Below are 284,939 nucleotides of genomic sequence, written 5' to 3'. Positions count from 1 at the left end.
CAATCATGTGGATTCTAGCTTTATTTTACATAGTACAGTGGTGCCCTGCAAGACGAATGCCTCGCAAGACGGAAAACTTGCTAAACGAAAGAGTTTTCCGTTTTGGAGGTGCTTCGCAAAACGAATTTCCTATGGGCTTGCTTCGCAAGACGACAATGTCTTGCGAGTTCCTGCTGTTTTTTCCCCCCTCCCCCCTTTTTCTAAGCCGCTAAGCCGCTTATCAGCTGATCCGATCAGCAGATAAGCTGCTAAAAGCCACTAATAGCGCTAATCCGCTAATCCTTCAATGGGCTTGCTTCGCAAGACGAAAAAACCGCTAGACGAAGAGAATCACAGAACGGATTCTTTTCGTCTTGCGAGGCACCACTGTACCTTTGTTTCTTCCTGCTGGTTCAATGTTTTGTCTTTTCATTGATGTTTGTTTGTTTGTTTCAGTTGAAATTGATTCCAGTGTGTGTGTGTGCAGGCAGCACTTCTAAGTTCCTGTGAACCATCACCACCATTTTGTTTTGGGAAAATCAAATAGCAGTGATGTCTGCATTGACTTGCATGGGGGAAAGAGAGGCTGAACCTTGGAAGGTTTTGGGTGGGGAAAACCCACTCCTGCCAAGAGGGTTCTTGCCAGAGGGTTGACCAGAAAATTTGCATTTATAGAAAGCCCTTGACCATAGACATCGGTATTAGGGCAGGGCGATGTATCAATATATCGTCCAAAATCAGTTTGAATTCCACATCATGGTAAAGGTTTCATAATATGAACATGGAAATATATTGCAAATTACGATGTGTGCATGTGCTGTGTAAAAAAATGTGATGTGGGAAACACCATAAAGCCATTCACCACTTCTCTTGTGATTCCTGCCTCCCCTGTTGCTCTGTGCAATATAAAATAATAGTTGTAACAATATGTTAAAGGTAAGAAAAATATATCTGTTTTAGACCCCTAAATAGTAGCGGTTGCCAGGACGTTACCCCATTCGCCTCTACATAGTTCCATCCATATTTCAGACATTGTGATATATTGGCATATCACAATGTTTAGCTGATAGAAAACCAGATTACTCAGCCCTAATCAGTTTGTTTTACTGAGTGCTTCCTTTTACATTGTTTGGAGCAGACATGTTTGTAGGGTAGCAATTCACTCTAAACACAACTTCAGCTAATGCTATTCTAGGTTGCATCAACAGAAATATAGTGTCCCAGGGGAAGTAATAGTCCCGCTCTATTCTGCCTTGGTCAGACCACACCTGGAGTAATGTGTCCAGTTCTGGGCCCCACAATTTAAGGATATTGACAGGTTGGAACATGTGCGGAAGAGGGCAACCGAGATGATCAAGGGTCTGGAAACCAAGGCTTACGAAGAATGGTTGAGGAAATTGGGTATGTTTACCCTGGAAAAGAGGAGACTGAGAGGGAGATATGATAGCCATCTTCAAATATCTAAAGGGCTGTCACATAGAGGATGCAGCAAGCTTGTTTTCTCCTGCTCTGGGGACTTGAACCCAAGCTAATGGCTTCAAATTACAAGAAAGGGGAGTCCGACTAGAACTTTCTGACTGTCAGAGCTCTTTGACAGTGATACATGCTCCCATGAGAGGTGGTGGATACTCCTTCCTTGGAGATTTTAAGCAGAGGTTGGATGGCCATCTGTTATGTATGATCTAGTTGAGATTCCTGCGTTGCAGGGGGTTGAAGTAGATGGCCCTCAGAGTCCCCCCAACTTTACAATCTATGATTTTATTTTACTCTTACTTTGTGGTTTTTCATAGGAAGCCACCTATGAATGAAATAAATCAATAAATTCTAATGTTGAAGAACTGCCATGCTTCCTAGTCATGAAAGTGGATTAGAATTCTCACCACCCCTAAGCATACTCTGAAATGGGGGGGGGGGGGGAATATATGAGATTCCAGAGTTGGAAGACTTGCCAGTTCCTAGATTGCCTCCCTTCCCCATATGACTAGCTATGAAAAATATGTTTTTCCTGAATCCTTGTGACTTGATTGTGTGCATTGCTGCCCCACCTCTGTTATGAGTCAAAGCAGTTGTGCATGAATGCCATCTTTGTTACCAGAGTAGATTGTCAGAAATGAATAAGGGGGCGTGTTTCCAATATTCTTCTGTTTTGCAGTCTGTGAGGTTTTCTGTTACCTTGGACACGTGGCAGCTGCTAGTATCATGCTTGTGAATAGAGTCCCTTGTCCTTGGCTGAGTAGCAGCCCTGTAGCTAGTACCCAAGCAGAGTGCGTCTCTGTATTTATCGATCTGAGAGACACAGCTAGCTTAACCTCATTGCAACTCTCCACCCCAGAAGTGTTCATTGCTGGTTGTGAACATTTGGGGAGTCTAGCTAACTAAGCTAAGGCTGAATTCTCAATGCTTTTGCTTATCATTGTTCCTACACGTGCTTTAAAAAAGAATTATTCATATTTAGTATTTCTTGGGCACAAAGGAAAAACAAAAAACCCTGAATCCATTCATGCTATTTTCTTTAAGCGTACAGTGGTACCTCGCAAGACGAATGCCTCGCAAGACAAAAAACTCGCTAGACGAAAGGGTTTTTGGTTTTTTGAGCTGCTTCGCAAGACGATTTTCCCTATGGGCTTGCTTCGCAAGACGAAAACGTCTTGCAAGTTTGTTTCCTTTTTCTTAACACCGTTAATACAGTTGCGACTTGACTTCGAGGAGCAACTCATAGCACGCGGTGTGGTAGCCTTTTTGAGGTTTTTTAAGACTTTGGTGATTTTTGAAGCTTTTCCAAAACTTTCCCGACACCGTGCTTTGCAAGACGAAAAAAATCGCAAGACGACAAAACTCGCGGAACGAATTAATTTTGTCTTGCGAGGCACCACTGTATTAATACTTTGTTCAAACAGAAGGGGGGGAAGGTTGAGTTGAACTTGGAAACTAAAAGGTAATTGACTGGTGGGTGTTCTAAGCACAATTCTATCAGTTTTGTGATCCTGCCTTACGGAGAAGATGAAGTACATTATACACAACAACAGAGTAAGAGTTATATGCAGAATTTAACCCTGTTCTCCCACCCATCAACACCCGTGACACAGCTGATGAGTGGGTGGGCGTAGTTTAGGGGAAATGACCTCTAAGGCCGAAGTGAATCCCCGACAGGTCAAGATTGGCCCACAGGCCAGAGATTCTCCACCTTTAGTTTAGCATGATGTGAATAAGCCTAGGTAAGTCCTGGGTTTGTATGTTTCTCCCCCAGTGTGGCCAGAAGGAAGAGTTTGAAAGCTTCCACTTAACCATAGTTTGTTCTGTTGTCTAAAGCGGGCTTATTTCGAACCAAACATACTTAATGCTAGTGCTAACCACAGTTTATGAGTTCAAGTAATGTAGAAACTGCATCAGAGGAGGACAGGGTTGTGTTGGTCCCCAGACTCGCTTACGCTTTTGCCACAAAACCATGGTTTTATCTTTCCTTGAGAAACCTTTCTGTCTTCTGAATATTGGTATAAAGAATGGACATCATAGAACCATAGCTTTGGAAGGAATCCCAAGGGTCGTCTAGTCCAACCCCCTGCAATAACTTAGTTATGCTCAGTTTCACATAAAGGAGTGTGTTTTCCATCTGTGGCTCTGGGGAGTTTTCATGTTATGGTAGGGGAGGGTGGAGGAGCTGATGTGCACAGCCACTAGCTAACTCTTCATGGTTCACCCTGACAGTGGCAGGTGCTTTTACAGCACACACATTTTTTCCTTCAGCTCCAAGTTACAGAAGAGGCTTTCTTCCTGCTGCTGTCAGCTGTTCAGTTCTTACCCCTGCTGTCTGAGTGTCTTCAACAGCTTACCACTGTGATTCTGCACATTGTCCGTTTTGCATGGGCAAGAGTCGATGTCCAGTCTTGTCATCACTTAATATATATATATATTTTAATACAGAGATGTAATTAAGAAAAAACAAATCTGCTTGGGTGATCTGGGATGGAGGTAGCTGAACCTCAGAAATGCATCCTTTCCAGACCTCTTGGCTAATAAAAGTAACTCTTTTGTTGACACTGATATAATTAATGCACTAGCTTTTTCTTTTGAGCCTGAAGAAGAGAAAGTGAGTTTGGTCTGCAGGTGGAAAATAATTCCCTTTTGCAATGAATGATTTATTCCTCTGCCTATTCTGTTAGTTGAATGAGACACTTCCATACACCACCAGATTTAAGGGGTACTTAACCACCCGCTGTTGACTGTCAATCCCATTATCAATAAAATAAGATTCTTTGCATCCATTGTGAAAGCCAAGTGGATAGGATAGCTGAGGCCAGGAGTCTGTCCTTTGCAAAAGACAAAAAATATCACCTGGTTGTTTGCTTGGACTCATCGCCATCAGTAAATAAACTTTTTTGCAACAGAATTGATCTAGGAATATCACTTGAGGCTAAATCTTGGCTCTTCAAGGATAGTTGTCAAGCATGCTGACGTGGTTGTCCACGTGTTGGAAAAAGTGTGTGTTAATACGCATTGCTCAACTATGCTGTGGAAAACATTCCTTCCCATCAAGCAATCTTAACTGTCATCCAAGAATGAATAAGCTTTCATTGTTACAGCCTTTCGGTTCCAGACACGTTTCAATTTGCGGTTTGTTCCCTGCCTTCTAACTGTTGGAAAGCATCACATTTCTTAACGCTTCCAGTTGCTGAAAAGAGGAATGCTTTGCTCACTTGCGTCGCCTCCCACGCCAACAGTCCTGCTTTCTCCTGTTGGCCCTTATCCTCTTTAGTAGGAGTCACATGTGTAGCATGCCGTCTCCTGGGGAAAAGCATTCTGATTTGTGCTAGGCAGTTGTGTGTTGGCTTTCGGTAAGAAGCAACATGATCCTGGGGACAGTTCTTCTTCACTCAAGCAGTTTTGGCAAAGAGAATGCTGAGCAACTATGTTCCTTTTCTGAGGAGGCTTCTAAACCAACTTTATCTGATTTGAGAGGTATGTTTGGAAAGCAGTAACTGCATGTGACTGTACTTCACCTCCGTAAGAACTGCAGACTTAAGTTGCTCTGGTTCTTGGAATTAACAGTGTGTGGGGTTTGATTTTTAGATTCCCGTCGGAATTGCATTTCCCCCCACTGTGATATGCTGTTGTAAGCAGACAGCTGGTTTTTATCTCTAATCTTTTGTGGGAGTTGGATTTCTTCATTGCCTTACTGTATGCGTACATGCCCTCTTGCTAACATTATCATTAATGCAGGGGAGCGGTTTAGTGCCTCATTTGTGGATAGCATGAACATTCCTGAAAGTAATACCTAAAAATCAGCTATAAGAATGCTGCTCTTACGAATGCATTCAAATGGTAGCTTTAAGCGCTTCTATTCCCTCAAATTCTTGATCATGACGCTGCATAGGATTAGAAATGGCTTTTGGTGAGCAGTGTTGCTTCAGACTCTGAAACAAGCAGCAGCAGGTGGCATGCTGCTGCCCCAGCTTCCTTTTGGGCTTTATACCTTGCTTTCATGTGTTCTTCTATGGCAGAGCTGAACATGACTAGGCTATAAGAGGCTTGCCGGTGCTGGTTTGCTAGTTCTTGATATTGGGAGCTCTGAATGGGGATTGGCTCTGTGCCTCTTTTGCATCAGTGCTGATGCTTCCTTCCTTCATCCATCCATCACATCTCTTCACTATTTCTTGCTTCTACCACCATCAGAGGAATTGAGGTGTTTGCTGAGCAATCTTTCCATTAGGTTAATCTTCAACAAATGTCTTGTTCAACTCGGGAATGAGCTGCCTGCCCTTGGTTGAGTGTGTCTGCCTTCATGTTCTGCTCTTACTTGAGGGCGGTGGTTTTCAACCAGTGTGCCGTGACACCCTGGGGTGCCTTGAATGATGGTCACGGGTGCCATGGGCAACACTGGCCTCTGCCCCTCTTTCCTTCCCTCCCGCCTCTGATGCCCTCTCGCATCTCTCCCTCCCAAGGCTTGCACAGCTGTTTGTTGCAGCAGCCCTGGCTACAAGGTCCCCAGGCGAATGGTGCCTCTGGGGCTGGTCAGAAGGTGCTGGTTGCCAGGAGTTGAGGCAGTCTCTGAGTAAGCAAGCAAGTAGGCGAGGGAGCCCAGCTGACCAGTCTGTCAGCCTTTACTGTTGGGAATGGACAGACAAGTCCCAGGCCTCTGTGGGGCAGTTTGAGGAAGCACCTCTCTTTGAGGTGGGCAGCTCAGAGACCAGGGGTGGCGGCAGCGGCTGCCCAGAGGACTCCCAAGGAGAGGGGAGAGGAGACCGAGGGAACACTCCGCATGGGAGGGTGTTCAAAAAAGGGTGAGAGGCTGCCAGCTCTGCAGGCAAGGGGTGACATAACTGGGCTCCTGAGCCCCATGGGGGTGCCACAGAAAGAATGTAGTTGGTCAAGGAAGCCATGGACTCAAAAAGGTTGAAAACCTCTGCTTTAGAGTGTTTTCACTTACATGGCAGTTGAATGTTTTTGCTGTGGTGCCTGATTTAGCCATACAGTTGTACTTTGGTTTTTGAACAGCTTAGTTCTCGAACGTTTTGGCTCCTGAACGCCACAAACCCGGAAGTGAGTCTTCCGGTTTGTGAATTATTTTTGGAAGCCGAACATGCGACTGGGCTTTTGCAGCTTCCAATTGGCTGCAGGAGCTTCCTACAGCCAATCAGAAGCCACACTTTGGTTTCTGAACATTCTGGAAGTCGAGCGGACTTCTAGAACGGATTCCATTTGACTTCCGAGGTATGATGTACCTGTATATCAAATGGGGCTGCTTGTTTACTTATTTTTATTTTAATTATTTTAGCCCCATCAATGTACATGGGGCTTTAGCATACAGTACAGTATGACAGATCCCTACTTAAAGGATTTGCAATATTTTTATTTTGTTCAAATTGACAAAAGATCAACTGTAGCTATAAAAGGGGGGGATCTGTGTCTAATCTGGTTCAAAGCTGTACTTCCCTTTGAACTTGAAATTTAATTTGATGGTTTAAGAGGTTCAGGCCTTAAAGGAAAGGGGAAGCTGAAGCTTGCTTTGCCCAGCAAGAAATTTGGGGAGCTTGGCATATCAGGAATGAAACAGTTCTGAGGTTGTGTTTATGGTCTCATCAACCAATGCGTTGTCTTAGATTATTGCCTTTTAAAGTATACAATCACGGAGAGTATTTCTCGAAATATAAATAGCCCCCCCCCCCATTTCTTCTTGACCTGTTTGAATTAAATCCCTCTCCATATGCTGTAAATTCTTGTTGCTGGCATCCATTTGTCTCCAAAGACAATGGAGTGCACCTCTGGGGGCAAAGCCAATCTGCGGGAGAATCACAGCACTTGCTGGGGCTACAGAGACTGGTAACTCATAACTGTTGCATACTGTGTTGTTTTTGCTGCATTAGCAGCAGTAAAGTGACCTCTCCGGGGTGCATGCCTGGGCAGTATCTATGGAGGTCCTGGGCTGCGTCGCTGATGTGGTCAAAATAAAAGCAGCTTGGCACCAAAATGGCACCAGCTTGGCTGCATGCTGTAAATGACACTTTTGTTACCGCCTTACCTGGACTTGTGGTCATGTGACCTCAGGAGACGTAATAGGTAAGATTGTGGCTATTTTGCCAATTGCCTGAAGCTCTGCTCAGTTAGCTCTTTGGTGCCTGCTTTGTTATTTGGCAAAGGCAGCTTATCCAGCTGGCAAAGAAAGCAAGTGCCCCAGGCAGGGGATTTTAAGTGCTACTGAGAGCAGCAGAGGGACGCGAGTGGCGCTGTGTGTTAAACCACAGGACTTGCCGATCAGAAGGTCAGCAGTTTGAATCCCCGCGACGGGGTGAGCTCCTGTTGCTCGGTCCCAGTTCCTGCCAACCTGGCAGTTTGAAAGCACTTCAAAGTGCAAGTAGATAAATAGGTACCGCTCCAGCGGAAAGGTAAACGGTGTTTCCGTGCGCTGCTCTGGTTCGCTAGAAGCTGCTTAGTCATGCTGGCCACATGACCCGGAAGCTCTACGCTGGCACCCTCGGCCAATAAAGCAAGATGAGCGCTGCAATCCCAGAGTCGGTCATGACTGGACCTAATGGTCAGGGGTCCCTTTACCTTTAAGGGCAGCAGAACAGGAGAAATGTGATCCATGGGCCCCAACTCTTATCCATTTCCCTGGGGCTTGTGCACGATAATTTCCTACCAAGTCATATTAGTGAGCAGAGGAGGTGTCCTTTACATTCTTTTGCTTCAAGCACCAAAATCTCTTGCATTACTATTGTTGCTGAGTTACACTTAAAAATATTTGTTTCCATTTGCTGCTCAGGACCAAATTCAGTGTGTCGTTGGATTTTAAATATGAATACTAAACAGACATATTCTTTCTTTCTTTTCCCTCAGAGGCTCTGCACCGCCCCTATGGTTGTGACACAGAACCCCAGGCACTGAATGAAGCCATCAGGTGGAGCTCCAAGGAGAACCTCTTAGGAACCACTGAGAGCGACCCCAATCTTTTTGTTGCACTTTATGATTTTGTAGCAAGTGGTGACAACACACTGAGCATCACCAAAGGTAAGCCAAACCATCTTCTGGGGAGGGGATGCATTGCAAAGATGTATGATCTTGTTCTGACTCTGGGGCAGCACTACAGTGGTGCTCCTATGGAGACTGAGATGTTGCTGTTGCTGTCCAATAAGAGAGAAGAGTCTGTAGCACTAGGAACAATATATAAGGTGGCTTCACTACACTTCTTCTGGCACACTTACAAACCACACGCAAACATGCTCCTGTCTCTCACACCTCTGCCTCTCTGTCCAAGGGCATTTCTCCCTGTCTCTCGCAGATCACACATACAGAAACAAGCCTCCCCACCCCCACCCCACAGACCACACATGCATCTGTCTCTCCCTCTCTGCCCAGTACATTCCTGTCAATTACACACACACAAAGCGTACTTGAACAACCCCACACACAATTCAGAGAAGCCCCTCCATGGGCAAAGTAGGTGCCTGCTTCCAGTTCCGTGTGGCCAGCAGACATCAGAGGCGAGTGGGGAAGCTGCCCTGCCTCTCCCATCCACCCTAAACATCCTTGCAAACTAACCAGAGTACAAAAGCACCAGCTCTCCTAGCTCAAGCAACTGCTCCTCACTGCTGTCTGATTTCCAGAGGGAGGGGAGGAAGGAAGCATAACTGGAAAGCAGTGGTGCCAAACAGAACTAAGGGAGTGCCACTGCCACCTGGTTTTCCCAGTCAAGGCTCCTGTGCCTTCGATAGCTGCATGCAGAAATTAAGAATCCCATATCAGGAAAATAGCTAGGGAGAAAAGCTGACACTCCCTATTTTTGTATTTATTTGTATTTGTAATTTTTAACTTCCATGCTTTGTAATGTTCTATTAAATGCTTAGAAGTGGGGTTTTTTTTTGGGGGGGAGATATAAAGAGGTAGGGTTTTTCTGGAAATGTAAAGTGGTATAGAAATGATTTAAAAAAGAAATCACTTGAGGATTGCTGTGCCTGCAGGAACCACAGATGACCTCCGCATGTGCCAGACTGGTGATCCCCAAATTTCTGCCTTGTGGACATACTTCTTCAAATATCTGCTAAAGTTTGTCCTGAATACTGTTCCCACAACCAGTTATATAATGGACAAATATGTATGAGGTCTTCAAACATGTTTAAACCACAAGGACAGATACGTTTCTTAGTTAGGGTAAAAAAAAAAAATGGACAGAAAGGATTAAGCTGCCCAGTCCCCTGAGAAGACAGGAAATTGTTAATAATCTTTTTACTCCTCCCACAGCCGTGCTGGACAGACTCCAGTTTATTTCCTGTCTCTAGCCTGAGCAGGTGGCCTTTCTTGAGTACTTTGTTCCGTCATTCCTCATTTTTTGGCAGGGCAGATGAAATATTATCAATCACACTTGACCCACTTGGAATTTTCTCCTCTTGTGCTTCAGGTGAGAAGCTACGCGTACTGGGCTACAACCAGAACGGTGAATGGAGTGAAGTACGGTCCAAGAATGGTCAAGGGTGGGTTCCAAGTAACTACATCACCCCAGTGAACAGCCTGGAGAAGCATTCCTGGTATCATGGGCCAGTGTCACGCAGTGCAGCTGAGTATCTGCTGAGCAGCCTCATTAATGGCAGCTTCCTAGTTCGGGAAAGTGAGAGCAGCCCGGGGCAACTGTCCATCTCACTCAGGTACGAGGGCCGTGTTTACCACTACAGGATCAATACCACCGCGGATGGCAAGGTAAATCCTCAAGGGAAACCCATTCTTTTAATAAAAAAAGGATCCGCCTTCATTGCTGTTTGAAGTAAAGACACTTGGAAACAGCCTGTTGCCGTTGCTTTAAGCGAAAGATTTGCATAGATGCATTGCACTGTAATGCCAGACCTTACCCAGGAGTGATGTGTTGATGGGCCTCTGCTTGCCCCCTTGCTCCATGTTAGGAACAGCAGACACCATGCAAGGTTCCCGGGAATGTCTGTGTTAAGCCACAGCTCAGCGTTAGGTGTGAACTGAGTCAGTATGTGAATGCTCATGGTTCCTCAGGTCATGCCCTGGAGCACAGAAGGAGCAGGAAACCTTCAGCACATAGGCCTGAATAGGCCCACCACACGTCCCCATTGGGCCTGTGAGGCTGTTTCATCTAGTCCAACTCACCTGCCCTACACCCAACATTATAGATGATGTCGTCAAACATGGCTTGGGTGAAAGGGGCTTTATCAGCAGTGCCTGCATTCATCCATGCGCAGCACTTTCCATACTATAGCACATCCTTTCTGCCTAGACATTTCAAACCATGTGGGCAAAAGCTGGTCACCTGATGCCATTGTGGTGTCAGGTGATGGAGAGGAGGGTGGCACACCTGTCATACTTGTCCCATGGAGGGTGTGTGTGTGGAGATAAGGATCTGGCCACCGGACAGGTCCAGTGCTCCACAAGAGACAGGGGTGGCTCTGTGGTCTAAACCACTGAGCCTCTTGGGCTTGCCGATCGGAGGTTTGGCGGTTCGAATCTGCATGACGGTGGTGAGCTCCTGTTGGTCTGTCCCAGCTTCTGCCAGCCTAGCAGTTTGAAAGCACACCAATGCAAGTAGATAAATAGGTACCGCTGCAGCGGGAAGGTAAACAGCATTTCCATGCGCTCTGGCACTTGTCACAGTGTCTTCTTGCACCAGAAGCAGTTTAGTTCTGCTGGCCACATGATCCAGAATGCTGTCTGTGGACAAACGCCTTACTAGTTCCCCACTCCTGCTCTGGAGGATGCTCAAGCAATGTCTAGATGGGGGTAGCCATTGTTGTGTCTGTGGACAAACGCTGGCTCCCTCGACCTGAAAGTGAGATGAGCGCTGCAACCCCATGGTCGCCTTTGACTGGACATAACCATCCAGGGGTCCTTTACCTTTACCTTTGGACCACATCTCCCATTAGCCCCAGCCAACATTGCCAATGGTCAGGAATGATGGGGTTTTTAACACAGCAATATCTGTGTTAGCCACCCCTGCTTAAAAGGTAACTAAAGAATCACAGTGTAGTTGGCTGTTAAGCTGAATGTTGATCTCCTTGTTAACAAATTTCATATGTGGCCTGTGCTACTATGCTGGGATAAGCACAGTCGAACTTCTTTATATCCCACTCCATTCCAGGAAATAATATAGCCTTGATAATAGTAGAATGACTCTAATTTATTTCTATAATGTTGTCTCAAGAAGCCATAGCGAAGCTCATTGGGTGGTGGCCTTGGGCCTAACCTACATCACAGAGTAGTTGTGAGGATGAAATAGAGGGGAGGAGAACAATGTACCCCACCTTGAGCTCTGTTCTATGAGCTCCTTGGAAGAAAAAGATGGCATATAAATGCAATAAATTTTAAAAAATAGATTTTTTAAAAAAGCACAATTTTATTAATCTAGATTTCCGAGAGAGCCTACAAAAGAGAACCATAAAACAGATCAAAAACATCAGAAACAAAAGCAGTTATTGTAGCAACAGTAAAAATACAAAAAGCTGTAGATATAAAACCAGCTAAAATCCTTGGCAATTTTTTTTTTTAATGTCTAAAACGTGGCTCTTCTGGCAACCCGGTCCGATGGCGGCATATAAATAACAGTAATTCTTATTAAGAAAGTCTAAATAGATCTTAGGAAATGGAAGGATTTTTTTAGTCTTTCACGCGTTAGTTTGCTGCTTGATTTTATCAATTTTTGCATCATTCTTTCACTTGGTGTGGAAGACAGTGAAATCTGAAGCAAGTGAGAACAAAGACATCAGAGGCTATGTGATTCTGAAGTCTTTCCTACCGTATTACTGGAGCAATATATTTGGCAGACTCTTACATTGCATATTTGGACCAGATACTTAAAAGATGCAACTTTTAAAAGTACTTTTCCAGGGTCAAATCCTCAGCGTATTGGTTTTTTTAGTAATCCAGCTAGACACAGTAGCAGACACCATTGCTTACCGAACTGCCTTTGAATCTTGTATCTGAGAGATTTGCAGTGGAGTGATGTGACTATAACAATCTTACATTAAAACGTTGTTTTAAAGGACATTTTTCTGATCATTCTTAAATGAGAAAATATTTCATAAGAGGATTTTTGTGTTTTCTTACCTTCCCATTTTTCTATTTCACGCTTCTGGGGAAACCCGAGTTTTCCTCCCCAGCCCCTTTCTAGACATTCACATCTTCTTCCTTCTTGTCCGGTTCATATCAACTCTTCATTCCCTCTTTAACAGGTGTATGTGACAGCCGAAAGCCGTTTCAATACTCTGGCAGAGCTAGTTCACCATCACTCGACAGTAGCTGATGGCCTGGTGACAACCTTGCACTACCCAGCACCAAAGTGCAATAAGCCCACAGTCTATGGAGTCTCCCCCATCCATGATAAGTGGGAGATGGAACGGACTGATATCACTATGAAGCACAAACTTGGTGGAGGACAGTATGGAGAAGTGTATGTTGGGGTATGGAAGAAATACAATCTCACAGTTGCTGTGAAAACACTCAAGGTATGTTGCTAAGGAGTTGTATTTATATTTTAAACCTCGTTTGATCAGTTTTTATACTTATAAGTCACTTATAAGCCAATTTTGGCATCAAGCAGCTGTTGACATCAGTCTGTCTCAAGAGACAATGGAGTGCCCCTCCAGGGGTGAAATCAAACCATGTTGTTTTTTCTGCATCAGCCGCACCAAAGTGACCTCCCCAAGACTGGGCAGTGTGCCTGGAGGTCCCAGGCTGCCCAGACGACAAGACCCCCCTCTCAGCCTCACTGATGTGGTCCAAAGGAAATCAGAGTGATATGTTTGGCACCAGCTTGGTTGCAGGAGGTGCCAGAAGGAGACATACAAGGCACCATCCAACCGCTTAGAGAGACCACTCCGGATTTGTGTAGGGCTTACTCCTTAGCCCTTTCTTCTCCCAGAGACACCTTGCAAGACAACGGATGTTTAGGCTCAGAGTTTTCCTTCTCCTAGATGGGCTATCTTCCCAGGTTGACGAGCACCATTGGCCCATCACCTCTCTCGACAGCATGTGCAGAAACCACCCTTTTGACTGCTGGACCCACTCTTGATCTCATTCACTCAATCTGGCAGAGCCTGTTAGGTGAAGTCCCTAACCCACTGAGGGTTTGGGACACATGGGCTACCCTCATTTGGTTTAGTGACTAGTCAAAGCTGTTCCTGGGGTGTGTCCCATTGTTGCATGCTGAAAGCTTCTTGGAGCCACAGTTGAGCTGAATGCAGGGTGGAGACCAAAGGTGCATAAACTTCCCTACGTGTTCCCCACCAGAGGTCCTGCCCATCTCCTAACACCCCATACCCTCTGCATCATGCAGTATATTAAATAAATAGAGAGATAGTGTTATTTGAAGGTCTGCCTGCACCCACATGAGATCACCCATGGAGGCCCCAGGACTCACAGTTGGTGGGTACGAGACAGGGCCTTCTCAGTGGTGGTGCTATCATGAAACTCCCTTCCATGGGAAATATACTTGCTTCCTAGTTAAACAAACTGTAAGATATTAGCTGTTTACACCTGCTTTTAGCGGATTAATTTCAGGCTGGTCTAGGCTTTCAGGTATAATTTAATCAGATTAATATTTTTGGTTAGGGTTTGCTTTCTGTTTTACTGCTGGTTTTTAGATTGAATTGTTGTATTTTTGAGTCTGTGTGGTCTTTTTAATTTGTTTTGTGATGTTTTGTACAAATACCTACATTACTAATCCTACCTCAAAGCTTTGTGTGACAAGTTAGCAAACATTTTCAGTAACTTGAATTCCCTTTTAATTGTGGCCTACTGTTCTACAGTTGTGTTCCTTTTTTTTGCAAATGCCATTGAAGTCTATTCCATAATTTCTATTTAAATTAATTGCAGCTGTTTTCACTTTCAGGAAGATACAATGGAAGTGGAGGAATTCTTGAAAGAAGCTTCTGTTATGAAGGAAATCAAGCATCCAAATTTGGTGCAATTATTAGGTAAATGCACTAATATGACCATACAGTAATGTGTTTTGCTTTCTGTTTTAATTCATTCACAGTAATACTGTTGTGCTAAACAAACCTGCCCTTCAAGAACAGTTGGAGTAGGCCTTCCAAATTATGTTTACTTTGGCAAGTTTGAACAAAGCTCTAAGTGTGTAAAACCTACATTTTGTAAGATTGTACCTGTCTTACCCATTGGGTATAACTACCCTGTCTCTGGACTGCTGTACACTGGACATAATATTGCCATTCTGGCTATGCACCTAAAGCAAAAAACACATGGGTCCAAACATTGTAGTTGTATTTTATGTGAGCTAATAGGGGTAGGGGGAGAATGGAGCAACTTGGTGCCCCCCTTTTTTTTTACTTCCTGAGAACATTTAAATGTTTCCAGTGGAAAAATTGGAAACCTGGAAGGGCACTAGAAAAAAATCATGTGCCTTATTTTCTTTTCTGGAATGAGTGAAATGCTTTGTAGTGCAAAGCTCTACACATTTTGAGTGAGTGATATGACATTTTTTTTACGTTAGGCAATTTTCAGAATTACTGTTAGGCTGTTTCAGAGGAAGCAGAATCCACATTGAAAAGGCGCAAGTGAAATAGGATTGGGAGTTTGACAGTCCCTTGCCCCCACTTTATTGTTGTTTGGTTTTGGTTTTTGCAATGCATAGTACAGTGACTGCTCCTACATAATCTGAATTATTCTCACGTTCTGATCCATTAAGTTCTACACTTCCAGTTTTGTATGTTGATATTTCTCACAGTTCTTGTGATTTACATTGCCATAGTAAGACAAAATGCAGAAATGCTGGGAATGCAAAGAACTTCAACGATCAGTACTGCACCCCTTATGAAACAGATGCTTGTGTGGTAGGGCTTGTATGTCACATTCCACTTCTGGGCCAAGGAATTTTGTCTCCATTGAGACACAATGATCCATTCTAGAGTTTTTAAATGGCTTGTATAGCTGTGCAAAGTACTTTATAGTCTTGTTTACCATAGAATAACTGGAGAGAACACGATCGTTCCCACTTTATATAAGGAGAACTGGGGCGAGGTTACAGTGATGTATTCATGGTCTCAGACAACCAGTGATCATCCATCCTAAGACCTTGCAATTGTGTATAGTTCCTTGCAGGGTGAAGTGTCAAACTAAATGGATACCAGGTGGTGGCAATATGGGCAACTGAAGTTCTTTGAACAATGAAAATGGTCAGATCCGTACTTCACCTAGCCCAGTATTGTCTCTTCTGACTTCAGTGAATCTCCAGGGTCTTGGGCAGAGGTTTTCCCCAGTGCTCCATGTAGCGTGAGATGTTGAGGATTGAACTTGGAACATGTGCTCTGTCACTGGCCTATGTCTTTATTGAATCCCTTCCTCTCCAGCTCAGTTTCAGAGTTTTCACTGTTAGGGTGAATGCGATATCTGGTTCTGCATACTAGCTTACTGCACAGGAATGAGTTCACTGTGTCCCACTATGTTCAAATGGTGTTTATCTTCATCTAGGTCCTTAGCTGCTGCGATAAAGTTTAGTTAGTTTTTGAGCTGGAGATCATTTTTATTCCATTAGCAATAGAGAAGTTGCATTTTAATGTGTCTGTGGGATTTAGTGGATCATGCTAGATGTGACCTTGTTGCAACCAGTTGTGGCGACTTCTTTGTGGACGAAAATGGCAGGACATTCCTGCAGTGGAAGGAAGGAAGGAAGGAAGGAAGGAAGGAAGGAAGGAAGGAAGGAAGGACAAAGCCTGTTTGTCTATTTGTTTGTTTTCCGCTTTACTGCAGTCCCAATTCTGAACCAGAGGCACTGCATAGTCACTGCATAGGAACAGCTGTCAGCATAATATCCATTCCCTGAGTGAGGAAGCTTTTAATTCTGGAAAAATCGTCCATGTTTGCCTCCTCTGTCAAGCTTAGTGCCAGTTTAACCATGTTTCTTTTTATTTCCTCGGGTGATTATTTCCTTGTTCTGTTTATCCAAATCCTATTGTGTGGAAATCCTTCCCTATGACACTGTGGAAATAGGAAAATCAGTGCTTACCTTGGAAACTTGAACATAACCACACACACCCCACACACCTTATCTTAATACTACCTGCTGTTCCAGCATTTTGGGGACTCTCTGCTTCAGTCACGTTAGAAGATTGTACCTACAGTAAGAGATAAACCTTACCAGACTCTACCATCCTCCTGCCAGGTGTGTGCACTCTGGAACCCCCGTTTTATATAGTGACAGAATACATGCCGTATGGGAACCTGCTGGATTACTTGCGGGAGTGCAATCGGGAGGAAGTGACTGCTGTTGTCCTGCTCTATATGGCTACCCAGATATCCTCTGCCATGGAATACCTGGAGAAGAAAAACTTCATCCACAGGTTAGCAGAATGTCTTGACTTCCGTAAAAGGAGGGTGGGAGTGTGGGTCTGGGTGACCTTCCATGAGGAACTTGGATAAGATCTGATTATATGCTTTTCAGGAGAACTCTTGCAAGTCCTGCTCATGAGGCAATTGCCTCCTTAACAGAATAGCTTTGTGCCAGCTATTCTCTCTGGACAGAGCTTAATATATTTCAGGTTTTCTAAACAATCCTGAGCTTCTAGCTTTCACGTGAGGGGAAACATAGCAAGTTTCCTCTGAGAAAAGAAGTTTAAAATGTTAAATATCTCGATTAAATATTTGAAGGCTCAGACAAGTTAGGAGAACACTTTGGGCAGCAGCGGTGAATAATTTGTTACCTACACAGCTCAGTGTCTCTCCTGTGATCATACCATCTCCCCCCCCCCAAAAAAAAGAGAATTCTTCACGTCCCATTTTCTCCACTCCTGTATCTTTCGTCACTTAAGTCCTTGCATGGAAATGTAAATCCTGGTATGGCAGGACACTAGAGTAAAATCAAGGAAATTTACTGTAGTACTCATATTTTCTTGTTGTGTTTCAGTTTTGCCTCTCCTATGAATTGCATATGCTTTTGTCCAATAGCTGTATCTCATCTGTTCTTGCTTTGGTGTTTTAAGAGTTCCATGAGTCCCTCAGAGAATAGTGACTACAGTTTGTATTCTGAAAGGGCCTTTGTTTTGGGGTACATTCTTCTATTGCAGTAGACTGTCGTCTGTCATCCAAATTGCTGCCTTGTTTGGCATGTTCAAGAGGCATGAATTTGGAAACTAAGCCTCTTTAGACCAGAATCCAATAGTATTCAAGTACCTTTCTATTTCCCTGTTCTCTGATTTGAATTTCAAAGCTTCACATAAGATGATTGCTCAGCATGATAGCATAGTAAGATTTACTGCGCTCAGCGGAGACTGTCACTGGCTGTTTAGTAGCAACCAGAAGCTGATTTACTGTAGCCCATTTTCATGCTTGCAGTGTACTTAATTAAAAGTGTTCCATGTCAAAGGAGGGAGTGCCATTTATTTTGGCAGAAGCTTTGGCCTTGTTGCAAAGAGTACAACTTGGTTACAGTGCTTCAGGCCTTTGCTCTAAAGAAGTGAAATGTTGTTGTTGTTTAGTCGTTTAGTCGTGTCCGACTCTTCGTGACCCCATGGACCAGAGCACACCAGGCACTCCTGTCTTCCACTGCCTCCCACAGTTTGGTCAAACTCGTGCTGTTAGCTTCGAGAACACTGTCCAACCATCTCGTCCTCTGTCGTCCCCTTCTCCTTGTGCATCTTTCCCAACATCAGGGTCTTTTCCAGGGAGTCTTCTCTTCTCATGAGGTGGCCAAAGTCTTGGAGCCTCAGCTTCACGATCTGTCCTTCCAAAGAAGTGAAATAATGAGGCACAAATACAGACTTTGCACAGCTCACATTCTTTACCACCTGTCCCCAGCTGTGGATTCTGCACTCAAAATAAACTATGCAAATTTATAGCATGCAATTTGCACAGCATCCTTGCCTTCATTTTGATTGCTTGAGAGACCACAGTGAATATGTTAGCGATGCATCCCTGGGTGTTATAAAACATGGAGGCAAACAGAGAACAAGCATGCCAGGCACCAAAGCTGTACCTTTCAAACACTGAAGTGTTGATCAAGCTCCACATGTTAGTAAGCAGACCTCTAGAACCACAAAGGCTAAATATGTTCCTGTGCACCCAGTGGCAACCAGTATTGAGCTGTAAAATCATATTCACTTATCTGTGCCAGAAGGTTTAGGGTGAATCTTGATGGCACCAGAGGTCATCATTCTGCAGTGTCTTTGTTTACACAGGGATCTAGCAGCTCGCAATTGTCTGGTTGGAGAAAACCACGTGGTGAAAGTGGCTGACTTTGGATTAAGCAGACTGATGACTGGAGACACTTACACAGCTCACGCTGGAGCAAAGTTTCCTATCAAATGGACAGCCCCAGAGAGTCTGGCCTACAACACATTCTCAATCAAATCAGATGTTTGGGGTAAGAAGGGAGAACATTGCTCTTATGCATGGAGTTCCTGTGTACATTTAAATGTGGGCTGCTCTGGTATTCTTAGAATGAGCTCTAATCTAATACAGCTAGAAATGTATTTTGCCCGAAACCTCATAGTCAGGTTGTAGAGAACTGTTGACACCACCTAAAGGTAAGACCTTTTCGCTTATGGAGCACAAGCCAGTGGGGTAGCTGGGGCTGTCACAAAGAACATTGTAACATTGAAGTACCTCTTATCTCTTCAAAATCATAAACATAATTTTTCTTATGGATGGGAAACCTTTCTACCACATTTTGATTAAAATCTGTCTGCCGGTGGGTAGTTAAAATTACTTCGTGGCTGTCCCTGCAATATAACCTGAAGTTGAGGCTTAAGAACCTACAGTGGTACCCCTGGATGTGAACGGGATCTGTTCCGGAGCCCTATTTGCGGCCTGAAGTGAATGCAACCCTCGTGTGTGCGGGTCACGATTAGCCGCTTCTGTGCATGCGCGTGACATCATTTTGACCGTCTGCGCATGGGCGAGGGGCGAAACCTGGAAGTAATGTGTTCTGTTACAGTGGTGCCCCGCAAGACGAATGCCTCGCAAGACGGAAAACTCGCTAGACGAAAGAGTTTTCCGTTTTGGAGGTGCTTCGCAAAACAAATTTCCTATGGGCTTGCTTCGCAAGACGACAATGTCTTGCGAGTTCCTGCTGGGTTTTTTTCCTCCCCCCCCCCTTTTTCTAAGCCACTAAGCCGCTTATCAGCTGATCCGATCAGCAGATAAGCCGCTAATAGCGCTAATCCTCTAATCCGTCAATGGGCTTGCTTCGCAAGACGAAAAAACCGCTAGACGAAGAGAATCACAGAACGGATTCTTTTCGTCTTGCGAGGCACCACTGTACTTCCGGGTCGCAGCGGAGCATAACCTGAAAGCGCTCAACCTGAAGCAACTCCAACCCGAGGTATGACTGTACTCTGATTAATTTAGATTGCCACATCAAAGAACAACAGCCCCAAATCCTACGAACTTTGCTCGGCGTGCAGTTTCCCTCTACTTTATAAGTAGTAGTTCTAAAGAAGCTGCTTTCTGCCATAGTTTAGGAAACACTGGGTCATGAACTGTCCTTCCTTGGAGGTATTTAAGCAGAGGTTGGGTGGCCGTCTGTCATGGATGCTTTAGATGAGATTCCAGCATTGCAGGGAGTTGGACTAGATGACCCTTGAGATCCCTTCCAACTCTACAATTCTGTGATTCTATGAAATGAGAGGAATATCAGGTTAAAAATGACTTTGTTTAACTTGCAGCCTTTGGAGTCTTGTTGTGGGAGATTGCCACCTATGGAATGTCACCTTACCCTGGCATTGACCTCTCTCAGGTTTATGATCTACTGGAGAAAGGCTACCGGATGGAACAACCTGAAGGTTGCCCCCCAAAAGTCTACGAACTCATGAGAGCATGTGAGTATTGCGTTCTCGTCTTTACCTTTAGTAACAAAGCATAGATTGGAGACATCGTGAGAACATGCAGGAGGACGGGCCGTCCTGCCGACTTGCCATAACAGACAGGTTGCATATAGAGCTGGGAGTAAGTCTGTTAGCATGCAACCAGTCTCTTGTCCACAGTGCAAGAGAATCGTTACCAGCTGACATCTGATGTAAAAAATCAACAGAAGCAAAAGACGGGTCCATTGACACAAACTTTCGCTTAGGGGTTTGTGCAGACCCCATGTCACTTAATACAACAGCATCAGTGTTGTATGAAATAGAATCTAGGGGATTTCCATTAATTTCTTTGTCTCATGGTGACACAGGGGAAAACTCTTGAAAAAAACAATTCTGACAAAAACCATGGGGTTTGGATCCAAAGTTGCTTGCGTAAAAGGCCATAGAAGCGGAGAGCCCTCCTTCTCTGCAACTTCCTGAGCCCTCCAAAAAGCGTCTCTGGAGAATTGGGAGACCCTTCGCAGTAAGGACTGTAGTAGGGTGGGAGGAATTGCCAAAAAAAACACCAGGCATTCCTCAATATTCTTTTCAACTTTTGTAAAGTTAAACACAAACAACAAATGAAATTTCTTTGTAACCAAGCATGTAGACCTCTGTATATTTTTCAACTTGCAGAACACCAAGACTCTGGTGACTGCTCTAAATTCCGAGGCACCAGTTACTTGCCTTTTAGCTGTACAGTACTGTGTCCAGGGACACGGGTGGTGCTGTGGGTTAAACCACTGAGCCTAGGGCTTGCCGATTGGAAGGTCAGCGGTTCGAATCCCCACGACGGGGTGAGCTCCCATTGCTCTGCCCCAGCTCCTGCCAATCTAGCAGTTCAAAAGCAGTTCAAAAGCAGGCAGTGCAAGTAGATAAATACCTTCCTCCTGCAGGAAGGTAAACGGCATTTCCGTGCGCTGCTCTGGTTCGCCAGAAGCGGCTTAGTCATGCTGGCCACATGACCCGGAAGCTGTACGCCGGCTCCCTCGACCAGTAAAGCAAGATGAGCGCCGCAACCCCAGAGTCGTCCGGGACTGGACCTAATGGTCAGGGGTCCCTTTACCTTACTGTGTCCAGTAGGGTGCAGTATTATGTCTGGTATTACTTACCAAGCAGGAGACAACATTTCAGAAGCAAATGGAAAGGCTGTTTGATGCTGATATGATTAAGACGTTAGGTCAAGCAAGTAATAGGGGGGTTGGAGCCTGTTTTGATCAAATATTCTTCCATTGCCAAGAGATGTTGAATTCAGGGTGGTTCGTCACTTTTTAACAAATGCAATCCAGTTTTCATAATACCAATAATGGATTAGGATTCAGAGGTTTAGGGCTTGCAGAAGTCACCAAACGTAGGATCGTAAAATCCTGTATTATAGAACATTGTTTCATTTGCATGTCTGCTAAACCACAATTTATTGCGACATCGTAAACCTTGGGATATGGCCAGGAGGAGGAGTTCATAAGCTTTTCCTTGCCATGTTGCCAAGACATAGAGCTTTTTTCTGCTTCTCTCATGCTTTAGGCTGGAAATGGAATCCCCTAGACAGGCCTTCATTTGCTGAGACTCATCAAGCCTTTGAAACCATGTTCCATGATTCTAGCATCAATGAAGGTGAGAATCCTTTTTCCTTATCTTTCAACTTTCTACAAATGTTTACTTGTAAAACACATGATGTTTTCCCTCACCTTTCTAGCAGTTGAGAACTTATGGGGCCGTTTCTTCAAATTGACCTCTGGATTTTTACTGGAAAATGGATTCTTAATTTGTGGTTTGGTGCTGTGAGGATGAGCAGCTGTAGGCCTCGGGATCACACCTCTGTGTGCGTGAGGGGAGAAGCTTTAAAACATCTCACATTTGTGAAGAAATCATTTTCCTGTTAACAGCTGAATATGGGAAACACTGGTTTATTTAAACTGCTTAGTTCATAAACCAGAATATTAAGTTACAGTCCTGATGCTGGTTTGATAGAACTATGATTCAAATAAGCCAGTTTCCTGTAATGTGGAGACAGCCCATTTATTCACAGCCAGAAATAGAAAATTTTAAAACTTCACCCTTCATGCATAAAGAAGAGAAAAGCACACACACAGCAACTCATTCTTTTAACACAAAATCACGGCTTATGATTAAATCTGCTGGGCCAAAATAAAAAAAATCTTGGGGTTGGAAGTCGGTGAAAGGAAGAGTTGTGCCACAAATAAGCACTTTTCTGTTTCTTGTGTATCATGACTTTCTGAAAAATTCAATTTCCTGGTGGCTTCAACCTAGCTTTTCTATCTAAACTTCTGGTATTCATGTTTGCAGAGATGTGTTTAAACATGTAGCCAGAAGCTGTGAACAGCTCCACTTTAAGAGCCCAAATGGATGTGACATGTGATAAGATCTTCTATTGTATTTAGTTTTGCTTAAGATGAGTCATAAGCAGGGAGCTAAAATTGAACCTGCTCAGATTGCTATTACACATGGATGGAGGAAAAGAAAGGTACATGATATGTGCAGGGAACTCTGCAGGAAGAAATGCAGTTTCCACTGGTCCTGCACCTCTATTTTGTGCTTCTGCAAACCTCTCCATCCCCCTAGCCCCTAGCCTCCTGTGCACAGTGCACACCCAGGGGAAGGGGGAATCCCCTTGCATTAGTGCTGATCCTTGTGCTAGCACAAAAAATGAGTTGAATGCTGCCATTCATTGAGTAGCTCCTCAGTTTTCCCCTGCAGAGCATGCACTGAGTTCGGGCAAAAGAGTCCCAGCAGGCCTGGGCCACCACTCTGGGTGAGCTGACCATGGTTTTGTAGAAAACCCAGAAGCAACACTGGAAGGAAGCTTGAGGTTACTTGTACTGCTTCTTCCCACACTTCTGAGTCCTGCGCACGTATCTCTGGGGTGATGCAGGTTTTCTTTTATGTGCATCAAGCCAGAGGGAATATTCATATCTCTTCTTACCTTCCCTGCGTTGCATGGGACGACCCAGAGTAGTCCACACTTTTTTCCACTGCTGCTTCCATCCTCTGTTCATTCTCTCCTCTGATTTCTGTGTACCAGGCAAGATAGAAAACTTGAGTAATAGGCACTGTTTGCTTCTTGGTGAAAGCTTACCTCTTGTTTCCTACAACAGTCTATGTTGCTGTTGTGGCATTTTGAGACCCTTAGAACTGACCCCTCTCTATACTTGAATTCAATCTCTTCCTAGAATCTCTCAGTGATCTTTCTTTTTCCCTTGTCCAGTGCCTCTCGTTAGCACCCAGGTCTGCTTTCCTCTTCCTTTGCTGCTCTCTGTTCCAACTATTCCCCTGACGTTTCTTACAGAAGTGGCAGAAGAGCTTGGAAGGACAGCATCTTCTTCATCCATAGTTCCATATTTGCCTCGTTTGCCCATGCTTCCTTCCAAGACCAGGACCTTGAAAAAACAGGCTGAAAACAAAGAGAACATTGAAGGAGTTCAGGACGTTATAGAGCATTCTGCTTCCAGCTCTGCACCAGGTATGCTTGGTAAGCAAAAAGCTTTGAGTGCTGTGACTTCATAAGTGATTTTTCTAATATTCAGACTTGGGCTCCTGTAGGGCAGTGTCTCGAAGAAAGGCCTAGCCGTGGGCTGGAGGCACTTTGCTCTTCTTCTCAGAATCAGTTCTTTCTTCTGCCTTTGTGGTAGAAGGAAACAGATTTGTAGCTTTCTACAGGAGTGGCTGGTTTGAGCCAGCTTCATAGCTGTGTCTCTCCCCCCCCCCGCCCCGCCCCCCCAAATAATCCATACCAAAGTGAGCAAAATGGGTAAACGTTCAGTCGACACTCCATGGCTGCAGTCCCTTAAATTTGTCAGAAAACATACGTGGGATTAGCACGGGCAAAATAGGATGCAGGTCATTGCAAGCTAACTTTGCAGCGTGAACTGCAAGTGTAATGCAGGAAGAAGTTATTCCTTTTCCTACATAACAAAATTGAAAAGGCTGTAACACTCCGTTTTGAAAACTTTCTCCAAATGAGGGCAACTAAGAATAAGTCACTTCGTAGGTATAGCTGTAATTCATTACTAAATGTAAGGGTTTTAGCAGCATAAATGTGTAAAGCTGTCTTCTTTATAGAGCCTACCACAAAAGAGGTGAAATGAATGTTTCTCAGTACACACAGCTAGGAAGTGCTGACCTAAGAAACAGATTCTAAGAAAGAACTATGCGAAAAGGGACTGATTCTGCTCCATAGATGTCTTGGATTGTCTGAGAACAAAGCAAATTTATTACAGTGGTGCCTCGCAAGACGAAAATAATCCGTTCCGCGAGTCTCTTCATCTAGCGGTTTTTTCGTCTTGCGAAGCAACCCTATTAGCAGATTACCGCTATTAGCGGTTTAGCGGCTATTAAAGGCTTAGCGGCTAAAAGGCTATTAGTGGCTTAGCGGCTTAGAAAAAGGGGGGGGGGGAGTGAAAAAAATCGCAAGACTCGCAAGATGTTTTCGTCTTGCGAAGCAAGCCCATAGGGAAATTCGTCTTGCGAAGCGCATCAAAAAACAGAAAACCCTTTCGTCTAGTGGGTTTATCGTCTTGCGAGGCATTCGTCGACTGTATCTTCCTAGTCTCACTGAAGCTCTTAAGTCAGAAGTAGAGAATCTCTAACACTCCATATGCTGTTGAACTCTCATCAGCTTCAACCAGCACCCTAATGGTCAGATTATGGAAGCTGTATTCTGGAAACACCTGGAGAAACATCCTTGCAGTCTCAGATGCAGTTTGATGGGGTGAGGCCGCCCTCCATACAGGAGATGGGCCACTGATACAGCTCCCATACTACTAAGGAGGTATTACAGGTGTCTTACAGACACCTGTAAGCATTTCTCTCCTGAAGGACAAATAGCGTGCAGGGATGGTTTTAATTGGGAAAGTAGCATCCTCCTCTTGCACTGTGATTTGTTTCAGGGGGCTGCAGCTGTTAATATATATGTTTTTTTAATTCTAGGAGAGCCCAATCATGTCTAGTTGCGGCTAGTAAGCAACTATTTGCAATAAGCCCACACATGGGTGATATAGTCCATTGCATAACTTTGTACAGTCAGAATCCCAACCTTCCTAAATACCTGGCAGCATGGTGGAAAGCGTCTGCTCTCTCTCCTTTTCTTTAGGTTTTATCAGAAGCACACAGCAGACCAGCGGATCCCCAGCACTACCTCGCAAGCAGAGAGACAAGTCGCCCAGTGGCCTGTTGGAAGACACCCGGGAGACCACCTTCACCCGAGACAGGAAGGGGGGCTTCTTTAGCTCATTCATGAAGAAGAAAAATGCCCCCACGCCCCCAAAGCGCAGCAGCTCTTTCCGCGAGATGGAGAACCAGCCTCACAAGAAGTATGAGCTGACGGGTAACCTTTCAGCCGTTGGTCCTCTGCAGCACATCGATGGGTTTTCTTTTACCCCCTCGCAGCAGGATGGAAACCTTTGCTCATCTAAGTGCTATGTTGGGGGCTTCACGCAGCGGAACTTCTATGGGGATGACGGCGGTGGCGGCGGCAGCATGAGCAGCGGTGGGGGCACAAGTACCGGCAGCGGGTGGTCAGGCATCACGGGCTTCTTCACGCCACGGCTGATTAAAAAGACCCTGGGTTTAAGAGCCGGGAGGCCCACCGGTGGGGAGGAAGCCTCAAAGCCTTTCCCCCGGTCCAACTCGACATCTTCCATGTCCTCGGGTCTCCCTGAGCAGGAGAGAATGGCCATGACCCTTCCCCGAAATTGCCACAGGTCCAAAGTCCAGCTGGAAAGGACAGTCTCCACCTCCTCTCAGCCCGAGGAGAACACTAGCAAGTCCAGCGACCTGCTCTCTAAAAGGTGCGAAGAGGTTCCCACTCTGACCAGAGACAGACCAAAAGCCAAACTTCTGCCCAGAGGTGCCACGGCTGTTCCCCTCAAGACCCCTTCTGCGGATGCGGCTGTTTCTGAAAAGGACACTCAGGGGCCAACAGCCACAGCGAGCCTGAAGAGCAAAGAGAAAAACAGCGGGACGCGGCAAGGGTCCCTAGAAGGCGAGGAGAAGTCAGGCTGGCCTTCTCCGCCCAAGGCTGCAGCAGTCCTTCCTGTCACCCACAACCACAAAGTGCCCGTTCTCATCTCACCCACTCTGAAGCATACGCCAGCAGACGTGCAGCTGATTGGCACAGACTCTCAGGGGAATCGGTTCAAGCTCTTATCTGAGCACCAGGGCACGGCCTCCAGCGACAGGCCCAGGCGGATAAAACCAAAGTGCGCTCCCCCTCCACCGCCAGTCACGAGGCTCCTAAACCAGCCACCCACTTGCTCAGATGTGACAGAGGAGTTGAATAATGGGGCGTTGGTACAGCCTGGGCAGGAAGCCAGCGAGGGCAGCAAAAAGGTGGCGGCGGCGGTGGCACCTGCCGGTGGAAAAGCCGGAAGGCCTGTAATGCCCCCACCTCAAGTGCCTCTGTCATTGTCTTCCACTTCACCTGCCAAAATGGCCAATGGTACAGCGGGAGCCAAAGTAGCACTGAGAAAGACCAAACAGACAGCTGAGAGAATCTCCGCCGACAAAATCAGCAAAGAGGCTCTGCTGGAGTGCGCAGACCTCCTCTCGAGTGCCATTGCCGAGCCCACCACAAACAGCCACTTGGTGGACACGGGGCACCAGCTGTTGGATTACTGCTCAGGCTACGTGGACTGCATCCCGCAAACACGCAACAAGTTTGCCTTCCGGGAAGCTGTGAGCAAACTGGAACTCAGCCTGCAGGAGCTGCAGGTGTCCTCAGCAGCTGCTAGCGTGCCCGGAGCAAACCCTGTACTTAATAACTTATTGTCTTGTGTTCAAGAAATCAGTGATGTTGTCCAGAGGTAGCTACTGTTTATAATCGCCCAGTTAGGAGGAAAGAAGTCTACACCGAGTGGAGGGAGAAGGGTCAGGATGACTACCTTCTGGTGTTTTCCCCCTACCTTGATACTTTGGAAAGGAAAGACTGATACTTGAGTGAGTTTTATGTGAAGTACCTCAAATCACTGAGCTCTCATGTTTACAGGTTCATCTCAGTACATGGGGCAGATGGGGAGGGGGAAGCCAAGCTTCACTTGGGGGGTGGGGTGGGGGTCAGACGGTTTGCAGCTGAGTGAGGAGGGCAGAATGTCAAGAACTTGCCCTAGCCAGAAAATGCTTCTGCAAAAGGGGAGCTTATTCTCCGATTCCCCTTCCAGAAGGTAGGAGAACCAAGAACAGGGCTTTGGTTTTGGGAAGCACCTGCTGATCTCCACAATGTTGTTCAGATGACCAGAATTATTGGAGAGGGGGTGGGGTGGGATCCTTTTCTGCACTACTGCATGTTTTGACCTTCTGGGGTTTTGAGAGAAAGGTTCAGAGGCTCCATTGGAATGGAAGTGGACTGATCTTCCCAAGAGGGAGAGGATTTATTTGGGGGGAAGGTCTGTGGAGCTGCTGGAAGTGGTGCCTTCGTTCACCTGGCTAACTTCCACAGTGCATTTTGCTGCTGTAGTAAGAGTTGCAAAAAAACCCCTATCCAATATAAGAAACACATCCCCTTTTTTGTCATCCTTCTCACATATTTTACTATACACACATCCAGTCCTTCACAGCTTCTTCCATGATGGTTAAGCTGACTTGCCACTGGATCAATCTCTCACTCCCACTCACTCACTCACTCTCACTTGCACGCACACTCAAACTGGCTGTCATCACCTTGGTAGTGTAGCATGGGTATCTAACCTGGCACTCACTTGAGCAGTTTGGGCTGTAGCACAAATTTGCCAGCACGTGTCCAAAAGCTGTAATGTCTGTTTTTAAATGTGGATACAACATTGGCCCCCTCTCCTTTGATAAACTTTGAGGGGCCACCCTGGATTAAAGACACTGCAGAATGCTGCTGTTGCTCTCTACATTCCTTTTTATATATATAAAAAAATGCTTACCCTAATCCAGCTACTTTTTTGAGGGAACCAGAAACCTGAGGTCATAATGTCTCCTGTTAGAATTACAAATGGGCTCCTTTGGCAGTACCTAATCAGAGTAATTACTTTACCATCCATATTTTAAAATAGGACCTTTGCCCTATTCAGAATTATGAGATACTGTTTGGTGTTCCTATTAATGCCCTGAATGTGTAGCGTAATGGGGCGAAGGGAGCCAAGAGGGTAAAATTGAGTTTAGTGTCTGGGAGGAGGGGAAGAAGGGGCCCCAAAGTAAGAATGGTCCTCATCACACTCGTTGAGTGTGAAAGATCTTAGCAAATTTGGGGTTCAGTTGAGATGAGGGTGAGGGTGGTGGAGGAGTTTGCATGCCGTTGTCCTTCCTGTAGATAGCATCACAAGCTTGCGATTGCCTTTTTGCGGCTATCCCTTTTTTTGAGCAGGAAGCATTGGACATCCATATGGATTGGACACTACTGGTATGGTTGGGTTGGAGGAATGCCCATGCCATCATGCAGACAGTCGATGCCACGTAATGTAAAGCAGGCCTTGGTTTCTGTCTGCAGCTGTTCTTTCCTGTCCTAGAAAATTCCCAGATTGTCTTGATATGCAGGTGTTATCCACCTGCTGGACTTAGCCGTTGTAGTATGGTTAAGGTCTGCCGTATGCTGCTATTTCTGTGACATCTCTCTTATAAACACAAGAACATGAAACCTGTTACCTGATATAACACATAGAAATGCTTCTCTCACACAGCTATAGTTCTGTCGTTGCTGAACTGAGGCTCTGAGAGAAGTTGAATTACCCTGGCAAGGTGTATAGGCATGGAAAGAATTCTGGCTCTCAAAAATCCAGCAAATGAGTGCAGCACTTCCTTGTGCCCCCAGAAAGTATTTGGCAAAGGAGGGAAGGCATGTAGTTCTTGCTGGGGACTTGTGTGCCCCTTCTGCCCCACAAGAAAATTCAGCACAGGATATTCCCATCATTTGTTAGCAGCATTGGTCTTAAATAAAATAAAATAAAATTCAGGGTCTGGTTTGTTTTGCACCTTAATCTTTTTAAAATGCGGCAGTTTTCCTTTTACAAGCTTGAGAGTTGGAATTGTATTGCTATGCTGTTTGTTTTATATTGAACCTCCAGTGATGGTGGAAGGGTGCAAACTTGCCGCTCGTTGTGGCTTTTTCTCCAAAACTCTGATTTTGACTCCTTCTCCATTGGCCTCACTAACTCAGCAACCACCACCAACACAGCATAAAAAGCAACTTCTCCCATGGTTTAGTCTAGAACTAGATTGGCAATGAACTCTGACAAATGGCCCTTGCTGCTCCGATGAGTGCATGGCAATGGAAAGGTGAAGGGAACCAGTTTGCTTCCTAGTCTGGACTGAATAAATCAAAAGTGAGGTGAAGAGCCTGGCCAGACATTACATTCATCAAATGTAAAGTTGCCGTGAATAAACCAGTTTCTGATTTGCTGAGAATATTGAAGGATTCTGCAGATGCAGGCAGAGAAAGACCTCGGCAAGCACACAGGAAAGCAGAAGACTCTAGGCAGGCTTCTCCTCCTTGATTCTCTGCTGATCTCTCTCTGTAACGGCATCCCTCCCCTCCCCACCCTGCAGTTGGGAAGGTGAAGCTAGCACTAAGCAGAGATGAGTGACCAAAGGAGAAAGGAGACCAGTGGAGGGAGCCTTGTATACCACCTGGTCCAACCCTGCTCAATGCAGGAAGCCCAGGGCCAGAGCATGCCAATGGAATGACTGTCTAGCCTCTGCTTAGAAACCTCCAGGGCCTGAGAGTCTACCATCCCCCTAGGTAACTGGTCCCACTGTCAGCCTTCCCTATTAAAGGAGCATCTTCTGACATTCAACCTAAGTCTCCCCTTCTGTAACTAAGCCTTGCCCTCTTGGGCTACAGACAGCAAGTCTTTGTCCTCTTCTGTGTGACAGCCCTTTAGGCAGGGCTCTTTTTCCCCCCCAGCTGGAGCTCACCGGCTCCTCTCAAGTGGGCACCATTGCCATTCTTAAGAGAACAAAGGAGAAGTTCATGGTGAACTCTGGCACCTCTTTTTCTAGAAAAATAGCATAGCCTTTAGGTATTTGCGGAGTGATGCAATATTCCACCATAGCCTTCTCTTTGTCAGGCTAAACACACCCTGTTTCCTGAACCTTTCCTCGTAGGACATCTTTAACATACCCCAGCCATCTTCACTGCCATCCTCTGAACCCATTCCAGTTTGTCTCTATTTTGCCAAAACTAGCCGGCGACTCATTGCCCGGGGGCCTACTGTTGATGCCTTCTCTGGTCGCCTTTTTGTAGCATTCCTCAGAGGTCCAGTGGCCTTTTTCCCCTTTGGCATAGGCACAGCTGTCAGTACCCATCACCTGTTCCAAGCTCCTTTCCATTCATTGCTGCTGTCCATGGTGACTACTCGGCCACAGGTATCACCTGCTTCCATCCTGCCATAATGACCCCACACTGCTGCATCAGAACCAGGGACATGGGGAAGCCAGAATGTTGAGCAGAGTGGTGAAACCTTTTCATTCTAAGCCACTGGACTGTGCAAACCTATGTATCCATCCCTAGTGGTACAGCATTTTGTAGAAGAGAGCCCCGAAGGGACCCTAGCAAGGACGCCTCCAACCTAGACATCCTCAGCTCTCAAAATCAGTCAATCACCATTGAATTTCTTGGAGAAAACACTACCTAACCTGTCTGTCTTGAGGAGTTTCAGGATTCTTAGCAGCCAAGGCTTGGCTTAAATGTGACAATTTTTTAGTTGATGCATAGCCTGGTTTTCAGATACCTCTGTGTGTTGGAAGTAGAGGCAACCTAGCAAAATTTTATTCCGTGTGTTGTTTAACCTTTGCATAGACAATTTTGGAAAGGGGGTGGACCCAAAATGTTCTGCTCCAAACAAAACCACAGTCCGTATGTGTTAAGTTGGAAAACAGAAAGGAGGAGCACTGTTGCAACTCCCCCCACTTCTTGTTGGCAGGCCGAACTCTTGAGTAGAGAATGCAGCCATCATCTCAGCATCTTGGTCCTGTGTAAATATATGTTAAAGGCACACTGTTGTTATGTTCCCTATCTCAGGTACCTTCTGAAGTGGGGGAACTTGGAAAGAAATACATTTTGGATTGCACTACTAACCCCACAAGCAGCAATACAGCAACCGGGAATCTCTGAGGCTTTAGCATAAGGTTAGAAATGGCCATCTTTAAGCTTTCTTGATAGGTTATCTGGCTGTTTCTCCCAGCCAGATTGATGCACGTTGATCATGTTGAGGATGATTCGAGTTGCAGCACAAAACATCTGGAGGCTGAGGGAGGCTGTTCTGCAGCAAAGCAAGAGGAGGCCAGAATCCTTTCTAGCAGTGCACCATTTTGAACTTCTCACTCTACCTAGAAGTTGTGCTCTTGGGAAAGCCATAGCTGAAACATAGGGAAATGGACTATGTTTCAACTACAGTACAAGCTTCCAGTATTTATTATGATTTATTGGGCATGCTTTTAGCCTGCCGTTCATCTAAGTAGATCACAGAGTGTGCAGTACACAAACTACATACAATTACGTTCTATGATATTACATAAAATCAGGGTGGTGGTGGTGGTTATAAACCAGTTAAAAAGGCATCAGGTTACCAGTAAGAACAGCAGAGATTCAAAAGTACACTGATCAGCAGATCTCACAAATGAACTTGTAGATGGCTGCAGTTGGATGTCGCCCATAGTTCATGTGCAGACAATAGCACAGGGACTCAAACCAGGTCTTAACTTTATTTGGGGGTTGGCTTGTTTTAAAATCATCCTTGATGCCTGATTTTTCATTCTGATTGTTTTCTTTCCTCCCCTGTCAGTTTTGTTGCTGCTGCAGGACTTGGGGGGACAAGAGTTCTTGGCTCCTGTCCATTTTGAGTGAAAACGCCATACACCCGTCCGATTGCTACTTCGGCTTTCCAGAACTAAACTTGTCCTGAAATGGCCCTGGGGTTAGCTGCTACAGTTATTTTCCTCCCAGCCACAAACTTTTTTGGTGGGTGCAGGTGGGGGCTGGCCAGTGGTGTTGAATCCCTCTAAATAATCCACACCAGAGCAATTCTGTGTAGAAAAAGATTAGGGTTAAACATTAACCTCCATGCATTTTTTTCCCCTCAAGCCTTTTTCAAAAACTAGTTGCGTCTTCTCTCCCCACCTCTTTGAACTTTGCTTGGGTTGGTTCTTGGTTATCTTCCAGTTGTGGTTTTAGTAGTTGGGTGCATCATAATTTAATGACTCAAATACTGTGAAGACAGTTGGGAAGGAAAGATGGTGCTTGCAGCATGAATGACCCTGCTAAAAGCACATGAAGAAGTATGAGGCCCGTGTTGGAGAAAGGAAATAGTGACCTGTTCTTTGCTCCTTCTGCCCTCAGGGGAAGAGAAAATCACAGCCTAACATTTCTGGGATCCCTCTTTTGAGAAAACTGCTCCTGGTCACTGTAACACTACAACATGTGGGTGTCTTGTATACATGGACTCAGTGGCGTAGCGTGGGGGGTGCAGGGGGGGCCGGCCGCACCGGGTGCAACATCTGGGGGTTAGGGAAATCCACGGGTTAGGGGGCGCAAATCCACGGGTTAGGGGGCACAAATCCATGGGTTAGGGGGCGCAAATTACTTGCCTTGCCCCGGGTGCTGATAACCCACGCTACGCCACTGCATGGACTGCTTCCTTATTGACTTCAGAGTTTGCAAATGTAGGGCAGTGATGCTAATCGCAGCATTCACAGATTACTGTTTTGTTTTGTTTTTAATTATAACTTCTTACAACGATCCTAGTGGCCAGTTTCCCTTGGAATTGTAAGGAGTGAATCGGTATCCAAATTCAAGTAGTTTCTTGCACAATTTGTATCCAGTTGAAAATAGACTTTGCTGCACTTTTGATGACAGTAATTGAAGAGGGAGGCTGCTGCACCCAATTGGCTTTTAAAAAAAAATTTAATTGTGGCACTGAGCTTTGGTCCATAAATCAAACTCCCTGTACCCACAAAACACAATGCAAGATTGTAACGTGAAAACCAACCAACCCATGGCTGGTGTCTAAGCAGGCATCTTAAACACAGTGCACAGGGGGGCCCAGCCAAGCAGGGAAGATTCTTGAGCCTGTGGACTTGTAGAATAGGGAGGACTATATTCCCCCTTGCCAACTAAGGACTGGAGCTTGCAGGAGTACTTTGCCTGATGTTGCTGGTTTTATAGCAAGATTGTAGATACTGTACATGTTCTCTAAGAAGGTTTCCATGTGCACCGGCATGTTATGACATATGCGCTCTTCCTGTGGACTGTTTCATAAGTGTTGAGTTCAGAGATTTCTAAAACCTCCTGTCTGTAGTAGGTTGTCGAGCACTAAGCTTGCAAAGCATTCCAAACAGGTGATTTCCTGGCAAGCAGGCAGGGTTTGCGCAGTCTCCAAGGTTGGCTGAACAGTGGCATCAGTGGTGGTGAAATCCTTGCTCCCCTTCTCACAATTCTTACTGCGCGTTTGCCAAAAACAAAAAAGGCCTTAATTATATACCCTTAGCCCCTTCACCCGGTGTGAAAAAGCAAGTTGCTGCTGCAGTAATGTGGACCATTTTACACAAATAATAGACTCTAATGGTAATTCTGCTCCAATTCTATACCACTTCGGGATTCATGTGGGGGGTCACAGATTAATAACTTTCTAAACAGACAAAACTAGCATTTTGGAGAAATGGGTTCATGCTGTCCTTTCTGGCGTGCCATTTTCCTTCTCCTTTTATATGGAAGAGTGTGCAGAGCTCCCCTTCCCCGTGATCCCAGTGGTACAGTCCTGGAGATGCTTCTTCCACTTGGTTTTGCAGAGTACAGTGGTACCGCTAGTTACGGACTTAATTCATTCCGGAGGTCCATTCTTAACCTGAAGCTGTTCTTAACTAGAGTTGCTTTCGCTGATGGGGCCTCTTGCTGCCGCTGTGCCGCCGGCACACGATTTCCGTTTTCATCCTGGGGCAAAGTTCTCAACTCGAGGTAACTCTTCCATGTTAGCGGAGCTTGTAACCTGAAGCGTTTGTAACTCGAGGTACCACTGTAGTATAAAGTGGCCCTTAGCAGTAGTCGGACTGACCAAATAGACCCCTTATGGCTCCACCTGGGAGCACAGAAGCCCAGAGCAGCTAGCAGCCGCCTCTTCCTACAAGGCGCAGTGATGGTTTTTCAAAGCTGGGTTTTAGAAATGTCCACGGCGACTCAAGCATCGAGCATTCTCAGAAACGACCACTTTCTGCCACCCATTCACAATTCAGTTCTGTACGCAACGGACTCTGCACAGCTCGTTTTTAAGTAATACTCGTGGGATGGAACGGTGGCCTTTTCCATATTCCAGAAGGAATGCCTAATTTCTCTGCAGTTGCCTAAGGAAAACGGACCCGTGTGTGTGTTGTGCAAGAGTCAGGCTTCCAGGGTGGGAGGGAAGGGTTGCGGGGAAAGATGTTTAAGGATTCTACTCAACGCGAGCACTCTGTTAGTTGGATTAATAGTTGAAGTCACTGAGGAGAGAAATGGATGAAATTGAAAATATGCTGATCACACGCAAACCCACACTACTAGTGTTGTTAATTGTTGTTTTTGTTTTTTTTTATTGTTGTAATATATTTGGGTTTTTTTTCTAATTTAAATTTTCACTATTGCCTGACTGTGAACTGCAAACAGTGTTAACTTGATGTAAATAGGGGCCTTTGGAGGAGGCGCCTCTGCCTGTCGTTCCACAAAGATTTTTGCCAATTTGCATTTTGTTTTGAATAAAAGTTGCAATATTTTATTGGCAAATAAAGGTTGACACATGATTATTATTTTTAAAGTGTGTGGCTTTTAAGAGAATAAAGATGGAGAATGTGATGAAGACCCCTGCCCCAGTCACAGACACGTAAGTTTGGAAGGGGGGCTTTCTTGGCAACAACATTGCTTAAATCTGCTTGTAGAGGTCAGAGTAGATGTCAAATTGAAAAACAGGTTGACATTGTATAACCAAGTTATCCTATATTAAAGACTGAGGAAACCGTGTTGTTGTTGGCTAAGCTGCTCCTAGTGCAGGCATCTCCAACCTTCGGCCCTACAATTCCCATCATCCCTGACCACTGGTCCTGTTAGCTAGGGATCATGGGAGTTGTAGGCCAAAACATCTGGAGGGCCACAGGTTGGGGGTGTCTGTCCTAGTGTCTTGACAGCATCAGGGTGGGCAGTGTGGCACAGCTGCGGAGGAGATGGTAGGGCTCACAACTCTCATCATGGAGATGGATGAGACAAGAAAGCAGGTTGAGGGGATCCCCCCCACCCGATCCTCACTAGCAGCCTGTCCCAATCCCAGCAGAGGCCCCCCACATTCTGCTGGAACCCTCCCTTGGGTGATCTGCAGACACTCCTGTCTGCATTATCCTGACGCAGCCAGCCCATGACACTTACGTTGGTGTGGTAAGAATCGGGAAATTCCTTTAAAATAGTACAGAGATGGTACTTGTCTCCATGGGTCTTGAGAATGGTGTGCAGCTCAGTAAGCCTCCAAAGTCTGAGTGGCTGTGCAGAGAGGTATATTCTTCCACATGTGATAGAGGTGCCTAGCCAAACAGAACTTGAAGACTAAAAGGTAAAGGGAGCCCTGACCATTAGGTCCAGTCGTGGCTGACTCTGGGGTTGTGCCACTCATCTCGCTTTATTGGCCGAGGGAGCCAGCATACAGCTTCCGGGTCCTGTGGCCAGCATGAATAAGCCGCTTCTGGCAAACCAGAGCAGTGCACGGAAACTCCATTTACCTTCCCACCAGAGCAGTACCTATTTATCTACTTGCACTTTGTGGTGCTTTCGAACTGCTAGGTTGGCAGGAGCAGGGACCAAGCAACGGGAGCTCACCCCGTCGTGGGGATTTGAACCGCTAACCTTCTGATTGGCAAGTCCTAGACTCTGTGGTTTAACCCACAGTGCCACCGCGTCCCTAACTTGAAGACTACTACTAACCAAAAAGAAACCAGCACAATGGCAGGTGTGACTGTTGTTCTCTTTTGTTTGTCACAGAAAATCCTCTGCGCAAAGAGTCACTAATGTTTTGAGTAGTGACAGCACATCATAGGTTCTACAAATAATATGCCAAGTCCACAATTGACCATTGGTATTTTCAGATATGGAATCTATATCCATTTTTTAGAAAAAAGACAAAGTAACTAAGGACATAACATTAGAGACACATAAATAGGCTCTTTCATAATATGACATTGCTTTATTTCATATGTTGTAACCCCCCCCCCCAAAAAAAAAACCTAAGCAACCAAATGGGCAACTGGCAAAGGACACATCAAGTTGCAGAATAGAGGTAGGGATTGAATATCCATATGACTGGCCATTGGGCTTATATTCACACTGTATGGTGACCACAAATATTGTTCTCTGTCTATATTTTAGTGTTATCGAGAAAAACAATACTGTACAAGCAAGTTCTTAAAACAGCAGTATGGGGCCCTGATCCAGTTCAGGCCCGTCAAAGGAGTAAGCACTTTTCTTCCCCCACCATATCACTGCTGTTTGCGCTGATTTAAAAATCAAAACAAAAAACAAGTGGGGAAGCACGAGATTTAAAAAAGTGTCACCATATCTAGCCAGTCCTCAAGCTGTCAAAATAAATGTGCGATGTCAATATCTTTTATGGGCCACCTGAGTCTGCAAATTATGTCACCTGCTGTTGATTAGGGCTGCTCTTCCTTAAATACTTTTTGTTTGTTCATCCTCTCCAAAATCCTGTGCTTTATTTTTTTCCAGAGGGGAGCTTTTCTCAAAAAGCAATGCTAGTATTTATCTTATCTATCATGCTGTTCCTTAAGGGAGTTCAAGACAGCATAAAGAGCATCCCGTGTTACCCTTGCAAAGTGCGGTAAGTAAACCTGAGGCCTCCCTGTGAGTTTCCTGACTGGAAATCCCAGTTTCCATGACCCAGGTCTGGCCAAATCATCACACTGGAAGACCTCTGCTCAGCATTGGTACATGGGACATTGGGACACAAACACCTCATCAGTCTCAAACATTTCCGATTTGCCAAGTCACCCTTCTCTGAACAGTATGGAAGATGTGTGCTTATTTTTCATTTGAGGTTTTCAACCATGAAACTGTGCCAAAGGTCCATAAGTCCAGTGGTCACTCTTCTGTGTGTAGTATTGCAAATCCTCTTCACAAGGATGACAACGTTGGAAGGTATCTTTGACCCTATAGACCAGAGTGTGGTCCCTCTGCCTGTTGTGTCATATTCTTCTCTTGCCTTGGTTGCACGTGCTTTTTGATCTTTTGGCAAGCAAACCTAGACAGCAAACATAACCTTACTGTTTTCTGTGTGCAGCAGTCTTCAAGCAAATAGTGCTGCTGTAGTTTACCTGGAGGACATTCTTTCCACAGCTGGGGGAGGCAGGACAGCGGGAGGCAGGCAGAGACAACAATCCACCCGCCTGCCCTTCCAGTCCCCCAAGCTCCAGAAAGGGGCCAAGAATGCCAGCTCAGCATGACTACAACAGAGGGGTGTCTTAGTGCCCAGTGGCTCCTCTCCTTTGCCCATCTCTGGTCCCACATAACAACAGAGAGGTGAGTGATAGAGACGGTATCCAAATGCCATACAATTTGACCTCAGGATCGGTTTGTCCCAACCCCTCATTCCAGAAATCCAGTAAAACATCAAGCTTACTGATAGACAAAAACACTTGTTGGACATGAGAGCCCTAGGTTCTGCTCCTCTTCTGGGAGATCTGAAATATCTTCAGTCGCGTCCTTGGTGCCAAACAGCATGGAGACACTTGCACAATTCTAGACTTCAAATAACTAAACAAATGGGTAAAAAAAAACCTGTTCGAAATTGAAACAATATGGTCAATCATGTTGTTGTTGTTTAGTCGTTTAGTCGTGTCCGACTCTTTGTGACCCCATGGACCAGAGCACGCCAGGCACTCCTGTCTTCCACTGTCTCCCGCAGTTTGGTCAAACTCATGCTGGTAGCTTCGAGAACACTGTCCCACCATCTCGTCCTCTGTCGTCCCCTTCTCCTTCTTGGGCCCTCCATCTTTCCCAACATCAGGGTCTTTTCCAGGGAGTCTTCTCTTCTCATGAGGTGGCCAAAGTATTGGAGCCTCAGCTTCACGATCTGTCCTTCCAGTGAGCACTCAGGGCTGATTTCCTTCAGAATGGATAGGTTTGATCTTCTTGCAGTCCATGGGACTCTCAAGAGTCTCCTCCAGCACCATAATTCAAACTCCATGGACAAAGACAACAGGCATATAAAAGTTATGGTCAATCATAGAGGCAATAAAAGAGGGTGATTGGATGGTATGTGTAGACCTCTCTGAGGCTTGTCTCCACATTGCCGCCAGAATAATTACCTAAGGTTTGTCTACTACAGAACCTTCCCCTCCGGGATGTGTTGTTGGACATGGAAAGGTTCATATCATGACAAGAGCGTGGAGAACACCTGCTCTACAGGTTCCCTGAGGATCTGATGTTTCTGGCTCATTGCAAGGTCTTTTGGTGAGCGCCTACAATCTAGTGCCATGTGCAAGACTTCACTCCAGGTTGCTGCAGCAAGTGCTCCCCTTTCAGAACTAGATCATCCAGAAAGAATGGATACTGCTCTCTATGCCTCCTACGTTGAAGGAGGTGCTACACTGCTAACTGCACCCCCATCATTTTTCAGGAGTAAGTCTTCAGGAGCCACGGAGGCTGGTTCTTATGACAAATGCCAGTCTCATTACCTGAGGAGCACACTGGAGGAGTCAGTGATCCAGGGCCTCTGTTCGGATGTTCTAGGATCAGCACCTGCTGGCGTGGACCTACAAAACTGCTGCCCATGCCTATGTCAACAAGGAGGCCAGGACCTGGTCAAAAAAGCAGAATTGAGAGGCAGAAAAACCATTCATGTGGGCAGAAAAGCATCTAGCGTCTTTGAGAGCAGAGTATTTGGCCAAAGTCAACAATGTGGTAGCAGACTGGCTCTGCCACTCAGTGGTGCCAGAGGTGCAGCGGCAATTGAACCCACAGGTTTTCGGCCAAATTGTGGAGCATTGGGACATGTCAATGCTAGATCTGTTTGCCACATATCAGAGTGTATGTTGTCCCATTGCAAGCTCTGTAGGAGCCACGTGCCAAAGTGACCATGGCTGAAGAACCAGAAATGGGTAAGTCCAAAGCCAAGCGGCAGTTCTTGCGAAAACTATTTTTAGAACGAATTTGAGTTAACAGAAATGACGACCCTGGAATTATTTTTACAGTTCAAATAATTTAATGTTGTTTATAATAATTCATAATTAGAAACTAGTAGTGGTGTGGGTTTTTTCACCTTTTACTTCTGTAGAAGGGATAAACATGGATTTGTTGCTTTTACAATGATAAGTTGTCTGAACATGTTAATTCTGCCCCCTCCCCACGTTTTCCACAAGTGCCTCCTGTAGCAGAATGCCTGACCACCTCTTCATCTGGGGGGCTATCTCAGTGCGCTTTCCAGCTGTTGTATTTTGAGGCTTGTAAAGCTTCTCTGTCATCATTGCTGCCCCCCACCCCTGCTGTGGCTCTCGCACTTTGTCTGTGCTCAGGAAAGCAGTTGGATTTTCCAGCCCTATGAGAGACGGGTTCAAAGGAAGTAAAATGCACATTTCTGTTCTAATAAGCTAGAACCATGATGTGCTGGTAAAGCAAAGAGACCAACTAATGACAAGCTATTTTCCCTGTCAAGAGAGGGAGAAGATCCAGAGTGATGGAAGAGGACTTGGACGATTGTTTTCATCTTGTAGCAACCAGAGCTTGGGCAGGAGTGTGTTTTTCTGTTCATTTCCCAAGTATGTGTGAAGTGCTGACCCAGTGAGCAAGCTTGTATGCCTGGGCTTTCCATAGCTATGTCTCAACTTTAATTGTGGTGAGCCCTCTCTCCGTCTCACTCAACCTTGCAGCATTAAGACAGCCTTCTTAGAGCACTGCAGTGATTCTACAGCTCTGCTTCGCCATGACAGCAAGAGGGACTTTTCCAGTGCAGAAGAAAGGGTGATTCGGGTGGTTCCTGCTGTTTTATTTTTAGCAAGTGCTTCAGATGCAAGTTTTCAAGAATGAGGAAGCTGCACACCACAGCAGACTATGGCACAGAGCAGAACAGTTTGGGGGGGAAAACCTAATAAAAGGTTGGCACCAAATTATTGAGGGTCTTGAGGGCACTAAAATAGCTCAAGAGGAAGTTAGATTCAGTCCACAAGCCATGGGGTAGCCTCTTCTGCTGCCCACCCTAAACCAGAAGAATAGTTTGGATTAATTTACAAGTTTGTATTGTGAGGAAATGAAATTGTACCAGCCTCACCCACCAGGCATGCTTAATCTGCCTCTAGGACTGGTTGATGTCCATGCATGGGTTAATGTTTGCCCAGGGCTTATGTGTGGAGGCTTGAAATGTTAGCTCATTACTAAATTCCTGTATCATTCTGGCCTGTGTTCCTACCTGCTAAGCAAGCACTGCATCTCTTTAAGGTGGGCTAAGCACATCTGGCCAATGTGAGGCTGCTGCACTCTCTAAAGTACGTCCAAAGTGGGCCAGAACAAGCCTCAGAATGCCAAGCTTGACCACTCTGTGCTTTGTATTGTGGCAGAAATGGGTAACGGTGCCAAGTTTAAATTCATAAAGATGCAAAACCAGTGAACGTTGGCTCATGCAAACAGTGTTTGCTTTTTATCTCCCACTGACTAAGCTTTATTGCTCAACTTCCGCGCTGAGCTTTTGGCACTTGTCGCTGCCTCCCACCCCATACCCATCCAACACAAACACAGACTTTGAGTTGAGTACACCCTGATGGTGTCCTGGATTTAAGTCCCTTAGCAGATTAAAAATCAAAAATTGCAAATGTGCATTCTCCATAGTGTACATATATACAGGGAAGCACATTAGCCAAAACGTTGCAGCAGATTACTTGCTGCAGTATCCCCGCATCCTTTAAAAGCCGATTATTAAGTACTGTGAAGGTAAGTACTACCTTTCCAAGTTCAGGGCAAGTCCTCTCATTCATGCAATAACTCGTTCTGGAAGAAGAAGGCATTTCTTGCATTGTAAGCAAATATTCCAGCTCCTTGTTCAGTCCCACCCCTAAAGGGGCAGAGGAGGAAGTCATGTCTCCTTTCAGATAACCACCAAAAGAAATCTCAGTCTTCAAGACAAAAAGGAAGCAGCCGTCAACTCTACTTGCTGCTGTAGTTTCTCTGCCTCAGATCCTGCCTAAATGCCCACCATTTATTCCAAAGCAGCGCATGAAAATGTCCTTTTTAACAGCACCATTGATGTTGATTCCTGCTGCATAGTGTCTACTCATTGGCAATGTCTTCACTTGCTGATGCATGTTCCTCCACAGGCTTCAGAATTATTGCTTTCCCCCAGTCCAGCAGCCCCCACATTGTAGGGGATTTATTGCCCGGTGTCAGTGAAGTAAACACCTCTCGCTCCCTGTGCAAGAGGAAGTTTAGCAGGTTGCATTGCAGCTCTTTGTGCAGCCAAACTCCGACAACATCAGGGAAGGAAGTAGTTTATACGCTGAGAGACTGACTTGCAACCCTGGGCTGAGAAAAGTTTCTCCTCCTTGGGGACAAACACCATCATCCTTGCAACCTCATCCAGTGCCTCTTCGGTGAACTGAAGGCCCCGGGAAAGGAAAGCATCTCTGGCACACAGCTTCACGTGGCGGAACTCCAAGGGCAGGAAGGGTACCAGGAAGTCTATGAGATTCTCTTCCAGAAGGCGGTTGTGGGCATAACCCTCATCTGGAGGAAAAGAAGTGGAAGGGGTGCATAAGACACTTTTCCTCCCTTTCCCCCAAGGTATTGTGTCTCCAGGTTGCCACAGAAGCTGGCTAGGAAAGACTGCTGCTTTCCTAGCTGAGTTGGGCATGGGCTGTTTGTACAGGAACGTCAGCGTACGTGGCCTTTAGTGGAGTAATAAAACAGATAGAATGCTGTCCCTGGGATCTTAACAGTCTAAATTTTGGCAGCAGGAGGAGACAAGGGAAGGGAAAGAGCAGGAGAGACAGTGGGAAGGAAGCATAAAAAGTAAAGGTAAAGGGACCCCTGACCATTAGGTCTAGTCGTGACCAACTGGGGTTGTGGCGCTCATCTCGCTTTACTGGCTGAGGGAGCCGGCGTACAGCTTCTGGGTCATGTGGCCAGCATGACTAAGCCGCTTCTGGCGAACCTGAGCAGCGCACGGAAATGCCGTTTGCCTTCCCGCTAGAGCGGTACCTATTTATCTACTTGCACTTTGACGTGCTTTCGAACTGCTAGGTTGGCAGGAGCAGAGACCGAGCAACTGGAGCTCACCCCATCGCGGGGATTCGAACCGCCGACCTTCTGATTGGCAAGTCCTAGGCTCTGTGGTTTAACCCACAGCGCCACCCGCGGGGAAGGAAGCATGGATGTTAGCAATGCAGTTAACATTTCCAGTGAATTTATAGCTGCTCCAGCAAGCGCTGCTTTATCCAAAGGAGCTCTTGACATTATGTGTCAGTAAAGGTAAAAAAAAAAGGTAAAGGACCCCTGGATGGTTATGTCCAGTCTAGGGTGACTATGGGGTTGCGGCATTCATCTCGCTTTCAGGCCGAGGGAGCAGGGCTGTCTTTAGCATATGCGTTGCTGGGGTGCAAAGATCTACCCAGCGCCCCCAAATTTAGGGCGACCTAGAGGGAAGCCTGCACCGTGGTGGGCTGCAGGTTCCCCAGGCGGGAAAGGAGTGCGCGCATCTGGCGGAGCTGACCCCCCCCCCGGCGCCAGGGGAGGGGTTACAGCGCGGCCCTTCACCGGCCTGAAGGGTCCGTCTGTTGGACGGGCGGGCAAAGCAGCTGCCCCTTCCCAGCAGGCGGGCTCTGCAGGGCAGGGAGGGGAGAGGCTGAGATGGGACTCGTCTCGCTGTCTATTCTGCCTCCTTTCCTCCAGGCGCAACTTCTCCCAAGGTATCTGCTGCGCCAGTGGCTGCTGCTTCGATGCCAAGCCCTACTCAGACTTGGCCTGAGGCACCGCTGCTGCTGCGAGGTATGGCGATGGCCCTCACTGCTGCTGCCGCCCCTTGTCCTCCGCGGGAGCCACAGCTTTCCCCTATGCTCCTTCCTTGTCCTCATCCCTCAGCCGGGGCTCCGGGCAGTGGTGGTGGTGGTGGCGGCGGCTGTTGCTCGGTCTCAGAGGTGGTGTGGCGGCGCTGGAGATGGAGTCGCCAAAGAGAGGGCCCCTGTCACCCCCCAGAATTCTGCGCCCTGGTGCCCTGCACCCCTTGCACCCCCAGGTAAAGGCAAGGGAGCAGGCGTTTGTCCACAGCCAGCTTTCCAGGTCATGTCACCAGCATGACTAAGCCGCTTCTGGCAAAACAGAACACCGTGACATAAGCCAGAACACACAAAAACACCGTTTACCTTCCCGCTGCAGCGGTACCTATTTATCTACTTGCACTGGCGTGCTTTCGAACTGCTAGGTTGGCAGGAGCAGGGACAGAGCAACGGGAGTTCACTCTGTTGTGGGGATTATGTGTCAGTAGACACCGGCTGACCACAGCATGCGTCCTTGACAGGATATGCCATCTCCTTGCGTTTTCAGATGCACACTTAAACCAGGGATGGGGGAGTGCAGCTCCCATCAGCCCCATCTCGACGAATTCTGCAACCTTGGAGCTTCCCCACCCTTGATGTAAGCCATCATCACATGTGAAGCATGTGTTTTTGCAACAAATGCTTTAATACAGGTTCACAATGCAGTGTCTACAGGAAAATGTTGATTCTTTGGTGATGCGTGAAGCAGTCCCTTAGAACACTACGGGGAAAGAGAACTTCGCAAATCTTGCCTACTGTGTCAGGATCAAGGGGCGTCTCACCTGTGGACTCCAGCAGCTCCGTCCGTAGGTACTGTTCTAAGGAATCCATGGTTATTTCCTCTCTGGCTCGACCGGCGCGCCAGAAGTCAAGAGCCACTTCATTAATGATGTTGCTGCCGGTGTTACTGAGAGGGAAGAGAGAGAATTATTTTTGAGTTGGTCCGACAGAATGAGGAGGCCACAGCTAGGGAAAATAACTTTGCCACACAACCTGTTCTGCGTTCAACCATCGTGACAAAGGTCCCAAACCAGGGATCAGCAACTTTGGGAAAGTCCTAGTTAACTTCCATGCATAGATGCAAGAATAGTAGTAGTAGTAGTAATAATAATAATAATAATAATAATAATAATAATAATAATAATAATAATAATAATTTATTATTTGTACCCCGCCCATCTGGCTGGGTTTCCCCAGCCACTCTGGGCGGCTTCCAACAAAGATGAAAAATACACTAAAATGTCACACATTAAAAACTTCCCTGAACAGGGCTGCCTTCAGATGTCTTCTGAATGTCAGGTAGTTGTTTATCGCTTTGACATCTGATGGGAGGGCGTTCCACAGGGCAGGCGCCACTACCGAGAAGGCCCTCTGCCTGGTTCCCTGTAACTTGGCCTCTCGCAGTGAGGGAACCGCCAGAAGGCCCTCGGAGCTGGACCTCAGTGTCCGGGCAGAACGATGGGGGTGGAGACGCTCCTTCAGATATACTGGACCGAGGCCGTTTATGGCTTTAAAGGTCAGCTATATAGAAGGTGCTATAGCAGGTTGCATGGAGGGGCTACATCTCTTAAGAAAATCGCCAGGAGCTGTCTGTGTAATAATTTATGTTGGAAATGGTTGGTCTCCTGGCTTACACTTGGGGTAGGAGGCATGTCCTGCTCCCTGGCTTCAGTAGACCCCTTCCCTACCCTGAAGGTCATGGAAAGTCTAGCATGGAGCACATAGGGTGCAGAGGCGGAGCTAGGTTCCCTTGCGAGCCCTGGCAAGGAGAGCGCATGGGCAAGCAGGCAGGCTCCGAGCCAGAGCGCAGAGGCGCAATTTCCCCCTTCCAGGCCTGTGCCCTTGCTGGTGGCCAACCTGACCAGCCCCTGCGCAGAGGAAAAGAGAACCAGCCTACACAATGGTACAGCTAGCTTGGCCTGTGTTCAGAGCACTTAACGTAGCCTGCAGGTGAGAAAATGAAGGCTGAAGGGAGATTTAAACCAGCAATACCTGGTTTGCACCTTCAGCCATTGCAATACATCCCCTTTTGTATTGGGGATGCAGCCAGGAGGGCAGAGGACATGGCAGTGATATGGTTCCACTGCCCCGGCTGGAGGTTGACTTAGTCCTGGGCAGCTGCATGTCAGCAAATCCCCAGCTGTGTTTGCAGGAGATGCTGAACAGCATGCAACGATGGCCTGGAAACGATGCCTTATGAGGAACGGCTAAGGGAGCTGGGCATGTTTAGCCTGGAGAAGAGGAGGTTAAGGGGTGATATGATAGCCATGTTCAAATATATAAAAGGATGTCACATAGAGGAGGGAGAAAGGTTGTTTTCTGCTGCTCCAGAGAAGCGGATACGGAGCAATGGATCCAAACTACAAGAAAGAAGATTCCACCTAAACATTAGGAAGAACTTCCTGACAGTAAGAGCTGTTCGACAGTGGAATTTGCTGCCAAGGAGTGTGGTGGAGTCTCCTTCTTTGGAGGTCTTTAAGCGGAGGCTTGACAACCATATGTCAGGAGTGCTCTGATGGTGTTTCCGGCTTGGCAGGGGGTTGGACTCGATGGCCCTTGTGGTCTCTTCCAACTCTATGATTCTATGATTAACTCTTGGCCCTACTCCAACCTACCCCCAAAAAGTCAGCAAAAAAACTGGCACAAATCCCAACAGCTTCAAAGCACCAGACATCAAGGGACAACAAGCTATCAAAACAGACATTTCCACATTCTTTTTCGTAGATAAGGATGAGTACCAAGAGCAATTCAGATTTCAGCGAGAGTAGGTAAAGTTCTCAATGCGATTCAAAGGCCTCGTCTTGGATATGGATTCAGAAAAGCAGTTTCTTTTGAGACTGATACAACTCTTCCCCCACCCACCCCAAACAGAAATGCATGTCCTTCCCCTTGCATATTTTGGGATGGAACCCACTGGGTATTTCACAGCAGATATTGCTTATTGCATCAAACTGCTAAGCTGGCCAGCACTGGAGGTTTTCCTGGGGATCTGCAGCATGTCACCTACGGCAGGGAGAGGAACTGCTTGGGACAGATGGATGCATCCCAAGGTTTTCACCTGAAAAAGCTTATAAACTTCTCTTCAAACTCACATATTGGAAACTCACATATGGAAAAAGAGACCCCTCTTTGGTACATCGACTTCAAAAAAAGAGGGGAGGTAATCACCTAAGGAATAAGAAGATGGATCTCCGGTAATCCACTGTATCAATGCTGTCGTAGTGATCCATGTAGGGTTTCAAGCCATCTAGAAGGTCATCGTGAAGCTTCTCTGCCTCATCAAAGATGAACAGTGACTGCTCACACTCTTGAACCGTCTCACTGATCTGTTTTGCGAGCTGAACCTGAGAGGCCAAAGGAGACAGGCATGAGTCTCGCAGCAGGAAATGAATTTCATAGGATTTATTCCCCACCTCTTAGGGCAGGGTGAGGAGGGACTTTGGTTCTCCGGATTTTGCTACACTCCAGTTCCTATCGGCCCCAGTCAATGGTCGGGGAAGGAAGTGGTTGTTGTCCAGCAAAATCTAAAGGACTGCAGGGTCTCCTCCTCCCCTGTTTTAAGGAATAAACCTTGCATGGCCAGTTATTGCAGTACAAGCTATCAAACAATAAAAACTTGAAGCCAATAAACTGAGCTACTAAAAAGAAAGACAGTCATGTCATGAAGCCAGTATAAAATCATAAAAGCTGAGTGGCACAAACTGGTTTTAATTACAAGCCACATCACCGTGGGGGTGGGGTGTAGGCAAATGCAGACAAAAAGTGATTGGGGAGGGGAGGGAGGCTGCATTGTAAGGTTAGAATTCTGCCACAGTTCTATGATGGCACTTTACAAAAGTTAAGAATTGAGGAGCAAAGAGGGACACTCATTCAACACTGAAACATCAAAACAATCGGTACACTGGTTAATTATCTTCTGAGAAAAATTCCCCTCACCTTGTAAATATCCACATACTTGGAATGGGGGAAGTGAAATGGTGAGATGAAGACTTTGACACAGTCGCTTTTCAAGCCATCCTGGTAAAGGTGTTCTGCCATTATCCGGGCCACGAAGTTCTTGCCTGTGCCAGACCAGCCGTGGAAGGAAAGGGCCAAGGCTTTCTCTGGCTGAGGGGTTTCCAGGAAGCCTTGAACAGCTTTCAGGACAACATCTTTTGCTAAGTGTTGTCCATGGAGTCGCCTGCCCAGCTCCAGCTCCAACCCTGGTGGTGAATAAAAGGGCAGGAAATCCTTTGCATATCATTTTGTGGTTGAGAGAAAAGGCACAATGGAAGGAGGGCAGTATTGCTAGAAATTCATCCCTTAAGAGGAGGTCTCTGGGTGCAAGTGTGTGATGATTCCATAGAACTGTAGAGAAGTCACAAACTCCACCTTTCAAAGACCTTCATCTTCCTTTAAACAAGTTACACCATTAATGCTGGGAAACTGGGCAAGGGCAGGTGAGCAGAAAATGGGCTTCCAGTGCTTAGTAATGGTGTTTCTATGAGTTTTGTAATCTCTTGAGTTTACCAGTGATTAGCAGCAGGAGGATAAATGTAAAATTGTTAAAAGAACAGCAGCAGACTAATTCATGCAAAATAAGAGGCGAACTGGCAAATTTGTATAATTCCCCCAGCTTTCTTTGTCACAGAATCATTTGTATTGCTAGACAACTTGAGATATTCAAAGGGGTATCTGTTCAGTCCTAAAAAGATGAAAGACCACAACAGGCTTCATTTGAGAGTCTCCACTTTGTGTTTTTTTAAAACGCAATTGAATTAGGGCCCATTGTCCCAGTGGGACAAAGTTAATAATGACAACTTTGTCCATTTATTTCCTTGGGATTTAATTGCAGCTGATTTCAGCTGAATTGGAGCCTTTGTGTTTTACAAGGGTTATTTGTAGCCACAGAAAGCTCTGAGGAAACTACTCACTTGTTGGCCAAAACCGCAACAGCAAGTTCACTGCCATTCCCAGGCTGTTAGGATGTAGGAGGCAACTGGTAAACCAGGTGTGCTTTCCCAACCTGATTGGCAAACCAGCCAATCAGGGTACAGGAATTAACATGCAACACAATTGGCATTACCAAATCAGCTGGGCTTTGTCCCTGAAGCCCAGTCACAACCATAGGTTCTTCCTGAGTCTGCACAATTGATGTGGGCTGATGTATACAACATCAATATGTGGCACAGAAGGCAAGGAGACAAATGAGTGTGGAAACAACTTGTTTTGTGAGTCAATAAAATATTATTTTGGGGGTGGGAGGAGGGAAAGATTTCATGGGGAGGAGGCAGAAGGGATGAACATGGTTTTAATTCACCCCTCAATGACTTGGCAGTTTTTGGGCATGGGGTGGGGGCTTTTTCTAAGTCCCACCTTGCATTTTGATGGATGAGGAGAAGAGAATGTTTGTGAGTGCTGGCTAGCTGGCCGTTATCATGTTTTATTTTGTTTGGGTGACATGATAAAATGTGCCAGGTACATACAGGCAGAGACTTGAAACTTATTTCATTATCTATGGGTTTTTTTGCGGGGAGGGGAAATAAATAAGGGGCTTAAAGCTAAAGGGACCCCTGACCATTAGGTCCAGTCGCGGACAACTCTGGGGTTGTGGCGTTCATCTCGCTCTATTGGCTGAGGGAGCCGGTGTACAGCTTCCGGGTCATGTGGACAGGAGGACTAAGTCACTTCTGGCAAACCAGAGCAGTGCACGGAAATGCCGTTTACCTTCCCTCCGGAGTGGTACCTATTTATCTACTTGCACTTTGATGTGCTTTCGAACTGCTAGGTTGGCAGGAGCAGGGACCGAGCAACAGGAGCTCACCCCGTTGCAGGGATTCGAACCGCCGACCTTCTGATCGGCAAGCCCAAGCGGCACAGTGGTTTAACCCACAGCGCCACCCGGGTGCCTAATTAAGGGGTTTAGAGGGAGAGAAATAGAATCATAGAATTGTAGAGGTGGAAGGGATACTGATGACCCTCTAGTCCAACCCCTGCAATGCATGAATTTGCAGCTGTTCCATACAGGGATCGAACCTGCAACCCTGGCGTTATCAGCACCACACGCTAACCAACTGAGGTAGGGAGGCTTGGTTGGCAGGGTGAGGAAACAGTTTTCAAAAAAACGGCAGGCCTCCCATTCAATCCCTTCTTATCAGTGAGAGGAGGATTCCCTTTGTATTTGCTCAACAGAGGGAGAGAGAGATGGTGGGGCTTGTAGTGTGTTTGATCCTGAGGTCAAGGGCTTCTGGAGGAAGCACCTCCCAAAATTCGTACTTTTCGCACCATAACACTCAGTTTTTTCCCCCTAAAAGGTAAAGGGAAATGTGTGCGCGCGTTATGGATCGAATGCAGGCAGGAGGAGCCGCTCTTGCTGGCTGTTCGGCAGCCTCTCTTCCTCCGCTTGGCTCGCTGAGCAACAGCTGAGTGTCGGGAGACAGCCTCTCTTCCTCCTGTCTGCCTGCTCTATGGCTTTTTGGCGAGGTGGGAGAAGGGAGGCAGCTCGGAAGCCGGCAAGAGCTGCGCGCAGCGTGTAAAAGCCAAGGTGGGGAAAGGGAGACAGCCTCTCTTTCTCAGTGTCTGCCTGCTCTATGGCTCTCCCTTATACAAATGTAAGCTGCTCTTACTCTGCTTTCTTTACAATGAGCCGGAAGGAGGGGCAAAGAGGGCATCCCCTTCCGTCCCTCCCCCAGCACCTCACCAGTAAATTCAAACAAAGCGGCTTACAAGTCTCCTCCTCCTCTTTTTGCTCTGGTTTGAGGCAAGGCAGCTGCACAAATGTGAGTTCCCCCTCTCTCTCTCTTCCTTCCCTCCCTCCCTCCCTCTTCCAACTTCAAAAAATATTGGGGGGCAGCCAGGTAAGCCCCACCTCACATACCACAATGGGGGGTGGGAGATGACTCCCTCAAATATTTAATGGGGGGTGAAGGCACCTAGGCCCATAGGAGTTGGCTGCTGTGATGAGTTCTTGGGGTTCACAGAAGACTAGAAGAGTACTCGAACCTAAAATTCTCTCTTCATTTGTTAATGACAGTGATGATGGTTCTTAATGCCACTGTTGACTGCTGTTCACTTTACATGGTTGTAATATGATTCTGATATACCGGTTGTTTATTAAATAGTTTAGTACAACATTTGATTCAGAATTTTTCTTTTCTTGTTTTCCTCCTCTAAAAACTACGTGCGTGTTATGGTTAGGTGCGTGTAATAGAGCGAAAAATACGGTATTTAGCTGGGAATTGGCAGGGCAGGTTACTCTGCATGTGCTACTAGTCAGTCCTAGGCAAATGCTCCTTACTCGCTCACCCTCCAGTTTGTCGTGCAATGAGGAGAAACCTCTACTGGAGCAAGGGAATCCCTGATTTTGCACAATGAGAGCAGTGGTCTCTTCTTGCAGGCAGGAAATATGGCAAAGGGGTTCGGGTCTGGAATCTCCCATATATATATATATATATATATATATATATATATATGCTGGTGCTTCCTCACAATAGAGTTCTGTCTTCCTGTGCAACTCTATAACATGTCTGCGCAGAAGTGACCCCCACTGAATTTAGTGGGACCTACTTCCATGTAACTGGGTATGGAATTTTGAATCTTTCCTATTTTATCCCGAAAATGATAGTCATAATTTAAGATTTTTTTATATAATCCACAGGTTTTAGTGAGAGAGGCTGGGTTGTGCTTAATTCTTTCACTGTGAGACTCAAAATAGAGGTGGGTATCCTATGAAACAGCCACCCAGGTGTAGCTGAACTACAACTCCCATCATTCCTGATCACTGACCCCACTGGCTGGGGCTTGGGTTCAGCAACATCTGGAGTACATCTGCATTTCTGAAAAATGTAGTTTTTCTTCACCTGTAAGAGGCTGAACAGGGACACTGCAGCTCAACATTTCCAGGGTGCCTTTTATCTGCTAGGCTTCTTTCTATCTGAGAGTTATTTTGGGGACTTAGAACTTCTTACTCACCAGTGCTCACAGGATTAAACAGAGAAAATTAAGAGTTGCAGTTTATGCTGCTATCCTAAGCCCCACTTCCTTGGCACTTTCTTCTGAGTAGACATGACTTTTGTGGCATAAAAACCCACTCTAGCCAGAACACAATAAATGTGTTCATTATTTTTGTTGGGAGCAAATGTTTTTCTATTTACAATTTTCATAAATGATGATTATTACCATTACTATTGTTGTCATCCTCCTTTTTGGTGTAGCGGTAATAAGGAGTGTAGCCTTAACATAATTTATTCTCAGACAAGGGAAATAAACCAGCGCTTGCTTTGTGGTGTTTCCAGCTATTTTACAGGAAAGACTTAGCTGTGTCTACTAATGGGACTGTCTGCATCTTATTCTGAAATGAGCTCCACTTGTACTGTGGGTCTTACCCTCATTTTTATGTTGACATCGGTGTTAAGTATTAATGCTTCAGTGTCCAGACTGTCCTTGCAAGGCAGGATGGGGAGGAAAATCTGACCTCCTTGACCTTGTGCCTATGCCCTTGCCCCTGCCCGCCCCAACCCCACATGACCTCCTTAGTTGCTGGGCTGCCCCAGCAGCTCTGATGGGCACCAGGTGCCAGTGTCCCGAAGGCAGTTCATGCAGGGCGTATGTGAAATACTCAGGGTGCCAGGGGAAACACAGTCCTCACCTGTGATGTTGTTGGTCACTCTGCAGTCTCCCGTTGCGCAGCACTTGCCAAAGCTGCAGTACCAGCTGGAGACCATCTCCCTCACCATGGGCAAGCTCCACCCTAGGAGAAAGTCAAGCCAGTTTTGGGAAGGAAAGCCGGGAGCTACCCCAGTGCCCACGACTCAAGCAGGTCATGTCTCTCCACCACCCACCCACCCACCCGCCCTGCATTCATCCTCACAACTATTTTGCGAAGTTGGCCGTTAATATTCTTGATGGAAGAAGTATGTCCGAAATGGGCTTGCCTAAAGCAACCTCTGCCGCTGGCGCACTCTCCCCACCAACTTCCATTGATGGTACCAGAAATGGCAAGGGTTTGTAGGGCAGGCACAAGAGACACTTGTCTGATCTTGCATTTTTTTGCAAAAGCTTTCAGCTCCACTCCCTCGGACGTCCTTGCTAGCACTTCTGTTGGATGCCACACTGTGTGCTAATAAAATGCATCTAAAGGTAAAGGTACCCCTGACCGTTAGGTCTAGTCGCGGACAACTCACTTTATCGGCCAAGGGAGCCAGCGTTTGACCGCAGAGAGCTTCCGGGTCATGTGGCCAGCATGACTAAGCCGCTTCTGGCGAACCAGAGCAGAGCACGGAAACGCCGTTTACCTTCCCGCTGGAGCGGTACCTATTTATCTACTTGCACTTTGACGTGCTTTCGAACTGCTAGGTTGGCAGGAGCAGGGACCGAGCAACGGGAGCTCACCCCATCGCGGGGATTCGAACTGCCGACCTTTGATCCGCAAGCCCTAGGCTCTGTGGTTTAGACCACAGCGCCACCCGCGTCCCTACAAAAGGCATCTAGGGCTTTCATTATTAAGAGGCAATAACACATGTGAAGACCTCTGCTAGTCCAGCAAGAGACTCAAGCAGTCTGTAAGTTTTCCATATCTGAGGGTGGCCTCCCCCACCATCCAATTATTTATCATCACAGGCGTCTGAGAAGTATGACAACTAATAACGGCCTGTTCTGGCATGCAGCAGGGGGAGATGGGAATGCCCTGCCAAGGACTTTACCACTTCAAGCTACGGATGAGGGAACATACTTTTAAAAGTGTGCACCTGCTGCCTGAAGTAGTAAGACCCACTCTACACAAGATTTTGCCACTTTACTCTCCAACTTGTGCAGCCTAGCTCAACTGAGAGACTGCAGTGCAGAGCCCAAGGTAAGGGGAGATTTGGATGGTTCAGGATTCTATATAAACTTTCTTAGCCAGATTTATTTCTGTAATCCTTGCATTCAAGGGAACCTACAAACCACTACAAAAATCATAAACCTGTGCAATAAAAGGCATACATTAACAGAAAAAGAAAACTATATACTAAAACTTGCCTTTTCATATGCTCTTTTAAATTTCTGCTAGCCACTTTTTTGGAGGCAGGAGTGATATTATCCAGAGCCAAATTAGGTCATTGTTTGCTTACAGTAATCACTGCTCCCCTTATAAAGTGTGCAGTGCAATGTACAATATATGCAAAACAACATCAGGATGAACATATGAAAATGATTAAAAGTCAGTTTTTAAAAAGCAACAAACCCCTAACTCTGATCAAAATACACAGCTCTGAAACACAATACTCACAGGGAGACTAGCACGCAGTGCAATGCTAGAAGTAAGTCCCACTAGGTAAAAACGGGAATCGCTACAGAGAAGTGAGTATAGGATTGCAGTCTTAATATGTGGCCCAAAACTAAGAATTGAGAGACCGCTCAGACCATCCACTACATGCAGACATATTCTTCCTTGCTCAGTGAGCTAGGACGAATTCTAAGAAGCAGTAGCTGCCTCTTTAATCTGTGCAAAAGCAAGTGTCGGGAAGAAGAGGAAAGGCTGTGACATCTCTTTACCTTGGTGTTCCACGATGACCGTGCCTCCTCTTTCTTCCTCTTCTTCCTCCTCCTCCTCCATCATCACTGTCCCCATTCTCTCATTCTTCTCTGCCACTTCTTCTTCGCAGTCCTCCTGCCACAGCCGGCAGGCCAGGAGCTGCCAATATCTCCTGGACAGCGCCCTCATGGTCCCCAGGTGATTCCTCAGCTGCTCGTAGTGTTCGCTGCCCTGCAAGGCTGAGCTCTGAGCTGCGTCTCTGCGCTCCCAAGGCTTGCTTTGCCTCGCCTGCCCCTGTGCTCCTGTCAGCAAAAAGCAGAGGCAGAAACACAGCAAAGGGCTGTAATGCAAAGCCCTGCACACCATGGCGCTGGGAAGGAGGGTGACAGGAGCACGTTAGCCACAAAGCCGGTTCCCTTTGCCTTGTTCTGGCAGCTGCTGTGACCAAACCTAGCCCTGCAGCTACTTAATTTCCTAATCTGCTTGCCGGGAACAGTGACCTCACTTCCTATCTGCTTCCCATTGGGGTTTCCTTGGGTACAGCCTGTTTACTTGTGACGACACACCGACACTGAGGAAGGACTTGCCTATGCAAACACAGTTGCAACATGCTTTCTAGCTAGACACACAGCAAAGCTTAAGTCAGAGAGGAAATGCTCCTGTAATCCGTTTCCCACAGGGCAACGATAGAGACATGTGACAGGTTTATTGTATTTCTTCGGAGAATCAGCGGGGGAGGATGGATTGAAGCCATCATCGTTGCCCGAGGTATGCACACTCCTTTCTTTTGCCTAGCATGTCTATTCAAAACCCTGAACAAAAATCAATGAGCACAGACAAAGCGAAAGCGAAGAGGACTGAGGTCCATGAAAACTCCTGCCAAAATCAGTTTTAGGCCACCAGATGATTTCTTGTTGGTTCTGCTGCAACAGGCTAGCACAAGGGCAGCCAAGGTGTTTTGTACTGCTATGGGTTAGCAAGGGAACAGGGACCCCCCCAAAAAACCCTAGGTGCAAGGTTTTCTTGGGTGCTGGGGTTTTAATCAGAGCTTTAATTAATTTAATTAATGAAAACCACCATCAGTGCAAGAACTTATTCAGATGTGAATGCTGTAAACCAGGCATAGGCAAACTCGGCCCTCCAGATGTTTTAGGACTACAACTCCCATCATCCCTGACCACTGGTCCCGTTAGCTAGGGATGATGGGAGCTGTAGTCCCAAAACATCTGGAGGGCCGAGTTTGCCTATACCTGCTGTAAACTCTGCAGCCCCTCCACTGAATACGCCAGGTGCTAATATGTATAAAATGAAGCATATTTCCTAAAGCCTCTGTTGTGCCTTGATTTTCCCAAAGGAAACACAACCCTGGGTGAGTACCTGGGACCCTTTGGAATCTTCCTACTGCTTGGCAGAAATTTGGGGTGGTGCACCACCTTTGTAACAGTACCATAACTCCCACCATTTCCCTGACCATGGCGTGCTGGAGGTCACCCTCTGGAAGATTCAATCTTCAGGCTGTGTTTTCTACAGATCAGTTATATTTATTGTGAGGTAATTAAGTGCTGTGTGCAGTATAAGGTTGGAAAGTGTTGTAAACAAAAATCTGCCCTTTTTCCCCTTATGGGGTATCCAAGAGCCCATATAGAGTCCTTACATAGGTTCCCTATTGGTAGGAGAAAATAACAGAGGCCAACCAGAGAATATTGAGAAGCAAAGCAGCTAGTAAGCCTGATCTTTATTGATCTGTTGCAACAGGGTGCTCCCCTCACACGCAGGAAAGGAGAACCCAGAACAATGGTGGACAAGGCCTTATATGGACTTTTGAAATTGCCACCCTGTAGATCAAGACCACCCCCAGAAACATCATACATACTACATACATCACAGAAGGGGTGTAACCTAAGACCACCCCCCAGATACATCATACCTACATCACAGAAAAGGCGGTCTAAAACAGAAATTTGAAATTTGTTTTTCTCCTGTCCTTATTTATCTCCTGTCTGGCAGGTTACTTGATTGGATACCCTGCTTACTAGATTGGATTGCCTGGGGAGCCTTGCCAGTCTTTTGTAATGATAAATACTTAGTTCCTGGGCCATGTCACAAGTTCACACCCTATTCAAACACAGACATACCCTTAAGACAGGATTTGTGAAGGAAAAGACAATGGGGAGGCTTTTCCATTTTCCTTTGACCTTGCAGAGAAAACATTTGGTCAGTTTGGGACAGTTTGGGAATCAAAAATGGTTCCAGGTCGGTCTCCCTGTGCTTAGTTGGTACACTTATCAACATTGAACATATATCTAAGACCTCAGAATTCCTTTCACAAAAGAAGAGGGGGGGTAGCTAATATTCGTCTACTTAGTGTGGGGGGGGGTTGTGTCAGCATCACTTGGGAAGGTTCTCTTTCTATCAGCTTGTTATATTTCCTTGATAGTGAGAGAAGTGGGGGGTGGCCTGGCCTAGGGTGTGGTTGGTTGTCTTTGGTTGGCTCCAGTGAGATTTGTTTGTGTGTATGGGTCAAGTTAGCCATATTGATTCACATGCTGTTGGTGGATTCTTGTTGGGCTGTGTATGTACTAAAGGGGTGATGGTGTCCTCTTCTATCTGTCCCTGTGTCAGCTTCAGTTTATTGGTTGGCTTTTTAGTAAGGCCATTTCCCATATAATTTGATACGAAATAAAATAAATAAAAAATAAAAATAAAATAATTCCTTCCAGTAGCACCTTAGAGACCAACTAAGTTAGACCAACTAAGAACTTCTGAAGAAGTGTGCATGCATACGAAAGCTCATACCAATAACTAACTTAGTTGGTCTCTAAGGTGCTACTGGAAGGAATTTTTGTTTTGTTTTGTTTTGTTTCGACTACGGCAGACCAACATGGCTACCTAACTGTAATTTCATACCAGTGGTCCATGTTTACTCCTGACAGGTCTCTCCAATGTCCAGCTATGATGCTTCTGGCTGCTGAGAGTAGGTGCGTTATGAGCTCTTTATAGTGTGATAGAGGGCCAGTTCTGGGGTGACTTCTAATATCTGTTTAGTTATTTTGCATATTTATTGTATGACTGTTGTCCAGAAGGGTTGGATTTTGGGGCATTCCCACCACATGTGGAGGTGCAGCCTCTCCAGCATTTTGGTGAGGTTCCTGGGCGTATCAGCGCTAGATTCTGTGGTGTTAGGTACCATCTGTGAGTGAATTTCAGAGTAAGTTCTTATCTTTTGGCTGAGATAATGTAAATGGCAGCACTGGAGCGAGTCCTTTGTTTGCAGACATGCAGACATGCCGAAATGCTGATTTTGGCTGGCTTGCTCACTGACTGACAGATTGTTGGCTGCTGCATGTATCTGGAAGGGATATATAACCCACATGGATAGACCGTATGACTGTGATGGATGTTATTCAATTTCAGACTCGGTTTAAGAAGGTATGCTAGCCTGGGGGAAAGGATATAAATTGCAGGAGGCACACACTCTGTTCCTACATTTCTGCTTGCACTGCAAGCTGCTTCATCTGTGGCCGTTAACCCATTTACAAGGAAGAAGTTGGACTCCTGCGGTAGAGAGTCACTTGCCGTCAAGATATACTCCATTTCAGACCACCTTTTCCCTGTAAAACTGAGTAGAAAGAGGAATGAATACTGTCTTAAGATACATGTATTTGTTTTGAAATGGTCAGTAGATTTAGGGAAACAGCCAGAGGAGGGAGCACTGAAGAATAGGGAATAGTGTGAGGACATTTGGTGGGACTGTTTTGTTTCTATTTTAGTGCTCTGTGTTTTGCTTTTAAAATACACCCGAGTAGGACCCACGGAGCCCCGTTTCCCAAGACAGCACCTTTCCTTCTGCCAAGGATGGGGAAGGAGTTTTTGGGGCTGCCTCTCCCCTCATCCCTGGCCAGGGCTGAGCAGAGTGGGGAGTCTGCCCCCCCCCCGCCCCTGGTTCTGCACTCCCGACCTAGACAGGCTGTCTTCAGAGGTGCTCTGGATCCGGCCCTGATCCCCATTCTCCGCTCTCACCTCCGCAGAAGGTTCGTGGCCTCGGGGCTGCCGGAGGGTCAGTCCGCCCGCTGCATGGCGACCCCGCTGTCCTGAGGGAGAAGGGCGCACGTGTGAATGGCCTCCCGGGCAGCTCCCCTTCTCCCTTCCCTCGCCCCCTTCCATGAGGACTAGAAGCCCCGCCGGGACCTCGGCCTCGCCCCCCCCCTCACCCGCCCGCAGCACCTCGGGGGGAGAAGCGGAGGAGAAGCGGCGGCTCCCTTTACCTCTCTCCGCGCGCTTCCCGTCGGCGTCTGTTGCCATGGGAACCGCGCGCCTCGGGCAGGCGTCCCTCGCAGCGCCTGACAGGGCAGAGGCCGCTTCCGCCCAGAACTTGCGCCAGGCGCTCCCTGCTTTCATCCCCGCTATCCGCCCGCTTCTCTCTCACGCGCCCCATTTTAGAAAGGTGGTTTTGTTTTGTTTTAAGGCACCGAGTTAGACGCCTTGACAACGGCGCTGGGAGCCGGGAAGGGTCCTTGCCCTAAGAAGCAACGGAGCATGCGCGCCAGGAAAGGCTGGTCCGCCGCGCTTGCGCCCCAAGAGAGAGAAGGAAGGAAGGGCAGTGACGTGTCCGCCTCCCCTGCCAGGCCAAGGACACGTGCCCAGAGGGAGGGTCCCTTGTATATTCCCTGAGTCCAAGCACAGCTGCCAACTCCTTCCTTTTCTTGCGAGGAATCCTATTCGGAATAAGGGGGTTTCCCTTGAAAAAAGGGGGAAGTGGACAGCTATGGCACGAATAGTAAAACCCAATTTAGAAAGTGCTTTGTGTCCCCTTGCCTGTCAGTAGAGCCCGTGGCTGGGAATGCAGCTGACAGCCGAGGGGCCACTTAAGGAAGGCGGAGTGGCCCCTTCCTGGATCGGAGGGGCTGCAGCCCCACGCCTTACCCTACTCGATGTCACCACCCCACACTCGCCTGCGGTCCCCTAATATTACAAGGGGGTAATACCAACAAAGGTCCGTATAGTTAAAGCTATGGCTTTCCCAGTAGTGATGTATGGAAGTGAGAGCTGGACCATAAAGAAGGCTGATCGCCAAAGAATTGATGCTTTTGAATTCTGGTGCTGGAGGAGACTCTTGAGAGTCCCATGGACTGCAAGAAGATCAAACCTATCCATTCTTAAGGAAATCAACCCTGAGTGCTCACTGGAAGGACAAATCCTGAAGCTGAGGCTCCAATACTTTGGCCACCTCATGAGAAGAGAAGACTCCCTGGAAAAGACCCTGACATTGGGAAAGATGGAGGGCACAAGGAGAAGGGGACGACAGAGGACGAGATGGTGGGACAGTGTTCTCGAAGCTACAAACATGAGTTTGACCAAACTGCAGGAGGCAGTGGAAGACAGGAGTGCCTGGTGTGCTCTGGTCCATGGGGTCACGAAGAGTCGGACACAACTAAATGACTAAACAACAACAACGCCATAACTGCAGCATGCAGTGGAAAATCTTTCCTGAGACCTGCCTACTGAGCAGTTGTGGTTGCTTTTACTAAGATCGAACAGATGCCAGTCTTGATGTCTGTCAGTTGTAATTATGTGAGTCTTGCCCAGGGATATTTTTCTGGAAAAAGAGGTGGCAGAACTGGCCAGGATCGCCTTCTTCGTTCCCTTAGAATTGGCCATGGTGCCCCTTGGAGCATAGCTGCCAACGTTTCCCGTTTTTTAAGGGAAATTCCCTTATTCCGAATAGGATTCCTCGCAAGAAAAGGGAAAAGTTGACAGCTATGCCTTGGAGAGGTACCAGAACTGAGTTCTGGGGAGTTCCAGCAGGAAAAAGGCCCGGTCTTGCCCCTTCCCTGCATTTGACAAGGCAGAGAGCATGACCCGGGTTGCTTGTGGGGCCCTCCAAGCGAGATAGGGATAAAACACGGGGTATTGCTGGGTCCTCCAGGGCTCTGCCCCACCCTGTCCCCCAAACTGCAGCGTAGGGATAGCAACACTGGAGGACACGCCAGGGTTTTGCCCTGATCTCTCCACTGCTACTCACCTCACCCTTGAAACCTGCAAAAATTATCAGCGGGTTATCTTTAACCCTTTTCACCATAGCCCACCCCCAACCTCCCATTTAGGGATAATAGGTGACTGGTTTATAAAGGCCTACTCTTCATGCTAGGTTCTGCTATGAATCCAGATGGACCCTTAGATGGGTTACATATAAAAGCATCTATCACTTCTGCCTGGAAAAGGGGAATCATAGTAGGGCAAACTCAGCCTGTTCAGTGGGCATCATGGGAGCCTACGCCTAAGGGCAAAGGTCCCTTCACTACCCCCAATATTTGAGGTGGCCACCCTCCAACCCCCAGTTGATGGGCATTCAAATTGTGTGCATGCACCATATCATGTGATCAGTTTTGCAGGGTGGGGCTTACCTGCCCCCCCCCCATTTTATTCAAGGCGGAACCCCGGTGGGCATAGAATGCTGAGTGTTTGGGGAGGGGAGCAGAGAAAGAGAAAATCGAAGGGGAAACTAAATAATGGCTGAAGCCCTGCTGGACTGGCACACTGAACAGCATGCTGCAGCATTTTCTTGCAAATCCCATGTCTCAATGCACACCACAGATGCACATACATGATCATGATGATGATGATTTAATTTTGTAGCTGACCCTTCATCCCAAAATCCCAGGGCGGTTCACAGCAGAAAAATACAAAAAGAGAATACAAAATACACCATAAAACAAAAACATAGAATGGAGAATACAGTGGTACCTCTGGTTATGTACTTAAATCGTTCCAGAGGTCCATTCTTAAGCTCATACTGTTCTTAACCTGACACCACTTTAGCTAAGGGGGCCTCCCACTGCTGCCGTGCCGTCGCCACGCAATTTCTGTTCTCATCCTGAAGCAAAAGTTCTTAACCCAAGGTACTATTTCTGGGTCAGCGGAGTCTGTAACCTGAAGTGTCTGTAACCTGAAGCGTATGTAACCCGAGGTACCACTGTACCACATTTTCAACCAGTTCGTTGTCTAGGTGCAGTACATCGAGGCTGGAATGAATGCAGGCAGACAAGTTTCATGGATAGCAAAATATATTTCAATTTCTGTAGTACAGTGTAGATCACATAATCCCTTGCAAGTAACAGAATAGGTCACAACAGACAGTTCAATACATTTTGGAATCGGTTAACAATTCTATATCCCACCATCAACAAACTTCCCTGACCCACAATGTCCTCCATATTACAAAAGATGCAAGTGAGGCTTGGGAAGACCATTCCGGTGTCAGGTACAGTTTGTCCTCTTCTCACCACCATCTGTGCAAGAAAATTTTTCCATTGCTCACTCTGAGAAAGAGGAAAACTACAGCCTTGCAATCCAGCACCTCCCAGGTTAACAGGATGCCTTGTCGCAGAGGTACAAAAGTTACAATCAGTTGTGTAGATCATTCGCAAGAGATTTGCAACCATGTTGTGCCCATTCAGTTTACATTCACAGATTCAGTCCCAAAGCATGAGGTTGATTACAATTAGTATACTGATCTTCCCACACGTCCCACTTAGAAAAAAGTACACGTATTTCCCAAAGACAACAGGATTTATTTGATAAAATTCTCAAATTATATTCTGAAGATGGAGGTTTGGGGGGGGGTTCTCTTTAAACAAGCAGCAGAAAAGGACACAATGTGATGAAAATTCTTTGGGTGGATCCCGGCCATCTTATAATGACAATTACAGTGCCATCATAGACAATTTAAAAACAAAAGCAAAAAGCTTTTTGGAATGGATGAGTCGACCATGTTAACACTGATTTAGCAATACTACAATCTGCACATATAGTTTGTAATGTTCTAGGAACAGAAATCTCTCTCACACCTCTATCTAGAACCTGCAAGTGAGTAGCCTCTAAAAACAGTGTGTTTGTTAAGGGTACTTATCAGACTCCTTCAGAGCTTACACAGGGTGTTGATCCAAATTCAGATGCTCATATTTCCTCATCTTTCTCCAAAAGTGGATACTGTTTCAGTGCATTTTTAAGTTTTGAACTAGATTAAATACTGTACTTGACGTTTGGCATCTTGAAACTACTGTTCATAATGTTCAATCCAGGTGGCACTTCCCCCAAAATCCACAAAAATTATCAATGACACACCCACCTAAGTCAAATAAACCTGGAACACATGGCTTAGCTAAATGGCAATACACTTGGGTCATATCAAAGTACTGATTAAAATTAGCACACTTATCACGTAAACTGTTTTCTGCAGCATAAATCAGAATTAAGTTTCTTTTTATTTTTTGCTGCAGTTAGATGACATGAGAAAAGCCGCCAGCACCTAGAATTTACTAGGGCACCAAATTTAGGACAATACAAAGGACAGCAGCTCAAGAACACAAAAAACTTGCATTTCCCCTATGTGCCTACGCTAGTATATAGCACTCACTCCTTTGCACTCTTAGAACATGTCAGAAATGCACTTTAGGGCGGCTGAGAGAAAAGCTCCAGATTATAGACTACACAGTGAGCAGTCAGCAATATAGGGGTATTGTTTTTCACAATGACACAGTCCCTCCTTTTGTAGCTCTAAGCACACCACCCACCCAAGGCTGTCTCACAAAGTAAACCAGCGTTTTCAGTGGAGCAGCATGATCATTGCAAGCCAACACACTCTCTAGGTTCTTCAACACAAACTGCATTTGCCCTCCAAATCGCTGCAGTAATCCTCAGTGAGGAATGCAATAAACTTAAAACTGGACATGTAGCAAAGGGCAGCATTTCGCTGCTTATAAAAGTTTAATCCACATAGCACTGTGGGGATCCCCCTGATCAAAACTGGGAGCCTATTGTTAAAGCTCCTCAGCGCTATGCCACAATCCCAATCCACATTGGGGCTCGACAGATGCTATTTATTTTCAAAAGAACTAATTGCATAAACAGCATCAGGTCCGCTTGGGTCCTTAGCTAGAGAGCAGGAACCCCCGAAGACACTGGTTCTGGATAAAATGGGAATGATACAGCCCTTAGTAGCAGACAGCACCCACTTTTGGTATAGAAAACAGTCCCACGTGTGCTCCAAGGCTTCTGGACCATGGGCCACTGTGTTCATTGCAGTGCTGCCAACAGGAAAGCAGCAAATAGCCATCCTTGGCAGAGAGAATGCAAGTTACTCACAGTGCAACATGTTTGCAATTTAAGTTGCACCTTAATTGTGGTACTTAATTTAATGCTGCCTGTTTTACTGGATCAGAAGCCAAAGGGCAAAGTGAGTCTGGTAAGGAAAAGACCAACCTTTACTGCTCATATTATTAAGAGGCTAAGTATGCAAAGGAAGATCCTACACCTAAATGGTACACTTCAGCCAGTGAAAATTTATTCAAAAGGGAGGGGGGAGGGAGGAAATAAAGCTTGAAAACAAGGCAAAAAGTTATGACGTACCTTTCGTGACACATAAGAATCAGTAATATTATCCTTCAAAGCAGAAGTTAACAGATTCCATATATCCTAGGCCAATTTACATTTCAACAACTATTTGTTGTAGCAAATTAAAGGTTGTGGATGAATCAAAACTCATATGCTTACATTAAGGCTACTTCCACGGAAAAGGGTGTAAAACATCTTACTGCTTCTCCCACCAGATATCCACAAAGTCACATACAAGTGGCAAGTGAACTTGGCCCTCCAACAGGAATGGTGTCCAGTAACACACATCTCCAGACTCAAGCCCTCCTCGCTTTGGCCGTGGTTTGGGAAAGGTAAGAAACCCCAAGTCTCTCTCCCACTCTCCTTCCCTTTTCCACACCCCAATGCAAATATCCCTCAAAGCATCTGCCTATACTTGGGATTAGGGAGGAAAGGAGGTTGGGTGGAGACAGTAAATAAAAAGCAAAGTCCGCGTTTGTGGGCCACTGGCTCCATCACATATTGTGCTGTAGCAACAAGCAAAAGAATGCATACAAATACTGCGCAAGTGTCCTGTTTCAAAAGGCGATTCGGAAGGACGGTTACGGCCAGACAGGCAAGCCTAACCCCAATCACAATACTGCCAATTTCAGACAGTTAAGAGAGAAAAGTTGTAACACATAAAAGCACTGTTTGCAATAGGCAAAAAACTTCACCGGAAATTCCTTCGCCAACCTTTCAGTAGGTTTCATGACCAGCATGGAAATGGCTCAGGTTGGAGTTGCCGAAGGAAAGAGAACCACCTGCCAAGCCACCTGCAGTCCTAGCTGCCTTGAGTGACAAAATGCCATCATTTGCCATAACTAAAGACAGTTTCCCTTTAAAAAGTCTGCAGTCGTTTTAACACGCTAGCCCAACTTGTTGTCATTGTTTAAAAGACAAGCATCTTCTGGCCTTGACGCGGAGGGATATCCCAAAGGGTGTCAGAACTTAAGATGGCAAGTCCAGGAACGCGGTTTCACATAGTCAAGGAAAGTGGGCTATAAAACACAAGAGGAACAGTAATGTTAGGCAGGAAATGCTGGGCACTTTCACTTCTGTAGAGTTATCCGTTAGCCATGTGAACAAATGCCAGTGATGAAACCAAAGTGTTTTACTTTGCTGTCTCTCAAGCCACCCAACTTGCAACAGCCAATCTAGGCAATTAGAAGTGGGGTGGGGTGGGGAAAGGCTTGCCTTTCCCTGTAAGACCCCCAAATTGGCTTTTCTTTGGGTCAGCTTCACCCAGACGCTTTAACTCTCTGAATGGCAGGTCTTCCAGGTCAAGCAGAACTGCTGTCTGTAATCCTGAAACTACAATCCTACTTGGCTCCAGCTACTATGAGGCCTCGACAGTCCAAGAACCAGACCAGAGGGTTATGCATATCCATGTGGGCTGAATTGGCACTGCATATTAAATAAGGAAAGGTAGTGGGCACTGCATATTAAATGCGGCAAAGATGTAGTGAATTCCCTCTGTTTGAACCCTGCAGATCCAAAGATGCAGAGAACACAGCAAATAGAATGAAGAAACCACTGGGCTCCGCTTAAGGCCTTTCACTCTTTTCCATTACCTTCCTCTCCCTCCCTTCTTTACTGCCCCCTTTCACCCTCTAAGAACCTTTGGCTTTCATCTCTCCAGAAGGGCAGAAACTAGCTCAGAAATTTACAGTATTCATATAAAAAGACATGGAGGAAGTTTCAAAGTTGTTGTTTTTTTGCTGACCCTGCTGCTTGTTATTCTTGTTAGAAAGAAACCTCTACGGTAGCTATTCTGGGCAGAATGCAACCTTCTAAAAATCTGAAAGAGGTTTTTGAATTTCACATTCACATCTTAGGCCTTGACTGAATAGTCCAGAATAGCAGCTCAGCTCTGTTCCTCTTATTTCCAATGACAAGTAGGATACTCACATTTTTCAAAGGGCAGTGCTTATACGCATACCATTCCAGGCTGTAGAGGGTAAGTATGACACCCTGGCCAAGGAAAAGCGTACTCCACATGAACACATTCCAAATGGGGCCCTTCCGACGGTCATTGAGAATGAAGTTGAAAACCACTGACGGAAGAAAATTAAAATGTACTCAAAATGCATGTTAATGATCATCTCATGAGACTTTGAGAAAGTCACAAATTACAGTTTGGAGCATTAGAAGTCCTTACTCCTCAGCTAAGCCAAGCAAGCCCTCTCTCCTACTCTGACCATGATCAGTCTCAGAAAATGGAGATTTAACTGGTGTCAGGAGAGGCTTCCGGGTGCAAATGCTAGGGCAGGCTGGAACACAAATCTCCTGCACCTTAGAACATTAAGTACAGATGGCAGCTAAAAGCCAAATCTCAGTATTTTCAGAAACTGCTGCTGCTGCTGAAAGATATATTTGGTACTTACTTCCAAAACACATGAAGAGGCAGAACAGGACCGGATAGAAGTAACCAAAGCAGACGGCCAAGACGTATTCGTGCACAATAGCAGAAAGAGTGAAGACCGACAGCATAGCGACTGCTTTGAATTTCTTCCCAAATAACTGGTGGTGAGAGAGAGACACAGACAAACAAGGGGAAGGGTAACTCTCTGATAGGTGAATGTATCAGACGATATCCAATTTTCAAAAACAACAGTGAACAGCTTATGATAACCACCCTTAAATTGCCCATTCACATTTATTGCACAGGGAGGGTTGTCTCCAGTGGTGGCCTTGCTCTGTCAAAAGGATTTTTACTTGCACAAAGCAGGGCAGCTCATTTTTGCTGATCCCTCCTACTCAATGGAGCCCCACAAACACTTAACGTGAGAGCTGGAACAGTGTGGGATATGGCATAGAGGGGTGAAAGTGGTGGTAGACTGGTAAAAAAAAAAGTGACTTCCCAAATACTGGATACAAACCAGACTGCGTAAGTACAAGCTTCTCTCTTTCCACCTTCTGTCAGATCTCTGTATGGGTAAAGTGACTAGGTATTTTACCTGTTGTGTAATTCACCTTTACATTAGAACTTTAATAAAATCATTTTGTGGGGGAAATGTAAAGATCTCTGCCATTCCTTCAAAAAATGACTTTCTATTAGAAAGCAAGGGAGTGCATTAAACGATGGTTGCTTACCCAAAGGAAATCTTTGTATGCATAGTAATACAGCCAGTCATGCACAACCACATTCCAGGTTCGGTAATACTTTGCATAAGATGTAGAGTTCCACCAGTCCTGCAAGAGAAGATCAGGGAAGTAAAAAGAGCAGAGACCTTAGAGTCAGTGTTTAAAACTGCAGGATCAAAGTGCCAAGTGCATTCCTGCTACTCAAGTGTTTTAGAGCAATTGGCAATACAATCTCTGTGAACACCTGGTGTACTGTTGCAATGTATAACTGAAATTCCCCAAGAGCTCATTTGCAGGCATTAAATCCTAACCTCCTCCTTCCCAAACAGCCACCCGGAGAATAAGTCACTGGTGTCCCAGTATTTGTAGCTACACTAGGTCTCCAAGGCTCAGATCCAAAATGATCAGAGCTAAATCAAATGTGACATTTTCTCTACATGAACACTAATTCAATGTAGGTGGGGTCAACCTGCAAACCACATTCAGAAAAGAGAAATATAGAGGGTAGCTGAAATTCAGAGGCCTTTTCTATCACTGTCCTCTAAACTGCTCAAACTAATCATTAATGGCCCCAAGCGGAAGCAGCAGCAGGATCAGAACACACATTTGTATGATCCCTTGGAATTATTCATTTATTTAACAACATATACTGCTTGACTAGAAATAGAACCTCTGAGCATTATACATAAGGCATTAAAACTGCCAATAAAAGTTTAAAACATCAGATAAAATCAGCAGATAAGCTAAAACATATTAAGACACATTTCAATTTCTACATGTCTGGATAGGCAAAATGTTTTTAGCAGGTGCCAAAAGAAATATAGCAACGCTTTATTGCGGACGTTTAAAGGCGCCAGTATATGCCAACACTAAAAGAAGGCTGCAGGTGAGTTCTGCTAAATAATTTATAGAATGGACATACTTTTCTTCCATGACACCATACTCAAAACTATTTACATTTGTTTAAAAGTCACAGCAAGGTTAAAATACTATCCAAAAAGCCCAGCAACAGAAATACAACACATAGCAACAAATGCTTGTGAATCAGAAAAGTCAACAGAAGAAAAGGCACAGGCTCCCTTTTTCACCAGAGGTAAAGGAATGTATTAACAGGTTGTCGAGAAGACCACAAGGATGGTATCTGATCGGCCTCTCTAGGGAGGAGAAACCTCATCAATGGCAAAATGACACACACACACGACATTTCTATCAAATGGAGCATTCCACGAACCAAGGTACACTCTAAAACTGAAAGAAAATACTTCTGTGTGTGTTGTGTTGTGTTGAGTGAGAGAGAGATATATATCATGAGCCTTGCACATCAATTACCTTGTAGAACATTCTGTCAGCAAAGCGCAGCATCTCAGCAAAAGCATTCAGCCAGCAGTGAAGGTATGCAAAAAAGACCAAGAACAGCATCAATACACCTAGAGAGCAGCGAGGAAAATATGTATTTTAGGTTAATATCATTCATAATGACATTATTACTATTTATCATAGTTGTTGCTTTTTACACCAAAGTATCTCACAAGCAACTTACATAAGAAAAATAGGACCAAAAACATTAAAATTAAATATAAAAGCAGTAACAAAACATGACCTAAAGTGTCCATGCAACAATCTATATACAGTGGTACCTCGGGTTACAGATGCTTCAGGTTACAGACGCCGCTAACTCAGAAATATTACCTTGGGTTAAGAACTTTGCTTCAGGATGAGAACCGAAATCGCACCACCGTGGCGCGGCAGCAGCGGGAGGCCCCATTAGCTAAAGTGGGGCTTCAGGTTAAGAACAGTTTCAGGTTAAGAACGGACCTCCGAAATGAATTAAGTACGTAACCAGAGGTACCACTGTATTAAAAAGCAACAAATCCTACCCACCCCACTGAAAAGTGTGAGCCTGAGAAAGGGCATGTAAATAACTGATTACCCTCCCATTAGGAACCATTGTCTGTTTTTTGACTGGCATCTAAAACAGACAATGATGGAGCCAGGCACTCTTCCCTGGGGACCGCATTCTACAAGCAGGGAGCCACCACTAAAAGGGTCCCTTTCCATGTTCCACCCTCCACTCCTCCCTAAGATATTTATGCAGTGACCAGGCTGATTCACCAGCAGAAAGGAAGCCCATCTGGTGTTGCGGTCCTGAGCCGCATGAGGATTTATAGGTCAAAACCAGCACTTTGAACTGAGTCCAGAAACTAACAACTGCTTGCATCCCCAACACAAGACTAAAAAGCAGAGTTGGATGAAGCAGGATTGCACCTTCTCCAGTCTACCAGGACTGATGTTACTAAGGAACATACTGCAAAAGGTGTTCAGAGAGAAGAGCAGTAGCTCAGGGGTAATGAGCGCATGCAAAAGGTCAATCTGCAGCATCTCCAGGTAGAGCCAGGAAATGTTCCTTGTCTGGAAACCCTGGAGATCCACTCCTGGTCAGTGTGGACGACCCTGAGCTAGATGGGCCAATGGTCTCATCAGTGTAAGGCAACTTCTCATGTTCTCTCAGAACAGTGAGATTCACACTCAGCTTAAGCTATTGCCCCAGGAACAGGTTTTCAGGAACCCTACAAGTCAGGGAACCACAAAGCTAAGATCATATATCCAACAGGCCATACACTGCCAGTTGTTGCCAATATCACCACTGTATCTGATTATTTATTTGTTGCTTAGAAAAATTCCAGAATTAAAAGGGGCACAGAAGCACTCACCTGGAAGAATAGAGTTGAAAATGCAAAGGACCAGCCCTCGTACATTTAAATTCTCCTTATAGTTCCGAAATGTAGGTATACAAAGTCTCACAAATATATAGTAAGTATAGAAGAGTGACCCAAGGACCTAGACAGGAGTAAAAACAAAAGCCCCTGATTATAAAAGTAGCACAGGAGGAATCTGTAAGAGAGAAAGCTGATCTCAGTTACCAATATGCACAGATCTAAGCTGAGTAAAGATCATACATTTAACGCACATGACATTCCCCAAAGAATCCTTAGATATGCACTTTAAAACGCCCCCAAGCTCTAATTCCCAGCACCCTTAATAAACTGCAGTTCCCAAGATTCTTTGTGGGGGGAGCCATGTGCTTTAAATGTCCGGTGTGTATGCAGCCGTAGGCAACAGCTGACCCAAAGGTTTCAGTGCCAATATGATAGTCTGTGCTTATTTCAGATCAACGGCATTCCACGTGGGCTCCACCATGTGCAGAATTACTATGCCAGCAGTTGGGAGGCCTGGGTAGGTGCGCTGCTGGCATGTGTATATGTGGAGGGGCCCAGGTGGAACACCTGCTTTACTGACAGCAGCTGCCGTGGTAGCGGTTTCATTGTCCTGCAAGGAGCAGGTCCCACGAGTAGAGACTGATTAACAGACTATCTTTTTATCCAAGATTCGTCCTTTGAACTTTTAGGATATGTGACACTGCACGGCTAGCCCAGCCCAGGGAAGGACTACATCTCCATTTGAGAAATACGATTGTGCTTGAACTTAGCTGATCTGCTCCACTCGGCAAAATAAAAAATACAATATACAGATGCTGAACTGTTCATAATTTTATAAGCTTAGGAAAATGTTCACGGTTGATAAGAAGACTAGCACACAGACATTGGTTACAAGTTGGTTTAGGAAGGCTTGTTTAGAACTATTACATCCTGTCTTCAGAGAAACGAAACTGTTTTATTTATCTTATAATGGGTAGGTGTGTTTGTCATTAGTTTAGGGGTAATTATTCATTCAGCGATCCAAATCTAAGGGAATAGGATACAATTCAGAAATTTTCAGAAAGCATTGTCTCTATTTCTTAGTGCCAAAATAAAAATAATTAATACAGGCTTGTGCACTCCAGTAGGCTAGTACATATTTTTATGAACCAGTAACTCTTATCAGCTTTCAAGGCTGTATAATTATCTGCAGAAACACAGGAATCCCAAAAGGAAGAGAAATATCTAACCTGTGCAAACTTGGTAGCTACATAGCTCCATCTTATTGTAGGATTTCTGAAAAGAAAAAGAAATCACAGTCATTACATCTAAATCAAGAAAGGAGCTTGCTTGGCATCAACTGAAACCTAATTTGTGAGAATTTTGAATTACTTTGAATTACTTTCCATGATAAAAGCAATTAATAAGTGCAATAAAAAATAACAGCAAAGCTGATGTAGTCTGCAGTAAACACAATCCAATTTCTATTCCAGAACAGCAAATATTTAAAGTAAGAAAGTCTGTTTGCTGGTTATGATTTTGCTCAAATGGCATGCTTTACTAAATGTGCAGCTGCACTATTATTTTTTTAACAGTTCGTTATTTTGCATGAAGAAGGAGAGGAGTAGTTGAGGGCAACAGGATATACAGACTGCAGAATGTGGAATACCATGAAAAATAGAAAGACAACCCCGTACTGTATAACACAGGAACTTCTACAAAGGAACTCTAGAACCTTATATATAAAAACCCCATCAAAACCCATGAAGTGTAGAATATCTTAAAGCCAAAATGGTCAGACTCAGCACCTGTCTTTGGAACCAGAAGCAAAAAGCTCTGGTGTGCTCAAAAGAGATATGCAGTGAACCAATGCATTTTGGATCCTACTAGGCCTGCTCCGGGAAAATTCAGAGAAACAAATGGTTGTCTTCAACTAACCTTTACTCAGAGAAGACCCACTGAAATTCAGGACCATGAGTTAAGTTAGAGACCCAGCAGTGGGTAGGGCCAGAGGCAAAAGTGGGTAGTGCAATAGATAGAGAGGCTCAGAGGCCAGTGGTGTAGCGTGGGTTGCCTGGGGCCGTGCGGAGAGGTTGGGTGGGACGGAGGGAAACACATTCAACTGCCTAATACTATCCGCATCACCCAGGAGACATAAGAAGAGTCGTTCTATGGTCTGGAGAGGTCACTCTGGTTCGCATGGAGAAGCTGTTTTCAATGGACCCCAGCGACAGAATGTGCAGTTATACTGAGGCTGCCCTGAGTGTTAAACTTTTGCATCCATAACAATTTTGCGCTCAGGGCAACTGTGACTGTGACCCCACCATGCTACGCCACTGCAGAGGACTGCACCTGCCCCCTGGGCCTGAGGTTCCCAACCTGTGTGTTATGCCCTCCATTATGAAGCATGCATCCAGTCCAACCTCACCATCACAATGGCTATAAGAACTGCCAAGTCACAATGGAGCAACTACATTGACATTACCGGGGATAGGCATCTCTGTAAATAAGGGTGGGAGCAAAGAGGAAATACAGGTACTGGGAAACTTTAGGAACTTGGACGGTGTCTGAAAAAGCAGAAGGGAGAGAGTCGTTTAGTACCAGATAATGCCACACAGTAAAAAATAAACCCACAGTGTTCCATCCTATTTTCTATGGGTCTCAAACTGTTCATTAATGCTTGAGTTTAGCAGTAATAAATTTATACAATTTCTCAGTCCAAGGAGATGGTTTGTATGCCATTCTTATTCTACTTTTTTTTTTTTTTTACAATGAGTAAGGCAAGTCTGTGACAAGCCCCTCATCTCTAGCCCACCCCAGGTTTAACGCCCTCCCACCCCAAATAAGCCCCCTATTGTCAGAGCACTTTCCTGTGTTCCACTAAACCCAGGATTCTCTTATATCCTTTGCAAGATGTTATGCTATTCCAATAAGCATTAGAAGACTGACAAGTTGCATGGTATTGGTAATCTTGCAAAACATGGGGAGGCCCATACACACATTCTTCTGAACTAGAATTGTCTCCATGTCACAGAACCCAACCCTCAGAGGGGAGGGTGCCTTCATCCCCACAGCTGTACAATTATTGTAGAAAACAGTCACTTACTTGTCTTCTGTGGTGTAAAGGAAAGTATTCGAGGAGCATTCTCCCTAATGAAAGAGTAGCCTTTCATCAGCAGACGCACCTAAAGGAGTGGAGTAACACATAAAATGTACTTGACATCTTGCAATTAAGCGAGAGTTGGTCCAGAAGGATACCATAGTCAATAGTATAAAAAGCTGCTGAGAGATTGAGTAAGATAACCAAGAGTCACAGTTCCCCTGCACCTCTATTGGTAAAGGTGAAAAGGATCTAGGAGTCTTGGTGGACTACAAGCTTAACATGAGTCAACAGTGTGCGGCAGCAGCAAAAAAAGCTAATGCTATTCTAGGCTGCATCAACGAAAGTATAAGGTCTTGATCAAGGGAAGTAATAGTAGCACTCTTTTCTGCCTTGGTCAGACCACAACAGGAATACTGTTTCCAATTCTGGGCACCACAATTTAGGCAGGATATTGACAAGCTGGAATGTGTGCAGAGGAGGGTAACTAAGGTGATCAAAGGTCTAGAAGCCAAGCTGTATGAGGAACGGTTGAAGGAGCTGGGTTTGTTTAGCCTGGAGGTATGATATGATAGCCATCTTCAAATATCTCAAGGGCTTTCACATGGAAGATGGAGCTAGTTCGTTTTTTTCCTGCCCTGGAGGGCAGGACTTGAACCAATGGGTTCAAGTTACAAGAAAGGAGTTTCGGACTAAACATCAGAAAAAACTTTCTGACAATAAGAGCTACTTGATGGTGGAATGGTCTCCCTTAGGAGGTTGTGCCATCTCTTTCCATGAAGGCTTTAAGGCAGACATCTGTCATGGATGCTTTAGCTAAGATTCCTGCATTTCAGGGGGTTGGGCTAGATGACCCTTGGGGTCCCATCCAACTCTACAATTCTCTGAGCAGGGAGACCAAAGCAGATTCAGTCTCAAACAAGGTCAGCACCCAGAATGCAAGAGGTCGAGAGAATCGGTATCCTCCAAGAATGCTTCCAGTTGTACTGGCATTGCTCTCTCCATCACTGTGCTCAAAAAGAGGGTGTTTGCAGCAAGTTATTAGTGGTTTAAACCATCAGCGTATCTGAAAACAGAAGTACCTACTCGACCTTAAGAATTATGGTGCATTTCTTTTTGCATCTGACCATTTCTAACACCCTCAGGCTCAATCTCTTGGAAAAAATGAAAACTTGTCACCGTTAATATTTCCCCAAGTCAGTCAGAAGCAAAAGTAGAATGTGTACACAAAATTACAGGTTAGCTAAGGACTCAAATCCTGGCATTTAGCAGCATTTTGCTAATTCAAGCTTTGTGAAATGACCTTTAGCTACATCCACAAGAAACTAGCTCTCCACATGAAACTCACCTGCTCAAGTATCACTATGAAAGCAGAGGCTGGTGGTAAATTGTAGGCGACGGCTATGTAAGCTGGTCCCACTCCAAGCCCAAATATCTGGAAGATCGTGAAGAGACCCCCAAATAAAGCGGAGCGGATTGTCTTGTGGGAGGAACTATGGTAGCCCTGGGCCCACAGCAGGAAGAGCCCATAGGGCACAGTCAGGGTGGACAGGAACATGTAAAGCCAAGTGGAAAAAACGACAGAAGATTTGCCAAAAGCGTAGACCAGGAGATCAAACTCCAGCACCAACCTTCAAAAGAGATTCAACAGCACAAAAAAGTTAATTCATATACTTGGGTTAAAATATATATTCCATCAGGTAAAATCAGAAACAGCTAAGGAATTCTATAATGAAAGTTGAGGTAATTTTAATCTGTTTTTGTATTCTAAGTTTTGCATGTTTTAGAGTATGGTTGTGATTTTTTAAATGATTTTCTTGTTTTATCATTTCGTAAACCGCTTTGAGGTTCCTTTTAGAATCAGGCAGTGTATAAATCTTATGAAACAAATACTGAACTTAAGTATACACCCTAAGGTTTTATACTGCACAGAACACAGAGATACAGACAGATACAACCCCTACAGAGATCCAGGACCCCTTGGATAAGCACACGCATGTGGGAAAACTTGTAGTTATTGTGGCATAGCCTGCAGCCCTTCAGTTAGAACTGGGAGGGCTCCACATCTTCCAAGAATTTGGATGCAGAACTTGGATTTTAAGTGCTGCTTGATTTTGACCAATGACTCAGAAACTACAACTAATCCAGAATGCAGCAGCTAGACTGGTGACTGGCTCCTAGTACGTTTCCGAGAACAATTCAAAGTGTTGGTGCTGACCTTTAAAGCCCTAAATGCCCTCAGCCCAGAATATCTGAAGGAGCATCTCTACCCCCCATTGTTCAGCCTGGACATTGAGGTCCACCTCCGAGGGTCTTCTGGTGGTTGCCTCACTGCAGGAAGTGAAGTCACAGGGAACCAGGCAGAGGGCCTTCTCGGAAGTGGCACCCTCCCTGGGGAACACCCTCCCATCCGTGGTCAAGGAGATAAAGAACTATACAACTTTTAGAAGACACCTGAAGGCCACACCGTATCAGGAAGGTTTTAATGTTTGGTGTTTTCCTATGTGCTGTAATCCACTCAGAGTGGCTGGGGAAACTCAGGCAGATGGGTGAGGTATTATCATCATCTGAATGCCTGAAGGGTTTCTTCAAATAAAACACTGGGGCTTATATTGAACGCAACTCTAAATAAGCAGCCCATCACTGCAAGGATTCCCTCTTGTGCAACAGGACTCTCTACACCCCCTCCACCTGCCTGTATCCAAACAAAGCAAAACGTTTTCATTGGTTCAAATATTAAATGTGCAAGGAGATTAAGGGCCACTATCTGAACGATAATCTTGGTCATTTGATTGCCCTTTTTACCCACTGCAGTCTTTTTATTTGCATATATTGCTTGTTTTATGTCGCTATGGCCGTTGGCTAATGCGAATAAAGTTTATCTTATCTATTAAATGTCTCAAGTCCAACACACAGAAAACAAACTCCAGCTGATCCCTTCAATGTTTTCCTACCTTCCTTCATCAATAAAGTCTACTATGAGGGTGCTGAGAATGAACAAGATGAGGAGAGCGATGAACATGTGATATATGGTCCGGATGTGTTCCACTTCAAATAGCTCACTGAGGAAAAAAAGTATATGAAATACATTAGAACATTTCACTTTGACAACAAACTCCCCTCAATCTAGATGCAAGTCCAGGACTTCCAGTGGTTAAATTTAGGAGTTGAGAGTTTTTCCACCTTCAAATGTAATGTGGGAGCACTCTCAGTGTACAATTTCTCTGAATATTTTCTACAAAATCCATCTGTCAGCATACATAGGACCATCACCATTTGGGGGGGGGGGGTTTAACCGTGGGAAGAAGTGCAGCTGTATAGGACAAGGAGATTCTAGAATTGTTTCGAACCAGCAGGCTGAATGCTTTGATTCCCCCAACCCCCATGGGCCATTCTGACAGATGGGGGGGGGGGAGAAACATTCAACTCTGAATCATCTGCCATAACCAGGACATCAGGGCAAGTCTTTTCCTTTGCCCGTACAGTTTGAAATCAAAACTGGGACAAGGCATTGCAGGCACCAATGGTCAACTGTGCCAGCAAACCCAGTTTCCTGTGCCTGCGTGGTTTGAAATCAAACCACGTAAGCAAAGGCACAGGAATTCGTTGGCACTGCCAATCAGCTGATTGGTGGTGCCAGCAAACCTGCTTTCAGTAGGGAACTGCATCTTTACCTATCCCACAGGTCGACCTGGTTTGGGGAAGGTGGCCTTGCAGGTCAAATTAGGATGCCTGAGCAGGCCAGAAGCTCCACAGAGCTGCTCTAGACCTCACTTCACACAGACATTCTGCCATTTTGCACCGACTGAAGCCTTTTGTAATCTCCACTCCATGCTATGTAAATATTAGGATCTCAGAGGTTTACAGTGCTTTTTATTCATTTATTATTCAATTGATAATCCCACCTGGCCTCCAAAGGAGCCCTGGAGAACACAGGACTGTATCATATCCAAGTCTGAACCTACATGGGCCAAGGCACCATTACGTCATGGCTTCTCCTAGGCAGTATATAAAAGAAATGAGAAACCTATATTGTTGGTTGATGGTTCCACATTTCATACACCAAAGTAACTAGGATCATGACAAGCCTTGTGTTGAGGAACACTTTGCAGGAGAGACAGAAAATCTCTCTGTGGCACACAGGCACATATTTGTGGAGTACAACCCACTGGAAAATTCTCCTGCTCAGATGAATGGAAGCTGCACAAGAGCAGTTCTTCCTCAGCCTCTAATGTGGGGCTTGCACAGGAGAACTTCCTAGTGGATTATGCACCACGGGTCACAAGAAGCTGTCTCCCACTGTGTTGCCCTTGTCTCACATCCCAGAGGATAGGGAGTTTGGGTTCAACAGTTCCTCATACAATTATTCTCTATATTTAGCAAAAGGGAATTTGGAAAAGTAAGTAATTCAACAGGAAGTCAAGAAGAACTTAACAATTTCCCAAATGGGAGCTGCATGTTTACAGCTTGCAAAGCGTTTTTTAAAGTCTCCAATACTGTTTTGGTATTTTATGTGGAACACTATGCCTGTGGGAAAATGACACAAGTTAACACTAAACCCACTGCATTTTATACAAAGATTCACAACCTTCACCTAAAGTAGGCGTAGCAAACATGGTGCCCTCCACACTACAACTCCCATCATCCCTGACCACTGGCTATGTTGTCTGGGGCTGATGGGAGATGCAGTCCAGCATCATCTAGACCAGGCTTCCTCAACCTTGGCCCTCCAGATGTTTTGAGACTACAATTCCCATCATCCCTGACCACTGGTCCTGCTAGCTAGGGATCATGGGAGTTGTAGGCCAAAAAACATCTGGAGGGCCGAGGTTGAGGAAGCCTGATCTAGAGGGCACCATATTGGCTGCCCCTAACTTAAAGAATAGAGGCTTGGAGTTTTACTGACATATTGGGGGTGAAGGAAATAAAATTTAAACTGCAAAATACATTCTGGATTAACATGGCGAAGTCTGGTTTTGTAGCAAGAATTGGTTTGTGTATTCCATATTTTATTAACAAGATCTAAATAAAAATACACTAAAAAGAGAAAGAAAGAAAGAAAGAAAGAAAGAAAGAAAGAAAGAAGCCCAAATGAACGGCCGGCAGAAACAACAGTTTTGGATCAGGAACGCCCAAACAATTGCCAGTACAGTCGTACCTTGGTTCTCGAACAGAATGCGTTCTGGGAGTTCGTTCGACTCCTGGAACCAGTTGAAAACCAAGGCACAACTTCTGATTTGCTGCAGGAGCGTCCTGCACCCAATCGGAAGCCATGCCAGACGCTCAGCTTCCAAAAAAGTCTGAAAACTGGAATGCTCACTTCCGGGTTTTGATTGTTTGGGAGCCAATTGGTTCAGGAGCCAAGGCATTTGAGATCCACCGTAAGACTGTATTGGAAATTTTGTTCCCAAATCAACAAAATATATTGGTAGGCATCTTCTGGAACAAAACAACAACCTGATAGGACCAGTGGCGTAGCGTGGGGGTTGCAGGGGGGCCGGCCGCACCGGGCACAACATCTGGGGGTTAGGGGGCGCAAATCCACGGGTTAGGGGGCGCAAATTACTTGCCTTGCCCCGGGTGCTGACAACCCACTCTACGCCACTGGATAGGACCTTCAACTGAGCCAAGTAAAACAACCAATAACGTTCTTATCTACCAGAGTTGCAACAAGGCACATCTTAATGCTCATCTAGACCTTGAGCTTGTGTGCTGCAGGACAGTGTCCCTGAAATGTGATGGATTTCAAGAATGGAGGGGCAACTGGCATTCTGCTCCCAAAGAAAACAGACAAAACTGAAGTGCTTTTCAGCAACAATTCTAGCAGACTGGTTTGCTTAGAGCTGGAGTTCCAAGTATGGATAATTCTAACTAGTATCTGCTCTTCCTCCCAGACTCCTCAAGCAGTAGTACCAAAGTTTAATGTTACATATTTGCATTTGCATATAAAGCTCTTGCTACACCTTGGAAGAGGAACTCAGGGACAGATGGCCTCCAGAAGGTCCTGGGTCCAGCCTCCAGTTTAAAAGGATCAGGTGAACTGCCATGGGAAAGGCCACTGCAATAAGCACTGGAAAGCCACTGCCAGTCAGAGTAGAAAATTATGGGCTAGATGGACAGACCAGCCTGGTTCTGTTAGGGCACCTGTTTGCTAATTGTGAAGCCCTTACTACTAGATAGGCGCAAAACTTTACTGGAGAAGCAGACCGCCCATGAGGAGGCTAGATTGCTTAGCAAGACACTTCTGGTCTGTAGATCAGTTTCTACAGAACAAAACAGCCATATCCATGTCAGAATCTGGGATGTGCAATAGCCAATTGACTGGAACACTTAAAAAGATTAGGAATACCTGCTTTCAGTCTACACAGTATAAAAATGGATGGGATCCACTGGGAGGAAGAAGCAAGATATGGAGATAAGCCACCCACTGGATGAAGGCAATTTTAACTTTAGCAAGGGCACTAGTGAAATTTACAATCTGATTAACATACTCACTCCAAGACAGACTTTCTAGCAACAAAAACTTTTCCATGTTCTGGAGGTGCTCTTGATCCTCTGTGAAAAGAACAAATATTCAGCAGAGTAGTTGTAGTTTTTTTAAAAAAGAAAGAGAAAACAACAAATGGACTCTGCTTCAGATTCAGCCAAGAACCAACATACTTGCTTTTGAAGCCACCGTCTTTCTCTGAGCACGCGGCTGAGAAGGCAGAGGGCGAAGACTCAAGCTGCACGGACTTTGCAATCAAGCCATTCACGAATTCTGTAAAGTGGCTGTCGATTCGCTGCATGAAAGCTGGCTTCATTTGCTGATAAAATTTGGAGGAAGGAAGGAATAGGAAAGAGAACACCTTAAGTATAATTGTTAAGTATTGCCTATAATTTGCCTGCTAAAATGGCATGTTACTCTTTACCTTCAAATGCAAGGCTGACTTCCTAACACCATGCTAACAACAAATCATGAACGTGTCTCATTTCCTGACAACTGACGACATATTCTCGGACCCCAGTCAAAGTCACGGCCAGTGGGGACAATGGTCAGCGCTGATAGGACTTCCTAGTCCAGCAACATCTGGTTCCCTATTCCTGGTTTAAACCACCTATCAGCAGCTCCCCAAGAATGTGGAAGCAAAGTAGCCAACTGCAGAGCTTTTCTAAGAAAATCATAGTTAGCCTAGCTGCCTCCCATCTTGCTTACAAATAAACTCACTCAACATATCTGACAGAAATCTGACCAGAAAACTGACTTGTTCTGCAGGGGCTTTTTGTTTTGTTTTTGTTATACTAGTCAAATACCAACCGTATGCAAAACACATTCTATTAGTCTATTAAATTAAAGGAAAGCTGACAAGTCCAAGAACAGGATATAAGAAGGCACCATGGTCACCCACAAAATGCTCAGTTCTGGTTAACTCCCCACCATACACACAAAGATTCTTTAAAAATGAACAGCTAACCGTTTAATGAAGTTGCTTCAGAGGTGGCGCCCTGGCTAGCAGAACCCAACAAAAAGGGGCAAGGGGCAAGGGCAGCAACAGTAGAGAGGAATACTCTTGTACTTCCAGAGTTATTAAAAAACAGAAGCTGTGATGGCTAACATTAGGCAAGAAGAGCAAACAAGTGTGATAGTGTGGTAGGAAGTTTTTGGGCTGCTTTGCTTAGCGCAGGGTGTTCACAAAGCACAGGGTGTTTTGTTTGTTTGTTTACAAATTAAAGGGCTGATTGAACTGCCATTGCCGCTCCACACAGTCAACGAAGAATGATGCCAAGAGACAGTGAAAAATAAACAAAGAGAAAGAACCAAGAGAAGGGAAAGCAAGCTACAGGGTTTCTGCTGCACAGGGCAAACAGCACCTGAGCAACAAGAGAGTTCTTGCTTTCCATGTAGTCCTGGGAATTTGCCTGGGGAATGAGGTCACCTGCTGTTATCCATTCACATATTGCAGACACAGCCCCAAGAGGAAAGGACTGTGTGTACTTTGCGGCTCCTTTTCCTTGAGGCAGCTGATATGCAGGCAAGACCTGTTGGGCTTCACTGCTGCCCCACCTGAAACTAGGAACATGGATCTTTCTCTCCTCTATCTGCTCACTTCAAGGAAAAAGTTGGTAGGTGGATAAGCCGATTCCCAGGGAAGCTTCTCCACCATCCTCCCACTAATTAATTCCTGAAAAGTTCAAAGACTCAAAAGGGTATACCCAGCAATAGTTCCAGAGCCACATGTGAATCCTCCCTACAGTCCAAAGCAGTAGCATGCCGGAACAGCCTAATCGCACAGCCTTCCAGTCCCAGTTTACCAAAACATGGATATGCAGCTATTGTGGCTCTAGCTGCACTAAATATGAGCAGCAATGCTTTGGCTAGTGATGGATAGCCAGTCTGTGAGACTTTCTTCTTCTTAAAATAAAAGACTTTTATTTTTCACATACAACAGCAAATATCTGAGAACTTATCTGCTTTCTCATGCACTCACAATTCTCTTTTGTCCTGCTTTTTCTTTTAATGCAATTAAACACACATTTCTCTCTCAAGATTTCTAAATGCATTTTGATATGCTTTCTTAGCGAAGAGCTGGAATATTTGAGAAAGGTGGAAGTGGGTGAATGGTTTAAGTTTCAATCTGGCCAGGAGGTGCAGATCAGGTTGTTATTGTTGGCATCCATCTGTCTCAAGAGACAATGGAGTATGCCTCCAGGGATCAAACCAAATCAGGTTATTCATACTGGAATTCACAAAGAATGAATACCTTAAGCATCCCACTTGGTAACAGACTAGAGGAGGAAAGCATCCTAGCTGCCTCCTGTGCCCTACAACAGCAGCTGAAGGTTTCTACGGCATCAGAGAAAAGCATGAACATTTGAAGGGTTGGGGATAATAAAAGTACAAAGGACTGTAATGGTTCAAATAAAATAAAATGTCAGAAGCCCTAGTTTTGATATTCTCAGGAAGCATGATTAGATAGTTTAAAAGAGCTCACAGGAAAGTGAGCATTGTTTACGATTTCTGCATTTGAGGAAATCTTTCAGCAGTCCCAGACTTAGTGACTCCCAATTTACAGGATTTGGGATTTCTAACAGTCCCATAATATGCATAGATCCATCACAGATGGGAGGTTTGTGGGTTTTTTTTTTTGCTATCTAGGGATTCCTCCTCGTCAACTCATATTAACTACAATTCAGACAGGTTTACCTCAGCCTCCACCAAAAGTTGCATCTTTCGAGTGACCAAATGGTCAATGTCAACACGACCTAAGAGAAAAAAACAAATTGTTATTGTAATGTAAATGATAAAGACAATAAATACTGGGTATACGTTTTCCACAAGTATGAAAGGCAAAACAGGAAAAGTATGGAAACTGGAAAGTTAAAGTACCGTAAATACTCGAGTATAAGCCGATATTTTCAGCACATTTTTTATGCTGAAAAAGCCCCCCTCGGCTTATACTCGAGTGAGGCGGGTGGCGGCGAAGGGACGAGCAGCCCGAAAGGAGCCCTTTCAGGCTGCTTGTTCAAGTCAATAAGCTTTTCTCAGTTTTTTGTGCTAAAATTAGGTGCCTTGGCTTATACTCGAGTATATACGGTATTTTAAAATCAGTGCTGCAAGTAAGTCCACAAAAGTTACTAGCCCCCAAAACTTTCACTTATTTACCTGCCCAGATGTACCTGTATTAGTTGTCCGCTACTGACCAAAAGGAAATATGTACAACCTATTCCAATTTCCAAGGATTCCCTTCCTGGAGTGCATTAAAACTGTAGTTAATTGCGGCAGATCATTTAAACATATCTACCCAAATACTAAAAAAACCCAGGAGGTGCTAGGGAGAAGGTTTCTAGTTTGGCCACCTGCCAGACATCTGTAGGATTCAACCGTCCATGCACCGCTTGCCCCCTGCACCCTCAAGTGGTACAGCCCAGGCACCAGTTCACCAGCCAAGTGAGAGCAAGACGGCAGAGACGGTGCACACAAGACATCCAACTGTGACAATATGAGTGTACAATGCAGAGAAATAAGTTTTTCTGAAAACAGAAACAAAATTGTTTCTGCAGAATTGCAGTTCGATGGTTCTTCTTGACATTCCTCTCATTAAAAAAAGCATTCAGAAAGGTATGTCTACGCTTTTATCATAAAATGGCCTGGGGTAGGAAAATCTTTAAATTCAAGACCGAAAAATAAAGAGAACATTACATGCACTCAGAACAAAGGAGGAGAGTTATGTAAATACATGGTTTTATTTTCAAATTGACAGACCACAATCAGGGCCATCGCTCAGCCTCCCAAAGATGCTGTTCCCTGGAGACAGGGTCTGAGCTTTCAAACAGGACTGAGCTTACAATTTTGAGTGCTGTGAGGAGAGAAAACAGGAGCAGCTTGAAAACACAATTTGCCAGCTATGCAAATTCATCATAACTCAATTCATCATTTGAGTTCTAAGCTATGGTTAGAATCCAGTGGTTATCGATATGACAACCCTAAGTGCACGAATCAGCAGAGGTCATCCCAGGCACCCACAATATTACACACCCACAACCCACACACTGAAACTTGGCTTGACAGCAGCATTTTTCCCTATCACAAACGATAAAATAGTTTGCAAGATGTGCTTTCTCGTAGGATGTGAACAATTAATCCACTTTACAGATGTGCCAACAGATCCAAACAGATTGGAAAGCCAAAATACATGTATTGGGTTGTAACAAAGTTTTACTCATAGTAGTCCCATTGGACATGGTGAACACTGGAAACAATCCATTATTTAAGAACTGAGGAAGAATTCGTATTTATTATACTTTAGGACTTTTGCTCATTTGCAGACTAAGCCGCTTCTGGCGAACCAGAGCAGCACACGGAAATGCCATTTACCTTCTAGCCAGAGCGGTACCTATTTATCTACTTGCACTCTGACGTGCTTTCGAACTGCTAGGTTGGCAGGAGCAGGGACCGAACAACGGAAGCTCACCTCGTCGCGGGGATTCAAACCACCGACCTTCTGATCAGCAAGTCCTAGGCTTTGTGGTTTAACCCACAGCACCACCCGCGTCCCTGGAGTGCGTGTATGCGTGCACAAATGCCATCTCCGGTGCAGATCTGGGTTGGAGGAGGCCCGTGCGCATGAACACAAGCTATTTCTGGTCTCCTCTGACCCCAAAGTGCGCTGGAAATAGCGTGTGCGACCGCGTACGGGCGCGTGCTCCCCCACCCTCCGCATGATCATCGCTGGAGACACCGGCCCAAGGCAAGGAAAGGCTGTCGATGCCTGATCTACACCAGCAAGCCAGAGAGTACATATAGAATGGGCTTGTGTGCCAGGTCAGCATTAATATGTGCTACATGTCGTGTATATATAATTCAAACTCTGTAATGCAAGACTGCATAGTCAACCTATTGCCAAACTTGGATGGAACCACAGGACAGAAAGTTGAATTGACTAATGTTCTTCCAGATTTGTCAGAAATGAGTCACTAAACCAGTGTGACAAACTGCAGTGTGACAAACCCGTGGTCTATTTTATTATTACATCATCACTAAGAAGAAACTCTTGACCTTTCTATCAGTTTAGTGGGCACATGTTGAATGAAATTCCAGCCCAAACTAGTGAAGGGAACATTCATATTACTAAAGGATAAATAAAGATCCCTTTTATTAATGAATTTCCCTTGAGCTTGGTTTTGAGGTGCTCTTAAGTATGAAAGAAGGTGCAGGGAATGGCTGTGGTTGTGCTTAAACTGCTGGTTTGCTAAATGAAGAACTTGCTATGTGAATTATTTAGCTTGCTATATGAGACAAAATGGTTCAAATTGGAAGCAATATACTTGGATAAACTCAGAATTAAACTGACAAAAAGCAACCAGGGCAGCCCATCAGTATTTCTTGTTAGTTATGAAGTTTAAATCATTATAGCAAGGTTATTATTCCAGGTCACATGACAACTCTTTTCTTTACTTGAGTTAAAAAAGTGGTTAGCCTTTGACGTGAATATACCCATTTAAGTGTTCACACCAGCAACAACTACACCCAGGGTGGGAAAGCAATTGATCACACACCCCATGTTGTTGTTGCAATCTGCTTAACGGCACCCACCTCCCACATCCTTAAATTCCTTCCCACAAGAGACTGGAGCTGTTGTAGCTGATGCTTTGTCAGGCACAATACTCTCCCTGCAGAAACTCAACAAGTCAAACTTTGCCTAGTATGAAAATACATTTCTGGAGGAAGCTTACATTTTGTTTGTTTGACATCTTATTACTTGTGTTTAGCCCCTAACCTATTTTTTCAGGTCTCCACCCCACCCAGAGTGGAACATAAGTTGGCATATGACATAAAGCACATGTAAATTGGTGTCCTCTTTTGTGAATGGGGTGGTGGGTCCAACCCATATACAGTCTACTGAGCCCAGACAGAGAGTACACCTGACAGAGGGACCTGGAAAGTGGGGCACAGCTCAGGCCATTGGAAGAGAACATGTGTTGCATGCAGAAAACCCCAGGTTCAAGTTCTGGCATCTCCAGTTGAAAATGATGGGTGGAATTCAACATAGTGCTAAGTAGGGTATGTCTGTGGGGTATAAGGTTCACTCGTGCAATGAAACTTTTCCCTCTCTCTTCCCCCTGAATGACCCCTAAACCTGTTCTGAGGAGACCCGCCCCCCAACCTTCCAGAGCAGATTAATGCGTTACGTGACAGGGAAAGGCCGGCTGGGCAAGTGGACCTCATTCTGCGCACACAAAGACTTGGTGGAATCCCACCCGATCACAATAAGGTGGTCTGAAGAGCAACCGCCTGTCACGGGTAAGCAGTACTGGGTCAGACGAACTGGTGGTCCAACTCAGTACAGTGGTACCTCGGGTTACATACGCTTCAGGTTACAGACTCCGCTAACCAAGAAATATTACCTCGGGTTAAGTACTTTGCTTCAGGATGAGAACAGAAATTGTGCTCCGGCAGCGCGGTAGCCCCCTTTAGCTAAAGTGGTGCTTCAGGTTAAGAACAGTTTCAGGTTAAGAACGGACCTCCGGAACGAATTAAGTACTTAACCTGAGGTACCACTGTAGAAGACTGTTTCACACCCAGCTTGAATTTGAGTAAACATGTTTAGCAATGAATGCCAGTATTCACACCCAGGGGCAAATGTCTGGTACCTCTTTCAATAAAAAGTACAATGCAGATGAGTGAGCTATGGATTTGTATCTTGGTCAGGTAAAACTAGAGCACTAGTGAGAATATCCTACAGTGGTTTCACAGAGCTGAAGCACAGCTAAAAGAGAAACTATTCAGTTAAGGGGGAAAATACAGTGCTAAGGTCAGATTATTAGCACAAGGCAAACACGCTCAGAGTTGAGTACCAAGTTGAAAAGTTACCTGCAACACACAGCATTATCTGAAGCAACATCACATATCTCTCTTCTTTGCCAAAGTGTTTATAGTATAGCCCAAGCATTAAGGAAACTCTGGCTTTAATGAGTTATATAAAAAGACTTACCTATACTTTCTCTTAATATTTGATTAGCTGTTTGTGGTCATTTTAACAGTGTTTCACTGACGCTCACTTTTAATTGAGGAGTGTATGAAAGCTACTTTGGGAGCCCCCACTGCCTGAAAATCAGACTAAAAATAACATAACGATAAATTGTGACGTATGTAAATAGTAATGACAAGCCACTGAACGGATGGGAAAGGCAGGAGAGAAACAAGAAAGAAAAGTAACTTTCCAAAGAAAAAAACAAATGGGCCTGTGTTTAATATTAACCAGCTATGTCCTCTTCCTCCTCAGCTTCACTTTCCCCCTGCACATTCATTCTTCTGACATATCATTTGTGTCTGCAACACTAAGGAATGACCTGGAGTAACCTCCACCTTGGGAAATTACCACAGCCTTGCAAGTCCCGGACTACAAGACAAAGATCCCACATGCTTTCCTCAAGACAGATTAGTCACAGCTGAAATCCAACACTATTTGAGAGAAGGACAAAGGCATTTTCAAAGCCCTTCCAGGAACACATACCCTTGCATATCATCTTTAGCGGTACACCAGCCCAATCCCCAATCAAACTCCAGGGGCAGAACATTCCATTTCCATGAAGGTTTCTTTCCACCCAAAACCCAAGAAATGACATAAAACGAGATGCGAACCAAGGCAGATTCTTCACATCAGGCTTGGATTTTTTTAACTCATTAGACCTTTTATCCAAACCAAAAAAGGTGCTAAATTAAGAACAGAGCCGCTTAATAATAAGTTAGGCCCACTTAGGAATAAGTGGTCAAATAAATAAATAAATAATCGATCAACCAATCCAGGAAAAAAGCCTCTTTTGGCTCACTCCAGACGTCACGCTAACCCATGGCTAAGGAAATATAAAGAGGGTTTGGCATATTTTTGAGAGTGACAAACCACAATTAGGGTCATCGCTCAGCCTCCCAAAGGTCCTGCTCCCTGGAGACAGGGTCTGAGCTTTCAAACAGGACTGAGCTTACAATGTTGAGTGCTGTGAGGATAGAAAACAGGAGCAGCTTGAAAACACAATTTGCCAGCTATGCAAATTCATCATAACTCAATCCATCATTTGAGTTCTCAGCTATGGTTAGAATCCAGTGGTCATCGATATGACAACCCTAAGTGCACGAGTCAGCAGAGGCCATCCCAGGCACCCACAATCCTACACACCCACAACCCACACACCGAAACTTGGCTTGAAAGCAGCATTTTTTCCTATCACAAATGAGAAATAGTTTACAAGATGTGCTTTGTCGTACAAAACAAAGATAGTTTACAAGATGTGCTTTGTCGTAGGGTGTGTGTAGCAACACAACAATCAACCCACTTTACAGATGTGCCAACAGGTCCAGAAAAACTGGAAAGCCAAAATACATGTATTGGGTTGTAACAAAGTTTTACTCATAGTAGACCCATTGGACATGGTGAACACTGGAAACAATCCATTATTTAAGAACGGAGGAAGAATTCGTATTTACTGTACTTCAGAACTTTTGTTCATTTGCAGATTCAAAATAAATCCACTGATAAATTCTTATATTTATTCACATAAGATTTCTGCAGTTACTAATAAAGAAATCTCATCATTGCATCTACACCAGGGATTGGCAACCTAAGGCCCGCGGGCAGGGAAAGGCTGGTTGGGCAAGTGGACCTCATTCTGCGTACACAAAGACTTGGTGGAATCCCACCCGACCACAATAATGTGGTCTGAAGAGCTACTGCCTGTCTGAGTAAGCAGTACTGGGTGAGATGAACTGCTGGTCCAACTCAGTAGAAGGCAGTTTCACACCCAGCTTGAATTTGAGTAAAACAAGCTTAGCAATGAATGCCAGTATTCACATCTTGAGGCAAATATCTGGTAGCTGTTGAAACAAAAACTACAACATGGATAATTTAAGTATAGATGCGTTTCCTAGTCAGGTCATAAAAGTTCTCTAGAAGAATCCCCTCCGCTGGCTTCACAAATTTGGCACACAGCTAAAAGAAAACTAGTCAGGGAACAAATACAGTGCTAAGGTCAAGTTATTAGCACAAGGCAAACACGTTCAGAACTGGCTGAGTACCACGTTGAACTACACCACCAAAGATACATGCACTGAGTTGTAGTCAACAAAGTTTTACTCAGAGTAAACCCACTGAACATGGTGAACACTGGAAACAATTGGATTCATATTTACTTCAGATCTTTTGTTCACATGCAGATTTAAAATCATTTCACTGCTTATCATTTCATCTGCTAAATCAGGTAAGATCTCTGCAGTTACTGATGAAGAAATCTCACCATTGCTTGATTGTGGGAAAGACCAGTCTGCTTCATGCCTCTTTGACAAGTCTTCTTTCTCTTCTGCAGTCTCATAAGCTGATCGGCGATTCCTTACGGAGATATTTTCTTCACCCACCATGGTGTCAGGCTAACGCACTGCAGAGGACAAAATTTACTTGTATGAAGTACCTCAGCTTTCTATGACCATACGCTTATCGTTCTTTATTGTATGATGTATAATTATAATCATTCTAAGAACCTCAGTGCTCTCTCAATCTTTCTTTTACGAAACAAGTCCCTAGGCATCCTGGCTGCCAGAAAACATTTCTAAATACACCACTTCAGACTGATGAAAGTTGTGAAAGTACAGGATAGGGTTTGTTCAAAACCACAAACTGTTCCCTTCACTCTCTGAACCAGCCTCTCTCAATCTTGGTTGGGTCCCCAGATGTTGCTAGACTACAACTCCCATAATCTCTGACCACTTGTTTTCCTAGCTAAGAAGGATGGGACTTGTAATCTAACAACATATCAGGATGTATGGTTAAAAAGGCTGCTTTAAACTTGTATCTTTCAAAAGACTTGTTCTGGTTGAGTATTAATGAAGGTAAAAGTTGCAGGAAATGTTTTCTGACCCGATCTTTGTTCCTTTAATGCCGTCAAAAGAAATTTTCCATAAAGGTAAGATTTCACCACTTGCAGCCCTTGCGTTTAAGGTGATATGTCAGTTTAGAGGGATAAATCACATACACAGCACTTTTTTGCCACCAGTTCTGATGATCCTTGCTTAATAAGCAAATCATGAACAAGCCCGGTGCCCAAGCTACGATTAAACCATAAAACATCCAAATAACGATAGTTTTCTATCTCATCCAAATCAGAAAACTATAGTTCCCACCTCAGAACACACACACTGGGATATTAAGTCAAAGTTTGACACTAGTTTAATAAGCTGGTTTGTTCCAAAGCTGGCAACCAGAGTTTCCTGGTTCAGATAAAACCAGAAAATGTGATTAACTAAAGGTTTCCAGCTTTGTTAGCTCTTACCACAAAAGGAGGAGAAAAAAAAGTTATTGACATGCATATTTGGTCACTATCTCACCTTCCCTACCATGGGAAAAGTACACCAGTTCCCCTACAGGCAATTTTTACTTGCCACATGCAATCAGGCAAATGGTTTACTGCAAGCCTATTTAAGAGTCGTGTTTTATGCTTATGATAGATGTCAAACTCCATTCAGCAGACTCTCCGCACTTATCTGCAAATATTATTATTCAAAATAGTTTACCAATCATCAATAAATCATTTTAGAAACTTGACGTCAAAACAAGAGCCTATATCTAACCAAGTCACACTGGCCGTACACCCACTGAAATCAAGGGTTACGACTGTTGATTTTAATTCATCTTCTCAGAGTCAGGTTTATCTGCATTTTATTCTTTTTAAAGACTCCCTTAAACAATATTTTAAGAAAAATAAAAGCTGCCAACATGGAACGTTCCTCAGCCCAGTTTCATCAAAACCACTTCTCTTGCATGTCAGGCTATAGCACCAGGTGGCCCCAGTTACTACTAATGTAGCCATACATTAAGAAGATAAAACAATGGTCCACCTGACTCACTACAATACCTCTATTAACTGCCTCTATTAGTTGCCTAAGTTGACATTCACTTTACACAGAAAATCCAAGGGCAATAACTGAGCTTAAAGGAGTTTTTGCATGCCTCACAGCTTTCCGTTGAAACAACAAGATGTTGGCGATACAAAGGTGCCACTAGCCATTTCTACCTGCACTCTTACTTCACACTAGGCTACCAGCAACTAGGGTGGGAAGAGGGATTTATATTTGGAAAACAGCATGTGGGAACCCTCCATCCTCTAGTGGTGGTGCTTTGATCCGAAGCTGAAACCATAGCCCCATTTTAAAATTCAGGAGATAAATTGATGGGTGCATACATACCGTATTTTTCGCCCTATAGAACACACTTTTTCCCCTCCAAAAATGAAGGGGAAATGTGTGTGCGTCCTATGGGGCGAATGCAGGCTTTCGCTGAAGCCTACAGGCTTCAGGAGAGCCCCAGCGTCAGCCCCACAAGGTCGGGGGACAGAGGGAGGCGGAACGCCGCCATCCCGCTGTCTCCCGAAGTGGTTTGGAGGCTGAGGGCGGGGAGACCCCGCCGCCAGCCCCACAAGCTCCGGGGACAGTGGGGAGGCGCAGCGCGTCTTCCCGCTGTCCCCGGACCTGATCTGAAGGCGGGTGGCGGGGGGAAGAGCGCTTCTCCCCGCTGCCTGCCCCGCAAGCTCCAGGGACAGCTGGGAGGTGCAGCGCGTCTTCCTGCTGTCCCCGGACCTGATCTCAAGGCGGGCGGCGGGGAGAAGAGCGCTTTTCCCCGCTGCCTGCCCCTTAAGCTCCGGGGACAGCGGGGAGGCGCAGCGCGTCTCCCCGCTGTCCCCGGACCTGATCTCAAGGCGGGCGGCAGGGAGAAGCGCGCTTCTCCCCACTGCCTGCCCCCGCAAGCTCCGGGGACAGCTGGGAGGCGCAGCGCGTCTCCCCACTGTCCCCGGACCTGATCTGAAGGCGGGCGGCGGGGAGAAGAGCGCTTCTCACCGCTGCCGGCCCCACAAGCACCTGGGGGGGAATAGTTTTTTTCCCTTTATTTCCCCCCAAAAAAACTTGGTGCGTCCTATGGGCCGGTGCGTCCTATGGGGCGAAAAATACGGTAAATAAAACAGGAGGACCCAACCACAGATATCCTGGTGTCGTGTGGGATTTAGCATCACTTCTGGAAATTCACTGTGCTGTCTAGTTCAGGATGGATTCAATTCAAGACCAATTATTATAACAATTATGTAGCCATCAAAACAACATTTTAGAATATTCAAAATACTTCACATACAATTTCTTGCTCCTATTGACCTCCTTTTAAGGTAGGTCAGTATTATTATCCCATGTCTTGTATATGAGAAGTGAAGGGCAAGAGACCAATGATTGTCTAAGGTTCCAATGTAAGCTCATGGCAGGCCGAAGATCTATACCAGGGATTTCCTGACCCATATAGTGCAGTTCCATGGTCACTACAACACCACACCAGCTCAGCATTAGTTGATTTAATTAAAGTTTCTCATTTGTAATTCAGATCTTCCTACACAGAAGGAAGAAAACTTTGAACTCCCCTGCCTTGAATTCAAATTTCATTTAAAGCAGCTTTGTTTTTAAACAAGGAAATTTGACTATAATTTAATTTTTAAGAGCCACAAAAGTCTATTTTTAAGGTATTTTAAAGATTTGAGAGAGCTCCAATTTGATGCAGATGCTAGATTAAACCATTTGGATTTTTCAGTCAATCAGAACCAGAGAAGTTGAAAGAACTCCAGGAAACCTGCATATTAGAGAAACAAGGGAGGGGTAAGTGTAACAGAATGCACTGGTAGTCATAGGGTGCCATGTGATCAAACCACAAAAAGATGTGACAGTGTATAATTTAGGAACAAGAAACTAGATGAATTTCCAAATGACTAAAACAGGTATGAAAAGGACAACTGCTGGCCATCACCTCAGAAACAGAAAGGAGCTTTTAAAGGAGCAGGAGAGGCATGGGTCTCAAAATCTACCGCCTCCGGGGATTTACAATCACAAAGAGGGTTTGAACTCCAGAAAGCAAAATTAATCTAGATCTTAGGACAGCAGTCCTTAAGAAAATGGGCTAAGAACAAGTTATTCTGCAATTTGTAGAATCACTTACCCTATAAATTCCTCTGTGGAAAGGGAATGAGCATTTTGTGGCAGATTTTTGAAGAACCCCTTTCAGAGGTTCAGTTCCCACTCATGAGCTTCTCTAGTTATCCACTGTATGAAAACTCTTTACAGTGGTACCTTGGTTCTCAAACACAATGGTGCTGAAACAACTTTATTTTGCTGTTTTTGTGGCTTTTTTGTTTTGTTTTTGTGACTGTGTGGAACCCAGTTCAGCTACTGATTGATTGTGTGACTGCAGTACATTGTTTACTGCTTTCATTTTATGGATCAAAGGTCTTGTTAAGATAGTAACATTCATGTTAAATGGCTGTTTTAGGGGTTGTTTTTCAAAGTCTGGAACAGATTAATCCATTTTGCATTACTTTCTATGGGAAAACGCGCCTTGGTTTTGGAACACCTTGGTTTTGGAACGAACTTCCGGAATGGATTAAGTTTGAGAACCAAGGTACTACTGTACTTCAGCCAAGATCTATATTATAACTTCTCCAGACATCTCTTTTATCAATGTGTCTCCAGCCCATCAGCTTTGAATTGCATTTGTGACCCAACAGCAAAGCATTCCTTATTACTCTTGCCTTCTCCAGTGTCTCCCATCTCCTATCCTTCGGGGACCCTCCCAGGGTCAGAGATATCCAATGGTTTGGATTACAGGACCTCTAACCCACCCCAGGGTCCTCCTGATCCATTTCCTGAGAAAGAAAGGGAGCACCTTAGGTATCCCCTGCCCCCACTCATGACCCTTAAAGAGTAATAGATTAACAGTGCATAAGCTGTCTTGGAATAGACGCATGAAGTGTTATCCTCAGTTTGGCATTCATAGAGAAAGTGTGGTAAGCTGTGGTCTAAACTGGCAACGAAATGCAAAAAACCACAGATTGCTGGCAACTGAACTAAAGCTTGGATCAAATCAGCACAGACTGTATTTTCTGCATTGCTTTGTCATTTGATGCCACTGCTTATCTTCAGTCTGGGAAATGATAGGAGCAGTTCACACCTGATAAAAAGTGGCCTCTGGTGTCCAGTCCGGCAAGCCTCTCCCACCATAAATATGTTACTTTTTAAGGTGCCACCAACTGGCTGCTGTTTTCCCTCTTTTCATCGTTGCCCAAGTTTTCTCCCTCCCCTCTGTGACATCTTCCCCACTTTGGGTACACAATCATTCATTTTCGAACCGCAATCTCTTGGGAGGAATCAACCTTAAAAAATAACAAACAAAAAACCCCACTAAGCTCTTATTCTATAAAGCTTAAACTACGTAAATAATTCTCCAAGGCGGGTGGAAAAAAGGAAGCCCTTTGCCCCGGTTTCTCCTGCTGCCTTCCATGCCTCACTCCGAGTAAATCCGCATCCTCCATTGGGCTTCCTGTTCCAAAGGACCACATGCGCTCGCTACGGGCCGTGCACGGAAAACGATGGTGCGGGGATCAGAAAACCTCTCGCGGAAACCTCGCGAACTCGCCAGACCCCTGATCCTCGTTTACACACTGCTTTGGCCAATTAATCCCCCTGGATCCAACGTGGCTGACTCGTGAGTAAAGAGGGGGGGGAAGAATGCCCTTCTGGGTTCCCGGTGGCGCGGGTGGGCTCAGCCTTTACGCACGAGAAGGAGAGGAGGAAGGGGCGGCCAACGGGCTCCCTTCGCTCCTTCTCCCCCTCCCCGCACGCCATCGCTCCCTCTCGACGGCGACCGGGGGGGGGGTTCAGGAGGGGTACCTGCGCCCCCTCTCCCGGCCCTTCGCCGCCCCTTGCGCTTCACCCCACTCCCGAGTTCCTCCATCACCGTCCCCGGCGCGCCTACCTGCGTTTCCGCGTCTCTTCTCCAGCCTGCGCCGTCGCCTCCAGCTCCGGCTTTTGCAGCTCCCCCCGCGGCGGGGAAGGGAAGGAGCGGCCGCTATATGGCCGGGTTCCTCCTCCGCCTTCGTCACGGCGGGCCGGCGAAAGGGGAGGCGAAGGGAGCAGGAAACGGCGCTGCGCAGCGGCTGGAGGCTCCGGCTACTGGCCGGCCGGGGGAGCCTTCGCACGTGCTGCTGGGGGGAGGTGGCGCTTCCAAGGGCAGGTCGCCGCGCGGTCTCTTCTGGCAATGCAAAACCAGAAATCCCTGTGTGAGGTTGGGGGAGGAGCAGTGGCGTAGCGTGGGTTGTCAGCACCCGGGGCAAGGCAAGTAATTTGCGCCCCCTAACCCGTGGATTTGCGCCCCCTAACCCCCAGGTGTTGCGCCCGGTGCGGCCGGCCCCCCCCCTGCACCCCCCCCCACGCTACGCCACTGGGGAGAAGAGAGCGGGTGGTGACACACTTTTTTTTGTGCCGCCCCCGTTTGGGTTGGTTCTCTCTGTGTGTTCATTTATTGATTTTCCTTATGCTGTAGTCAACATTTATTTATTTATTTTTAAAATAATGTTTATTAAGGTTTCACAAACCATAAAAGATTCCAAGATTTATGCATAAAAGAAAACTACTAAAATATAAAAATACAAAAACAAAACACATAAAGAATACACAATAAAAAACAGTTAGCAATGGAAAAAAGACAAAGAAAAAGAAAGAAAGAATAGAAACAGGGAAAAAAGCCAAAAGCCAAAACAAAAAATAGATTAATATTATTCAAATCTTATATTTCACTCACTAGTTTCTTGACCTCCTCACACCTCCCATTTTGTATTCCAGTTCAGATATTAAGTTCAGCAAATCCTTACCCTCTAACATTTATCCTCATTCAAGATATTAACCTATTATAAATTTCAATTTTCCACTTATCAGTCCTTATTTACATTTTCTTAAAAGTCTTTTTACCAATACCAATTATTTTCCATCAGACATCATTTTAACATTCCTTAATTTTACAGTACTTCTGTAGTCAACATTTAAAGTCTCTTTTTTCTTTTCCTTCTCCTCCTGCGATGAGGCTCCATTTTAATATTTTAATGTTTCAATATTTTAATTTTGTTTTTAAGTTGTAATCATTCAACTTGTTTTTATTATTGCTTGTAAGCCGCCCTGAGCCCGGCCTTGGCTGGGGAGGGTGGGGTATAAATAAAAATTATTATTATTATTATTAAAGTCTCACACCGAATGTAACCAATCCGTAGAAAAGACTCTTGGACCAGAAAATAGAGACAATGCGCACTTTCCTAACATAATAAATCTCTGGGGCTTTGCTGATGGAGGTGAGCGCTGATAGGGAAAAAACATATTCACCACTGCCTATACCCTGAATTTGTGGGAGGGTAATAATAACAATAATAATAATAAGAGGGACACGGGTGGCGCTGTGGGTTAAACCACAGAGCCTAGGGGTTGCCGATCAGAAGGTCAGTGGTTCAAATCCCTGCGACATCGTGAGCTCCCGTTGCTCGGTCCCTGCTCCTGCCAACCTAGCAGTTCGAAAGCACGTCAAAGTGCAAGTAGATAAATAGGTACTGCTCTGGCGGAAAGGTAAACGGCGTGTCCGTGCGCTGCTCTGTTTCGCCAGAAGCGGCTTAGTCATGCTGGCCACATGACCTGGAAGCTGTACGCCGGCTCCCTCGGCCAATAAAGCGAGATGAGCGCCGCAACCCCAGAGTCGGTCTCGAATGGACCTGATGGTCAGGGGTCCCTTTACCTTTAAAAATAATAATAATAATGGCCACCCTGGATGGCTTCCAGCAAATTTAAACGTCAAACAAAGTAAAACATCAAACATTATGAATCCCTGTGACCAGGTGGAGGCGGAGGAAGTTAAATAACAAATTGTGGGCTAAACTCACTCTCCAGCAGGGGAGAGCCCCAGTAGCAGAGTTTAAACTCACAAAAGTAAAGCAGCAGTGTACCATGGGAATGTGGGCCATGAGACCCTTTTCATATCCTGTTTAGTTGCATCCAGCGCTGCCCCTGTTGCAATGAACAGACAACACACTGCTAAGTAAGTTAAAAATGCTTTACTTACAGATTCAAAGGTTGGATTCATGCATTTATCCAAGCAGCAGCAAAGAGAACACAGGCAGAATACCTTTGGGTAGAAAATACAGAAAGATGATTTCAAACATGCGCTCTAAGCTTGGACATGTCTTCCTTTGTCAGTTACATGGAGAAAGAGAGGAAGAGGAAGAAGCTCCCTTATGAAGAAAAGGGGGTGTGACCCACTTAAGACAAGGGAAAGAACTCCGTGGCATTAGCCCCTTCATATACTAACCAGTTGTCATGCAGTTATGCTTGACTGCAATTTCCCACATAATTCTGCCACTGCAGAAGTACTCTACCACCCAGCTCATTCCACTGTATTCTTTCTATGAAGCTCGTTCTAACAAATCTTGTTAGAAGGAGGGAGGAGAATATGTAGAGAAAGTGAAGACAGTCATATCCCGGGTTAAATGTGCTTCAGGTTGAGTGTTTTCAAGTTACGCTCCGCGGCAACCCGGAAATAACAGAGTGCGTTACTCAAAACGCCGCATGTGCAGATGCATCTTACGTTTTACTCAGGATGCGAACAGGGCTCCGGAACGGATCCCGTTCGCTTCCAGAGGTAACACTGTCCAGAGAGCCTTCTTTCACTTGGGGTCATCCAATGATGGTGAATGTCGGCAGATTCATGACAGACAAAAGGAAGGATTTCTTCACACAGCCATCATTGCATTGCATAACTGCTCCCACAGTAATGGCCAGCAACCTAGGTGGCTTTAAAAAAAGGATTGGGTAAATTCATGGATGATATGGCTATCAACAGCTCCTAGCCACAGTAGCTCTGTTCTCCCTCCACTGTGACAGACAGTATGTCTCTGAATGCTGGAAATCACAGGTGAGGAGGGCACTGGTGCACTCAGGTTCTGCTTGCTGGTTTCCCACCAGTGGCGTAGCGTAGGTTGTCAGCACCCGGGGCAAGGCAAATAATTTGCGCCCCCTAACCCGTGGATTTGCGCCCCCTAACCCTAACCCCCAGATGTTGCGCCCGGTGCGGCCGGCCCCCCCTGCACCCCCCACACTACGCCACTGTTTCCCACAGACACCTAATTGACCACTGTGAGAACAGAGTGGTGGATTAGATGAGATCTTGGTCTAATCCAGAAGACTCTTCTTATGTCTTAGGGCAATGGGGGGTGGGCTGAGGGAGCCATGCCCCGGGAACATTTTTTTGAGGGGGTGCGACCAGGTGCCCCCACGACAGCCTCCCTCACCGGAGCCTGAATCAACCAAACACTGCCAGCCACAGCTCCACTGCACTCAAGCCTGACCCGGGGATGGAGAGAGGAGAGTCATGGCAATGTTGCTGCTCACACTCCTCAGATGTGGTGTGCCAGACTCCACCGCTGCTTAGGGAACAATTTCAGAAAACAATGAGTAGATAAAAGTCTGTTTTTGACAGTGCCAAGAAAGTTATTTACATATCAGTTATCTACTTAGCAGGACATGGGTGGCGCTGTGGGTTAAACCACAGAGCCTAGGACTTGCCGATCAGAAGGTTGGCGGTTCGAATCCCCGTGACGGGGTGAGCTCCCGTTGCTCGGTCCCTGCTCCTGCCCACCTAGCAGTTCAAAAGCACATCAAAGTGCAAGTAGATCAATAGGTACCACTCTGGCGGAAAGGTAAACAGCGTTTCCGTGCACTGCTCTGGTTCGCCAGAAGCGGCTTAGTCATGCTGGCCACATGACCCGGAAGCTGCCTGTGGACTAATGCCGGCTCCCTCGGCCACTAAAGCGAGATGAACGCCGCAACCCCAGAGTCGGTCACAACTGGATCTAATGGTCAAGGGTCCCTTTACCTTTTATCTACTTAGCTTCTCCAAAAGATACTCCAAGTGGAAGCTATTCCCTCGTCAGCATTCCTTATGCTTCATTTCTGTCACCCACTATGGGGAACCACTGCTCATTTCAAACTGAAACAGGCATGCTTTGCTGTTGATGCATGAGGTTGTTATTGTCCCTATACTACATTTTTAGTACGCAAAATTTGTTTCAGAAACCTCAACTTAAATCCTAGTTATTTGTTTCCATATTGCCACCGGGGTGGGAGCAGCCTGTTTCACCACCTGAGGCAAAATGAGGAGGTGCCAGCTGGCTGCTGCCTGCCTTACCTGGGGCATGTGACGGAGCCCGCAAAGTGGCAACAATGGCAGGTGGTTCTGGCAGGATCCCGCAAAGCACATGAGATCTAGTGAGATTTTGGCAAGATCTTGTCAGAAGCCAACACTACTAGTGTTTCTCCACCAGAGGTAGCAGGGTGGGAAGGATGCACATGGCTTCTTCGGCCCTGCATGTTGCTGTCACAAACAAAAACCTACCACGTTGCACAACAGCATGTATGAGAAAGGAAAGATGGGGACACTCTCATACAACTTTTCAGGGTTGCCTTGTTTCCTCTTCCTCAATGTGTACTGTATCTAATAGCAAAATCAAGATTAGCTCCAAAGCTGGAAAGAGCTCCTGCAACTTTATTAAGAAATGTAGAAGGGGGGGGGGGCTTCTGCAAGTGCTGTTTTTCCATTTCAATATGCAACACTTATAGCTCAGTGGTAGAGCCTCTTAGAAAGGGCATTCCAGTAGAAAGTGTACCAGGTTCTCCACCTTCAGGTATCCAGCTGAGCAACATCCAACAACCTCATAGGTAAAGGTAAAGGGACCCCTGACCATTAGGTCCCATTGCGGCCGACTCTGGGGTTGCAGCGCTCATCTCGCTTTATTGGCCAAGGGAGCTGGCCTACAGCTTCCAGGTCATGTGGCCAGCATGACTAAGCCGCTTCTGGCGAACCAGAGTCTTGGACTCCAGGGCGGGCATTTTAAAATGTCTGTATAAGGGTGGGCACACCTTGGTTCTGGGTCCTCCTCCTTTCCTGTGTGTGAGGGGAGCACCCTGTTGCAACAGATCAATAAAGATCAGGCTTACTAGCTGCTTTGCTTCTCAATATTCTCTGGTTGGTCTCTGTTCTTTTCTCTGACCGATGGAGAACCTACAAAGGACTCTATAAGGGCTCTTGGAATAAGGGCATATTTTCGTTTATTACAATCATTGTCCAAACTTTTTGACATTTCCTTTCCTTCTGGCTTCACTGTTTACAATTCACCACAACTAGTGTCTCTTTGTGTATAATTTCTCAGTCCTTAGCCTTCCCCATACAGATCATTCTTCTGTGCGTTTGCTAATCCTTTCCCACAAAAGCTGGTATATGAACATTTTGTTCCTGACTGAATGTTTTCCTGAGCCTTTGGGATAGTCATGGACACGAGCGTAATGTTCATGGCCACAAGTTAGTACAAGATGTTATTTATGCTGCCCTTCAGTGAAAAACTCCAAGGGCAGCTCACAAATTCATACAATACAATGCGCACACGGTTTTGAAACTCAAGAGACACAGAACAAAAGAATAATAAAGTGAGTGGGATCCCTGGGCACAATCAGTTAAAGACAGCTTTAGTGGTATGTTAAAAGGCCTGGCAGCTGCGCAAATGTTACTAGCCCAGAGATGGAAAGAAGACAAAGTCCCTCCCAGAGAGGAATGGCAAACTAAGCTGTTGGATCATGACGAAATGACAAAACTGATCGGAAAGCTCAGGAACCAAGAAGACCAAAACTTCAATAAAGAATGGGGGGGGGGTGTTATAATTTATCTAGGAGACCGCTGTAAGCAAACATTAACAGGATTGCAATAACACTTGTAATGTAGCAAATATTATGGACAAAATGGAGAGACATAAAATATGGATTATGAAATAATATGCAGTTGAAAAGGTTGACAAGAGGACCCATGGAGGGGAAGGCGGGAAGTCCAGAGATTCAGAAAAATCTCTAAATAGGGATGTGTATTTTGTATTGTTATAATTCTATACAGTATTTGTAAAACCAAATAAAAATTATTTCAAAGAAAGAAAAAGACCTGGCAAATAAATAATTTGCCTAGCACCTCTGTCTACGAATTACAGCGGATTCAAACTACGTACAACACTATTATATAGATTTTCAACCACCATAGGTTATCTTTTGGTTCTTGCATGGGCATAGCTGGGGGGTGCAGGGGGCAGCTGCCCCCCAAATCAATCAAAATCAATACAAATCTGAGGGGCCCCCCTAACAAAAGCCTGCCCCTCCCAACAAAAATCCTGGCTATGCCTTTGGGTTCTTGTGTGAGGTAAAAATCAGATGCTTGGAGACTCAAACAGAAGTTGAACAAGCAAGAAAGATTTATTTGACAGAGCACAGTGGCTAAAACAAGGAATATTTTAGGAGATAATGTTCTTTCAGGAAACAGCCTATTAATAATTTTACTAAATTGAATGGATATGACAGGCCTCTCATCAAGCACAGCTTCTTTTAAACTTCAGTTGCTTATGTTCCGTTATTACGTTTCAGGTAGATGCTACAGGCTTCTAGACTAGATGGTAAAAAGCTCAGCTTATTTCCAGTTATTTTATTCCTACTATTATTTATTGAATTTATATACCGCCCTATACCCTCACGTCTCAGGGTGGTTATTACACTTGACTTCAGTTCCCTCAGTTGTTGCATAGGTGTTACAGATTCATATTTTGGTTTCTTAGGCAGCCTTTTGACATTCACACTTCCTGATGTAGCCTTTTTAGCCTCGGGTGAGAAGAGCTTTGCGCCCGGGACGGGGAAATGGGAGTCAACAGACACTCAAGGAATAGTTTCGGAGAAAAAGCTTTATTCTGCCATCCGGGGTGGCAGAAGGAGCAAGATTCACAAAACAAGCACGGCTTCACAGTCATTTGCACAGAGCATATACAGTGGTGCCTCGCAAGACGAAAAGAATCTGTTCTGTGATTCTCTTCGTCTAGCGGTTTTTTCGTCTTGCGAAGCAAGCCCATTGACGGATTAGCGGATTAGCGCTATTAGCGGCTTTTAGCGGCTTATCTGCTGATCAGATCAGCTGATAAGCGGCTTAGCGGCTTAGAAAAAGGGGGGGAGGAAAAACCCCCCGCAGGAACTCGCAAGACATTGTCGTCTTGCGAAGCAAGCCCATAGGAAATTTGTTTTGCGAAGCACTTCCAAAACGGAAAACTCTTTCGTCTAGCGAGTTTTCCCTCTTGCGAGGCATTCGTCTTGCGGGACACCACTGTATTCCCCTTCCAGTTCCCTCCCCTTTCTCCTCCTCTTCAAGAGTCCTGCCCCATGATGTGTTTCCCGAGCATGAACAGAAAGCTCCTGTCTTGGGACTCTTTTGGACTCTTCCCAGGAAAGAGGGATGAGAAGCCTCGCGTTCCATCGTGTCCAAGATATGTTTCTTTTCTCTTGCTCTATTGGCACAGTTCCCGGAAAGAAAAGTGGCAAGTTGAATGTACCTTTTGGCAAGGTCAGCTAGCCTGAGAAGCGACCTTGGTTACAGCAGAGCGAAATGCTTCTGATGCTTAGCTAATGCCTTTTAGCTGCTGAGAAAATGATTTGGAAAAGCTTTGAGAAGCTTTGAGCCTGCTTTTTTTGGGGGGGTGACTTCAGGCCTAGGTGGGGTCACCTGTCCTCACCTCCTTCACTGAGGTACTCCAAAATGTACTGCGGACCCAGGGGATCTCCCCACACCATCCCTTAACTGCTTTGGGAGTCTTCTCTTTCTAGAAGATCTCTCCCCTCCTGACTCGAACTCAGCTCCTCCACTTCACTCCTGTCTGAATACTCTCCCTAGACTATTGGAAGACACAAGATCTACCCACACTGGAAGAATGGCAGATGAAGGTGATAGAGTACATGGAATTGGCAGAAATGACCGGCAGAATCCGAGACCATGGAGAAGAGGCGGTGGATGAAGAATGGAAAAAATTTAAAGACTATCTACAGAAATACTGTAAAATTAATGAATGTTAAAGGGATGTTGGATTGAAAATAAGTGGTGTTAGTTAAAAGATTAATAATAATATGTAAATATGGATGACAATTGTGGAAAATATATATTTATTATAGGTTAAGATGTTGAGTGAGGATGAATGATAGAGGGTAAGGACTTGCTGAACTAAATATCTGAACTGGAATACAAAAAGGGAGGTGTGAGGAGGTCAAGAAACTAGTGAATGAGGTATAAGATATGAAAATACTAATCTTTTTTCTGTTTTCTTTTTTGGTGTTTTTTCTTTTTTCTATTCTGTTAACTGTTTTTTATTGTGTACTTCTATGTGTTTTGTTTTGTATTTTCCCATTTTGTAGCTTTTTTGGTGTTTGTATTTTATGTTTAAATTTTGAAGCTTTTGATTGTTTAATAAATATTATTTTTAAAAAATGAATACTCTCCCTAGACAATCAGTCTAGAGACTCCTTTCTCTAGCTGTAGATATTTTCCTCAGGGCGTATGTGAAACACACTTGTCCTAACTCTACCTCACGGTTTCTCTTAAACCACCTCCCTATCGCTGTCTATATCTATCTGGCATGAGCGCAGCCGTGTGTATGTGTGTGTGTGTGGCAGAGTGGGACAGCTGCCCCCCTTCAAATAAATCAATTAAATCAATACAAACGGAGCTTCTGCCCCCCCCACATACATTCTGGCTTTGCCCATGCTAGCTGGACATTCCCTCAGAAACGGTTCCTTTTATTTTCCCTCCAAAAGTGCTCCTCCCCCTCCCCCTCCCCCAACTGGATGCCTTGGTAGCCAATCAGAAAGAGGCTACAGCCGTCTGGTGGGATTTCAGAGGCATTGCATCACCAGACAATCTTCTCTGGCTCTGCTGTCTGTCACACCAGGCAAACCTCCTGGCAGGGTGGGGGTGGTGAGGAGGATTGTATGAAGTCCGGGGGCCACGACTGAGAAAGCCCTGCTCCAGTAGTCACTACCTGCTGTGAGGGAGGGGGCCTTTCAGGAAGGCCTCTGAAGATGACCGTAAGGTTTGAGCAGGCCCGTGTGGAAAAGACCCTGTTCCTTATAGATTAAAGGTAAAGGGACCCCTGACCATTAGGTCCAGTCGCGGACGACTCTGGGGTTGTGGCGCTCATCTTGCTTTATTGGCCGAGGGAGCCGGCGTACAGCTTCCGGGTCATGTGGCCAGCATGACTAAGCCGCTTCTGGCGAACCAGAGCAGCGCACGGAAACACCGTTTTCCTTCCCGCCGGAGTGGTACCTATTTATCTACTTGCACTTTGACGTGCTTTCGAACTGCTAGGTGGGCCGGAGCATATCGATGTATGTAATTTTTATTTCTTAATTATATTTAGTGGTAGTATGGCTGTATTGTTTTTTGTAACATAAAACCATTCAATAAAAATTATTAAAATAAAAAAAGGTGGGCAGGAGCAGGGACCGAGCAACGGGAGTTCACTCCGTCGTGAGGATTCGAACCACCGACCTTCTGATCGGCAAGTCCTAGGCTCTGTGGTTTAACCCACAGCGCCACCCGCGTCCCATCTATAAGTAATCCTTAAGGATTACTATAGGTAATCCTTATAGATTACTTTGTGTTTTATTATGTTTCAAAAACAGTGTTTCTGGTGGTGTGAGCCGCCCTGAGCAACATTTGGTGGACAGGTGGGCTATGTGGGCAAGAAATAAATAAGATTGATAAAGCTGCCCTTCTATCAGGGTACTAAGATAATTTTTTAAAAAAGAAACATTTAAAAGATAATGAGAGAAACAGAGCTGAAATATTGCCTGGGGGACAACAGGATCCTGGAGACACGAGTTCAGCGAAACCATTCCAGCTTGAAAGCACTTGGAACGAAGTTGGATGAACCCACTCGGAAGTTCTCCATCCAGCAATGTATTTCGAGCAATTTTGTTGGCAGGGCTGGGTCTCATCTAATCCGCAGCAATGTGTGTGGAGAGGCTAAGCCGCCTTCCCGATGTCAGCGGCTCTGCTGCTGCTTATCTGAATAGGGAAGGGGTGAGGTCGAGGCTGTGTAGCTGCACCAGTGGAACTGCCACCAGCAATTCCACACTCCAGGGCATCCTCCAACCTCACTGTCACCCAGCCGTCCAGGTAAACAGCAGAATTGCTTTGGGATGCAACAGGCATGTGTTCAAACAGAAGGCTAACTAGATCCTTGTCTTTGACAAGCTAGTCTGTCTGGCAAGGTGTAGCCATAGCTGTCAATTTACAGATTTGAAAATAAGGGACCAGCAGCCCTGAAAATAAGGGACCAGCAGCCAAAATAAGGGATTTTAGTGAACAAGTTAAAAGGGACCAGATAATTTTGGAGAGCAGCACCGGTTTTTAGTCCTTCGTTTCCAGAGGTTGCTGCTCAAGACACCAGCCGATGAAACACTGCAATTAAATAACTACAAGCAGCAACCACTTTTCACGCAAAACGAAGTCCAAGCTACGAAGATACTGCTGCAGTTCTGTATCTTTTCTCTCGTGCTCCATCTGCAGCTCTCAATTCCATCAGGTGGGGCAGGAGGAAGGGGGGGGGGTAATAGCGCCCGAAGTAAATCCGCAGATCAGACCATCTATGCTAGTCTACCATGACAAATCTATGGGAGAAGCGCTTGCAGTCCTTCCCTTGTAGCCCTTGGAACACCTGCCCACGCCTCTGAGAGCCAGTGTGGTGTAGTGGTTAAGAGCGGTAGTCTTGTAATCTGGTGAACCGGGTTTGATTCCCTGCTCCTCCACATGCAGCTGCTGGGTGACCTTGGGCCAGTCACACTTCTTTGAAGTCTCTCAGCCCCACTCACCTCACAGAGTGTTTGTTGTGGGGGAGGAAGGGAAAGGAGAATGTTAGCCGCTTTGAGACTCCTGTAGGGGAGTGAAAGGCGGGATATCAAATCCAAACTCTTCTTCTTCTTCTTCTTCTTCTTCTTCTTCTTCTTCTTCTTCTTCTTCTTCTTCTTCTTCTTCTTCTTCTTCTTCTTCTTCTTCTTCTCTGCCTCCTCCTCTTCCTCCTCTCTCTGAACTGCTTTCTCTATAGTTGCCCTTGCTCTCCTCTCAAGGCTCCTCATCAATTCATAGACCATGCCAGGCTGTCCATCTCATTCGGGTCCTTCGGTGGCACAGCCGCAGTATGGCCTAGCGGGAGCGGGAGCGGCGGTGACTGGCAGAGGGGAGGCCCCAGGCAGAGACGCTCAGTTCGGCGGCCGCGAGGAGGATGGTGGCGGAAGGGCCCGAGGCTCCCACCAGTCCCGGCGGGGAGGGGTTCCCAGGGGCCGAGGCTGGTGAGAGAAGGCCAGAGGGGGGTGGGCCGGGCAGCCTGAGATTAAGAGTCTCGTGCTTTACTGACTGAGCTGGGCAGTGGTTTTGTTATCTTTCAGAAAGACTTTGGGGCAGATTTATGGAAGGTAGGTCTATGAACAACTTTCAACCACGAGAGGAAATGGAACCTCCATGTTCAGAGGCAATGTACCCCTGAGTGCCGGATGCCTGGGACCTTTATTCTGCTGATACCCTGCTGCTTGTGAACTTATGGAGGAACCTGACTGGCCATCTTTGTGTTGAGCTAATCCACCAGTGCGAGTAGATAAATTAGCAGCTCTGGCAGGAAGGTAAACAGTGTTTCCGTGCGTTGCTCTGGTTTGCCAGAAGCTGCTTAGTCATGTTGGCAACATGACCCGGAAGCTGTCTGCGGACAAACGCCGGCTCCCTCGGCCTATAGGAGCTGGGGGCACTGTTATACAGTGGTTCCGCTCCTTCCTCCTGGGCCGTGTTCAGAAAGTGGTGTTGGGGGATGAGTGTTGGGCCCTCACTTGTGGGGTGCCTCAGGGTTCTGTCCTCTCCCCCATGCTTTTTAATATCTATATGAAGCCGCTGGGAGAGATCATCAGGGAGTTTGGACTGGGTGTCCATCAATATGCAGATGATACCCAGCTCTACCTCTCTTTCAAATCAGAACCAGTGCAGGCAGTGAAGGTCCTGTGTGAGTGCCTGGAGGCGGTTGGAGGATGGATGGCGGCTAATGGATTGAAGTTGAATCCTGACAAGACAGAAGTACTATTTTGGGGGACAGGGGATGGGTTGGTGTGGAGGACTCCCTGGTCCTGAATGGGGTAACTGTGCCCCTGAAGGACCAGGTACACAGCCTGGGAGTTATTTTGGACTCACAGCTGTCCATGAAGGCGCAGATCAGTTCTGTGTCCAGGGCAGCTGTCTACCAGCTCCACCTGGTACGCAGGCTGAGACCCTTCCTACCCACGGACTGTCTTGCCAGAGTGGTGCATGCTCTAGTTACCGTATTTTTCGCTCTATAACACACAGTTTTTTCCTCCTGGAAAGTAAGGGGAAATGTCTGTGCGTGTTATGGAGCGAATGCCTACAGATGGCAGGGGAATCCGCTGCAGTTGTGAGCAGTCCGTGGCTCTCTTTGAAACTGCAAAGCGGGTGTAAGCGGCTCCTGTCAGCCAGCCGAGCCGGGGAGGAGGGAGAGAAGCAGATCGGGGTTGGTTGCTTTAAATCAACCCCGTGCTCTATGTCCCTCTCTCTTCTCTAGTGAGCTGCTAAGTAGCAGCAAAGCTTTTCAGCCAGCCTAGCCCGGAGGAAGGAGAGAAGCAGATCGGGGTTGGTTGCTTTAAAACAACCCCGTGCTGTATGTCCCTGCCTGCAGTTTTTTGCTGTCCGATTTTGGATCAGCCACTGTAGAGGCTGTGTGTGTGTGTGTGTGCTTGAGCTATCGTTCTCCTCCTTCTCCTTCCTGTTCACTCTCACAGCGCCCCAGCGCTCTCCTGCGACTTTAGGAGTGATACTGTGTGTGTGTGTGTGTGAGAGAGAGAGGGGGGGATCGTTCTCCTTCTCTTGCTTCCCACTCCCAGCGCCCCTGCCTCTCCTGCGACTTTAGGATTGATACTGTGTGTGTGTGTGTGAGAGAGAGAGGGGGGGGGATCGTTCTCCTTCTCTTGCTTCCCACTCCCAGCGCCCCTGCCTCTCCTGCGACTTTAGGATTGATACTGTGTGTGTGTGTGTGAGAGAGAGGGGGGGGATCGTTCTCCTTCTCTTGCTTCCCACTCCCAGCGCCCCTGCGCTCTCCTGCGACTTTAGGATTGATACTGTGTGTGAGAGAGAGGGGGGGGGATCATTCTCCTTCTCTTGCTTCCCACTCCCAGCGCCCCTGCGCTCTCCTGCGACTTTAGGATTGATACTGTGTGTGTGTGTGAGAGAGAGGGGGGGGATCGTTCTCCTTCTCTTGCTTCCCACTCCCAGCGCCCCTGCCTCTCCTGCGACTTTAGGATTGATACTGTGTGTGTGTGTGAGAGAGGGGGGGATCGTTCTCCTTCTCTTGCTTCCCACTCCCAGCGCCCCTGCGCTCTCCTGCGACTTTAGGATTGATACTGTGTGTGTGTGAGAGAGAGAGAGGGGGGGGGATCGTTCTCCTTCTCTTGCTTCCCACTCCCAGCGCCCCTGCCTCTCCTGCGACTTTAGGATTGATACTCTGTGTGCCTGTGTGTGTGAGAGGGATTGTTCTCCTCCTCCTGTTTCCTGTTCACTCCCCCAGCGCCCCTGCGACTTTAGGGCGACTTTAGCATGGATCCACATGGATCCTCAGGATTTTTGCATTGGGCTACCCCAAACTCACCGTCAGATCACATGTCTGTGGCCACAGCATGAACCACAAAAATCATACATCCACTGTTTTGTTTAGAATATTTTTTTCTTGTTTTCCTCCTCTAAAAACTACGTGCGTGTTATGGTCTGGTGCGTGTTATAGAGCGAAAAATACGGTATCTCCTGCTTGGACTACTGCAATGCGCTCTACGTGGGGCTACCTTTGAAGGTGACCCGGAAACTACAACTAATCCAGAATGCGGCAGCTAGACTAGTGACTGGGGGCGGCTGCCGAGACCATATAACACCGGTCTTGAAAGACCTACAATGGCTCCCAGTACGTTTCCGAGCACAATTCAAAGTGTTGGTGTTGACCTTTAAAGCCCTAAACAGCCTTGGCCCGGTATACCTGAAGAAGCGTCTCCACCCCCATCGTTCTGCCCGGACGCTAAGGTCCAGCACCGAGTGCCTTCTGACGGTTCCCTCATTGCAAGAATCAAAGCTACAGGGAACCAGGCAGAGGGCCTTCTCGGTAGTGGCACCCACCCTGTGGAACGCCCTCCCATCAGATGTCAAAGAGATAAACAATTACCTGACATTCAGAAGACATCTTAAGGCAGCCCTGTTCAGGGAAGTTTTTAATGTGTGACACCTTAGTGTATTTTTGGTCTTTGTGGAAGCCGCCCATAGTGACTGGGGAAACCCAGCCAGATGGGCGGGGTACAAATAATAAATTATTATGATTATTATGATTATTATTATTACTATTATTATTATTATTATTATTATTATTATTATTATTATTATTATTACTACTACTACTACTACTACTACTATGGGGCAAGATGAGTGCCACAACCCCAGTGTCCTCTGCGACTGGACATAACGGTCAGGGGTACCTTACCCTTTACCTAATCCACCAGGCACTTATGTTTCAGTCAAATACCGCCACCTAATGGCACCTTGCAGAAAACTATATCTATACTTGGGAGATAATGATACATGTGGCCAATGAGCAACCAGTGCAGATGTTTTAACAGGGGTGTCCTAGGCTGTTGGCTACCTAGCTGCTTCATTCTTTGCTCTTCTGCAGGCTTTGTTGCTCTAAATGTAGTGGTAGTAGGTTCAGTTTTTGCTCAAATAGTGGAAAAGAATGCAACAGCAGTGCAAGGAGATTGGGGCAAGAATGCCCTAGGTCAGATGTTTTCATCTATGGCAACAGATGGCAAGCCAATATATCAGGGTTTCTTTTTTTAATAATATTTATTAGAATTTTAGAGACAATAAAAGTTTACAAAATTTAAAAGATAAAAACAAAGAATAGCCATAGTAGAAAAAGAAAGAAAAAGGGTACAAAAATACCAAAAACAAAACACACACAAAATAAAAATCAGTTTAAAAAAGAAGAAAAATCAGTATTTCATATCTCATAGTTCATTTACTTGATTCCTGACTTCCTCACACCTCCCCTTTTGTATTCCCATTTAAAATTCCTTTCAGCAAATCCTTACCCTCTATCATTTATCTTTACTCAGTATCTTAACCTATTATAACGATGTATTTTCAACCATTATCAATCCATATTTACATATTCTTAATAGTCTTTTTGCCAATACCACTTGTTTTCCATTCCAACATCATTTTAACATTCATTAATTTTACAGTATTTCTGCAAGTAGTCACTAAATTTCTTCTAATCCTCTTCCACCGACTCTTCTCCCTGGTCACGGATTCTGCCAGTCATTTCTGCCTAATATATCAGGGTTTCCCCCCCACTAAACCCCCTCTTTGTTTCTGCCGCTCTGTGTGGAGACCAAATGCTTTGGGAAGACAAATTTGTAGTGGTGGTATGAGATCATTTGGCCTGGGGTGGAGCAGTGGCGTAGCGTGGGTTGTCAGCACCCGGGGCAAGGCAAGTAATTTGCGCCCCATAACCCGTGGATTTTAGCACTCGAGTGCGAGCGCGCCCTCGGATTTTTCCGGTAACACTTGACTTTATAGAATCATAGAATCGTAGAGTCGGAAGTGACCCGATGGTCATCTAGTCCAACCCCCTGTGGTGATGATGATGATGATACATTTTATTTATACCCCGCCCTCCCCAGCCAGAGCCGGGCTCAGGGCGGCTAACACCGGTAAAATTACAATAGAAACATAATGGGGGGAGGAACCAATTTAAAATACAGGTTAAAATGCAATTTGAAAAGCAGCCTCATTTTAAAAGTAGCCCACAAATCAAAACTGTAAGGGGAGGGAAGACATAAGGGTCCCACTGAGTCCAAACCAAAGGCCAGGTGGAACAGCTCTGTCTTGCAGGCCCTGAGGAAAGATGCAGGACCACGCAGCTGTCCCGTGCGGGGATCGAACCTGCAACCTTGACATCCCTATTTCCATAGGGTTTGGGTTTCCGAGTGGCTAGGGAAACCAAGCTGGATGGGGAGGGGAAGCCACAAACATGAGTCTGACCAAACTGCGGGAAGCAGTGGAAGACAGGAGTGCCTGGCGTGCTCTGGTCCAGGGGGTCACGAAGAGTCAGACACGACTAAATGACTAAACAACAACAACAACAACAACAACAACAACAACAACAACAATGTATGAAGTTACATTGAAAGACCTACATTGGCTCCCTGTACGTTTCTGAGCACAATTCAAAGTGTTGGTGTTGACCTTTAAAGCCCTAAACGGCCTCGGCCCAGTAGACCTGAAGGAGCGTCTCCACCCCCATCATTCTGCCCGGACACTGAGGTCCAGCGCCGAGGGCCTTCTGGCGGTTCCCTCCCTGCAAGAAGTGAGGTTACAGGGAAGCAGGCAGAGGGCCTTCTCAGTAGTGGCACCTGCCCTGTGGAACGCCCTCCCCCCAGATGTCAAAGAGAAGAACAACTACCAGACTTTTAGAAGACATCCGAAGGCAGCCCTGTTTAGGGAAGCTTTTAATGTTTGACGTATTAATATTTTTTTGGAAGCTGCCCAGAATGGCCGGGGAAGCCCAGCCAGATGGGCAGGGTATAAATAATTTATTTTTATTTTTATTAGACACACCCCAAGCCAAGGAGATAAGTAACTCTACAACTTCAGAAGTCATCTGAAGGGAAGTTTTTTTAAATGTTTAATGTTTTATTATATTTTTATCCAAGGTGACTGGGGCAGCCCAGTCAGATGGGAAGGGTATAAATAATAAAATTATTACTATTATTATTATTATTATGGAATAGGGCGTCTCAATTTTCTTTGATGAAATGTTGCAAGGTATTCCGATTAATGCTTTTTATAGGATATTGGACACGGTGCGAGTTTATGGCTGCCAAGTATTGGCCTGAAAGGAAGCGCAGCCGGCGTCAGGGAACTGCTGGAGGATGGAGCTTGCAAGTGTTAGAATGCAAAACGCGGGCAGGTTCAGGCACGCAAGAAGGTGGGGGAAAGGGGACCCCGGATGGCTCAGTTTAAGAGCACGGCGCTGATAAGGCCAAGGTTGCAGGTTCGATCCCTTGTAGGGGGGCAGCGGCGTATTACTGCATTGCAGCGGGTGGGACTAGATGACCCTCGGCTCCCTTCCAGCTCGACAGATTCTATGAAAGCGCATGGAGCACGGAAGTTGCATTGCAAGTAGTACGGGGGGCGCGCAAGGGTTGCAGAGAGAGAGAGAGAGAGAGAGGGAGGGAGGGGGGAACTGGCCCTCCGCTGGACAACTGACCCGGCCGGGCTCTGTTTCCCAGGGAAGCAAGAAGTTGCACTCCAAAGTTGCAGAAGCGCCCTGCTCCTTCTTCCGCGGAGGGAAACGCTCCTGCGGAGGCGAGAGGCAGCGAGGAGGCGACGAGGTGAGGCTTTTGTGAGGTAGGGAGAGGAAAGACGGGGGAGGGAACCCAAGGAGGATTTGCACGAGTGGGAATGAAGGGGAAACGCGCCTCCCACGCGGAGCACTTTCCCCCGGGAAATGCACGGGGTGGGGTCGTGGCTGATCCGTGCTGCGCGCTCGCGTCGTGCGGCCCAAAGTGCTGCAGGATCGCCAATGCAAGACCCCCTTTTAAAACCTCCCCCTCCCCCAGCTCTGGAAAAAAAGGGGGAAGGGGATGGCGTCGGGGTGCGGAGGCTGCCCGTGCCCGGCCAGGTGTCGGTGGCGGCGTCAGCGCTGCTGCAGCGGCTGCTCCTCCTGCGAGCAGTGAGTGGAGCGCAGCCGCAGCGGCGGCGGAGGGCGCGCGCGCGCTAGGGCACAAGGCTGGCGGTGGCGGCGGGGAGCCCGGCGAAGGAAGGAACTTGTCCCTTCCCTCTGGACTCGCGCCCCCCGCAGATGTTGCGCCCGGTGCGGCTGGCACCCCTGGCACCCCCCACGCTACGCCACTGGGGTGGAGGCAAGCTTTATGAAAGAGCTCCACTGCCCCCTTCTTGAGATATGTAGGGCTGCCATCTACTTGTTCTTTTCTTTCCCTTTTTTTACTGCAATGATTCCTCTTGCTACCAACCTATCATGCAATTGCAGAGCAATGTGGAAAGCTTCTTATGCTTTATTCCTACATGCCATGTTACAGTTAAAGGAATAGGAACCAAAACGGGGGGGGGGGTGTCAACCTGTGGGTCTACCAAAGACTCTGTGCTGGCAAGGTACAAAACAAGCCTGGGAAATTGTGTTTTGGTTTAAAGAGACACAATATGTGCAGGCATACACTGTATATGCAAAATGGCTTGTGCTTGGCCTGTCATGATGGGCACCAATCTGAACTTATTCTGTGGTTTATTTCTGTAGACTGTGGCATCATTAGAGTTGGCATAAGTTTCAGTATTGTTGTGGCTTTAAAATTCAGCTCTCTTCTACTGAGTATTATGCAAGATTTTCCTCATCCTGATGCCACCCATTTTTGGCTGAAGCAGGGTTCACTCTGCAGCTTGTTTCCTATATGTGGGTTGTATACGCGGGACGTGGGTGGCACTGTGAGTTAAACCACAGGGCCTAGGACTTGCCTATCAGAAGGTCAGCGGTTCAAATCCCTGCGACGGGGTGAGCTCCCGTTGCTCAGTCCAAGCTCCTGCCAACCTAGCAGTTCGAAAGCATGTCAAAGTGTAAGTAGATAAATAGACACCGCTCCAGCGGGAAGGTAAATGGTGTTTCCGCACGCTGTTCTGGTTCGCCAGAAGCGTCTTAGTCATGCTGGCCACATGACCCGGAAGCTGTACGCCAGCTCCCTCGGCCAATAAAGCGAGATGAGCGCCGCAACCCCAGAGTCGGTCACGACTGGACCTAACGGTCAGGGGTCCCTTTACCTTTATACTTCCTGAAGGAAGGCGATGTGGAGTTTCATGGTGTTTACAAAGTTGGCATAACTTGATATGTAATGTATTCCCCAATGAACTCTGTTGACCCTGGTGCTAGTCTTTATCTTAAATGTGACCTGGAAGGCATGCATGACATTCCTGGCTTCTTAAGACCTAAAGCACAGGGCTTTTGTGTTACCAGCAAACTTTAATTATCACCTCCTGTAAAAAGAATGGCTTCCATGCAATACACAGAAGGCAGGATTCAGGAGACATACAAGATAACCAGTTATGTCATTTCCCACATATGGTGTGTGTGGAGCCTGTATTTACTATTTACTTCATCCAGTAGATTCCAGGGTGGTTTACAATAAGCATATATCTTAATCGAAAATAGAAATAAAAACAGCTTGCACAAGTCCCCTTGTCCCCATGTTACAGACTAGCAATGGGTCTGCTGTTTTCTACCATTAAAACTGCCCTCTTTGGCTACCCCGTGTGACAAGGTGCTTGCCATATCCTGGTTCCAAAATGGGGTTGCCATATTCTAGTTCCACAAAAAATCTCATGAGGTTGGCTGTCATACTATGAACACTTCCCTTGGCACAAGCTGTATTAAACGCCGTGGGACAGTTTCCCGCGTCAGCTTGCCTTGAATCATTACCGTTATCTCCCAACTGTATAGTTTTCTGCAAGGTGCCTTTAGGTGGCACTGTTCGACTGAAACATAAGCACTGCTGGATTAGCTAACTAGCCCAGGTGTGCTGAACCATAGTCCCTCCAGATGTTGCTGAACAGCCTCCCATCCTCAAAGCTCCCAACCTCCCATCAGCTCCCAACCTCCCACCAAAGCTCCCAACCTCCCATCAGCTCTGGCAAGCATAGCTTGCCCAAGAATGCTGGGAGTTGTCCTTGGGCAACATCTGGAGGACTAATGGTTCCCCCTGCGTGATTTAGTCCACCCTTCTGTTTTCAAAGGGGGCAGCGACGTATCCTGTTCCCATCTCCTCCTCCGGCTTCGCCTCCTCTGTCGCCTACATGCCCCGACGAAGGCAGAGGAGGAGCCAAGCCATATAGCGCTCCCCTCCGCTTGCGGAGCTGCAAAAGACGCAAGGAGGAGAGAGACACGGAGACTCAGGTGGGCGCTCCGGGGACGGTGGTGATGGGACTCGGACTGGGGCGAAGGGCGAGGGGCGGCGAAGGGCCGGAGAGGGGGCGCAGGTACCCCTCCTGAATCTCCTGGGAGAAGGAGCGAAGGAAGCCTGCTGGTCCCCTCTTCCTCCTCTCCTTTCCGTGCGTAAAGGCTGAGCCCACCGGGTTCCAAGCTGGGAAGTGGGAGCCATAGATTTCTAACTTGGATGAAATGGAAAACTTTGGTTATTTGTACGATTTCTGGTTTAATTACAGCTTGGGGAAAGAGCTGTGTAGTTGGGCAAAAGGTTTGTTAAGGATCATCAGAACTGGCAGCAAAAAAGTGCTGTGTATGTGTGATTTATCCCTCTAAACTGAGATGTCACCTTAAACACAAGGGCTGCAAGTGGCGAAATCTTATCGTTATGGAAGATTTTAAAGAAACAAAGATCGGGTCAGAGAACATTTCCTGCAACTTTAACTGTCATTAATAATCAATCAAAACAAATCTTTTGAAAGATACAAGTTTAAGGCAGCTTTTTAACCATACATCCTGAGATGTTGTTATTTCCCCCCCAAAAAAGATATTTATTAAAGTTTTTAAGATATAACAATGAAAAAAGATAAAAAATAAAAAGAAACAAAATACAACATAAAAACAGTTAAAAAACAAATAATTTTCCATAACATATCTTCCATACGCTTATTTCCCCAGACCTCCTCATACCTCCCTTCTTTGTATTCCACTTCAATTTGTTAGTTCAGCAAATCCTTACCATTAAGCTTTTACCCATTTATAAACCTTTTTTTTCGTATCTCCTAAAGCATTACAGCTGGAAACCCCTTAGTTTCTATCCAACATCCTTCTAACATTCATTAATTTTACAATATTTCTGTAAATAGTCTTTAAATTTCTTCCAGTCTTCTTTCACCAACTCTTCTCCCTGGTCCCGGATTCTGCCAGTCATTTCTGCCAATTCCATGTAGTCGATCACCTTCATCTGCCATTCTTCCAGAGTGGGTAAATTTTGTGTCTTCCAATACTTTGCAATGAGTATTCTTGCTGCTGTTGTAGCATACATTAAAAAAGTTCTGTCCTTCTTTGGCACCAATTGGCCGACAATGCCCAGGAGAAAGGCCTCTGGTTTCTTCAGGAAGGTATATTTAAATACCTTTTTCAATTCATTATATATCATTTCCCAGAAAGCTTTAATCTTTGGGCACGTCCACCAAAGGTGAAAGAATGTACCTTCCGTTTCTTTACATTTCCAACATTTGTTATTGGGCGAATGATAGATTTTTGCAAGCTTGACTGGGGTCATGTACCACCTGTATATCATTTTCATAATATTCTCTCTTAAGGCATTACATGCCGTAAACTTCATACCTGTGGTCCATAACTGTTCCCAGTCAGCAAACATAATATTATGTCCAACATCTTGTGCCCATTTAATCATAGCAGAGTTCACCGTTTCATCCTGAGTATTCCATTTCAACAGCAAGTTATACATTCTTGACAGATTCTTAGTTTTGGGTTCTAACAGTTCTGTTTCTAATTTTGACTTTTCCACCTGGAAGCCGATTTTTTTTGTCCAAATTATATACCTCCATTATCTGATAATAATGAAGCCAATCTCTCACTTTGTTTTTTAATTTTTCGAAACTCTGCAATTTCAATTTGTCTCCTTCTTGTTCCAAAATTTCTCAATATGTCGGCCATTTGGCCTCCATATTGAGCCTTTTCTGAGCTTTTGCTTCCATTGGTGACAACCACCTTGGGGTTTTATTTTCCAATATGTCTTTATATCTTAACCAGACATTAAACAATGCTTTCCTGACAATCTGGTTTTCGAATGCTTTATGTGCTTTGACCTTATCATACCATAAATATGCATGCCATCCAAATACATTGTTAAAACCTTCTAAGTCTAAAATGTCTGTGTTTTCAAGAAGTAGCCATTCTTTCAACCAGCAAAAGACTGCTGATTCATAGTAAAGTTTAAGGTCTGGCAGGGCAAATCCACCCCTTTCCTTTGCATCTGTTAATATCTTAAATTTTATTCTGGGCTTCTTGCCCTGCCAGACAAATCTAGAGATATCTCTCTGCCACTTCTTGAAGCAATCCATTTTGTCCACAATTTGCAATGTTTGAAACAGAAACAACATTCTTGGCAATACATTCATCTTTATCACAGCAATACAACCCAGCAGTGAAAGCTTCAAGTTTGACCAGATTTCTAAATCTTTTTTCACTTCGACCCAGCATTTTTCATAGTTGTCTTTAAATAAGTTTCCATTTTTGGCTGTCATGTTAATCCCCAAATATTTCACTTTCTTTACCACAGTCAATCCTGTCTCATTCTGAAACCTATCTCTTTCAATCGGTGTTAAATTTTTCTCTAAAACCTTAGTTTTTAACTTGTTCAATTTAAAACCTGCCACTTGACCAAATCCTTGAATCAGTTCTACAACTCTTTTAGTACTAGATTCTGGCTCCTGTAGCGTCAATACTAAATCATCTGCAAATGCTCTCAGTTTGTACTGTTTGGCTCCGACCTGTATACCTTTAACCAACCGGTCCCTTCTAATCATATTTAGCAGAACCTCCAGGACCGATATAAAAAGCAATGGGGAGATTGGGCACCCCTGTCGTGTCCCTTTTTCTATCTTAAATTCTTCCGTCACCACATTATTTACAACTAATTTAGCTTTTTGTTCAGAATATATTGCACCTATACCATTTTCAAAACCTTGGCCTACCCCCATCCCATGTCCCATCCTGAGATGTTGTTAGACTACAAGTCCCATCATTCCTAGCTAGGAAGACCTGTGGTCAAAGATGATGGGAATTGTAGTTCAACAACATCTGGGGACCCAACCAAGATTGAGAGAGGCTGGTTCAGAGAGTGAAGGGAACAGTTTGTGGTTTTGAACAAACCCTATCCTCTAAAGCTTTCACAACTTTCATCAGTCTGAAATGGTGTATTTAGAAATATTTTCTGGCAGCCAGGAGGCCTAGGGACTTGTTTCGTAAAAGAAAGAAGCACTGTGCTTCTTAGAATGATTATAATTATACATCATATAATAAAGAACGATAAGTGCATGGTCATAAAAAGCTGAAGTACTTCATACAAGTAAATTTTGTCCTCTTCAGTGCGTTAGCCTGACACCATGGTGGGTGAAGAAAATATCTCCGTAAGGAATCGCCGATCAGCTTATGAGACTGCAGAAGAGAAAGAAGACTTGTCAAAGAGGCATGAAGCAGACTGGTCTTTCCCACAATCAAGCAATGGTGAGATTTCTTCATCAGTAACTGCAGAGATCTTACCTGATTTAGCAGATGAAATGATAAGCAGTGAAATGATTTTAAATCTGCATGTGAACAAAAGATCTGAAGTAAATATGAATCCAATTGTTTCCAGTGTTCACCATGTTCAGTGGGTTTACTCTGAGTAAAACTTTGTTGACTACAACTCAGTGCATGTATCTTTGGTGGTGTAGTTCAACGTGGTACTCAGCCAGTTCTGAGTGTGTTTGCTTTGTGCTAATAACTTGACCTTAGCACTGTATTTGTTCCCTGACTAGTTTTCTTTTAGCTGTGTGCCAAATTTGTGAAGCCAGCGGAGGGGATTCTTCTAGAGAACTAGTATGACCTGACTAGGAAACGTATCTATACCTAAATTATCCGTGTTGTAGTTTTTGTTACAACAGCTACCAGATATTTGACTCAAGATGTGAATACTGGCATTCATTGCTAAGCTTGTTTACTCAATTTCAAGCTGGGTGTGAAACTGCCTTCTACTGAGTTGGACTAGCAGTTCATCTGACCCAGTACTGCTTACTCAGACAGGCAGTAGCTCTTCAGACCACATTATTGTGATCGGATGGGATTCCACCAAGTCTTTGTGTACGCAGAATGAGGTCCACTCGCCCAACCAGCCTTTCCCTGCCCGCGGGCCTTAGGTTGCCAATCCCTGGTGTAGATGCAATGATGAGATTTCTTTATTAGTAACTGCAGAAATCTTATGTGAATAAATATAAGAATTTATCAGTGGATTTATTTTGAATCTGCAAATAAACAAAAGTTCTGAAGTACAGTAAATACGAATTCTTCCTCAGTTCTTATATAATGGATTGTTTCCAGTGTTCACCATGTTCAATGGGTCTACTATGAGTAAAACTTTGTTTCATGTATTTTGGTTTTCCAATCTTTCTGGACCTGTTGGCACATCTGTAAAGTGGATTGATTGTTGTATTGCTACACACACCCTACGACAAAGCACATCTTGTACACTATCTTTGTCTTTTACGACAAAGCACATCTTGTAAACTGTTTTCTCATTTGTGATAGGAAAAAATGCTGCTTTCAAGCCAAGTTTCGGTGTGTGGGTTGTGGGTGTGTAAGATTGTCTCCAGGGAACCGGACCTGTCTCCAGGGAACAGGACCTTTGGGAGCCTGAGCGATGGCCCTAATTGTGGTTTGTCAATCTCAAAAATATGCCAAACCATCTTTATATTTCCTTAGCCATGGGTTGGTGTGATGTCTGAAGTGAGCCAAAAGAGGCTTTTTTCCTGGATTGGTTGATCGATTATTTATTTATTTATTTGACCACTTATTCCTAAGTGGGCCTAAGTGATTATTAAGCGGCCCTGTTCTTAATTTAGCACCTTTTTTGGTTTGGATAAAAGGTCTAATGAGTTAAAAAAAATCCAAGCCTGATGTGAAGAATCTGCCTTGGTTCGCATCTCGTTTTATGTCATTTCTTGGGTTTTGGGTGGAAAGAAGCCTTCATGGAAATGGAATGTTCTGTCACTGGAGTTTGATTGGGGATTGGGCTGGTGTACCGCTAAAGATGATACGCAAGGGTATGTGTTCCTGGAAGGGCTTTGAAAAAGCTTTTGTCCTTCTCTCAAATAGTGTTGGATTTCAGCTGTGACTAATCTGTCTTGAGGAAAGCATGTGGGATCTTTGTCTTGTAGTCCGGGACTTGCAAGGCCGTAGTAATTTCCCAAGGTGGAGGTTACTCCAGGTCATTCCTTAGTGTTGCAAACACAAATGAGATGTCAGAAGAATGAATGTGCAGGGGGAAAGTGAAGCTGAGGAGGAAGAGGACATAGCTGGTTAATATTAAACACAGGCTCATTTGTTTTTTTCTTTGGAAAGTTACTTTTCTTTCTCGTTTCTCTCCTGCCTTTCCCATCCGTTCAGTGGCTTGTCATTACTATTTACATACTTCACAATTTATCGTTATGTTATTTTTAGCCTGCTTTTCAGGCAATGGGGGCTCCCAAAGTAGCTTTCATACACTCCTCAATTAAAAGTGAGCGTCAGTGAAACACTGTTAAAATGACCACAAACAGCTAATCAAATATTAAGAGAAAGTATAGGTAAGTCTTTTTATATAACTCATTAAAGCCAGAGTTTCCTTAATGCTTGGGCTATACTATAAACACTTTGGCAAAGAAGAGAGATATGTGATGCTCCTTCAGATAATGTTGTGTGTTGCAGGTAACTTTTCAACTTGGTACTCAGCCAACTCTGAGCATGTTTGCCTTGTGCTAATAATCTGACCTTAGCACTGTATTTCCCCACTTAACTGAATAGTTTCTCTTTTAGCTGTGCTTCAGCTCTGTGAAACCACTGTAGGGTATTCTCACTAGTGTTCTAGTTTTACCTGACCAAGATACAAATCCATAGCTCACTCATCTGCATTGTACTTTTTATTGAAAGAGGTACCAGACATTTGCCCCTGGGTGTGAATACTGGCATTCATTGCTAAACATGTTTACTCAAATTCAAGCTGGGTGTGAAACTGTCTTCTACAGTGGTACCTCAGGTTAAGTACTTAATTCGTTCCGGAGGTCCGTTCTTAACCTGAAACTGTTCTTAACCTGAAGCACCACTTTAGCTAATGGGGCCTCCCGCGGCTGCCGCGCCGCCAGAGCATGATTTCTGTTCTCATCCTGAGGCAAAGTACTTAATCCGAGGTAATATTTCTGGGTTAGCAGAGTCTGTAACCTGAAGCGTATGTAACCCGAGGTACCACTGTACTGAGTTGGACCAGCAGTTCATCTGACCCAGTACTGCTTACTCGTGACAGGCGGTTGCTCTTCAGACCACCTTATTGTGATCGGGTGGGATTCCACCAAGTCTTTGTGTGCGCAGAATTAGGTCCACTTGCCCAGCCGGCCTTTCCCTGTCACGTAACGCATTAATCTGCTCTGGGAGGTTGGGGGGCGGGTCTCCTCAGAACCGGTTTAGGGGTCATTCAGGGGGAAGAGAGAGGGAAAAGTGTCATTGCACGAGTGAACCTTATACCCCACAGACATACCCTACTTAGCACTATGTTGAATTCCACCCATCATTTTCAACTGGAGATGCCAGAACTTGAACCTGGGGTTTTCTGCATGCAACACATGTTCACTTCCAATGGCCTGAGCTGTGCCCCACTTTCCAGGTCCCTCTGTCAGGTGTACTCTCTGTCTGGGCTCAGTAGACTGTATATGGGTTGGACCCACCACCCCATTCACAAAAGAGGACACCAATTTGCATGTGCTTTATGTCATATTTCAACTTATGTTCCACTCTGGGTGGGGTGGAGACCTGAAAAAATAGGTTAGGGGCTAAACACAAGTAATAAGATGTCAAACAAACAAAATGTAAGCTTCCTCCAGAAATGTATTTTCATACTAGGCAAAGTTTGACTTGTTGAGTTTCTGCAGGGAGAGTATCAGCTACAACAGCTCCAGTCTCTTGTGGGAAGGAATTTAAGGATGTGGGAGGTGGGTGCAGTTAAGCAGATTGCAACAACAACAACATGGGGTGTGTGATCAATTGCTTTCCCACCCTGGGTGTAGTTGTTGCTGGTGTGAACACTTAAATGGGTATATTCACGTCAAAGGCTAACCACTTTTTTAACTCAAGTAAAGAAAAGAGTTGTCATGTGACCTGGAATAATAACCTTGCTATAATGATTTAAACTTCATAACTAACAAGAAATACTGATGGGATGCCCTGGTTGCTTTTTGTCAGTTTAATTCTGAGTTGATCCGAGTATATTGTTTCCAATTTGAACCATTTTGTCTCATATAGCAAGCTAAATAATTCACATAGCAAGTTCTTCATTTAGCAAACCAGCAGTTTAAGCACAACCACAGCCATTCCCTGCACCTTCTTTCATACTTAAGAGCACCTCAAAACCAAGCTCAAGGGAAATTCATTAATAAAAGGGATCTTTATTTATCCTTTAGTAATATGAATGTTCCCTTCACTAGTTTGGGCTGGAATTTCATTCAACACGTGCCCACTAAACTGATAGAAAGGTCAAGAGTTTCTTCTTAGTGATGATGTAAGAATAAAATAGACCACGGGTTCTGCAGTTTGTCACACTGGTTTAGTGACTCATTTTTGACAAATCTGGAAGAACATTAGTCAATTCAACTTTCTGTCCTGTGGTTCCATCCAAGTTTGGCAATAGGTTGACTATGCAGTCTTGCATTACAGAGTTTGAATTATATATACACGACATGTAGCACATATTAATGCTGACCTGGCACACAAGCCCATTCTATATGTACTCTCTGGCTTGCTGGTGTAGATCAGGCATCGACAGCCTTTCCTTGCCTCGGGTCGGTGTCTCCAGCGATGAGCATGCGGAGGGTGGGGGAGCACGCGCCCGTACGTGGTCGCACACGCTATCTCCAGCGCACTTTTGGCTCAGAGGAGCACCAAAAATAGCTTGTGTGCACGGGCCTCCTCCAACACAGATCTGCACCGGAGATGGCATTTGTGCACACATACACGCACTCCAGGGACGCGGGTGGTGCTGTGGGTTGAACCACAAAGCCTAGGACTTGCTAATCAGAAGGTCGGCGGTTCGAATCCCCACGACGAGGTGAGCTTCTGTTGTTCGGTCCCTGCTCCTGCCAACCTAGCAGTTCAGAAGCACATCAGAGTGCAAGTAGATAAATAGGTACCGCTCTGGCTAGAAGGTAAACGGCATTTCCGTGTGCTGCTCTGGTTCGCCAGAAGCGGCTTAGTCTGCAAATGAACAAAAGTCCTAAAGTATAATAAATACGAATTCTTCCTCAGTTCTTAAATAATGGATTGTTTCCAGTGTTCACCATGTCCAATGGGACTACTATGAGTAAAACTTTGTTACAACCCAATACATGTATTTTGGCTTTCCAATCTGTTTGGATCTGTTGGCACATCTGTAAAGTGGATTAATTGTTCACACCCTACGACAAAGCACATCTTGCAAACTATTTTATCGTTTGTGATAGGGAAAAATGCTGCTGTCAAGCCAAGTTTCAGTGTGTGGGTTGTGGGTGTGTAATATTGTGGGTGTCTGGGATGACCTCTGCTGATTCGTGCACTTAGGGTTGTCATATCGATAACCACTGGATTCTAACCATAGCTTAGAACTCAAATGATGAATTGAGTTATGATGAATTTGCATAGCTGGCAAATTGTGTTTTCAAGCTGCTCCTGTTTTCTCTCCTCACAGCACTCAACATTGTAAGCTCAGTCCTGTTTGAAAGCTCAGACCCTGTCTCCAGGGACGAGGATCTTTGGGAGGCTGAGCGATGGCCCTGATTGTGGTCTGTCAATTTGAAAATAAAACCATGTATTTACATAACTCTCCTCCTTTGTTCTGAGTGCATGTAATGTTCTCTTTATTTTTCGGTCTTGAATTTAAAGATTTTCCTACCCCGGGCCATTTTATGATAAAAGCGTAGACATACCTTTCTGAATGCTTTTTTTAATGAGAGGAATGTCAAGAACAACCATCTAACTGCAATTCTGCAGAAACAATTTTGTTTCTGTTTTCAGAAAAACTTATTTCTATGCATTGCACACTCATATTGTCACAGTTGAATGTCTTGTGTGCACCGTCTCTGCCGTCTTGCTCTCACTTGGCTGGTGAACTGGTGCCTGGGCTGTACCACTTGAGGGTGCAGGGGGCAAGCGGTGCATGGACGGTTGAATCCTACAGATGTCTGGCAGGTGGCCAAACTAGAAACCTTCTCCCTAGCACCTCCTGGGTTTTTTTAGTATTTGGGTAGATATGTTTAAATGATCTGCCGCAATTAACTACAGTTTTAATGCACTCCAGGAAGGGAATCCTTGGAAATTGGAATAGGTTGTACATATTTCCTTTTGGTCAGTAACAGACAACTAATACAGGTACATCTGGGCAGGTGAGTAAGTGAAAGTTTTGGGGGCTAGTAACTTTTGTGGACTTACTTGCAGCACTGATTTTAAAATACCGTATATACTCGAGTATAAGCCAACCCGAATATAAGCCGAGGCACCTAATTTTAGCACAAAAAACTGAGAAAAGCTTATTGACTTGAACAAGTAGCTTTCATACACTCCTCAGTTAAAAATTAGCATCAGTGAAATATTGTTAAAATGACCACAAACAGCTAATCAAATATCAAGAGAAAGTATAGGTAACTCTTTTTATATACCGTATTTTTCGCTCTATAACACGCACCTGACCATAACACGCATGTAGTTTTTAGGGGAGGAAAATCCGTAGGCATGGTACCCGTAGGCATTCCCTCCATAACACGCACAGACATTTCCCCTTACTTTTTAGGAGGAAAAAAGTGAGTGTTATGGTGCAAAAAATACGGTAACTCATTAAAGCCAGAGTTTCCTTAATGCTTGGGCTACACTATAAATACTTTGGCAAAGAAGAGAGATATGCAATGTTCCTTCAGATAATGCTGTGTGTTGCAGGTAACTTGGTACTCAGCCAACTCTGAGCGTGTTTGCCTTGTGCTAATAATCTGACCTTAGCACTGTATTTTCCCCCTTAACTGAATAGTTTCTCTTTTAGCTGTGCTTCAGCTCTGTGAAACCACTGTAGGGTATTCTCACTACTGTTCTAGTTTTACCTGACCAAGATACAAATCCATAGCTCACTCATCGGCATTGTACTTTTTATTGAAAGAGGTACCAGACATTTGCCCCTGGGTGTGAATACTGGCATTCATTGCTAAACATGTTTACTCAAATTCAAGCTGGGTGTGAAACTGTCTTCTACAGAACTGTCTTCTCCGGCTGCCACGCCGCCGGAGCACGATTTCTGTTCTCATCCTGAAGCAAAGTACTTAACCCGAGGTAATATATCTGTGTTAGTGGAGTCTGTAACCTGAAGTGTATGTAAGCCGAGGTACCACTGTACTGAGTTGGACCAGCAGTTCCTCTCACCCAGTACTTCTTACTCTGACAGGCAGTTGCTCCTCAGACCACCTTATTGTGGTTGGGTGGGATTCCAACAAGTCTTTGTGTGCGCAGAATGAGGTCCACTCGCCCAGCCGGCCTTTCCCTGCCCGCGGGCCTTAGGTTGCCAATCCCTGGTGTAGATGCATTTATGAGATTTCTTTATCAGTAACTGCAGAAATCTTATCTTATTAACTATAAGATTTTATCAGTGGATTTATTTTGAATCTGCAAATGAACAAAAGTCCTAAAGTATAATAAATACGAATTCTTCCTCCGTTCTTAAATAATGGATTGTTTCCAGTGTTCACCATGTCCAATGGGTCTACTATGAGTAAAACTTTGTTACAACCCAATACATGTATTTTGGCTTTCCAATCTTTCTGGACCTGTTGGCACACCTGTAAAGTGGATTAATTGTTGTGTTGTTACACACACCCTACGACAAAGCACATCTTGTAAACTATCGTGCACTTAGGGTTGTCATATCGATGACCACTGGATTCTAACCATAGCTGAGAACTCAAATGATGAATTGAGTTATGATGAATTTGCGTAGCTGGCAAATTGTGTTTTCAAGCTGCTCCTGTTTTCTAACCTCACAGCACTCAACATTGTAAGCTCAGTCCTGTTTGAAAGCTCAGACCCTGTCTCCAGGGAACAGGACCTTTGGGAGGCTGAGCGATGGCCCTAAATGTGGTCTGTCAGTTTGAAAATAAAACACATTTCAAAGGGGTATAGGATGTTGGTTCTCATCCCAGGCTTCCCCAGCTGACTCCTCTGCATCTCCTTACTTCATTCTCTGGACTGCTTTTGCTCCTACAAATTTCTGTGCTGCATGTGAAGCCTGCATGTGAAGTTCTACTTCTGGTGGGCTATGTGTACAGATGTGCACTGTTGCACTATGACAGCCTTCACTTACCTTGTGCCTTCCAGGTGCTTGGATGGGGGGTTGTGGTCCAAACTTGTCATGGCACCAGGTTGGCAAAGGCTGTAGCATCAGAAGGAAATGTTGCCAGCAATGGGATGCTAAAACCACAGGAGGAAGAAACATGTGCCTACTCCACAATTTAACCAGCGCCCTGCATACATCTCATACAGTTCATTCCCATCTTCAATCACAGATATGATTTCTTACATCTTTTATCATCTCCCCAGCATCATGTTCCACCAACTTTGTGTCAGAAACTGGTCAGAGGAGGATGTTGGAGACCGCCTCTCTAGCTTGACCCTTCCAGGGAGGAGGAAGACAGAATAGATTTACAACAGGGGTTTGAAGGAGGTCACAGCTCAGAGGCAGATGAGGGGGAAAGCTGGGAAATCATGGGAGAGACAGAACAACACCCAGCTGACAGGTTGTTATTAGAAAGCATCCCAGACCTTCCATCTCCCAGAACCTGGTGAGCCTTAAAAGTAGGAGAGCAAAGAGCTCAAAGACAGAGGGCACATAGCAGCACCTGTAGGAGAGACGATGAGAATGACAAATGAGGAAATGGGAGAGACGATGGGTGGGGTGGAGATTCACTCAGGACAGTGCCATTATCCAAGAGGCTGGGTGCTATAGCCTCTCTCTGTAAATACTTAATAAAAAGCGGACAGTAAGAAACATTCCCTTGTCTTTATATGTTCCTGGGCAAGCAGCCGGAAGTCGCTGGCAGCAGCTTGACACCTTGTTCAGAAAATTGATATCATTCCTCATAGACTTTTCTCTTAAGTACTCCTTTGTATCATTACTACTTCGTTTACAAATTCCTTGACTTGATGTCCTAAACAAAATAGACTTGAAAGACTCCATGTTAGGTCTTGAAAGGCAGTGTAAAGGGGGGTGGGGAATACCCATCAATGCAAATTCCAAAATAATTGTTTATGGAATCCCATTTTGGGACATATTCAGTTTGTCGTGTATAATGAATCTTCTTATCTCCATGTATCAAACTGTTGTAAAGTTGTAAAGATCATTAGGAGAGGTGCTTCTTGAGGTTCCACAGCCAGGAATGGCGCATTGTGTAGTAACAGTGCCAACTTTCCCCCCTGGCATTTACATGATGTAAATTCTGGAACTGCCCACATTTTAAAAGGTTTTTCATATCTCCTCTCAGTCTCCTCTTCTCCAGGCTAAACATACCCAGCTCCCTCAACCGTTCCTCATAAGGCTTGGTTTCCAGACCCTTAATCATGTTGGTTTCCCTCCTCTGTACGCTTGGATAAACTCAGGATTAAATTGATAAAAAGCAACCAGTGCATTCCATCAGGATTTCTTGTTGGTTATGAAGTTTAAAAAACTTTAGCAATGTTATTAACTCAGGTCACATGGCCACTCTTTTCTTGAGTAAAAAAAAGCCTTTGAGCCTTTGATATGAATATACCCATTTAAGTGTTCACACAAGCAACAAGCACCCCAATCTTCCCTCCGTGGGTGGGGAAGCAATTAATCACCTTCCCCCACCCCCATGTTGCTGTTGCAATCTGTTTAACAGCTCCCTGCCTGGTTTTCCTAAAATTCCTCCCCACAAGAGTCTGGAAGGTTGTCATGCACTTCTGCCTCCTTCTCTGCCTTCTCCTCAGTTGGTAACGCACGAGACTCTTAATCTCAGGGTTGTGGGTTTGAGCCCCACGCTGAGCAAAAGATTCCTGCCTGCATTGTAAGGGGGCTGGACTAGATGACCGTCGTGGTCCCTTCCAACTCTGCAATTCTATGATTCCCCTGTAATTTTAGTACTGTATAGCAACAATAGGCTACATTGCAGGGCGGTAGTAGCCCATGCTTCCTCAGGCACAGTACTCCCTCTGCAACATGGATATTGCTTGTGTGATAAATTTCTTTCCAGCACTTGCCAGTTACAGCTCTGACTTCACTCATTGGCTAAAATCACTAAAATGTAGGAGCAGGCTCAAATCTCACAAAACAATTTCTTTGAATGGTGTCTGTGTGCTTTGCTTTAAAGCTTTCATTCTACAAGGGCTAAAGGGCTTGCAGAGTGGGTTGTGTGTGTGTGTGTGTGTGTGTGTGTGTGTGTGTGCTGATGTCTCTGCATGATACCTTCCAACTGGGCAATTAGCTGTTGGAGATAGGAAGCCCTTGCTGGCAGTGACTGCCCAAAGGTTCTTGCCAAGGTACGTGACTTTTTAGAGCCTTCTGTCACAGAAGGATGACGTGTAGTTGCTCCCATCTTGTTTGTATGGATTAAAATCACTGCAGAGGGCTCCGAGGGTGAGAGGCATAGCTGGCAGGGATGCAGAACCACTTGTCCTCATATTGTTGGACTCCCAACTCCCAGGATGGCTAGTGGTCAGGGAGCTATAGTCCAGCAGCAACTGGAGGTCCACATTCTCTCCATCCCTGATACTGGATCTGCATTGGAGTCTCAGTCATACACTGGAATATGATTGATAAAGTTAAAGTATAGTTAAAGCTATGGTTTTCCCAGTAGTGATGTATGGAAGTGAGAGCTGGATGCTGATCGCCGAAGAATTGATGCTTTTGAATTATGGTGCTGGAGGAGACTCTTGAGAGTCCCATGGACTGCAAGAAGATCAAACCTATCCATTCTGAAGGAAATCAGCCCTGAGTGCTCACTGGAAGGACAAATCCTGAAGCTGAGGCTCCAAGACTTTGGCCACCTCATGAGAAGAGAAGGCTCCGTGGAAAAGACCCTGATGCTGGGAAAGATTAAGGGCACAAGGAGAAGGGGATGACAGAGGACGAGATGGTTGGACAGTGTTCTCGAAGCTACCAGCATGAGTTTGACCAAACTGCGGGAGGCAGTGGAAGACAGGAGTGCCTGGCGTGTTCTGGTCCATGGGGTCACAAAGAGTCGGACACGACTAAATGACTAAACAACAACAAGGGGTAGGATCACTCACTGGATCATCACCTTGTTTTGGTGAGTGGGCTTGCACGTTGCTATGAAACCTTGTGAGTGAAGCTGTCAGGAGTCTTGTACTCCCAGCGAGGTCACCCAAGGTGGTAAGATCAAAGGGGAGGAACTAGACAAAGAATGATTCAAGAAGTCCTCAATGGCAGAGTGGATGGAAGCTAACAAGTGGCATGTTACAACAGCTGTGTAGGTGGATGAAAGCTGCAACAGATAAGAATCTACTGGTTGTTGATATAGTGGGTGAAGAGATACCAAAGGGAGATCAAAAACTGTTTATGTATGCAACAACTGCAGCAAGAATCCTTTTAGCCCCAAAATGGAAAGAACAAGAAATACTAACGAAAGAAGAGTGGCAGGTGAAGATGATGGACTTTGTGGAATTGGCGAAGCTGACCGGAAAAATCTGAAACGTGATCAAGCTTTCCAAAAAGACTGGAGTAAATTTATACAATACTTGAAGGACCATTGTAAACAGCTAACAACACTAGCAGGGTTGTAAGAAAGCTTGTAACACTAATTGTCACTACCCTTTTATATTTATTTAAAAATTGTGATATTCTGAATGAGTGAAAGGAAAAATGGAAAATGTATAAATGCTATGATATACAAATAATTTTTGAAAACTATGAGGCGGGAGGGAGGGAAGTCGACAGGCTCATATGAGCAAAAGAAGTAAAGTGGATAATGAAGATGTGTTTAAATATTATAAAATGGAATATTAATAAAAAATATTATACAAAAAGAATCTACCGGTTGTCATTATACTCATGCCATCGGAATAGAGCCTTACTGTGAAGACTGTGCGTTGGTCAGGGTGCACTGGTCTACACACATAAAACAAATTCAAGCACAGGCGTCTTCCAAAAACCCACCCCAATCCCAAACCCAAATAAGTCCCATGGTGATCGGCAAATGGCAACAGGGGCAGGACCGTGAAATCTGGAAGCCCCTAGTCATGAACACATGGATGGTGGATGTAGATTCACTTGTTCCGACTCAAGGAATGAGGCAGTTGAGCAGCTGAGCAGCTGTATCCATGAGCGAGCAGTCCTATTTAGGATCCACGCTGCTCACCCTGAAAAGGGGGAGGGGCTGGAAAAGGTACCCTAAACATAGTCTGCCTCCCCTTTTCCCTGCCTGGATTACCATGCCCAGTGGGGTCACCACCCAGCAGCTGTAAAATATAATTGAACTTTGGAACATGGATTATACGGACTTTGTTGGATAACACAGATAATGAGCATCCCGAATGCAGGACTGTCATCATTGCAAGAGAGTTGCAACGTTTCAACACTGAAATTGTAGTGGTTCAAGAAACTCAAAGAGGAGAGGAACAACTGAAGGAAGAAAAAGGAGGCTACACATTCTTTTGGAAAGGTCTACCTGAACAAGAACGTCAAATACCTGGAGTAGGCTTTGCTATCAAAAACGATCTTGTGAAGCTTTTGTCAGAAGTACCTACTGGCATTAATGAGCAACTTTCAACACTTCAAATAAAACTCGCCAAAAACTAACTGGCTGCTATTCTAAGCACTCATGCACCAACACTGGATGCTGATGAAGAATTAAAAGAATTTTTTTACTCTCAGCTGGATACCATCTTAACAGAGATGCCTAAGAAAGATAAAATCATCCTTCTGGGTGATTTTAATGCAAGAGTTGGGTTAGATTTTGATCTGTGGCCTGGAACTATTGGGAAAGAAAGAATTGGCAACAGCAACCAGAACGGAATCTTACTTTTAACACTTAAGACCGTATTCATGGAAGACGTCTCTCAAAAGTAGGTGATGATACAAAAAGATATCTAGGTACAGTGGTACCTCTGGTTACGAACTTAATTTGTTCTGGAGGTCCGTTCTTAATTTGAAACCGTTCTTAACCTGAGGTACCACTTTTACTAATTGGGCCTCCTGCTGCTGCTGCACTGCTGCCGTGCGATTTCTGTTCTCATCCTGGGGCAAAGTTGTTAACCTGAGGTACTACTTCCAGGTTAGCAGAGTCTGTAACCCGAAGTGTTTGTAACCTGAGGTACCACTGTATTCCATGCCTACAGCAAGGAGAAATTGCACTTGCATCATTGTTCCAGGTGAGTGTCCCTGATGCAGCCCTCTTGAGCTTGGAGATAAAGAGGGATATGTAGAAATGAGCTTTCATAGGTGTATGGTGCTTGGAGTGTGTATGCACAGTGCAACATAAATAAGCAGCCTCTTTCCCCCTGCCTCTTGGAACTATGCCCATCAGAAACTACTAAAGAGGGAGGCATCATGTGCGCACATTTCTGGCACGTCTTCCCTGTTACAAGTGTGATAACAGTGGCTACCCATCCTGTTTGCACATGTCTGCAGCTTTTGTTGCAACAATTAATTACGGTAATAATTGTTGCAGTAATTAAGACCTACCTTTGGCAACGTATGTGATGTAGCAATAAATGATGTTCAAAGATGTTTGTCACAGTGCCAATGATACAGTACATTTTGTGGAGGACTTGGTGCTAATTGCTGAGGCCAATGGATTCCTGACTGTTGTGAAAGACAACCTTCAATACCCAGAGGTAGAGGAAGATGAGGAAAGAACAGCAAAGAAAACTAAAATTGAGATTTACACTCTTATATAAAACTGCACAAAAAACAAGTGCTAAACTTGGTGCTATATAATAATAATAATAATAATAATAATAATAATAATAATAATAATAATAATAATAATAATTTATTTTTACCCCGCCCATCTGGCTGGGTTTCCCCAGCCACTCTGGGCGGCTTCCAACTGAATATTAAAAACAGCACAGCATTAAAAACTTCCCTAAAGAGGGCTGCCTTCAGTTGTCTTTTAAAAGTAAAATAGTTGTTTATTGCCTTGATAGGTTTATTTTACCTAACACTCTGTATAAAGAAAAGTATAATTCAAATGCTTTTCACCAACTAAAATTTTTAATTTTAGGAGGGGAAAAACATCTTTTCCCTTACAGGGTATGTGGGGGTGGTGAAGCTCCAGCCTGTGGAATAATCTTTTTTTTTTTTTGGAATAATTTTTATTAAGAATTTCAGCATAACAATTTATCAAAGACATATCATTCTAATTTCCCCCCTAATTTCCCTTCCCCCCTCCCACCCCCGCCCGGACTTCCCTCAGCTCCTCTCTGGTTTTTCAGCACATGTTATTCTCTCCATATTATAAAATTGTAAAGATCCTTAACTTATCTGTCTATATGTTACCAATAATAAATTTGTGTTTGTTTATTCAAAACCTGCCAAGGAGTCCAGTTCATTTTGTTGTTTCTTTAAGCACTTTGTAAAAGGTTCCCATTCTTCTTTAAAGTCACAGTTGTCCTTATCATGCAGTTTGTGCGGCAATTCCGCCAGTTCCACATAGTCTATCAATTTCCCTTGCCACAGTTCTTTTGTCAGGATTTCTTCATTCTTCCATCCTTGTGTTATTAAGACTCTTGCCGCCATTGTCGCATACATCAATATGTTCTTCAATTTCCTTGGCAGGTCTTTTCCTACAATCCCTAACAAAAATGCTTCAGGCTTTTTTACAAATGTTAAATGGAACATTTTCTTCAATTCATTGTATATCATTTCCCAAATTTTTTAAATTTCGCTACAATCCCACCACATATGATAAAAAGTCCCTTCTTTTTTCTTACATTTCCAACATATATTTGAGCCAGTTTTGTACATTCTTGCTATCTGTACTGGTGTTATATACCATCTGTACATCATTTTCATATACAGTGGTATCTCGGGTTAAGTACCTAATTCATACTGGAGGACTGTTCTTAACTTGAAACTGTTCTTAACCTGAAGCACCACTTTAGCTAATGGGGCCTCCTGCTGCTGCTGCGCCGCCGGAGCACGCTTTCTGTTCTCATCCTGAAGCAAAGTTCTTAACCTGATGTACTATTTCTGGGTTAGCGGAGTCTGTAACCTGAAGCGTATGTAACCTGAAGCGTATGTAACCCGAGGTACCACTGTAGCTTTCTTTCAGTAAAGAACAGTCTGTAAATTTTAAATCAATTTTCCACAATCTTTCCCAATCTTCAAACATTATGTTATGGCCTATATCTTGTGCCCATTTAATCATGACTGATTTAACCTCCTCATCTCTTGTTTCTCATTCTAGCAGAATACTATATGTGCCTTTCAGCAACTTTACTTTCCCTTCCACAACTTCCTTCTGAAATATAGATGTCGTATAACTGAATCCTTTCTTGTTATCTTCTCTGTATATCTTGTGTAGTTGCCAATAATGTAACCAGCTCTGAAAATGATCTCTTAATTTCCATTTTCCTTCTTGATCCTTTAACAAGTCAACATACGTAAGCCACTTTCCTTTCTTTCCAAGTGGTTTGAGCAGTAAAGCTTTGTGTGGTGAAAGCCACCAAGGAGTCTTCTGTTCTAATACATCTTTATATCACTCCCATACTCTCATTAGTGATTTCTTAATTATGTGATTATAAAAACTTTTATGTACTTTCCCTTTCCCATGCCATAGATATGCGTGCCAACCAAATCTATTGTCATGTCCTTCCAGTTCTAATGCTTCTTGCTTTTCCAACTTCATCCAGTCCCTAATACATACCAAACATGCAGCTTCATAATATAATTTAAAGTCTGAGAGGGCAAAACCGCCTCTATATTTTCAGCCTGTAGAATAAGCTTTGCCTATTAGGAGTCCAATGTGGCTTGCAAGGCCATTTCTGGATTCAGGAAGGGCTTTGCATGAAAACTCCCTGCTTTATTTTAGCAAGGGATTTCAATGCAGACCCCTTCCTGATTTAGGAGATGGTTGGCACTGGAATCTTACTGAAAGGAAGAGCATTCAAACAACTCAGTGCTACCCTTTGAACCTCCAAAATCTGGAAGTTTTCAAATGAAATGAGACAGTTTTCAAACAGCCCAGTATGAACCTGTATGAAACTTTGGTTTGTAAAGCTCATCACTGTGGTTTGTGGTTCTGAAATCACTTTTTGAAAGCAAAGCATCACCTGGTATGATCTCAATGACAGGTGGTAAGCGTTAGATGTAATGAGCAGTAACCAAGCCCATCTTTTCATCTTAAGCGATCTGCATTTAATGAATCTTGTGGTGCCATAACCAGGGATTTAACAACCGGTAAGTACAGTATGCTCCAGGGTAAGTGTTTTTCATTTTTCAAAAGGGCATGCTATCAGAGGACTCAGTTAGACTGATAGAGAAAAAGCAATTTATATGTGTTGTATGTGAAATGTAACATTTTGCCACCAGATGACGACGTGGAGTCCTGTTTTTCTCTACCTGTTTTAAATTTACAATGCTTTAAACTAAAACACTTCTTTGATGTGTCTACATCCAACCAGAGTTTAGTGATCTCGTGTATTTTTATTGTTTACTTGATATTTACTGTTTGATGATTGGGGTCCCACACTTGGAGGAGAAAACAGTTTATTGTGGGGTGCAGGAAGCTCAGACCACACCCAAACATGTGAAAGGAAACAGTTGTAGCTTCACAGAACACAGAAAGATTCAATACCTCCAATTATAGCATTCTAGTATACGTGACCTTTATATCATAAGGCACCCATCATGCCAACTCCTGAGGGATGCACATTGTGATCAACATGCTCTTGCGTGATCAACTTGTAGGCAGCTGCACTTTGATACTCCTTATTTTGTCATACATTGCTTAAGCAAGCATTGCCCAAGTTATCATCCTAGTTTCCAGTGATATAGCCAGCCCAATAGTTCACACAGCAAGTTCTTCACTTATCAAGCTGGTGGTTTAAGCACAACCTCAGGCATTCCTGGCACTTTCCTACACGCTTACTTAGAGCTCAGCAAAACCAAGCTAAAAGGGATTTCATCAATAAAAAGGATTTTTATTTTTCACCGTCTCTGCTGTCTTGCTCTCACTTGGCTGGTGAACTGGTGCCTGGGCTGTACCACTTGAGGGTGCAGGGGGCAAGCGGTGCATGGACGGTTGAATCATATAGATGTCCGGCAGATGGCCAAGCTAGAATCCTTCTCCCTAGCACCTCCTTTTTTTAGTATTTGGGTAAAGGGACCCCTGACCATTAGGTCCAGTCTTGACCGACTCTGGGGTTGCGGCACTCATCTTGCTGTATTGGCCGAGGGAGCCGGCATACAGCTTCTGGGTCCTGTGGCCAGCATGATGAAGCCGCTTCTGGCGAACCAGAGCAGCGCACGGAAACGCCGTTTACCTTCCCGCCAGAGCGGTACCTATTTATCTACTTGCACTTTGACTGCTTTCAAACTGCTAGGTTGGCAGGAAGTATTTGGGTAGATAAGTTTAAATGATCTGCCCCAATTAACTATGGTTTTAATGCACTCTAGGAAGCGAAGCCTTGGAAATTGGAATAGGTTGTTTTTCCTTTTGGTCAGTAGCGGACAACTAATACAGGTACCTCTGGGCAGGGGAATAAGTGAAATTTTGAGGGCTAGTAACATTTGTGGACTTATTTGCAGCACTGATATTAAAATACTTTAAATTTCCAGTTTGCATGCTTTTCCTGTTTGCCTTTCATACTTGCGGACAACTTATATTTATTTATTGTATTTATCATTGAAAATACAGCAACGGTTTGTTTTTCCCCTCTTAGGTCATGTTGACGTTGACCATTCGGTCACTCGAAAGATGCAGCTTTTGGTGGAGGCTGAGGTAAACTTATCTGAATTGTAGTTAATATGAGTTGACAAGGAGGAATACCTAGACAGCAAAAGAAACCTCCCATTTGTAACAGATCTATGCATAGTATGGGCCTGTTAGAAATCCTAAATCCTGTAAATTGGGAGTCACTGAAACTGGGACTGCTGAAAGATTTCCTCAAATGCAAAAATTATAAACAATGCTCACCTTCCTGTGAGCTCTTATAAACTGGAGACTAAAAGAGTATGTTTTGCATACGGTTGGTATTTGACTAGTATAACAAAAACAAAACAAAAAGCTCCTCGCAGAACAAGTCAGTTTTCTGGTCATATTTGTGTCAGATATGTTGAGTGAGTTTATTTGTAAGCAAGATGGGAGGCAGCTAGGCTAACTATGGTTTTCTTAGAAAGGCCCTGCAGTTGGCGACTTTGCTTCCTCATTCTTGGGGAGCTGCTGATAGGTGGCTTGAACCAGGAATGGGGAACCAGATGTTGCTGGACTAGGAAGTCCTATCAGCGCTGACCATTGTCCTCACTGGCCGTGACTTTGACTGGGGTCCGAGAATATGTCGTCAGTTGTCAGGAAATGAGACACGTTCATGATTTGTTGTTAGCATGGTGTTAGGAAGTCAGCTTTGCATTTGAAGGTAAAGAGTAACATGCCATTTTAGCAGGCAAATTCCAGGCAATACTTAACAATTACAGTGGTGCCTCAAGTTAAGTACTTAATTCGTTCCGGAGGTCTGTTCTTAACCTGAAACTGTTCTTAACCTGAGGCACCACTTTAGCTAATGGGGCCTCCTGCTGCTGCTGCGCCGCTGGAGCCCGATTTCTGTTCTTATCCTGAAGCAAAGTTCTTAACCTGAAGCACTATTTCTGGGTTAGCGGAGTGTGTAACCTGAAGCGTATGTAACCTGAAGCGTATGTAACCCAAGGTACCACTGTATACTTAAGGTGTTTTTTTTTTTTATTCCTTCCTTCCTCCAAATTTTATCAGCAAATGAAGCCAGCTTTCATGCAGCGAATCGACGGCCACTTTACAGAATTCGTGAATGGCTTGATTGCAAAGTCCGTGCAGCTTGAGTCTTCGCCCTCTGCCTTCTCAGCCGTGTGCTCAGAGAAAGACGGTGGCTTCAAAAGCAAGTAAGTTGGTTTTTGGCTGAGCCTGAAGCAGAGTTGATATGTTGATTTGTTGCTGAATATTTGTTCTTTTCACAGGGAATTAAGAGCACCTCCAGAACATGGAAAAGTTTTTGTTGCTAGAAAGTCTGTCTTGGAGTGAGTATATTAATTAGATTTTATATTTTACTAGAGCCCTTGCTAAAGTTAAAGTTGCCTTGATCCGGTGGGTGGCTTATCTGCACATCTCACTTCTCCCTCCTAGTAGATCCCATTCATTTTTATACTGTGTAGACTGAAAGTTGGTATTCCTAACCTTTATAAGTGTTCTAGCCAATTGGCTATTGCACACCCCAAATTCTAACTTGGATGTGGCTGGATTCTGGATTCACAGAGGCTGTTCTGTTCTGTAGAAACTGGTCTACAGAATAGAATAGGCATCCCCAATCTCGGCTCTCCAACTGTTTGGGGACTACAACTCCCATCATCGCTAGCTAACAGGAGCAGTGGTCAGGGATGATGGGAATTGTAGTCCCAAAACAGTCCTGTGTTCTCCAGGGCTCCTTTGGAGGCCAGGTGGGATTATCAATTTAATAATAAATGAATAATAAGCACTCTAAGACTGTGAGACCCAAATATTTACATAGCATGGAGTGGGGATTACAAAAGGCTTCAGTTGGTGCAAAATGGCAGAATGTCCGTGTGAAATGAGTTCTAGAGCAGCTCTGTGGAGCTTCTAGCCTGCTCAGGCATCCTAATTTGACCTGCAAGGCCACCTTCCCCAAACCAGGTCGACCTGTGGGACAGGTAAAGATGTAGTTCCCTGCTGAAAGCAGGTTTGCTGGCACCACCAATCAGCTGATTGGCAGTGCCAACGAAGTCCTGTGCCTTTGCTTACGTGGTTTGATTTCAAACCACGCAGACACAGGAAACTGGGTTTGCTGGCACAGTTGACCATTGGTGCCTGCAATGCCTTGTCCCAGTTTTGATTTCAAACTGCATGGGCAAAGGACTTGCCCTGATGTCATTATTGTAGCAATAAGGGTTGCTCAGGCTAGCATGAAAATTAGGAATCAGGGGTCTGGGTTAAGTTGAGGCATGTCCCTCCCTAGCTTAAAAGGCTAGTGCTGTAAATTAGCTTCTTAGTGATGAGGAGATTGTTATTTTAGATCATGCTTCGAAGTATTTGAGGGGTGTTGATTCTACTACAATAGGTAGAAAGCTGTGGTTTGATCTGCAAATTTCTGAACATTGGCCATAAAATAGGCCCTGGTGAGATGTAATTAAGGTTGTTTGATTTAATTGACCTGGGACTGCATCTGTTTTAATGCCAAGTGCTGGAATTGCCCATGAGTGCAGGATATCTTCTGCTGAGATTAAAACTCAGATGGGGGATTCTCTTGGGACTACAACTCGATGATCAACTTCTAGTAGGCGGAAATTTCCGGGATGTAGGTCGCATGTTGGGACTATGTAGGAGTCAAACAGCAGATTTTCATAGTCTGTATAGTCGTAGCTTCAGTATCACTGGTGGCCAAGGGCTTTAATAGTTAAAAGAGGGTTGTTAATTTCATCTATTAAATAAAGGATTTGGAGGGAGGGGAGTGCAATTAGGATTAAAATGATTGCGGGGAGGATAATTCAGATTATTTCCACTTCTTGGGCATCTATAGTATTAGTGTGAGTTTTGTTGATAATATAAGACTAATAATACTATATAGTATATAGTACTAAGGCACTGATTAAAAAAAAATATTAATGCATGGTCATGGAAGTGAAGAAGTTCTTATATAATGGGGGAGGCTGCATTTTGGAAGCCTAGTTGTGCTGGGTGTGCTACATAGGCTTGATTGACCTATAATTTAGCGCTGACAGAGCTATGTAATTTATTTACTAGGACCTCATAAGGAGAGAAAGTTAAGAGGCTGTGTGACTGTCTTGAAAGTGGTTAGAGGTGGTTCAAGTCCCCCTCCCTTGAGGTTTGTACATAGGTTGATTCTTCGTAGGTATGATATGGGGGCGGGCAGCCGAGAAGTCATTCCAAGTTTGTGTTTGTTAATTCGAGGGTAAGTACTTCATGTTTAGCTCCCAGAGCTTCTCAGATAATAAATATTATTATAATTACTGCTGTCAGTGAAATTAAGGAGCCAACTGATGAAATAGTATTGCAGAAGGTGTATGTGTCTGGATAGTCGGAGTAACGTCGGGGCATGCCCGCTAATCCGAGGAAATGTTGTGGAAAGAATGTTATGTTGACTTCGGTAAATATTACGCCAAATTGAATTTTTGATCATGAGGAATGCAAAGTATAACTTGTAAAGAGCGGAAATCAGTGGGCAAATCCAACTATAATTGCAAATGCAGCTCCTATTGATAGGACATAATGGAAATGGGCAACTACATAGTAGGCATCATGAAGAATAACATCTAATGAGGAGTTGGCTAAAATAATACCTGTAAGGCCGCCTACCGTAAATAAAAAAATGAATCCCAGGGCCCAAAATATAGCGGCATCCCATTTAATTGTTCCGCCATGAAGGTTTGCGAGTCAACTAAAAACTTTTACTCCAGTAGGAATGGCAATAATTATTGTGGCTGAGGTAAAATAGGCTCGGGTGTCAATGTCCCTACCTACGGTAAATATGTGGTGGGCCCATACAATGAAGCCTAGAAAGCCAATTGATATTATGGCTCACACTATACCTATGTAGCCAAATGGTTCTTTTTTTCCTGCATAGTAAGTGGCGATATGGGAAATTATGCCAAAGCCAGGGAGAATGAGGATGTATACTTCTGGATGACCAAAAAATCAAAATAGGTGTTGGTAGAGAATTGGGTATCCTCCTCCTGCTGGGTCAAAAAATGATGTGTTTAGGTTTCGATCTGTTAGTAGCATTGTAATTCCTGCAGCCAAGACGGGAAGCTTAGTATAAGTTAAGCGCATGTAAAATTTTAGGCTTAGTAAAGTGGTTAAGGCAAGGGCAGTTGCTAGTGGAATGAGGTGGTTGGTAGTTAATTCTTCAAGAATTAATCATTTAGGTAAGAAGCCAGTTAATGGGGGGAGTCCCCCTAATGCTATAAGGGTAATTATTGTGATGGTGGAGAGTGTTGGAGAGATTACTCATATTGTTCCAAAATCTTTGGCGGTTTTTGCAGTTGAAGTGATGAAAATTAGGAACATGGAGGTAGTTATTAATGGATAAATTATTAAGGTTAGAAGTTGTTTCTGGCAGATAGGGGAGATGGCAGCTATTCAGCCTAGGTGTCCGGTTGACAAAAATGCTATGATTTTTTGTAGTTGGGTTTGATTTAGTGCAGATCATCCTCCAGTTAAGGTAGAGAAAATAGCTAGTAGTAATAAAATTGTTGTTGTGAGTTGATTAGAAGTTATATATAGTAGAGATATTGGTGGTAATTTTTGTCATGTTGCAATAATTAGAGCAGTTGTTATGCCTTGTATGACTTCTGGGAGTCAGAAGTGCATTGGAACCAGGCCTAATTTTATGGCTAGGGCAATTGTTAATATAGTTGGGGTTGGTTGCATGGTGAGTTGAGTAATATCTCAAATTCCAGTGTGCTGCATTAAGAATGCTTGAAAATAAAATGATGGATGAGGCCATTGCTTGATTGATAAAATATTTTGTTGCGGCTCCAGTGGCTCGTGGATGATGTTGTTTGGCCAGGATTGGGATAATGGTTAGGGTGTTTAATTCTAGTCCAGTTCAGGCTAGAAATCAATGGTAGCTCCGAGGGCCAAGCTAGAAATTAAAATGGATAAGATGTAGGGGCTCATTAGTAAAGGAAGGGTTTAACCACCATTTTTGGGATATGGGCCCAAGAGCTTTGTTAGCTGACTTTACTAGAAGGTAGTATAGTGGGAGCAGAGGGTTTTGGAGTCTCAGGTGTGGGTTCGAATCACATTCTTCTAGAGGAGGTGAGGGATTATAAATCCCTGTGATTTACTCTATCAAAGTAATCCCTAATTTCTCGGGCACACATCTTGGTAACAGTTATTAATTTAGTGGCGGGAACCCTGATAGTGAGATTGGAAGCGAGATATGCCACAAGTATAGTGCTAGTGTGGCAGGGAGAAATTGTTTTCATAGGAGGTGTATTAATTGATCATAACGAAATCGTGGGTAAACGGCTCGAGCCCATAAGAATCCAGTGGTTAGTAGGGTAGTTTTTGCTATTAGGCTAAATGTAAATAATTCTGTTTGTGTGGTTATGGTAAGTAAAGGTAAAGGGACCCCTGACCATTAGGTCCAGTCGTGACCGACTCTGGGGTTGCGGCGCTCATCTCGTTTTATTGGCCGAGGGAGCCGGCGTACAGCTTCCGGGTCATGTGGCCAGCATGACTAAGCCGCTTCTGGCGAACCAGAGCAGCGCACGGAAACGCTGTTTACCTTCCCGCCAGAGCGGTACCTATTTATCTACTTGCACTTTGACGTGCTTTCGAACTGCTAGGTTGGCAGGAGCAGGGACTGAGCAACGGGAGCTCACCCCGTCGCGTGGATTCGAACCGCCGACCTTCTGATCGGCATGCCCTAGGCTCTGTGGTTTAACCCACAGCGCCACCCGAGTCCCTGTGGTTATGTTAGGGCTAAAGAATAAAATACATGAGAGTGTGTTTATCATCAAAATGTTTATGTATTCGGCTAGGAAGAAAAGTGCAAACGGTCCTGCTGCATATTCGACATTAAACCCTGAGACAAGTTCAGATTCCCCCTCAGTTAAATCAAATGGTGCGCGAATTGTTTCTGCTAGGGTTGATACGAATCATATTATTGCAAGGGGTTATGTGGGTAGGATTAGTCAAATGTGTTCTTGCGTAATGATAAGGGTGTGTATTGAGAAGGTGACAGTCAGTCTAATAATTGAAAGTGGAATAATGCCCAGGGTAACTTCATATGAAATTGTTTGTGCAATGGCTCGTAGGGCCCCTATTAGGGCGTATTTTGAGTTAGATGTTCATCTGGAGCATAAGATTGTGTAGACTATTATGCTTAAGAGGGCAAGAAGAAATAGAAGGCCTAAGTTTATGTCTGCTAGGGGGTGTGGTATTGGTATTGGAGATCATATTATCAAATTTTAACAAGGGTTTAAACAAAAAATTGTAGTTGTACACATTCTTCATAAAGTGTATTGTTGACTGTGATTAACCGATAATTGATCAGTTTAGTTGAATCTCGTTTTAGTGGTTTGGCGATAATTTTTTTTTGATTAAACAAGAAAAAATATTGGTAGGGGGGTTTGCCATAAAAAGTATATTTTATTTTAGTTAAATTTTAATGTGTATGGTGAAATTTAGTATTGTAGTTAATTTAGTTATTGTAGAAAAAATGTCATTAATTTTTTTGGTTTTTTTGTGATGAGTATGGAATGCAGAGAGTGGTATATAAAAATCTGTGTTAGAAATTTTTAGGTAAAAATTGTTAAAATTTAGTTAAAATTTGTTGAAAGTGGCTGGGGAAACTCAGCCAGATGTAATGGCTTGGCTCTCCCACAGAAGCGAGACACCGGCAGTAATTATCTCAGGTTTATTGCTCAAACACATAAATCACTCTGGAGCTCCTTCACTCCGTTTCTGACTCCAAGTTAGCAGTTGCTGAGTCTAAATCCACCACATGGGCGGGGTATAAATAATAAATAAAGTATTATTATTATTATTGTTGTTGTTGTTGTTGTTGTTGTTATTATTATTATTATTATTATTATTATTATTATTATTATTATTATTATTATATTTGTTGAAAAATATGTCTACCAAGCATTAAGACAATAATACCATATAGAGGGAGGCGGTGTGGCGCTGTGGGTTAAACCACAGAGCTTAGGACTTGTTGATCAGAAGGTCGGCGGTTCGAATCCCCGCGACGGGGTGAGCTCCCATTGCTCGGTCCCTGCTCCTGCCAACCTAGCAGTTCGAAAGCACATCAAAGTGCAAGTAGATAAATAGGTACCACTCTGGCGGGAAGGTAAACGGCGTTTCCGTGCGCTGCTCTGGTTCACCAGAAGCGTCTTAGTCCTGCTGGCCACATGACCTGGAAGCTCCCTCGGCCAGTAAAGCAAGATGAGCGCCGCAACCCCAGAGTCGGTCACGACTGGACCCAATGGTCAGGGGTCCCTTTATCTTTACCTTTACCATTTAGAGAGCTTGCGCAAAGTCCATTACACTGTAACTACAGGCTAGAACTCAGATCGGTAGGAGCACTTGAGATGAGGTCTGAAGGGAAAGAGAAATAAAAAATACCAGCCGCCGGGAAAACCAGTTATGCTATGAGCAAGGGTACGAGGGTAACTAACCCATTAACCAGAGGCCTTGGAAAAGGTGAGAAAGTGGTGATGGAGAGTAGGATGTTCCTGACCTAACAACCAGAGTCCTTGGAAAAAGTGAGAAAGTGGCACAACCTCAAGTTATGGATGTGAAACTAGGGAGGGGGGCCTTACATACAGGGGTTGATGATTCTCACGTGAGAAGCTAGATCAATAAATAACCAGGTATAAAATACACTTCCGTATTGAAGAGAGATATTTCAGGTAATGTCTGAATGTAAGATTATGGAGGGTAGTGATTAGTGGATATTCATGAGTTTGTACAGTAATGTGCAATATATATATATAATGTTCTTAAATCACATAAACAGGATATAATACCTAAATAATACTTGTATGGTATAAAATAGTACTGGGACACTTGGACACTGGGACACTCCGCCCTCCTAACGTCATTTCTCTCACTCAGTCACAGACCACACATTGCTTCCAACATATCACACACTCAAAACATTCACTGAGTGTCCCCACATGCACATTCAGAAACCCATGCACCTCCCCCAATCCCCTTTTTACCAAAAACCAAACCGGCAGCGCATCACGACTTCGACCGGGGCCCAGCAGCACCTTTTACTGCTCCTTCTCGGCGAAACCAAAACCAGTGGCACTTTTTCTGCCCTACTGGTGGAGCTGATCAAACTCTCTTTGCTCCCACCTATCCCTGTGGAGCCTTACCTTTTTCCTCGAGGTACCTTCTTTCGGCCCTTGCTTTTTCTCCGGTCCTTGCAGTGTCTCCACTCAGGAACTGGTGGCAATTCCTCCCACGAACTTGGCAGGATGTGCACTGGAACCGCGGACACCGATCCGAGCTGTTCACCGCAGGGACTCCTTGGACCCATGTCCCTTATCCTCGGGGAATGTTGTTTTTCCCGGCCAATGCACCAAGAAATGTAGCCTTATGAGGCTTTGCCCTCGGGTGGGAAAAATATTGCGCCCGGGAAAGGGAGATGGGAGTCAACAGACACTCAAGGAATAGTTTCGGAGAAAAAGCTTTATTTCTACCATCCATGAACTGGTAGAAGGAGCAAGTGTGATAACTCACAAAAAGCATGCATGGATTCACAGTCATGTGCACAGAGTATATATTCCCCTTCCAGTTCCCTCCCCCTTTCTCCTCCTTCTTCCAGAGTCCTGCCCATGAGTTCCTCTGAGCATGAACAGAAAGCTCCCCTGTCTTGGGACTCTTTTGGACTCTTGGCACCCTTCCCAGGAAAAGGGGGAATGAGAGCGGTTCAGCATGTCCAGAGATGTTGCAACTGAATGAGATAAAAGTCAGTTCTCAGGCCTGCTCTGACAGAGTCTATTCATTAGCCTTTTTGAAGCTCTCTTGTACTGATAAAAGAATAACATTTTGCCTATGTACCGGCATCTTGTGAGAATCCACAGAAAAGCTGTAGCTGTGGATTTTTAGAAGGCAGAAAGGAATTTTGGACAGTTTTGAGGCCTGGGGTGATTATTGAGTGGGGGGGTGTGTGACTTTGGGCCTAGGTGGGGTCACCTGTCCTCACCTTCCTTCAGTATTATGTAAAGTTTATAGGTACTAGTATATATTAGGATATTCATGGGGTATATATCTTAATGCATAATTAAACATATATGTATTATGTCTTATTTATAGGATAATGTATATTTAATTTTTCATGGGGTAAATCAGTGAATGAACTATATACATAATAGTAAATAGATCATCACCTGTAGTAAGTACAAGTAAAGTGGCAGATGTAGAAGGAGGCAAAAAAAGCCGCATAAAGCAGCATGATGGCGATGGTGACGGATAATTTTATAGAGGTTAGCATAGTAGTTGGAGTTGGTTTTGTTGGTAAAATAGTGGCTATGAGGATTAGGCCTGTTAGAAGGCTTCCAATGGCAAGACGAATAAGGGGGTTAGTAAGGGTCAGGGGTGTTTCATTTATAATGGATGTTGTTGTTTGTGGTGTATTTAATTGGACGTAAAAAGTTATTCGTAAGGTGTAGGTTGTGGTTAGTATTGTTGCAAAAAGTGAAAGTATAAGGGCTCAGGCGTTTAGGTGGGAGCTATTTATGGTTTCAATAATTGTATCTTTTGAATAAAGGTAAAGGTACCCCTGCCCGTACGGGCCAGTCTTGCCAGACTCTAGGGTTGTGCGCCCATCTCACTCAAGAGGCCGGGGGCCAGCGCTGTCCGAAGACACTTCCGGGTCACGTGGCCAGCGTGACATCGCTGCTCTGGCGAACCAGAGCCGCACACGGAAACGCCGTTTACCTTCCCGCTTGTAAGCAGTCCCTATTTATCTACTTGCACCCGGGGGTGCTTTCGAACTGCTAGGTTGGCAGGCGCTGGGACCGAACGACGGGAGCGCACCCCGCCGCAGGGATTCGAACCGCCGACCTTTCGATCGGCAAGCCCTAGGCGCTGAGGCTTTTACCCACAGCGCCACCTGCGTCCCATCTTTTGAATAGAAGCCCGATAAAAAGGGAGTTCCTGTAAGGGCAAGATTTCTGATGGTTAAACAGGTAGCTGTCGTTGGTAATATTTTTTGCATGCCCCCCTATTTTTCGGATGTCTTTAAGTTGTGAATAATTGCGCCAGAGCATAACAATAGTATAGCCTTGAAGAAGGCATGGGTTGAGATGTGAAGGAAGGCGAGTTGAGGTTGGTTTAGGCCAATAGTATTATCAGGCCTAATTGGCTAGAGGTTGAAAAAGCAATAATTTTTTGCTGTTGTTTTGTGTTAGGGCACATAGGGCTTTGAATAGTATGGGGAGTGTTCCTAGGCAGAGGCAAATAGTTAAGGCTGTCTTGTTTTCTAAGATTGGGTGAAGTCGGATTAAAAGGAAGACGCCAGCTACAACCATAGTGCTGGAGTGCAATAGAGCTGAAAGGGGTGTTGGGTCTTCCATTGCTGCTGGGAGTCATAGGTGTAGTCCGAATTGGGCAGATTTGCCAGCGGAGGCGAGAATTAGGCCGAAGAGGGGTAGGAGAAGCGGGTTTTTTGTTTGAATGGTTATTTCTTGAATATTTCAAGTTGCTAGGTGTGTTGCAAGTCAGGCAAGGGCTAATATAAGTCCAATATCTCCTACGTGGTTGAAGATACAGTGGTGCCCCGCAAGACGAATGCCTCGCAAGACGGAAAACTCGCTAGACGAAAGAGTTTTCCGTTTTGGAGGTGCTTCGCAAAACGAATTTCCAATGGGCTTGCTTCGCAAGACGACAATGTCTTGCAAGTTCCTGCTGGTTTTTTTTCCTCCCCCCCCCTTTTTCTAAGACGCTAAGCCGCTTATCAGCTGATCCGATCAGCAGATAAGCCGCTAAAAGCTGCTAAAAGCCGCTAATAGCGCTAATCCGCTAATCCTTCAATGGGCTTGCTTCGCAAGACGAAAAAACCGCTAGACGAAGAGAATCACAGAACGGATTCTTTTCATCTTGTGAGGCACCACTGTAATAGCCTAAAGGGCTGCTGTATTAGCATCAGGGCGGGCAAATCATAATTCCCACACTTTCTCAACCAACGAAAAGTTGAAATATATTATTGGCTGTGACAAGCATTGATATGGCTAGTAAAAATTCTAAGAGATATTTGAAGAATCGGGATATGTGGGGGTCTGGTGATATATATCAGTTAGCGAATTCAAGGATAGATCATGTAACGAATAAACTCATTGGGATAAATGTGAGGGGTACATGTCTAAGATATTAATATCTCTATCGGCAATGTTAATTCATGTAAAATTGGTTGTTGAGGCTTCTGTGCCATAGTTTATGAAAATAGCTAGGGGGATTAGGCTGATTATGAAAGGAATTGGGTTTATATTTGTGAGAACAGGGTGTGTTAGGATAAATAGGACTGTTAGCATGGTTGAGTGTAGGAGGAGGTCATGCATTTTTACTTTTACTTGGAGTTTCACCAAGATTTTTGGTACCTAAAACCAATGGATTACTACTTTCCTATAGAAGTAAGAGGTCTAAGGATTTCATCCTTAGTTATTTGAGTTAGCAGTTCTAATTGTTTATACAGCTCTTGGTAAACAAGAAGGTAGAACTTTCTATCTCAGTCATAGTCTAGTGTTTTTGGTAAACTATATTTACAAGTGAATAATCCTGAAATTTGGGACACGGGTGGCGCTGTGGGTTAAACCACAGAGCCTAGGGCTTGCCGATCAGAAGGTCGGCGGTTCGAATCCCCATGACGGGGTGAGCTCCCATTGCTCGGTCCCAGCTCCTGCCAACCTAGCAGTTCAAAAGTACGTCAAGTGCAAGCAGATAAATAGGTACTGCTCCGGCGGGAAGGTAAAAGGCATTTCCGTGTGCTGCTCTGTTTCGCCAGAAGCGGCTTAGTCATGCTGGCCATATGACCCGGAAGCTGTACGCCGGCTCCCTCGGCCAATAAAGCGAGATGAGCGCCGCAACCCTAGAGTCGGTCACGACTGGACCTAATGGTCAGGGGTCCCTTTACCTTTTTTATCCTGAAATTAGGGTGGGTTTTAGAATTAGAAGTCCTAGGGGTAGCAAATGTAGGATAAGGTTAAGATGTTCTCGAGCATGGGTTGTAGGGAGAAGGCGAAATTGATTTGAAATGGCTCCTTGTTGGGTTATTAAGAATATGTATCGGGAATAAGTGGCAGTAATGAGGGTTTCAAGCCCGGTGATGACGATGGTGGGGGATGATCAGTTAAATAGGGCAGTAATAATTAATAACTCACCAAGTAGGTTGATTGAGGGGGGCATGGCTGTATTGGTTAAGTTAATGAATAATCATCAAGTTGATATTAATGGGAAGGCAATTTTAGGCCTCGTACAAGAAGTAAAGTTTGGGGGTGCGCACGCTCATAATTAGTGTTTGCTAGAGCAAAGAGGGCTGAGGAAGTTAGGCCATGTGCAATCATTAGGGTTATGGCTCCGGTCAAACTCATGGTGTTTGTATAATAATAGCAGAGGTTACTAGGCCCATATGACTTAGGGATGAGTAGGCGATGAGAGCCTTTAGGTCTGCTTGTCGTAGGCAAATTGAGCTAGTTATTACAATACCTCATAGGGCTAAAATTATGATCGGGAATATGAGGGTAGGTGGGTAGGGGTTTAATATGGATGAAATACGAATCAGGCCGTATCCTCCTAATTTTAATAAAATTGTGGCTTATACTATTGAATCAGCGATTGGGGCCTCTACGTGGGCTTTTGGAAGTCAAAGATGTAAACCATATACGGGTAATTTGACTAAAAGGCAGAGCGATCCCGGTGGGGTGCCATCGCAGCTGTGCCCCCACAAACGGTGTGCCATGCCCCCAGGACATGCACCACGCCCCTGCGGGCAGCGCGTCACGCCCCTGGGATGCATGCCACGCCCCCCAGGACACACTCCAGCTACGCCCCCACCTGCTCTCCGCCCCCCGGTGCATGAAGCTCCGCCACTGCCTGCTGGTTGGAAACAGTTCGGGAATCTCTTTCTCTTGTACAGCGGCACTTCTTTCCATACTACCCCCTCTAAAAAGTGGTGAAGGTCTTATATTTGTTGACAGATGAATTTTGCAGAACATATGCAGAGAAATTGCACTGAGAAAGAGTGATCGCATGTTACATTTGAAGGAGAAAAAGCAAATGGCCCAGGGAAGCCATGGCCGTATCCTCCGAATCTTCTGATCATATTCCTGTTGCTTTCAGCTCTTAAGTTTAATCACTGGAAGTCCTGGAGTTTGTCCCCACCCCCCGAAATGTTCTAATGTACTTCTTATAATTATTTTCCTCAGTGAGCTATTTGAAGTGAAAGACATCCGGACCATACATCATGTGTTCATTGTTTTCTTCATCATGATCATTCTCAGCACCCTCATAGTAGACTCCATTGATGAAGGAAGGTAGGAAAATATTGAAGGGATCAGCTGGAGGTTGGTTTGTTTTTGTTTTGTTTTAGTGTTGGACTTGAGTCATTTCGTACCTGAACCAATGAAAATGTATCTGCATGCAAAGTCTTGGAAGATGTGGAGCCCTCCCAGTACTAACTGAAGGGCTGCAGGCTATGCCACAATAACTACAAGTTTTCCCACATGCGTGTGCTTATCCAAGGGGTCCTGGATCTCTGTAGGGGTTGTATCTGTCTGTATCTCTGTGTTCTGTGCAGTATAAAACCTTAGGGTGTATACTTAAGTTCAGTATTCGTTTCATAAGATTTATACACTGCCTGATTCTAAAAGGAACCTCAAAGCGGTTTACGAAAGATAAAACAAGAAAATCGTGAAAAAAATCACAACCATACTCTAAAACATGCAAAACTTAGAATACTAAAATGGATTAAAATTACCTCAACTTTCATTATAGAATTCCTTAGCTGTTCCTGATTTAACCTGATGGAATATATATTTTAACCCAAGTATATGATTTTAACTTTCTGTGTTGTTTGAATCTCTTTTGAAGGTTGGTGGTGAAGTTTGATCTCCTGGTCTTCGTTTTTGGCAAATCCTCTGTCGTTGCTTCCACTTGGCTTTACATGTTCCTGTCCACCCTGACTGTGCCCTATGGGCTCTTCCTGCTGTGGGCCCAGGGCTACCATGGTTCCTCCCACAAGACAATCCGCTCAGCTTTCTTTGGGGGTCTCCTCATGATCTTCCAAATATTTGCGCTTGGAGTGGTTCCAACTTACATTGTCATTGCCTACCGTTTACCACCGGGTTCTGCTAGCATAGTGATCTTTGAGCAGGTGAATTTCATGTGGAGAGCTAGTTTCTTCTGGATGTAGATCAAGGTCATTTCACAAAGCTTGAATTAGCAAAATGCTGCTTTATGCCAGGATTTGAGTCCTTAGCTAACCTGTAATTTTGTGTACACATTCTACTTTTGCTTCTGACTGACTTGGGGAAATATTAACGGTGACAAGTTTTCATTTTTTTCCAAGAGATTGAACCTAAGGGTGTTAGAAATGGTCAGATGCAAAAAGACCATAATTCTTAAGGTCTAGTCGGTACTTCTGTTTTCAGATACGCTGATGGTTTAAACCACTAATAACTTGCTGCAAACACCCTCTTTTTGAGCATGGTGATGGAGAGAGTAATGCCAGTACAACTGGAAGCATTCTTGGAGGATACCGATTCTCTCAACTTCTTGCATTCTGGGTGCAGACCTGGCTTGAGACTGAATCTGCTTTGGTCTCACCTTCATCAAAAGAGGGGCAGAGGAGCTTTTGATGCTATTGACCATGGTATCCTGCTGGACCATCTCTCACTTAATTGTAAGATGTCAAATACATTTTATCTGTTATTCCACTCCTTTAGGTGCGTCTGCTGATGAAAGGCTACTCTTTCATTAGGGAGAATACTTCTCGAATACTTTCCTTTACGCCACAGAAGACAAGTGAGTGACTGTTTCCTACAATAATTGTACAGCTGTGGTGATGAATGTACCCTCCCTTCTTCCTGTTCTGAGGGTTGGGTTCTGTGACATGGAGACAATTCAAAGACCTGTTCTAGTTCAGAAGAATGTGTGTATGGGCAAGATTTTTTGCAAGATTACCAATGCATGTTTTGCAAGATTACCAATACCATGCAACTTGTCAGTCTTCTAATGCTTATTGGAATAGCATAACATCTTGCAAAGGATATAAGAGAATCCTGGGTTTAGTGGAACAGGGGAAAGTGCTCTGACAATAGGGGGCTTATTTGGGGTGGGAGGGCGTTAAACCTGGGGTGGACTAGAGATGAGGGGCTTGTCACAGACTTGCCTTACTCATTGTAAAAAAAAAAAAAAAAAGTAGAATAAGAATGGCATACAAACCATCTCCTTGGACTGAGAAATTGTATAAATTTATTACTGCTAAACTCAAGCATTAATGAACAGTTTGAGACCCATAGAAAATAGGATGGAACCCTGTGGGTTTATTTTTTACTGTGTGGCATTATCTGGTACTAAACGACTCTCTCCCTTCTGCTTTTTCAGACACCGTCCAAGTTCCTAAAGTTTCCCAGTACCTGTATTTCCTCTTTGCTCCCACCCTTATTTACAGAGATGCCTATCCCCGGTAATGTCAATGTAGTTGCTCCATTGTGACTTGGCAGTTCTTATAGCCATTGTGATGGTGAGGTTGGACTGGATGCATGCTTCATAATGGAGGGCATAACACACAGGTTGGGAACCTCAGGCACAGGGGGCAGGTGCAGTCCTCTGCAGTGGCGTAGCATGGTGGGGTCACAGTCACAGTTGCCCTGAGCGCAAAATTGTTATGGATGCAAAAGTTTAACACTCGGGGCAGCCTCAATATAACTGCACATTCTGTCGCTGGGGTCCATTGAAAACAGCTTCTCCATGCGAACCAGAGTGACCTCTCCAGACCATAGAACGACTCTTCTTATGTCTCCTGGGCGATGCGGATAGTATTAGGCAGTTGACTGTGTTTCCCTCCCTCCCACCCAACCTCTCCGCACGGCCCCAGGCAACCCACGCTACACCACTGGCCTCTGAGCCTCTCTATCTATTGCACTACCCACTTTTGCCTCTGACCCTACCCACTGCTGGGTCTCTAACTTAACTCATGGTCCTGAATTTCAGTGGGTCTTCTCTGAGTAAAGGTTAGTTGAAGACAACCATTTGTTTCTCTGAATTTTCCCGGAGCAGGCCTAGTAGGATCCAAAATGCATTGGTTCAATGCATATCTCTTTTGAGCACACTAGTACTTTTTGCTTCTGGTTCCAATGACAGGTGCTGAGTCTGACCATTTTGGCTTTAAGATATTCTACACTTCATGGGTTTTGATGGGTTTTTTATATATAAGGTTCTAGAGTTCCTTTGTAGAAGTTCCTGTGTTATACAGGGTTGTCTTTCTATTTTTCATGGTATTCCATATTCTGCAGTCTGTATATCCTGTTGCCCTCAACTACTCCTTTCCTTCTTCATGCAAAATAATGAACTGTTAAAAAAATAATAGTGCAGCTGCACATTTAGTAAAGCATGCCATTTGAGCAAAATCATAACCAGCAAACAGACTTTCTTACTTTAAATATTTGGTGTTCTGGAATAGAAATTGGATTGTGTTTACTGCAGACTACATCAGCTCTGCTATTATTATTTCTTTTGCACTTATTAGTTGCTTTTATTATGGAAAGTAACTCAAAGTGATTTGCTGTCTAGCAGTTGTTTGTAAAATTCTTGCAAATTGGGTTTCAGTTGATGCCAAGCAAGTTCTTATCTTGGTTTAGGTGTAATGACTGTGATTTCATTTTCTTTTCAGAAATCCTACAATAAGGTGGAGCTATGTAGCTACCATGTTTGCAGAGGTTAGATATTTCTGTTCCTTTGGGGATTCCTGTGTTTCTGCAGATAATTATACAGCCTTGAAAGCTGATAAGAGTTACTGGTTCATAAAAATATGTACTAGCCTACTGGAGTGCACAAGCCTATATTACTTATTTTTATTTTGGCATTAAAAAAATAGACACAACGCTTTCTGAAGCTTCCATGCCTGTTCACCTGGAATTGCATCCTATTCCCTTAGATCTGGATCGCTGAATGAATAATTACCCCAAAACTAATGACAAACACACCTTCCCATTGTAAGATAAATAAAACAGTTTCACTTCTCAGGATACAATAGTACTAAATGACAAGCCTTCCTAAACTGACTTTTAACCGATGCCTGTGTGCTAGTCCTCTTATCATCTGTAAACATTTTCCAGAGTTTAGGAAATTATGAACAGTGCAGCAATCTGTATAGTGTATTTTTATTTTGCCGAGTGAAGCAGATCAGCTAATTTCAAGCACGGTCGTATTTCTCAAATGGAGACATAGTCCTCCCCTGGGCTGGGCTAACAGTGCAGTGTCACATATCCTAAAAGTTCAAAGGACAATCTTGGATAAAAAGACTACTCTACTCGTGGGACCTGCTCCTTGCAGGACAATGAAACCGCTACCACGGCAGCTGCTGTCAGTAAAGCAGGTGTTCCACCTGGGCCCCTCCACATATACACATGCCAGCAGCGCACCTACCCAGGCCTCCCAACTGCTGGCATGGTGAGTTTGCACATGGTGGAGCCCACGTGGAATGCCGTTTATCTGAAAGAAGCACGGACTATCGTAGTGGCACTGAAACGATTGGTCAGCTGTTGCCTACGGCTGCATACACACCGGACATTTAAAGCACCTGGCTCCCCCCACAAAGAATCTTGGGAACTGCAGTTTATTAAGGGTGCTGGGAATTAGAGCTGGGGGGGGGGTGTTAAAGTGCATGTCTGAGGATTCTTTGGGGAATGTCATGTGCGTTAAATGTATGATCTTTACTCAGCTTAGATCGGTGCATATTGGTAACTGAGATCAGCTTTCTCTCTTACGGATTCCTCCTGTGCTACTTTTATAATCAGGGGCTTTTGTTTTTACTCCTGTCTAGGTCCTTGCGTCACTCTTCTATTTGCACTATATAAGTGAAATATACATCTTTCCTGCATTGCGGAAATACGGTGGAGAGCACTTTAATGTACGAGGGCTGGCCCTTTGCATCTTGCACACCATGCTTCCAAGTGAGTGCTTTTGGGTATCACCCTGGCCCCTTTTAATTCTGGAAGTTTTCTAACAAATAAATAATCAGATACAGTGGTGATATTGGCAACAACTGGCAGTGTATGGCCTGTTGGATATATGATCTTAGCTTTGTGGTTCCCTGACTTGTAGGGTTCCTGAAAACCTGTTCCTGGGGCAACAGCTGAAGCTGAGTGTGAATCTCACTGTTCTGAGAGAACATGAGAAGTTGCCTTACACTGATCAGACCATTGGCCCATCTAGCTCAGGGTCGTCCACACTGACCAGGAGTGGATCTCCAGGGTTTCCAGACAGGGAACTTTTCCTGGCTCTACCTGGAGAGGCTGCAGATTGACCTTTTGCATGCGCTCACTACCACTGAGCTACTGCTCTTCTCTCTGAACACCTTTTGCAGTATGTTCCTTAGTAACATCAGTCCTGGTAGACTGGAGAAGGTGCAATCCTGCTTCATCCAACTCTGCTTTTTAGTCTTGTGTTGGGGATGCAAGCAGTTGTTAGTTTCTGGACTCAGTTCAAAGTGCTGGTTTTGACCTATAAATCCTCATGCGGCTCAGGACCCCAACACCAGATGGGCTTCCTCTCTCCTGTTGAACCAGCCTGGTCACTGTATAAATATCTTAGGGAGGAGTGGAGGGTGGAAGATGGAAAGGGACCCTTTTAGCGGTGGCTCCCTGCTTGTAGAATGCGGTCCCCAGGGAAGAGTGCCCGGCTCCATCATTGTCTGTTTTAGATGCCAGTCAAAAAACAGACAATGGTTCCTAATGGGAGGGTAATCAGTTATTTACATGGTCATTGTCAAGCAAGGGGCCAAAATCACTCCCCAGGTTCGTCCCAGGCAGGGCATTAAATTAGAAATTCAACCAAGGATTCCAGCAAGACAGTACCCTTTTATTAACTTTACTGCAGTCAAGGACAGTTCGCTAAAATGGTGGGTACTGTACTGATCACAGGTTTCAATACACTTTTATATACAGTTACATCATGCTAAATATATAACGAGTTCTACATTGTCCATTATGCATTAGCGATGACATGACATCCTCATGGTCTGGTCATGACCTCCATGCTCTGGTCAAGACCCCCTTACAAGTCATCACTTAGTACAACAAACTAACCTCAAACCAGAACAGCCAAGTCAAACAATAAACAGATGGCACAAAAGTAAATATTTAACTCAAAACAGCAGATTCTTTATCCTTGGTTCTAGTCTATACAGTCTGATATTGGTAAAGGACTTTATATACCTTCTATTTATATATGCAGGTATATAAAGGTTCAAGCTAACTAATACTTTACCAAGTATGACTAAAGCAACAGAATTATCTAAAACATTAACAATTTTTTAAATAATACTTTTATTAAATTTCTGAACATTTTACACATAACATTCCAATGCATTTTTAAAAAGGGATCTCTTTTCTGTTCTTGACTTCTCAGCCCATTTTTGTGATGTTTTCCTTACCCCCCCCCCCTTGATGCAGCCTATTGTTACTCATTTATCATAATCATAACACAATAGGCTCTAATTTTTTCTGTTGCTCTTAGCTGTAAACCTAGCTGTAGTTACATACATAAACAACTTAACCATGCTTTTTTGGAATTTCTAACCATATAACCCCTAGCAGAAAGGCTCCAGTGTTTGTTTGCTTTTTTGTTTTTGGTAAACTCCTTTTTTATCTTTTAAATTCCTCATGGAGTCCCCCCCCCCAGAGATGGGAAAGTCTGCTTGCTCAGTTCGTGGCCTGAAAACAGAAGCACAACATTATACGTCTTCTATTTATATATATAAAGGTTCAAGCTAACTAATACTTTAGCAAATATGACCAAAGCAACTAAAATGCATAGCTTTACATTTACACATTAACAATCTTTAATAATCTTTATTGCTAGGCCCATTTCTTATCCTTGCTAGCTTATCTGCTACCATTTGCCCCTCACAGAGCTTTTGCAGTACAGTATATGTGGCATAAGATCAACAAACCTTTGCCCAACACTATTAGCAAATGGTCAAGAGGAAACATCCTCAGATTTTGTCCTAAGCAAGGTCAATCAATACTTTCATTGCTTCTATTTCAAGTGTTTGCTATTCTAGAGCCTTTATGGAAACTTGGGGAGCAATACAGAGGGGGGAGGGTGTTGTGTATTGAGTCAAAGGATTTTATATCTGTATTATTATTGTCTGTATTTGCATTAGGGTAAAGTAACTGCCTTTTGGTTTCAAAGGGTACAGCTACTATTGGTTCATTTAAGCTGCTGTATTTGGATCCTCTGTCTTATTGGTTTCCTCCAAAAGGCAGGACTGTGATTGCCTGATATTGTTCCCTCCAAAATGTATCCTTTCTAGCTAGTTCCCTGTCCCTATAAATGTAGCTTTCCCCTCCTCAGTCTTCAGTCTTGTTTGCCTTAATAAAGAAGTGTTACTAGAGAACTGTCTCCACCATATTATGTCGAGAGCTGAAATCACAAACCCCACGTCACAACAGAGGGCAAGCCATTTCCCCCTCCAAATGAATGAAATAAATTAGCCTGAAATACATGTTTTCTTCATTGCTCCACAGGTGCATTGGTGACATTAATCTTATATTATTTACTCCTTCACTGGTGGCAGAATGCTTTTGCTGAGATGCTGCGCTTTGCTGACAGAATGTTCTACAAGGTAATTGATGTGCAAGGCTAATGATATCTCTCTCACTCACACATGCACAAAACACAACACGCAAAGAAGTACCGTATTTTTCGCTCTATAACACGCACCCGACCATAACACGCACATAGTTTTTAGAGGAGGAAAACAAGGAAAAAAATATTCTAAACGAAACAGTGGATGTATGATTTTTGTGGTTCATGCTGTGGCCACAGACATGTTATCTGACAGTGAGTTTGGAGTAGCCCAATGCAAAAATCCTGAGGATCCATGTGGATCCATGCTTTGTAACCACGTTTTTGCACCACTGCGGCCCCAGGCAACAGTGGGTGCGTGATTTTTTTGGTGCAAGATGTAGCCATGGACATGCTATGTGATCTGATGGTGAATTTGGGGTGACCCAGTGCAAAAATCCTGAGGATCCATGTGGATCCGTGCTTTGTAACCACGCGTGGGGTGGGTGGAGAAGGATGCTGCTAATAATGCAGAAGAGGGGTTTAAGGGGAGAAGAAGCACGCGTGGGGTGGGTGGAGAAGGATGCTGCTAATAATGCAGAAGAGGGGTATAAGGGGAGAAGGCTCCTCTCCTCTCCCACTTTGCTCCTTTAAAGCAAGCAGGCTCTGCTTTTCTCCCTCCTCCCCGCTCATCCCCTGCTTAGCGAGCTGAAAAACTTTGCTGCTATGTAGCGAGCTGAGTGGGGAGGAGAGAGGGACAGAGAGCCTGCTTGCTTTATTTTTTATTTTTAATAAATATTTTATTAAATTTTCAAACACAAAATAAAAAGTAAAACACACAAAATCCCCTCACCAAGAAATTAACAAACATAGAAAACAAATACAAGTACACCAACAAACAATATAAACAAAGTAGAAAAACCCCAACCGTTCAAAACATTTTTTATATAACTAACTGGACTTCCTCACATCTCCCTAACCCTGCGTTCTTTGTAATAAAAAATGCCAGCAAATTATTACCTTATTTCATACCTTATTTTGTACTTTTCAAATGTTATATTTCAAAATTTAAAGTAGCTTTTGTTAACTTATTTGTACCTTAAATTAAACATAATATTTCTTTAAATTTCAACTTTTTTTCACTTATGACTTAATTTTCTGTATCTCAAATTCAGGTTACTGGAGCCATATTTTCCTAAATCGTGCAATTTCTTAACATTCATACAACTTATATTGTTTTTGTAGATAGTCCTTAAATTTTTTCCAGTCCTCTTCCATTGTATCTTCTCCCAAATCTCGGATTCTGCCAGTCATTTCAGCCAGTTCCATATAGTCCATCAATTGCGTCTGCCACTCTTCCAGTGTGGGCAAATCTTGTGTCTTCCAGTGCTTTGCAATAAGTATTCTTGCTGCTGTAGTCGCATACATAAAAAAAGTTCTATCCTTCTTTGGCACTTTCTGGCCGACAATGCCCAAGAGGAAGGCCTCTGGTTTCTTGGGGAAGGTATATTTAAATACCTTTTTTAACTCATTATAGATCATTTCCCAGAAGGCCTTCACTTTTGGACAAGTCCACCAGAGGTGAAAGAATGTCCCTTCAGCCTCCTTACATTTCCAACATTTATTATCAGACAGGTGATATATTTTTGCAAGCTTGACTGGGGTCATGTACCACCTATATATCATTTTCATAATATTTTCCTTCAGGGCATTACATGCCGTGAATTTCATTCCGGTGGTCCATAACCTTTCCCAGTCCTCAAACATAATGTTATACCCAATATCCTGAGCCCATTTTATCATGGCTGATTTAACTGTCTCATCCTGTGTGTTCCATTTAAGCAGCAAGTTATACATTCTCGAAAGAACCTTAGTCTCTGGTTCTAGCAATTCTGTCTCTAGTTTCGATTTTTCCACCTGGAATCCTACCTTTTTATCCAATTTAAACACCTCTTGAATTTGAGCGTAATCTAACCAGTCTCGCACCTTATTCTTTAATTTTTCTAAGCTCTGCAATCTCCAATTGTCTCCAATTTTTTCTATTATTTCCCAATATTTCGGCCATCCGGCCTCCATATTGAGCCTTTTTCGGGCCTTAGCCTCCATTGGTGATAACCATCTCGGGGTCTTGTTTTCTAATAAGTCTTTGTATTTTGTCCGAGAGCCTGCTTGCTTTAAAGGAACCAACCAGACAGGAGCTGCTTACACTTGTGTAAGCGGCTCCTCTCCTCTCCCGCTGTGCTCCCTCTCTCCTCTCCACTCAGCGGCTCTTCTCCCGCTTTGCTGTTTCAAAGCGAGCCACGGAGGAGGGAAGGAAGGGGAACCATGGATCCTCTCCTCACGACTGCAGCAGATCCCCCCCGCCCCCCTTAGGCATTCCCTCCATAACACACACAGACATTTCCCCTTACTTTCTGGGAGAAAAAAAAGTGAGTGTTATGGTTCAAAAAATACGGTATTTGCTATCAGTTTTAGCGTGTACCTTGGTTCGTGGAACCCTCCATTTGCTAGAAATGTCGAGAGAGAGAGAGAGTCATTTTGCCATTGATGAGGTTTCTCCTGCCTAGAGAGGCTGATCAGATACCATCAGTTTTCTGGACAACCTGTTAATACATTCCTTTACTTCTGGTGAAAAAGAGAACCTGTGCCTTTTTTTCTGTTGACATTCCTGATTCACAAGCATTTGTTGCTATGTGTTGTGTTACTGGGCTTTTTGGATAGAATTTTAACCTTGCTATGACTTTAAAACAAATGTAAATAGTTTTGGGTATGGCGTCATGGAAGAAAAGTATGTCCACTCTATAAATAGCAGAACTCACCTGCAGCCTTCTTTTAGTGTTGTCATATACTGGCGCCTTTATTTTATTTTTTTATAATTTTTAAATTGATTTTCACAAAATTATAAACAAAACAAATAAACAAACATGTATCATAATCTTATTAAAATTACACTTATTAACATGGTTAAGTGACTTCCTCGCTTCCCCTTGGTTGAATTTCCATGCACTTCCTTTTAACGGTTTTCCAAATCAAAGTTCTTATGAAATTTAACTAAAAAAAAAAATCCTTATATCTTTTAATTTTAAAATTAAACATATTGATTCATCACTTAACTTATATGAAATCCTAAGCCAATTAAATATCTGCAAGCTATTTCCAATTAATTTAATTTTAACTAAATAATCATTAAATTTTGTCCATTCTTCCTGATACTCCTCCCCCTCCTGGTCGCGGACTCTTCCAGTTAGGTCGGCCAGCTCCGAAAACTCCATCATCTTCATCTGACATTCTTCCACCATAGGAAATTCTTGCGTTTTCCACTTTTTTACTAATAAAATTTGAGTGGCAGTTGTGGCCTCTGGTTTCTTTATAAATGTATATTTCAACATTTTTTTTCAATTCATTATAAATCTTTTCCCAGAAGTCTTTCACCTTGGGACAGGTCTACCACATGTGATAAAAAGTTCCTTCTTTTTCTTTACATCTCCAGCATAAATTATCACAAATATGATATATCTTTGCTAATTTAACAGGGGTCAAATACCATCTATACATCATTGTCATTATATTCTCCTTTAACATTGTACATGCAGTGAACTTAACCCCTTTCTTCCACAATCTTTCCCAATCCTCAAACATTATGTTATGTCCTACATCTCTTGCCCAATCTATCATTACTGATTTAACTTGTTCATCCGTTGTATGCCACTCCAACAGTAACTTATACATTTTAGACAGATTTCCCCCCCAGATAAATTTTTATTATTTTCTTCATATAATCTTTTTAAACTTTTATTGGCAGTTTTAATGCCTTATGTATAATGCTCAGAGGCTCTATTTGTAGTCAAGCAGTTTATATAGACATGTTGTTAAATAAATGAATAATTCCAAGGGATCATACAAATTTGTGTTCTGATCCTGCTGCTGCTTCCGCTTGGGGCCATTAATGATTAGTTTGAGCAGTTTAGAGGACAGTGATAGAAAAGGCCTCTGAATTTCAGCTACCTTCTATATTTCTCTTTTCTGAATGTGGTTTGCAGGTTTCCCCCACCTACATTGAATTAGTGTTCATGTAGAGAAAATGTCACATTTGATTTAGCTCTGATCATTTTGGATCTGAGCCTTGGAGACCTGGTGTAGCTACAAATACTGGGACACCAGTGACTTATTCTCAGGGTGGCTGTTTGGGAAGGAGGAGGTTAGGATTTAATGCCTGCAAATGAGTTCTTGGGGAATTTCAGTTATACATTGCAACAGTACACCAGGTGTTCACAGAGATTGTATTGCCAATTGCTCTAAAACACTTGAGTAGCAGGAATGCACTTGGCACTTTGATCCTGCAGTTTTAAACACTGACTCTAAGATCTCTGCTCTTTTTACTTCCCTGATCCTCTCTTGCAGGACTGGTGGAATTCTACATCTTATGCAAGGTATTTCCGAACCATGAATGTGCTGGTGCATGACTGGCTGTATTACTATGTATACAGAGATGTCCTTTGGGTAAGCAACCATTGTTTAACGCACCCCCTTGCTTCAACTCTAATAGAAAGTCATTTTTTTAAGGAATGGCAGAGATCTTTACATTTCCCCCACAAAATGATTTTATTAAAGTTCTAATGTAAAGGTGAATTACACAACAGGTAAAATACCTAGTCACTTTACCCATACAGAGATCTGACAGAAGGTGGAAAGAGAGAAGCTTGTACTTATGCAGTCTGATTTGTATCCAGTATTTGGGAAGTCACTTTTTTTTTTACCAGTCTACCACCAATTTCACCCCTCTATGCCATATTCCACACTGTTCCAGCTCTTACGTTAAGTGTTTGTGGGGCTCCATTGAGTAGGAGGGATCAGCAAAAATGAGCTGCCTGCCTTGTGCAAGTAGAAGTCCTTTTGATAGAGCAAGGCCACCACTGGAGACAACCCTCCCTGTGCAATAAATGTGAATGGGCAATTTAAGGGTGGTTATCACAAGCTGTTCACTGTTGTTTTTGAAAATTGTATATTATCTGATACATTCACCTATCAGAGAGTCACCCTTCCCCTTGTTTGTCTGTGTCTCTCTCTCACCACCAGTTATTTGGGAAGAAATTCAAAGCAGTCGCTATGCTGTCAGTCTTCACTCTTTCCGCCGTTGTGCATGAATACATCGTGGCGATGAGCATTGGTTTCTTCTGTCCAGTATTATTGTTCGTCTACATGTGTTTTGGACGTAAGTACCAAATATAACAGGGGATGCGGGTGGCGCTGTGGTCTAAACCACAGAGCCTAGAGCTTGCTGATCAGAAGGTCGACAGTTCGAATCCCTGCGACGGGGTGAACTCCCATTGCTCGGTCGCTGCTCCTGCCAACCTAGCTGTTCAAAAGCACATCAAACTGCAAGTAGATAAATAGGTAAGGTAAACGGCGTTTCCGTGCGCTGCTCTGGTTCGCCAGAAGCGGCTTAGTCAAGCTGGCCACATGACCCGGAAGCTGTACGCCGGCTCCCTCGGCCTATAGAGCAGGATGAGCGTGCAACCCCAGAGTCGTCCATGACTGGACCTAACAGTCAGGGGTCCCTTTAGTTTACCTTTCCAAATATACCTCCCGGCAGCAGCAGTTTCTGTAAATTCTGAGGATTAGCTTTGAGTTGCCATCTATACTTAATGTTCTAAGATGCAAGGGGCTTGTGTTGCAGCCTGCCTTACCATTTGCTCCCTCTAAACCTAGAAGTCTCTCCTGACCCTAGTTAAATCTCCATTTACTGAGACTGATCCTGGCCAGAGTAGGAGGGAGGACTTCCTTGGCTCGGCTGAGGAAGAAGTTCTGATAATGCTCCAAACTGTAATATGCGGCTTTCTCAAAGACTTCTGAGATGATTCTTGGAGGTCTTCAGCTTGCAACCTGAAAAGAGGTGCCCTTTTCCCCCTGCTTGGCACTGGCAGTATCAACCATCTGTCATGGTGGACAAGTATTTCTCCTATCATATAGCCAACTTTGTTTCATATGAGTAGGTGGCCCACTGATTTTTCTGTGTGATTTAAAGGGAAAGCCCTGTCTCTTTTCCACTGAAACTCCAAAAAACCGTTGAGAGCCATTTACTTCTATGGAAAGAGGTACAACGTGTCATACTGGGCTGCATCAATAGGAGTATAGCATCTAGATCAAGGGAAGTAATAGTGCCACTGTATTCTGCTCTGGTCAGACCTCACCTGGAGTACTGTGTCCAGTTCTGGGCACCACAGTTCAAGAAGGACACTGACAAACTGGAACGTGTCCAGAGGAGGGCAACCAAAATGGTCAAAGGCCTGGAAACGATGCCTTATGAGGAACGGCTAAGGGAGCTGGGCATGTTTAGCTTGGAGAAGAGGAGGTTAAGGGGTGAAATGATAGCCATGTTCAAATATATAAAAGGATGTCATATAGAGGAGGGAGAAAGGTTGTTTTCTGCTGCTCCAGAGAAGCGGACACGGAGCAATGGATCCAAACTACAAGAAAGAAGATTCCACCTAAACATTAGGAAGAACTTCCTGACAGTAAGAGCTGTTCGACAGTGGAATTTGCTGCCAAGGAGTGTGGTGGAGTCTCCTACTTTGGAGGTCTTTAAGCAGAGGCTTGACAACCATATGTCAGGAGTGCTCTGATGGTGTTTCCTGCTTGGCAGGGGGTTGGACTCGATGGCCCTTGTGGTCTCTTCCAACTCTATGATTCTATGATACGGACACTTTGCTAACTGGGGATCAAGGAAAGAATGCTGCTGGTGTCCTTAACAGGAATTTTGAGTGCATTTTAATTTTCTTCCGTCAGCGTTTTTCAACTTCATTCTCAGCGACCGTCGGAAAGGCTCCATTTGGACGGTGATCCTGTGGCTTACGCTTGGGCTTGGTATAACTATGATACTTTACCTCTACAGCCTGGAATGGAATGCCCATAAGCACTGCCCTTTGAAAAATGTGAGTATCCCACTTGTCATTGGAAATAAGAGGAACAGAGCTGAGCTGCTATTCTGGACTTCATTCAAGGCCTAAGATGTGAACGTAAAATTCGAAAACCAGATTTTTAGAAGGTTGCATTCTGCCCAGAATAGCTACCGTAGAGGTTTCTTTCTAACAAGAATAATAAGCAGCAGGGTCAGAAAAAAACACCTTTGAAACTTCCTCCATGTCTTTTTATATGAATAATGTAAAGCTCTGAGCGAGTTTCTGCCCTTCTGGAGAGGTGAAAGCAAAGGGTTCTCAGAGGATGGAAGGGGTCAGTAAAGAAGGGAGGGAGAGGAAGGTAATGGAAAAGAGTGAGAGGCCTTAGTGGAGCACAGTGGTTTCTTCATTCTACTTGCTGTGTTCTCTGATTCAACTGCTACCTTTGGATCTCCTGGGTTCAAACAGAGAGAATTCACTACATCTTTGCCGCATTTAATATGCAGTGCCCACTACCTTTCCTTATTTAATATGCAGTGCCAGATCAGCCCACATGCATATGCATAACCCCCTGGGGCTGGTTCTTGGACTGTCGAGGCCTCATAGTAGCTGGAGCCAAGTAGGACTGTAGTTTCAGGATTACAGACAGCAGTTCTGCTTGACCTGGAAGACCTGCCATTCAGAGAGTTAAAGCATCTGGGTGAAGCTGACCCAAAGAAAAGCCAATTTGGGGGTCCTACAGGGAAAGGCAAGCCTTTCCCCACCCCCACCCCACTTCTAATTGCCTAGATTGGCTACTGAAAGTTGGGTGGCCGCCCAGGCTTGAGAGACAGCAAAGTAAAACACTTTGGTTTCATCACTGGCATTTGTTCACATGGCTAACGGATAACTCTACAGAAGTGAAAGTGCCCAGCATTTCCTGCCTAACATTACTGTTCCTCTTGTGTTTTATAGCCTACTTTTCTTGACTATGTGAAACCGCGTTCCTGGACTTGCAATCTTAAGGTCTGACACCCTTTGGGATATCCCTCCGCGTCAAGGCCAGAAGATGCTTGTCTTTTAAACAATGACAACAAGTTGGGCTAGCGTGTTAAAACGACTGCAGACTTTTTAAAGGGAAACTGTCTTTAGCTATGGCAAAAGTGGGTGCTGTCTGCTACTAAGGGCTGTATCTTTCCCATTTTAACCAGAACCAGTGTCTTCAGGGGTTCCTGCTCTCTAGCTAAGGACACAAGTGGACCTGATGCTGTTTATGCAATTAGTTCTTTTGAAAATAAATAGCATCTGTCAAGCCCCAATGTGGACTGGAATTGAGGCATAGGGCTGGGGAGCTTTAACAATACGCTGCCAGTTTTGATCAGGGGGATCCCCACAGTGCTATGTGGATTAAATTTTTATAAGCAGCAAAATGCTGCCTTTTGCTACATGTCCAGTTTTAGGTTTCTTGCATTCCTCACTGATGATTACTGTAGCGATTTGGAGGGCAAATGCAGTTTGTGTTGAAGAACCTAGAGAGTGTGTTGGCTTGCAATGATCATGCTGCTCCGCTGAAAACGCTGGTTTACTTTGTGAGACAGCCTTGGGTGGGTGGTGTGCTTAGAGCTACAAAAGGAGGGACTGTGTCATTGTGAAAAACAATACCCCTATATTGCTGACTGTTCACTGTGTAGTCTATAATCTGGAGCTTTTCTCTCAGCCGCCCTAAAGTGCATTTCTGACATGTTCTAAGAGTGCAAAGGAGTGGGTGCTATATACTAGCGTAGGCACATAGGGGAAATGCAAGTTTTTTGTGTTCTTGAGCTGCTGTCCTTTGTATTGTCCTAAATTTGGTGCCCTAGTAAATTCTAGGTGCTGGCGGCTTTTCTCATGTCATCTAACTGCAGCAAAAAATAAAAAGAAACTTAATTCTGATTTATGCTGCAGAAAACAGTTTACGTGATAAGTGTGCCAATTTTAATCAGTACTTTGATATGACCCAAGTGTATTGCCATTTAGCTAAGCCATGTGTTCCAGGTTTGACTAAGGTGGGTGTGTCATTGATAATTTTTGTGGATTTTGGGGGAAGTGCCACCTGGATTGAACATTATGAACAGTAGTTTCAAGATGCCAAACGTCAAGTACAGTATTTAATCTAGTTCAAAACTTAAAAATGCACTGAAACAGTATCCACTTTTGGAGAAAGATGAGGAAATATGAGCATCTGAATTTGGATCAACATCCTGTGTAAGCTCTGAAGGAGTCTGATAAGTACCCTTAACAAACACACTGTTTTTAGAGGCTACTCACTTGCAGGTTCTAGATAGAGGTGTGAGAGAGATTTCTGTTCCTAGAACATTACAAACTATATGTGCAGATTGTAGTATTGCTAGATCAGTGTTAACATGGTAGACTCATCCATTCCAAAAAGCTTTTTGCTTTTGTTTTTAAATTGGCTATGATGGCACTGTAATTGTCATTATAAGACAATTATAAGACAATAAGACATTATAAGCCAGGATCCACCCAAATAATTTTCATCACATTGTGTCCTTTTCTGCTGCTTGTTTAAAGAGAACCCCCCCAAAACCTCCATCTTCAGAATATAATTTGAGAATTTTATCAAATAAATCCTGTTGTCTTTGGGAAATACATGTACTTTTTTCTAAGGGGGACGTGTGGGAAGATCAGTATACTAATTGTAATCAACCTCATGCTTTGGGACTGAATCTGTGAATGTAAACTGAATGGGCACAACATGGTTGCGGATCTCTTGCAAATGATCTACACAACTGATTATAAGGAGGCATCCTGTTAACCTGGGAGGTGCTGGATTGCAAGGCTGTAGTTTTCCTCTTTCTCAGAGTGAGCAATGGAAAAATTTTCTTGCACAGATGGTGGTAAGAAGAGGACAAACTGTACCTGACACCGGAATGGTCTTCCCAAGCCTCACTTGCATCTTTTGTAATATGGAGAACATTGTGGGTCAGGGAAGGTTGTTGATGGTGGGATATAGAATTGTTAACCGATTCCAAAATGTATCGAACTGTCTGTTGTGACCTATTCTGTTACTTGCAAGGGATTATGTGATCTACACTGTACTACAGAAATTGAAATATATTTTGCTATCCATGAAACTTGTCTGCCTGCATTCATTCCAGCCTTGATGTACTGCACCTAGACAACGAACTGGTTGAAAGTGTGGTACAGTGGTACCTCGGGTTACATATGCTTCAGGTTACATACGCTTCAGGTTACAGACTCTGCTGACCCAGAAATAGTACCTTGGGTTAAGAACTTTTGCTTCAGGATGAGAACAGAAATTGCGTTGTGATGGCGCGGCAGCAGTGGGAGGCCCCATTAGCTAAAGTGGTGCCAGGTTAAGAACAGTATCAGCTTAAGAATGGACCTCTGGAACGATTTAAGTACGTAACCAGAGGTACCACTGTATTCTCCATTCTATGTTTTTGTTTTATGGTGTATTTTGTATTCTCTTTTTGTATTTTTCTGTTGTGAACCGCCCTGGGATTTTGGGATGAAGGGTCAGCTACAAATCTAAACCATCATCATCATGATCATCTATGCGCATCTGTGGTGTGCATTGAGACGTGGAGTGTGTCTGTTCAGTGTGCCAGTCCAGCAGGGCTTCAGCCATTAACATTTAGTCTTCCCTTCAGTTTTCTCTTTCTCTGCTCCCCTCCCCAGACACTCCGCATTCTATGCCCACCGGGGTTCCGCCTTGAATAAAATGGGGGGGCAGGTAAGCCCCACCTTGCAAAACTGATCACATGATGTGGTGCGCGCACACCATTTGAATGCCCATCAACTGGGGGGTGGGGTGGCCACCTCAAATATTGGGGGTAGTGAAGGGACCTTTGCCCTTAGGCGTAGGCTCCCATGATGCCCACCGAACAGGCTGAGTTTGCCCTACTATGATTCCCCTTTTCCAGTCAGAAGTGATAGATGCTTTTATATGTAACCCATCTAAGGGGCCATCTGGATTCATAGCAGAACCTGGCATGAAGAGTAGGCCTTTATAAACCAGTCACCTATTATCCTTAAATGGGAGGTTGGGGGTGGGCTGTGGTGAAAAGGGTTAAAGATAACCCGCTGATAATTTTTGCAGGTTTCAAGGGTGAGGTGAATAGCAGTTGAGGGAGCAGGGCAAAACCCTGGCGTGTCCTCCAGTGTTGCTATCCCTACGCTGCAGTTTGGGGGACAGGGTGGGGCAGAGCCCTGGAGGACCCAGCGATACCCCGTGTTTTGTCCCTATCTCGCTTGGAGGGCAGGAGGGGCCCACAAGCAACCCGGGTCATGCTCTCTGCCTTGTCAAATGCAGGGAAGGGGCAAGACCGGGCCTTTTTCCTGCTGGAACCCCCCAGAACTGAGTTATGGCACCTCTCCAAGGCATAGCTGTCAACTTTTCCCATTTCTTGCGAGGAATCCTATTCGGAATAAGGGAATTTCCCTTAAAAAACGGGAAACGTTGGCAGCTATGCTCCAAGGGACACCATGGCCAATTCTAAGGGAATGAAGAAGGTGATCCTGGCCAGTTCCGGCACCTCTTTTTCCAGAAAAATATCCTTGGGCAAGACTCACATAATTACAACTGACAGACATCAAGACTGGCATCTGTTCGATCTTAGTAAAAGCAACCACAACTGCTCAGTAGGCAGGTGTCAGGAAAGATTTCCCACTGCATGCTGCAGTTATGGCATTACCCCCTGATAAATTAGGGGACCGCAGGCGAGTGTGGGGTGGTGACATCGAGTAGGGTAAGGCGTGGGGCTGCAGCGGGAGCGATCTCCAGCCCCTCCGATCCAGGAAGGGGCCACTCCGCCTTCCTTAAGTGGCCCCTCGGCTGTCAGCTGCATTCACAGCCACGGGCTCTACTGACCGGCAAGGGGACACACAGCACTTTCTAAATTGGGTTTTACTATTCGTGCCATAGCTGTCCACTTCCCCCTTTTTTCAAGGGAAACCCCCTTATTCCGAATAGGATTCCTCGCAAGAAAAGGAAGGAGTTGGCAGCTGTGCTTGGACTCAGGGAATATACAAGGGACCCTCCCTCTGGGCACGTGTCCTTGGCCTGGCAGGGGAGGCGGACACGTCACTGCCCTTCCTTCCTTCTCTCTCTTGGGGCGCAAGCGCGGCGGACCGGCCTTTCCTGGCGCGCATGCTCCGTTGCTTCTTAGGGCAAGGACCCTTCCCGGCTCCCAGCGCCGTTGTCAAGGCGTCTAACTCGGTGCCTTAAAACAAAACAAAACCACCTTTCTAAAATGGGGCGCGTGAGAGAGAAGCGGGCGGATAGCGGGGATGAAAGCAGGGAGCGCCTGGCGCAAGTTCTGGGCGGAAGCGGCCTCTGCCCTGTCAGGCGCTGCGAGGGACGCCTGCCAGAGGCGCGCGGTTCCCATGGCAACAGACGCCGACGGGAAGCGCGCGGAGAGAGGTAAAGGGAGCCGCCGCTTCTCCTCCGCTTCTCCCCCCGAGGTGCTCCGGGCGGGGGGGGGGGCGAGGCCGAGGTCCCGGCGGGGCTTCTAGTCCTCATGGAAGGGGGCGAGGGAAGGGAGAAGGGGAGCTGCCCGGGAGGCCATTCACACGTGCGCCCTTCTCCCTCAGGACAGCGGGGTCGCCATGCAGCGGGCGGACTGACCCTCCGGCAGCCCCGAGGCCACGAACCTTCTGCGGAGGTGAGAGCGGAGAATGGGGATCAGGGCCGGATCCAGAGCACCTCTGAAGGCAGCCTGTCTAGGTCGGGAGTGCAGAACCAGGCGCGGGGAGGGGGGCCAGACTCCCCACTGCTCAGCCCTGGCCAGGGATGAGGGGAGAGGCAGCCAAAAAACTCCTTCCCCATCCCTGGCAGAAGGAAAGGTGCTGTCTTGGGTGGGAAACGGGGCTCCGTGGGTCCTACTCGGGTGTATTTTAAAAGCAAAACACAGAGCACTAAAATAGAAACAAAACAGTCCCACCAAATGTCCTCACACTATTCCCTATTCTTCAGTGCTCCCTCCTCTTGCTGTTTCCTTAAATCTTCTGACCATTTCAAAACAAATACATGTATCTTAAGACAGTATTCATTCCTCTTTCTACTCAGTTTTACAAGGAAAAGGTAGTCTGAAATGGAGTAAATCTTGATGGCAAGTGACTCTCTACCGCAGGAGTCCAACTTCTTCCTTGTAAATGGGTTAACTGCCACAGATGGAGCAGCTTGCAGCGCAAGCAGAAATGTAGGAACACAGTGTGTGCCTCCTGCAATTTATATCCTTTCTCCCATGCTAGCATACCTTTAAACCAAGTCTGAAATTGAATCACATCCATCACAGTCATACAGTCCAACCATGTGGGTTATATATCCCTTCCAGATATATGCAGCAGCCAACAATCTGAGTCAGTGAGCAAGCCAGCCAAAATCAACATTTTGTCATGTCTGCAAACAAAGGACTCGTTCCAGTGCCGCCATCTACTTCAAAGCAAGAAAACAAAAAACTGAGAGATGCTTCTTCCTTAGTATCTGTCAGCAAGGATAGTAACGGTAAATCTTGCAGCAGGTTGTTCAGTAACGAATAGCTGCAGCCAGGGTTGAGTTTTGTTGCCTGCCTCTGTCTGCAGTGTTTGGATTCCTGAAAGTACTGTGATATATTTGTAGGAGTAGGACCGTTTCTACTTGGTTCAGTTCAAGCACATTTTGGGCTTAACAAGGTACGTGGTTGTTGCCATCCGAGTGCATGGGGAGAACAGGTCCTTCAGGACTGTATGGAGACAAGGAAGTAGGACATGTGGGGATCAGGTTAAGAAGAAGTGGTTGGACCTGAATCCCTTGTGTCTGCTGTTTGTTACTGCCTATAGCAGGAATATCAATTCTTCCACCTCTTCTATAAGTATCCTTTAATATGCCTCTTTACATATGGTTGCTTATCATTTAAAGAAGTCACTTTCCAATAATTAAGATAACTGGAGGAGAAAATGTCTAACTCAGGCTATCTTCCCTTGGTTTTGTATGTAGTCCTAAACCTTTGGTGAGTCCATCATCACTATAAAATCCTGACCATGCCATGGATTAAGTGAGGAAACTAGCCCTGCTGCAGGCTTAAAAATCAAATTATAATATTTTAGCATTGGTAAAGGAGGCATTAAGCAACTTTGAACTTTTAGTGGGGGCATAATTAATGAAATGCCAAGTTGGTGTTGAAGACAGGAATGTTCAGCGCTACTCATGTTTAACGCTTTTAAAAATAATTTTTTAAAAAACCTATTCTTCATTAGTGGCAGGGTGCTCATTTGTTAAAGAATTTAAAAACACTTAGAATGAAACACATGGTCACAAAATGTTGCCGGCATCGGGGAGGCCAATCTGTTGCTTGCTGTTAGTGTGGGTTAAGGTGCTATGTAATAAGTGACCTTTAGAGTCTGGTAACCATGTTCCACACATCACTATTTCTTTATAACAAAAATTATATACCATGCTGTCATCTAAAAATATTGAAGCAGTTTACAGAAATAAAACAAAACTGCAGTTGGATGCAATGCTTGAGGTGGAGTCACAAAGCAATGGGTGCTGAGGAAATACAGAGTTTCTAGAATAAAATTGTTTCCTTGAGAAAAACCGCACAAATTTTGCAGATTAAAAACTGATATAATTTGGGGAAGGGCTGTAGCTAGGTAGAGCATCTGCCCTGCATACAGAAGAACCCAGGCTCACTCCCTGGCATCTCCCTGGCAATGCCACCTGCCTGAAATCCTGGAGAGCTGCTGCCAGTCTGAGAAAACAGTATCAGCTAGATGGCCCACTGGATCTGACTTAGTATAAGGCACCTTCCTATGTCCCTATGATAGGTTTGAAAAGCTCTCAGTCTCCACTGGTCCCATATCAAATTATTTTTCTTTAATTCTTGAGTGAATTTTCTCTCCCCCTGTTTCATTTGCTAGTCTGGGATTTTATAAGGGTCTGCCTTACTTGCACCTTAGCATTTCTCGGTAGGAATGAGCAAAAAGGCAAAAAATCTTGAGAAGAGTGATGTACTTTCAGGCTGTGTTTGCGTGTGATGGTTTAACTAAAACCATGATTGCATGTGAACTAGGAGCCAGTGGTTACTAGCTAAACAAGCCAACCTTGTGTGAATTAATATTTGTGCTATGGATTTGCTGTTATTGTTCTGTCTCTGCATGTAGATCCATGGTCAACAAGATTGGTCAACAAGGAGAGTGGAGAGTGGAAACCAAGAGGGCAGAGGGCAGCCCTGGCAATTGCTCCACCATTCCCTGCCAGCTTATCAGGCAGCGTTGGGAAGCGTGCCTTTCTTCTTATCTAAAAAGCACAGACAGTTTGGCAGCAGGTGTGCTGCTGAGCCTGCATGCTTAGCTGGAGCCAGTTTGGGTGATGCTTAGCTGAACAGAGAATCTACTGCTGCACAACATTTTGAAATGCGGAAAATAAACAAAACGGAATCCTTTCCTCAGAACATCTGGCAACTTGTGGTGGTGTTGGGAGGGTGCAGAAAGATGACAGTGGCAAAGAAGAGGGGACAGTTGTGCACTGGCAATGGAGGGTCTATGGTAGCATGGGCAGCACTTTGCCCGGGTCCTCTCAGTCCTACCACATGGCTCTTTTCAGTGCATAGATGTTGCAGTTTGATCAAAGAACAGAAATTAAAAGCATATCACAATGTATCTCTCATGTGAGTCTTTGAGTGCTCCAAGCACCTTTTAAAAATTCTGAGTATCGTGTACCTGTAAAGCAGAGCTTTCCAAACTACGGTAGTCATGTTAGTGACACATTTTTTAGACGTGCACCATTTCATGACACAGTAATTCAGTTTTATTAGCAAACCAGAGGTTAAACTGACCCCTTTCCAGCCCTGGGAGGAGCGCGGGGACTGTTCACATGACACACTTCAACTGACACACTAACGTGTTGCGACACACAGTTTGGGAAGCTCTGTGGTAAATTAAGAACTCTGCGAATGTAACATGGCCGTAGCCAGGATTTATTTTAGGGTGGCGCTCTTTATGTGGGGGGCAGGTAGAACTGAGTTACCTGTGATGCCCTTGTTCAGTTAGTTAAGTATATTTATTTATTTACTTGATGGGTATGCCCATGGTATGTAAGTGGATATTTTCTCTGTTGCTGTTGCTTCTTTCCTCCTTTAGCAATGCTCCTACTAAACAGTTACAGCAGGGGCTTCCGTAACTTTATTCAAAGGCCAGTTTATATTAGGGATTAATACGGATTTTTAATGTTATTCTTGAGCACTAACATGAAATGTGTGTGATAGAATTGTCAGCTTTAATGGGTTTTTTTTTGGGGGGGGGTAGAGATAATCTGCTGCCACCACCAAATATTAACAGTTACTCTTGCTGTTTCTTTCTTTTTTCTAGAACTCCCTCAGTTAAGAGACAAGTCAGCTGCATTAGACAGTTCAAAGCCTCTTCCCACATCTTTACAGCGTGATTTCATCCCAGAAGAGATCTTCGTTGCACTGACCTCTGCTGCCAACCCAGTCCCCTGTCCCAGTGTTTTAAGACCCCCCAAGAAAACAAAAAGTATAAAAGACTTTCAGGTGCATAAGTTCATTTCCAGTCTATGAATATTTGCTTTTTAAATACAAAATTTGCCACAAAACCCACTTGCTATAGATGTCTGCTGGTGACTGCGAATTATGCCAGGTGCACATAGACACCAGTATTTTAGGACAATGCTTTGCAAGAGGGAGCATTCCTGTATTGGGAACATGGCAGCATGAGAAATGCTTCAGAACCTGAAGTTCACTGAATGGTGGGGGAGGCAAGAGACTAGTTGGGCCAAAGAACTGGCACTGTCAGGCAACTTAGAGTTTTATTAAGGAGATTTTAGTACTTCAGCTTTTGTTGCTTATCATACATATCACAAACTACTTTTAGCAACAGAAACTTTTGAGATTGGTTCAGTAAGAAACAAATAAACATGCTTTGGGCATGTTGTATAAATAAAGAGGTAAAGGTAAAGGGACCCCTGACCGTTAGGTCCAGTCGTGACCAACTCTGGGGTTGCGCGCTCATCTCGCTCTATAGGCCGAGGGAGCCAGTGTTTGTCCGCAGACAGTTTCCGGGTCATGTGGCCAGCATGACTAAGCCGCTTCTGGTGAACCAGAGCAGCACACGGAAACGCCGTTTACCTTCCTGCCGGAGCGGTCCCTATTTATCTACTTGCACTTTGACGTGCTTTCGAACTGCTAGGTTGGCAGGAGCAGGGACCAAGCAACGGGAGCTCACCCCGTCACGGGGATTCGAACCGCCGACCTTCTGATCAGCAAGTCCTAGGCTCTGTGGTTTAACCCACAGCGCCACCCGCGTCCCTATAAATAAAGAACTCATCCCTTTATCGCATCTGTCTTTTGCATGTTCTCCTTCCTGTTTTTGATGTATATTTCACATGCATCTCTCGCCAGCTCATAAAAAGACTTCAGCTAAGACTTAGAAGAAACAGCTGACAGGGTCTCACTGCTATGCGCATTTGTGTGTAATGTGTCATTAGGCTTATCAGTATTGGAGATGTAGTCTGTGCTTACCACCTGATCCCAAAGAACTAGTCTTTTCTGTTCACTCTTCAGGGGTGCATTCGTACTACTGATGGGGTCTGGCAACATCCTGTACGCAGAAACAAGTTTCGATATCTGATAGAGAATCCGATTTGCCTCACAGGAGCTGGAAGGTAATAGAATGGAATTAATAGGGCCCTGGCACGTCACATGCCTCTTTGCAATAACCAGTAGCAGTGCTAGGATTTGGGAGCCACAGTGCAAGGGTGATGGAGAGTGCTAGGGAAACGTCCATTAAGTATGTTACACAAGAGTGGCTAACCCAAGGTGATGGTGTGCTTGGAGATGAGCAGGAATGCCCATGAACCTAGCTAGGACCCTAGAGCAGCTTTTGCTAACTTAGCACCCTCCTGATGTTGTTGGATGCAACCCCTATCAGGCCCAGCCAGTTCTGCTGGTGATCAGGGATGATGGGAGTTGTAGTCCAAAACGTAGGAGGGCACCCGGCTGGGGAAGACTGGCCTAGAGTCTGCACTTCGGCCTGTTTCCTCATGCTGCTGCCTGCACCCACAGAGCCAAACCATTCCAGTGCATGGGAGGCTTCAGCAAGCTGGCTCTGTTTCTCACTTGGGTTTAACTTGTGGCGCACTTGGCAAAAGCGGTGGCCACCACTGTTTGAAAACCAGCCCTTTCAAGACCCCAAGACCCTCCTTGTCAACACATTGCTCCATTTTAACTCAGGGATGGGGGAACCATGAAGGAGTTTGCCTTCCGCTGAGAGTAATCCACTAGAGGGTAGGTGTTGGTGGCTGGTAGACCAAAAATGGCTGGCAAGAAACAGGCAGATCTTCTCTCTTTCTTTTTCTCTTTCTCCATCTCTTCCCATCAATCTGTTGCTCTTGGAAAAGATCTGAACTGATTGGTTGCAGTGCACTTCCCCCCTCTCTTCCATTGCACTGTCCGTTTTGAGACCACCACCACCATGATTTCCCTCCTCCTTGCCAGAGTTCTCAACTGATCACTTGCAGAGTCTGCTTCCCCCCTCTCTCTCCCATCACTCCATCTGGCTCCCTGCCCCATTTCTCCTGCAGGATGCCTCTGAATACCAGTCACCGGGGAACAATAACATGAGAGGGCTGCTGTACTCATAACTTGCATGTGGTCTTCCCATAAGCATCTGATTGGTGCACCTTTGGGGGTTCATTTCAGGCAGCAAAATGTTTTGGGCCAGCATTGGTAATAGCCAGGGGTTACTGGATAACAAGTAAGGTCCTTCCGGGTCATGTGGCCAGCATGACTAAGCTGCTTCTTACAAACCAGAGCAGCGCACGGAAACGCCGTTTACCTTCCACCAGAGCGGTACCTATTTATCTACTTGCACCTTGACGTGCTTTCAAACTACTAGGTTGACAGGAGCTGAAGGAGCGTCTCCACCCCCATCGTTCTGCCCGGACACTGAGGTCCAGCGCTGAGAGCCTTCTGGCGGTTCCCTCATTGCGAGAAGCAAAGCTACAGGGAGCCAGGCAGAGGGCCTTCTCGGTAGTGGCGCCCGCCCTGTGGAACGCCCTCCCATCAGATGTCAAAGCAATAAATAACTACCTGACATTCAGAAGACATCTTAAGGCAGCCCTGTTCAGGGAAGTTTTTAATCAGATGGGCGGGGTACAAATAATAAAATTATTATTATTATTATTATTATTATTATTATTATTATTATTATTATTATAACAGGAGCTCACCATGTTGCGGGGATTTGAACTGCCGACCTTCTGATTGGCAAGCCCTAGGCTCTATTCTATTCTGCCTTGGTCAGATCCCACCTGGAGTACTGTGTCTACAACTTAAGAAGGCTATTGACAAGCTGGAATGTGTGCAGATGAGAGCAACCAAGATAATCAAGGGTCTGGAAGCCAAGCTTTATGAGGAACAATTGAGGGAGTTGGGTATGTTTAGCCTGGAGAAGAGGAGACTGAGAGGAGATATGATAGCCATCTTCAAATATCTAAAGGGCTGTCACATGGGTAGGACCTGAACCAATGGCTTCAAGTTACAAGAAAGGAGATTCTGACTGTACTTCAGAAAGAACTCATGGACTCTTCCAACTCCACAATTCTATGATTCTGTGTTATATGAGGGTGGCTAACTGTAATCAGGGTACTCAGGGAAAATGGGAAGATTGTAGCTGCAGCAAGGGTTTTGAGGCAGAACACTCTGGCAGAAAGTGGTATATAATAATAATAATAATAATAATAATAATAATAATAATAATAATAATAATAATAATACTAATAATAATAATAATAATAATAATAATAATAATAATAATAATAATAATAATAATAATAATTTATTATTTATACCCCGCCCATCTGGCTGGGTTTCCCCAGCCACTCTGTTTTTTTTTTTAAATGAAATTTTTATTGGTTTTACAAAGTTTTTATAAACACAAACAAACAAACAAACAAACACACAAACAAACACGTGTAATTTCATAGCCTTTTTTTTCTTAAGCCTTACTTCATCGACTTCCCCATACCTCCCCTTTCTACATCCCAATTTCCAAAATTATTTCAGCAAATCCTAACAAAACTTAATTTTATCGAATTTTCCCCTTATTCTTTTCTTTTACTTAATCTTTTACAGCTGTAACCCCCATTTTCCCCTAAAACCTCGACATTTTAACATTCATTAATTTTACAATGTTTCTTAAGATAAATTTTGAATTTCTTCCAATCTTCTTCCGCCGTCTCTTTCCCCTGGTCACGGATTCTGCCGGTCATTTCAGCCAGTCCCATATAGTCTATCACCTTCATCTTCCATTCTTCCAGAGTGGGTAGATCTTGAGTCTTCCAATGCTTTGCGATGAGTATTCTTGCTGCTGTTGTAGCATACATAAAAAAAATTCTGTCCTTCTTTGGCACCAATTGGCCGACTATGCCCAAGAGAAAGGCCTCTGGTTTCTTAGGGAAAGTACATTTAAGTACCTTTTTCATTTCATTATATATCATTTCCCAGAAAGCCTTAATCTTCGGGCACGTCCACCAAAGGTGGTAAAAGGTACCTTCAGTTTCTTTACATTTCCAACACTTATTATCAGGCAAATGATAATTTTTTGCTAGATTGACTGGGGTCATGTACCACCTATAAATCATTTTCATAATATTTTCCTTCCCCAGCCACTCTGGGCAGCTTCCAACTGAATATTAAAAACAGTACAGTGGTAGACACACTATTGGGTTGAAATGGCAAAGGACTTGCCTTTGGATCAGATACTTAGTGAATTCTTGATAACCAGAAGAGAGGTGGCGGCTGCACAGTGAACCAATTGCACCTTCATAACTGAGTGATAGTTTTCTTTGTGTTTTTAAGGGATGTCTCTTTTCTGTATGACCTCGCTGCTGAGAAAGAGGCCAAGAATCCTCCCCCAACTCCTGTCTCTCACAAAACTTCAACAAATTTGCAGCAGCAGGAACCCACTGCCACTAAACTTGTGAGTTGAATCTGTATCGAGAAACTGTGATAACTTTAAACACAGGAATCAGCTTTTACAAATTCTTTCAGAATGCTGAGAGACAAGATGGACTTTGAACTGAGCATTGACTAGAGTGTTCTGAAATTTTTTCCCCCACCCAGCATAATATTTTAAATCTGGAATGAGCAGTGGGAATTGAAAATGAGGACTTTACCATTTTTGTGTACCATGGTTTTCTAAGCTTGCTAAATTCACTCCCCAAAGCCGCAAGGAGTCTGAGATGGCATTTGCCTATTTATTTTGCTTGGCTGGAAAAAAATCTGTTAGAAAACATTTACCCACTGATTTCTAGGCTGTACATAATAGTCCTGTGCAGTTGTAGCACTTAATCACAGTTAGTTTTTCTTAAAGATGGTTAAGCACTTAATCTGAATAATTGCCCCAGCCAGAAGGCAGGCATGCAGATAGGCAGGCAGGCAAATAAACAAGCAGGCAGTTGTAAAACAAGCCGAGGCCTCCAGCGAGGGAAAGCAAGTCTATATATTTATTTTGTGGCGATCCACATAAACACGGTCGTGTGTGAGTGGGATGCACATTAAGTGGAGGTGTGTGTGCCTGTATAAAAACCCAACTCTACATATCCTCTTGGGAGTATGTGGATTCCTTATGTCTCAGTAGCATATTTTAAGACCTTCTCTGTCTGTTCTGTCTTTAGCCTACAGGTATAGCAGACAGTCTTGTTCCAGAGGAATTTCATATTCTAAAGAACAGAGGTGTCCTGCGCTTGGAGTATTATGATGAGTGAGTGTTCCTGCACTTCTTTTAATTGCTCCTGCATTGCATCCAGGAGTGACTCACTTGGCTAATAATAGCCTCCCAGCAGTGGACCTGCTACTGCTTACTCGGAGGGAACAGGTGAGGCAGTGGTGAGGCTGTGCCTGTGTACCAGCTGAAGCTCCAGGTCGGTTCCACTGCCTTGCCTTGCCCCTCCATGTCCTGGTGAGCAGCAGTGACACAGCTGCCAGGAGGCCAGTGCTGCAACTCCACCCCACCTGGCGATCTGCTCCTGGTTGCGCCTACTAAATGGGATGAAGTGGCAAGGCAAAAAGCACCTGCATCTGGGCAGGAAACCTGTAAAAATTCTATTTCACCATTTTGCCGAGTTCAACACTTTCAATTTTTCAACTAAGGGATGCTCAACTTGCATATATTCTCAGACAGAGACCCAGGGACTGAAAATGCCACCCAAACTGACTTCCTCATGGATGGCCAGGCAATATAATGAAGTTGGTCTCAGTTAGAATTAGATTTTTTAAATAAAAAAATCTCAAACATAGATGTGAACGAGGGAGATTTGTTTACTATGGATCGATTAACAGAGCCCAGAGGCCAGAAATCTGAATTAGGACTTGAAAGCGTGAATCAGGGTTGCACTCTGCCCATTGGGCATCTCTGATCTGGCACTTTTCTCCCAGCCTGATTCACTTCTTGTACTGGAGTTAAGATTGGAAGGAAAATAAATTTGAATGACACAAGGTGGGAAAAGAACAAAGACAAACATGGATCCATAATCTCATCTAGCCTAGCCCTTCATTTGGGCCCCATTTCTGCATGAGAAATATATAGCAGATTACCATTCCCCAGCCCCACTCTTTTCCTTACTCAGGTTCATTGTAGTTGTTTTATGTCACCGTGAGTCTCATTGTAACAGAGAACTTCTTCAATTAATTCACTTGCCTGCAACAGAGTGGCCCGTCTCTTAGTCTACTGTATTTTTAAATTTACACAATAAAAATAAAATAAATGGTTGAATCCTAGAGTCCAAAGAGATTTTTCAACTACAGTAGTCTATTGCTGTTAACATCATCATTATTAATCTGTTGCAGTAAATATACAACCCTACTTGAAGATGATGAAAACAGACTGCGGGTTTTCCCATCCATGTGAGTGACACTCTGAATCAAGATGCTTTTGTAGCGCATGCTATAGAAGGTGTTGTGAATCAGAGGCATGTCCCTTTGCTGCTGCCTTGTTAGGAAGCCGTCTGGGAGGCTGGAGGTCCTGCAGCTGATGAAGGTGATGGACACCATGCTGGAAAGAGCTGGAACAAATAATAAGGATGTTGGCGTAACAGGGGTTTCACAGGTAAATAATTCCTGCCAATTCCTCATTCAATCGCATCCTCCTTGATATTGCCCACTTCTAGTTATACTGTACATCATTGCTGGTGAACCTCTAGTTTATGGGCCTTGTTAGGCCTGCCAGACCTCAGAGGCTGTCCCCCGGCCATTTGAGACAAGCGATGCCCACCTCCCCTAGACCTGACGTCATATATGAGAGTTCAAGCTGCAGCTCTGGCTAAAGGAAGGGGAATTGGCAGTGCATTCTTAAGTATGCTACCGATTCTTCCTTTGCATCAAAGTCATCATCGCTTTTCGAACTTGGTGTCGGCTTCGCCTTTGAGCCAGTGCCAATGACTGGGCTCAACCTCTTCAGCCCTGACTGGGCCAGGCAAGCTGGGAAAGCACTTCCAGAGACCTTCCACTGCAGGGAAACAGGTCTAAGTGCAGTGGACTCACAACTTTGAGCTGTGAGCACCAAACTCAGTGCCAAAGTCAGCGGAGCACAGCAGAGTATGAACTACACGAACGACGGCTGTGAAGCATAACTTTTTTATTTTTTTATTCTTTTACAGCTACTGCAAACTAAAATAAACTAGAAACTAAAGATTAATGGAGATGGCTGGACTGCATGAGTGTTACAGTTGCTTAAGCAGTCATCTTATCTCTACACAGATAACACTCAGACTGGAGCGGAAGAAGCCATGAGCAGTTTCTGCCCCCTCCTTTCTGAAAACATTGTCAGGAGATTCTTGCAATGGGAGGGGTGAAATATCCACACTTGGCACTCTTTTTCATTGCCTTGCCATGACAAAGGTGCCACATTCAAAAAGAACTGACTTTTTGATGCAAAGAAAGAAGCAGGAGTTCACTCTCAGGACACTCCCAATTCTTCCTTTGCATCCCTGGCTTAGATTTAAGTTGCACCTGCAAGGGAGCATTTTTCCTCTGCAGCCATGGCTTAAATTAAAGCCAGGCTACGAAGGAAGAATCTGGATTCTTCACTAGCCTTGTCCTGGATTCATATACTATGACACAATATTGCTGTGGAGTTTGTACATAGTTCTTTCCTGACTTATCAGGTGTTTTGTTGCCATTAAGAGGCTTGTTGTTGTGTTGTCAAACTGAAAGAATAAGTGGGAGTAATCTTAGATTACCTGATGGAGAGAAATAATATACTGACGTACAACATGCAATCTAGTATTTAGGGCAAAGGCGGACATAGCATTTTAAGAATGGCAGGGGAGGTTTGTTAGCACTTTGACTGCTTTGTAAATTCTTTAATAATACAGTATTTAAGATAAGGGACAAACATATATGCAAGCAAACACATTTGTGATTTAAAAATATTATCCACCTGATAAGTGAAGAACATGACTGAAGCATTTAACTGACTGGCATTCATTTGTTAATTTAAATAATGTGTATGCCTCCTTTCAATAAAAATACTTTCAAGGGTGCCTAGAAATAAAAGCAATAAAAACCCCCAATGATGACAATAAAGGCAGTATCAAACAGCTTGTGCTTAGCTCTACAAAAATCACGACTTCTTTCTTGCCTCTTTCCCGAGATGCACAATGTCCTGGAGGTGCTTAAGGTGGAACAGAACATCTACAACATAGTGTTTCATGAAATCATCCGGCAAGTCAGTGTGGACTGCGCAGAACGGGGAGAGCTCCTTTCCAAGCTCAGGTCAGCGATCTAAGGAGCTCGACACCTTAAAATTAGTCCTGCAAGAAGAGGAGTAGGTGATTGTTCTGGCCTGCACTGCAGGTTTGAGTGTCTGTGCAGTTATATACAAGGGCAGAAAAAACACAGCTTGTGGTCCTGCACTAGGCGCAGAAGTCAGCTTTCTGGGAATGTTGCCTTTGATTTGTTTTTTTAAACTACTTGCTAGTCCATGCAGTGGCGTAGCGTGGGTTGTCAGCACCCGGGGCAAGGCAAGTAATTTGCGCCCCCTAACCCGTGGATTTGCGCCCAACCCTAACCCCCAGATGTTGCGCCCGGTGCGGCCGGCCCCCCCTGCACCCCCCATGCTACGCCACTGAGTCCATGTGATGTCACATCCCACATTCTTTATTTCCTCTTTCAAGATGTGCTTGAAAGTGTGCGGGAAATGCCTGGTGAAATGTGAGAGAGCCGGGGGGTCTGAATATGATTCCAGGGGCCAGGAGGCAGGACATCATTGCCCTGCATGCTATCTCCATGGATAGCAGAAGAAGAATTCTGAAGCTGCAGCGTTTTGCAGCACTGCAAAGTCAGCTATCTTTGTCATCTTTCTTTGACACATTTTAAATAAAAAAACCTTCCACCTTGTGCAGAGAGATTTGACTCAAGTTGTCTCTCATGCACCTCAATAAATGCATTAATAATCTATTAATTCAGCAAAGAGCAAGCAAGCCCAAACATTAGCAAAGTAGGAAACGAAACCCTAACACATATCTCAGGGATTATTACATTTTAATAGTGCTGCACGAGGATTCCAATCCACACGATGTCAAAGATAGCTGACTTCTGCGCTAGGGCCCTTTTGCAGTGCTGAAGCATGCAGTCAGCTGGAAATGGAATTTAAATGTTGGTTTTGCACAGGTTCAACTAGTGCTAGTTTCCCCATAAGGACATATGGAGGGCATTACGTTGGCTACCCCTCTCATACACCTATATATTTCCTGAGGTTATAATATTGATGGGTGTCAGGACAGATAAGGCAGTTTTGCTGTGGAGTGTCAACTTGTTTTCAGCATTCTGAGCGTATTGAGAGTTCTAACTGCTTGTGTGCAAAAAGCTTTATTCTATATTTATTGTTCCCCAGCTATTTTCAGAAAGGATTCTCTCTTTAAATGATTGCTTAGCAAATATGCTTGAGTGAAACAGGGCTATTCCGCCCCCCCCCCCACCTCAATTTTTCTGACATTGTCTCTCTTACAGGCAAAGGTATGTTGAGCTGCTAGAACGAATTCCAAGACAGATGAGAAATCTCTACAGAGAAATGATGGCACAGAGAGTAATGGACAAACACATTACAGATGAATTATTCCATTTCAAGGAAGCTATAGGAAAACTGACAAGGTGTTGATATTGACTGGTGTTTGTATTCAACTTTGTGAATAAAAGTTGTGATTGTACAAGGCAGCTGAGGGTATTGCTCTGTTCAACTGCAGGGAGCTAAATACCATCCGAGAACATGACCGTAGAGTCACTGTTGAAGCAGAGAAAGCCTATGAGGAGCTGGCAAAGGCGGTCCAGGATTCCGAGATGAATGCAAAGTGAGTTCCTGATAATATTGGAAGCAAGGGTTGCCGTAGGAGAATAGTAGAAGGCCTTTATATTTATATCTCGTGTCATTACCCTTTCAGCCTTTTGGATGAATATCGTGAACTGTATGAATTGCAGAGAAGAAGACTTGAGGCCCAGATCCACCAGTTAACCCAAGAAAAAGAGCTGTGGAGCAATGCGACGTATGAGTTGGCTCTCAAGGTAGCTGGCCAAAGAGGCATTGCGTGCTTTTGCTTTTGCTAAAAATGCTATTCTCTCCCTGTTATGTCCGGTGCTTCTGCTAGAAGATCCTTTAGGTCAGAGGTCGGCAACCTTAATCGGATGATGGGCCGGTCGACGCTCCGTCCGTTGGATGAGCGCCCGTGTGTGTGTGCACACGCTATGTCCAGTGCTCCTCCGACCTGGAAGTGCGCCAGAAATAGTGTGTGTGCATGCGCACAGGCGTTTCTCCGTCCCGCACGCGTGCGCACACGCTATTTCCGGCGCACATCTGGGTCGGAGGATGGCCTGTGCACATGCGCACAGGCGCCATCAACCCAGAAGTTGGTCTAGTAAGAGCAGGTGGCAGGGGCAGCAGGGGGCACCATGGGGCGGTTAGGCAAGCCTCGTGGGCCACTACCGGCCCATGGGTCTTAGGTTGCCGCCCCCTGCTTTAGATTGTTTTGGCTGCTTCTGTTGCTTTGTCACTTATTAAACTAAAAGTGTCTCCTTTAAAACAAATTATTTCCATTTTACAGAGGGCAACGAAGAATAGGCACATTGCATTTCATTCTCTGCTAGCTGTATAGTTTAAAAGATATCTCTACAGCGGCAAGTAAGTCAGGGATCACCAACATGGTGTCTGCGGGCACCAGTGTGCCCACTGCCTCCTATGGAGCCTGCAAAAGGTCTAAGTAAATATATTTTCAAAAATGCACAAGAGTCAGTTTGCTCTTTCATCGCAGTTCCTGCTTGAACTGATTCAGTCTCTTCTACAACAGACAACTCCCCAAACGTGCCCTCTTTTCATTGGAGGCCAGGATTGGACACCCACCGTCCCATTTTGAACAGAGGGGTGAAAGGCATGAAGAAGATTAATATCTGGGACATCAGTTTCTGTCACACAATTAAAAAGTCTGGTTGAGCAATCTTGTGGGCCTTCCAGCCAATGACCCACTTACGCTGGCATAAGTTAGTTGCCATCCTATGTACTCCCAGTACAAAAAACAAGGAGAAAAGACAAGCATCACAAAACACAAAGCAGCCACTCACCCAGTGACCTTTGCAACAGTGGCAGGGTTATGACTGAATACCATTTCTTTGGTTTGAATTGCGTGACTTTGGAGTAGGGGCCAAGAACAACATCTGAAGGAGTTTCAGAGTTTGACACAGTCCCACTCCTTCCGAGACTTGCCACTGTCCCATTTTGGCAGAATGTGGGCATAGCTCAACAGACGCTAGTATAGGGGCCTTCCATCAAATCCTGAAAAACTCAAGGATTAAGGGATTGTGCCTTAAAGTTGTTTGTTTGTATTAATTTTAATTGATGGGAAGATTTCCATATGAATGTAACACAGCAGTTGTTGTTGTCGTTTGAGAGCATTAACCAGCCATTATTCTCCCTAAAAACATAAATATTGTGTTGAAATAGTTACTGTAGTTGTAATTCTGGAAATGGATCTTCACTGGCAGGGGAATATATTTTGGTACCTTGGTATTGTAGGCATCCACCAGAACTCAAAACATCCCTGTGCATATGTGGTGCATAGCACAATGCACTAAGTTTAATTTCAAACTAATTAGAAAGTACAAATTTGCAGAGTGCAAACTGCTTCTTATTTTTGTGGTGGGTGGGGAAGAGAACGATGATGGTTTTGCCCCTCTTCTACTGCTGTTGCAATGCACCTTCCTGGCCAGTGAAATTCACAATTCCCTCCTCCTCCATGTTGTAATCTTGAGTGCCATTTGATGAAGAAAGCTGTATTGAGGGAACACACCTTAGGTCTTTTTGCGAAACAAGTAGACTACTGAACAGCTGTCTCAATGTTATCATGTGATGCCAGTAGGCGTCCTCTTGAAAAGACATTCCCCATCTTCTCTCCAAAGAGAAGCGCTCTTCTAAGAGGGTGTCTGCCACTCAACAAGTGCTGGGTTGTGATGCATCCATGAGTTGTATCGGGTGTCAGGTTAGAAGAAATATCCCTTCTTCTATAAGAAGGAAGAATGCTGCAAAGAGGACATTTGCCACCTGTGGTTGTTGTTTTTTAACACTTAAAACATGCTGCTCAGATTAACTGAGAACCGATCAACAGCTTTTAATTTAGTTTTACAGCTTTGTTGACGAAACACCTCAAAAGTCTAAGCTGTGCTGTGCAAACTTAATTGGGCACGCTCCATCCTTTTAATCATCTTATGTTCCATTTCAGGTAATTGAAAAGAACAAGCTGATCTTGGCTCGCAGAATGTATGACAGTGAAAAGGCTTGGGTCAAAGGCATGAGGCATTTCATTATGATGTTGGCATCACAGGTAGAATTGCTTAAGAGCACCTAACTGGGAAAGGGATGTCAGCTGGTTTTGTTCGTTTGTTCCAGAATGGCTGTGTGTGAAAGGTGGCTTGCTGGTACTCCTGGATCCTTTGCTGTCGCTTGAGGCTCGAGTACTTTCTATCAGCTTCAGCTGCTGACTCAGCCGTGCCCCTATCTAGACAAGGATAGCCTAATCTCTGTCACCTGTGCTTTGCCAACCTCTAGGTTAGATTACTGCAATGTGTTACACATAGGGCTGCCTCTGAAGACAGTTCAGGAACCTCAGCTGGTGCAAAATTTAGTGGACAGGTTGCTCACCGGGGCAAGATGGTTTGAGCATACTATACCGATTCTGGCATGACTGCACTGGCTGCCCATTAGTCTCTGGACCCAATTCGGAGTGCTAGTTTTGACCTATAAAGCCTTAAATCAGGGATCAGCAAACCTACCGTGCCTCAGGCCGGTGTCTCCAGCGCCGATCACGTGGCGGGCCGGAGGGTGGGGGAGCGCGTGCCCATACGCGTGTGCACACGCTATTTCCACGCACTTCCAGGTCGGAGGAGCACCGGAAATAGCTTGTTCGCATGTGCACGGGCCTCCTCCGACCCGGATGTGCACCGGAAATAACGCTTGCGCATGCACAAATAACGCTTGCACATGCACGAATAACACTTGCACATGCACAAATAATGCTTGGGCATGCGCACAAGCTATTTCTGGTGCTCCTCTGACCTGGAAGCGGGCAGCCGCTCAGCGCAGCTCCGGTGAGAGCGGGCAGCGGCAGTGGGGGTTGCCACAAGCCGGATAAACGAGTCCCTTGGTCCTTAGTTTGGGGCCTTAAATGGTCAGGACCATGATACCTCACAGACTGCCTCTTCCCATATGAGCTGGCCTGGACCCTCTGATCATAATCTGAGGCCCTTCTTCATGTGACTCCTCCATGAGAGGCTTGGAGCGTGGCAATATGAAAACAGGCCTTCTCTGTGGTGGCTCCCCATTTGTAGAATGCTCTCCCCAGGGAGGCACCAGCTGAAAATGTTTCTCCGTAACCAGGCTTTTGGCTGATTAAACATTTTATGGCCCTTAAAATGTGTTTGTGGGAGGGGGGATTATTGATTTGCTTTTGTTTTCCAATGTAGTTTGTGTTCTCGTGTTGTATTTTTCTGCTTTGTGATCTTTGAATGAAGGACGGCATACAAATACAACAACAGCAACAATATTGTTTCTGGGCATATGTGTCTCCATTGCACAGTCTGTTTTTCTGGATTGCATCTCTGCTCGAGTACTCATGGAAAAATGGGGCAGGGAGCTGGGGACGACTGTATATTTAGAACAGTTTTATGACACTCCATGTTAGTTGGGCCCAGGCTGGCAAAATGGCTAAAAAGCTGGTAGTGTTGACTGGCAGCAGTGTGTCTAGTGCTTCATATGTTTAAAAGCCTATGTCTCAGTCTAAATATGTCCAGCGATGCATGTTTGAATGTCAGTGTTGCACTTGTAAGATTTTAGCTGTGTGTACTGTGGAAATAGGGATGTGGGTGGCGCTGTGGGTTAAACCACTTGCTGATCAGAAGGTTGGTGATTCGAATCCCCACGACGGGGTGAGCTCCCGTTGCTCAGTCCCTGCTCCTGCCAACCTAGCAGTTCGAAAGCACGTCAAAGTGCAAGTAGATAAATAGGGACCGCTCCGGTGGGAAGGTAGACAGCGTTTCACCAGAAGCGGCTTAGTCATGCTGGCCACATGACCCGGAAGCTGTACGCCGGCTCCCTCGGCCAATAAAGCAAGATGAGCACTGCAACCCCAGAGTCGGCCACGACTGGACCTAATGGTCAGGGGTCCCTTTACCTTACTGTGGAAATATGCATAGTATTATTTGCTTAGCAATTTAAATGTCTGCTGTAAGCAGGCTTTTATGATTATTTTGATCTTTATGGCTTTTTTAAAATCTATTTTTCTTATGGATTCTTTCTCTACCCCCCAATCCCATTTTTCTCTTTTTCTCTTCTCTTTCAGGATGCGACTGATCTTTCCACTCTGCAGGAGCTGACACAGGAGTTTCGGGAACGCGTGAGCCAAATTGACACAGAAGTGGAACAAGTCGAAGAAACCAGTAGGGACAGGGCTAGGAGTATTCAGAATGGTTTGGCTGGTTGGCTCAGTTACTTCCAGAATCATGTTCTGTGAGTCTCGAGGAATGATCCTTTATTATTGGGGGGCCTCTGTGCTGCCTTCCACATTCACTGGAGCAGTACATGGTCAAAGATCATTTTTTTTATTTTTTAAAATCATTTTTATTGATTGTCCAGTTAAAAACATCCATTTAATATATCCAATCATATTACTCCAATTAAAATAAAAAACTAAAATAAAAAAGACCAAATTATGGTCCAAATTATATGTATTAATTTTTCAGAGCTCCACATGGTCTGGATCTCTGAAGCATATCTCCACATCTTAGTCCTGCTTCTCCTCGTTGTTTCCATATTTTCCACATCTCGATTTTAACGCTTCATAATTCTTTGTCCCTGAGTCCACAATTCTCAATCATGTCAAACATAATGTACTTTCATCCGTCAAATATAGCTTTGTTAACATATATTTTTCCAACTGTCTTTTTATCAGCTCAGCTTCCTCTGATTCCTTAAAAAAAAAGGAGGTTAATTTTTTAAGGGTGCCGCTATGTGTACTTGATTTAAACATCAGGTTGCCATCAGCACTGAGCTAACACTGATTTAACATATAGCTGATCTATCTTGTCAATCCTGAAATTTGTGCAAGGGTTACTCCTTAGCTATCTTTGAAATACCTGGTTTATTTACAGTTATAGAAGCAGAACCTATTAGAAGCAAACAGATAACCGTGCAACAGGCAGCGAATCCACCAAACCTGCCTGTATTTCTCAGAGAATATATTCACACAAGTTGCTTCATAGACAAGTTGCTTCTCCCTAAATTCAAACTCTCTCTGAACTATTTCTTGTGCTCTCCTAATTGCTGATAGGTACTGCATTGCAAAGGCCATAAATGAATATTAAAGTTCATCTGTCAAATCCTTAGACTGACCAAGCGATGCATTAAGCTAGGGATGGTGACCCTTTGCGGCATCCATGAATTAAGCAAAGCCACAGTGATAAACCCATTCAGAGTAAGTTCCAAACAATAGGCTCTTGAAGGTGCTTCAGTTTCTTTCTTTGTGTCTCAAGCAAGGTATGCACACAGCAGGAGTTTATTCCGATTTTAGATACCCTGGACAAGAGTGTGTATTCTTTGCTATATAATTCCCACCTCCTCTCTTTGACTTCCCAGTGGAAAAGGAACTTACACTTTTGCAAAAGGCGCCTCTTTATTGGATCAAATCCTTGTGGATCTGAAGGTCTGGGAAAAGGTAAGGGGTTTCCAGTACCAATCACAACGAACACGGTATTAAATATTATTATGTATTGGGTATTTAGATGTCTTCCCTGCAGGTAATATGCTTGTTTGTAGGCAGCCGATCATGCATCACTTTATTTATTGTCCTTAAATGTTTTTCTGCCTTAGGAAGCTAAAAGTGGCTTGTGCAGCCATTCAGTCCCTAATTAGGACTGCTTCTGCTAATGTTTATCAATGCATTCATTGACTCATATTATCACTGCAGCCAGTATAGGGCAAGCTTGATATGGCATAGGAAGAGTGTGAAATTACTTTGCTTACTTCAGCTGTAGGGCAGGGCTCTGAATTCAAGGAAAGCAGCAGTCTTCATGTTGAATTTCATGCTTCTCCTCGGATTTGTTTATGTGTGTGTGTGTTTTCACCAAAATTACCTCTGCTTCTTCACTCCTCTCCAGTTTGTGTGAAACGACACCAGTTATGTGTTATTTTTTTTCTTCTGTGTGGAGAAAAGCAGCATAGGGGAGGGCAGAGCAAGTCACGGGGAAAAGGTTGAGTATCCCCACATCACTCATTACTTCAATCAAATTTGGAGCCTCCAGAAGGAGCAAGGGTTGACTTTCTGTAAGTTATAAATAAACAGTGGTACCCTTCCAGTGCCCACGATTTCACATCTTGTTTGGTCCTAAAATCGTTAGGCTTTCCGGGTCATGTGGCCAACATGACTAAACTGCTTCTGGCGCAACGGGACACCGTGACGAGTGCCAGAGCGCACGGAAATGCCATTTAGCTTCCTGCCGCAGCGGTACCTATTTATCTACTTGCACTGGTGTGCTTTCAGACTGCTAGGTTGGCAGGAGCTGGGACAGAGCAACGGGAGCTCACCTTGTTGCGTGGACTTGAACTGAGCATACAGTCCCTGAGAAAGGTTTCAGGAAATTATGGCATTTGTCCCTTCTCCTGCTAGATGTTGAATGAGGAGTTGGCGCAGTTTGGTGGAGAAATCCTCCTTCTGAGACAAGAGCCCCTCACGGTGACTACTAATCTACAGAAGCAATGGGTGGAGCTGGGACTTGTTGTGCATGGGCGTCACAAGACTCTCAAGGGAAGGATGCCTGTTGAGTTGAAAATGCTGGAGAGAATCAACAAGCAGTCCACTCTTCTCTGTGAGCAGTACCGTGTAAGGATTTGCGGAGATAACGGTGAGAAACAGCTGGGTTTTCCCCAAAAGATTTTCTGGAGCACCTCTGGCAAAGGAAATTAAGAACCTTTTCCTGATACGATTCATAAGAACATAAGAAGAGCGTGCTGGATCAGGCCAGTCGCCCTCCTAGCACAGCCTCCTGCTCTCACAGTGGCCAACTAGATGCCCATGGGAAACAAGCAGATCATGAACACAAGGGCCCCTCTCCCGTTCTGCGGTTCCCGGCAACTGGTATTTGGAAGAACGGCTGCCTCCAACTTGGAGGTAGAGCATAGTCTTCACGGCTGGTAGCCACTGATAGCCCTCCATCACTGCCTCCTGGGGAGCAAGTTCCATAGTTTGTGCACTGTGCGAATAAGTCCTTCCTTTTGCCTGTCCCGAATCTTCCAACGTTCAGTTTCATTGAATGGCCGCAAGTTCTAAAGTTACAAGAGAGAGAGGGAGAAAAAACTTCCTCTCTCCATTTTCTCGATGCCACGCATTGTTTTATAAACTTCTATCATGTTGCTTCTCACTTGGCATTTCTCTAAACCAGGCATCCCCAAACTCGGCCCTCCAGTAGTTTTGGGACTACAGTTCCCATCATCCCTGACCACTGGTCCTGTTAGCTAGGGATGATGGGAGTTGTAGTCCCAAAACATCTGGAGGGCCGAGTTTGGGGGTGCTCGCTCTAAACTAAAAGGTTCCAAAGGCTGCAGCCTTTCTTCGTAGGGCAGTCATTCTATCCCTTCGATCATTTTGCCCACCTTTTTCTGATCCTTTTCCTTTTTAAGATGAGCCGACCAGAACTGTAAGCAGTACTCCAACTGTGGTTTCACTGTAGATTTGTATAACAGCATCGTTCTGTGGGGCAAGCAGAAACGCTTGCTTGCACTGGCGAAACCATTGCCTTAGCATGGTGTTTCCACCTCTTAGGTTTATGTTTAACTTGAATTGCCTTCCTACATCATTTCTTGTTATTTTACATTTTTATGTTCTCTCCAGGATCTGCTAGAATTTTAACGTCTTTGATCAACAGCTTGGAAGACTGGAGCTTCAAGCTGCTTGCCAACAAGCAAAAGGGTTCTATGCATGAAACGGAGTGGATAAAATTTTTCCAGACAGTTTCTGAATGGATAGCCCAGATAGACGATCTCTTGAGCTTCATTGGTTCTGGCGACGCTGTAGAGGACCGAAGGCTTAGAGCATTTCATAGCTTGTAAGATAAGATGATTTTCAAAGCTGTTTGCTTTGCTTCTGTAGAGCACTTGTATCTGGACAGATAATAATCTTTTCATAGAAACTTTCAGATGATAGAGCCCTTCACTTCTGAGTCAGCAGTTGAGATCAGATGGTTGGGTGGAGACACATTTGAATAACTGTTAACTAATAATTTTAACAGAATTTTGAATTCAGCAAGAGTTTAAAGTGCAGCAATATTGGCACCCACCACTGACCTCTTCCTGCCCCAATCAAAAAGCTGGCAGGGGCTTTTTAACCCCTCCCTCCGGCATGAACAGTGAGAGGGGGGTAGATGGAGCTCTCCCTTTCCTTGCAGCTCTGCTGGTAATCCAAAGGAGCCTTTGCTGCTGGTCACACTGAGGCTTGGACTTAAGAGCCCTTTGGCTCACTAATGGATCAGTATGGGTCAGCTGTGTGGAGCCTCCCTCCTGATGCCATTGCTACACCTTACCTGGAGGGGAATTGGTCCAGCTGCTCAGCCCTGCCCTCACTGCCATTCTGCCCTACTCTGCCACAGCTCTGCCCCAACACACCCTCCTGCTTTGGCTGTGTCACAAGTCTGGTGGACACATGCAAGAACCTCTGTCCCCGACACCTTTGCTTTCTGTTTGCAAGAGGATTCGTTTTTATGCAGTGTCAAATTTCTACTAGGCTCAGATGGAAATGTCTGCTCCATCGCTCAGCTCTCCACAACCTCATTCCCACCTCATTCTGTTGCATATGTCAAGGGCCCGAGAGCAGTCAATAGGACAAATAAACAGCAAAAACCTATGTTACACCATGCAATTTTAAAAGTCCTTTGTCCATGTCTTGGCTTGTATGAGAGAGAGCAACAAGGCATCTTTGGATTGCTGGGGTCCAGCAAAAAAATTGTCATCAATCCCCATAATATTGAACCAGTCAGACAGATGGCAACTGGTGAAGACAAGTATTGTCATTGCCAAAAATGATTTCCTCTGTAATCTTGGCTCATCTCTTGTTTTCTTACCATGAAAGAAAAGACAGAAGAGCTCCATGTCTTTTCTCTCATGAATGCAATAAAGTCTGGAAGATGTGATTCTGAGAAGACCGTTATGAGGAAGAGCATTCAGCAACCCTTGCCAGATCAGTGTCGCATCCTTTGAAATTGAAATTATACTTTCAGCTTGACCAGTGTGTGGAATTTTATTCTCAGCTCAGAATTTGGGGGTTCTTTGAGCCCATTTTAATAATGATTTGGAAGTTAAGAGTCTAAGGTAGTGTCTGGTCCTGATCTAATTGGTTATGATGTTGTTATTGTTGTTGACTTAATTGTTTCCTTTAAGGTTGATACCTGAGGATGTGTTCAAGAAGATTCAGCAGTGGATCCTGACAACCACTAGTGGTTCCGAGAAAGAAAATGATCAGCTCAGCCATGAAGTAGGTGTCCTGGTGTTTCTCCAACTTCTAACAGCAGAGGCACACTTGTTTCAAACTAAAATGGAAGGCAAACTTCACTCTTAAAACACTCTAAATGTAAGCCTTTTTATGTGTAAGGTAATAATTACCTGTGCTCAGAGGAGGCCCACCTTGTGTTTCTGCATGTGTCACTCTTCCGAGCGTGTGTCTTGATTAGAAGCAGCCAATTCCAAAGAAGTAAGTCAGGCAGAGAGAGAAGAGGCAGCCTTTTTTGAAGGCCAGCAGTTCTGCTGCGTGTCTGTATTGAGAGCAGTTGAAATGGTCAGTTTGCAGCTGATGCAGAATTGGAGAGATGCAGATTTCTATAGCAAAGCTAAAAAACAACAACATAAAAAGTGGGTCTTGTTGCAGGCTAAGGATAATGATAGGTCTTGGATCTGAAAAGCTCCCCCTTTCTTCTTCCTATATGATGTCTGTCTTGTACATGTGTACAGATGTACAGAGAAAAGAAGTAAGTCCCTGGGACTTGTTCAAGCAAGCGGACCCAGGATTTCAGCCCTAGTGTTCATGCTGTGACTTTGTGGTATAGCTTGAATCCACCTTGCTCTAAACTTCCTACAGCTGAATGACTTCCACAATGCTCTGAGCAAGTGGATGGTCAACCTGCTCATCCACATGGCTCCAGACCACATCTCTCGTGATACCCTCCCCTTGACTGATGCAGAAGCGGCAAGGCAGGCGGAAAGGAAGCTGCTGAACATTTTCAAGCTGGAAGGAGAAGCCACAGGCCTGGCTGCAAAGCTGAGCACATTCTCCTGCTACATAGTCAGGTATTGCTGATCCCACTGAATCTCATCCGCTTCATAAAGTCACCCCACCAGGCGGGAAGGAAGCCCATGCCATGACAGAAAAGCTGTGTGGCAATGACAGAGAGCACCATGATAGGGCACATCTAGTGATATCTCTGTCTCAGCTACCCACACAGTAAGTGAACAGTAATGTTTCCCTCACAAGGTTGCTGGAGGAGGAACACACATTTTTATTTATTTGTGGTATAGATGTAGATCATGACATGGCCAAATACTGAAGGAGGTTTTTGTGGCCCGGTTTGTTTTAGTGCCTCAGCCCCACCTGTTCCACCTGGTTCTACAGGGAACCAGGCAGAGGGCCTTCTTGCTAGTGGCACCCGCCCTGTGGAACGCCCTCCCTTCAGATGTCAAAGAGATAAACGACTACCTGACATTTCGAAGACACCTGAAGGCAGCTCTGTTCAGGGAAATTATTAATGTGTGACATTTTAATGTATTTTTAATCTTTGTTGGAAGCCGCCCAGAGTGGCTGAGGAGACGCAGCCAGATGGGTGGGGTACAAATAATAAATTATTATTATTATTATTATTATTATTATTATTATTATTATTATTATTATTATTAAAAGGGACGCGGGTGGCGCTGTGGGTTAAACCACAGTGCCTAGGACTTGCTGATCAGAAGGTTGGCGGTTCGAATCCCCGTGACGAGGTGAGCTCCCGTTGCTCGGTCCCTGCTCCTGCCAACCTAGCAGTTCAAAAGCACATCAAGTGCAAGTAGATAAGTAGGTACCGCTCCGGTGGGAAGGTAAACGGCGTTTCCGTGCACTGCTCTGGTTCGCCAGAAGCGGCTTAGTCATGCTGGCCACATGACCTGGAAGCTGCACGCCGGCTCCCTCGGCCAATAAAGTGAGATGAGCGCCGCAACCCCAGAGTCGTCCGTGACTGGACCTAATGGTCAGGGATCCCTTTACCTTTACCTATTATTATTATTATCATTATTATTATTGTGCTGGTGTTGCCTAGGAGATGTTTTGACTCTTGCAGTTGTGATGAATGGGGTATCATTAGGCAAGCTCAGCCCTCCCTTGCAAGATTAGACACAATAATATTGACCTATCTGGTTGCTGTAAGGATTTCCATAAGATAATGTATGTGAAGCTTTTCATACACTCTGAAAATATTCTATAAATACTAAAATTCATCTGGGTTATTAAGCAAGCCTTCTGGGGACTCTCCCAGAAATCTAGGCAACAAAGCCAAAACCAGGATTGCAGGCAGCAAACAGACACCATTCCATCTCTCTAGATATGAGTCAGCAGAGAGGGAAGCAGGTAAAGTTGTTCCTGGCATGTCTTCAGGTCTAATTTGCTAGAATAATGCTCATCAGAAAAGCTTGCTTAGAAAATGAAAGATTTTGGACTTCCGGGGGCGGCGCGAAACTGTAATGGCGGTCCTCTTCGGGCTCTGAAGAGGGGCTCCGCGGAAAAGGGTCGTTCGCTGCGGCATAGCGACGACCCATCAAGATAAACCACGGGTAGAGTGAGCCCGTGGCCGTGGGACTCGGCGGGCACCAGAAGCTGCTCCGAAAGCACAGAAGGGACCCCGTAAGGAGACCCGGAGTGAAGGAGGGGTAGCGGTGCTGTGAGTTCATCGCTCTTTCCGCGGAAGCGAAGCCGCGCGGCTGTTACAGATGAGCGCTGATCCTTCTTCCCAAAATCAACGCTAAACTGCAAGCAACATACCCGTGAGTAAAGGGGTTTAAAATTTGGCAAAGAAATTCGGTTAATTTGGCTGAAAGCGGGAGACGAGAAAAGGGAAGTCCGTCTTCCGACATTGCTGACAAGATCAAAGCAAAGCTTTTAGAAACGGAAGCATTTGAAACGGGACTTTGGGAAGCTTAAACTTTTTCGTGCTATAAAAATTGCCTATTTTATTGAGCTGAAGGTGGAAATGGACATTGACTAAAAGAAGCAGCAGATGGTGACTTTCCTCCTATCTTTTTTCTTCTTTGGGCTGTATTTTTAAAGAGCCAGATTGTCGGGCTGCCAGAGAGAGAGACTGTGTCAAACTGCGGAAACAGTTGCAAACTGTGCTAGAAAGTAATTGTTACATTTGAGCAGAAAAGACTGATTGGGATACTGTTACAAGCACCTTTCGTGAAACTTTGTCGATTTATAAAAGGTGCTTTGGGAGATCTTGAATTTATGAAGGGACTTTTGGATTAAAGAATTTACTGTTTCGAAACAATTTGGAACTTTAATGGCGGATTACTTCCTTCCTTGTCTTTGAAATCGGGTGGCACTCCCCCTACAGGGCTTTCGGATTACAAAATCCTGGGAACTGACTTTTGTTTTGAATTCCATCTCACTGGCTGTTTACTCCTGAATTTGTCTTTCCCATGGAACAATAGACAATTTGACCTTGAACATTGACAGATGTGTAATGAGTGGTGCAGGGAGAACAAGAGCGTCTAAAGCAAAGGAAACTAAAGAGGCTAAGGAAAAAGAAAAGGAAAAGGAAAGAAGACCAGCACAATTTGTACAAACAACATTGACCCAAGGACGCCGTTCGTCGGTTCCAGCTGTACTGGTGTCTCATAGAGAACAAGGGGAAATAACTGAGAAGTCCACTGAGGAAGATATGGCAGCAGGTGGGTCAGACACACTATTAAAACAAATATTGGAGCAACTATCAAGTTTAAATCAGAAGGTGGACGATCAGTCTGTGAAGATAGATAAGGCAACTTCCTCGATCCAAAAACTGACTGACCAAGTTTCCCAGCACACGCAAGCCATAGAGAAATTGCAAGGAGCAACAGCGGAAAATCGAGAATTAGCTGGAGAAGCAATCCAGAAAGTGGGAGTCCTACAAAAAGAGGTTGAAGAAATAAAAGGAGAAGTTAGGCCCCTGCACAAACAGGTGGGTGAACAACAAGTCTATCTGTCAATGGTGGAACTGAAAAATCGTGAGAGCAACATCAAATTGAGAGGTATTCCAGAACTCGAGCAAGGAGACTTGATTGGATACTTAACACAGGAATTCTCGAAGTTCTGGGGTTTAAAGGAAGACACGGATTTTAGGATTGTCTCGGCATATAGATTGGGAAGACTGGTAAGGAAAGACAGATCCAGAGACTGCTTGATAATTTTAAGAACAAAGGAAGAGAGAGACAAGATCCTAGGCCTTCACTTCAAAAAAGCAATTGAAATACAAGACAAAAGAGTGGAAATTTACAGAGATATCCCGAGGCAGCTGCTGGACCTTAGAGCCACCTATACAGAATTAGCAAAATTGCTGAGACACAACGCAATCCCCTATAGGTGGGAGTTTCCACAGGGATTATCCTTCACCTACAAAGAAAGGAAGGTTAAAATAAGAACACCTGAAGATAACCAAAGGTTCCTTCACGACCACGGAGAAGATCTCCAAAAAGGAGCGGATTGGCTTCCAGTTTTACCAGCACCAGCACCGCCCGGAAGTGGGCCAACGCCTATACCTTCGGGATCTGAACAAAAGGAAGACACCCCATCTTAAGAACATCTTAAATAGAACAGGATGTCTCTGCAGCTACTTAGTTGGAACATAAATGGCGGGAATTCTCCGGAAAAAAGGAGAAGGATATTTCATATCCTAAAAAAAGAACAATTGGATGTAATATGTTTGCAAGAAACACATGTGACTAGGCTCCACAGGAAAGTATTAATCAATAAAAGACTTGGCCAAGAATTTATCTCATCAGACAAAGTTAAAAAAAGAGGTGTTGTAATTTATGCAAAGGAGAACCTGTCGCCAAAATTTTTATTTAAAGATGATCATGGAAGAATCCTCGCAATTGAAATCCAAACACAAGGGGAAAAGATTTTGATATTAGGAATCTACGCGCCAAATGATGGAAAATCAGAATTCTACAAGAAGCTGCATGAGACAATGATGGACTATTTGGACTATGCTAATATTATTGTGATGGGAGATATGAATGGGGTGGTGTCTACAAATATGGACAAATCCCAAAATCAAAACTTAACAACAGACGGCAGACTCCCTAAAACTTTCTTTGAAATGACAGACAATATGGACTTGATTGACATTTGGAGGACAAGGAACCCCTTGGGTAAAGAAGGAACTTTCTTTTCTGAGGCCCACTTGTCATGGACACGAATCGACCAAATTTGGATATCTAGAGGGCTGGCTCCGAAAACGAGAAAAGTGGAAATCTGCCCAAAAACCTGCTCCGACCACAATGCCATAAAAATGGAACTGAGACTTTTCCCAACTGGATCCTTCAGATGGAGAATGAATGACACCTTGTTAAGAGATCAAGAGATTGTGAAGAAGGCCCAAAAAACACTAAAGGACTACTTTGAAATAAATTTGAACACTACGGTGGAGAAAAGAACAATCTGGGATGCAAGTAAAGCTGTAATGAGAGGGTTTCTGATTCAACAGAATTCGATAAAAAGAAAATATTGGAATGGAAAAAAAGAAAAATTTTTAGAGAAAATAAGTGAAGGAGAGAAAAAATTGAGAATCAAACCGAAATCTAAAGAGGTGCTAAGAGAGATCAAATTTCATCAAGCACAATATTCGAAACTGATCAATCAAGAGATTGAGTGGAAAATCAAACAAATGAAGCAGAGATCGTTTGAATCAGCAAATAAATGTGGAAAGTTGCTGGCTTGGCAGCTGAAAAAAAGACAAAAGTTAAATACGGTTACAAATCTGGAGATTCAAGGAAAAATAGTTCAGAAACCAGAAGAAATAAGAAAGTGCTTCCACAGATATTTCAAAGAGCTCTACGCACAGGGGCCTCAGAAAGAATCGGAAATGGACCAATTTTTGGAAACAAATGGACTACCTAAAATAAGTCAAGATAAAAGATCAATTCTTAACAGCAAAATAACTCAACAGGAAATTGAAGGTGCCATCCAAAACATGCAGCTGGGCAAATCTCCAGGCCCGGATGGACTCACCTCCAAATATTACAAAACTTTGATGGATTTCTTGATACAACCGTTGTTGGAGGTTTGTAACCAGATCATGGAGGGGAGGAAGGCACCGGAAACGTGGAAAGAAGCATTTATCACATTGATTCCCAAGTCAGAAAGGGAAAAGACTCAGCTTAAGAACTACCGTCCCATCTCACTCCTGAATGTGGATTACAAAATTTTTGCAGACATTTTAGCAAGTAGACTTAAAAATGTATTAAATGAAGTAATTCACAAGGACCAAGCAGGCTTTCTCCCTGGTAGACACATGTCGGACAATACCAGGAACATCATTGATATTTTGGAGCTGTTGCGAATTAGAAATACAAGGGCTGCTTTAATCTTTATTGATGCGGAGAAAGCATTTGACAACATTTCTTGGATGTTTATGAAGAAGAACTTGAAAGGGATGGGAGTGGGACGGGGGTTTGAAAATGGATTAGAAGCAATCTATTTAGAACAAAAAGCTAAACTGATAGTGAACAATGTGGTATCGAAGGAACTTCGAATTGAAAAAGGGACACGACAGGGGTGCCCTTTATCCCCTTTGCTATTTATTTCTGTTCTGGAGGTATTGCTGAATATGATTAGGGAGGACCAGCTGGTGCAAGGTATAGAGGTCGGAGCGAAACAATACAAACTGAAAGCCTTTGCAGATGACCTAGTCTTGACAGTACAGGAGCCAGTATCTAGTACAAAAAGAGTTTTGGAACTTATTTTGGAGTTTGGTCGGGTGGCGGGATTTAAGTTAAACAAACAAAAAACTAAGGTTTTGGTCAAAAATCTGACACTTACAGAGATAGAGGAGTATCAGAAAGAGACAGAGCTAAGTGTGGTTAAAAAAGTGAAATACCTGGGGGTATACTTGTCCACTAAAAATTTAAATCTTTTTAAAGATAACTATGAAAAATGTTGGTTGGAAATTAAAAAAGACTTGGATATTTGGTCAAGATTGAAACTTACCTTGTCAGGCCGAATCGCAGCTATAAAGATGTGTGTTTTGCCTAAAATGCTATTTTTATTTCAGACCCTTCAGGTCGTGGACAGAATGGAATGTTTTGGAAAATGGCAGAAGGATATTTCTAAGTTTGTCTGGCAGGGCAAAAAGCCCCGAATAAAATTTAAAATACTAACCGACTCAAAAGAAAGAGGGGGGTTTGCCCTGCCGGACCTAAGGTTGTACTATGAAGCTGCAGCCTTCTGCTGGTTGAAGGATTGGTTCCTGTTGGAAAACACCGATGTCCTAGATCTGGAAGGGTTTGATAATGTGTATGGTTGGCATGCATACTTGTGGTATGACAAGGCGAAGGTTCATAAATTGTTTAAAAATCATATTGTCAGAAAATCAATTTTTGCCGTCTGGATGAAGTACAAGGATTTATTAGAAAGCAAGACCCCGAGGTGGCTATCACCTGTGGAAGCCAAGATTTCTAAAAAAAAGCCCAATATGGAGGCCTACTGGCCAAAGTATTGGGAACTGATTGAAAGAGTTGGAGATAACTGGAAGCTCCAAAGCCAGGACAAATTAAAAGGTAAGGTGCGAGATTGGCTACATTATGCTCAAATTCAAGAGGTATTTAAAATGGACAGAAAAGTGGGTTTCCAGTTGGAGAAATCGAAACTGGAGACGGAGCTGCTAGAACCAAAGACTAAGGTACTTTCGAGGATGTATGACTTGCTGCTTAAATGGAACACACAGGATGAGACAGTTAAATCTGCTATGATAAAATGGGCACAGGATGTGGGACACAACATTATGTCTGAAGACTGGGAAAGGTTATGGAACACCGGTATGAAATTCACGGCATGTAGTGCCTTGAAAGAGAACATTATGAAAATGGTATACCGGTGGTACATGACTCCAGTCAAGCTGGCTAAAATATATCATCTTTCTGATAATAAGTGTTGGAAATGCAAGGAGGCAGAAGGGACATTCTTTCACCTCTGGTGGACCTGCCCGAAAGTAAAGGCCTTTTGGGAAATCATACATAATGAGCTGAAAAAGGTATTTAGATATACCTTCTCTAAGAAACCAGAGGCCTTTCTCCTGGGCATGGTGGACCGGAAGGTGCCAAAGAAGGACAGAACCTTGTTTATGTATGCAACCACAGCAGCTAGGATTCTCATCGCTAAGTTCTGGAAAACACCAGATTTACCCACACTGGAGGACTGGCAGACGCAGTTGATGGACTACATGGAGTTGGCAGAAATGACTGGCAGAATCCGAGATCTGAGCGAAGAAACTATGGAGGAGGACTGGAAAAAATTTAAGGACTATTTGCAAAAACATTATAAGTTGTTTGAATGTTAAGATAGCGCACGATTAAGAAATGTTATGTTTCCGCAATTTATTTCAAGAAATGATAAAGTAAGTATTGATAGAAAAAACGAGAAATATTTGAAACAAATTATTATGTTTATTAAGAATGTCAAAACTAAATTACAATTTTTTGAAATTGGTAACATAATACATTTAAAGGTATAATAAGATGGGAAACAAGATAACAAATTGCTGAACTGGCTAGAACAATGAATGCAATGCTGAGAGGATGCGAGGAGGTCCAAAAGTGAATTGCTGAAAGATGTTAAGGAAAGTTTCATAACATTTTTTCTTGTTTTTATTTTTCCTTATATATATATATAAAAAATGTTTCTTGTATGTTGCCATGTAAACAAATTTGTTAATCTATGAAAAGAAACGCAATAAAAAACCTTTTTAAAAAAAAAATAAAAAAAGAAAATGAAAGATTTTGTGTCCTAGATCAAATGATAATTATCACTATAATTATAATTATACTGAGCATATTATGATGTCAATAAGAATGGCACTGATCACTTCAGACAGAGTGCTCCATGCATACATTCTCTCAGTAATCCTGATCAATGCTGTTTAGTTAGGATTAGTGTTATCATTCTCATATTTCAGAAGGCAGAATGGGGACGGAGGCTGAGATAACGGGTTGACATTTTTCAGGGCTTCCTAGAGAATTCACAGAGATAAGATTTGAAACAAGTAATTCCTGGCTTTCAAATAGTAGTTTCCCCCCACCCTTGCCTACAGTTAGTTGCCCCACTTTTCTCATTTGTAAACTTCAAATGTAAATGGTCCTCATGACAGAAGGAACGTGACGAAACTGGCTTTCTCATATTAAAGTGGCATTGCTGTGCCGTAACCTATTGCTGACATCATGTATTTCCTCAGCTGTTGCAAGGAGATGGTAGCGACGATAACACGCCAGAAGATGGTAACTCTTCAACCAGATGCAGAACATGAATTGCAACAGTTAGAGAGGATCAAGGTAAGCGAGACCAAATGTGGTCTCTTGCCATTTGTGCATCACTGTCCAAATCCATCCTACTGTTTTTGGTTTTGAAGTTGGTCATTGAATAAGTGAAATAGTTCCTCGATTGGGTCACTCTACTTGTTCTAAAGCCTTCACAATATTTCAAACCCTGAGATGGTCTTTGTTGCTGTTCCTGCCGCTGCTGTATTGATTATGGTGATGGTGATGATGTGAATTTATCAGCTGCTGTTCAAAATTAAGTATTTTTTTCCACGACACTGCCATATTTATTACCCTGGAATGCCTTCAAGCCTCAGCACAGTGCACAAAGGCTGTCTGAAGCAATGGAGATAACTTCAGCTGCTGGGCACTTCTCAGTGTGGGGCTTAAAGCTGTCCCTCATTCGCAGCCTCTGGTGAGCTTTCTAGGTCAGATGGGGATGTCGGATGGCAGCCAGTCCACCGATGAGAAGAGAGTTGCTGTGTAATGTGGCTTCAGCCGCCACCATTTTTATTGTCCCGGAATACCCCTGGGCACGACATCAGAACCCCGAGGCATTCTGGGGTAATAAAGATGTCATTGTCTCTCTCAGCAGCTTCAGCCTGTCACTTCTTTGCTGAGCACTGGACCAAAAAGGAAACACTAAGCAAATAGAAAGGAGAGGATCAGCCGCTTTGACGGGTCTTCTCGAGCTCATGGCCCCACTGTGCCAAGTGCTGCTTCTGGGCCTGGCTCCCTGCATGCATAGTTCTGCGGTCCCCATGTCTGCATGTAAGCAATGGGAAACATTTTTCACATTCTCTTGTGAGCAGCTTTCCAGGGTCCGCATGCCAGGGGTGGATGGGGCCGCAGGCGAAAGAGGACAAGTGGGATTCTTGTGACTCTTAACTTTTGCAGAGTAGGCATCATTCCAGCCACACAAAAGCCAGAGGGTTCTACATTTGCGGCTAACAAGCTGCCATCAAAATTTCTGTACTTCTTGGTACATTGTGTACCTCTTGCCTACTTTTAAAGATGGCTTGCTCACAGTTGCCCACGGGCAATGCCGTGCGTACTTTTTAAAGCCCAGCCAGTTTTCAGTTAAGTGGTTTTTCTTACGCATTGTGAAATTTGAACTCTGTTAACACTTCCGATCCGGGCTGTGGTGACCCTTGTTCAGGAAGTTCCAGGATCCAGACTGGGCCGGTGCTGTTAAGGGGGTGCCTAGTTGGAGAGGAAGAGAAAAAGTCTGCAGTTGAGCCCAGTAGTGTCACAGAAATCATGACGGCGCATGGAAGGTACCCCCAATATTTCATGTTCCTCCCTAGGCAGGAGGAAGAAAATGCTGAAAATTTGTGGTAGTGTCAATTATGGCAGCCGTCAGCAAGGGAGGATAGGAGTCTCATGTTTCTGTGAGCCATTTTTGAGAAATAGATTGGAAAAGAGAAGTGTGGGCTGTTTGAAGGCATGCAGGAAGGTCTGGGCCGCTTCAGGCTGAGTGGGAAGGTAGGCTGAGGCTGGGTTGTTTGAAAAGTCTCAAGTAGGGTTGGGACAATCGTGTCTATCTTTGGCCCATGTCGCTTTTGCAACTAGGGATGTTGGAGGATTCCGATGGAAACGGAAACAGGTGCAAAAATTGTTGCTCTTCACATCTTCTCTCATTTTCAGGACCAGGTTCACTTCGTGTGAATGAAAGCAGCATTGACTGACACCACTGTTTGTTTTTTCCAAAGCTGTGAAAGTTACGTAATAATAAGAATAATAATAATTTATTATTTATACCCCGCCCATCTGGCTGGGCTTCCCCAGCCACTCTGGGCGGCTTCCAAAACAATATTAAAATACTTTAATACATCAAACATTAAAAGCTTCCCGAAACAGGGCTGCCTTCAGATGTCTTCTAAAAGCCTGGTAGTTGTTGTTCTCTTTGACATCTGGTGGGAGGGTGTTCCACAGGGAAGGCACCACTACCGATAAGGCCCTCTGCCTGGTTCCCTGTAACTTGGCTTCTCGCAGTGAGGGAACCGCCAGAAGGCCCTCGGTGCTGGACCTCAGTGTCTGGGTAGAACGATGGGGGTGGAGACGCTCCTTCAGATATACTGGACCGAGGCTGTTTAGGGCTTTAAAGGTCAGCACCAACACTTTGAATTGTGCTCGGAAACGTACTGGGAGCCAATGCAGATCTCTCAGAACCGGTGTTATGTGGTCTCTGCGGCCGCTCCCAGGCACCAGTCTAGCTGCCGCCTTCTGGATTAGTTGTAGTTTCCGGGTCACCTTCAAAGGTAGCCCCACGTAGAGCGCAGTGCAGTAATCCAATGTTATTCTGTAATAACATTACAGAAACTTGATTGTGTTACGTGCAACCTCCTTTGAACCCAGTGGAATTTGCTTTTGTATAAACATGCATCAGATTACCCTGTAAATCTCTGTGAGGCAATTGCAACTTCGCTTCCGCAAGGCACCTACTGTTCCTTAATGAAACAGTTCCCATAACCTGGAGTTTCTCCAAGCCTTTTAATCCCTGCCAGTCATGTCTTCTGCAGTGTGCAAACTTTTTCCCGCAATATTGTGTGTTTATACAATCTGCTGCTACTACTGCATGGGAATTGAAGTGTGCCCACATTGACCTTAGAAGCCTAACAGAGCAGGCCTAATCCTGTCTTATCAGAAGTAAGTCCTATTGAGTTCAATGAGGCTTGCTCTCAGGCAAGGGGGTTCTAGATGGGATTATTTATTTATTGAATTTATATCCTGCCCTTCCTCCCAAAGGAGTTCAGGGCAGCAAATTCATAAGCCCTGTGATATGAGAAATAGCTGGTTCCAAACAAAAAGGAAGTTGGAATGAGTCTTAAGAGCACAGGCTAGACTCCTAACTATGTCTACTCAGAGGTAAGTCGCATTGAACTCTATTGTGTGAAAGCCAGCCTCATTTGGTGGAAAGGCAGGAAACAAGTATAACAAATAAATAGGTTCTAGTAATCAAATCAGTCTGATAGATGTGTAGTTCATGTCAGAATTCACAAAGACTGAATTCCTGGGTGGGATATTGGGATTTTGGAATGCTGGGGCTCTCTGGAGGAGATGTTGCATAGTGATAGCGATAGGGGCAGGGCATTGGCCCAATGGGACTTCAGGTTTAAGCGGGCCTTTAATAGTCATCCCTCTTAATCTCCATTTATGACAACAGTACCACTGAGAATGTAAAAAATAGTGTTTTTCATTGGTGGGTGTTACACAAACACAAGCAACCATTTCCGTTCCACCTTAAAAGGGAGCAGGTTGTTGTGTCACAGCCTGCGTATTTCCTGTTCACAGGAAGTTTATGCTTTGTTATATAGCTGTTGTTTTTCTCTCTGCGTCTGGACATCGAAGCAGGCAGTCATGTTTTCTTTGTTCTGACCAACGCTGAATAAAGTTGTAAATATGCTCTCCTGAGTGCATCTTTCGTTGTGCGAACTCTGCTGATAGAGCGTGCACGAGCTCTGGAATGTGGCAAGCTATTTCTGAGGCTCGTGTTGCTAATTGACTGATACTGCGTTCCTACAAGAGATTGATGGATCGGACGCATGACGGCGTGGGGGCATGGCCTTTGTCTCCCTGGCAGTATCCCAACAATCTGCAATTAGGGCAAGGGTTTTCCAACCCAAAGGCTGTTACTCCCTGGGCAGCAAATACATGGACCTATCGATGATAGTACAGGCGTGAATGACAGGTCACAGTATGCATTTGCAGGGAAGATAATGGCTGGGATTAATGGTGGACCTCTCAAAAATACTTGTCCCCCTACAAAGTCCAGCTCCACCTACTGCCCATTTGGGTTGGGAAGCTGAAATGGAGAGCCATATGCTAAGCAAAACATTGTACAACTTAAGATGTTTGGAAGCAATTCCTCTAAGCGTAGTTCAGCATAAGCAACTCTGTTTGAGCCCTCTGGAAGAGCACCACAGGGCAATTGTTTTTACAGTGGTACCTCGGGTTAAGAACTTAATTCGTTCTGGAGATCTGTTCTTAAGCTGAAACTCTTCTTAACCTGAGGTACCACTTTAGCTAATGGGGCCTCCCGCCCCCGCCGCACGATTTCTGTTCTCATCCTGAAGCAAAGTCCTTAGCCCGAGGTACTATTTCTGGGTTAGTGGAGTCTGTAACCTGAAGCGTCTGTAACCTGAGGTACCACTGCATTTCCCTTTTGGTGATTGGTTGCTTCTTTCGCTCTCTCTTTTTCCAGACAGAGTGCTTGGATTGGATTGAAACCTGCAACCTCCTCCTGTCTGGGATGAAGACCACTCCCACCACTTTAATCAGCCAAGAAGACCTGGTTGGCCTGTTTGGGTTAGAGGTACTGGCAGAAATAACCTTTGGTGTGACGGGTGGTGGTGGCGCAGGGCTCTCTTCTGGCGCAGGGCGGTATCTCAGAAGGAGAATTTCACTAGCAGCCTTTTTGCAGGTGCTTCAGCTGAAACGACAGCTGCCTCCTCGTCCGGAGCAGAGAGTGGAGAGCTCCACCACCACCGAGGTACCTGTGGAGGAAGAGAAAAAAGACAGAGAAGCTGTGGATGTTCTAAAAGATCAGGAGGCAGCAGAACAGAAGCAAGCGTTAGAAGCAGAGGTGAGCATCTCCATTAGGAAATGTAGAAAGCTGTCCCTCTTCTTTCAGGGCTTCTTTCTTTTTCTCTGGGGCTCATGGCCATGTGTTTATTGCTATCTGGTGGAAGTTTTGACATCATGAAAAGGGAAGCCTGCAGTTTACAAACAGAAGAAATATATATCTATCCGTCATGACTATGGAGAAGAGATTGGAGACATATGGTGGATGCTATCTGGAAAAGCTACTTCCAGTAGGCCACACAGAAGTTGTTAATGGTGTCAGGAGTGGCATCACTGCTGGGCCCCTGGATTGGTAGTGTGGAGGAAGCAGATTGCATGGATGGGGCTGTCAACATGGCTGTTTTTCTTACAACTACGTCCCGCGTGATAAGCTTCCTTTACATATTAACAGGAGCAATGGGGTATTCGTTGGCTGCATCACATTGCTGGATATGTATGAACTGCCCATTTAATGCTTTGTGTTCTCCCCTTCTGTGACTTAAATTCCTTGCTGTTCTGATCATACATCCAACAGCTCCCTCTTTGATCACTTCCTGAAAAATTGCAAAAGCTTTGAAAAATCTGAGGAATTGGAATTTGATGCCAGTAAATACTGGTCACTGAACTGAGAATTCCTTGCTACAGATTCTGGATTCTGGTTTCTTCTGGTGCAGAACATAAGCAGGACTGTGGGCAATGCAGCAAAAGCAAGCCTCGCAAAGGAAAGGCACCCCCTTTCTCCAGCTGTTGGTCATAAAAGTGTCTACTTGAGTCAGAAACTTTATGCTACAAAGTTGTATACCACTTTATCTTTCTTAGCTTTCTCTCAAAGCATCCTGGGAACTGTAGTTTGATGAAGTGCTGAGGATTCTCTTTTCAAGGGGGGTTGAGCATGTTTAAATATGGAAAGTGGATAAGCCAAGAGTGTATACGCTTCCGATTCTCCAGCAGCAGAGAATCAGCCCCAGAATTCACGTATGGTCTGTGAACCTGGGGCATAGGAGGGGGGGGGCGGAAGGGGCGGGTGACAAGATGGCCCCTGCCTCCCCCCAGCTGTAGAGCGGCCAAGGGCGCACGCAGTCCATATGGGCACCGCTTGCGTGGTGTCCATACGGGCTGCCACTCTCACACGCCATCTGTACGGGTGTCCGAATGGGCTGCCGCGCCGTACAGCCTACTCCGTACGGCAGCCTGTATGGTCGCCGTGCAAGCAGCAGCCCGTATGGATGCTGCGTGCAAGTGGCTGCCCGTACAGACTGTGCATGTGTGGCATCCCATACGGTCATTGCACATGCACAGTCCATACAGGATGCCGCACATGCGCACTTCGTACAGGCTGCCGTGCCCCTGCTGTGAACACTGTCTCCAGGAGCTCCTGAACCACAATTGACAGCGTAGCCTTATGTGGAATATGAAAATAATTGAAGATTGTGTTGATCAGAGCTTTTTTTCTAGAAAAAATGGTGCCGGCACTCACCATGAAGTTGTTACAGTTAAGTGCTACACTTTTAACATATCCATTAAAAAGGTGCCGGTACTGCATACTGTCGAGTACCCCCAGGGGGGAAAAGGACTGGCGTTGATCATCATGATCCTTCCATACACCATCTGAGTCTTTTCTGTGCGCAGTTTCCTTGATGATGAGGAAACAAACATTGCATTGTGTAGTCCTTCCATTTCCCCTTGCTCCTTCTCTTTGTCCTTGCAGGAACAGCCGCCCATGCCCAGCACCAGCACTGGTGAGCAGGCTGGGAGTCTTGCGGTCACTTACCCAGTCAGATACATTGGAGATGATTCTAATGTGTATGTCAAAACCATGCAAGTGCAAGAAATCACAGTGTCACGGGTATGTATGTACGTATAAATAGATAGATCTTCTCTGGAGAGGTGTGTCTATTTGGAAGAAGGTGTGGCAGCTGCTTTAGAATAGAGGTTCTCAGTGTTAGTTATTTATATCCCACCTTGCAGCAGAAGAATCTTTATTTGCATCAGCCACTAGCCATAGCAATAAAACCAAATAAAATGTACTGAAGATAGAGGTAAAAACTTAACTGTAGAAAATACATTTGGGGGTTTACATCAATAATCAAATAATAGATCTTATTCTAATTGTCCCCACTAAAAACCCTGCAGTTTTTGCTGTCACCTGATCATCTTGATCTGCTAAAAGCAAGGATGCAGTAGGAACAGTTGAGTGACCTGGCATGGACAGTAATAGAGGGGTAATAACCTCACTCCTCAAATCTTTATAAAGAGTGCAAGCCAGAAGCATACGAGCCACTGACTCAATACTGCCATCTCTACAGGGACATAACCGTTTTTCCAGCAGAATTTTTTGAAATCAACCCTCAAGTACAGTCGAAGGCAGTATATTCAATCATGCGAAAGTGAAAAGCGTGTCTGTATTTTGAAATTGTTACATTTTGCAAATAGGGTGCCAAAGTGACTTGGTGGGAAATAATCATACCATGGACAAAATTTCCTTATTTTGGCCAGATTATTCTGTCGCTCAGTGTCATATAGGCACTGTCTAATTAAATTATTTGCTTTACTGAAGCCAAATGTTAATAACTCTTGTGGTGATAAACCAGAAAAGTAGATTTTAGTCCAAGTGCTCCCATGACAATCTTGCGATACTAATGGCAGTAGACCAGTATATCCCACCATTTTTCTTCAAGGCGCTCAAGGTGGCATAGATGGTTCTCCCCCTCCTCATTTAATCCCCACGAAACTCCTATGAGACAGATTAGGCTGAGAGAGGCAGTGACTGGCCCAAAGGCACTCAGTGAGCTTCATGGCCGAGTGGGGATTTGAACTCTGGACTCCCTGTTGGGATACTGCCAGGGAGACGGAGGCATCAGGCAGGCCCCCAGTCGTCTCCGGACGATCCCCGGTCTCCCGTGGAACAGCATCAGTCAATTAGCAACACGAGCCTCAGAGACATTCCAAGACCCGTGCACACCCTTTCAGCAAAGCCTCCACAACGGAAGATGCAGACAGGAGAGCATATTTACAGCTTTATTCAACGTAGATCAGAACAGAGGAAAAACATGACTGCTTGCCTCCGTGTCCGGGAAAACAGCCGGAACAAAAGCTATATATAAAATGGACGTTCCCAGCGAGAGCTGGAACGAAACAGGCATGTGATACACAACAGTCATGCCTCACCATTTAAGGTGGAATGGAACTATATCCTAACACTCCCAGGTCCTAGTCCAACTCTATGGCCACTACAACACACTATTACAGCAGGAAACAGATCTGGGAAGTTCTCCTGCACTGGCCCCATTGAAAAGAACGGCAGTGGTGCATGGGGTTTTTACAGGAGATATTCTCAGGCAATTGTGCCCTGTATAAACCTTTTCTTCTCAGAGGCAGAGTAATGGCAACTTCCAACTCTGTGCCTCTGTAAATAAAACAGTGCAATGACCCTGGAAGGTAGGCCAGAATTATCTTTATCCCCATTCTGAAGACGTAAGGGATGAGTGAGCATCACTTGTCTAAGGCTACCTAGTGTGCTCATAGCTGAGGCAAGATTTGAGCCAGGGACTTCAGTATGCCAGTTCTGAGACAGAAAGTAGCCTGTTGATTTATTTCCTTTCATTTCCTATAAGTTACTTACTCTTCTTATTCCAGAGGGAGTTGCATGCCAGCCAGTGGACCACAAAGGCCTCAAAGAAGGAATTTGAGTTGCTGGCGTCACTGGAAATTCTGGAAGAGCGACTCGTGTGAGTATAGAACCACAGGGAAGAGATGGATGGATGTGTGCATTCTTGTGCAGACTAGAGACTACAGGATATCTTGAACAGGTGGCCTATGTGATTGCAGGTGTCTATTCTGCCACAACACATTCCATTTTTAAACAAAAATAGGACGCAGGTGGCGCTGTGGTCTAAACCACTGAGCCTCTTGGGCTTGCTGATCGGAAGGTTGGCGGTTCGAATCCCCTCAATGGAGTGAGCTCCTGTTTCTCTGTCCCAGCTCCTGCCAACCTAGCAGTTCGAAAGCACATCAAAGTGCAAGTAGATAAATAGGTACCGCTCCGGCGGGAAGGTAGACAGTGTTTCCATGCGCTGCTCTGGTTTCGCCAGAAGCGGCTTAGTCATGCTGGCCACATTACCCAGAAAAACTGTCAGCAGACAAACGTCGGCTCCCTTGGCCAGTAAAGCAAGATGAGCGCCACAACCCCAGAGTCGTCCGCGACTGGACTTAACTGTCAGGGGTCCTTTACCTTTAGTGATATGTGAGTTCTCATGTGGTTTTGAAGTGCTAGGAATAAAACCTCCTGTAGGTTTTAGAGACTTGAAATGTACTAATCAGGTGTGGATTCTTACATAGGTTGCAGTAATATTGGCTGTTAGGAACATTTTGGGGAGTGAAGAAGCAAGAGAAAATGTATTTTTCACAGTAGGAAGCGACCAGCTAGAGTAAATCAAATTAGTGTTACTGGTTTCTTGCCTGGTCAGGGCTATGAATTCTTTCTGACACCAACTCTTTCAGAGAGGCTGAAAAGCGAGCACAGCAAGCTGAGGAAAAATCTGAAGTCCTTCATGAGGACTTGGAAGAAGCTCTGGCAAAAATCCAGAACATGGAGGGTGAGCAACCAAAGCTGAAGGACTCTGAACCAAAAGAAACAAAACTCAAAGCAGGTATGGCTCAAGACTTGAAAGGTGGAATTGCAGGCTCTAAAAAAATGCTGTGGAATTTTAAGGGCAATTTCATGCACCACACGTTTAGGCGTACATTTGAAAGCATAAAATGTGAATGTGATAAACTGGTTTGCAGGCTCATGTGTGTTCAAGGTACAAATGTGTCGGAGAATCAGGATTGGCTGCACTTGCATCTCAAGCGTACATTTGGGTGGTATAATTGAGTATGCTGCTGCTGCTGCGAAATGGCTCAAAATAGACAAAACAGGCATAGGGAAGTCACGTGCTGCAGCTCTTGCTGAGCTGTGCCATTTCAGACTATGTGTATTATATTTCCATGCTGCCTACCACACAATGGGGAAAAATGTACAGGAAGTGTGCTTTTGGAGGAGAGCGGAGAACATTCCCAGATACAGGTTGTGCTAAATACATTGTGCTAGCGCAATGGGGTTCCTCCTCCCCTTGACATCCCCAAATCTGCTCTGGAAGGTTGGGGGGAACTAGAGGGCAGGCTCTGGCAGAATGCTTGGCTTGGCACTACTTTGGATACAACCCACCATCTTCCCCCCTCTCCACCCGTAGTCAGAAATGGAATGTTACTGCAAAAGTTGTCCCAGATGCCTTTCTGTTCCTTTGTTTCTGCTCTTAGTAAGTAAATATGTGTAGCCACTTCCCCATCATTACTACTCCCTGAAGGTTGCAAGAATCAAAATGATAGGCTGTACCTAAGGCAGGCTGGGGAGAGAGATGGTTTGCTGATTGAAGGTCTTTTCATTCCCGCCCCCTCAATAACAGCAGGCTGTTTATTTCTCCATTTAAAAATGGTAACGTGAGAATTAGCTCACTTGCCCAGTCCACCTCCTGAGTCTGATAGGGGAATGCTTTCCACACGGGCAACAAACGGAGGCCTAGTTCACACCTGTGTATCAGTTGCTTGATTTATCTGTTCTTGATTAGTGTTTGATGACTGGCAGCTGTCACCTGGTCTGCCCAGGAGGGTGAGGTAGTAGACTGGACTGTGCCACTACAGACAGCAGCCAGGAAAATCACCTTTTTGGTTGTTCTTTATTATAAAGTGTATCCTGTAAGAAGAATGTTAGCACAGCAGGGAATGGACTAATCTAGAACTTTTCTCCCTGGTGTGTTGGGTTTCCACTTTCAGAAACCTATTCCAAACTTAAAAATAGGAAGCGTAATGCTGGTGGTCAACAAAAGAGGTTTAAAGACTGTCTCAAAGCAAAGCTTTAAAAATGTATTATAAACACTAACAATTGGGAAACACTTGCCTGTGAGCGCTCCAATTGGAGAACAGCCTTTACCAAAGGTGTCATGGGCTTTGAAGACACTCGAACTCAGGACGCAAGGGAGAAACATGCTAAGAGGAAGGCACGCTTGGCAAATCCACACCGTGATCAACTCCCACCCGGAAACCAATGTCCCCACTGTGGAAGGACGTGTGGATCCAGAATTGGCCTCCACAATCATTTACGGACTCACTGTTGAGACTGTGTTCATGGAAGACAATCTCACTCAGCTACGAGTGATCGCCAAAGGAGAAGACCATTCTTCCATCTGCATTGCTGAAGTGGCACAACCCATTATGCATCCTCAGTCTGCTACATGTGCAGCTCTGGCCTGAATAGGTGATGTTTCTGTTGAAAAGCAGTGTGTTGTGGGGTGAAAGGAAAGTTCTTCATTGCTTAATAATGTCATAATTCACTTGATGCTGCAGTCATGAAGTAATGAAGATGCATGTTATGAACCGACCCAGGGAGCTGAAGAAGCAAACTGCATTGCACTGGCTAAGAATGTGAGCAGGGAAGTCCCTAGTTGAACTCTTACCTAACCCAATTGGTGGTCCGAGCAAGCTTTTATCAGCCTAAGCTGCTCGTCTGCAGCGTGATACTGGTCGTATCAGGATTGTTGATTTACTCTGAACTGTCAAAGTACTGTGTACATGTCAGAGATCGGTGTGTCTTAGATCATTGAAATAAGTGGGGTTGAGCACATAATGCTCTTTGGAATATTCCCACTATGGATGAGGTTCCCACTGAGAACAGGTATACTTATGAAGTGTGAACATGACAAACATGGGTTTGTGGATGCATATGCTGTTCATAACCATTCTTTGGGCAGCTGGGTTTGGTCTTGATTCCCTCAAGGCTATGCTTGGGCTGAAACCTGGACTTGTCGCAGAATAGAGTATGAGGTTTCTCTGAGCTAACTAGTTCTCATATTGTCTAGGTGTTGACAATGTCAGTGTTTAAGTGCTTCTTGCTGTGCATCTGTCGTTGCAGAAGTTGTCGTTAAGGAGCAAACTGAATCACCTTCACAGCCCAGCACTCCTAAGCCGAAGAAGAAATTCCCCAAGCCCAAACGCTGAAGAAGAGGGTGACCTCCAGAAGGCCTTTGGCTCCTGCTTGTAGCTGCCACTGGACACAGATGGAGGGTTGTGCATTAGTGGCTACTTGGAATTCTCCCAGCTCTGTTAAACTATTAGTTCAGTACATGGAAAGGAGTTAACTCAACCAAGTGGGATTGATTCCCAGTTTCTGTTATTTATATAGAACATATTCAAGGTCTAGGTTAGAGTTGCCCTGATATTTCACTGTGTTTACCTATACAGGTTGAATTGAAGAATAACTCAATAGGAAATATTTGGGGTTCTTGTTTGAACTCCCCTCCCCCCCCAAAAAGAGCACTCGATCCATCTTAGGAGTTTTTCACTAGTAGATGCATTGGGAGTGTCTTGGACCAGAGGGTTTAGTATCCGGTAATTACTTGGCATTGGACGTGGGTGGTGCTGTGGGTTAAACCACTGAACCTAGGGCTTGCCCATCGGAAGGTAGGCGGTTCGAATCCCCACTACGGGGTGAGCTCCTGTTGCTCAGTCCCAACTCCTGCCAACCTAGCAGTTTGAAAGCATGTCAAAGTGCAAGTACATAAATAGGTACCGCTTTGGCGGGAAGGTAAACGGCGTTTCCGTGCGCTGCTCTGGTTCACCAGAAGCGGCTTAGTCCTGCTGGCCACATGACCCAGAAGCTGTACGCCGGCTCCCTCAGCCTATAGAGCGAGATGAACGCCGCAACCCCAGAGTCGTCCGCGACTGGACCTAATGGTCAGGGGTCCCTTTACCTTTAATTACTTGGCATGATTCCCTTCCCTCAAGTTCTCTAGTAGTTCTCTTTGTTTGCGTAAGGTAAGAGACTTAGAAGCACTTCCAAATGTCTCCCAAGCATAGCACAAGGTGAATGAACAAGCCCAGCCTTCCAAAGAGCAGGGAGGGATAGTTCCCTAATCTCATGCAGGTATTGGAGTTGACAGAAACAGTGAGAGACTTCCACTGTTCCTGGCTAGTCATAAAGCCTGAAGTAAACAGAAAGAAGACTCTTCTAGCTGTGGAATCTTCTGCAAAGGGCAGGCTATTCATTCACATCACACCATGCTTTGGAGACACTTAGAACTAGCCAGATGGACTCTAACTGCTTCTGAGACGCTCTTACCTTGTCACAAGATGCGATCCTCATTGATTACTTCACCCAGATCCTGTACCTGTGCTGGAGGACTCGGGGAAGGGGAAGGCCCTACAGTTTTTCCTCAAACTTGGATTCTCAGCTGTTGTTGGACTACAACTCCCATCAGCTAGCAGGACCAACGGTCAGGGATGATGGGACTTGTAGTCCCTATTATGAAGCGAGAGACTCCCTCACAACTTCCAAGTTTTTGTGAGAGGGAGGGTCACGGCTGCTGTCCTCAGGAAGAGATTGGTGGTTGCTAATGGCACTTGTGAAACCCTGATCCTTTGTGAATGGAAGGTGACTTACCAAATATTTTAGACTGATCTGGTATCAGTACTTTTTCTGTCCCAACACTGCATCCGTTCTACAGCCTTTCCTGAAGAAATGTGTCTTCATAGGGGAACATAGTTTGCCCCTTCGTTGAACTGTCTTCTCCCTCATTGCTACCCCATTCTTCCTTCAGGGGGAAATATGAGCTAGCATGGTATTTTGAACAGGAAAGCAGAGTAAGCCAAAGTTTGGCTGCGCACACCTGTTCATGGCATTGTAAAATCATGGCCAAAAGACGCCATCTAGCAGAAATGAGCAGAAATGCAGCTTGATTTATTTAAGCACGTTCCACTTTCCTTTCTGCAGAGAACATAGGGAGCTGCTTTGTATAATTGGTTCATCTGACCGGTGCCAGATGTAGATCGGTGCAGGCAGTTTCCTGACCCAGGGCGTTGAGCTGAATGGTTGCAAAATAGCAGTGTTACTGTAATGGTTCTAGGGGTTGCTCGTGCGTAAGCCGGTGCAAACACCTGGCTGGGTTGCCTGAGTGAACCATTTTTTGTCCGGACAGCCACTCACCCGTGGCTGTCTCAATCGCTGGCAGAATCCGTCAGTGGGCGTTTCTTAAACTTCTTCCAGCAAAGAAGCTCTTTGACGCCTAGTCTCCTCCTACTTTCTCTGCGCGAAAGCCTTCTGCGCAAGGAGGGCCTAGGCAGCGGAGGACCTCTACTCTCCCCACTGGTCCCCGGCAAGGAGTCATGGGACCGACTCGCCGCTTCCCCCATCTGCCCCCCTTCTCCACTGGTGCTACGCTGATTCTCTTCCTCAGAAGATGGGCTGCCTCTCCCAATCCCGGGACGCTCTCCGGAATCCCTCTGGATTTTGCTCTCTCCCTCCGGCATTGATGGCAGTTCCCTGACAGTTACTAATACCTGTATTTACTTGGTTGCCTATTCACAATTAAGCCCTGGTCAGACAGGCGATTGAGTTGCCACAACTATGTCATAGTGCACTTGAGAGCATGCGCAGAACAGAAGGCAAGGGAGGGGAGAGAAATACTGGAGGAGGCACTAAATTTTGTTTTTGCTCAGGACATCATACTACCAAAGTCTGCCCCTGATCTGACACATCATTCTCTCTTTTCAGTGGCAACAGCTCTCTTGAATCACAGGCAGAAGTGTCTTCTCTTCTGTTCCCCAAGATCCTTTTAATTGGAAATGCATGAAATGGCTGCACCACTGAGCTATAGGTGCTCCATGTGCTGCTCAGTTGGAGACTTCATTTAAAATGAGATTAATATAGATGCTGGAGGAAATGCAACATCACTCAGGCTGGAGTGCTTTTCCTCCCAAACTGCTTTGGTTGCTGCAGCTTTAATCCTGCCTCAAAAGCTGGGCAACTGTAATGAAGGCAAGCGAGAGACCATGTTTCTATGGCGGTAGGAGAACGGAGCCTTGCAATAAAATAATAATAATAATAATAATAATAATAATAATAATAATAATAATAATAATAATAATAATAATAATAAATTAATAATAATTTTAAATTTATTATTAATACCCCACCCATCTGGCTGGGTTTCCCCAGCCACTCTGGTTGGCTTCCAACAAAATATTAAAATACAATAGTGCATCAAACATTAAAAGCTTCCCTAAACAGGGCTGCCTTCAGATGTCTTCTAAAAGGAAATATATAGGAAATTATAGGAAATAATGCCTGTTTGCTTATTTTAGAAATATTTTTTAATACCAGAGGCCAGTGCCGGAGAAAGGAAGGACACTCTACCCACTACAATTGTTAAAGGAAGAAAGGAAATTTGCACAGTCAGAAGATTATATTTATTATTATTATTACTTTAAAAAATATAATAGGCTGCTTTTCAGCCCAGAGTCTCCAAGGGTGATGTTAACAAAGTTCACATAATATCAGAGCATGTAAAAACCACAAAAATACTAAAACAAGTAGCAGTGAGGCTGACAATAAGAACAGCAGACAAAATTTACGATTCTAAAAGCTCTTAGCAAGAGCTGATCAAGTAAGAAGGTTCCACCTGACGCTGAATATATGTTGGATTTAGCACACGTTAGATGAATTTGTTGACTAGATTGAGTTTCTTCTTTTGCAGAATTTGCCATTTTGTGTTCAAAGTTTTTCTTCTGTTTTTATGGGAACAACAGAACAGAACAAGGGCTAAGCTCAAGTTGTGTCTGTGAGGAAGCCCCACTTCGGATTTCCTGTGTTTTCCTCGCGCTCAGTAGAAACCACCCATTTGTTTTTTGCTCCTTCCACTAAATCATCTCTACTGGAGGCTTAGAAAATGAGTCTGAGACTCTTGGGCTGCTGATGGCACTGCCAGCCTGCATTGTCCAGGCCCAGCCCAATCCTTGTCCCTCTGCTGAAAGAGACACAGATGGTGTCCCACCTCTGTTGGCTTTAATGATAGACGGGAAGGGAGGGCTACTCCCTGAGCCAATTAAGAATTAAAGCAAACAGACAGCAAGGAGCTTTCGCAGCAAGTTCCCAAACTTCGTTTGTGCTGTGCTGCTCACTTTCACTCTGTGAACTGCCTCAGGCAGGACACACCATTTTCAGGCCCAAGGAGGTGGGAGGACTGGCCTTAAGCTTCTTGCGCTCCACCACCAACACTTCTTATCTTCGTATCTTGCAATGGTACCTGCCTTTCGAAATAGGGACAAGGAACGGAATGACTAGACTAGAGAACAGGGACGCCCAAAGGGTGAGCTTATTATCCAGCCCTTCATCCAAGATGTTAAAAGGAAGCATGCATTAACTTTCTCCGTCCCTGTTGTTGTTGTTTAGTCGTTTAGTCGTGTCCGACTCTTCATGGCCCCCTGGACCAGAGCACACCAGGCACTCCTGTCTTCCACTGCCTCCCGCAGTTTGGTCAAACTTATGCTGGTAGCTTCGAGAACACTGTCCCACCATCTCGTCCTCTGTCATCCCCTTCTCCTTGTGCCCTCAATCTTTCCCAACATCAGGGTCTTTTCCAGGGAGTCTTCTCTTCTCATGAGGTGGCCAAAGTGTTGGAGCCTCAGCTTCACGATCTGTCCTTCCAGTGAGCACTCAGGGCTGATTTCCTTAAGAATGGATAGGTTTGATCTTCTTGCAGTCCATGGGACTCTCAAGAGTCTCCTCCAGCACCATAATTCAAAAGCATTCATTCTCCAGCGATCAGCCTTCTTTATGGTCCAGCTCTCACTTCCATACATCACTACTGGGAAAACCATAGCTTTTACTATACGGACCTTTGTTGGCAAGGTGATGTCTCTACTGAGCAATTGTGACTGGTTCAGGGTCACCCAGTGAGCTTTTCAGCAGAATAATAATTTGAACTCGGTATTGGATTTTAACTGGGAATATCACATGGGGGTTGTTAGATACCTAGTAAGCTTTGACTGTGCATCTAAAAATATAATGTGGAAAGAAACAAATACACATTTGAAAAAACGGGGCTGGGATGCAGTCCCCCCACGCAGCTAGGACTGGCTGAAGTTCCCTGTTTTATACACTTGGTGGCAAAGCAGCCGCCCTCATATGTAGCCCAGCTGCTGACCTCTCAGTTCAGGAGTTTAAAAGTTTAAGCAGATTTAATTACAGGGGGCCCAATAGAGGATCAACCATGATTACATCAGCTACAGTTTGAAATGCAGATTCTTCTGCCGAATTCCTGTAGTGGAGTGGCAAAATGTTTTCAGACCAAGGGCCACATTGACTCATAAGCAGCCTCCAAGGGGCCGCATTCTAGTAGTGAATGGGGCCCAGGGCAAACGCGGGCAGAGCAACAGCTATGAATTTTGCCTTCATCCAATAGGCAGTTCCTACACAGACTAACATCCCCTCTCTCACCCTCCATCCAGGTGAGTTCAAGGGCACATTTCAGCCAGGCAAAAACACTTCAGGAGGGTGCAAAGCAGGTGGGTACGAATTATGGACTAGGCAATGGGTTACGGCCCGAGGAGCTAGACAGAGAGGCCTAGAGGCTGCCCCTGGCTTAGTCCTACAACATTGGGGAATCCTTCGCCTTTGGAGCCTCTGGGTTGCTGGCGACATCTGAAGAGCGGTTGCAGCCTGTGGATTTCATGTTGTCTCCTGATGAAGGATTCATGAGGTCAAGGGGGAAAGGAAGAATAAAGGTGGACGGCTTCTCTGCAGACAGGCTTTGCAGCATGTGAAGGTAGCGGAGCTGGAGGGCGGCTGGTGTGTGGGAAAGCACCTCTGCTGCCACCTTCAGCGATTCGGAAGCAGCCCTTTCTCCTTCAGCAGCTATGACCTAGAACACAAGGTATTTAGAAGATCTTCCTTTGGGGCAGGAGGCAACAAAGTTTTGCTCAGAGTAGACCCCTTGATATCAATGGGACTAACTTTGATGGGTTCATTAATCTCAATGGGTCAACCCTGAGTAAAACTTTGTTGAGTACCGCCCATGGTTCCTTCCATAATGGTGCCCTTCAGTGTTGTAGAAGCAACGCTATTTGTCAGCTGTAAGTACAGTGGTGCCTCGCAAGACGAAATTAATTCGTTCCGCAATTCTCTTCGTCTTGCGGTTTTTTCGTCTTGCGATGCACGGTTTCCCATAGGAATGCATTGAAAATCAATTAATGCGTTCCTAGGGAAACCGACTTCAGACCAGGTCCGGGGACAGTCTGTCCCCGGACCTCTTCTGAAGGCTGGGGGGGGGGGGACAAGGGCTTTTCTTCCCACCCCCAGCATTTTAAAAAACCCTGGGACAGCGGAGGACTTCTCCGCTGTGCGGGGCTATCTTAAAATACTGGCGGGCGGCATTTTAAAATCGTCCCGGACAGCGGAGGACTTCTCCGCTGTCCGGGGCGATTTAAAAGCCCCTGGGAAGGCAGGCAGGGGGGACAAAGACTTTCGCCCCCTGCCCGCCTTCAGAAGGTGTTCCCGCCCCCCGCCCCACTTCGGAACAGCTTTCCGAAGTGGGGCGGATGGGGCAGGTGTCCCCGCCCCCCCGCCCCACTTCGGAACAGCTTTCCGAAGTGGGGCAGCGGGGCCAGGTGTTCCCGCCCCCCCTCCCCACTTCGGAAGAGCTTTCCGAAGTGGGGCGGCGGGGCCAGGTGTCCCCGCCCCCCCGCCCCACTTCGGAACAGCTTTCCGAAGTGGGGCGGCGGGGCCAGGTGTCCCCGCCCCCCCGCCCCACTTCGGAACAGCTTTCCGAAGTGGGGCGGCGGGGCCAGGTGTTCCCGCCCCCCCTCCCCACTTCGGAAGAGCTTTCCGAAGTGGGGCGGCGGGGCCAGGTGTCCCCGCCCCCCCGCCCCACTTCAGAACAGCTTTCCGAAGTGGGGCGGCGGGGCCAGGTGTTCCCGCCCCCCTCCCCACTTCGGAAGAGCTTTCCGAAGTGGGGCGGCGGGGCCAGGTGTCCCCGCCCCCCCGCCCCACTTCGGAACAGCTTTCCGAAGTGGGGCGGCGGGGCCAGGTGTTCCCGCCCCCCCTCCCCACTTCGGAAGAGCTTTCCGAAGTGGGGCGGCGGGGCCAGGTGTCCCCGCCCCCCCGCCCCACTTCGGAACAGCTTTCCGAAGTGGGGCGGCGGGGCCAGGTGTCCCCGCCCCCCTGCCCCACTTCGGAACAGCTTTCCGAAGTGGGGCGGCGGGGCCAGGTGTTCCCGCCCCCCCTCCCCACTTCGGAAGAGCTTTCCGAAGTGGGGCGGCGGGGCCAGGTGTCCCCGCCCCCCCGCCCCACTTCGGAACAGCTTTCCGAAGTGGGGCGGCGGGGGCAGGTGTCCCCGCCCCCACTCCCCACTTCGGAACAGCGTTTTAAAATGCTGGGGGTCGGGAGCGAAGCGCTGCCGACCCCCAGCATTTTAAAATCTCCCCAGGACACGGGGAGATTTTAAAATGCTGGGGGTCGGCAGCGCTTCGCTCCCGACCCCCAGCATTTTAAAATCTTCCCAGGACACGGGGAGATTTTAAAATGCTGGGGGTCGGCAGCGAACGCTTCGCTCCCGCCCGCCAGCATTTTAAGATCGCCCGGGGCAGGCGGGGGGGAGGCAGGCGGGGGGGGAGCAAAGACTTTTGCCCCCCGCCGGCCTTCAGAAGAGGTCCTCTTCTGAAGGCCGGCTGTGGGCGAAAGTCTTTGCTCCTGACCGCCAGCATTTCCCTATGGGCTTTTGTCTTGCGATGCAAGCCCATACGGAAATTCGTCTTGCGAAGCGCCTCCAAAACAGAAAACCCTTTCGTCTTGCGGGTTTTCCGTCTTGCGAGGCATTCGTCTTGCGGGGTACCACTGTAAAACGAAAACAGGTTCTGCACAGCACTTAAAATAATGCTGCATTGAATGCTCACCCTCAAGGCCAAAAACCACCTCTAATGTTTCCTCAAAAGCAAGTTCAACTGAGTAAAACCCCTCCAGTGTTAATTAGATACTACTTATGTGCAGGTTCTGGGCGTTTGTTTCTTCCTGAGGTAATTTCCTCTTATTAGTCAGCATTTGTTCCTAGTCTGAGGGCAGGGAAAAGTGATTTATTTCCTTGCATTCCCCCCCCCCTTTAGTAAAATAGCACTGTTTTCCTATAAAAAATAATAAAATGGTGGGGGGGGGATAATGAAAAGAAACTTGTAATTAATTCCTACCACAGGGGAACAACTGGCTTATAAAGGACAGCATCCGGACAATATTTTATTCAAGTGTCAGCCCATACTCCCCTGTAAATGGATTTGGATGTTCCCAATCTCTGGATAATCCATTAAAGGAAGAAAAGTCAATATAAAGTCACTTATTGCCTGACTTTATATTGGATGTTTTGAAGTGTGTTACATGTGGTGATATTTTCCTGGGTGCCACATCACTTCAATTTCCATTTTGTTTCCGACAGCCCAAAGGAAAGCATGCAGGGTTAGTGTGGAAGAAATTTATTTCATTCTTGTGCTGCGTAGAATTGAAACAGTCTGGAGCTTCCATTTTCCAGTGCAGCTCCCAAACAGCCTTCATGTTGTACCCCCTCCATCTCTTAGGTTTCCAGCCAAAGGAAATGGATTTACATTAAGTACCTATAAATTAACTAGTGCAAACGAGAAGGGCTCATTGCTTTAGATCAGGCGTCCCCAAACTCGGCCCTCCAGATGTTTTGGGACTACAGTTCCCATCATCCCTGACCACTGGCCCTGTTAGCTAGGGATGATGGGCGATGTAGTCCCAAAACATCTGGAGGGCCGAGTTTGTGGGTGCCTGCTTTAGATTAACAAAAGCTGGATAACCAACAGAATTAGTTTTGGCCAGTGACCCACTCCCGTGTGCTGTGAGATGCAGGCAGAACCATGGCCAATGCTTGTCTGATTAGACCAGAAGAGAAGCAAGCTTGGGAGGACAGCATCTCTCTCCCCTAGCTCCCTCCTGCCCAGAGCTTCCAGTAATAAAAACATACCGTGTCCGTGTACTGCCTTACCCTCACTTTGGCCTGTCTCTGGGCTTCGGCTTGTGCAGCCAGGGACTCCTGAAGCTCCGTTGGCAACCGCACATCTTTACTGAAATTAATGAAATTAATGAAATCTGGGACTGCAGAACCAAACTGGAAACAGCGTACAGTCATACCTCATGTTACGTTTGCTTCATGATACGTTTTTTCAGGGCGTGTCCTGCGGCGACCCGGAAGGGGTTACTTCCGGGTTTCACCACTCACGCATGCACAGAAGCGCTAAATTGCACTTTGCACATGTGCACAAACACCAAATCGCGCTGCGCACCTGCGCAGATACGGTGCTTCAGGTTGCAGGCTTTTCATGTTGCTAACGGGCCTCTGGAACGGATCCCGTTCGCAACCAGAGGTACCACTGTAAATGATTTTCTGTTTAAGAACACAAAAAGAGCTTGGCTGCTGGATCAGACCAATGGCCTGTCTGGTCCAGCACCCTGTGGGAAGCAGGACCTGAGCATGGCAGCACTCTGCCCACCTGTGATTATTGCCAGCAGCTGGTATGCAGAGGGTGGAGGGGAAATATAGCCACTGTGGTTGGTACAACCATTTAGCTCAGGAAGGAAACTTTGTACTACACCGGGGGGGGGGGGGGGGGAGAGTGCTAGCTGTAGCTGGCCAGCTAGTTACCAGATTAAATGGGACCTTTGTCTTGGGTGCCAGCTGAAAAGCCAGTCACTAGTGGAAAAAGACAGTCACGGAACCGAGAAATTGCACAAAACAAATGAAATAAAGGTTTAAAAACGTTTAAGGTAAAAATTAGAAAAAACTAGAATTGAACAAAGCCTTAAAACTTTGATTTTTATTATTTAGTTTATTTCTATAAGATAATATTTCTAGTCAATTACTTCTTGTTTCAGGGATTTTCATGGTATTTCATTTGTTTTGTGAAAAGCCAGTCACTGGCTGAATATCCCTCTCATTGCCACTCCTGAGTGGGCCTACTCATTTGTTAGCAACTCTAGCGACATTTACATTGGCAGTGGGATGTATCCCTGTGTCTGATTCGTTAGGAACAGAACAAATGTTGTAGGAATGTCCTGAAGAAGTTTTAAATGGCCCTAGGATGTCCTTCATGGCTGCATATATGCACAAACACTTCCCATAGCTCTGGAATCAAGAACCTGTTGCCCTCCCACAGTTGCTGGACTCTGGCTCCCACCAACCTAATAAAACCTCAGCTTTTTTCATCCTGTTCCACTTCCCCAGCAGGATTGCAGAAGCAGCAGAAAACTGACAGACCAGGAAGGCTGAGCAATACATCTGGTTCACAGCTGCCTTTTCTGGATGGCGCCAAACTGATTCAGTGCTGGGATCAGGACAGGAGGCAATCCTTATTCTGCCCCCACTGTGATCAGTGAGAAGACATCCCAGGCTGCCTTGCTGCCAGAAGGGATGGGAGTAATTGGCCAGAGCCCTCCCTTCCCCGCTCTTGGTGGGGCTGTGGAGCCAATTGCCACCTGGCAAGGAGAACACCTCTCAGACTTGAGGATATCATAGCAAAATGGGCGCTCCTCAAAAGTTTAGTCCAAGGTGACTCTAAACAAATGGAGAGCTGGTCAGCTGTAGCCTTTCTGGCCATATGTAGATTCATAAAACTGCAGGAACGGGGTAACTTTTGGTGCGCTCAGCTGCCAGTTTTTAAGCAGCTCCTCTTACATTTCTGGTCATTGAAATCAACCCTTTTCAACCCCAGCCATGTCAAAACAGATGGGCGAGGAGCTAGCTGTCCCCCTGCGAGAGACAGCAGCAGAAGGATCAAGGAGGCGGCCCAAAAAATGGTGGCTTGTACCAGGGTGACCCCTATGCCCAGGGATTGTTCAAGGGGAGAAATAACAAAAACTGATTATACTCATAGGGGCGGCATTAACAATAGTGAAAGGTCTTGGAGATCCCTCTCCTGACATTTTGTCACCTAATTATTTCTGCAGATCTCACATTTCATACCTACATTTCTGTCCTTTCCACCTTGATCCCCCACTGACAGGTGATGGCGTCCACAGCCACCTGCAAAAAAAGTTCTTATTGGGAGAAGCTTTATATGATGGATGAGCAACTTAAAAAATGCAGAAACAGCAGTGTCCTAACATTTCTATTGAGAAGTGCTCTAGAAGTAAAGCTACCCTGAGTTAGGTGAGCACAGAGCTGTTCAATAAAGGATTACAGCTTTTTCAAAAAGGTTCCCTTTTCTCCGTCTTGGCTACTAGCTGATTATAGGTCAATCCTTAATTAATTTGTCAGATTCCTATCTAAAGTTACCTAAACTGGAGCAAAGTCTAGTACCTTTTGTCTGCCCCAAACCTAACTGCCAATCATTTACTGGGCCACTTAAAGGTCTGCTATGAGAGGGAGAAAAAGGCCTCTCTAGCCACTCACTTCACTAAAAGGGCATGCAGTTAATCTTATATTTATAAAATTGTCTCTCCCTATCAACCAGAATAGACTAAGACAATGTGCAGTTCACAAAACAGTACATTTATCACCATGCTATTCAAAGCATCACTTTCTAGTTTCTGCAAGCCAAGCTGTTCTTAAAAGTGCAGGAGACCACGGTAAGCTGGTTCACCTGGTCAGTTGGCAACCCTACGTTTGGAGGCAGTACAGTGGTGCCTCGCAAGACGAAATTAATCCGTTCCGTGAGTCTCTTCGTCTTGCGGTTTTTTCGTCTTGCGAAGCACGGCTATTAGCAGCTTAGCGGCTATTAACGGCTTAGCGGCTTTAAGAAAAAGGAAACAAACTCGCAAGAACTCGCAAGACGTTTCGTCTTGCGAAGCAAGCCCATAGGGAAATTCGTCTTGCGGAACGACTCAAAAAACGGAAAACTCTTTCGTCTTGCGCGTTTTTCGTCTTGCGAGGCATTCGTCTTGTGAGGTACCACTGTATAGTGCCTGGTTGCCTGTTGTTGTTGTTTGAAAGGAAATGCTGCCCTGGGTGGATCTTGCAAGGCAGTTCTGAGTTTACGTACTGTAAAGCCACTTTCAGGAAGGAGACGGTGCCCAATAGCAAAGCAGAAGCATTTCCCTCGTGTCCTTTCATTAGTTACCATACATTTCCCCAGTTCTGCTTGTAGCAGCCACTGGGCAAGCCTCCCACCCTGAGTGATGGACTTCCCCACCATGTCCTCTGTACAGCGCTATAGCCAACCCACCTTTATCTCCTGGCTGATGCTCTTCCGCTCCATCAGGATGTCTGTGAGCGACCGCTGTGCCAGAAAGCGCTTTGCGATGGTCGGCACGAGCAGCTGGATTGCCTTCGAGTGGTTGGCGAGGGTGGTCATGACGAGTGTGGCATTCTCCATTCGATAGTAACAGATGGTATCTATTTCTAGACTTGCCATGTCCTTGGTTATGGTCTAGGGCAAGCAGAAGGCATTGTGTGACCAATAGAACAATAAAGCCACAAGCAGCCCACGGGGTTCGTTCAACCGACGAGTCCCGGTGTGCTGCACTAAACAGGCGCAGTGCAGCACGGGAACGGCGCCAGAAATTGCATCTGCGCAGATGCCGGAAATCGCAGGCGCGCGTATGTAATCCGGCCCACAGAGGGATCTCTGCAAGAGTGAACCGGCCCAGGCGAGGTAAACCTTACCGACCCCTGCAATAGAATGTTATGAAAGCTGGATGCCTGCCCCTCTCTCTGCTTGAGTGGTGGCAAGAGCCCATGGGGTCCCAGGCACTCACCCAGGGTCTGCGTTCCTTTGGAGAATTGAAGACGCAACAGAGAGTGTTGTGGCTTTAAGAAATATGGTTTATTCACCTATTCACACCTTCAGTCTGCATGGAAGGAGTCCAGGTCTTACTGCACAGTCATTTCAAGAGGGGTTTGTACCCCACAGCAGTGTGGCCCTATAGCCCAAGGCATCTCTGCAACCAGCCTCCTCCAAAGATGGATCTCAGCTCTTCTTCCTGCTTTTTCTTCCCAGCAACCCTTGCTCAAAAATCCCTTTTCCTGTCGCCTCAAACATCCCATCACTTTGGTAACATCTCATTCTCCAGTGGCCCAACAACACCTTTTGTTCTTCACTAAGCCAGCCAGGCTGCTTTGTAGAAGCCAGCCCAGGAATTCCCTGACACAGCTCTGCAGCTTGTACTTTAATCCATATCCCAATTAATCAAAATCCTAGCATTTATTCATTCCTAGGGTTGTTTTTCGGAGGGTCCCCTCAAATCTATAACAATAAAATACAGTTTTGCCAATGGAAAAATAACAGGAAATCTGATTCCAGCCCTGGGCTGGACTGAGCTGTTTCTACGTACCATATTGGCCTAAATATATGCCTCACTTTTCCCCCCAAATTCCAGCCGTGAAAAGTTGAAAGTGCGGCTTAAATTTGCAACCTTACAAAAATGGACTTTTACAATACTGCTGCTTAAACAGGCATACAGTAAAACAGAACGGGTGTGAGTGCCTACGGAATTTTAAGGGAGTGGCTTATATTCGGGTATTGTCTTTTTCTCCCCCCCCCCCCGAATTTAAAGGTGCGGCTTATATTCGGGTGTGACTTATATTCGGGCCAATACGGTACAGTGGTACCTGGATTTAAGAACAGTCCGGTTTAAGAACAATTTGGCTTACAAACGCCTCAAAACCGGAAATAGTGTCTTGGTTTGAGAACTTTACCTCGGTCTAAGAACGGAATCCAAACGGTGGAAGGGCACAGTCGACGGGAGGCCTCATTATGGAAAGCGTGCCTTGGTTTAAGAACGGTTTTGGTTTAAGAATGGACTCCTGGAACGGAATAAATTCATAAACCAAGGTACCACTGTATTACCAAATAAACATCAGACTGTGTAGATTCCTAACCTTTGCTGGAGATGTCAGGGAATGAACCTGGGATGTTCCGCATGCAAAGCAGATGTTCTGTCACTGATCTACAGCCTTCCTTTACGTTAAGTAATCCTACAACTGTCCCGTTAGGTAGATCAGTATAATTATTGTGGGGCTGGGGGTGAGGCTGAGTCAAATGGCTTGCCGAAAAGCAATGCATTTAGTTCATAAACAAGGTGAGATTTGAACCAGGGGCTTCCTAATTAATTGGAATGGTGAATCTAAGTAAACTTCTACTGCATTTGCCTCCTGCAAACAAGCTCAAAGAGCAGAAGGGGCAGACTGTGTGTCTCTTACCTCATAGAAAGGGATCTCTAAGGTTTTGAGGCGAAGGTCTATTTTGTGGTAGGTGTCCAAACATGGCAGGAAAAGGAATAATCCTGTTTGGAGAAAGAGAACAGCAGCACTTGCAAGCTACATATGTACACGGGGCACCTCTTCTTTCATCCCTCCACAAATGCGGACCAAAGGTAATGAACATCTGAAGTAGCCATAATCATAAAGCTTTTTTTTTTTTTTCAGGTAAGTATTTATTGATTTTCCAAAAAGTAAAGATAAAAGAAAAATAAAGAATAAAGAATAGGATTTCAAAGCAAAGTTTAGAAAAAAGAAAGCATCACAAAATAGATACTCCATATATACAAAAAGATTTTTACATCTGTCAAATTAACATAGTCATTTCTTTCTGGACTTCCTTCAGCCCGCCCGTGAATCTTCCACATTAAGAATCGAAAGTACACATTACCTATTATGTATTGCCGTTTGTTTCTCTTAAACCTCTGTTTTTCTTAGACAATACCTCTTCCTCTTTTACAGTGCTTCTCTAAATCCCCTTAACGTTATTCGACCTTCACTAAGGTGTTCCAAGTAGTCTACGTATTTCCCCCAGTCCTTGACAAACTTTTGGTCTCTTAGGTGTCTAATCTTTCCCGTTAACCTATCCAAATCTGAGTATTCTAATAACTTCGATCTCCACTCCTCTATTGTTGGCATTTCCTTTTTTTTCCACTTTTGAGCAAGGACTATCCTTGCAGCTGTTGTTGCATAATACATAAATTTATGATCTTTCTTTTTAATTTCGTTCCCTAATATTCCTAACAGAAAAATTTCAGATTTTTTAGTGAATGTATACTTTAAAACCTTTTTTAGTTCAGTATAGACTTCTTCCCAAAATTCTCTCACTCTCCGGCACTCCCACCACATGTGGTAGAAGGTACCCTCCTTCTCCTCACACTTCCAACATTTGCTATCTACTTTATACATTCTTGACAGTTTCACAGGTGTTATATACCACCTGTGAAACATCTTCATAACGTTCTCTTTCACAGTCATACACGCCGTAAAATTCAGACCCTCCTTCCATAAATTCTCCCAATCTTCAAATTGAATAGCATGGCCCACATCATTAGCCCATCGAATCATTACTGTCTTAACTTCTTCATCTACCAAATTCCAATCCAACAACATTTTATACATTCTAGATATTATTTTCTCCTCACAATTTATAATTTCCCTCTGGAATCTTGATTCTTTATCTACATATCCTCTATCTCTGGCCTCTTTTCTAAACATTTCGTTAACTTGGCGATGGTGCAACCAGTCGTACACATACCCCTTGATCTCCTCATACGGCTTTAATTTCCATTTCCCATTATCTTTCATTAACAGTTGCTCATATGTTGCCCACTCCCCACTCATGTTAACTTTCTTGAGGCTCATCACTTCGAGGGGTGAGAGCCAGTGTGGAATCTTGGGTTCGAGTATGTTCTTATACCTTTCCCATACATCAATAAGCGGGCCTCTGAAAATATGATCTCCAAACCCTTTATGTGTTTTCCTCTTATCGGACCACAGGTAGGCATGCCAACCGAACCTGTTGTTAAAACCTTCTAAATCAAGTAACTCCTTATTCTTTAACTTGATCCAGTCTTTTAGCCAACAAAGGCATACTGCTTCGTAATAAATGCCCAGGTCCGGTAAGGCAAAGCCCCCCCTTTCTTTCTTATCTGTCAACAGTTTGTATTTTATACGAGGTTTTTTGCCCTGCCATATAAATCTTGATAATACTCTCTGCCATTCTTTAAACATTTTACTTCCTTTAATTATGGGGATGCTCTGAAATAGAAATAATACCCTCGGTAATACATTCATTTTAATGGTATTAATCCTTCCCCAAAACGACAATTTCAGTCTTCCCCATGTTTCCAAGTCTTTTCTTATTTCTCTCCACACTGGCTCGTAATTGTTTTTATATAGATCTATATTTTTAGGCGTAAGCCAGATCCCTAAATATTTTATTTTCTTAACCACCTGTATCTGTGACTGTTCTTGGATTAATTCTGTTGTTCTTTGGTCTATATTCTTAACCATCATCTTTGTTTTCCTTTTGTTTAATTTGAAGCCAGCTAATTCTCCAAATTGCTCTATCTCCTTTAGAATTTCTTCTGTTGTAGTTATAGGGTCTTCCGTCATTATAACAAGATCGTCTGCGAAGGCTTTTATCTTATAGGCGTGTTGTCCAATTGTCACTCCTTTAATTTTCTTATTTTGTCTAATTGAGTTTAACAAAACTTCCAAAACCATTATGAACAACAACGGAGAAAGTGGACATCCCTGTCTTGTACCCTTCTGTATCTTTATTTCCTCTGTTACGATGTTATTTATGATCAGTTTGGCTCTTTGCTCTCTATATATTGCATTCACCCCATTATAGAAGTTCCCACCTACTTCCAGATGTTCTAAGTTCTTCATCATAAAATCCCATGCCACATTGTCAAACGCTTTTTCGGCGTCTACAAACATCATTGTCACCTGCTTATCGATTTTCACCGATAGGAATTCCAGCATGTTAATTATGTTCCTTATGTTATCCCTCATATTCCTGCCTGGGAGAAACCCGGCCTGATCTTTATGAATGATTTCTGCCAGGATAGACTTCAATCTTCTCGCTAAGATGGCTGCATATATTTTATAATCCGTGTTCAACAACGAAATTGGCCTATAATTTTTAACCTGAGTTAGGTCTGCATCCTGTTTCGGAATGAGGGTAATAAAAGCCTCCTTCCAGGTCTCTGGGATTTCTCCTTTTCTTAGAGCATTGTTCATAGTTTCCTTCAAAGGGTTCATAAGCACTGATTTCATCTCTTTGTAATAACTTGCTGTGAATCCGTCGGGTCCCGGAGCCTTCCCTCTTTTTAGATCTTTAATTACCTCCTCTATCTCTTTTATTTCGATTAGCTTATTTAAACGTTGCTTTTCATCTATTGGGATTTTCTGTATCATTTTCTCTTTCAGAAATCTTTCTATCTTCCTTAGATTGTTTCTCTCTTTCTTTTTATAAAGGCTTCTATAATAGTTTAGAAACTCTTTCCTGATTCCTTTTGGATCGGTGACCTCTTCCCCTTCTATTACAATTCTGTTTATTGTGCTTTGTTCTTTTCTCTTCTTAATTTGCCACGCTAACCACTTTCCCGATTTATTTGAAAATTCAAAACTCTTCTGTCTTAGCTTTTTGATATTCCACTCTATCTCTATCTCTCTGCTTAATATCGCTGCAAATTGAGCTTGGAGAATTTTTATGTTTTCTTTTATTTTCTGAGAGTTAGGTTTCCTGATCCATAATCATAAAGCTTTACAAACTGATGTGCGCTTCAGCTTAAGGTAAAGGTAAAGGGACCCCTGACCATTAGGTCCAGTCGTGACCGACTCTGCGGTTGCGGTGCTCATCTCGCTTTATTGGCCGAGGGAGCCGGCGTACAGCTTCTGGGTCATGTGGCCAGCATGACTAAGCCGCTTCTGGTGAACCAGAGCAGCACACGGAAACGCCATTTACCTTCCCGCTGGAGCGGTACCTATTGATCTACTTGCACTTTGACGTGCTTTCAAACTGCTAGGTTGGCAGGAGCTGGGACCGAGCAACCGGAGCTCACCCCATCGCGGGGATTCGAACCGCTGACCTTCTGATCGGCAAGTCCTAGGCTCTGTGGTTTAACCCACAGTGCCACCCGCATCCCTGTGCTTCAGCTTACCAGGTAGAGAATTTAACAAAGACCAGCATGTGACTTTGAAGGAGGAGAGCGGACAGTACCTTTCCTTCACACAATGCTCATGGTATATCTGTACAAAACTACACAGGCAATTGTTTCTCAAGTCAGCCGTGGGGAGGGTCCATCTAAATGTCAAGTTCAGCTTCTTGAGCACCAATAGTGCGATCCACATGCAGGCCACTATGTGCAATGGCATGTAATGGGGGCAGGGAACCTTTTCCAGCCTGAGGGCTGCATTTCCTAATGGGCAAAAGTGAAAAGAGCAGCAGGTGGGGTTCCGACCTTTGCCTCACTGAAATGGAGCCTGCTGTTCAAATGTCAGGTCTGTGCGCACCCATGCACATCTCTCCAAGCAGGCAAGCAACAGCAGCTCCAGAGCTGGGTGGCGCACATCTATTAAAGGGCACAGCCTGGGGTCAGAAGGTGCAGATTAGGAAGAGGCATTGCCTCGAAAGCCTTCCAAGAGCCAAGCAGAGCAGTTTGGAGGAAGGTATTTGGCTCCCCGGAGGGACGTGGGTGGTGCTGTGGTTTAAATCAGTGTGCCGCTTGGACTTACCAATCGGAAGGTTGGCAGTTCAAGGCCCCGCAACAGGATGAGCTCCCGTTGCTCGGTCTCTGCTCCTGCCAACCTAGCAGTTCGAAAGCACACCAGTGCAAGTAGATAAATAGGTACCACTCCGCCCAGAAGCGGCTTAGTCATGCTGGCCACATGACCCGGAAAAACTGTCTGCAGAAGCGGACAAACGCCAGCTCCCTCGGCCTGTAGAGCAAGATGAGCGCCAGAACCCCAGAATCGTTTGCGACTGGACTTAACTGTCAGGGGTCCCTTTACCTTTATTTGGCTCCCCAGAACTTCCCCAGCTGGTACATAACCTGAGGCTTCCTGAAAGGCTGATAGTTCTATACTTACCGGGCCCTCTGGGCCTTCCGCGAAGAAGGCGTCCAAATCGAAACAAAATGGCTCTTTCATACTCCCGTACAATCTGTCGTGGAAAAATGGATGGTGGGAATCTGTGAGATAAAGCGGAACTACGTACCGTGTGGAAACCTCTGCTCTAAAAGCCCACGAGAACGGAAATGCCTGGTGCCGCCTGCTGCAGCAAATGTAAAGTGATGACGGGCCTTTGTTGGGTGGGAAGAATCATCTTCTGTTTCACAGCCATCATGTATTTCAAGCACATTTCAAGTGCATGACTTTCCCCCAAGAATCCTGGGAAATGCAATGCAGTTCCCAGCATCCATAACAAACTACTTTCCCCAGGATTTTGGAAGGGAAGGCGCATGTTTTCAATGTAGGGTATGGATCAGAGTAGCATGTGAGGCTAAATGGGCCTCCAGCTGCCCACCAGTGTTCGTGACTGAGGATGAAGAGAGATTCACTTGCTGTTTCTGGCTTAGTTTCTTAAAAACACCATCTGCAGAGGCTCTGGCCCTTGTGAGGAGTTGGCTGTCTGAAGGGGCCAGCAATGGAAGGAACCAAACATTGCTATGCCTCATGTCTGATTGTGGGAGTGTTTGCACAGTGTTTGCTACAGTCTACACCTACATGCAGGGACGCGGGTGGCGCTGTGGGTAAAACCTCAGTGCCTAGGACTTGCTGATCGTATGGTTGGTGGTTCGAATCCCCGCGGCGGGGTGAGCTCCCGTCGTTCGGTCCCAGCTCCTGCCCACCTAGCAGTTCGAAAGCACGCCTAAGTGCAAGTAGATAAATAGGTACCGCTTTATAGCGGGAAGGTAAACGGCGTTTCCGTGTGCTGCGCTGGTGCTGGCTCGACAGAGCAGCTTCGTCACGCTGGCCACGTGACCCGGAAGTGTCTGCGGACGGCGCTGGCCCCCGGCCTCTTAAGTGAGATGGGCGCACAACCCTAGAGTCGGACACGACTGGCCAGTACGGGCAGGGGTACCTTTACCTTTACACCTACATGCTGTCTTCTTCCCTGCAATTCAAGCCACCACAAGGAATGTTTGTAAGTTGCATGACCAACTGCAAAAGAAAACAGGGCTTTTGTATCTTTTTAGAGTTGTACAGAAAGGGGAATCGTAGCAAGTACAATTAATTGCGCTCCTGAATGACAAACTCCACCTTGCAAAAATTCCCACTTCTGCACAGCTATTAAAGGTACAGAGACCCCTTCCTTTTATCTTCAGGCATTCTGCCAGCTTCTTTTATTCTCTTCACGTTTTTTAAACTCAGAAGGGAAATGTAGAAGAAAGCTGAATAAACGTAAGCGGCATTATTTCTAAGGTAGGCTCTTTCAGCCTACCTAGATTATTCCAAAGTAACCAGTTTATGTAAGGTGGTGTAGAATAGCTACTACATCTGAAAGGAGAAACGGTTACAAATGAGAACAATTCTAGCAGATCTTGGGCATATAAATGAAATGGAAGCAAAATTAATTATCGTTATCTCTGCCTCCGAGTAGCAGTAATTACTCCACTTGAAATGCACCTTGAGGTAAAAGAAGACAAGTGGGCAGTAGTACTTTTATTCACAATATGGGTAATTTAAAGGTAAAGGGACCCCTGACCATTAGGTCCAGTTGTGACTGACTCTAGGGTTGTGCGCTCATCTTTCTTTATTGGCCGAGGGAGCCAGCGTACAGCTTCCGCGTCATGTGGCCAGCATGACTAAGCCGCTTCTGGCGAACCAGAGCAGCGCACGGAAATCCCGTTTACCTTCCCGCCGGAGTGGTACCTATTTATCTACTTGCACTTTGACGTGCTTTCGAACTGCAGGAGCAAGGACCGAGCAATGGCAGCTCACCTTGTCAAGGGGATTCGAACTGCCGACCTTCTGATAGGCAAGTCCTAGGCTCAGTGGTTTAACCCACCTGCGCCACCTGCGTCCCTAGAACATGAATAAAATAGATGAGGGAGACTGCTGTGAGCAGGCAGGAGAACTCTTGGCTTTGTGAAGATTTTGGTATTCAGATTGTAATTGCTGGAAGAATTAGTGTTTAGTGTTATCTGAGGTCTATATATGGATGCTTCACTCACATCAATTTGGAAGTACTTGTTTACTTACACAGCACCTTTGTAAAACCTCGTTCGCATTGAGTCGTACACATAGCAGTGTATGTGAGATGCTTGGTCTTCTGTCTGGGCCTGTACGCGAACTCTGGACATTGCTAAATTGTAGTTCCTGCACGTGCAACAGCCCCAATGACTTACCTTCATGCAGAACCAGATGGAAATGGGGAACGTGACTATGAGGAGGAGCAGAGAAAGGATGACAAGAAGCCACTCACAAAGGCCCAGGCCTGGAGACTTTGTACCTGCAGGGGAACAGATAAAGAGTAGGTGATGGAACAGGGTCTTTCCCATAGATGGAAACCTGCTTGTGTCATTGCACAAATCAGATGCTCAATAAATATTGAGGTTGAATGTAGCCTGAGTGGCTCGGGCTACTTTGGAAATAGGGTAGAAAAGTGGAGAAAGAATTGAGATAAAATGCCCAGCTTCCACGGGAAACCCCTTATGTTTGGTAACAGCTCTCACACTAAGAATTATTTATTAACCCTTGTGCAAAGTTGGAGACTCTTCTTTGCCACCTCTATGCAGTATTTATTTATTCTAATAGCCAATCCTGTACTGGATTCTTAAACATGTGTGCTAAATTATACCCACTCACCACACCTCTTAGCGATGGGTGCTGCAAATTTTAAATGGGTGGGTGTGTTGCTGATTCCACAGCATACACAGGGAGCCACTGCCAAGCAAATGGCGCAGGGCCTCTTTTGTTCCACTAAGGGCATGCATTATCAGGTTGTGGAAGATGTCATGTCAAAAGAAATAAGATAGTGGCCAGCAATTGCCCCTCAAATACCCAGATAAAGCCCAGAAAAATCTGTTGGCCTAGGACTTTATTTAGTCTATAAAATGGTAGCTTCTCATGCCTATTTATGCCAAAACATCGCTGTGTGAGAATTGTTACCTTCTCGGTAAGCTTTTGCCAATGTCATGCTGACACCTTGAATAAGGAGTCTGGATAGCCTTGGAAATTACCGTATTTTTTGCTCTATAAGACTCACTTTTCCCCTCCTAAAAAGTAAGGGGAAATGTGTGTGCGTCTTATGGAGCGAATGCAGGCTGCGCAGCTATCCCAGAAGCCAGAACAGCAAGAGGGATTGCTGCTTTCACTGCGTAGCGATCCCTCTTGCTGTTCTGGCTTCTGCGATTCAGAATATATATTTTTTCTTGTTTTCCTCCTCCAAAATCTAGGTGCGTCTTGTGGTCTGGTGCATCTTATAGAGCGAAAAATACAGTGACTTTGTTGCCAAATATTTGTCAGTCTTTTGCTCTTGTGGGAAGTTGATGTGTTACCCAAACCACCAGCTGTGACTTACTGTGGTGGGAACCTGATATATAACCCAAACACTAGATGCTGCTTAAGCAACTTGAACTGTATAGACGTCTCAAAAGCTTTATGACAGCAGAGCTCCAGAACCTGCAGGCTAATCTGGAAAGTGCTGCATGCTAGCTCCATCTCAGTCTTTTTTTGGGGGGGGTCACACCTGTTACCAGGGCTGGCCCAATACATTTCAGCACCTGGAGGTATACAAGGATAGAAATATAATATTAATACAAGACTGTGACTGTCAGGACCCAGTCCTTTGTAGTTCTTTTAGGAAAGTAATTCAACAAAGGAAGTCCAGATGACATAGGATTGTCTGGTCTCTTGAAGCCAGACTTGGAGATGAAGGAAGTGGCGACTGGCAGCTTGGCAGGGTAAAAGATTATGTGGAGGATTTCACCTACCTGGTCTAGGGAAGAGCCTAGTGGTGCCACCAGGTAGAGCCAATGGGGACAGTGTGGCAGAGTGAGTGCCAAAACATCTAAACCCAATGAGAAAACAATATAGAATCCCTTAGATTCTGGCTAGACCTCTCCCGTGACCTGGCAACCCTATCTGACAGAAATTCTGAGCATCCCAGAGAGACTTAACAGTAACATTTGAGAAGGATCATATGAATTATCCCTGGATTTGGGGGGGATCTGCTAGTGTTCTTTTTAAAAATCAGGATTGGAGTTCCTGCTTGCGCTTCCCAAGAGACAGAACTGGAGCATGCTGGGGTAATAATAGCATTCTGTTTATCATGGTGGACAGCCAGATGTCTATGGAAGCCATTAGCACAGCAGCAGCCCTTACCTGAGGAAGGCCAGAATTAGGTGGTGGAGCATCTACTTTGAATGCAGAAGGTTCGAGATCGTGAGGCTGGGAGAGATCCCAACGTCAAAACCTCAGAGAGATGCTGCCAGCCAGTGTGGACTACTGAGCTAGGTAGCTAGCAGCTTCCTATTCTTTTCTGAAGCCTGGTGCCGTGAGGCCTGATCGTGTAGTTTGGGACTTGGGTGGGCTTTCTGCCAATCTTGCTTGCTAGAATAGCCTTTCCTTACATGTTTTGCTAAGCTTAATTCATCACAGGCAGCCAGATGGCGGGGAGGGCTGTTGTCAGCACCTGGCATCCTTGGGCAGCTGCTACCACAAATGCCTGATCTAAGCCCTGCAGTAAATGTTATCCAGTGTTCTGATCAGGCCTGGGCAGTTACGTCTTGCTGCCATTTAATTTTCCCACAATGCCTCAGAGCAGCACTATATCAGCAGGAACTTAAAAAGGCAGTTAGACTCAGAAGCAATGGAAAGGGATCTTGTTTTGCATGGGGCCAATTCATACCTGGAGCAAGCCCCGGAAGATGGATCCAACAGTCCGGCATTCAAGTTCAAATGTCGCGGTTGAATCCATACACGAGCTCCCTCCTTCCCATTTTCACACCTGGGCAACTGCATTGGGAGATTTGACTTCTGACCTACCATTAAAAAACGGCTCTAATTTGCACTCACAGGAGGCGCTTTGAACAATTTGAAGTGTACTTGGATAGTTTTTGTGTTGCATTTCCACCCCCTGCAAGTTGCTTGCTTCTGTGTCTGTTTGTCTTCAATTAAAAAAAAAAACACTCTGGCTTTGCTGGCCTCAAGTCAAGGTGCCTTTAGAGTAAAAAAATATAAAGATGGTCAGGAAGCAAGAAGTCCGAGGACCACAGCTTCTCCACTCTCCCTGGTGAGTGCATGTCTCTTTTATACACTCACACTCCACTTAATTAGCTACTACATAAATGGAATGTGATGACATTGTGTTACCTTTAATCTTACTGGGGAAACACAGTAAGATGATGGAGGCCACTGTTGTTGGTACTATGGTCACGTATCCCACTTTACAGAAGACAATCCTCTGCTGGAAGGCTTGTGAGAGGATAGCCCTCTACAGTGGTGCCTCGCAAGACGAAATTAATTCGTTCCGCAAGTTTTTTCTTCTTGCGAGTTTTTTGTCTTGCGATGCACGGTTTCCCATAGGAATGCATTGAAAATCAATTAATGCGTTCCTAGGGAAACCGCCTTCAGACCAGGTCCGGGGACAGTCTGTCCCCCGACCTCTTCTGAAGGCTGAGGGGGGGGGGGAACAAGGGCTTTTCTTCCCACCCCCAGCCTTCAGAAAGCTGTTCTGAAGGCTGGTGGTGGGAAGAAAAGCCCTTCTTCCCACCTCCCGCCCCGCAAGCTCCGGGGACAGGAGGGCTTTGCTGCCGACCTCCAGCATTTTAAAAGCCCCTGCTGTCCCGGGGTGATTTTAAAATGCTGGCGGGCGGGAGCAGAGAAGCAGCCCCCTACCATAGGCCATAGGCCATGGAACTGCCATAGGCGCGCGTCACCTCTCCAGCCGGGGGAGGGTCGCAGGGGGCTGCTTTAGCCCCCCCCCCCGCGCGCTCTCCCAGCTGGAGAGGTGACCCGCGCCTATGGAGGCTCCTGCCATAGGCGCGCGTCACCTCTCCAACCGGGAGAGGGTCGCAGGGGGCTGCTTTAGCCCCGCGCGCCCTCTCCCAGCTGGAGAGGTGACGCGCGCCTATGGAGGCTCCTGCCCCGCTCGGGATGGCAGTCCCGGGACGGCAGACAGCTCTGCGCCGGCATCCAGAGCGGGGCGGGACTTAGCGCCCCGCTCGGGATGGCGGCACACATCTGCCTGCAGTCCCGGGAAGGCAGACAGCTCTGCGCTGGCATCCAGAGCGGGGCGGGACTTAGCGCCCCGCTTGGGATGGTGGCGCAGATCTACCTGCAGTCCCCGCAGGCAGCTTTGCGCGGCCATCTGGAGCGGGGCGGGCTTCGCCCCCGGCTCCCGATGGCCGCGCAGAGCTGCGCTGAACCCGGGACGGTAGACAGCTCTGCGCCGCCATCCCGAGCGGGGCGGGACTTAGCGCCCCGCTCGGGATGGCGGCACAGATGTGCCTGCAGTCCCCGGACGGCAGACAGCTCTGCGCCGGCATCCCGAGTGGGGCGGGACTTAGCGCCCCGCTCGGGATGGCGGCGCAGATGTGCCTGCAGTCCCCGGACGGCAGACAGCTCTGCGCCGGCATCCAGAGCGGGGCGGGACTTAGCGCCCCGCTCGGGATGGTGGCGCAGATGTGCCTGCAGTCCCGGCAGGGCAGACAGCTCTGCGCCGCCATCCCGAGCGGGGCGGGACTTAGCGCCCCGCTCGGGATGGCGGCACAGATGTGCCTGCAGTCCCCGGACGGCAGACAGCTCTGCGCCGGCATCCAGAGCGGGGCGGGACTTAGCGCCCCGCTCGGGATGGCGGCGCAGATGTGCCTGCAGTCCCCGGATGGCAGACAGCTCTGCGCCGGCATCCAGAGGGGGGTGGGACTTAGCGCCCCGCTCGGGATGGTGGCGCAGATGTGCCTGCAGTCCCGGCAGGGCAGACAGCTCTGCGCCGCCATCCCGAGCGGGGCGGGACTTAGCGCCCCGCTCGGGATGGTGGCGCAGATCCGCCTGCAGTCCCTGGACTGCAGGCAGCTTTGCGCAGCCATCTGGAGCGGGGCGGGCTTTGCCCCCGGCTCCCGATGGCCGTGCAGAGCCCGCGCTGATCCCGGCACGGCAGACAGCTCTGCGCCGCCATCCCGAGCGGGGCGGGACTTCTCTGCTGTCCCGGGGAGATTTTAAAATGCTGGGGGTCGGCAGCGAACGCTTCGCTCCCGCCCGCCAGCATTTTAAGATCGCCCGGAGCAGCGGAGAAGTCTCCACTGTCCCGGGAAGGCAGGCGGGGAGGAGCAAAGACTTTTGCCCCCCGCTGGCCTTCAGAAGAGGTCCAGGACCTCTTCTGAAGGCCGGCTGTGGGCGAAAGTCTTTGCTCCCGACCGCCAGCAATTTAAAACAGGTCCCCGGAGATTTCCCTATGGGCTTTCGTCTTGCGAAGCAAGCCCATAGGGAAATTTGTCTTGCGAAGCGCCTCCGAAACAGAAAACCCTTTCGTCTTGCAGGTTTTCCGTCTTGCGAGGCATTCGTCTTGCGGGGTACCACTGTATTTGAAGGTTCAAGGGTCCCAGCTCCAGGACTGCTTTTGAAATTAAAAGGTGAGCAAGCCCTGAAGTTCCCCACCAACAATTGTTACCTGATCTAGTTTTCCCCACTATGGAGAGATGTACCAAATTTAAATTATGGCAGTTATTTCTAAATGCACATCTATATGCCAATGTTATATTCACACTTTGTGCATATTTGTGCCCCCTTTTGGGTGATGCATTTCCTACCTTTTTTTAGCGGATTGTAAGTGGCCACCTTATGCAGCCACAGTCTTCCTCAGACTATTATTTGGCGCTGTGGTCTAAACCACGGAGCCTAGGGCTTGCCAATCGGAAGGTCGGCAGTTTGAATCCCCGCGACAGGGTGAGCTCCCGTTTCTCGGTCCCTGCTCCTGCCAACCTAGCAGTTTGAAAGCACATCAAGTGCAAGTAGATAAATAATAATAATAATTTATTATTTATACCCCGCCCATCTGGCTGGGCCTCCCCAGCCACTCTGGGCGGCTTCCAAAAAAATATTAAAATACTATAATACATCAGACATTAAAAGCTTCCCTAAACAGGGCTGCCTTCAGATGTCTTCTAAAAGTCTGGTAGTTGTTGTTCTCTTTGACATCTGGTGGGAGGGCGTTCCACAGGGAGGGCGCCACTACCGAGAAGGCCCTCTGCCTGGTTCCCTGTAACTTGGCTTCTCGCAGTGAGGGAACCGCCAGAAGGCACCGCTCCAGCGGGAAGGTAAACGGCGTTTCCGCGCGCTGCTCTGGTTCGCCAGAAGCGGCTTAGTCAGACTGGCCACATGACCCGGAAGCTGTACGTCAGCTCCCTTGGCCAATAAAGCAAGATGAGCACCGCAACCCCAGAGTCGTCCGCAACTGGACCTAATGGTCAGGGGTCCCTTTACCTTTTTAGCAGGACACAGTAGATTCAAACTCTGGCATAGTAAGAAAAGCTCAGTGGGGTCATTCTGGAGCCCTTCTGAGCTCCCCGTGCTTTGCATGCCCCTTAACTACCTGCCCCCTTACCTTCCTCCTGCTTCTCGCTTTCAAGCAAGGCCATCACCTCCATTTCCTCCTCAAACGACACGACATCATCCACATCCACTACTGTGGAAGTGTGGACTTGGTTGTCTGCCTGAAGGCTGCTCTGGGTCTCCTTTTCCCTCTTCCTTCTCCCTAACTCCTGCTGCCTCTCTTTGCTAGTCTTCCGGCTGTGTTCCACTTTGTCCTTCTTCCTGCCATCCTGAATGGCCTGCTCTCTGCTTCTCCCGCGGTGCTCCCTAGAAGAGCTCTGCGGCTTCTTTTCTGCCCTCATTTAGGGAGCCTGTGCTAAGGAAAAGCAACTCTTCGCTGAGGATGTGGGAGTCTGTGCTGCCTGGCCATTTATCCTGTCCAAAAGGGAGGGCCAGAGAGGGGGAAGCCATTACCCAGGAGGAGGATGTTTATTTGCGCCGCTGGAGCTATTGGACAGTGAAATCAGTCAAAATTTTGAGCATCATAGAATCAGCAAGACTTACAGCAATGGTAAGGGGCCAATCAGACCAAAAACTGAGAGGAGTGGACTAGCGTGAAGGAATACATCAAAAATCATTGTTCTGGTATTAACATATCAATATGCAATGAATGAAACTTATAGAGTAAAAAATTAAGAAGAAATGGGTATAAGATGAGATAGTCAAAAATAATATTGATAACACAGCTAAAAGAAGAAAAGAAACAAAGGAAGTCACATATAGGTAGAGGGAAGTCAAAATTTATGTCTGTATGTTTAGTTTTTTTTTTTGTAATTTAAGTTGAGAGGTGTACAGTGGTACCTCGGGTTAAGTACTTAATTCATTCCAGAGGTCCGTTCTTAACCTGAAACTGTTCTTAACCTGAAGCACCACTTTAGCTAATGGGGCCTCCCGCTGCCGCCGCGCTGCTGGAGCACGATTTCTGTTCTCATTCTGAAGCAAAGTTCTTAACCTGAAGCACTCTTTCTGGGTTAGTGGAGTCTGTAACCTGAAGCGTATGTAACCTGAAGCGTATGTAACCCGAGGTACCATTGTATGTATCTATGTATAATAAGTGTGTTTAGTGTTCTGGTTTGTGTTTGTAAGTATTGCATTTATCAATAAAAGTTTTTTTAAAAATTGAGCATCATATGCTGTGACTAAAATTAGAGGATCCTGCTGCACATTAATATCAATGCATTGTGGTATACAGTATTTATTTATGTATAAGACTTTTTTTACCTGCTCTTCACCATAAGGTCCCAGGGTGAGTTATGACAATAGAATCATTACATTAAAAAAAATTAGTAAAACAGTTCAAAACCCAACAGCGTAGATTAAACAAAAGAGGTGGGTCTCTCAAAACAAGACCTAAACTCCCAAATATGCTTCCACAGCCTTGAATCTGATCCATTATGAAATCATTTATTTTATATATGTGTTCAACTCTCCTTCAATACAATCAACGTGGTGTTGGAAAGGCAGAACCCACAGAGCAGGTGGGGTGGACTGGAGGTGCAAGCACATTACCATTAGGAAAAATATATCAATTTTTCAGATTTTAAGGGACAAGAAGCAGTGTTAGAACAGTATGAATAGGGGACCACTAACCCACGTGTCCTCCAGGTTGTTTTTTTTCGACTACCACTCTGGTAGTCAGCACCTGCTAACAGGGGCTGATGGAAGTTATAGTCTAAAACAGCCAGAGAAAGCCAGGGTGGAAAGGGTTGCTGAAGAACAATCACAAGAGCAGTGTAGTCATTGTTGCTGATACAAATTACAGGTCCCAGATCTCATGTCAGGAATATACCCGTATTTTTCGCTCTATAACACGCACCAGACCATAACACGCACATAGTTTTTAGAGGAAGAAAACAAGAAAAAAAGTATTCTAAACGAAACAGTGGATGTATGATTTTTGTGGTTCATGCTGTGGCCACAGACATGTGATCTGACGGTGAGTTTGGAGTAGCCCAATGCAAAAATCCTGAGGATCCATGTGGATCCATGCTTTGTAACCACGTTTTTGCACCACTGCGACCCCAGGCAACAGTGGGTGCATGATTTTTTTGGTGCAAGATGTAGCCATGGACATGCTATGTGATCTGATGGTGAATTTGGGGTGACCCAGTGCAAAAATCCTGAGGATCCATGTGGACCTGTGCTTTGTAACCACGTTTTAAGTGGGGAGGGAAGGAAAAGCACTCAAGGGACAAGGAGCACGCGTGGGGTGGGTGGAGAAGGATGCTGCTAATAATGCTATTTAGCGAGCTGAGTGGGGAGGAGAGAGGGACAGAGAGCCTGCTTGCCTTAAAGGAGCCAACCGGACAGGAACCGCTTACACTCGTGTAAGCGGCTCCTCTCCTCTCCCGCTTTGCTCCTTTAAAGCAAGTAGGCTCTCTGTCCCTCTCTCCTGCCCACTCAGCGGCTCTTCTCCCGCTTTGCTGTTTCAAAGCGAGCCACGGAGGAGGGAAGGAAGGGGAACCATGGATCCTCTGTTCACGACTGCAGCAGATCCCCCCCGCCACCCATAGGCATTCGCTCCATAACACGCACAGACATTTCCCCTTACTTTCTAGGAGGAAAAAAGTGAGTGTTATGCTGCAAAAAATACGGTAGTTCCTTGAGGAACTAATAGTAAACCACGTGGGGAAGAAATAGTGTCCAGCGTTTCTTAGCTGTGATACCTCAACTCCAGAATGCCCTCCCCTCTCAGATACGAGTAGCACCAGCATTGATGGTCTTCCGATGCCAAATAAAAAATATTATAAAAAGGAGGTTTGCAGATTAGGGCTGCTTCTGCATCCGGCTCTGTCACTGGAGGCTCAGGTAGCTAGAAGTGGCTAGAGCTGCCTTTTACCAACTGTGGCTGGTTCAACAGCTATGGCTATTCCTGGACTGGGAATGCCATGCCACAATACAGTGGTGCCTTGCAAGACGAAAAGAATCCGTTCTGTGATTCTCTTCATCTAGCGGTTTTTTCGTCTTGCAAAGCAAGCCCATTGAAGGATTAGCGGATTAGCGCTATTAGCGGCTTATCTGCTGATCGGATCAGCTGATAAGTGGCTTAGCGGCTTAGAAAAAGGGGGGGGGGGAACCAGCAGGAACTTGCAAGACATTGTCGTCTTGCGAAGCAAGCCCATAGGAAATTCGTTTTGCGAAGCACCTCCAAAACGGAAAACTCTTTCGTCTAGCGAGTTTTCCGTCTTGCGAGGCATTCGTCCTGCGGGGCACCACTGTAGTTCATTTGCTGATTGCTTCAAGACTGGATTACAGCAATGTGCTCTGTGTGGGGCTTCTCTCGTGCTGGATCTGTAAACTGCAGTTAATGCAGAATGCTGCCGCACGATTGCTGCCAGGAGTGAGTGTAAGCACATACACCTGGGCTCAGAGACCTGCACGGGTTGCTGATATGCTACCAGGCCAGGTTCAAGATGTTACTATTATTTGCATGAAAAGCCCTTAACAACTTGGGCCCAGTTTACCTACGACATTGCCTTACCCCACACGTGCCCACTCGACTGTTTTGATTGGCAGAAGCAGCACTATACAGATGCCACATAATACTCGTTCCACATTTGATCATTTAGTGGCAGCACTGGCACTGTGGAACTTCCTGCCTATTGAGATCAAGCAGATGCCTTCACTGCAATCTTTTTGATGCCTGCTAAAAACATTCTTGCCTAGACATGCTTACCCAGATGCTTAGAAAAGTGAGGAAATTTTAATCTGTGTTAGTATTTTAACTTTTGTATGTTTTGAAATAGGGTAAAAAAAAATTCTTGATTTTCTTGTTTTATATTTTTGAAAACCTCCTTGAGGCTTCCTACAACCAAACGTCATGCAGATTTTATGAAATAAATAAAAAAAACCATAAAAATGTATCACAGCAGTTTACCACAACATAAAAACATAAAACCATGATGTGTGGCCTTTGACTTGGGTGATGTACAGTATTTTTCGCTCTATAAGACGCACCAGACCACAAGACGCACCTAGTTTTTGGAGGAGGAAAACAAGAAAAAAAATATTCTGAATCTCAGAAGCCAGAACAGCAAGAGGGATCGCTACGCAGTGAAAGCAGCAATCTCTCTTGCTGTTCTGGCTTCTGGGATAGCTGCGCAGCCTGCATTCGCTCCATAAGACGCACACACATTTCCCCTTACTTTTTAGGAGGAAAAAAGTGAATCTTATAGAGCAAAAAATACGGTAATTATGTTGTATTTACATGAAATAGTGCTCTCTTTTGTATTTTAATGCTTCTTGCTCTCGGATTGTGTGAAAAAAGAGTTATAAATAATTTAAATATATAAAAATATTTCAGTGATGAGACTAGGCACCCGGCTAAGACCCCAATCATTATTATAAGGATCACCGCCTGAGCCTCCCCACCTCCCACTTTACGTCTTTCTGCTGTATTTGTTTACTCTTCAAGCTTTTGAAATTAGCACTGGCTTAGTAATAATCATCATGGTGCGTGCAGAAGAAAATGAATGGGACTGCAGGAGGTAACCTTGTGTTATTTTTGCCCCCTCCTTGAATTCCTTTGTAATTAGAAATGTGTGCCACTCTGCTAAGTAAGCACAAGTGACTCGGCTTTTTAAAACCCCCTTGTGTAAGCAGTTTAGAAAAAGTAAAGAGTTCTACTCTTACAGGTGGTGGTGACTAAGCAATTTACACAGCGAAGCAGTTGGCACTGAGCAGAGCGCATTGCTGAAGTGAAGCCATGGCCACAAATATTGCACCTAGTCAAAATGAATGTTTTGACAAAATACAAAGGTCTCACCTGTGAGCTGCACAATGCCATGCCTGCCACACAAGCTTCCACACCGCAGCACACAAAGCGTAACAGCACACACATCAACCATAGCTGTCAACTTTCAGATTTGAAAATAAGGGATCAGCAGCCTCGAAAATAAGGGATCAGCAGCCTCACCTGTCCCGGGGACAGTCTATAGGATATCTAACAATCCGGGATCGCAGCGGGAAACAGCGCTGGAATAAGGGAATTTCCTGCAAAAGAAAGGGAAGGTTGACAGCTATGCACATTAACGGGTCTGTTGCTATGTCAGAAAGATGAATTGGTACACTTGGGGGCAAGCAGGGTCAGCAAACTTTTTCAGCAGGGGGCCGGGTCCACCGTCCCTCAGACCTTGTGGGGGGCCAGACTGTATTTTGAAAAAATAAATAAATGAACGAATTCCTATGCCCCACAAATAACCCAGATGCTTTTTAAAGAAAAGAACACATTCTACTCATATAAAAACACCAGGCAGGCCCCACAAATAACCCAGAGATGCATTTTAAATACAGTGGTACCTCTGGTTACATACTTAATTCGTTCTGGAGGTCCGTTCTTAACTGAAACTGTTCTTAACCTGAAGCACCACTTTAGCTAATGGGGCCTCCTGCTGCTGCTGCGCCGCCGGAGCATGATTTCTGTTCTCATCCTGAAGCAAAGTTCTTAACCTGAAGCACTATTTCTGGGTTAGCCGAGTCTGTAACCTGAAGCATATGTAACCTGAAGCGTATGTAACCCAAGGTACATACCACTGTAAAAGGACAAATTTTACTCATATAAAAACACTGATTCCTTGATCGTCCGCAGGCCGGATTTAGAAGGCGATTGGGCCGGATCTGGCCCCCGGGCCTTAGGTTGCTTACCCATGGGGGTAGGGATTACCAGAGAATAGAGCTGGTGTCTCTCTGTAGCTCTGCCTCTTGGTCTGCATAGCCTCATCCTGCCTTTGAAGCACATGCAAAGTGAAATATACTCAGAGTCGCAAAGTGATTTCACACTCTTTATTCAGCTCATAGTGGTGAGGAGGAATGAATGAAAGTCCCCTCACAGTATCTGCTTTATATACATTATTTACACAATGGGCTGCACATTATTGGCTAATTCTGGGATTCTACTGTAAGCCAATCAGGTTGTGGATTCACTTCTATCTGGAGCATGATTGGGTGGTTCCTGCCAACCAATCATACTGCTGCATTGTTCTTGGACCAATCAGACTGCTGCAATTTGGATCCTATTGTTCTAGGACCAATCAGACTGCTGCAATTTGGATCCTATTGTTCTAGGACCAATCAGACTGCTGCAGTTTGGATCCTATTGTTCTAGGACCAATCAGACTGCTGCAATTTGGATCCTATTGTTCTAGGACCAATCAGACTGCTGCAGTTTGGATCCTATTGTTCTAGGACCAATCAGACTGCTGCAATTTGGATCCTATTGTTCTAGGACCAATCAGACTGCTGCAGTTTGGATCCTATTGTTCTAGGACCAATCAGACTGCTGCAATTTGGATCCTATTGTTCTAGGACCAATCAGACTGCTGCAATTTGGATCCTATTGTTCTAGGACCAATCAGACTGCTGCAATTTGGATCCTATTGTTCTAGGACCAATCAGACTGCTGCAATTTGGATCCTATTGTTCTAGGACCAATCAGACTGCTGCAGTTTGGATCCTATTCAACTCAGTACACAACACAAAGCATCCCTTGAAGAATTCTGGGACGTGTAGTTTACACCTGACAGTAGTTACAATTCCCAGCAACCCTTAACAAACTACATTGCCCAGAATTACCTGAGGGAAAGAATGCTTCGCAGGCGCGAAGGAATACTGAGAACTCGTTTACTTTTGCAGCATAGCTGCAGTTCTCAGGTTGTCAAAAGTTGCTGTGCTTCCAACTTTCCCATATTATTATTATTATTGCGCCATGCCCCTCCCTCAAGACCCCAGCCCAGTTCACAAACACACTGACCAGTATCCCCCCCCCAGGCCAGTCCCCTCCTTCCCACCCTTTCTCCTCAGGCCGGCCAGGGCGTCGCGTGGAGCGGCCGCCCGTGAGGCGATTCCCGCCACCCAGGGGTGGGAGCGGCCCTCCTTTCCCGCCCTCCTCTCTCGGCTCTGGTGTCGGTGGTTTCTTAGGGGGTGGGCTGTGCTCGTTTTATTTTAATTATTATTTGAAAAAGGCGCGAGGAGACGTTGGAAAGAGGGAGGGAAGAAGAGGCCGCCGCCGCCGCCGCCTTGAGGTCTGGCTCCTTGAGAAGCCTTTCAAAAGCGCGGCGCCTGCCAGAGGGCGGGCCTATTCTTGCGTGTTTGCGCGTGTGGAGGTACAAACACGGGACGTATATAAACTCGGGTGGCCGTTAAGAGGGAGGGGATTCAAAATGAGGGAGGAGCAGTTTGGCTTCAGGCGCGTCGGTCGGCTGCGCTCGCGTGTCTTGTGCGCTCGTGTGTCTTGTCTGAACGCGCCCAGCCTCGTGTCAGGCGGTCGAGGGCGCGACCCTGCTGTCCGGGCGAGGGGCTTCCTCCTCCTCCACGTGAAGGGAAGTGGTGAGGAGGGGGTCGCAGGGGGGAGGGAGGGTCGTGATTTGGCTATTTATTGTTTCTGACTTGTTTTAGCCCTTGGGAAAGGGTGGGATGCAAGCTGGGTTGGGCGGCCTAGATTTCTTACACGAATATTATCCCTCCCTCAGATAACACGTGGAAGGTACAGGGTTGCATGGATAGCATAGAATAATGCAGGTTTTTTATGGTGTCCTTGGTGTCTAGAGTCGTTGCATTAGAAGTGCTTTTGTGGAAGGGATTTTTCTGGTTTGATTTTAAGATGGCGTATTCATACCTGCTTGCTAATTAAACAAACAAACAGTCCCACCTTTTTTAAAAATAAATAAAATAAAACAGCTTACAAGAATCATGTATGTCTAGGTTGAGGTGTCAGGCTTGGTTGCAGTGTTTTTGTTAGAGGGCAGGTGTGGCTTGTGGGATCAGTGGCACCGACTTTGGGGGTGGACTCTTGTGTATGGCTTCCTGTAAAAAAAGGGGGAAAGGGTTTAGTGGGCTTATGAAAGTTAACAGAAGATAACTTTCCAGGTTTATATTCAATCGTCGTTTCCTTCTGCTCCCAAACTCCCCCATGGGATAGTGAAAACTTAAAATTGCACCAAGCCAAGGCTGATCCAAGATGTTTTGCTAGGGCCAGATGGCAACCCCTGCCTCATTCTATCTACAGAAACTAAATGGGTGGCACTTGACTTCAACACTGGCAGCAGGATAGCATCCTCCACTGCACCAAAGGCAACGTAATAGTTGAGGGTGGCTAGAACAGGTGGTGTCGTTGCACAGCTCTGTCTTCCCGCAGAGGGAAATGGCCAAGGGACATAGGAGGAGTAGCCAGGAGGCTGCTGCCTTAGGCGGTCGACTTTGCCTAGTGGTAGGGCTGGTCCTTTTTATAGTCCCTAAATCTTGATGCTACTAGCTCAGAACCTTCAAAGTTCTCATATCCATTTATGGATGCAATCTAGCAAAATCTCAGCACTTACTAAATTCAGCAAGTTTTATTAGTGGGGGTTACATTTATCAGTTGTCCATGACAGAGCTCTAAAGTGTTTATGACTGACTGAATTGTGACCTGGTCTGAACAAAGACATTGGATTCTTATCTCATTATACATGACTAAGCCATTTCTCACCTTCTCACCCCTTGCCTTTTCCTGTAAGACCTATTACAGTCGTTAAGAGTCGTCAACAGGCTCATCTCAGCTATCTGCCAATCTCCCATTCCCACCACCCTTCTGAGTAATACCCCTCCCCACCTTCTCACTATATAGAAGGATCTGGCAACTTCTGTTTCAGTGTATCTGAAGAAGTGTGCATGCACACGAAAGCCCATACCAAGAACTAACTTAGTTGGTCTTTAAGGTGCTACTGGAAGGAATTTTTTTATTTTGAATTGTGCATGTGATGCTTGCAAGTATTGCTTTTGGGGGAGTTTGTTAAAGAGAGATGAGATGAAAGATAAACCTTGTACCCTGTTTGCTCAGACTTTAACCGTAAGGGTTTGTTATAGTTGTGTGCTTCTGATGCACATGAGGCTCTGTGGTGGGGTACTAATCCCAACACTGTCATTAAAAAAGAACTGATCAGGATATGCCCCACTCCCTTCTAAAAACCGTGCAAAGGTTACCATTGTGAAAACAAAGCAGCAGCTCTTTCTGAGCACCTGTTTTTTCAGATCCCTCTGGGTTTCCAAGGCAAGCAGTATATCTTTTTCAGTTTGTGTACCTGTACTGTGTTCTCCCTTGTCCATCTCACAGTAACGTTATCTGGTGATTATTAAGCCGGTTATTACCAAAAGCAGTATTTCTTTGTCCTTTAACACTTCCTTTTCACCTCCCCCAGTGTCAACATGTCTGATCAAGAACGCCTGATGAACTCAATGAAGAAAGTAGTGAGGTCCCTTCTGACACCAGTCAAGGAAGGCCTCACCCCTATTGAGTTGAACAAAGAATACAAGTCTATGATAGGAGAACCACTTCCGTTTCGTGCCCTGGGTTACCATTCTGTCATGGAGCTGGTGATGGATATGCCAGATGTTGTTAGGATCTGCCCTAGTGGAAATGGCAATACTGTCCTCAGAGGTGGGTTTTGGATTAGTCGGCAAGAGCAGGGAATGCCAATAAATGGGGAATAATGTTTGGCAGGCATACAGGGAGTTTAGGCTGGGTGGTTCAAGAAAGAATGGAACTTGGCCAAAGAGCTGCCTATTGTAAATATGTCCTGTAGTCTGATTTTCCGGTCCCTCTGAACATAAAGCAGTCAAGGGCATTACCTTGCATTTCCCCGCAGAGTGCGGTTTGTTTTACAATACAGTGGTGCCTCGCAAGACGAAAAGAATCAGTTCTGTGATTCTCTTCGTCTAGAGGTTTTTTCGTCTTGCGAAGCAAGCCCATTGAAGGATTAGCGGATTAGCGCTATTAGCGGCTTTTAGCGGCTTATCTGCTGATCGGATCAGCTGATAAGCAGCTTAGCGGCTTAGAAAAGGGGGGGGGGAGGAAAAAAAACCAGCAGGAACTCGCAAGACATTGTCGTCTTGCAAAGCAAGCCCATAGGAAATTCGTTTTGCGAAGCACCTCCAAAACGGAAAACTCTTTCGTCTAGCGAGTTTTCCATCTTGCGAGGCATTCGTCTTGCGGGGCACCACTGTAATGGCAATTCTTCTGCAGTATTGTCATGGTGACACATTCCCCAAACATGGTTTAAATATGAACCAGTTTTTAAACCTAAGAAGATGAAATCTGCATGTAAGAGTATTTTTTTTTATGTGTTTATGTTGCAGGGTATAATGCACTTAGACTTCACTCACAGGGTTAACAGAATTAAGCTATTCCCACAACAAATAGAAGGTACAGATTTGGACATAACGTAGCCCAAGACATCCAAAGTACTTTCAATTCTATGTATATAGCATATTTTTTTGGTCATGTTTGATGTGTAATGTCTACCTAACAAGAGCCAGCACTCCAGGAGAGAGCACACCATGCGACATCTTCAACAGATTTCATGGTTGTGGGTGTTTCCCTTCACATACATGAATCACAAATACTGTAGGCTGGGGTGGGTGGTTAGGTTGCCTTGATGGTTGTAAGCAGGGAAGTAAGTATAGAAATGGAGGGTTGTACGTGAGATTAAATAGAGAGGTATGGGAGCTCTAATAACTTAGGGAAAGAAGAATCTTCTGGTCTGAACAGCTGGGAAAATACCTATGCTTGCAAATCTACAAATATTGTGTATTATAACTAGCTGTATTTCTTTGGCAGTACCATTTTGTTGTAAGAGGATGGTAAGAAGGAAGGGGAGGGGGGGAGGAGAGGAGAAATTTTCTGTGTCAACATGCAACTTTAACCATATGGGCTTCTGTCTTTTAGCTATTCCAGATGAGTCCACTGAGTTGATTGCAAGCTTGGTTGCCAGACAGAAAAGCAAACCGAAGCCATATTTTTCCAGGGGAAAGCCAGATTTCTCTTTTCATGCCAGATCTTGCTCTGGCCTGCCTCAGCCCCCCCGAATTTCTCTGCCCCGGCGGGGTCGGGTTTCTCCTACTCTGCCAGCTGTGGTAAAAAGTGAACTGAAGGAACTGCTGAGGTCTTCACCTGTCCTGCTTTCAGATTTTGACAAAGCCTTTAGTCGGCACTTTGGACGGAAGTTTGAATTTATGCGTTTTGGGTTCTTCTCTATGTTAGAAGTGCTGAATGCAGCTTCAGATATCATCACGGTTGTGCAGACAAGGGCAGGCTCCTTGTTGACTCTAAAGCCCTCCATTAAGAAGAATCCAGAAAAGCTGCCAGAGTGTAAGTTTATGTTTGTTTAAATTCAGCTCTAGGGGAAAATTGCTCTTATTTGGCACCTTCATTTAGTTGAGATTCCTGCATTGCAAGGGGTTGAACTAGCTGACCCTAGCTGACTCTACAACTCGTGTTTGCTTTACCCAATACTACCTTGCAGCCTTATGGTTTCTCTCCACGTTAAACATACAAACTCCTTCTGCCCCAACGTGTAGATAAGTGCCCCTCTCAAGTGGTATGGCTGGAAGAGGTGGGATCACAAATATAGGAACTTTGAGAAACCTATCTGTTACTGGAAAATGAGTAGTACTGGGTAGAGTTAATTCCCTTCTGAGAGCATGTTCTCTGTCTTGCTCTTTCTCAGACAGCAGCCAAGCATGAGAGTGGGAGTAGTGGGGTGAAGCAAAGACGTTGGTGCACTTTCATTAAAATAATTAATCTTAGTGTGTACTATTCATGTAGAATTTTGCACCCAACTGCAGATTGCACACAGTTGTGGACAAGAATCTACAAATACATTATGTGCTCATTTCTATAGGTAGACAATTGATTTGTTTTTGTCCCAGGTGCCAGTAAATAGAGTAAACTTGGGAAAAGGTTGTGGTCTTAGGTTCAGAGAGCTTGGCTTTGTCACTGCAAAATTATGACCAAATTGCCAAATATTTTTCAGTAGCATTTGAAACTGAAAACCATGGTGAAATACCGTCATGGGGGCGGGGAGTACACCCTCTTTGAATTCCATGGTTTTACATATAAGGACATAGTAACAATCATCTGTTTCTTAGCAGGTCTTAAAATTAGGTAAACACAACCTCAGATGAACAACAACACATGACATATCACAACGTGTCACGATTTATTTCATAGAAATGAATCCAAAATGGAGAAGCCTTATGATTCAGTAGCTTGTAGAACAACTTTTAGCAGCAATAACTTGAAGTAATAGTTTTCTGTATGACTTTATCAGTTTCCCACATCGTTGTGGAGGAATTTTGACCCACTCTTTTTTACAACATTGCTTCAGTTCATTAAGGTTTGCTGGCATCTCTTTATGCACAGCTTACTAAAGGTATTGCTATAGCATTTCAATTGAGTTGAGGTCTGTACTTTCACTAGGCCATTTCAATACCTTGATTCTTTTTCAGCCATTCTGTTGTAGATTTGCAGGTGTGCTTGGGATCCTTGTCCTGTTGCATGACCCAGTTTCAGCCAAGCTTCAGCTGTTGGGCAGATGGCCTCACATTTGACTCTAGAATACTTTGGTATACAGAGAAGTTCATAGTGACTCAATGATTGCAGGGTTCCCAGGTCCTGTGGTTGCAAAACAAGCTAAAATCATCAACCCTCCACCACTGTGCTTGACAGCTGATAAGAGGTGTTTGTGCTGATATGCTGTGTTTGGTTTTCAGCAAATGTGACGCTGTGCATTATGGCCCAAAATCTCCACTGTCTGCCCAAGGGACATTGTTCCAGAGTCTTGTGCTTTGTTCAGATGCAACTTTGCAAACCTAAGCCGTGCTGCCATATTCTTTTTAGAGAAGAGGCTTTCCCCTGGCAACCCTTCCAAACAAAGCATACTTGTTCTGTCTTTTTCTGATTGTCCTGTTATGAACTTTAACATTTAACATGCTAAGGCCTGTAGACTCTGAGATGTAACTCTTGAGTTACTTGCAATCTTGAATGTTTTCCACTTTTGAATAATCTTTCTCGCTGTGGAATGATGGAATTAAAATTGGCTGGATATGGCTTTATAACCCTTCCCAGTTTCATGGGCAGCAGTTATTGCTTCTCTAGGAGCATTGCTGATGTCTTTCCTCCTTGGCATTGTGTTATCTAGACCAGCAAACTGATAAAACTTCGGCATTTGATTAGCAGCACCTGTCTTTTACTTAGCCCCTTAATTCCTATGGAAGCAGTAAGTTTTTCACAAATAGCTTCCCCATTTTGGCTTTATTTTTGTTACATAAATCATGGCATGTTGTAATATGACATCTGATGTTGTTCACCTGAGGTTGTATTTACCTAATTTTAAGACCTGCTAAGGAACAGATGACTGTTATTATGTCCTCATATGTTCAACCACAGAATTCAAAGAGGGTGTACTTTCTCCCCCCCCCCCAATGACTGTAAGTATTCATGAAGGCTCTGCATTAAGCTCATTCTTCCTTTCTGCTTTGTCAGTTAAGCAAAATGGTGATCCTTGTTCTAAGCCTTGTGCACTGCGCTGATGAGTGAGTCATCTTGTATCTGCTCAAACATGCAAGTGATAAATAAAACAATACAGTAAGGGGTTTTGTGCTGTGCTTTTGGCTTATATTGAGATTCCACTGCTCTTGGAGGTGTTCTTGGAAATGAGTGTGAGCCTTCCATCATTGCCTGCCTAGGGAAAACAGAAAACTGTCATGTGAAATCATGTCTGTAAACCCTTTCTTGGCTTTATTAAGGCAAAGCCGTGATTCCATCACATAAGACAAAGCAGACTTTGCCTACTACTCTGCCAGCACCCGCAGTGAAGAAATCTTCAACACCTTCCCTGCCTATGGATAATCACAATCCATCTCCAAGCCAAGAATCTGATGCTTTAGTAGTAGAGTTGAAACCAGTGGAAACCCCGTTAGTGAGAACTGATGAGAGGATGAAACAAGTAAGTAATAGAAACATTGCACTCCAAAGGTGACTAAACTAAGGGAATATTTAATTAGTTATTATGAGAAAATGAGAATCCGTATGGACACATTTCATATTGTTTGGTGCACATCGTCCTTGTAGAAGGATTTTAAACCTAAGTTCTTAAAGATGAGAAAAGATCTGCTTTAAGCTGGGTGAGGACAGAGGTCACCAGCCTTCTTGGTTGGGCCAGTGGGCATATTTGGAATCTGCCCGTCATAAAATGGCTGCCATGGGCACTTGACATAATTAGTGATGTTAAATTCTCGAGAATAATCTCGATTAATGAATTGTGTACATTTAAAGCAGCTGTGTAGACGACACAGAATTTACAGTTTGTGGAGAATATTCTCCAGAGAATTTTCTAGCATCACATCACATCACTAGGCATCTGTGGGGTGTGTCATGACAAAAAATAGCTGCCATATCTAAAAGAGAAAAAATGAAGACCACAGAATAGTGCAGGCATGCCTCCCCCCGTCAGTGGGAATTGCTACTGTACTTGCTCAAAGAGAGAAGCTCAGCTCAGCTCCTCTTCTCACGGTTACCTCCCAGCGTAACAGCATAATATGCTTCTGCAGCAAATGCAAACAGTTAATCAAAATGACTGTCACAGCAAGGAAAATGTAAATAGGAGAAAAGAGGAGTTTTCCAAAGGAACGCTCACTGAGTGCATAGAAAATTTGTTGATCCTGGGTGCTTCCACACTAGACACTTGGTATGGGAATGCCGTGCCTTTTTCACTCACTCTTTACTGGGCACACTTGTTACGCGGTCAGGGACGCGGACTTATAAAAAATATTGGGGGGGCCCGGGAAAGCTCATGAATAATAAATAAGCTCATGAATATGCAAATAAAGTGGCTCCGGCCCTAAATAGGGCAAGCCACGCCCCCCAGCCAGCCGATTGGCTGGCTGGGAGGTGTGGCCAGTCGGGATTCCCCTGTTCTCGCGGGGGCTGAAACCGCCAGGAGGAAGGAAATTCCCCCCGGCAGTGCCTTGGCAGTGGCGGTGGTGCTGCGAAGCAGCGAGGCAGGAGCCCCCGCCCCCGGGGATTCCCTAATCTCGCGGGGGACGGCCGGGGCTCTCCCACTAGGGCGCGCGGCTGGCTGGCTGGCTGGCGGGGGACGGCGGCGGCGCTCTGCTGGAAGGGCGCCCGAGATTATTGGGGGGGCTGAGCCCCCCCCAAAATTTTTTTGAGGGGGCTCGAGCCCCCTCAGGCCCCATGGAGTCGGCGCCTATGTACGCGGTCCTGTGGTTTTTCTGTATTTTTCAGATTGCAGAGGAAGATCAGAAAAACAGTGCAGTTTCTGTAGGTGTAGACAGCCTTGGTGCTTCTGTTCAGTTTATTTTGTTATTTTTTAAAAAGGGTTTTTGATGCGTGTAGTGACTTTCGGAAGATTACAGTAGTGCCATTCAACATCACTTTTCATCCAGACCTTTTTTTTGTTAACCAGCTTTTAATTAGCACTGAAGAGCTTTGTGTAGGCATTTATATTAAAATATTAATATTACTAAAATAGATCTTTTTAATGAACAAATGTTCTAAAGCTGTAGCTATGCAATTTTTTAAAGCTATTGTAACAATGCTTTTGGGCCCCCCCCCTTCAATTTAAGACGGGACACGGGTGGCGCTGTGGGTAAAACCACAGTGCCTAGGACTTACCGATCGCATGGTCGGCGGTTCGAATCCCCGCGGCGGGGTGAGCTCCCGTCGTTCGGTCCCAGTTCCTGCCCACCTAGCAGTTCGAAAGCATGTCAAAGTGCAAGTAGATAAATAGGGACCGCTTTATAGCGGGAAGGTAAACGGCGTTTCCGTGTGCTGCGCTGGTGCTGGCTCGCCAGAGCAGCTTCGTCACGCTGGCCACGTGACCCGGAAGTGTCTGCGGACAGCGCTGGCCCCCGGCCTCTTAAGTGAGATGGGCGCACAACCCTAGAGTCGGACACGACTGGCCCGTACGGGCAGGGGTACCTTTACCTTTACCTTCAATTTAAACACGTTTCCATACAAATGTTAAATAGCTTGTCGTTTTGGCATTTACTGAAGAGTACACTGGACAATCAAGTCTCAGAGAATGCTCTTAGTGTTAATTAATTTTTTTTTTTGAAGGATCCCTTAGACTTTTATTTTTATTTCGTTTTGCTGCTCAGACAAGTTAGACACTCCCAAACCACAGCTGCTGTGTTACATGCTCTGTGTGGGCAGAACAGATAAGGATGTAGACACTAGAAGCACACAGTGCCCCTGATAGTGTGGAGAGTTGATTGCTCTTCCATATTTAGCTCACTGCAATTATTAGCTCTAGCAGCTGCCTTCTTCCAGGCTTGGAATTGTTATCTTGCATTTCTATCAGTGAAAAAGTACTGCAAACTGCAGAGGTCTTTGAAAAAACAAGGCAGAAGACTTCTTGCCTGACTCAGTCAATGGATGGGAGTTCAGTCGGCAGTTATTGCTGCAGTCCTGTCCACCTTACCCTATACAGTAGTACCTCGGGTTAAGTACTTAATTCGTTCCAGAGGTCCATTCTTAACCTGAAACTGTTCTTAACCTGAAGCACCACTTTAGCTAATGGGCCCTCCCGCTGCTGCCGCGCCGCCGGAGCATGATTTCTGTTCTTATCCTGAAGCAAAGTTCTTAACCCGAGGTACTATTTCTGGGTTAGCGGAGTCTGTAACCTGAAGCGTCTGTAACCCGAGGTACCACTGTACCACTAAAAATGTAAGCTTGTGTCCAGTGAATTAAAAAAGTAGCAGCAGCAGCATGGACTACACTTACACTGGGGAAGATGCAGCGGTTTGGTGGTTGAGGGCACCTTATTACCTGCCCTTTACCCTAAGGTCCCAAGGCCGGTTGCATCATTACAATACAGTGGTGCCCCGCAAGACGAATGCCTCGCAAGACGGAAAACTCGCTAGACGAAAGAGCTTTCCGTTTTGGAGGTGCTTCGCAAAACGAATTTCCTATGGGCTTGCTTCGCAAGACGACAATGTCTTGCGAGTTCCTGCTGGTTTTTTCCCCTCCCTCCCCTTTTTCTAAGCCGCTAAGCTGCTTATCAGCTGATCCGATCAGCAGATAAGCCACTAATAGCGCTAATCCGCTAATCCTTCAATGGGCTTGCTTTGCAAGACGAAAAAACCGCTAGACGAAGAGAATCACAGAACGGATTCTTTTCATCTTGCGAGGCACCACTGTATTACAAACAGGTGAAAACAACTTAAAACCACAGAAATAATGTGGATCCTAAAAATATACATTTCAGCTTTGGAAAGCCAGGGTAAAGCGGTGCGTCTTCAGCGTTCCCTAGAAGCCGTATAATGATGGTGCTAGATGCACATCTGTGGGGAGGAAATTTCACAGTTCTGGCTGCCATGGAGAATGCCCTCTGCTGAACCACCTTCTCCCTCGCTCCCTCCGAGGGCGATGGAGCAACTAAGAGTGACCCCTCTGCCAATCTTAGTACCTGAGATTCTGTAGGGAAGGAGGTGATCTTTCAGGTATTGGGACTGAATTGTTTAGGGCTTTAAAGACTAATGTGAGCACCTTGAATTGGGCACATACCTTTTCCCCTCCCCTTTGGCACCTGCAGAGGAGGACAGGGTTATCACTAAACAGAAGCTGTTGTTAAAAGCAGGTTCCTCTAACTTTCGGGTATTGGAAGCTATTTTGTCCAATGATGTCATTCCTGCTATATAATTATACAATATTATGTATATTTTAGATGTAGGTGGGAGGTCAGGCTGTGTGAGAGTGAGCAGGAAGAAGAGGGCACCAAAGGCGGGGAAATGTAAAGACTCAACCCGCTGCTTTAAAAAAATGGAACTTATTTACAATATTTGTACCAATCCTATCATGTAATCTTGATATGTAATCTACCATTAATATATCTGAAGTGATTGTTGCGTGGTGTTCAAAACTTTCAGTGTGAAGTTTCCAATGTAAATGCCACATTTATATGAATGGGTGCCAATTTGTATTCACTAGCTTTTCCTCTCACTTTCTTCATATCTGTGGAATCTGTTTCTCAAAGCTAGAGAAGGAGATGCAGCTAGCACTTTCCCAGAAAGGACCTGGAGGGACAATCAGCTCAGAACTTAAGGAAAAAATAAAAACTGTAAGTGTTCATAATTTAAGGAACTTAGGTTGATTGTTTTTTTTAAAGGCATGTCATTAATTAAAACTATGCAAAGGAGCCTTTCCGGAGCCTTAGGCAAACATTCCCTGCCATGCTTCCCACCTTCTTTCCTGGTGTGAGGCATATGATGATTTGACCATTTGTCTGAGCTGGCAGACTGTCTTGTGCTTACTTTGCAAATCAGGATTGAAAACTAAGGAAGAATGTCTGAATTAATAATCTTAAAACCCAGCCTGTGTGCCCCTCTCCTTGACCTCTTATATTCCAGAAAACCTGGGCTGGATCTAGACACATCAAAGAAGCGTTTCAGTGTAAAGCATTGTAAATTTAAACGGAAAACAGGTGGAGAAAAATAGGACTCCGCATCACCATCTGGTGGCACAATGTTATATCACACATACAACACATAAATCACTTTTTTTTAACCAATGTAGCTGAGTCCTGGGTGCTTTAAAGAAAAAAATTGGGAAATTGTATTGCATGTAGCTGTGTATAGAAAATAAACTTTTGTGCCTGTATATTTTTATTTTGCAAATGTTTTCTTAGATGCAAGACAAGTGGCTAGTTGGGGGGTATTGTTGTAAATGTTTGTGTCATGCACAACATTCTTATCGGCTGTTTAGACTGCATGACAACTAATTGTTGACTTTATGTTGTTTGTAATTTAGATTGTAGCGCAGCATCCCAAAGGATTGCTTGTTTCTAAGTTACCTGGTGAATTTGAGGTATGTTTCCTCCTTTCAGAAGTTGCTTTTGCTTTTGTCCTTTTCTGTGTATGTTTCTACTGAAACAAATATTGGCGCCTGAGTCAGAGAGACAGCCAATAGCTCAGCATGCTAGACCACAGTTTGCTTGGGCTCGTTCCAGCTCATGCACGCTCTTCTAAACCATGGTTCAGCACATTAATGCACAATCTACACCCCTTGACTTAATATTATATAGCCTTTGGTCTTTAGGAAGAAGGGAAGCGGGGGGTGGGCATAGCTGTCAACCGTTCCTTATTTGGTGGGAAACTTATCCCAGCGCCGTGTCCCGCTGCTGTCCCTTATTGATGATGTCCCTTAAATTTCCCGGGTTTCAAAGGAAGCAGCTCCTCTCCCTCCCTCCCTGTCGGCCAGGGAGGAGGGAGGCTCCAACTGTGTTGCTTGGCTGCGTTGCTCACCCAATAAGGAGTTTAAGAACGACTGGGGGGTGGAGCTTGCATGCCTTGTGCCCATCAAATCGGCCGTGTTGCCTGGGGACTCGCCTTTGTTCAGCGCTTCCCAGCGGAGAGGTGACGGTGGTTTTCCTTGCTGCATCCCCTTTGCTGGGTTGCTGCGCTGTGGGAACCACCACTCGAGGCTTCGTTTGGCTGCTGGCTGGGCTTTCTGCCTTTGGCTCGGAGGGGCTCAGAAGTCGAACATACCTGTGCTTGGAAAATCCCTTATTCTGGCTGCTGATCCCTTATTTTTGAGGCTGCTGGTCCCTTATTTTCAAATCTGTAAGTTGACAGCTATTGGGGGGGAGTGATGGTTCTGCCCTTAAAAGGTTACCTCTAAGGGTATGTGGCCCTCAGCAGAAAAAGCATTGCCTGCTCCTGGTTTGGTTTTATTGTTGCCTCCCTGTAATCTTACTCTACTTTTGGGGGTGGGATGAGGGAAGTTCTTCTAATCTTCCTTTTCTTTTGCTTAGTTAAACAAAAATCTCTGATTTGAATTTCAATTTAGTAGGCTAAAATATTGTTCAGCGTAGACCAAAAGTGAACAAAACAGACAAGAAATTTTACTGGGTTATATTCTCTGGGTGAAAATGGAGATAATTTCCAGTTTTTATGGACCAGATTCAAAGAGATTTCCTACGAAAAGTTCAAATTCAATATTTTCCCTTTTGTCCACCCCACTCGCTGCCCATTTCCTTCTTGACCAGCACTTGAGCTAAATGTTTTGGAGAGCATTTTAGCTTCCAAAAAGTACCTATTTTTTATTGCTGTTAGTATAGCTATTGCAAGTCCAAAGGAAGAATATTGCAGGACGTCCTTTTTGCTTTGATTAATCAGATTTTCTTTATATCTAGCGACATTTTAAAGAAATACTGGCAGTAAAGAAACTAGGTTTCTTAAACCTGATGGAACTGGTTGGTGCCCTTAGTGATGTTCTCCATATTGAATGCAAAGAAGGGGAACAAGACTGGCGTATCTTTGACATTGAGTCACAGCGCTTAAGAGATGGTAAGTGGGGAACACTGCCTTTGCAGATACTTCCAAGGTGGCAGGTTGGGTTGGGCTCAAACAAACAAACTGCTTAACCCATGCCATTCAATAAAGCAAGTTTGCATTTGGGTTGCAATAGACTATAATTCATACCAAAGGTGTGTTGATAGGCCCCTATTTTCCCCTTGGCACACAATATATTATCACATGCTGTCCCAATTTCCAAGTACAGTGGTACCTTGGGTTAAGAACTTAATTAATTCTGGAGGTCCGTTCTTAACCTGAAACTGTTCTTAACCTGAGGTACCACTTTAGCTAATGGGGCCTCCTGCTGCCGCCAGTGCCGGATTTCTGTTCTCATCCTGAAGCAAAGTTCTTAACCGGAGGTACTATTTCTGGGTTAGCGGAGTCTGTAACCTGAAGCATCTGTAACCCGAGGTACCACTGTAGTGTGAGATTCCAGGTGCTTACCAAGGTTCAGTTTCCTTGGAATGAGGCACAGTGGAGATTGTGGTGTCTTTATAATATGAGATTTATTTACACATATATACAAAATGAGTCTAAGATGGCAGGATTAACAGCATTAACACCCCAATGAGCTTTTGCTTCTTCCAGAGCTGCAGCCTTAGTTTCAAACAGAAATCAAAACATCTCTCTGACTCTGGCTTCCTAGCCTGTTGCTTTTCACCTTCTAGTTTCTATCTCGCATCACTTAACACTCTCCACTCTGCCTTTGTCCTTCCAACTACCCACGAGTTGAGGAAGAGGCCTCCACCCATTTGCTGTATGGCACAGAGCCCCTTCCTTTGCTTCCCTTAATGGCCCATTACCCAGGCTATCGTCTCACCAGGACGTTGCCAGTTGCTTGTGTGCACTCTTGTCTGATAAGGGTGCTTAAGCTGGGGGTGTGTGTGTGTCCCACTAATGTGCCAGTTGTTCAACTGGGGCACAAGCCTGAAAAAGTTGATGCCAGCTATGTAGAGGGCAGAAGTGGTGTTGTGCGTGCATTCTGTGCCCCCCTAGGAGCTGCTGTAAGTGCATGCTTTTGTCAATAAGGAATTAAACCACCAGCCGTTTGTCTGCCTTGGCTGAGTGTTCGCAGGATAATAACGTCCTTATAAGTGGGATGATCTGCTCCAGAATATTTGGCAGGGGTGAAACAAAGGTGAACCATGGTTGCAGCTTGTAATTTTAGCCCTCAGAAAGGCTGGCAGATTGCACCTTGTTTTACTTTCCAGCTTACAGATCCTTCCAAGGTGGATCCCAAGAAACATTAAACTATATTTTTACAAATTGCACTAAACAATATCAACCTATCAAAGTTATCAAAGCAGAGAAGGGCTATAGCTCAGTGGTAGAGCATCTGTCTTGCAAGCAGAAGGTCCCAGGATCAGTCTCTGGCATCTCCAGGTAGGGTTGGGAAAGCCCCCCCCCCCCCCAAATCCTAGAGAACCACAGTCAGTTGCAGTACTGAGCAAGATGGGCCAAGTAGATGGACTCAGTATATGGCAGCTTCCTATGTTTGTATCAAGGCTCTTTTCACAGGTCGGGGGAATGTCCAGCTGAACAGGCTCTGAGATGGTCTTCAGATGCCTCCCTCCCTCTTCTTAGATCAAGCATACGCAAACTAGCCCCTCCAGATGTTTTGGGACTACAACTCCCATCATCCCTAGCTAACAGGACCAGTGGTCAGGGATTGTAGTTTCAAAACATCTGGAGGGCCAAATTTGCCTATGCCTGTCTTAGATCCTTCCTAATTTTCTGTGATGTGTGAAGATGCATTAAGCATGCATGCTTAATAGACTACTTTTATTTTCGAATTTAACAACAAGTAGGGGAAATTTTGAGCAGAAAAGCAAGTCAGGACTCTGCCCTGATTCAGAATGGGAGCCTATTCCAACTGGACACTCTGGTTGGTTTTTCCCAGGTGTGAAAATGGCAGATGAAGCATGTTTCTTTAAAACATATAACTATTGTCACGTGTAGTTTGGCCTTGCCTCTGTGATGTATGATTCTTGAATGCAAACTTCCTCCTTTGTGCTTGAACTTTGGGAACTGCCAATTCAGACTTTTAAAAATGAAGGTTGTGTCTCTGTCTTCTAAACATAAGTATCTGTTGTTCCTACAGATGAGCATTCAAGTGATAAGATTGCCCAGCTTGACTCTTTAGCACATGAAGAGACGCCAGATGTGCATGAGCTGCTCAGCTGGAATTTTCCTCTGGAGGAATCTAAGGCTCCAGATGTGAAACTTAGTGTAGTAACGAAGATGATGACACCGGTAGGCTGACATTGCCGTGCTATCATGGTTAAAATGTAGCATCATGTTTTACAACAGTTGGATAGATATCAAGAGACGACTAACAGTGGATTGTATTTATTTTATTTTGAAATCAGTTGTTTTTGTGTATAATTTTTATTAATTTTTCTGTTTTACAATTTAACATACTCATTTTACATCCTTACGATATCAGTGATGTGACTTCTTCTCTTTCCCTGGTTCATTTTACATATCATAAATCCCTGCATATTTTACAAAAACTATACCTTTCAGTATTCCATTATTGCCTCCATCAACATTTACATTGTTGAATTTATCTTAATGCTGCCAGCGTTTTCAGCTGTACACAATTATTTCCCATATATTCAGCAAACATTTTCCAATCTTCTTTAAACGTATGCTCTTCTTATTCTCTTATTCTATATGTTAAGTCTGCAAGTTGTACATATTCTGTCAAGTTCCCATTCTTCTTTAGTTGGGAACTCGCTTGTTTTCCATTTTGGGGCTAACAAAACATGGGCCACAGCAGTGGCATACATAAGTAACTTTTTTTTGACACCTGGGAATTTCAGTCTGAATTATCCCCAACAGAAAGGACTCTGGTTTTTTGGGGAAAGTACTTTTAAACATGTTTTTCAGTTCATTATGGATCATTTCCCAATATTATTTTACCCTTTTACAAGTCCCCCACATATGAAAGAAGGTTCCCTCCACCTCTTTGCATCTCCAGCATTTATCTGATTCAGTCTTCTACATCTTTGCAAGCCTACTTGGAGTTAAATATCATCTGTGAATCATTTTCAGGTTGTTCTTCTTCAAAGAATAACATGCTGTAAACTTCAAGTCACTTTTCCAAAGTTTTCCCCACAGTTCAAAATCTATATTGTGTCCTATATCTGTTGCCCAGTGTGCCATTGAGGCTTTAACAAGCTTTAAAATATTTTATTTTGAAATCAGTTGTGGTCTCCCCAAGGTTCCTTTCAAGGCGTTTTTTGCAGGAGGTCACTAGGTGAGTTACTCCAAGTCCAGATGTACATTAAAATACCTGCTTCCACCTACTGGCTTATAGATCGCAGCAAGACTCTCCCTTTATATCTTTACTCTAGTACACCCACACAAGAAACATGGATGAGATATACTAACCTTAGAATTCATCCAGATCAGAACATAACACATGAACATATATTAAGAAGCATAATATCCATAGCCACTAACGCAACTAATTTTTATACTTTACATCTAGGGCTGTAAATACCTGCTTTTACTCTCCCGTCTTGACGGTCAGAGCAATTTTTACATTGATTTCACTGTTTCAAATTTTGTTAGCTAGGATATAAGGAACTGTACAAGTTCTGACTAAGTAGGTTCAGGGGCTGTAGATTCATTTTCTTGAAGAGCAGCCTGCTCCCTTCCACTGCTGCATGGCAAACCCTGAAACCGAGGAGAGTTTGAAAAGCAGATTGCTGTGACATGAGATAAAAGACTTTTCAAAGAAGAAATTAAAAATTCTGCTTGGGCCCAAGCCCCTTGTGTAGTTATCCATCTCTATAGATCTCAGCCGCTTCCTTATTTTAGTTTTTTTTTAATTATTCAATAGGAACTTGTAACAAATATTTATTAATTTTTAAATTTTTTTTTATTCAAAGTTATAACAAGACATAGTATCCAAAAACTTATCCTTATTCCCCCCCCCATTTTCCCTCCCTCCCCCTCCCCCTTCCCCCACCCCCACCCCACCTCTCGACTTCCCTCAGTTCCAGTCTTTGGTTTCTCTAATATTGCTATTTTCTGCATGTTACAAAGTTGTATAGATCCTCAAACTGTTTAGCTGATTATTATCAGTAAAAAAAATAATTGTGGATGTTTATTCAAAACCTGCCAAGGAGTCCAGTTCACTTTGTTGCATCTTCAGATACTTTGTGAAAGGTTCCCATTCATCCTTAAAGTCACAGTTATCCTTGTCCCGTAGCTTATATGTCAATTTTGCCAGTTCTGCATAGTCCATCAATTTTTCTTGCCATGATTCTTCAGTTGGGGTTTCTTCAGTCTTCCATCCTTGTGCAACCAGAACGCTCGAGGCCGTTGTCGCATACAAATATTTATTAACTTGTTACCAAAATTAGATTTAAGGCTTTCCTTTAACCAGTGATATTAAAATGTGCCTTATTGTTTAATATATTAGCTTTGTTTATTTAATTATTACTTGCTAACAGAGTTTTACAAGCCAACCTGCAATTTAAGTGTTCAAGGCAACTCATAACAACAACAACAAATTCAAATTAAAAACCAAAAGTGTAATATAGTTTAAGAATGCACATTTTGTCAGTAGGTTTCAGGTAAAGTTCCTTGGGAAGATAATTCTATAGTGAGTGCTACCACTGAGATGTAGCCAACTGCCACATCTCATTTGGAGTAGGACTTCTGAGAAGATCTCTAAACCTAGGTTGGGTAGGCATGTGTTGCAAGTAAGGATGGTTCAGGTACCCTGGTCCAAACTGCTCTTTAAAGGTCCAACACCGTCGATTGGGTCTGGGAATAGTCTGGGAGCCAGTGAAGATGACAAAGCATTGGTGTGATACACTAATTTCATACAATCTCAGTTAGCTTTCTCTCAACCAAATTCTGAAGTAACAGAAGTTTCCAGGCTGTATTCAGCCATAGCCCCACCCCCACAATTAGGATTTTTTTCTTTTTTTCTTTTTTTGTAAGATATTTATTAAGATTTTCAAAATATTACAAAAGAAAAACAGAAAAAGAAAAAATACAATTAGGATTTTTTCCTACCTCTGTCTCTCCTACCTTTGTTTGTTTTTCAAAAATCTCTATGGTTTGCATTTTAAAATTGTTTTATGAATGTTTATTTACATTGTGTTTATATTAGTTTGGTGATATTCCAAGCTGCTTTGCAGTGTTTTTGCCTGGGAAGATGGGATATAAGTATGTAAACACATAAGTAAGTGAGGAAAATGTGAGCGAGAGAGGCTTTGATGTTTCAGCAGAACCATGTCATAGAGGAATTATTCACTGAGGGTATGGAAAACCAGGAAGGGAAGTAATGGAGTTAGGGCTGTCTGTGTGGCACTTTTTGTTGCATGTTAGGGCATCCAGACTCATTGCTGTTGGGATGGAGACTTGGAAGACTAGGAAAGCATTTTGGATTCCCGTGTAGTCAAGTACCTGGGATTTTCCAGCCCTGGAAATCTCTTGAGTGGCCCGGATGAATCTGTTGTACTGCTTGGATCAGAATGACTTTCTTTTACTTTCCTTATGTTTGCAGCACCTGGGTATGGAGGATACGCACATTATTCAAGAGATCATGGAAAATGAAATCCCACCAGATGCTGTCCAGGACAGAAGCCTTTACAGCCTTCCCCAGCTGGACACCAGTGCTTTAGTGGGACTATTTGTGGAATACATTGTCTCTCCTTCGCAATTCTACGTCCGACTCTACAGTGCAGAAACGTCAGTGAAGTTAGAAAACATGATGTTGGAAATGAGGTGAGGGGGAACTTACCCATTTCGGTCTGGGCTTTTTGTTGTATATGAGCTAGGATTGCAGGGAGAAAAGAGAACCCAGTTTGGTATTGGGTGTGCTTGTGGTCTGTTGAAACTCATGTGCAAAAACTTTACCTTGTTTCTTGGCAAGGGTATTCTTTGATGTATACACTTCAGTGTGCATGGTTTTAGTATTTTATTTTATTGAAGCAGCACGATAATCAGCCGAACAGAAAAACCCTTCTAAACATCAAAATAGGGCTGAACAAACAAATGGGGTTTTAGCAGATGTTTAATGCATCCAACCAATGAAACTTCCCATATCTCTTTGGGTTGGTGCCATCTTGTCAATCCCCTATAAAAGCCTGGGTGAACAGGTGCATTTTCAGCTGCCACCCAAGCAGTCTATGTAATCATAGGGAGAGTCAGCAGTGTTCACCTGTCCTCCAGTTGTCCTCATTGCACTGCACACTCAGGCAGGGAAGAGGAGGGACAAAGTCAGTGCAGTGCAAACACACTAGTGTTTTCACTACAGCCTCCTTGCCCCTTTACCTATCTACCAGAGTGCAACAGTGACACAAGCAACTGAACATCAGATGTATCATAGAATCATGAAATTGTAGAGGAAGAAGAAGGAGGTGCTGACCTAAATGGCCTTGGTCCTGTATACCTGAAGGAGCATCTCCACCCCCATCATTCACTGAGGTCCAACGCCGAGGGCTTTCTGGTGGTTCCCTCATTGCAAGAAGTGAAGTTACAGGGAACCAGGCAAAGGGCCTTCTTGGTAGTGGCGCCTGCCCTGTGGAACACCCTCCCATCAGATGTCAAGGAAATAAGCAACTATCTTACTTTTAAAAGACACCTGAAGGCAGCCCTGTTTAGGGAAGTTTTTAATGTTTCATGCTGTATTGTGTTTTTAACATTCGGTTGGGAGCCGCCCAGAGTGGCTGGGGAAGCCCTGCCAGATGGGTGGGGTATAAATAAGAAATAATAATATTCCAACCCCTGCAATGCACAAATGTCCCCACCCTGTCATCTGCTCCTGGATCTACTTCTACAGTGGTGCCCCGCAAGACGAATGCCTCGCAAGATGGAAAACTCGCTAGACGAAAGAGTTTTCCGTTTTGGAGGTGCTTCGCAAAACGAATCTCCTATGGGCTTGCTTCGCAAGACGAAAATGTCTTGCGAGTTCCTGTGGGTTTTTTTCCCTTTCCCCCCCTTTTTCTAAGCCGCTAAGCCGCTTATCAGCTGATCCGATAAGCCGCTAAAAGCCGCTGATAGCACTAATAACGCTAATCCGCTAATCCGTCAATGGGCTTGCTTCACAAGACGAAAAAACCGCTAGACGAAGAGAATCACAGAACGGATTCTTTTCGTCTTGCGAGGCACCACTGTATGCCAGTTGTAGGAGTTCTATAGCCAAGGTGCCACCACAGAAAAGACCCTATCTCTGGTCACTGCATGGTGTACTTGTCCCATCAACAGGACCACAGGGATGACCTCTCTTGCAGATCTCAATGCAGATTAACAATGATATAGGGATATCTGAGACTCAAAAGTTTTTTAAGACTTCAAAGTCTGCTACTTGGACATAGGATTGTACTGTTAGTGACCCACTTGGATCCTGTATTTCAGACGATGCTATTCTAGTAAACATGTAGCTGACCGATACATCATGCCCGAAGCCTCAATCAGTCCTGGTCAGCTTTGTTGTATAAAAAATTCGGAAGACAAATGGTGGTACAGAGTTATCATTCATCGAGTGCTCAATGACCAGGAAGTGGAAGTGTTTTACCCGGACTTTGGAAGTACGAGGACAGCCCAGAAATCCTCGCTGAGGTTTCTGAAGTAAGTAAATTGTGTGCTAGGCAGGGAATGCTTATCGGCTGAGAACTGGTGGATGGTGAGACCTCTTTCTCTTCTACTCTTGCTCTCAGAAAAATTAATGGAGGATAAGATTCTGTTCTACCTCCACTTTCAGAGGCAGTCTGTTTCTGGATATGAGTTGCTGCACTCAGACTTCCCAAAAGCTTCTAGGTGGCCACTCGAAGAACAGGATGCTCATTAGATGGGTCATTGACCTCATCAGAGATGACTCTTATGCTCTCATATGCAAATCCCACGCACCCTTCCTTCCTCTCTCTCTCACACACACGTCCAGTCACTCAACTTTCTTTTCACTTTCTCTGTCTCCCTGTCCGCCTACCCACCCTCCTCACATACCCACACCATCCAAGGCTGATTTCAAAGGTAGCACTTACGTATCAGTTCCCACATCTTGTCATCTCATACCTAAAATCCAAAGCTCTTTCAAAACTGACTTGCCCTCTGTCATAGGCAGTAAAATAACGTTTGGGAACACAGACAGTACAGTCCAAAATTACTCTTGCTATTTAGCATAAGGGGGTGAAAATCCATCCATTTCTTTTTTAACTTTCAGCCATCAAACGGATAGGCTTTAATAGTCTTTTTCTGTCCAGTGCATTTTCATAGCACGAAACATCATGCTAAACATCATTAAAGGCTAAGATTTATTTGGGCTACCATTTTCCCCATTGCCCTTGCTTCTCCTACCTCCTAAGGACCATTCCTGCTTTTACCATCCTTCCCACCCTGTTTAATTCCTAGCCTTTTCAAGAGAAAGGTAGGCATGCAGACTTAGAAGTTGCACTACACTGTATCACTAGAACAATGCTCTAGTCACCGTGCTACTCTTAACTGCCGTGCTCTCTGACTGGGTCTCCTCTCCAGCCGCTGGGCAGTTGCTACAGCTCACGGTTAGTGAGGAGAGAGCTTAATCACAAGCCTGGCTTCTGAGGACATGCTTAGCTGAACCCTGGTATAGCTCAGAGTGGTGTGGGAGTAAAAAGGATGAAGGAGGAGTAAAGCAGATTCAGCCTCCGCTCCATGGTCCTGGTAAGCTGTGTGTGGATAAAAAATAATGATTAAAAAAATAAAATAAATCAGATTTTTAAAATTTAAATTGGATTTTTTAAATAAAATGCTTTGGAGGAAAAATATTTCTAAAGATCGTTTTCTGTTTAAGTTACATTATAGTCCATGGGTAGGCAAACAAAGGCCCGGGGGCCGGATCCAGCCCAGTCGCCTTCTAAATCCAGCCCGCGGACGTTCCAGGAATCAGCATGTTTTTACATGAGTATTTATTTATATATGAGTATATATTTATTTAAAATGCATCTCTGGGTTATTTGTGGGGCATAGGAATTCGTTCATTTTTTCTTCTTCCAAAATATAGTCTGGCCCCCCCACAAGGTCTGAGGGACAGTGGACCGGCCCCCTGCTGAAAAAGTTTGCTGACCCCTGTATAGTCCAAAGGCTATTCATCAGGAAATAAGGATTTGTTTTAAGTTTTAAGGTTTTTTTTAATTGTTTAACCACATCAGTTTACAAACATAGATACATATGCTATAATGTTATTGTTTTAGTTAAATAAATTGTTTAAATTGTTGTTAAGGAAATGATTATTTTTCTCCTTACAATAAAGTACAGCAGAAAAGTTGTCCAAATATAAATAGTTAACTTATTAACCCTCACAATAATTTCATAATTATCTATGTATTTCTAATAGTATAACCAAATCAGTAATTTTTTATATAACTGTAAAAAACTACTCTGAAAATTTATCACACAAATAATGAAACCTTCCTCTAGTTGTAAATATTAAGATGATACCAGCAAGAATGAGTCTTTCTGACTAGTGATTTAAATCGTGATTTAAATCAACTCCACCTTTGTGTGGACTCAGTCTTGCTTACTTTCTTTCGTGGGAAATGCCAAATGTCAACACTTTGTTCATTATCCAGTTTGATGCAAGACTACTAGGCTTGGGGCAGCAAGTCAAAAGTGGCCCTGTGAATTACCTTGTTCTTGTTGCAGGTCTTGTTATGCAAAGCTTCCTGCTCAAGCAATCCCTTGTTCCTTAGCTTGGGTGAGACCTACAGAGGTATGTAGATATGTATTATTTTTTCAACTAACCTTACCCTAGATGTTTGGGAACAACTTAAAAATAAGCTGGCTTTTGTTTTCTGTTCTTGTGTTAAAATTTAACGTATGTGTTCATTTGTTTACTGCACATTTTTTACCAATGTTGTAGCATTTTTATGTTGCATCCAAAAAGTGCTCAAGCTTTGGCAAATACTTAAGGAAGGAAATCTCATAACGGTTAGGTATTTGATGAGACTGCTTCTCTTCATGCCCTACATCTAATGGATGAGTGAATCATAGAGTTGGAAGGGACGCTGAGGATCATCTAGTCCAGTGTTCCCCAACCCCCGGGCTGCGGACCGGTGCCGGTCCGTGGATCAATCGGCACCGGGCTGCTCGAGGAACTTCAAATCATTTCACTGTGGCCGAGGCGCAGAGCATTGCACCCTCTCAAGCCCGCCCATTGTGTAACAATAGCGAATGAAAATTCGCTATTGTTACACTGATGCTCCTCCTGGCCAATCAGGGAGCGGGTCCTCCCGCTTCCTGATTGGCCGAAAGGCAAACCTCACGCCATTGGCCGAGGAGGAGGCGTCACGGGAGGACTGAGGACTCGAGGTCAGAGACGCGGGGACTGAAGAGAAGCTACCGTGAGGTTAGTACACGGAGGGGGGGACTCAGCTCAAAACAAGCGGGCCACGGAAAAATGATCAAACATTTACCGGTCCGCAGCAATAAAAAGGTTGGGGTGCACTGATCTAGTCCAACCGCCTGCAATGCAGGAATATGCAGCTTTCCCACATGGGAATCGAACCTGCAACCTTTGCATTATCAGCATGCTCTAATCAACTGAACTATCTTGTTGCATATTATTTGGAGTGAAAGGAGCAACCAAGGGTATACTTGTCAGTTATATCTGGTATATCACAAGATGTTAGGGAGGAAGAAGAGTCATGAAGGATTAAGAGCAATGATAACATCAGAATTTTAAAGTTCAGAAGGTGGAATAGCTCAAAGAATAAGTGAATAAGAAAAATGTGTTTTGGAAAGTAAAGATAAATAAGATTTGAAGTGCTATTTTAGAAAAAAAACACCAAGATACAAAAGGAGAACACAAAAAGCAGCTGGAATGTATTAAGACTAATCAGATAGAATTTGATGTGCAGAGCAAATGAAATTAGTTTTTCAACTCTGCTTGACTTTGTACCTTATCCTTTCTTTATCAAGGACAATTGGACTGCCAGTGACATACATGAATTCGAAAGGTTGTGTGAACTGAAGCTGCTTGTGGGAGTCGTGGATGAATACATAGATGGAATCCTTTACCTCTTCCTCTGTGACACCAGCTCTGACGAAGATATCTACTTGCACAATGCACTGAGATTAAAGGGCCATGCCTTCATCTGCAGAGAAAACCTTCCTTCCAAGGTGAGGGCAAATATTTGCAGGGGGCACTAAGGGAAGGTTAAAATGGATAAGTATCTCTTAAGGGCATGAGGTTCTCAAACTGATTTGTGGTGATGACCCATTGAAAAATGAGGGGGGGTGGGGATGTCCCAAGTGTTCTTAGTGCTAACTAAACCAAACCAAAAAATGTTAAGTCTGTGGAAGGATGATAAAAAGAATGACATGGCATGCTTTTTTCCCTAAGAGAGCACCATGTGAAAGCATGTGGAAACATAGTTTGATGATTATAAGTTTGTTAAAAATCAGTGACCCAGAAAAAGCCCACATGATTATTATTATATTTAATTCAGTTGCATTATTACTTTTTTTTTTAAAAAAACCTAGTTATTTTCCAGGTTGTTAAATCTTATTAAAAAATAAATTTTATTTATCATTTTTCCTTTTGCAACAATGCATACAAATTGACAAACCCCAAAATAAGAACAAATCAACTTTTCCCCCACCCCATTCATGGTTCCTTCGGTTTATCTTTACTTCTGCATATCCACAAAATGCCTCAATTGTTTGTTTCCTGTAAACTTTCTTCACGTATTCTTTACTGTTCGTTTTAAGTTAACCCTGCTAAAGCTTTAAGTTGTTCACAATAACTTTTTAAATAGTCAATAAATGCACCCTAATCTTTATTAGTTTCTTTCCTCTTCCTGATTTCTTCCTGTAAGTTTGGCTGTCTCTGCATATTCCATCAGTTTTATCTACCAGTCCTCCTTGGTTGGAACTATTCTTTCTTTTCTTTATAAAATAATTTTTTTATTGGTTTTAACATACTTTCCAGACAAAACAACCATCCCACCCACCCCATCTTACACATTTGTGGCTATAGTTAGCCTATGACTTCCATCAATCCCTTCTGATGATTTTCAAAATTCATCTCCTATTCCTGCATTTTTGCTTTCACATTATCTTAACATTGCATTGGCAAATGACTTGTAAACTACTTTGGTAAGAGTTTATCTTTAAACTGTATACAAATTTATTAAATAAATAAAATTCTTCATTCTCCTGCCTTTAACAGAATTTCAGAGAGCCATTCTTTTCCACATTGTATCTGAAACCCGGACCGGAGCAGCAGTCTGGTTTGACAAAAGCAGAAACGCCCTTGCTTAAGCAGGAATCTCTTTGTGACCTTCCAGAAGTACAAGATTCAGGGTCTTGCTACAATGAAGTGCTTTCCCAGGTGGAGATTTTGGAGTTTTTCTGTTTAAATAAGCATTGGTGTTGCATTTAGTGAAGTATATCCAAGCAGTTAAATTAAGTACATGAGCAAAGTTAACAGGGAGAGTTTCTCCAAGACCCATTAGAACATAATATGGGTAATGGAATCGCTTTGATCTTGGATACCATACTAGTTTCGTTTGGAGACCTCAACAAATATCTTCCATTTGTTTATTTGTTTAAACAAAGATTTAATTGGGACAATCTAATCCCACTAATATGTAACTTAAACTGCACTGCAGTTTAAAGGGGTGTGTGGTGAAGGTGTTAAACAAGCCTCTTGATGCCGGCAGCTGTTTTGTGGGGTAGTGAGGTGGCCAATATTGCCGTTGAGGAGGTGAGTACCTCTTGAGAGTCCTACAGCATCTCATGTTGCCCGGTGAGATTCTTGTGAAAAGTTTGGGGTGGGTACCTTTAAAAGGACTAGCTGGCCACCTTGCTACCTCTCTCTTTTCCTTCTAGCAGACAGTTTTGTTTTATCAGCAAGTGAATTGTTTAAAACAAAGTGCATTGAATTAAAAATATTCCTTTTAAAAGTTGACGGTACTGTAACTTGGCCCTGAATCGTTTTCTAGGGTACAGCAGGCTCACGCTCAGACCCTGAGATGCCGCTCCTCGAGCCAGTATATATGTGCGACGAAATCTGGGATGAGAACTGGACACCTTCCAAGCATTATGAAGAAGAGGAAAATGGTGATACTTTGTCCCCTGACAATGCAGTGTTTCCCTGCCATTCTTCGAGTGATGAAGGGAATAAGGAGGAGACTCAGCACAGCCAGGAATTGACTCAACAGGTGGTGGTTGTTCAGTGTTGATGGGAGGGAAATGGTCAGATGGAATGATGATGGATGGAATGGCTATTGCTATATGCCAGTTTTAGGGGAGGATAAAGCCCTTCCTTGCCACTCCCATTGTACTTACCAGAGAAAGTTCTTTTTTTTAATCTTAGTTATCCTAACCACTTAATCTTATTAGTTATTAGTTAGTTATCCTTTTTAGTTATTAGTTAGTTATCCTAACCACTTAATCTTAGTTATCCTAACCACTTTTTTCTGCCAGTACGTTTGCTGAACTATGTTTACATTACTCCTCTTGCTTTTACTGTCAATGAGCATCACTTTTGGGGGCCCCTTTTGCTTACACAATGTGTAACACATTTTTGGCAGAATGTGGATATTTCCATTCCCGTTGAGAGAACAAACTGTCTGAGTCTGGAACCCCTGAACAGAAAAGTGGAGCCATCTGGAAGAATGGAGGTAAAGTCATTTCCATTGGCTTACCTTGTAAACTTCATTTCCGGCTTTAAAGTAGCACAGATGAATTCCATTATTGGGATGGCATGCATGGTTACATAACCCAAGATACATTGTCAGACCCTACATACTTGTTGAATCTTAGTGTGGTTGTGGAGAACCCAGAGGCCTAATGGGGACCTGCAAGTCTGTTTTATCTTTCACTCTATCCAGGCTATACCCTTCACTGACTGCTTCGCATGTTGGGTGTTACTGCCTGACTAGCATGTGTCCTTGAACTCTGATCATTCCTCTTGTTTCCCTGGATGGAGGCTAGAGAGGAGTGCATGTGGAAACTAGCTCACTTCACAAATACAACATTTTCATTTGTTCACTTTCACCTCTGGCCCTGCCCCCCACTGGCATGTTGCCCACCCCCTCCAAGAGCACGCAGCTTCTTGGCATGAACATTTCCTCCACCCCTTCTGAAAGCATCATTGCTTTCAAGAAAAGAACCTGTGAGTCCTCTGCTAACATTCTAGGTGAGGCTTTCCAAGATCAGAGGTACGGCTTTTGAACCTGCACAACTATTTCATTGCCCCAGAATGCTAGCTGTGTAAACCTTGTCGCTCTTGCATTTTCGTCCTCTTCTTGTCTGACTCCTTTAATGGTGGTGGTTATCCAGGAGTGGGTTACTTTTCCCGCTAGCTTGAAAGGCAAGGCTATGAAAATGGCTTTGTGCTTGGTCCCATTCTGTGAGAGGAGGCTCCCCCCAGTTCCATCTTGCCTGCTTCAAGGTAGCTGGGATTTTCTAGCCCCTTTGAACATTTTTTTTATTGTGCTAGCAGCCTGATTCCGCATTTGTTTACCTGACAACTTATCTGGCCCTGATATCAAGCTTCTGTCACATTACTGCTGTTTCCCCCATGGAAAAGCAAAGTGGAACTGACTGCAAAGAGGGGCATAGCTCCTGAACTAGTGTCTAGCAAGTAGTCAGAAGCATTTCAGGCAGAAATGATCCTTCTTTGAGGAATGATAATGAGGTCAACTTTCCTGTGAAAAAGAAAGTAATCTTATGACCATAGGAGGAGCATTGCTCCCGGGCTACTTTCTGGCAAGGGGGCACAGCTTGCATCCCTGGCAAGGAGCACCCCCCTTTCAGCTGGTAGTGAGGCCAGTTCTCTAACATAGAGAAGCCAATATGGCTGCTAAGAGGAACATCACCTCCAGGCTACTTCTGGCAAGGAGGGACAAATTGAAGTTGTGCTAAACATCAAGATGGGAGGTGTGTATTCAGGTTTGCTTAAGTTTGCGCCATAACTTTCTTCCGTGTGCAGGCTGGCATATTTTGTACAAACTGGGGAAGAAAGAGTCCCTGAATGTTCCACTTTCCCAGTGCCATGGATTCTTTCATCTGTGTTTGAGTGAATCCTGTTAACCATGGTTACAGTGCCTCTGTTCTGTCTCCATTTTGATGCCAGTAATGCCCTACAAATTCACTCCCCTTGCTTCTCTGTTTTTAACTCTGTCATAGGAACCTGTTTTGTAGCCGAAATATGGATTGAGATGATAAATAGGAGAAAAGGACTAGCTTGCTTCCACAAATGCCAGTGAATTAGCAGTAAAAAACCCCATAATATATAAAAAGGATGTGCATTTGTTAACGCAGTGTGAACACATAGAGACCTGTGGTGATTAGCCCTTCCTGGTGTCTGGGTGTATGTGTTCACTGAATGCCCTCTGCTTTTTACAGAGTTTGCCAAATAGTGGTGTGTATGTGGCAGGTACTGTTTGTGTATGAAGGAAAATAAACTCTCAGTTCTTTTCAGTGGCCTGTGACAGTGGCATGGGTCACATGGGTTTACTTTTGCCCTAAATCAGGTTTCTTCCCTGTCCATTTGACTACAGGCAAGAAACACTCTTGGAGCTACATCTGATTCTTTGTCACAAACGCTGCAAGAGTTTTACATCTCCATTGTCCATTCCAAGCAATCAGCAGAGGAGAACAAATTAGATTTGGATCTGAACAAATTATCTGGCTACGGTTCCCAACCACTTCCATCACCATCTGCCATACACGGTACTTGTGGGCTGCTTAAAGCAAAAACTGTTTGAGTGCATAATCTGGCTATATTCGTACCCTTACTACTCTATTGACATTAAATTGCAAGTCCTAAGAATGTCTGCGCAGAGTCCCACTTGGAGTCTGAGCGGCGAAGTGGACACCCCATTCATCATTAAAGTTGCAGCAGAGAAAAAAGTGTGGAAACCTTACTGCCTAAGTGCCTTGAATGCTTGCTTGTGCACAGCATATCCTACTGAAACATGTGGGAGGATCCTGCACCTCATATCGAGGCGCAGTTGGTGCATTACTGCACCCACATGGGAGCTGCTTCCCATGGTTCAATTTCACAGTATTCCAATAAAAATGTGCATGCCTGGCATCCTCACTATCAGTTTTTAGGTACCCATCTAAGACATTTTGATTTACTCAGGCATTTGGTGGCTAAATTAGCCTCTGCTGTGCTGCTCATCTTTTAGTGGGGTGGGGTGGGGTAGGATTTGCCCTTCTTATTGTATCATTGGGTGAGCATTTTAGGAATTTTGTATTGTACATTGTTTTTAATTTGGTTCCTAAAGTTGATTTTATCCGTTTTTATTTTCTCTATCTGTTAAGTAACTTTGAGATGTTTTTGTGTAGGGTGACTAACAAATGAAATAAAAAGTGGGGATGGGACTACGTTGTTCATTCCCCAGTAAAGTTTTTCTTCAGTCAGGGCCAGCCTGAGGCAAAGCAAGGCAACCCGCTTTAGGTGATAAGATCTGCAGATCCCAATCTGGATGTTTATTCCAGATGTAGATCTTCACTCACCCCTTCTTTCGTGGGGGTGGGGAGTGCCATTTTGTGCTTTGCCTCAGGTGGCAAAATGTCTCCCAAGTGTGAATTGGCTCGTGGAATTTCCCTGTTGATTTGCCAGATCAGAGAGCCGAATCTGGATCCTGTGAACTACATAGCCCAAGGTCATTTTTCTCTCTCTTTGCTGTTCAGGAAATGTTCCTTCAGAGAGGAAGGTGGATGATGCCTCCAGGACCCAAGTAATAACCCTGTATACCGCTCGCAGCTGCCCTAACCAAGGGGGCACAGGCCACAATGCCTTGGTGTTCACTGCCAGACTTCAGGGTTCCCCGGCATCCTGCGTCGCTTGCAGCCCTAGTGTAGCCCTTGGAGCCTCAGCACGCTTAGCTACATCTGGTGGCTTTTTCTCATTTCATCTTAAGCAGATGGCGATATGAGGAAAGCCCAAGGAGTGGCTGGATGGCTGTTCGAGACTTCAGTGGCTGGTTGCTTTCTTGTACACATTGGTAAAGAAAAAAAGGCTTGAAGGCTATGGGAATTCTACCTATGTTTCAATTTGGACTAAATGCAGCAATGAGTGCTAACTTCTCCCCTGTTTGTATAGTTTTGTTGATTCTCCTGTTCTTAATAGAATTGTTCCAAAAGTAATCAGTGAGTTGTCCTATTGTCATGTTTGCACCAAACTATTTTAAACTGGATATTTTATTGTAGCTAGACAGTTCTGTATATATTTTTGAAGTATTGAGTGCATTTAAAGAAGGGAGCTATTCCAGGCTATTTCAGAAAGGATTTGTTTGTTTGTCTTCATAACTTGATGTACAGTTAAACCTCGGCTCCTGAACACCTCCGTTTTGGAACGTTTTGGCTCCCAAACGCCGAAAACCCGGAAGTAAGTGCTCAGGTTTTTGAACATTTTTTTTTAATGTCTGACGCAGCTTCTGCTTGAGTGCAGGAAGCTCTTGCAACCAATTGGAAGCTGTACCTCTGTTGTCGAAAATTTCGGAAGTCGAATGGGCTTCCAGAATGAGTTACATTTGACAACCGAGGTTTGACTGTATAAGCGCAGAGTCCAGCAGCAACCAGGACACAGTCAGAAGTTACAGTTTTACCCACCAAGTGTCAGGCCAGGTTCCTTGTTATGAGCCTGATACAGTTGAGTAGGGGCCTATGGAAAATAAAAACAAACAAAACAAAAATGTTGTGGATGTGTTTGCTGCTCTGGACTCCTTTGGGAGGAAGGGTGGGATATAAATTCAGTAAATAAATAAATGGCAGCTGGTGTTGGGTGGGACTTTAAAGGAGGAATTGGGAGCTTAAAGTGGGCTCCAGGTTGTTCCTTTGCGGGAGAAAGGCACACTCCCAACTGCCCATCAGTTGATGTGCTTTAGGAGCATGCCTTGCTCGCGGAGTGGGGGGACTGGTTTCCATTCACAGGAAGCCACTTCCTCATCCCCACGATACTCCTTAAGCCTCCAATTTTAGGGTTTTAAGGGAGCGGTGTGGGGCGCCTCATGATCATAGTGTTTATGACTTCCAATAAAATGCAGAGAAAAAATTCCTAACATCCTTCACCTGGGGGCAGTGTTTACCATCTTTAGGGATAGCTTACATGGCCTCTGGAGCAAATTTGACACCTGCTCACCCTCTTTCTCCCCGTGTCAGAAAAGTTACCTGAGCATCTTGAGCATGTATGACTGTGTGCTTTGTGTGCATAAGCATACGACAAGTATACGGTGGGATAAGCCCATGCATGACACTCAGATTTAAGCTATTTGTATGAATACAGATAGGATGAGAGAGAACCTAAGAGAATTCTGGTAGCTGAGATGGAAAAGCCAAAAAGTTTCCCTCAGTGTGATAAAATTATCCTTAAAAATTGTCAGTTTGCTGCCTGTTAATCTTGTCCAAGACAGGCCATGGACACTGCCCCTCTCCCAACTACCACAACCATTCTTCGGCCTGCGTTTTCACTCGGAGCCAAATTACATTAACTTTGTAGGGGCAGTTTCTGCCTCTATATAGAAGCTTGGAATCCCATGGGGGTAGGCTCAAGGCTTTTTTTCAGCTGGAACTCACCTGCACCTCTCAGGTGGTTCTGGCACCTCTCAGGTAGGCACCACTGACATTCGAATAAAACAAGGGAGGCGATCATGGGGAGTTCTGGCAGTTTTTTTCCTAGAAAGATAGCACTGGGTAGGCGAATCACATACATGTTAACATGTCAGCACCTGTTGCCATGGTAATGTCCCATGTGATGCACCCATCACACATGGTTACTAGATTTAGACATAGCTACTGCTGTGGTGTGGATCCAATCAACACAGGTAATATATAAATTGGCTGACAGGCTCCTTTTAGATTTTGGAATCTGAGCCTTTAAATAGGGCTGTTGCCATGACCTTGCCAAATGCTGGCCACAATTGGAGGCAGAACATTGGACAACATGGACTTCTATTCTGATCCGACAGGACTACTTGTGCTCCAGCTTCTGGCAACTAGATGGCACTCAAGTACAGGTTATCAGCCACAGGTGTGATGATCCCCTCTTTATACAGCTGTCTTAAGGTTTCAGAAGGATATGCTAAAATGTTTAACCTAAAAAACCTAATTCAGGGAAGAACTGAATTCTTTACTTTGGCATACAGTGGTGCCTCGCAAGACGAAATTAATTTGTTCCGCAAGTTTTTTCTTCTTGCGAGTTTTTCGTCTTGCGAAGCACGGTTTCCCATAGGAATGCATTGAAAATCAATTAATGCGTTCCTATGGAAACCGCTTGCCAGGCTGGCGGTGCGGAGAAGGGCTTTTCTCCCCACCGCAAGCCTTCAGGACAGGTACGGGAACAGAGGGGAAGGGGCGCAGCGCTTCTCCTCTGTTCCCAGGGCTTGCGGTGGGAGGAGGGTTTTTCCTCCCCACCGCCAACATTCAGAACAGCATTCTGAATGTTGGCGGTGGGAAGGAAAACCCTCCTCCCACCGCAAGTCTTCAGGACAGCCATCCGAAGGCTGGCGTGGGGGAGAAGGGCTTTCCGCCCCACCGCCAGCCTTCGGAGCAGCCTTCCGAAGGCTGGCGCGGGGAGAAGGGCTTTCCTCCCCACCGCCAGCCTTCGGAGGAGCCTTCCGAAGGCTGGCGCGGGGAGAAGGGCTTTCCGCCCCACCGCCAGCCTTCGGAGGAGCCTTCCGAAGGCTGGCGCGGGGAGAAGGGCTTTCCGCCCCACCGCCAGCCTTCGGAGGAGCCTTCCGAAGGCTGGCGCGGGGAGAAGGGCTTTCCGCCCCACCGCCAGCCTTCGGAGGAGGTCCGAGGACAGTGGGGAAGAAGCGCTGCGCTTCCCCGCTGTCCCGGAGATTTCCCTATGGGCTTTCGTCTTGCGAAGGAAGCCCATAGGGAAATTCGTTTTGCGAAGCACCTCCAAAACGGAAAACCCTTTCGTCTAGCGGGTTTTCCGTCTTGCGAGGCGTTCGTCTTGCGGGGCACCACTGTATTGATGTTCCAAGTAGTACTAATACCAGGAGCTAGACCTGTAAGGATTGCATGGAGGGTGTTCAGTGCTGTTTTGTGGTTTCCACCTGTGGTTTAAGTTGTCCCGTTCTGGAAGATGGGAAATAAATGGTTGGGTATTTTTCAGATGGTGAATAACATTACAAGCAAATCAGGAAAACTGTGTTTAGAACTGTTTCATTCTTTCATAGTTTAGATCGTATGAGGCAGATGTTACAAACCTGTATTACCGTATTTTTCGCTCTATAGGACGCACTTTTTCCCCTTCAAAAATGAAGGGGAAATGTGTGTGCGTCCTATGGAGCGAAGACGCCATAGCCCCGCGACCCTCTCCCGGCTGGAGAGGTGACGCGCGGCTATGGCAGGAGCCTCTACAGCCCCACGTCACCTCTCCAGCCGGGAGAGCGCGTACTTGGCTAAAGCAGCCCCCCGCGACCCTCTCCTGGCTGGTGAGGTGACGCGCCGCTATGGCAGGAGCCTCTCCGCTGCGCCTTTCCGCTGCTCCCTGACCTGCTCTTTGGGGCTGGTGGGGGGCTTCCCCCCCCCGCCAGCCCCAAAGAGCAGGTCGAAAGGAACCTGAAGCTTGGAGAGCGAGAGGGGTCAGTGCACACCGACCCCTCTCGCTCTCCAGGCTTCCAAGGTAGCCGCCTGAACGCACCTTAAACGGCACCTTGTTTTAGAGCGGGAAAACAAGAGGGGGAAAGTTCTCCCCCTCTCTGTGCAGCGCCTCCTGCCGCTTCACTGAAGGGGCGCTGGGCAGAGAGGGGGAGATTTTTTTTTCCTTGTTCTCCCCCCTCTAAAACAAAGTGCGTCCTATTGTCCGGTGCGTCCTATGGTGCGAAAAATACGGTGATCATCTTCCTATGGAATATCCTGCCTGCAAGTTAGGGCTTGATCAAACATGGATGGATGCTGCACAATTAGCTTGATGTCCAGCGGCTGAATGTGTGACCTGACTTCTCTGAGAGGCATTGTGTTAAATTAAGATGGGATAAAGTTCAATCTGCTCTGTGCTTAGAGGTGCCTCATATGTATTTGATGTGTGAAACAGACCATGTAGGGAAGGACTATAGCTTAGCCCTTGACCGTTTGCATAACATACAAAAGAGTCATTGTAGGTCTGGGAAGGACTCCTGAAACTGGAGACGTTCTGCAAGTCAGTGTAGACCAAAGATGGGGAGTCTGTGGCCCTCCAGATGTTATTGGGCTTCAACTCCCAGCCGGCAATGGCCAGTCATCAAGGATGATGGGAGTCCTGGCCAAACAACATCTGGAGGTCACACATTCCCCACCCTTGCTGTAGGCAGTACTGAGCTAGGTGGACCAGTGGCTTGACTTGGGAATGGAGGAAGCTGCCTTACTCCAACTTGTCAAGATTGGACCAGAAGATCCACATTCAAACTCTCACTCATCCATGAACCAGAGTAGGAGACTGTTTGTACATTGTGCTTTCTGAGCCTATCCTACCTCCCTTGGTTGTTAAGACAGTAGCAAAATGTGCAGCCTTGACTTGCTAGAGGAAGGGATGAAAACGTAATAGGGTTGTGGCCATCCAGTCATGCACATGTGTAAAAGCAGCCTTTAGAATCTGAATATCAATCCTAAAACTCTTCAGAAGCAGATCCCACCTGAGATAAATGAAGCTTTAAAGGTAAAGGTAAAGGTACCCCTGCCTATCCGGGCCAGTCTTGACAGACTCTAGGATTGTGTGCTCATCTCACTCTAGAGGCCGGGAGCCAGCGCTGTCCGCAGACACTTCCGGGTCACGTGGCCAGCGTGACGAAGCTGCTCTGGCGAGCCAGCACAGCACACGGAACGCCGTTTACCTTCCCGCTGGTAAGCGGTCCCTATTTATCTACTTGCACCCGGGGGTGCTTTCGAACTGCTAGGTTGGCAGGCGCTGGGACCGAACGACGGGAGCGCACCCCGCCGCGGGGATTCGAACCGCCGACCATGCGATCGGCAAGTCCTAGGCGCTGAGGTTTTACCCACAGCGCCACCCGCGTCCACCCAAATGAAGCGTACTCTGAAGCTTATAAGGTGCCTTGTAAATACAGTTCAACAACTTTTTGGAAGACCCGTTTTTTTCATGGGGAAACGCCAGTTGGAAGACGGTTTTTCAGTGCTAGTGATAAAGTAGTAGGCTTAAGTGCCCCAAACCCTCGTTTCCTTCCTCTTCATTTCCCTGTCTCTTCTTTCTGTCTCTAAGGTTGCGCACACATTACAGTTTACTCTGGCTCCAGTGTGCTTTCACTGCTGGTGTTTGGAGCTGTTTACGCATGCTTTTAGCCATAATCCATATGTACTCTGTAGTTTCTTAAGAAATACCCTACTCAATGTGTTTTGCCTGAAACCAGCTTCCACCTGAATTGAAAATTCATACTCACTTCACAGTAAAGCCGTGGTGTGTACATTTTTGATAGCTATTGCACATATGCATATGACAGCTTCATGAACAAGTGTGTGTGTGTGTGTGTGTGTGTGAGAGAGAGAGAGAGAGAGAGAGAGAGAGAGAGAGAGAGAGAGAGAGAGAGAAGGCATCCCTACTCCCTCCTTCGCTCTCTGGTGCATACAGGTTTTTGGTTTAGGTACAATAGCGCAGTCCACACTTGCTCATACATGGATATTATCTCCCTGCCACTTCAGGAGATAATGTGAAAAGATGGCCCAGTTGGGAGGTGTCCTAACATTTAATACAAACAAACTCTTTTCTCATTAGGGTTGAGAGAAGCTTGTATTTTGTTTTTCAAAGGGGAAGGGGACCTAAAGGCAGCTACGGAGAGGGTTGATGGATGTATGATCTTATTTATTTATTATTGAATTTATATACCGCCCTATACCCGGAGGTCTCAGGGCAGTTCACAGAACAATATCAACATGAAACTACAATATATATATATTTATATATATATAAAAAAAATTAAAGTAATATATATTTATATATATATATATATATATATAATTAAAGTAAAAACAACAACCCAATAACACCCCATCTTCAAAAAAGAGCCACATTTTAAAAGGGCATAGGATGTAAATCAGATCAACCAAAGACCTGGTTAAAAGGTAAATTTCCCTGGGGAGAGCATTCCACAGATGGGGAGCCACTGCAGAGAAGGCCCATTCTCGTGTTGCCCCCCTCTGGACCTCTCGAGGAGGAAACACACAAAGAAGGGCCTCAGAAGATGATCTTGCAATCATTTCCCAAAATGCTTCCCTTTAAAGAGAAGAAGTGATGGATGAACATATGCCCATGTTAACACAAAGGGGTCTAAAAAGAACAACAAAGGGGCACCCACCTGAAGAATAAAAGGAAGGGTGTGGCTGACGCCATCATTGGGCGTGATGGGGTATACATCTTGCCATCCCGGGCTGTAGCACCATGGATGAAAACCCCAGTGACTTCTGTATAATTACCATGTTGGTTTTTGCCAAGGACAAGGTGCTGCGTGTTGGTGGCTCACTGGCCTATACAGTGGTGCCTTGCAAGACGAAAAGAATCCGTTCTGTGATTCTCTTCGTCTAGCGGTTTTTTCGTCTTGCGAAGCAAGCCCATTGACGGATTAGCGGATTAGCGCTATTAGCGGCTTATCGGCTTATCGACTTAGAAAAGGGGGGGGGAACCCCGCAGGAACTTGCAAGACATTTTCGTCTTGCGAAGCAAGCCCATAGGAGATTCGTTTTGCGAAGCACCTCCAAAACGGAAAACTCTTTCATCTAGCGAGTTTTCCGTCTTGCGAGGCATTCGTCTTGCGGGGCACCACTGTAATCCAAACCTATCTCTGCTCATGGGCTAAAATATTATAGTGCCTCCTAGCGCAGCCATTGCCAACCTAGTGCCCTCCAGTTATTTTGGACTAGAGTTCTCATTGGCCCCAGCCAGCGTTGGGTGGGGTTAATGGGAGTTTTCGTCCAAAGTATCTAGTGAAGACTTAGGTTGGTGAAGGTCAGTCTTACTTTGTATTCATTCCACAGTGTTGCTTGCACTTTGTGCTGAAGTGTGTTTAATTGTTGCCTCCCTTGTCCTGCTGCTGTTTCAACCAATCGGCAACTTGCTCCCATTCCTCCTTTCCAGAATGCCTATCCGCCTTCCTAGCATGGCTGCATCCTATATTTCAAACAGGACAGCTTCACATTTTAGCCAAGCTCTCACTCTCCAAAGGTTATCAGCAGCTTATTGACAGATTTGAGATAACATGCACTGTAGCCTTTGGTGAATGGAATTTAATTAAAGTTGAGCAGACTGCCAAGTTCTTTAAAAACACAGACGAAACCCCTAAAGCTTTCAGAATCGGCAGAGAGTATCTTTCCAAGAAAAGCATGGGCGGTTTCTCTGCATCCATCCTACCACCTCCTTGGAACTGGTGTTGATGCCAAAACTTATCTGAATACAGCTAATCCTCATTTTAAAACGTGCACAGGGTAGTATGGCTTACGGACACCTACCTGAGCAGAGGTGGGGAACCTTTTCCAGCTTGAGAGCCACCTTCCCTTCTGGGTGACCTTTGGAGGGGGGTGCACAGGGTCAAAAGTGGTTGGAGCAAATGGTCTTAGAATAATAGAATTGCAGAGTTGGAAGGTGGTCATATAGTTCAGCCCCTTACAGTGCAGGTAGATTTTGCCCAATTTGGGGCTCAAAGCTATGGCCCTGAGATTAAGAGTCTTACTTACGCTCTGCCAACTGAGCACACATGTTACTTTTGTACAGTAGGTTAGCACACATGCACCTTTCCCTATCCGGGCGATCAGGAAGCATTGTTGAAGTTCAAGGACACATTCTAGGCAGGTACGAACACTCAAAGAAGGTTGCAAAGCATAGGCGGCACAGGGATAGGCGGCAGTGGAAGCAGCTCAGGAGGAGAAGGCATAGGAGGCAGCGGCACAGGAGGTAGAGGTACCAGCGGCAACGGCACAGGTGGTAAAGGCACAGGTGGTAGAGGCACAGGGGGTGGAAGCACAAACGGCAGTGGCAGAGGCACAAGAGGCAGGGGCAGCGGCAAAGGCGGTAGCAGAGGCGGCAGCGAAACAGGCGGCAGCGGCACAGGCAGTAGAGGCACAAGCGATGGAGGCAGGGGCAGCGGCACAGGCATTAGAAGCATAGGCTGTCAAGGCAGCAGCGGCTGTGGCAGCAGTATAGGCACAGGAGGTAGAGGCAAGAGCGGCAGCGGCATAGGCACAGGCATAAGAGGCACCAGCGGCATAGGCTTAAGCACAGGCGGTAGAGGTACCAGCAGCAGCGGCACAGGCGGTAGAGGCTCAGGTGGTAGAGGTACCAGTGGCAGCGGCACAGGTGGTAGAGGCACAGGCGGTGGAAGCACAAACGGCAGTGGCAGAGGCTTAAGTGGCACAGGCGGCAGTGGCAGCAGCTCAGGCGGAGGAGGCACAGGCGGTAGCGGCACAGGCGGTAGAGGCAGAGGTGGTAGAGGAACAGGTGTGGAAGCACAAACGGCAGAGGCTTAGGCAGTAGTGGTACAGGCCTCTGCCTCTGCCACTGCCATTTGTGCTTCCACTGCCTGTGCCTCTAGCACCTGAGCCTCTACCGCCTGTGCCACTGCCACTGGTACCTCTACCACCTATGCTTAAGCCTATGCTGCTGCCGCTGGTGCCTCTTCTGCCTGTGCCTATGCCGCTACCACTCATTCCTCTACCTCCTGTGCCTATACTGCTGCCACAGCTGCTGATGCCTCAACCGCCTGTGCTTCTACTGCCTGTGCCGCTGCCCCTACCATTTGTGCCTCTACCGCCTGTGCCTCTGCCTCTGCTGCTGATGCCTCCACCGCCTGTGCCACTACTGCCTCTGCCGCTGCCACCTGTTTCGCTGCCGCCTCTGCCTCTGCTGTGGATGCCTCTGCCACTGCCGCTTGAGCTTCCATCGCCTGTGCCTCTGTCACCTGTGCCTCTACCGCCTGTCCACAAGCGCTGCTGCCTGTGCCTCTACCACGTTTGCCGCTGCCTTTACCACCTGTGCCTGTGCCTCTGCTGCTGATGCCTCCATAGCCTGTGCCGCTGCCGCCTGTGCCGCTGCTGCCTGTGCTGCTGCCGCCTGTGCTGCGTCCACTGCTGCCTGGACTTCTGCTGCTTATGCTTGTACCACCTGTGCCACTGCCGCCTGTGCCTCTACTGCAAGGCGCTGCCGCCTATGCTTATTCCACCTGAGGTGCTGCCACTGCTGCCTGTGGCTCTGCCACCTCTGACTCTGCCACTGCTGTTTGTGTTTCCACCGCCTGTGCCTCTACGACCTGTGCCTCTACCGCTTGTGCCGCTGCCACATATGCCTCTTCCACCTGTGCTGCTGCCACTGCCGCCTTTGCCTCTGCCACCTTTGCCCCTGCCACTGCTGTTTTTGCTTTCACCGCCTGTGCCTCTACCGCCTGTGCCGCTGCCGCATATGCCTCTTCGGCCTGTGCTGCTGCCACTGTTGCCTCTACCACTGATGCCTCTGCCACTGCCGTTTGTGCTTCTACCGCCTTTGCCTCTACCATCTGTGCCTCTACTGCCTCTGCCACTTCCACTGGTGCTTCTACCGCCTTTGCCTC

At 45.0% G+C, this 284,939-nt stretch overlaps 7 protein-coding genes and 2 long non-coding RNA genes across 31 annotated transcripts in view; 4 read left to right on the top strand and 5 right to left on the bottom strand.

Moving 5' to 3' along the window:
• The window catches only part of ABL2 (ABL proto-oncogene 2, non-receptor tyrosine kinase), a gene marked incomplete at its 5' end in the record, with an annotated part of 85,332 nt that extends 21,715 nt beyond the window's left edge, over positions 1–63,617 (top strand). The window contains 12 exons of one of the 6 annotated variants that reach the window (XM_081194321.1): positions 4,731–4,935; positions 8,311–8,481; positions 9,869–10,164; positions 12,654–12,926; positions 14,312–14,396; positions 16,601–16,778; positions 18,612–18,796; positions 20,100–20,252; positions 21,801–21,890; positions 23,503–23,766; positions 25,387–27,230; positions 63,387–63,617. In XM_081194321.1, coding sequence (XP_081050447.1) covers positions 4,824–4,935; positions 8,311–8,481; positions 9,869–10,164; positions 12,654–12,926; positions 14,312–14,396; positions 16,601–16,778; positions 18,612–18,796; positions 20,100–20,252; positions 21,801–21,890; positions 23,503–23,766; positions 25,387–27,101 — 3,522 coding nt within the window. In that variant the 3' untranslated portion in view covers positions 27,102–27,230; positions 63,387–63,617. Of the gene's footprint in view, positions 1–4,730; positions 4,936–8,310; positions 8,482–9,868; positions 10,165–12,653; positions 12,927–14,311; positions 14,397–16,600; positions 16,779–18,611; positions 18,797–20,099; positions 20,253–21,800; positions 21,891–23,502; positions 23,767–25,386; positions 27,231–35,033; positions 35,058–63,386 lie in introns of those variants that run through there. The other 5 variants (XM_081194320.1, XM_081194319.1, XM_081194318.1 and 2 more) reach the window with 5 other exon arrangements.
• Positions 10,199–12,643, bottom strand: LOC308587198. Its single transcript, XR_014008289.1, has 2 exons — positions 10,683–12,643; positions 10,199–10,650 (listed from the first exon to the last, which is right to left on the bottom strand). It is a non-coding gene; the product is annotated as an uncharacterized lncRNA (long non-coding RNA).
• TOR3A (torsin family 3 member A) lies at positions 39,450–58,222 on the bottom strand. Of its 3 annotated transcripts, XM_081194469.1 has the most exons (9): positions 58,044–58,222; positions 57,799–57,869; positions 56,672–56,746; positions 53,799–54,080; positions 51,913–52,014; positions 47,223–47,488; positions 46,455–46,630; positions 44,069–44,193; positions 39,450–41,979 (listed from the first exon to the last, which is right to left on the bottom strand). In XM_081194469.1, exons 1-9 carry the CDS (start codon positions 58,211–58,213, stop codon positions 41,729–41,731), a joined length of 1,518 nt encoding a protein of 505 aa, XP_081050595.1. In that variant the 5' UTR covers positions 58,214–58,222; the 3' UTR covers positions 39,450–41,728. The 3 variants fall into 3 exon arrangements, with proteins under 3 accessions (XP_081050595.1, XP_081050593.1, XP_081050594.1); XM_081194467.1 differs by lacking the exon at positions 56,672–56,746; XM_081194468.1 differs by lacking the exon at positions 58,044–58,222 and having other exon boundaries at positions 56,668–56,746; positions 57,799–57,867.
• LOC308587059 (sterol O-acyltransferase 1-like) lies at positions 60,825–93,590 on the bottom strand. 2 transcript variants are annotated; one of them, XR_014008191.1, is made up of 17 exons: positions 93,378–93,590; positions 87,841–87,978; positions 81,257–81,315; positions 78,733–78,878; positions 78,568–78,627; positions 75,027–75,134; positions 73,421–73,703; positions 72,079–72,157; positions 71,458–71,539; positions 70,223–70,268; positions 68,988–69,114; positions 67,606–67,703; positions 66,286–66,384; positions 65,577–65,712; positions 65,101–65,246; positions 62,674–64,190; positions 60,825–61,376 (listed from the first exon to the last, which is right to left on the bottom strand). XR_014008191.1 is itself a non-coding variant. In XM_081194441.1 (16 exons), the coding sequence occupies exons 2-16, from the start codon at positions 87,959–87,961 to the stop codon at positions 64,134–64,136; spliced, it is 1,647 nt and encodes a 548-aa protein (XP_081050567.1). In that variant the 5' UTR covers positions 87,962–87,978; positions 93,378–93,590; the 3' UTR covers positions 60,825–64,133. The 2 variants fall into 2 exon arrangements, 1 of the variants encoding a protein (XP_081050567.1); XM_081194441.1 differs by having other exon boundaries at positions 60,825–64,190.
• A 31-nt stretch (positions 93,591–93,621) lies between these two features.
• Positions 93,622–102,417, bottom strand: LOC308587168. Of its 3 annotated transcripts, none has more exons than XR_014008254.1 (3): positions 102,027–102,417; positions 95,502–95,564; positions 93,622–93,677 (listed from the first exon to the last, which is right to left on the bottom strand). It is a non-coding gene; the product is annotated as an uncharacterized lncRNA (long non-coding RNA). The 3 variants fall into 3 exon arrangements; XR_014008255.1 differs by lacking the exon at positions 102,027–102,417 and adding an exon at positions 100,843–101,176; XR_014008256.1 differs by lacking the exon at positions 102,027–102,417 and adding an exon at positions 100,843–101,176 and having other exon boundaries at positions 93,622–93,653.
• Positions 102,418–113,235: 10,818 nt separating this feature from the next.
• Positions 113,236–162,953, top strand: LOC308587057 (sterol O-acyltransferase 1-like). Its single transcript, XM_081194437.1, has 16 exons — positions 113,236–113,331; positions 116,479–116,616; positions 134,041–134,099; positions 135,084–135,229; positions 135,305–135,364; positions 147,266–147,373; positions 147,930–148,212; positions 148,784–148,862; positions 149,445–149,526; positions 150,733–150,778; positions 151,885–152,014; positions 154,592–154,689; positions 159,033–159,131; positions 159,708–159,843; positions 161,418–161,563; positions 162,482–162,953. The coding sequence occupies exons 2-16, from the start codon at positions 116,496–116,498 to the stop codon at positions 162,536–162,538; spliced, it is 1,650 nt and encodes a 549-aa protein (XP_081050563.1). The 5' UTR covers positions 113,236–113,331; positions 116,479–116,495; the 3' UTR covers positions 162,539–162,953.
• A 3,814-nt stretch (positions 162,954–166,767) lies between these two features.
• On the top strand, positions 166,768–211,382 carry AXDND1 (axonemal dynein light chain domain containing 1). 5 transcript variants are annotated; one of them, XM_081194338.1, is made up of 27 exons: positions 166,885–166,952; positions 167,123–167,193; positions 167,866–168,035; positions 170,879–171,060; positions 172,090–172,190; positions 175,387–175,507; positions 176,205–176,290; positions 177,376–177,432; positions 177,526–177,634; positions 179,180–179,301; positions 180,538–180,678; positions 180,771–180,875; positions 180,966–181,086; positions 183,291–183,392; positions 185,406–185,572; positions 186,698–186,776; positions 187,728–187,962; positions 188,949–189,162; positions 190,490–190,583; positions 191,184–191,392; positions 199,561–199,657; positions 203,847–203,957; positions 204,066–204,227; positions 205,914–206,051; positions 207,842–207,933; positions 208,706–208,854; positions 211,152–211,382. In XM_081194338.1, exons 3-27 carry the CDS (start codon positions 167,927–167,929, stop codon positions 211,235–211,237), a joined length of 3,189 nt encoding a protein of 1,062 aa, XP_081050464.1. In that variant the 5' UTR covers positions 166,885–166,952; positions 167,123–167,193; positions 167,866–167,926; the 3' UTR covers positions 211,238–211,382. The 5 variants fall into 5 exon arrangements, with proteins under 5 accessions (XP_081050462.1, XP_081050463.1, XP_081050466.1 ...); XM_081194339.1 differs by lacking the exon at positions 166,885–166,952 and adding an exon at positions 167,598–167,730 and having other exon boundaries at positions 167,175–167,193; XM_081194336.1 differs by lacking the exon at positions 167,866–168,035 and having other exon boundaries at positions 166,768–166,952.
• A 3,566-nt stretch (positions 211,383–214,948) lies between these two features.
• NPHS2 (NPHS2 stomatin family member, podocin) lies at positions 214,949–243,775 on the bottom strand. 3 transcript variants are annotated; one of them, XM_081194494.1, is made up of 9 exons: positions 243,236–243,775; positions 238,334–238,767; positions 232,137–232,240; positions 229,876–229,948; positions 225,217–225,299; positions 223,241–223,444; positions 222,044–222,099; positions 220,066–220,144; positions 214,949–216,936 (listed from the first exon to the last, which is right to left on the bottom strand). In XM_081194494.1, exons 2-9 carry the CDS (start codon positions 238,620–238,622, stop codon positions 216,664–216,666), a joined length of 1,161 nt encoding a protein of 386 aa, XP_081050620.1. In that variant the 5' UTR covers positions 238,623–238,767; positions 243,236–243,775; the 3' UTR covers positions 214,949–216,663. The 3 variants fall into 3 exon arrangements, with proteins under 3 accessions (XP_081050620.1, XP_081050621.1, XP_081050619.1); XM_081194495.1 differs by having other exon boundaries at positions 238,334–238,695; XM_081194493.1 differs by lacking the exon at positions 243,236–243,775 and having other exon boundaries at positions 238,334–239,057.
• A 1,304-nt stretch (positions 243,776–245,079) lies between these two features.
• Positions 245,080–276,104, top strand: TDRD5 (tudor domain containing 5). 7 transcript variants are annotated; one of them, XM_081194353.1, is made up of 17 exons: positions 245,080–245,238; positions 247,491–247,729; positions 249,017–249,439; positions 251,878–252,077; positions 256,128–256,211; positions 256,901–256,957; positions 258,285–258,438; positions 260,549–260,700; positions 263,978–264,198; positions 265,831–266,043; positions 268,093–268,159; positions 269,368–269,568; positions 270,620–270,781; positions 271,395–271,613; positions 271,986–272,075; positions 273,960–274,131; positions 275,101–276,104. In XM_081194353.1, exons 2-17 carry the CDS (start codon positions 247,498–247,500, stop codon positions 275,343–275,345), a joined length of 2,892 nt encoding a protein of 963 aa, XP_081050479.1. In that variant the 5' UTR covers positions 245,080–245,238; positions 247,491–247,497; the 3' UTR covers positions 275,346–276,104. The 7 variants fall into 7 exon arrangements, with proteins under 7 accessions (XP_081050479.1, XP_081050477.1, XP_081050476.1 ...); XM_081194351.1 differs by having other exon boundaries at positions 245,080–245,339; XM_081194350.1 differs by having other exon boundaries at positions 245,080–245,420.
• The last annotated feature ends 8,835 nt before the right edge of the window (positions 276,105–284,939 follow it).

This window comes from Podarcis bocagei (genome assembly GCF_964188305.1).
Source record: "Podarcis bocagei genome assembly, chromosome: 5".
NCBI lineage: Eukaryota > Metazoa > Chordata > Lepidosauria > Squamata > Lacertidae > Podarcis > Podarcis bocagei.
The sequence above is the reverse complement of the archived record's forward strand: the minus strand, read 5'-3'. Positions and strand labels throughout refer to the sequence as shown.

Coding starts and splice junctions, on each gene's coding strand:
- NPHS2 (XM_081194494.1), bottom strand. CDS start 238,622: ATGAGGGCAGAAAAGAAGCCGCAGAGCTCTTCTAGGGAGCACCGCGGG. Junction 232,241..238,333: donor AAGCGAGAAGCAGGAGGAAG/GTAAGGGGGCAG, acceptor GTTCCCCTGCAG/GTACAAAGTCTCCAGGCCTG. Junction 222,100..223,240: donor GCATCAGCCAGGAGATAAAG/GTGGGTTGGCTA, acceptor CTTTTTTTGCAG/GTGGCTGTGGACGCCATCAC.
- LOC308587059 (XM_081194441.1), bottom strand. CDS start 87,961: ATGGTGGGTGAAGAAAATATCTCCGTAAGGAATCGCCGATCAGCTTAT. Junction 72,158..73,420: donor TCATAGTGATACTTGAGCAG/GTGAGTTTCATG, acceptor CCACTCCTTTAG/GTGCGTCTGCTGATGAAAGG. Junction 65,713..66,285: donor CATACAAAGATTTCCTTTGG/GTAAGCAACCAT, acceptor TCTCACCACCAG/TTATTTGGGAAGAAATTCAA.
- AXDND1 (XM_081194336.1), top strand. CDS start 166,783: ATGGGGCGCGTGAGAGAGAAGCGGGCGGATAGCGGGGATGAAAGCAGG. Junction 183,393..185,405: donor TTATGATGTTGGCATCACAG/GTAGAATTGCTT, acceptor CTTCTCTTTCAG/GATGCGACTGATCTTTCCAC. Junction 187,963..188,948: donor AAGGATTTGCGGAGATAACG/GTGAGAAACAGC, acceptor TGTTCTCTCCAG/GATCTGCTAGAATTTTAACG.
- TOR3A (XM_081194469.1), bottom strand. CDS start 58,213: ATGGGGCGCGTGAGAGAGAAGCGGGCGGATAGCGGGGATGAAAGCAGG. Junction 46,631..47,222: donor AGTATGTGGATATTTACAAG/GTGAGGGGAATT, acceptor TTGGCCTCTCAG/GTTCAGCTCGCAAAACAGAT. Junction 41,980..44,068: donor GGAGCTGCTGGAGTCCACAG/GTGAGACGCCCC, acceptor CTTTTCCTCCAG/ATGAGGGTTATGCCCACAAC.
- TDRD5 (XM_081194353.1), top strand. CDS start 247,498: ATGTCTGATCAAGAACGCCTGATGAACTCAATGAAGAAAGTAGTGAGG. Junction 268,160..269,367: donor CTTGGGTGAGACCTACAGAG/GTATGTAGATAT, acceptor TTCTTTATCAAG/GACAATTGGACTGCCAGTGA. Junction 269,569..270,619: donor GAGAAAACCTTCCTTCCAAG/GTGAGGGCAAAT, acceptor TGCCTTTAACAG/AATTTCAGAGAGCCATTCTT.
- LOC308587057 (XM_081194437.1), top strand. CDS start 116,496: ATGGTGGGTGAAGAAAATATCTCCGTAAGGAATCGCCGATCAGCTTAT. Junction 152,015..154,591: donor CTTGCACACCATGCTTCCAA/GTGAGTGCTTTT, acceptor ATTGCTCCACAG/GTGCATTGGTGACATTAATC. Junction 159,132..159,707: donor TATACAGAGATGTCCTTTGG/GTAAGCAACCAT, acceptor TCTCACCACCAG/TTATTTGGGAAGAAATTCAA.